At 43.0% G+C, this 288,358-nt stretch overlaps 4 protein-coding genes across 8 annotated transcripts; 2 read left to right on the top strand and 2 right to left on the bottom strand.

Annotated features, from left to right (window-relative positions):
• Positions 1–81,298: 81,298 nt before the first annotated feature.
• SLC38A6 (solute carrier family 38 member 6) lies at positions 81,299–125,062 on the bottom strand. 3 transcript variants are annotated; one of them, XM_082059277.1, is made up of 16 exons: positions 124,924–125,062; positions 124,128–124,249; positions 123,327–123,400; positions 118,939–118,991; positions 116,064–116,103; positions 104,726–104,804; positions 100,189–100,271; positions 99,660–99,718; positions 94,479–94,544; positions 94,238–94,291; positions 91,929–92,008; positions 91,173–91,273; positions 88,683–88,807; positions 87,638–87,782; positions 87,429–87,523; positions 81,300–85,937 (listed from the first exon to the last, which is right to left on the bottom strand). In XM_082059277.1, the coding sequence occupies exons 1-16, from the start codon at positions 125,050–125,052 to the stop codon at positions 85,857–85,859; spliced, it is 1,386 nt and encodes a 461-aa protein (XP_081915403.1). In that variant the 5' UTR covers positions 125,053–125,062; the 3' UTR covers positions 81,300–85,856. The 3 variants fall into 3 exon arrangements, with proteins under 3 accessions (XP_081915405.1, XP_081915403.1, XP_081915404.1); XM_082059278.1 differs by having other exon boundaries at positions 124,930–125,062; XM_082059279.1 differs by lacking the exon at positions 87,638–87,782 and having other exon boundaries at positions 81,299–85,937.
• Positions 125,063–125,177: 115 nt separating this feature from the next.
• TRMT5 (tRNA methyltransferase 5) lies at positions 125,178–132,057 on the top strand. 3 transcript variants are annotated; one of them, XM_082059274.1, is made up of 6 exons: positions 125,178–125,245; positions 126,459–126,613; positions 127,632–128,281; positions 128,644–128,768; positions 130,269–130,923; positions 131,752–132,057. In XM_082059274.1, exons 2-6 carry the CDS (start codon positions 126,546–126,548, stop codon positions 131,823–131,825), a joined length of 1,572 nt encoding a protein of 523 aa, XP_081915400.1. In that variant the 5' UTR covers positions 125,178–125,245; positions 126,459–126,545; the 3' UTR covers positions 131,826–132,057. The 3 variants fall into 3 exon arrangements, with proteins under 3 accessions (XP_081915400.1, XP_081915402.1, XP_081915401.1); XM_082059275.1 differs by lacking the exon at positions 125,178–125,245 and adding an exon at positions 125,522–125,815; XM_082059276.1 differs by lacking the exon at positions 126,459–126,613 and having other exon boundaries at positions 125,193–125,245.
• Positions 132,058–135,088: 3,031 nt separating this feature from the next.
• Positions 135,089–267,179, bottom strand: MNAT1 (MNAT1 component of CDK activating kinase). The gene is made up of 8 exons (XM_082059280.1): positions 267,026–267,179; positions 228,228–228,380; positions 226,487–226,560; positions 216,875–216,978; positions 213,153–213,293; positions 207,043–207,168; positions 175,609–175,730; positions 135,089–135,590 (listed from the first exon to the last, which is right to left on the bottom strand). The coding sequence occupies exons 1-8, from the start codon at positions 267,112–267,114 to the stop codon at positions 135,470–135,472; spliced, it is 930 nt and encodes a 309-aa protein (XP_081915406.1). The 5' UTR covers positions 267,115–267,179; the 3' UTR covers positions 135,089–135,469.
• A 331-nt stretch (positions 267,180–267,510) lies between these two features.
• LOC309442935 (homeobox protein SIX4-like) lies at positions 267,511–279,441 on the top strand. Its single transcript, XM_082059273.1, has 3 exons — positions 267,511–268,897; positions 270,470–271,158; positions 273,571–279,441. Exons 1-3 carry the CDS (start codon positions 268,035–268,037, stop codon positions 274,365–274,367), a joined length of 2,349 nt encoding a protein of 782 aa, XP_081915399.1. The 5' UTR covers positions 267,511–268,034; the 3' UTR covers positions 274,368–279,441.
• The last annotated feature ends 8,917 nt before the right edge of the window (positions 279,442–288,358 follow it).

Raw genomic sequence — 288,358 nt, 5'->3', positions numbered from 1 at the left:
CTGCATTGCTGAGGAGATTCAGAGAAGTTCGGCAGGCAGCTCCAAGAGCTGCCATGCTCTAGTCCCGAGGAAACAAAGCGACACCCCTGTCTGCTGGCCTTGAGTGAGGAATAACCTCTGTGAGAAACAGCGGGAGCCGTGTCCACCTGCCTGGTCCTCATGGGAGGGTCTGAAACTGGAATAGGTGAAACAGCAAATGACGGAAAGCTCGGTAAACAAAACCACTGTGGTGGTTGCCAGAGATCTGTTTAAGAACTGGCCCTCCAAATGTTCCCCAGAAATGTTTATCTAATATGAATATTATTCCTTGGGCAGGATGTTGTTCTTTTCCTGTGTAGTTTAACTTTGCGTTTTATTTAAGTCCTCAAAAGACTGAATTATGACCTGTGCTGAAACAATAGTAGATATTGTTTAACAGTAAGTAGGCTAAAGAGGAAAAATAAATGTATTAACGTTATGGGACTATTATGACTACATGTTGCAGACTCATTATATTAGCTAATAATACCTTTCTGAGTTGACTCCTTTCACACTGGCAAAGGATCAGCAAGCCCTCAAAGTTCTTTTTTTGGTCAAGACTTAGCCTGATCTTTCAGTTTCCTGCCATGTCTCTCATTAAATTCCTTTTTCTCACTAAAAACCAAACCAAACCAACAAAAACCAGTCCCATCTGCTGAAACTGCACATTCTTTTCTTCATCTCAAGTGCTGAACTCTGTTCCACTGAAATGCAGTTCACCAATAATCTCTATTTATCTGTACATTTCTAGTAACCACAAGAGCTATCATCTATCTTTAATACCTATAGAACAGATAGAAGTTGAAAAGCCAGCAGGAAAGGATGAATGAAGTTACAAGTATAGTGAGGTTGAGTGTACTACACCGAACATGATGATGATGAAGAATGCTTAAAGGAAGAAGAGAATAATTACCCGGACTAGGTGACTAAGGGAAAAGGAAACCCATAGGAGGTACTGGGCATTATTAACCTTTAAATTCTACATAGAGAATATTGCTCTTTATTTTTCAGGCCATTACAAAGAGCTGTTCTCTTGGTTCAGAACCAAACCCCCAAACACCTCCTGGCATATGATTACCATGCTGTGGCCTGTCTGTGCTCTGGGGTGTGCTGTGCATCAGATGTATCTCTGTGTTTCTGCTTTAATCACTACTGATAGGAAGAAAACATGCTGTGTGCACTTTTACTGAGGTCTTTCAAATCGCAGTCAATTATGAGATCTCTGTGATACCAAGGTGCCATCCCAAGTCCTCATTGAGACAAACTGTTAGATTCCTAATTACTTAAAATAACAACTCTCTTGGTGCACACCTACGAGTAAAAGTTACCTACGAGTAAAAGTTACCTGCATGTCCCCATCCCCACTCCATGGTGTTACCACAGTGATACTCTTCCCTTCTTTTGAGTTAGAGTGTAGGCTTAGCCACTAAATACCAAGAAAGCTCAAGTTCAGTCCGCTCCACACATTGCACTGAGAAATTTAGAGATATTCAGGACCTCCCCATCCATCCCATTTCTGCTGGGAAACCCCAAAGTGTGCACACAGCCAGCAAACTGTACACATATGGATTCTCTTGCTGAGCTGCAACTCAGTCTGAATAATAAGCAGGGAAAAAAACAGGAATATCTCAGTATTGCTCTAAGACTTTAGGGCCCTGCTCCAAAATCTTAAACTTACAAAACATTTAGAAACCAGAAGGTGTAGCTATGTAACACATGGGAAAGCATCATCATATACACAACACTGCATCAAACAGAGACTATGTAAGTGCAGAGCGATGAAACCCGGGTTTTCCTCTCCCTCAAACACCTCTAGATGGAGCTGCCCCTTTTGTTTTCAAACCAAGGAACAGCTCATGAAGTGCTGCCAGCCATAGGGCAAGGCAAGAGAGATATCATGCCAGGTAAGGGAAGGAAGCTTTTGCAACAGTGTACGTGGGAGCATCCTTTTGCATGCACGTTGTGCTGTTGTTAGATATTCTAAGCATTTTCATAATCCTTCAAGAAACCAGCTGTGCTGCCAATGTCCTTGTATTGCTTAAAAGTGTCAGCCCTTCCAGCAGAGTAAGGTTTGGGAGTGAAAAGTGAGTCAAACTGGACAGCAGACTGCTGAGATCTGAATGTCAACATGTCAGATCCCCAGCTGGACAGAGATCGGCCAGACTGATTTATTTCACTGGTGGGCACTGATGGACAGAAGCGTGAAAGCCGAGCTCAGTGCTGGACTAGGTCCCTTTGAAGAGGGAAAGAGTGGAAAAATCAGGATGCCAAAGGGCTCCTTTGCCTCCCAGGACAAGGGGATTTCGTTTCTGGAAGGTCTGCCCTTACAGCAGTAGCAATTCCCCCAGCAGGGCCAGCCAGTCTGAAGAGAACTGATGGTGCAAGTGTCACATTCAGCCTGTGCCATCCTGTGAGCCTGGGAACAAGCCCTGAGGGCTGCTATGGGCAGACAGGAGCAAATACTAAAGATGTCGCATTCCTCTTTGCACTGCGCTATTCCCACCAGACCTGAGAACCACAAAGCCCTTATTTTGGAAGGATTAAGGCAGCACGTCTCCCTTTAGACATCATCCCAAAACCCCACCTACCCCCTCTCACTCTTGCACAGGGTGAAGAGCACAGATGGGCAAGGTCTAGAGTCAGCATTTTGTTTATAAGGATCTGTCCTGCAACATTAAATGTGACTGTTATAAAACTTGTCCAGATAGAGTTGGTGGTTCATTTTTCATTCAAACCTTTCTTTTTTTTTTTTCTTTTCCTTTTTTTGGGGGAGGAGAGGGGAAGGAGGAAGAGGGAATAAACCATGACAGATTTCTCACATAAAATTATATGGTGTGGTTTTGACTAATATGAACATTTCTGATGTATGTGTCCATACAGCTCTGCCTGTAAAACATTTTAGGAGCCTTGTGCACCAGGCATGTTCTGATATAGGTGGATTAATCACGAACAAGCACTGCAATGAATACACACACACATGCTCCTCAAAACCCCTGTGGGTCGGTAGATATCAAAAACAGAACCTGAAATTCCCTTTTGGAAGCCTTAATGCATGCTTGGAGCTCTCTCCCTGCATTCGATCGACTGATTTACCAAATGAATAGCAGATGAATGGCTGTCATTTCCCTGCTGATTTTGACAGTGGCTGCACCCTTGTAGCAATCAGTGCCTCTTAATGGGAAAACACCATGTTTTTCAATTGGATTGCATAGCTATATTTTGGCATCCTGTTTATGGCATGGAATTATTTGTTATTGAATCCTTAGTGGTCCTTAGCATCAACTTCATTCCAATTACCAAGGCAGCCAAGTAATAGTTTTCTCCATTTACAGATATTTCTCAGACTATAACCAGAAAGAAAGCCAGGAGTGACTAGGCCAGTAAACAGTACAGTTTGCTGACTAGTGTTTGTTTTATAACCTTTGGCACATCTTGATATGTACATAATAATAGTTCTTAACCCATAAATAATATTTTACAGAGGTCACACTATAGTTATTTAAGTTCAGGGGTTTATTTCCCAGAACACTAAGTAGCTGTGAATGAATTATGTTTAGTCTGATCTGCCACAGAAGGGCCATAAACTTATAAGTTGTAGCAAACCATGGAATATTACTCCTGTATGTCAGGCAAACTGTAAATGTAAAAGAATAATGCTTGATAAGGGGAAAGTCTTTTTATTTTGTTAAAGTAATATATGTTCCTAGGGAAAAACTATAAAAATTCATGTTAGCTTAAGTGACAATTTGGGCAATCTCTCCACATGCAGCTTGTGAATTCTGCCGGCTACAGGGGACTCTCTCTGCATGTCTGTGAGGCTACAAACTCCATTCTGAGCAGGCAATCGTTTTGTTTCTTGGCTCCCTTTGGCTTACAGTGTCCCAGAATCTGCGGGAGGCAATGAGAGGAACTTTTGTGCCTTTGCACAGGGCTAATAAAAAAAGGAATCGTTGAACATTGCCCATAGCCTGTTCAACCGCAACAGCCTTGGACGAAGAGAAGGCTACTACCTCATTTATTAAGTCTGATAAACATGTAAGGGACAGGAAGGGAAAGAGAACTAAGCTGCTGATCATCAGGTAGGAGACTTGGATCACTTTGGTGGCTGCTCAGGGTCGCCTGAGAAGGGAAGGTATAGCAGAAAGCAGTGTTGGGGAATTGGAAATGAAGAGACTAAAGGGACTGTGTGTCATGGGAAAGACGCCTTGTGCAGGAAACAGGAGACAGGGGCTTGGTTTTGTAGCAGAAAAATAGCTGTTAACTGCAAAACCAGCTGAGATAAAGAAAACCAGCCAAAGAAAAAGTGGAAAAGGCTCCCCAGCCCCAAAGAGAAGACAGAGGCAGTGAGAGTGAGAAAGAGCCACACCTGCAGGACCTCTGCTGGATCCCAAAGAGCACACAAAAATGAGGAAAGCGGGGAAGTGCATCTGAGTTTGTGTGGTTTTGGTGTTGATTATAGTAACGACTTAAAGCAATAACTGAGCTTAGAGCCTGAATTTCTGTGTGCTTCCAGCATCCCTTGTCCCCAAAGCAGTGAACTGCAAGGTTAGAGCCCTAAGAAAGGGCAGTTTTAGGCAAAGAGATAGATAGAAAAACACTGGTCATGATGCTTTTTGTTACTCGATGAACATGGGTGACCTTTAAGGGGTGCTGTACTGAGGCAATGACAACTTCCCAAAACAGAAATAAAGTATGAACCAAGAGGAGCGATAATGAAGATCAGGTCATCCTGGTTCTCCAGAATTTTCCGACTCCAACTACTTTGCTCCCGCTGTCTGCAGGGGGCCTTGCTGTGAAACTGCAGCCAGCCTGGAGGCTTTTAAGAAGAGGAGATAAATAAAAACAAAGCAAAAAGTGGCCAGCTGCATTTTTCAAGTTTGCACGGCTAGTGCTGGATGCCTAAACCCAGGATTAGCTGTTGTGAGAGTGCTGTGGCTTGATGAGACAGGACTGAGTTCACCACCCAGCTGAGCCCTCTGTTATTTGCAAGTTGTGTTAATGTTCTGGCACTTCCTTCTGTACAAAATCAGTCCTGCATACCAGTGGGGGAGCTTTTTAAAGTAAAAATGTGACAGTGAATTGTTGAGTTCCCACTGAAAGCCATCAGGAGATGCCTGCCTAACTTGTTCATTTGCCTTGAAAAGCTCCAGTGAATATTATTTGAAAATTCATTACTATTAAAAAGAAAACAAAATTTCAGAGATTTTTCTTGACTTTAAGAAATATAAGAACAAATTATTTCTTCTTTATGTAACGTTTGAGAGAAGTTTGTGGAATTCATAAAAACAAGTCTTTAAAACAAAATAAAAACACTCTTATGTGTTGTGGCTGTATTGCAAGTATTGAAATTCGTAGGCATTTTCTTATCATGTTGAATTCAAATGGATTTGTAATTTCTGAGGGTGAGGGTCTAAAACAAAGGCTTTCTGTGAACTGTGTGATTTGTGAAACCTGGTTTTCTGTGCCTGTGTCTCATGCTTGGATCATCCTGTGTCTAATATAGCGTGAACTCCAGCACAGGCTTCTCCTCTTCTTGGGGTTTTCAGTGGGACTGTTTCTCATATATTTCCCATTTCTCTTAATACAGCAGAGGCTGTGCTGCAGCCTTGCTCTCAGGGAGGGTGTTCATCTGCATCTCTCCCTTTTACACAGACACCTGCTTTCCTAAAACCTGTGGGAATCCTCTGTGAATCCTTACGTTGAATCTTCTTCCTATTTGTTTGATTTGGTTGAAATTCTCTAAAAATTTCAAAACTTTTCATGTGTAAATGGAAGCCAAACATAAGGGTGTGGGAAAATGTGATAGATTAGGTAATTTTGTTTGTTTCCTTATCTCTAACCTTAAGGATAATTTTATCACTGAGCCTATTTATTGTGAAATTTCAATTGAAAATAATAGGAAATTAAAATAAATTGACTAAGCATAACATCTCCTATGCCCAGAGAGCTTTGAGAAACAGACTTGGACTCCCTGATGTTCCAAACAAATGACGTGTCACAAAGCTCCTGACCATCCGTTTCAGAGATACCAGCATGAGGTCATGTTGTATTTTTTTATTATCTATATTTTAAGTCAAGCATTTGAGGTTACAGCAAATAACGTCACTGTTATATAAAGCATAATAATTGCTCGGTCCTTTACTTGCCACACTCAGCCACCAGTCAACAGTGGGATATAAAAAGGTTCATAGATATTTCCTACGTAGTGAAACCTCACAAAATAACGTAGTAGAGAGATTATTGGTTTTCAAGGCCACTTCACACATATGTTCCGTTGCCCTCAACTGGACGGAAGATATATAGTGACATTCCTTTATTGCTAGGGCTTATACAGCACATAGGACTGTGATTTTAGTGCATGAAGGCCTTGTGCTTGATTTTTGAGTGAAATACAACTTGTTTCACAGAATCACAGACTGGTTGGGGTTGGAAGGGACCTCTGGAGATCTTCTAGTCCAACCCACCTGCAAACGCAGGTTCACCAGAGTAGATTGCACAGGAATGTGTCCAGGTGGGTTCGGAATGTCTCCAGAGAGGTAGACTCCACATTGATTTTAGTGAAGAGTACCTTTACAAAACAAGGCTTTTTAAAACCTGACATAGTTGTTTGATCAGAAGGAAACATCGTCTTATTACTCACTCAATACATTGTATTTACTCAGTGCTTTGAATAAACAGACGATGCCCTCAAGGATGCTGTTGTGCCAAGCAACGTGCAAGTAAAGTATGAAAAATGGTCTTCTTCTCCCAAGAGGTCTCATGCCCATGCCTAGCTCCGTTAAACACATGGGAAGTTCAGCATCTGGGCCCATAGGCACATTTGTGGCCATCAGTTCCCTGCTGCCTACACCTGCCTGTTATAAACACAGCAGCTCTGTGTTGTTCACAGGAGACATCGCTTTGAGCTGCAGTTTTCCATGCTGCACTTTTTGGTGAACTAAAAACCTCCTCTCATGCCACTGGAGTTTCTAAGGGAAGCTCAGTCAAGCAAGCAAATGAATAGTTGCTGATTGCCTAAATAAAACTGAAAGTGTCCTTTGAAAATCCTAGCCCTGGAATTTTAGATACACTAGAAATAAAAAATGAGATTCTCTCTGCCATTATTACTAAATACAAGATACGATAATTCATTTAAGATGCTGTATTTATCCTTTCTAGACATGAATCATTTCCTAGCACCACAAAGCATCACTCAAGCACCATTCTCTGCTCCTTGTAATTGGCAGTATAGTCAACCTAATCATCCTAATTATGTCTGGTACTTAGGACTGCAGCACCCTCCTTCCCCCAAATACGCACACACACTCAAGTTTAGCAATACTTTGAACATAACATGTTTTCTTCCAAGCTTTCAGAAGTAGCATTTCAAAATTAACATGAGATCATTTATTATTAATTTTAATAGTGCCTAAAAATTCCAAAAATTGTTTTTCAAAAAGAACAGAGAGAGATCTAAAAGCCCTGTAGATAAAAGGCCCAGAGACACAAACAAGTTACCACAGTTTAAATTACCACAGGTCAACAAAACTGTAGTTACTGAGCATGTGCATATTCTTAATCTGTTGCAGATAACACATAAAATGCATTAACTCAAACCTCTTTCATTGAGATGTAAGTGAATGTGGCTTACCTTGCTCTTGTTGTATTGCCTCAGTGAAGAACTGGCTGGGGTTGTTCAGCCTGGAGAAGAGAAGCTTCGGGGAGACCTTATTGTGGCCTTTTGGTATTTAAAAGAGACCTGTAAGAAAGATGGGGACAGACTATTAGCAGGGCCTGTTATGATAGGACAAGGGGTGATGGTTTTAAACTAAAGGAGGGGAGATTCAGGCCAGACATGAGGAAGAAACTTTTTATGATGAGGGTGGCAAAATGATGGTCCAGGTTGCCCAGAGAGGTGGTGGATGCCCATCCCTGGAGACATCCCAGGCCAGGCTGGACGAGGCTCTGAGCAACCTGAGCTGGTGAAGATGTCCCTGCTCATGGCAGGGGTGGCACTGGATGAGCTTTACAGGTTCTTTCCAACCCAAACCACTCTGTGATACTAAGAAGTACTGCTTGGCTCTGGTAACTCATCAGGGCACCTGAGCCCCATGGCACTCCCTGTGGCCCGAGGGTATATGGGGTACAGTGAAGCGCGAGGCCTGACACATGTGCTTCCTACTACCTTCTGCAAAAAGAGCAGATTAATAGATAATTAACATGCATTGACTTGTCTTGCGGTGCTTATAAAATGTGTTTTGCATTATGTTTTTGTAACAGTTGGCCAGCAAGCCTTGACCTGCAAGGGTTAGGATGAATACCTGCACAGCTGGAGCCTTCGATGGCCAGTCACAGTCCCGCTCTCATCATTTCCCGGTTTTATAAATGTAAATATTGGAGGTCTTATTTAAACCTTCAGAACCTAAACATGTCATCACTATTAATAACATATGTTATAAGACACCACATGCTGGCAAAATAACCTGCAGTAAATGACACCAAAAATATTGAAAAGCTTAGCATAAAATTGAAACTCGTTAATGGTACACTGTGCAGCTTGGCATACAACTAGAGGCAAGAATTCCACACAATGGGACTGTGTGAGTGCTAACAGCAGGCTGCCACAAGATAAAATAAACTTGTTTTATGGACATGAGGAATTGATTTTTAATGAGATTCTGCTAGGCCATAACATCATCCTGGGAGGGTGAGCTGGTTTTCTCCTTGCCTCTGGTGCAAAATTATAGTTTGCAGAATAAAGATGCATTTAAATTAGGCCTATGGATTTGCACCTTCACCATATTAAGTGAAAAGTAGGTGTTATCCCAGGTCTGAGTATAAAATGGTTGTTAAAATGCCTACAAAGAAGATCTCCTCTTCCTTGTGTTACCTGTCTGTATGTTCTGGGATCAGGAGGTCAACCCACAGGCAGAACACACACTCCTGGCGTACTTTAGGAGATAAATTATCTTGCAAGCTTATTTCCTGAGGGCAGAAGATTAGTATAAAAAGGGGTAAACGTCTCTCTTTAGAGAAACTGAGTACACACATTTGAATTTGTCTTTTCATGTCCAGGTCTCAACTGCCTGTTAAGAAAATGTTAAAATGTAAAGAGGTTATCATCGAAGTTGCAGTTTAAAGTCAAATCGCTGACACATTCAGTCACAGCAAGAAAGGACTGTCCCTTTGCTGCCTATTCATATTTGATTATATTTCTTATTCATCCCATCAATTAAAACCAATACTAAACCTCCGAACCCCCAAAAGCCAGAGTCAAACAGATGAAAAGTGCCTTGTAACCAGGCAGCACCTGGGGAAAAATAAAGTACAAAAGCAAGAACAACTATTAAACCTATTCAGCTTTAAACTCAAAACATTATCTTTACGAAGAAATCACAGTTTTGCTTCCCAAATCGATGTCACCTGGCCCTGAACGAGCTGAGCTGCACAGTGTAGTTGCTTTTCTTTCCTTTCTGCTGTTATGGTTTGCACTGTTTGTATGCAATCATTGGATTTTAATTGCCTTCTATTGCCTATTTCATTTGTCAATAAATAGAAAGTGCAGACCTATCACCAAAGGCCTTACATCTGTTTCTCATACATCTTAGCCACCCATGGTGCCTTAAGCCAAAGCTATCCATGACTGCTAACCAGGCTACCAGTTTATTAGGGTTTTGTGTTGGTTGGTTTTTTTTTTTTTCCTTGCCCTTTTAAAAAGATGAAAGTTTCTAAAAGCTTTTTTTGGGGGGCAAGTGATGGTTGAAGCTAATGAAGTAAGCATCTGTTAGGTGAGAGAAGGTCACCCTGGGGTTCGGCACCTCCCAGTGGTGGAACTGGCATTAACCCAGCGATTAGTATGTGATGACAACACCTTAAAGATAATTAGTTGACAATGAGTTGAGAGCCTGTTAACCCCTTTAACACCTTATAGTTTATGATTATAATGAAACTCTTTGGGACAAAACAAAATAGATCTAGTTTTCCTTGAGTGATTTACCATTTTTTCCGTGTTTCACTTATCATTTTTGCGACCTTCTTCCAAAGAAAGAAACAGCTGCCAGCAGCCCAGAGCACATTTCTTGATCTTCATCAACCAGGATCAAAATGTAGCACCAGCTTTCTGTCCATTTTTTTCCACTAGCTATGAGGTTAGAGACTCTTTGTCCTGGGGTAGGAGCCACTGCTGGGGCAGACACATGAGAACAGATATATGTAAATTAATGGCATTTCTCATGTCACTGAAGACTGAAATGTCAAGCTAAAATTTTTTCAGGTGCTTTTTCACACTGATGTGGACACACCCCTGCAATTTTAAATGAGGTGGTTGGATTTGGCTCACCTGAGCGTTACAACTGTGCTCAGTCTGGCTTTTCCCAGAAACAAGGGCTACTTGGCAGAACAAGAGAGAGGCTTTTATAAACTAAGTGCTAAGAAAGACAGGATCAGGCCACATCTCCATTTGAGTGAAGCAAACAGGAAACAGCATTGATCGTGGGCGTGGGGAGATGAGGAGGAAGAAACAAATGGAGAATAACTGGCAGTGTGCTGTGATTTATATATACTGGCATTTCCCATCTTCATTCACTCAACGTGTTTAATCATGACACAAGAGCTCAAATGAGTTATGACTGGCAGTAGCTCAAGAAATTTGGCAATAGCAAAGTAAAACAAACCTGTGCAAAGCATTCAATAAAACCTGACCTGAGATTAAAAACAAAATTCCATTTAACTTAAAAAGATACAATTCTTGCTTCTCTCTTCCTTTGCACTTTCCAGTTCAATGTGATAAAGGTGAGAAAATGTTATGAGAACATGTCCTCGCACCATTTTTCAACACAGACCCCAAACATGGACTGTTCTTGCTTTCATTAAGATTAACATAGGACTTCTATTGATTTCAGCAGGAACAGGCTTTATGTTTGGTATGTACCCAAATATGTGGCTATCTAAGCTATTCTGTAAACTTCGTGAAATGTGCCCATCATTAACAGTTACCAGGGTACTAGGATGCACAATAGTTCCACACAATTCTCATTTCTCCTGTGTGTTCTGTTTCAGTCCTCTAAGTGCTTTAAAACCACCAGTAAATTAAGTTCCATTGTGGCAAACCTTCCCTGGAGAGACTTTTATTCTCAGGTGACAGGCAAGGCAAGGCTTGCAAAGGATCCCCACAGCAGTTACAACCCAGACCTCCTGGCTCACAGCCTTCTGCTTTACTGCTAATTACATGCATCTAGGGTAATGCAGAAAATGTAGAGAGTTTTGTTATGCTTTTTAGATTTAAAGGCAATATATGGATTCAGCACTGTATCAAATGTCCATAAACTCAAAAACAAAGTATTTCCAGCAATTTCTAAGTTCCTGATTAACTAGTTCGTACTACTGGGTAGTAGGGGGCTTCAGGAAAACTTGCTACCATTTATCTTAATAGAATTCTAGGAATAGAAAGACTGTCCTTCTCTAAATTCAAGAGTCTTATTATCCAAAACTGACTCACCTGTCTGATGTTATGACCATCAGTTCTTCTAGCAATGAAAAGTTCTCATAGTAAATTCATCTTAACCACAGCCAATGTTATTTGCTGTTGTAGGGAGATGGTTCATAAACTCAGAATTCCTGGAACACATAATTGATTGTTTAAGTCTTGATTATTAAATGTGATTCAGGGTTAATTAAACAATCCACTCAATGATACAGCAGAAAAATATGCTTTAAATGCCATACAGAATCAGATTTTCTTTGCCTGAGGGGTATTGCTCTCCTATTGGTCTTTAGATTTACGGGTCCCTCTTCCTGCAGCCCTTAAATGCACGATTAGTCACAATGTTAAGTACAGAATTACTTGTCTGGCCATGAATTTCAAAAATACAGCTAATAATTAATGATGGAATTAAAAGGACATCTTTATGAGCTGAAACACCAGCTAGTAGTATACAAAAAGGCTCTATTGACTTCAGCAGATCTTCATAAACTGATGCCAGCTTAGGATCCGTCCTCATGTCTACCAAATCTGGGTTTTTTCAGTCAGTTGTTTCCTTTATTCATTTTAAAACTACTTTAGAACATTGCTCGGGGGGAACCCATCTAAAATATCTGTTTACAATAGGATTCTGTGTCAAGATGCACAACCCTATTGAATTCAGGGCTTACCTGCCCTTCTTGATATCGCATCAAGAATGATGAAAACTCATGCTGATTTCAGCATGCATGAATCCAGAAAACATGCAACGTGGACAGGTATAAGACTAGCTGGGAGTGGAATTATCAAAGACAACAAGAAACAGTACTTCTTTTTTGTATAATTCACAATTTCTTTCAAAGATATGTACAGCACAGTTGCCTCCACCCTGCTCTGTTGCGGGCTGCTGGCTCCTCAGGGTGGGGTCAATCCAGCTCACTTTCCAGCTGGTTTTGCATTATCCCAGAAAATGGGAACAGCTGGTTTGGGGATTTTTTTATCATAAAGCATTTCCTTAAGAGTTTTCAAGCCATATAGTAAGGTGTCTAAGCATTTTCAGCTCTCACTCAGAAAAAATTGTCAGTGCACGAGGATTTGCATATTAGGTATTCCACCTACTGTCAGCCTGGAGAAGGCTCCAGGGAGACCTTATTGTGGCCTTTCAGTCCTTAAAAGCTGCCTGTAAGAAAGATGGGGACAGACTTTTCAGCAGGGTGTCTTACAACAGGACAAGAGGTGATGGTTTTAAACTAAAGGAGGGGAGATTCAGGCCAGACATGAGGAAGAAATTTTTTACACTGAGGGTGGCAAAATAATGGTCGAGGTTGCCCAGAGAGGTGGTGGATGAACCATCCCTGGAGACATCCCAGGCCAGGCTGGACGGGGCTCTGAGCAACCTGAGCTGGTGAAGGTGTCCCTGCTCATGGCAGAGGTGGCACTGGATGAGCTTTGAAGGTCCCTTCCAACCCAAAATACTCTATGATCTAACCTCACAAATAGGCCATACCAAAGCATAGAGGCTGTATAGGTTGGGTATTTTGACAGAGCAACAGTGTATCACCCATGCCTTATAACCACGAAGGAACAGTACAAGCTGGACATTTTGACAGACGTTATTATTAGTGCTTGGTTTCACAATGTTGTTCTACAGAGGTGTGACCACAGCCAAAATGCCAAGCCATGCAGTGGCTAATCTCATCAGCAGCTTCTGTGACAACATTCTTGCTAACCAGCAAAGTTCTCCTAGACGGGAGAGGAGCAGGAACAGGATGAACGTGCACATACTGTTGTTCAGTCATGAAACCCACTTGACTGGCTGCTCAGCAATATGGTCACCGCTTGAGCAAATATCTTCAGTTGGAGAGGTTACCAGCATTAAGTCATTTGAAAAAAGATGATCTCTGATGAGCAGCACTGCAGATGGAGAAACTTTCCATTGGTACAGAACTAAATAAATATTCCTCTCTCCATGTCAGCAAAATGCCTCTGTCAGCACAGCCAAGAAAAAGAAGGAAACCAGCGTGGGAGCCAGCACACAACCTTGTTTGGGGCTGCTTGAGACAGGAATGGAGTCTGATATGTTGCCATTTTCCATACACTGGCCATCACGGAAAAATAAAGTGACAGAAATAAACTTTGTGGGACTTCAAAAAGATGAAGAAAATTTTCCAGGCCCCCTCCTGATTTTACAGTGTTAAAAGCTGTTGGTAGATCAACCAACAAATTTGCTCCCAAGCCCTTTTCCTGAAGTTGACAGAGATCCTATCTATAGAGCATGACCAGACCTAAATCCACTAAAACTCAGGGAAATGTTGAGACCATGTGAAGATCTTTTCAGTAACAGAAACCAGGAAAATACCAGGAGCATTTTCATAGTTTGCTTTGTCACCTTTATGTTCAGAGAAGTTTATCCGCACTGCAAGCCTGTGTCGTTGACTTTTGCATTCAGATAATGCGAAAGATTTAAACAAGCTTCCTTCTAGAAGAGTAGTCACATGCCTCCAAAAGTCACTTGTCCTTACGTTTATTTATTAGCAGCCTATGTTTGTCACATCCTGTACGACATAGTTAACTGTGGCCTGTTTTTCAGGCCAGCAATGTCACTGCGACTTCACCAATGTCTTATTAGTTCTGCTGCTGATCTGCCCATGAATGCCAACTTTGAGAGATTTCCCTGTTTATACAGTAGCTGGCCTTGGTGGTTCTTCCAGCATACACAGTTCACAGACACGCTCAGTCGCAAGTAACACCAATCCCACCATTTTCTCTGAACCAAGTTATCTGATTTATTTTAAGTTATAATGGTGACTTAAGATCCATAACAAAGAATCATCAAAGCTCAACAGTCCTCTTTTCATATGAAAGTGTCCATGTGTAAGGAGTCTGCTTCTGCCCACGTCAGGCTAACTTTTTATAGTTTGAATTTAAGGACAGGAAGAGATTTAGGTAGCGTGTTGCCTCATGGTGACCTTGGCCATTTGACAGACCTGGCCAAGGACCACCCGGCATGGAAGACTGGAAGTTATGATCAGAATCTCTTAACCAGACCTTTTAGGGACAGGTACCAACTTAATTTTCTAGAACAGAAGACAAGGGGATTTATCGTAGAATTAGCAGGCCCTAAGCAAAGAGCATGTGAGAGGGGTGAGGAAACTTAAAAAAGCAAATACGCAAGAAGCATTTGTTTGGGATTTTTTAAGTCTGCGTATTTCTCCCAGTAGCTGCTGTAAGTAGTACCATTATTAATTACCAAAATCAGAAAACGTCATTCATCATCTGTGTTTCAGCTATTAATTGCCTCTGGAAATACGACCTTCAAGTCCAGAGAACATAAAAGCCTGGAGGTTTGCAGAGGATATTCATACTAGCTGTAGTATCTTTGAGGCTTTATGGAGGTTTCAGGTGAACAATAAAGTCCATTTTTGCAAAAGAGAACAGAGAAAAGGAACCTTAGGAAACGTGCCAGATAGAGGAGGACTGAGGTCATGTTATGCCTGATCCATACCAGGGGAAGACTGAGGATAGACAGGCCTTGTGTGGTAAGATCCACACGTAGGACCTAGTTGTGTGTCCAGCTGGAGAAAAGTCTACCAGGGCCACGTGACATGCAGTGTTCAGGTTTTGTTAACATCTGTGTGGTCTAATTTTCTATTACTGTCAGCAAGTTATTTCTTGGAGTGCCAGGTTATTTTGTCCATAAACATTGTCCCCATCACACATTTCTAATTTTAACCCTATTTGTCTCCAGTTGATTTACATTTGGCCAGAAGCAAATTACCTATTGGAAGCATTTATTGAAAATTAATTAGGTGGCTAAAATACCTCCAGCAGATTCTGTTAACGGTGTCTGTTCCTTGTGGCTCTCCAGAATTCAGCATTTTCCAGTTAAAACACCTAGCAATTAAAAAAAAAAAATCCATAAAGTAAATGATATAATTAGTTCCAGAATGGAATTTAGTCTCTTTGAAATCAGATGCTTTCTTCTAAGTCTACAGTGCCATACAATACCAAGAGGTTTATAGTGCCAAGGGATTTTCCAAAGAGGACAGAATAAGTACTTACAATAGCTAAGTCACTGCTTGAGGTAAAATCAAGGTGTCCTTGCTAGCTTAAAATTGCCAGGCATGCAGGATAACTGTGCAAATACCAAACTGAGGAACAGAAGACAAGATGTATGAAGTGAAATTAAAAGGGAAAATACAGGATTAAATCAGAGGCAATCACAGCACCCAAGAACATGGAAAAACACGCTGCATCTCTCTAAAGAAAAGCCAGGATGTTAACATGATTTACTGGAAATAGTTCCAGAACATTAAAATGAGTTTTTATTTTCTGTGTGTGCTGCTTCAAAGAACAACTCTGTGGGCTCATAAAAATGCAGAGAACAAATAGGGGCCTCTAAGACCAATTTATATGCCATGCCCACTGTGCACTGAGACACATATAATCTGTAAAATGTCAGCTTCAAAGTTCCACAGAGATTGGTGTTAACCCTGACCCCCGACCTTGCCGACTCTAGCTGGGCCCTCATACTCTCTTAACCAGCTGTTTTAGATAAATGTGCTCCATTTTTAAAGAGATTGTCTCAGAGTTTTACATGAATAGTAGTAATATTATTAACTCTCGCTGAAAAAACCACCTTAACTGAGAGTCTTTACAGATGGGCCAATCAAAGTCTTACCCCATGCAGAGAGTGGTGGGTTAATAAATATGTCATTGGACTGAAAATATTTAAACAACACCGGGAGAAAAGAGCAAGGCATACGACAAAAGGAAAGCATATTAGTACTGTTTCCTGTCAAAATACACAGAGGAAGCACTTTACTTTGACCATTTTCCTCATAAAGAGACACGGTAGGCCAAAGCAAACAAAGCTAAGGAATCTGGTTTATCCCACTGTTGGATACCGAGGACTATCAACCTAAATGAAGTAAGGTTGAGTGAACAAAACCAGGTCCTCCTTGGCAAGGCCGTTAATTAAACATATCAGCAAAGGTAATCACACAAACTGTGGCCCCATTGATCAATACTTCCCTTTTATAAGCCCTCATGTATGTTTTTCATATTTTACTTTATGTATCTCTCCAAAAGTAGGTGAGGGATTAGCCACTCATGGTCTGTCGGAAGTCCAAAAGTATGATGTAGCCTGCTGATCTGGCAAACCATGAGCAGTCTAAATCATCCTTTTGGAAGGAAAATGTCAGAGTTCAAGGGCAGACAGTATATTTTAGACAACAAAGAAGCAGCTGGTGTCCACTCATAATAAATAAAAATAAGTTGGGGTCAGAAATACAAGTCAACTGGCTCCCCATTCACTGGACATGAGCCAAAGACAACTGGAGTCAAAGGGAAAGCTCACAATGATTTCATGAGGTTTTGACTCAGACCCACTGTGAATGCAGACCTGCTTTTCATATAGACGGGGTGAGAATAGATCCAGAAATTTCCACAGGACATGGGTCTGGCTCTTCAGCATTGCATTCAGAAACCACCCACTTTCTATTTTTTTGCTGCCGGTATGTTCACAAACATTGTGAATGGATAAAATGATAAAACATAACTCCTTCGAAGCCACAACAAACACAAAAATACTGCACGTAGGCTAAAAATATAGAAGATTTAGAAATATTTCTGTTCTTTAATAAATAAAAGAGTATTTCAATTCAAGCCACTGTTGAAGATATTGCAGCCAAAACGTTTTCATTATATTTACTTTCAGACACCACGGTAAAAACCAATCTTCTCAGTGTGCTTATAAACCCTCATTATAGTCTTCCTGGGTTAGCAAATAACCATAATGTTGAGAAATCAAATACACAACTGTCAGAACATGGAAAGTCAAAACCAAAAGCTCAACTCCTGCTCTTCCCTTCAGTACCTCGTGACTCAAAAAAGAAAACCTCCATATCATTGCCAGTTGTTGGGTTGTTACTGTAATATGAACAAGAATCTTATGCACTCACATTCACAGTACCCTGCCTGCAAAATTGACTCAGTTTTAAGCACCAAAATGAGATCAACAAGAAAGATGCGTTTGGAAAATAACTCATGATCCTCTATGGTGTAACATATTTAAACATTTACTTTCTCAGCTATCTTCAACATAAAGTTCGAAATTTTCCAAATTCTTTGACAATGCCAATAAATTTGGTTTGAAAGTTATTTTCCACATTGTTGAATTCATGTTTTCCAAACAGAGTATAACCTCCCAGTAGCATATGCAAAACACACACACCCCTATGGGCATGAGAGGTTGACAGAGACACAACAAATGAAAAGGGAGAGGAACAGAGGCTTCAATAGATACAATAAATGCAAACAAAAAATACAAATAAATACAAACAATAAATATAATAAATACAAAAATAAAATTATTTCATGTTTACTATTAAAGGTACATGACCTATAGTTTAATATTTAATGTAACATAAAAATATAAAATCATTTCCAACAGAGGATACATTAGAAATGTTTATGAAATGACACACACTGAATCCTTTACAGAGGGCTGATCTGTGGCTGCTTTGCTTTTGTCAGCCTTCTGTAATACCTACATTGGCTCCCCAGAAAATCTGTTTGGTTTTGAACTGTAATCTCCTTAAATGGCATGGGAGAGAAAATGACTTTAGATTACAGGCAAAACAAGTTTGTAACGGTAAACATTTTGTTTTCTAAATCCCCGAAACAGGTTAATAGTTTTGAGTTCTGTGGACTTCAGGAGGGTTTCCCTTCCCCTCTTGAAATATTTACCTCCTGTTCCCACTTGTGTCAACAGAAATTCTGCTGACTAAATATCCAATAAAGGACATGAACACATGAACCAAAATAAGATGCATGTTTCTCAACACTTGTTCATGGTGAAAATCCAATTATGGTTCCTCAGAATGTCTGAAGAGTATGAAAAAGTCCTTGGGACGTTGTAGATTGTCTTGATTTAAATTACAGCTCTTTCAAGGAAGAAGCAGCAGTTCATCCTTGAAGCTGGTCCCTTTTTTTAAACCAGATATTGTTTCTACTAGAACCATGAACCCATTTCTGCCTCTCGTGAGGATGCCATGAACTCTATGTGGAAGTCGAACAGCAAGCACATCGCGGAACAGCAGTAACCCTCTTTGTTTGTAAACACCGTGGATTTGTAAATCTAGCCCTACATTTCTTTCTGCACCACCTCTGTACCTTGCACACCCAAACCAGGGCTTTGTCCCCCCCACCTTGGCACTGCTTGCTTGTCAGCAGCAAAAGTTTTTTGGGGGGGGGCAAAAAGGCTTCTCTTGCTTACCCTTAATCTGGCCACTGCCTCTCTTGTGTTAACAGAGACATCACAGCCCTGTGTTTAAGTTACTGGCCTCATATTCGGCAAACTCGGGCTCACATCCTTTCTCTACCAAGGACCTCTTGTGTGGCCTTGGGTGAATCACGAAAAGCTTAGTCATAACGTGTCTTTTGGTGCCCAGCTCACACACAGATCCAGTGCTACTTGAGCCTACGCACCTAGATTACCATCCTCAACATCTCTGGTTGCTGGGCATGTGTACAACCACCCCAATGCTGAGCATGTGGACGACACCTCCAACTATTCAGCCACAAGCAAACATTCACCAAATCCCACACAGCACAAAACATCAGGAAGAGAGATGTGTGGAAAGATGTTGCTTTATATATCCAGTACAGAGAAGACAGGAATTTTCCCCACAGATGTGCTTAAGCTTCACATTTTTTCGTGCCTAGTTAAAGCTTCTCACCTTCCTAGACATTTTCCTAATTACTGCACTATAGAATATTCAGAGGTAGGTCTTTTTCTTACTTATTGAAGCAACTGCTGTTGCCTGAGTGATTGTGGTAACCACCAAGCTAAAATAATCCACCCTCTGACCCTTCACGCATCTAGGCGTTTAGAAAAACTACTCTTTGTAACATTACAGAGCTGCAGTTTTCAACACTTTTCAATTTACAAGGCTGCTAAATATTTTTCCAAAAGAGGTATGGATCCTTGTATAGAGAATTTAAACCAACTGACAATAGACTTGCTTCTGTTAGTTGCTTTTCATGGACCTCTTGGAAGTATTCTACAGACTCCCAGAGGTACACAGACCACAGTCTGAAAAATACTGTTGCAAAGGAAAATAAGCACAGGTTTAATAACATTGGCTCATTCTCCTGAGACCTTAAGCCTGCTGCCTTCATAACGCATGTTCTGCAGACCTTGGCTCTGAGGAGATGGAATATGAGACACAATCTAGATGTTCACCTGCCAAGTGAGGAAAATCCTTTCCCTTCCCAATGAGACACAAGTATTGGCACAGGAGGTCACTAAAACCAAGTGTTTGCTGTTGTGGTGATGTGGGCTCGAAAAAGACAGATGTGTGTGAAACAAGATCCTCTGTTCCATAAGATCCCGGTGCACTATAAGAAAGTCATACGGGAACGCTGACACAAGTGAAGACTGTTGAGTTCTGAATTGCAAAAGACACAGTTTGCTCCCCTTCCCCTTGCCTGCAAATGAAAAGGAAGGAAAAGAGACGTGTCCCTACCTGATGATGACAGAAAGCACATTTGAGCTAATCTGGAGGAATTTCTGAGGTATGACTTATGGTAATAATGTCACAGCTGCAGTACCTGGTTGTTAGAATCACCTTAAGATATTAATGACCAGTAGGTGCTCAGCCTAAACAGGGTGGGGGAAAAAAAAAAGCAATAACAAATCAATAAATTTGCAGACATTCCGACATCTAATTTCTCTAAGGAGTTAGGAGTGGATTTTGCATTTACGTGTCTGTTTTGTAATCATTTTACTCTCCCTTTAATCACTGGAGAGAATGAAGATGAACTAGACCACTTCCAGGTCTGGTTCATCTGAATTGCTTCAGATGTCCTCAATAAGAGAAATCACACACTCCATGTGCCTCTCTCTCCATGAACTGTAAAGAAATGCAGGATATTAGCACAGTGCAGAGCACTACACTTCCATTTGGACAAACAAAACCCACCCCTCATGTTTAACTGCTGCTGGTTCCAACTTTCTGGCCGAATAGCAAAAATGCGATGTCTTCAGCAAAGAAAACATCGATTTCTGTAATCAACTTTGCAGGCACATTTTTATTTTCCTGTTGGGAGCCTGGGATATTTAGCTTTGGTCAATATTCATTTCTGCACACATGACTCACCAGAACAGGGGCTGTAGGCCAAGTACCTCAAGGTGCTGTAGGTTGCGATGTGTAGATGGACTATGTTTCCTATGATGGACTGTGGCAGTTTTGGCAACCGGGAGAGAAAAATCCAGCTACTACTTATCTGGAGCTGGAACAAACTCCTGTAATCTGGGCTTGCATATGAAGGAGATTGGGATGAAATTGCTGAAGAGCTAGAAGCCAGATGGCTGAGGAGCTGCTTCTTCAAAAAGAAAGCCTCCTGGAAGCAAGCAGGGAACTGAAGAAGCTCAGGAGTCCTGTGACTGGTGTAACTGAAACAAAACCCTGCTTCAAATCAATTACTTAAGTACTCTGCCTTTGGCAAAAAGTTAAAAAAAATATATAGGCATTTTAATCAATTCCAGTGTATTTCTGCAGCACATAGACTACAGAAGAGTAATTAAGAACATAATTAAATTTTCAGTAACAGGCTAAAGCGGGAACACGAGGAATAACGCGGGTATTGGTGGACTTTGCATTGCTGTGCTTTTCCGATGCACTGGCTATGGTCGGTGTTTGCAAGCTGGCACTAAGCAGAACAGTGGTCAATAGTTATTACCAACCATGACACTGTCAGGTTTCCAGGTTTCGAACTCCAGAGCAGCTTGCCCAACAGTAATCACAGTTACACTGCCTATGAACGTGGAAATCTGTGTGCTCCTAGTTTGTCATTTCTTTCCAAAAAAGTATTTTGAGCATAAGTTCTTCCTTAGCTGCATTCCATAGCATAGTGCAGAGTTGGGAGAATGGAAGCAGTATGCTGATGGCTGAAACATGTATGTAATGTAAAGTGGAAACAACCAGTTCTTTGAGGGAGAGAGCTTGTCTTCCCCTTCTGGGTTTGTGCAGCTTCAACAAAGGTAGGAATAAGGACAACAAGAGACAGTTGCAAGGACAGTGAACAATAAACAATAGCAGATCTCCCTGGCCATTCAAGATGTAAGTCTTGAAACTCCTCAGAGGTCCGGAAACATGACATCCAAAGCAGAAGCAGAGTGACTTCGTTGCCAGCTGTGGCTCTCAAAAACCATCAATGGGAACAGAACTGCAGATTACCGGTCCATCGCAACTGAAGCGGGAATCAGGGCCGCATTTCTCAACGCGAAAGAGGAAGAACCACATACAAAATACGTCTGGAAACCAAGAACTTCCTGGCACTTAGAAACCAGGTCCCAAAAACTCCATTTCAATAATAACCTGTTTTCTCAGTAGCCAAAGCCCAGGCAGTGATACATTAACAGATTTTTAGGCCGTAAGGAATCATTGTGATAACCGAATTAGATGTCCTGCATAAAACAAGCACAGAACTTTTCTGCGACACTTCTGGATCCCGAACACTGACGTAATTCACCTGTATCTCAGATGTCATTTCAGTAATGCTGTTTCATGGTTTTAAAAAGTGAGAAGGGTGCACAAATCTAACGAAAAGCAAGAGAGCCATACAATAAAGCCGTTAAGTGTTCACAGAAAAATTACCTCTTCCATGGAACAGTATCCAGTACCAGCTTCAAAAGTCCAAGTGGTGAAGGTTTAAGCATCTTTAGGCAATACGTTTGGTGTGATTATCTCCTCAGGACTATTGTGTTCTTTGACTTCCCTGCTGCTATTTTTAACATGGTGATTTGAACTTTTTATTAAAATTCTTATGCCTGGCTCTACATTTGAGAGTTTGATGTAGTTGCAAAACCTCTTTGCTTTGTCTGCCCCCTTTGTTATTCTTGAAAAAAAAAAAAAAAGAAATATCTCTTTGTGTAAGTTAAGGTTGCCGAGAAAACAAATCTTCATGTTTTGACCATTGGTTTTATATTTGTTCTTTTTTTGCAAGGCATCAACCCCACCACTTTTTTATAGATAATTTTAGCTTTATTTGCTGAAGAAAGCAGGGCTGTGCTCTCACGGTGTCTGTGGCTGTAGTTCAGTGTGCATTTAAAGCATGCACTGCCAGCGTAAAGAAAATATACCTGCACCCCCTCACCCCACCCCTCCTGGCCACCCACTTCTGCCTCTGCAGGAGTGTTTGTGCAGCCTTGCAGCAAATCCAATGAGGGAATGGTGCTGGCTGAAACAAAAAAAAAAAAAAGCCAGGCAGACTTATTAATCCAAACCTAATAGCCAAACCCAATCATTCACACATTATTAAGCATGATCATTTCACCACCCAGCTGGATAAGTGCTGTGCCAAGAGCACTCAGAGAGGAGCAATGGGCAGCCCGCGGTGAGCACAGTGGGAGAGAATCGCTGCGTTTTTCAGTGGTCAGCTCAAAGGGTCACCAAACTGCTCTGTGTGTGCGTTTGTGTACACGTGTGTTCATCAGTTTTTGCCATTCATTCTTTCTCCCTGTATAGCTCTTAAATCTGTCTGGCAATCTCCACCAAGCCTTACAGCAGGGCTGAGGACTCAAATACATCAAGTTATGACTACTTACACAGGGAAATTGAAGTCGGAAACTCCTCAGAGGGGAAAAGCCACAGTGTGAGCTCACCTCTTATCAGCCATCAGAGAATCCACATGTGCAACCACTTCAGAGACACTGACATTACGAGACACCAGAGCATCCACACTGGAGAGGCACAGGAAACCTGGCTTCACAACTTGCACTGCTCAGTGAAAACTTGTTAGATTTACTAGCTTTTATTCAACTGGTTTGGGGTCTCCAAAGAATCTGCAGTGCAGACTGTACGAGAACAGCTCGCTCTGGCCCTAGCAAGTAATTAGAAGGAAAAGAACCAGAACAGCCATTAAAACAGGCGAGGCAACTTTTTGATCCAAGATTCTTTAAAAATAATTAAAAAACATACTTAAACTAAGAATCAGCATGTTGGAGGACAAATACTTCCCAATCTCCCACACCCCTTGTCCCCCATCTCAGGTTTGGTCTTAGGGAATTTGGAAAAATGTTGGGCCGAGTTTCACCAATGTGTGACCTTTCAAATTCATAGCAAAGCATGGGCTGTCTTAGGGCCAGACAACCATTTTGCAAGGAGCTTTTTACCCCAAATAAAACTAATGGCAAGAGTTTATTACCCTTCGCAACCATTCTGTACATGAGCGGGAGCAAAGGAAACCCTCTTTGAGAAGAGCCAGAGCTCAGACAAAAATTTCGCCTGCCCTTTTCTGTAAACATACTCTCTGAGTTTGACACAAGAAAATAGGGAAAGAGGAAATAACTTTCTGCAAAAACTGGGAGAACACTTACTTTTTCCTGCTACTATTGCAAGCTGCACTTTTCATTCCCTCTTGTTTTCCTTGGGCTGGTTTGACTTTGTCCTGCAGAGGTCGGTCTTGCCTGCAACACTCCGCAAAGCAGCAACTTCTTGCTCTGCCAACAGCAGGTCTGTTCCACTTCCCTAATACACTTCAGGGATTAGGAGAATCAAAATTTGTGAAGGTTTCATCTCTCCCCCCGCCAAAAAAAAAAAAAATCTTTGTTTGAGTTTCTCTGTACAACAGAGAAGTGTTGTTTTTGCAAGAGTTTATGTTCAAAAAAAACCCCACCTGATGATGATCCCCCTAAATTGTATCATCTATCCCAAGAAAAGCAAAGAGCAAAGGATGAATCATATTACCTTCAAAGCTCTGGTAACTGGAGAATAAACTAGTAGCAGTTAATGAGTTTTGATATAAATATGCCAAATCAAGGCTTTTTATTCCCTTTTTCAGCCCAACATTTGCACTGTCACTAACCAAGTTATCTGGACACAAGGTTTGAAGTAGGGCAAGCCCCTAGTGCAATCGGCTTTTCTTCCCTTGTAATGAGCACACATGCCTTGCTCCTGAGGTGGTACTAGAACACAGTCTCAGAACTACAACATGCTTTAAATCCCACTCTAACTCCACAATTCTCAATTGTGTAACTGTAGACATCTTTTCTCGACATTGCCCCCCTTGGGTGTACTGCACAAAATGGACTAGCATCCCTCAGCAAGAGAAAAGAAAGAACAGCGTCCTAGTTCCAAAGCAATGAAGCACTGAAATTTTGCTTATTTATCTTACACAAATTTGATGTATCAAGTGCTTTTAGCTCCTTGCCTCTGCACTGTGAGGGGGGTTTCTTATCTCCTCTCTGCCACTGAAACATGAGCCGAGCGGCACCTCTCTGCTGAGCTGGTCTCGGGGGCGATTTCACTAACATTTTCCAAACCAGTGCAACTTTCTCACCATCTCAGGACCAATCCCAGCTAGAAGTATTTAGCGTGGCAGCTGCTTCCTGAGACATTTGGCCTCCTGAATGCATTCCTGTGGGACTAGGGAAAGGATTTGAAGAAAGCCGGAGGTGGTTCGCTTTTCAGCATTTTGTGGTCAGCCTCCGTTCCTCATCTGCAGCCCTGCCAGTAAGGATCCTCGGATTAGAAAGAAAACTGTTGGTTTAAGTAACCTGGAAAGAAGAGGGGCTCCAAACAGAGATGGATCTTCAGATTGCATTTGTGTGAGGGCTAATTAAGTCAGGAAGTTTGTTTAAGACCCTGTTGCTGTCAGAGAGAGGACGACATCTTTGCTTTTTAATAGGAAGATTAAGAATTCATGACGGCAAAAGTTCACCTGAGGAAACAGGGGTTTGTCTGGAAGGCGACAGGATCCTTTATTTAGACTTTATCCTGCCTTGTACATTCCTATCTATTGCTTCATATTGTCATGTGCTGGTTTGGATGAGCAGCTAATAGCAGCTTGTGATCACCTTCACACCAAGCAATAGAAATTTGTGCTACTGTATATGTGGATGTAGACACCTTGACTCCTACCTGTGCCTTCTATTAACAGGCAGGATTTCCTTATAACCTCTCAATACTTTGCCAGTGAAATCACTGAATCCCTCCTGGGGATTACATATAGGATGGATCACAGAGAAGTAGATTTTTATCCATAGTTATTACGCCTCATTATTCTTGTCTGGTAAATGTATACTCTCACCTTTATTTGTCACCTTTCCTGCTCTTACACTTGTAAATACACCCCACAAGTTAAAAATATTTCTGAAGTGACTAGTTAAATATATAAAACAGATGCACTGTTGCATCCATCTTGGGATGAATTAATTCTGTCTGTATGTGAGCAAGAGAATAAATGTGTGGGTAGATCAGGGAATACATTAGACTAAGCACAGCAGCTGATTTTTAAATCTCTAGATCTTGAGCAGTGTTCCGTTCTGTTTGCTTTTCTCCTCCCTCATTTAGAGGGAGAATCAAACAAGGACATTTTAAGAGATAATTCCATGCTGAATAGCACATTTTAGTTTAAATCAAACTACCTTAAGAAAAGGCCAGAATGTATCCAACACAATTATATTCTGCTTTTCTGTCGTTTGAAGTATAAGTTTAAAACCACCAAATTGGCAGGAATTTTCTCCTAAACCAGCAAGGCAAGGAGCCAGCTCTGTAAGCCTTTCAGATCAGTTCTTGCAACCTCCACTATCAGCACACAATACAAATACCTACTGGCATTTGTAGGTGTAAATTAAGCTACTATTATACATATACTGCAGTGGAGATTCACAGGAGGAGATACAGGTTCCCTCAGTGTATTTTAAACAACTGTTCTTTGTTTGAGAGTTTGAGAACCCGGCCCTATGTCTCAAGTGTCAGGGCTACAGCCAGTTTTATGGGCAGGCTCAGATCTTCCCAATTCCATATATCATCCTGTACTGAGACAGGCAGTTGGACTTTGCTCTTTTCAGAAGGCGAGCAACACTTATGTAATTAAATCCTCACCTCTGAAAATCTGCATTATATATTCATATCCTCCACAGACAGTACTGCATGACAGAAATATTAATATAGCAACTGACAAAGCTATAATTAATGGCAAAAGGTATGGCTAATGAAGGAGGTTCTGCATAACCGTATGACCATCTAGAAATCTAGATGAGGCATTTGCATTGCTGAATCTAACAAGCAAACCTGCCATCGGCTTTTCCAGAAACTAAAAGCCATGTGCTCAGGACAACAGCCACTAGGTGCTTTCATTAACTATGGAGCATGGCTTGCTTTCACATTCTCTACTTTCTTACCTTCAGTCAGATAAGTGTTAAAATAAATTATGGTTTGTGTGGTTGGATTCCCAAGAAAACTCGATTCATTACCTGATACCTTCTTATACAGCCTTGGGCATAGTAAACCCAGATACATCAAATACAGTTAGTGCATTTATGTCAATGGAAATTGTGCACAAAACTATTTTGAGGTGATTCAGTTTTCAACCTATAAAATTCCCCATTTGTTTATTAACTGTGATCTGTTTCATGAGAAGATTGTGAAGATGTACATATGTTTTGCAAGATTTGATCCCCTTTGTTTATCCTGTTTCTTCTGCATTCTGTGTTAGCAAAGAGATGTGAAGGGACCAAATGTAGTTTATTTTCTCAGTTGCTTATTATATAGCTGTGTGTAAATACCCAGACCCATGCAATCTAAAATAATGCATTAATGCCCTTGTAAAAATTCAGCCCTTCTACTTTTCTAAGGAGCCTGCTAAAAGAAACAGCTACAGGGTCAATCCCAGGTATAACAGGTTTTTCTTTTAGGCTTCAACAATAAAATGGTTGGTGGTCTCTAATGCTACTGCCTTTAAAAAATTCCTGGGTTTTACTAGGATAACCCAGAAGTCTGGAAAGTCCCACCCTAAGAGCAGCAGCAGCTTTTGTTCAGAGAACACAAGTTTCTTCTTGTACAATGTTGGACTCGGAGGTGTCTGAACTGTGAATGGGTGGCTGAGGGCATAACAGGCAACAGGTTCCAGGCTTGAGCGGGGAGAAGGGCAGCTCTGATTGTGGTGCTGATGTTTAACACTACCTGAAACATGAAGGGACTTCATCCAGCTCCTGTTATACGGGGTCAGATCCTCAACAGGTCTAACATAATGAAGCTCCATTGATCTTCAGGGAGCTGCGCTGATTTACATTCCCAGACCTGGCTATACATCTACATACCATATGTTGTCTTTAAGCAATCAGAGAACGCACGGGTCTCCTCAGTGAACTTTTCTATGGGACTACATTCAAATGAGCATGGTTTCTGAAGTGCATGAAACGCACTTGTGCGGAGCTAAAAGACCATTTCTAAGATACACATAGTAATTTGTTCCACTGCAAATGACCAAGTCGTTCCTTTTCTTTCTAAAATGCCTGGAAAATAATGCCATGGCTCACTGTTTTTATGAAACTGCATTTCTTCTTGGTTTATTATTGCTGACTGATCTCATGAGCTAACTTTTCAGAGGAGCACGTGGGAATTTATTTACATACGTGCCAATTATATTAATAGAAGTTGCAATGACTCATCAGTGCACATTGCTAAAAATCCTCTCTCATCTCATCTTCACAGTGAGATTTTTGTTCCATGTGGATTTCCTCAGCTTACCTTGCTAGAAGACCATACATCCTCACTCTCTTGGGAAAATAAGTTCACTGTCCTTTCTGAGATGAAAGGCACTCACCCTTGACTTTGTTGCAAGGGCCACTCTAAACTATAATCTTATTTGGCATTCAAATTCCAGCTATCTTCTTGGCAGAGAACGGCTGCTTGCCCTGCTATCTCTTGGTCCCTGTTCAGTGATGCTTTAAGACCACATGCGCATACAAGCAATAACAACATATCATTCAAATTGGAAACTCTTTTGCAGTATCATAACATTTGCATAAGGTCAGGTATATCTCATAAGGCTGGAACTGGCTGGACTGTGATATGTTTTATATAAATAATATTTGTTAATTAATACTTTATCCTAATTTTGCTCTTTCACATAGCTCTCATATAGAAATATAGAATAAAATCATAGAATCATCTTTGGGGTTTTTTTCCCCAATCTTCTTGCCTTCCTCTTTCTCAAACCCACTTGATTTTTCTCCCTGTTCTTTCTCCTCATGGCTTCACCCTTACAAAATACAAATCCAGCCACAATCAAACTTGAACCTGATAACCTTACAGCATTTGTATATGTATGAAAATAAGCAAAATGCTCAGTATATGGAAACACCTGAAGGTTAAACGGGCAGCATGACCCAAAGTACTTAGGCTGGGCTTTACAAAACTGCTGTGTTGGCCCCACACAGATTCCAAAGAGAACTTTTGAAAATCCCACTGCAATATTTTAAACTCCTGATCTAAAGTTCAGAAACTATTCCTAAAGAACACTGTGTGTTCCTTGAGAAACATAACTGATGGTGGTGGCTTATAGGCCAGAGTCCAGACAGGAGGTTCTTCTTCATGAGGACTATCAATGTGTTCACAATTTAGACTGTCAGTCTGTCTGAGTGGAAGTCAGACCTGGAAAAGCTGAGGTGTTTTGCATAAAACTGTGTTGACAGTCATATTTTAGATATGAACCCATGCGGACAGCTATTTTTGTGCCCCCTTTTTAGTTAAATATCAGCAGGGTAAGAGCAGTATTTCTGAAGTGAGTTTTGGCAAGAATTCCTTGATAAGAGCTAAGAGATATTAACTGTACACTACATCAATAATCACGTTTTTGATGGCACTGCTGTAGACAGAATATTTCAGACAATTGGACTTTTTTGTAGAAAGGAACCAAATGAAAAAATGGTCCCTGCCCCAAAGACCTGTCATTCCTGTCTGACCAAAATAAAAATTGTTTCTACTTCCACAGTGATGCAAAGGGGCAGATGAGGTTGTAGCTTTTTAACACAAAACCAGAGGAAAGACCAAGTATAAGTGTTGCAACCCAGGACCATTGTGAAGCACAGCCATGGAGCCTGAAAGAGTGTAAGCAACTTGCCCCAAGAGCTGACAGGTCACATCACAGAGCTGAGCTGAAATGAACCCAAGTCTGTCAAGTCCCAAGCGAGTGCTTTCACCATCCTTCCACTTCGGCAGCTTTACCCAGGTAGCCTCAGAGGTCCAAATTCTACCCGGGGGTATGTGTTGGCCTCATTAACTTATTCTAAATAAGAGCTGTGAGCAGAACTTAGCCCACACCAAGCAAGATTTATGGACTGAAAGTGCCACATGCTTTGCTTTTTATTCGGTGAGAGAAAAAAAGCTTGAAACAAGCCGAGCAAAGTAAATTAATCAAGACTGCATATTTTTCATTCTGCAAGCAAGAAAATATATACATGTGAACATAAAAACACAGGTGCCCAAATACTGCAGTCAACTCCTAAATCTGCTGTAAAGCACCAATGGCTATGTTATATCTGCCTCCAGACAGATACGTAAATTACTTTTTCATTTTTTTTTGGGGGGAAACATAACTAAGCTTTTTCTTTTTTTCCCCCTAAGGCTCTGTAGCCCTTTTACTTGAATTAAGTGTGCATGGGTGCCATGTTCTTTGAACACAAACTACACAACAGTTTGTTCTCAACAGGAAAAGGCGAAGCTTTGGTTATGCTACATTCCTAATATTTTTTGCAGTTTATGGAAAACTCCCATAAACAGAGTACAACACAGTAAGCTTTCTCTGCTAATATGCTGTCTAGACTGCTTAAAATATGAGTTCTCCGTGCCTACCATGTATCATGGCTTAAACTTTTGACCTTGTTTCTTTTCCCTTTGACCACTTCATAGGTTTTGACCCTTTTCAAGCGTTTAATACCCAAATGGCACATCACCCACACTACTGGGGATGTAAGAAATAGAACTCTTAAAACCTCTCCTTTCTTGTGAAATTGAGAAAACTGACTGCAATCTGACATTAAAAGTTAGAAAATGTCTTCTACCTTCATATAGCCTCCAACATACGGCACCTTCCCATGCTGGGTGACAGTGATGCATTAGAGGAGCGACAGCAGGCTATTCTATAACACCATCACATACGTGCTGGAAGGGGCAGAGGGTTCATCGTGGAACCATACAAACACTGGGGCATTGCTAATGCATGCCTTTGATTTCTGTTTATGGCCCCCAAGTTGAGTGATCTGTCTTGTTGGCACCAACCTGACTATTTTTAAATGATGTAGCAGCTGGCTCAACACATAGTTCAAAGATTTATGCTCATGTCGCAAAGCTCTCTTACTGAAAGGGAAACTCTGTAGTGGCTTCTTCTAGCTTACCCCATACACAGATACAGCCTACACCCTTTATCCCAGGCCATCATAGCAAATATTTCAACTGAAAGCAAGCAGTGAGATATATAAGGTAAGGTAAATATGAAACAACAAAGGCAACCATGAAACATTTGAGGGTTTACAAACCTCGAAGTTCCTAAATGACAAGGCGTAATTCTAGAGTTCTCATGCTGCAGCCAGAATCCTGATGGGCATTAAGTGCAAGAAATTGGCCCTTCCTATGAAATGAAATACAGAAATGGAGTTAACTCCTGCCCTTGCAGAAGTACATGGGTAGGCACACACCCACATGAACTCAGATATGCTCATATTTCAGTAACAGAGCAGAACAGCCAGACTGGAGATCACTGTGCTGACCACTATAATCAGGTAACAGTTAAATAGAGGAGATCTAGCAACACCCCCACCCTGTCTGATGCAGAACCACAGAATATTTTGTCTAAGCTTTTCACGTGCTAGCATTAGCAATTACTAAAGATACTCTTTTGCATGGAGGCACTTGGTATTTGTCCTGCAATGCCTCTCCATTACAAATAGTCTGAGTGAAATCCTGTGGTTAACGGTTGTTCCAGAAGTGGCTGATCAGCTTTGCAATCACAGAGCTCTCGCAAACCAAAGGTCTACAGGGGAATATTTTTCACTACTGACTAGACAAATATACGTAATTCCTGGCACTGTTTTCCTAGCTAACACAAGTTGAACACTTTTATGAACCAGAGATCTGCAAAAGCGTTAACAATGTCCCTGTGCAAATGCGGGGAGCCACCCCAGTACAACCGGTGTGTTTAGGACTGTTGTGGTGGGACAGGCACTTACCAAACAAGCTTGTGATGTGAAACCCATTGTTGGAGACCCATGTTGGTGGGGGAGGGTTCTGCTGCTGTTGGCTGTCACAAACTGCTCTGAGTTTATTGCAGCTCTGACAAGGGATGACCTCCCTGCCCCATAAACCTGAAGAAAGAGAAACAGTGGTCCCACCTGACTTGTATACGGGTTAGCTTCGATTCAGCTATGTCTGTTAAAAGTCGGTTTTAAGATAAGGTAACAAAACACAGCCACCCTTATTTGGAGAGCAAAAACTGCCTGCTGGAGTGAAATTGTGGCAACCTGACCTCCTCCCCTACATGACCACACAGCTGAACTTGTATCACTGACTTCAGGAGAGCTGCACAGGCCATGAGGCCAATTCTTGAGTCTCAGGCAGTTTAAGCAAGACTGAAATGTGATGTTCAATCTCCCATCTCATTTCTGAATCCTCCCAGCAGATGTACCCAAGGCAACAAGCTCTCCATCCACAGGCTGGCTCTCCTCATGGTGGGCATCGCTGCGCAGGGCCTCTGGCTCCCCAGCACTGGGCGTGAACAAACTGGTGGTGGGAGGCCATGAGTTTGCCCAGCCTATTAAATCCATGCCATGGCTGCAGAGGTGCTGTTGGAAGAACTGGCAAGATCCATACACACAGAGAAGGAACAAATCTCCAGGACTCTCCTCAGGACTCTTCTCTACCCCCAAAGCCTATCCTTTCCAAAACTCCAAGCTAGACAAGCTGTAGAAGGCCATATAGCCCTTCTTCTCCCTTAGATGCTCCCTGTCATGAACCATGGCAGCAGGGTTTAATCCCTTTTTCTCTGTTTGAGAACTGAGAGGAGCTGAAAGCAGAGGGGGAGCTCCATCCATGCTGGGGTGGGGGCATCCTGAATTCAAAATTCTTTCTGCATCAAGACCTGCTGTGGATGCAGGGCTATAACCATCCAGTTTTGCTCCTTCAGCTGCTCCCTAGCTGTTTCCTGTGCTGTCTGGTTCACCATCCTAAAATAAATCACTTTCAAAAGAGATATTTCATAAAAATGTCCAAAATCAACTGATGTTCAAACACTCGGATTATGGAAAAATTTTAACAGCATAACATTTCAAGCCACAGGGAACATATACTGGGAGATTTTTCCTCCCTCACTCAGTCAACCATTATAAGGTTGGTATTTTGGACCCATTTGGACCTTGTGGTGATCTCCAGGCACCGATGCTGGTGACCGCAGCTCAGCGTCACTGGGTGGTGTGTACCTGAAGAGTGACCAGCCCCAGCTGTGTTCTCCTCCAGGCTCTTCCCCTGCTCCAAAAGCATTTCAGTTCGCTCACAAGAGGATTCTGTTAGCAGGGCTGACACTGAGAGATTCCTACATATACCAGACAAGCCCTCAGTCTGCTAGTTAGCTATAGCGTTCCTTCATTAGCACCTAATTAATCTTGCTTTTCCACAACTGTTCAAATCTCACTGTCCTAATGACTAAGCTTTAGCTTCTAATCCTTGACAATATGAGCAGATAAATCTTTAGTTTCTGTTCTTCCCTGGCCACAGCTTGTGTCAGGCTTTTCCTGTGGTAGAAAGGGAAATCCAGCTCTCCTCTTTTCCATGAACCATTTTTCAGGGACTTTTTTTTTTTCTTTTACAGTTTAGGAGGTCCCACATCTGAGAAGCCAAACAAGCCACAGCTCCTCATCATAGTACCACCAGTTCAGGTAGCGTTCCACCCCTCTGCCTGAATGGGTGTTTATTAAAAGCTCATCCTTGATAGCCTTGGGACCAGAAGCATGTCAAGCCCATCACTCTTACTTGGGGCTGGAGAACACTTCTCCCAGGCTTCATTTCTGAAACAGAGTCTTTGTTCACATAAAACCAGAACTAAAAAATCAAGCAATGGCAGTTCATTGGAAGGGATGGTGAGGTAATTGAGAGAAAATGAACTTCATCCAAACTGGAAAAAAACAAAGACTAAGTGCACAAAACAAAACAGAGAACAAGTCCATAAAACCTATGGTAAACATATACAGAGAGATATATGTACACATGGACACACACACATTTATCATCCATATGTCTGTCTCTCAGCTGCGTTCAGGCCTAAGACAAAATCCTTCTAACCTGTATCAGGCACTGTGACTGTCATCCCTGTGATATCCTGGTGCCTCACTGCCTCTAATGTTTCTTACCTAATATTAGGAAATATTAGCCAAAAGCCTTTGGGAACAATAGGAATCCTTCCATCGACCCCATTGGGTTTTAGATCAGGACCTCAATTCCTGGTGTAAGCCAAAATCTGTACACTGTCTTCTCTCTTCACTCTGATTTTTCCGTGTCTGCCACAACTCCCTGTCTTTCTTACAACATCTGGTAGAGGTTTTTTATGCATCTATATCTGAGGGCTGAATTAAATGGCTTAAAATATTTTGACATCTTCCAACCCACTCCCAAATCCTGCAGATGGGTCAAATTATCTACTAAGATCTGCTCAGCGGGTCTAACTCTAGTGTTTTCTTGTTCCTAAATGTGCAAAACCATTACGTGAAAAGGGGTTCCTCCTACCTCAGTTGAAATTTATGGTGCTGAGCTGAGGAAATAAGTTTAGCTAAACATTTTGTCAGCATGTAGCAAACCAAATGTGAATAAGAAATTGTGTTCTCCATACATCTTCTCAATGTTCTTATATGCCTTTATACTTGTACAGCTCAAGAGCTAACATTGTAGTGATACAGATTTCAGGCACGTATTGAATATGCACACACCATAATATTGATATATTTATAATGGTCTTCATATGGAAAATTCTACCAAGTTCAAATGATTCACTAAGATTTTGTTTAGGTATTCATGTCTGAACCAGAAACTCCCCAGAGGGTCATTTGCTTGTTTGATAAATCAGAAAAGAACACATTTTTATACAAGTATTTTAATACAGGAAATATGAGTCTAGTCAGTATCTTTCCAAATACATGTCTGAGTGCTTTTTGATGTGAAATGCTGCTTAATGTCTTTTAAAGTACTATTTAAACAACTTCACATGAGCAACTACCAATCAATGTGTCTCCCATTTTCTAACACTAAAAGACCAATGCTAAATAAATGCTTTTTAGAATCACATATAATGAATAAAACAGAAAGAAAGTAGAAGAGGGGGAAAAGAGCAACAAGGCATTATTTAGAATATGTATTATGCCAAAAAAAAAAAAAAATGGTCACCCCTAATTTGGCTCTCTAATGGAAAAGAAATAACATGAAATTGGGCAATTACAGACCTTTTGCTGAGGTATGACTCAGCCTGCTGCATTTTGTGAGGGCTGGCAGAATGGCACCGGGAGCACTGAGCAGTGTCCAGGGGGGCCAGCAGCAACTGATTTATGGCATAAAGAAGGGTGTAGCCAGAGAAATAACTTGGAGTTCTAACAAATGCATCTGAAAATGAGCTGTAAAGAAATGATGGATTGATAGCAAAGAGCAGGCCCCCAGGAAATGCTGGGGTTTGAAAGCTCCCATTTAACTCGGGTTTAATTCTGTTTTGAGTGGAACCAGCAGAGAGAGAGGAGGCTTTTCCCAGAAACCGTATTTTTATATTATAAAGTGTAGAGCAACTCAGACAAAGAGTCCCGAGCATCCCAACAGAGGAAATGGAAGATGAAGCTGCTTGCCAAATGTGCACTAGCTATGTCTGCAAAGCTTTCCTTTCAGAAAAATAAAACCTAAGCTTTTTGGTAGCATGTCCAGGATAGGGACCAGTAGGTCCCCCAGTAGGGACCAGTGTTGTCTTATGCTGGGGTGGGAAGTGTGGTCTGTATTACAGTAAGCCACACAAATGGGAGCGGTCACTTAATGTTTTAGATGTCGAGTTTTTGTGCACTGAAAAAGCTGATCAAAGGCTGGAGAAAATGATGGATAGACACTTAAACAGCTCAGGCTGTTTCACTCATCAAAAATAAACAAACAGAAGACTGAGAAGCGACTTAATGCCAAGTACTGAGGGCTCTCTAACCCAAAAATGAATGGCCTCACAAAAACCCAGAGGTGGGAGGAAGAGTTTTAACTCTTGGAAGGAAGTCTTGAGCAGGTAGAATAGCCAGTTGCAAGGACACATCACCAAGGGAAGCGAGAGGCTTTCTCTCTCTTTCTGTGCTCAGATCAGGACATGATGCTTTTCTAGAAAAGAGGTTTTAGTCAAACCCAGTTTAGCCTCGTGCCAAACTCAAATTGCTGGTCTCAAAAGAGAGCTGCCCTTAGTAAGTGGATTAGTCTTTGCTGAACTAGACTAGATAATCTAATGGTCCACTCCGACCCTAAATTATCTCAGTCTTTACCCATTTCAGTTAGTGTGGATACAAACAGTAATGTTAAATTAACACGCCTATTGACATTTTTATTAGCATATGATTTCTGGGTTGGAAAAGCCTCAATCTGATTTAAGAGCATATATTAAAGTTCCACTGAATCCACCAGGACCCAATCTCATGCCCTAATTTGCATTCCTGAAGTACACTGTAGAAAATAAAGATATCCATGTAAAGTGAAATACATACTGCTTGGTAACGTGGCATCTATGTTTTCCATTTTTCCAGTGTTCTTAGTGTGCACACTTGTTATTTTAAAACTTCTCTGTTCCCCAGTACAGGTAGTTCCAAAATAAGGGGAAAAATGGCATAATGATGTTGATGTTAATTTGCGGTATTGCCTTTAATTATAATTGCTCAGCATTTGCCACCATAATGTCCTGATTTTGATTGCTTGTAATTTATGAAAATGCAATTACATGCACTGATATTTCTCATATATACCAGAAGCCTCAGGTTGAATGTCTGGGACTTTTTAAAAGGTGCATTTTTTCAAAACAAAGTAGTTGTTTCTTTCCGGCAGTATTTTCTCTTGTTCCTATCTCCTCATTCCCTAATCTATTAATCTCTTGTAAATTCTCGTCCATTCTCCCCTTGAAACCACTAAACTTCTTGCACCCATAACATGCTCTGGTAGGGATTCCCACAGCTCTGTTACCACCCTGTGAAGAAACTTTTCCTGTTGGTTTTAACCTGGCTCTTACTGGCTCCATGTTGTGCCTACTAGCTCTTGTACTGGAAAAGACAGTGAAGAGTTGATCCCTGCTCAACATTTCTTATCATTTGTGGTACTGTAGACCTTTGCCATACCCCCATTTCCAATCTCTCTCTTTTTCAGATTCAATCATTTCTCCTATGGAAGTCATTCCAAACTTTTGATCACCCTTTTTGCCCTTTTTTGAACCTTTTCCAGCTTACTCTATCTTTTTTTTTTTTTCAGACGAGGGGACAGAACAACACACATTATTTGAGGTGTGGATGAACCACGGCTGTAGAGAGTAAAGACAACACTTTTGGTTTTCTTTCTGTTTCTTTCCTAATCATTCCTAACGTTTGATTTGCCTTTTTTTTTTTTCCTGGTGGCTTCTGATCCTAAGCTGATGCTTTCATTCAAGTTTCACTTCTTAGTGGCAATAATCAGCTCAGAGCCCATCATTTTATAATGCATCTAGGACTGTTTTTCCTCATGTGCATCACTTATGTTTATATACACTGAATTTCAACTGTCACTTCATTGCCCAGTCACTCAGCCCCATAAGGACCTTCTGCAATTCTTCACCCTTCACAATCCCCACTGTTAAAAAACCAACAGGAAGCCTGTGGCTCCTTTTTCTCAGGAAAGGTTAGCGGGGTCTGAGCAATGCGGAGAGACCCATCTTTGTGCAAAGCTGTCAGGATGAGCTGCTGTTACGCTTCTTTTGTTCTTCCCAGGACAAACTGGGCACTCTCAAGCAAGAGCCTGCAGGCAAACAAGAAGACTATATAGAACACCTCAAGGAACACGCTGCAATCCTTGCCTGAAAGCCTGGCTATGTGAGGATGGGGAGGAGCAGGGCAGGGTTACCCTGTACAGCTGCACATGGTGCTTGGGAGTTACACTGGCTATGGTACAGCCACACGTCTGCTAATGTCAGCTCATAAAAGAAACGAAAAAAAAAGAAATCGCCTTTGGTTTAAAGCTTGCCCCCTCTGTGCCCCCCTCCCCTTTTTCCCCCCTCTCTGCTTCAAAAGAAAGACAGGTTGGAGTCTGACTCTGAAGCACCCTCTGCTACAGTATGTGCCATTTACTTTAGTAAGGCTGATTAAGTCATGCATTTACAAGTAGACCTTCCATCAGAGCTAATTTAAAGCAGATGTTCTGGGTTCCACAGCCAGGGAGGCATCAATCTGAGAATTGCAAGGGTCTCTGTAAGAGCACTGTTTTTACTGCACTTTATAGCGCGCTGGGAGGAGGTTAATTGGTGTAAAAGTTTAATTTCAAATAAGGATCCCCTTTTAAAGTTGCATATATGCATACACTTTTTATGGAGCGTTATATTACAAAGTCAAAGTGGGGGAGAAAAATCATCCAAAAACATTTCAGGATCAAAGACACCCAACCTGTCAAATGCTAAGATATTTTTATGAGGAAATAGGACTCACATTTTCTCCAGAAGACGCAGAGAGAAGGAGTGGAAAAATATTTAACTAGATTCCATGGTATATTAGAAGAAGGAGAAAAAAAAACACCCATGCCAATATGTTGGTTTCAGAACGTTCTGGCTTGGCTTCCACTGCTGAAAATATTGGCAAGAAAATGCTCTGTGCTGGGCTTATTTATTAGAAAAGCAATAGATTTGTACATTTTAACAATAGAGGGAGGATTCAGAATCATCCATTTGCTCTGTGCTCTAACTTTCAACTACTTTTGTTTTATATTTGCGTGCCAAAATAACTACACTTATCCCTTGAAATGATCATCAGCACTGGCTTAGGCATAATTTTATTATTTGATTAATTGTACTGCCTATGGAGGAGTCATGGCCTGTTTCTTACACTGAAAACTGCACAGGCTACTCCCAGGTGGGAGACCAGTTTTCTTATGAATCTGAAGTCATTTAGATTCACATTCTATACTTATTAGAAGTTATCGCATTTTTGTCTTTTAATGAAGACAACAATGAAAGAAACTGTATTTACCTTGAACTTCAGTCTAGTTTTGCAGGCGATACAGACTATGGCAGTATTCAGCTGCAGAAAGGCTCCCCTTCCCTCCCTCTCTGCTTTCTGAGGGACAATCTAATTAAATTTGGCTGCTCTTCCTGCCTTATATTACAGGACCATCAACCTTGTTTAGCACTTTCCAAACCGTGGTCTTGACAAAGCACCTTTGAGTCTACCAGGGTAAGACATATAAAGACAGGCCTGCAGCCACTTTCTGTGAATGAGAAATGAGTGATGTACTCAAACTGTAGGAAAACTATGCCTGGAGGTTTCATACACGATTCTTACATCCCAGACTAGAACCCCAATTGTAGCAGGTTCAATTTCTGTTCCTGGGGAAGACTTCTTATCCAACAGCAGCAAAACACAACAGCAAAACCCCCAAGCCTGCCAGTAATCAAGAAGAGACTGGACAACACCCTCAGACACTGTGGGTTTGTCATATGCAGGGACAGGAGCTGGACTCAATGATCCTTGTGGGTCCCTTCCAACTCAGGACATTCTGTGATTCTATGATCTGTGACTTGTGCTTTCCCACCTGTTTAATGCACAGAGTCATTTCAGACTTTTATCACTGAGGAAGTTTTTTGTGGAGCTCAGCATAGAGGATAATGTCAGACTTCCTGGGCTGAGGGTGATTTCTGTAACCTACAGATGGAGCTCAGTCACATCTTGTGTGCCGATTACAAGACACCCACCCCCAGCCCTATCTCGTGCTCCACTCCTCCTTGGCAAGGACTGTGTTTCAAGCATCTGTAGTGTTGTGCTGCAGCAAGACCTCCGTGGTGATGTTCAGACTCATGATTGAAACTGCTACATGGGATCCACATCGCATTAACCAACGTACCCAATGAGTTCCTCCCTTCTATCCATAATTGACACTGTCGGCTGCTATGGGAAGGACACCGTCTGAGCTCCATGCGGCTCAGGAACAATGAATGTGCAGCACTTGGGGAGGGAGGAATTGACTTCGGACAATTCCCAACAGGAGCTGAGCACGGGGTAGGCTGGAGGTGCAGACATGCAGGACATTGCCCAGACAGCAGAGCAAAGCAGGTGTTGTAACTACGCCAGCTGAATGGGCACTTCAGTCATGGGCAATGTGGTGATGGGATTGGCAGGATTTCATTGCTTTTGAAAAATTCTTTTCCCAAAGTTAAGGGTAGCTGTGTAGAAGGATCCAGTCCTCAGAGCTTTCATGACAGGGCAGGGCACAGCAAGCCCATCATTAAATATATTATTTCAAAGGGCAATTTGAAAAGGTATTGACATGATCAGTGAAGTTCCTGTGCAGGGCTTGGACTTACGCTTTATAGTCTAGTTTAATGGTACATAGAGACCTGAGTGGGCTTTGTGCCCAAGGAAGAATATTATACTTCAGGGGATATGGAACTAACAATCTCATAATGTACTGGAGCCAAAAGAGGCAGAGCACACTGGGCCAAATGCATCCAGACTGGAAATCCTGTGATTTGAGAAGGCTACAACACACATGAATTTGACCCAATGTGCTTTGAATTTAGAATAGATGCCAAGTAGTAACCATTCCCATGTGAAAATAGCTAACATATCTCTTGGAGACCGGCACGTTCCAATGAACTGCATGAACTTAGAGATTTTTTTTCCTTTCCAGGTGAATAATGCAAGGAGAAATTAAAAGCAGGAAGTCATGATAAGTGCTACAAGGACACCCATGCTATAAAACCATCAATTTCCATCTTCTCTGACTCCCTTTTTCAACACCTTCTTCCTCATTAATCTCACTTTCAAAGTTCTGAAACAATTGCTGCCAAGCTTGGTATTTGGGGCCAGGCAAAGTCTTTTTTATAATAGAGCCATTTGGAATATGTATTGCAGCTTTGTTAAAACACAGGGAGACAGCCCAAAAAGAAATTACTACCCAGTTTATACAAGAGGACAATGGGCTTCAGGTTCTTTACCTTTGTTTTGTCTTTAAAATTCACCTTTGAAACTATTCTTTCCAAATTCTGTGCAGTCATTTTCAGCCCTGCAAATGCAAACTGTGATGTCTTCCAGTTAGCAAATGCTGAAATCTGGAGTCAGCTTTTTCTGAAGATCTTCTGGAGCACATTAGTGTCCTTTTGACTTTAATAGGGCCTTTTGTTTTAGCCCTTATTGACATCAGTATGACCCTGGTAAGTTGGGATCTCTTCACCTTCTAAGCCCCAAACCTATAGTTCTCCAAATATCTTTTTCCCAGATAAAATACAAATATTTACCAAGACTTTTAAGAGATTTGGTAGTTGCATCTAAACCCAGAAATGAGATCCCCAAACTCCTGTTAATAAATTTTGCACCCTGCAAGTGCCCATGATCCCTAGCACCCAAAGTTCCCTGGACACCTAAATTCATGCCTCAGATGAGGCACCACCTCCTCCTTCCAGATGGTGTTAGACATTATCAGCATCACCAAATGAACACAATCTGAACTGGGAATGGTAGGCAGAGGAAGGTGCTTCTCTAAACCCAGGTTTAGGGGCCTAATTATGAAATAAGATGAGAGATTACCGCTGCAACATCATCTCAGGTTCTTCTATTGACCAGTCTATGCAACTTCCAGCTTGATAAACCCCATTTGTGAGTGCATATGTTTCCTCATAAGTTGTCAAGGAAAAATAGTTAGTAACTAACTTTGCTTTATGGCTTTTCCCATGTACTTTAAAGTATTATAATGTCAACCTAAGCTTTACTGTCTTCCTGAAATGAAGGAGAAAACCTGACAAATGTTGATCCATCTTTCAAATATTAATACCATACTGATAAAGGCCAAAGTAAATAATTCCTCTATTAGATATTTTTTATATGGAATTATGCTGCAAATGTAACAGACAAGGGTAATCTAGTCCTGTGATTTTCCCAAAAGCATGGAAAACTAAAGACAGGTATAAGCCAAGGTATTCTCTTCATGCTGCAGTGAAGGCTACAAGTTGCCAAGTGCTGGTCAAATCTGCCCAGCTGGAAGATTTCTCCATCAGGGGTGAAAGATGATGTCCTGAGACAGCTTTCAGCCATGACATTCACTGCTCATTAGGGACAACTTGTGTTTTATCCTAATTTTCAGCTGCTCAAATGTCCACAGGGGACTGAAAACATCTGAATCACTCATGCCTAAGACAAAACTTCGACATCTGAATGTGAGAGTGGGGCTGACCATGGAGATCAAACATGATCATTTCCATCAGCTACATCTTTTTCCTTTCCTTGTGTACCTGTTACTTGTCTCTGACATCAGTGGGGAACTGCTGGCCTAGAAATGCCGGTGTGGGTAGGGACTTCACAGGGTGAGATAATTCCTAAATCACTCAACTTTTACAGTGAAACATGCTAAATAATCAGAAATGCCACCATGCTACAGATGTTTTCATCATTATTTGTCCTTCCTCCCATTTCTAAATACAGCCAGTCAGTGTGAAGTTCATAAAAACAGGAGACAAAATGCAGGACTGTGTCCTTGGATGCATCTCCATGGATTCTGGAGTCTCGATACTGGTGCCAAATGGACTCCGCGCTCAGCACCCCATTCAGTTCTGCCAACACATTTCTTGCTCCCCACTAACTTATGATGTCAGCTGGAGCAAAACTCATCTCAATATCTTACTTTTATTATGGTAACTCTGTTGTGAAGCTGAAAATAAAAGCAGCAGTACCTTGGCTTCTCAGCTGGTATAAAAAGGAGAGCTGCATCAGTTTATGCCAGCTGAGGAGGCGGTTCAAGCTGTTTGGGGAGCTTGGGTTTGTTTTTTTATCCCTGCAAGCTGTTTGCCGTAATCTCAAGGACATTAGAAAAATGTTAGCATCAGCCAGTTGGGGGCAGGAGTGAAAAAACCCTGAAAATTTAATATAGTTCCAGAGCAGGTTTTGGTTTTTTCCATTAGCTGATATTCTCAGGTTACCAGAAAGGAATTCATTGTACTTCTCCACATTCACTGCTGGTGAAACAAGAGATTGAAAGATTTTAGAATAAGTGGCCAGGCTGAAAACTAGCAGTGCTTGTGCTGGGTTTTGGGTTAGGGCCTTTACAAATCCAAGGCATCTATTTCTTGGTCCCCTGCAATAAGACTAGGAAGTTCAGGAAATCCACTGTCTTCGCCTTGCTCCAATACCTACACATCACACAGAGGAGTGACAAGCTCAAAACGTCCATATCAATCTGCAGCTGCCTTTAATCACATACAGATTTATGAGACACCCTCTTATACCCCCTGTGGAGATCTAGACACCATGCTTTATTTTGACTTGACATACATTTTTCCATTTAGGATTTAGAAGTATGAGCCCTATTAGACGGCATTGCAACTAGGAAGCAGAAGGGGTAAAGCTCCATCTGAAATAGAGGAAACAATGATGTAATTTTGAACCACTACGGACTGAAGGGATTAAAAGATTTGGAGTAGGATTTGGAAAGCCGCTGGTGTTGCATACAGTAGGGCTATATTGCCTGCCTCACCAGCTGCACAGAAAAGGCCTTTTTCCTATTTACCGATTTGGAGGTTGTTGTTATAGCTGTGCAGCACCACTGCACTTAATACTCCATCATCATTTCCATCGTAAACCCTTTTTTCTCCCTTGAGGGACGACAATGTCACAGTCAATATTTGCAGCAGGGTAAAGCTTGCCACCAGGGTCTGGTCTCAGGCCTAAGAGCAGCAGGGGCATGAGGCACGATCAGGCTTGGAAGCTTTCCACCTTGTAGTAAAGTTACACTTACCTCATTTTCTAAAATGAACATTTCTAGCCATTATCAACAACCATGGCCCAAAGGCTGATGCTCCTTTTCCATGGGTTTGGACAGCTTGCTGTCCAGTCTGTACAAGGATTTACAACCTGACCATTTTGGTGGTAGGACACGAGGCCTGGGTGATCCTGGCCAGCCACATCTCACAGGAGGGGATGTGTAAAACCTCAGCACTGCTGGTGGCTCTGGGCCTCTGGATTCAGTTTTGTGCTTTCTGATGCACCAAACAGGAGCTGTATGAAGAAAGAAGTGGCTGTTTTTTTTCTCAGCCAGTCTGCTCTTACAACAGAGGTCCAAGAGAACAAGGATGAAGTCCCTGTGTGCTATAGAAATTACACTATTATCCTGTGCTGCTGGCCCTTGCTGTGTTATCTTCCAACGGTTCAATAGTATTTGGAATCTCACTAGTTGTCTCCATTAAGAGAATAAATTCACTTTAATTTTTTTTTTTTTTACTCCATAAGAAAAACCTCTTTGTGAATTTAAATCCTCTTTATTAACCAAATCAAGTTTCTCTCAACAGAGCGGGAATCAAATAACATGTTGGGCAACACCTGGTCCTATTGCAAACTCAGGTTCTCTCTCCCTTTCTGTGTTATTTTCTCAAGGTCAGGCTCTACACACACCTCCAGCTCAGCTCTCTTGCTACCTGTTTATTCTGTTTGCTCCCTTGCCCACTCTGCTGCTCCTCTCATGTACAGACACATAATCACAACCAGAGCTGTACAGTGTTCTGCTTCTATTGTCAGAAATGTTTATGGTTTTCATGCAAATTTGAATTTTCCAGTTGCAGATATGCCCATAACAATGTACATATCGATGTACATGACATGGATATCAAGCTGAGAATGAGTTTACAAGACAATAAATTATTTCTTAGTCTCCAAGAGCAGAAGTGATGTTTTGATAAGTATTCTTGCCAGGCTTTAAAGGATGAACAAACCTCATGGATGCTCTAAATACATGGAAAGTAAATATACATGCGAGAAAGTGGGCATATTGCCTAGTAAAAATCTAACTGGGATACTGCACTGCAAATATATTTTCAAAGCCTGTTCTGCAATTGCTCTGATATATGAAAACACAGCATGAATTTGTGGTCTGAGCCTATTAGTTTTAATCACAAAGCAAGCAAATAAAATCAGCTATTTAGACAGGCTGAAATGACTTTATGGACCTGATAAATTTGCAAGAGCAATCACAGTTGCAAGTGAGAAATTTAAAAATCAAAGTGCGCCACTGTAATTCAAGAGACTTCCAAAGACCTTTTTTATCTGCCTCCAAAGTCAGAAAAAAATGAGTGTAATATGCTCTTATAACAACTTTCACGAGTTCCTTGTCTGAACAGAAATAACACAGGGACTGTCTCGCTAAGGTGACTGTAAATCAAAAACAAACCAACAGTTTTAGTGGAACCTCTGGGATTTATATCAGCTGAAGACGGTGCCATACCATTGTAGCATACAAGCTGGCCATAAAGGCAGTTAAATGAATCTTAAAAGAGATCCAATTTACTTTCAGAACTGGTCAGTGATTTACAGGATTCATATTCCTGTATTATTTTTATTATTATTTTATCACATGGTTCATCCAGGGTCAATTGAGACTCCAGAGCTCTCCAAACCTGAGCTGTGAGTGTTGCAGTGGCTCACACAAGACCTAACACTGAGGAAGGAAAGTAATTCCTGTCTGTCCTATACCTGGCCATACATTTATGCTGGGGAGTGGGGTGTATAGCACCATGCTGCATGCAGACATGTCTGGGGATCACTTCTGCAGAACACAGCAGCCTTCGTGGGTGCCAACAGGAAGGCTGAGATTGTTTTCTGCTCCTGAAAATGGTTCTGTATGGGCACTCTTAGAAGGTATATCCTGCATTATTCCTGAGATACTACTCTGTGATAACAGAAAATAATCCTATGTAAGCTAGAAAACAGCTTGTGGATTTTGCCCCACATTTTTGCTTGAGTTCATAGGCATCTGGTGATCATCTTAATAATAAAAAATAATAATAACAAAAAAGAAGGACTGGGTGACACAAGTGCACAGATGGATATAGTATTCTCATTTGGAAAGGCCAGAAAACCACAATTCCCCAGAAGAAAAATATTGGACCAAATCCAAAAGTCCTCTTTGCTCAAAAATACTCCACAAAGGCAAAGAGAGTATCTATTGAGGGCTCACTAGCCACATCCCTTAGCAAAGCTGAAATAATACAGCAAACTCGTTTTATAGGCTGCCCCACTGCAGGCAGTTAGGGAATAGATGTTTACAACTAAAACCAACATCACTTGTCAGTGGTTGAGAACCAGAGAATGTAGTTTTGATTCATTTTTTTCTTCTCTTTCTCTGTCTGGGCCATTTTCAGAGCAATTACAGATAGCCATCCAGAAGAAGATTTCAATGCTCAGACTGAGTTCTGCAGCCTTTTGGCAGATCTGTTGTGCTCAGCACAGGTACCAGAAAGAATGGTGGAAAAGTATCTCAAGATATCCATTAATAAGTGATGTTTTGACAATTATAAGTGGCAGTTGACTGGTAGGCTGAAAACAACAACCTGCTTTATCCAAACTAAGTTTTCAACCCACAGTTGTCACCTGGATAGACACACTGCACCATCGGTTAGTCTTTATGCCTGCAAAGAGTTGGGTCCCTCCTTCCCTACACCCTGACAGACAGGTGGACTATTCCCACCAGCCTGGGGGGAATCTCCCCTTCCATTCCATATGCATGAAATTAAATCTGTACATTCTGGTCAGGATTGCCATTGCTGGCTTTCACAGGGTTGTTTAAAAGGACTTTTTTTCCCTCATTGTTTATCCAAGGACCTGCCCAAAAATGTTTCCATCCAAACCACCATCACACAAGACTCCAGCAGAGGAGCAAGGAACAATAGCACACAAGGTTCCAAGTTCAATAGCAATTTCAAGGATTTCAGCTGTCACAGTTAATTAGTGGTAGTTTCTCTCAGGCCTCCTTTTCTTAACCCCTGAAGGACAATGTTTGGAAAACTGCTGGTTGAGAGAGCAAGAGAGGTCAAAAGACCAGTTTTGTAGCAGTCAGGAATTATTAAGGGAGCAAAACTAAAAAATGGAATGTGTTGCAAAGTGCAAATTTCAGACAAAAATGAGATTCAACATCTATTTCCACTTTTGATGAAGAAAGAGGCTTGAGCCTGGAGGGTGGGGTCCAGAGTCTGGATTTTGGGCAGGGTTATTTTAGAAAGCTGAACACAGTCCAATTGTTTGTTGTTCTACAGCAAGCACTTCCCAACTTCAGGGTATTTTAAAAGAATTCTGGATCCTGATCTGAAATCTGTGGCTTGGGCTTGTTTCTAAACATTTCTTTTTCTTGAAAAAAAGAAAAAAAAAAAAAAAAAAAAAAAAAGAAAAACCATCATATGGTAAGCCACCCTAGGAAACCATTGAAGCTCTGCTTGCTTACAGGAAACCACCTTGGCACATATTCCTTTCCAAAAGGTGTGGTCTGGTTGCTAGATAAAAGGCTAAAAGTCATAAAAATTGGGAAATCCAATGTTCCCAAACACTGATACACAAACCACTTCTCAATGATACACTGGAGCGGTTCCTGACTCCTCTGCATGAAGACTCTTGACATCCCTAAGCAAGCACCTCCATGCAGATCACGTTGGAAGATGCCATCTGGGTGCAGCCTCTTCCCTCACAGCTCAGGGAAGAAGTTCTTCCCCAACAGCTACCAGCCTGCACCATGAGGACTGTTAGCCTGTTGTGGTCACCACCTCCAAAATAATAAGGGCCAGGGCACAATACACTTGCCCCAGTCCATATCAGGTCCCATGACAAGGGGCAATCCCCATCATGTGGGCTGACAAAGGACAAGCATCACTCAAGCCAGCCCAGGACCCACAAGAGGGCCACATCCCTTTGGTTGGATCCGGTGGTCATGAGGATGCCCCTTATTTCAGATTTTCTCACATTGTGCACATGTCAGGGTTGAAAATTGTTCCCTGATGCAGCCAAGGGGATTGCGAGAGCTCCCTGGGCAAAAGCCTCAGAGACAGGTCAATGGAGGAAGACACAGCATGTGGATATCAACCTGCACTAGGAAAAGGCGCATATTTTATGTGGGGTTAGCAGCCTTGCCAGGCATCACTTGCTATAGTGCACCCTCTGAGCCAGTTTGTAACTCTTGCAGCAGCGAGATGAATTGAACCTGTGGGATGGAGGGAGCATCTGAGCCAGCAGGACACAGAAAGACTTAGTGTCTCCACCTCTCCCACCACTGAACGCAAGCCTCTTGCATCATTTAGTCTCCAGACAAGCTGCTACCCATGCACATGAGAATAGAATCATTTTAGTTGGAAAAGACCCTCAAGATCATTGAGTGCAAATATTAACCTGACTCTAGCACTAAAACAGGTCCCTGAGAACCTCATCGACATGTCTTAAACACCTCCAGGGATGGTGACTCCACCACTGCCCTGGGCAGCCTGTTCCAATGCCTGACGACCCTTTCCATGAAGGAATTATTCCTAATATCCAATCTAAACCTCCCCTGGCACAACTTGAGGCACTTCCTCTCATCCTATTGCTTGTTAGTTGGGAGAAGAGGCCAACACCCTCCATGCTACAACCTCCTTTCAGATAGATTTAGAGAGCGATAAGGTCTCTCCTCATGTTCCTGTTCTCCAGACTAAACAACCACAGCTCTCTCAGCTGCTTCTCATAAGACTTGTTCTCCAGACCCTTCACCAGCTTCGTTGCCCTACTCTGAACTCAGTCCAGCACCTCAGTGTCTTTCCTATAGCGAGTGACCTAAAACTAAACACAGTGTTCAATGTACGGCCTCACCAGCACTGAGTACAGGTGGACGATCAGTGCCCTAGTCCTGCTGACCACACAGCCAGGATGCTGTTTGCCTTCTTGGCCACCTGGGCACACTGCTGGCTCACATTCAGCCGGCTGTTGACCAACCTCTGCAGCTACTGGCAGGACCTGTCCTGCGGGAGCCTCCTCCATGGCTGAGTCCTTTCTCCTCATGCTCACGCACAGCCCATGGGCAGAAGCAGCAGCTCAGCTCCGCACAGGGATCAGTGCAGCTTTCTTGCACAGTAGAACTGGAGGCCAGAGTCCCACTTTGTCACCAATCACCTAACAAAGTGGGATCAGGCAAGTCCCTTTGTTAATTAGCGAAACAGGGCACCCTACCGTGGTCTTGCTCTGTTGCTCGTGCAATGCACAACAGATCAGGAACCCATCAACCCACAGACAGCACTGTCTCTCCAAGCAGTCTCAGCTGGCTCTTAGCCCCGCTTGCTTCAATCCCAAACACACACGAGGGCAAGGGCTGTCCCTTACACCATCTTTCTGCAGCACTTCCCTGCACCTCAGTGGGATCTCAGGGCCAGCAGTGCCCAGTCTGTGCTGACCCCATACAACATAGCGCTTTGCTCCTTCTGCCTCCTTTTTAACGGTTTCACAGCCTCTGAATATAAATGGTATCACAAACATGAACAGAACAACATTATGGGTTGTCCTGTGGGACACTACAAAGGTAACTCAGTAGGAAACAAGGGTCTAATTCAGAATATTTGCACTTTGGTGTTACCTGAGATACATAATTTGCAGTTGCTGGTGGTATTCCCAAGCCTTCTGTCCATCTTGCAAACAGCAATAGCTGAATCATGAGTAAATCCTCCAGTACATCTCCAGACAAAGAAAGAAGCACTTAGATTCAAGAAAAATGCTTGTCATGGTCTCTCTGACAGAGCTCAGGATTTGATATGAATGAGGAGGGAAGCTGACATCAGGTGGAGATCTTCAGGCTAATTACCTTGAATAATTTGCCTGCAGGTGCTGCGCAGGTGGTCTGAGCCCTTAGGCGTTGGCCTAGGAAAAGCAATGGGAATCCTGCATGCACCACTGCTCCCATCTGAGCTGCAAGCCTGGGATGCTAAAAAAAACCCCTATATTCCACATTTGAATCCACAGTTAACAGTTTAGGGTTGTTTCCCTAAAAGTTTTGCAAAAGGAGGGAAAAGTTTGATCCCATTCAAAAGTTTAACAGTTCACTTTGGTAGTTTGCTACATGTCAGCTTTAAAATCACCCCGAAGTGGAGAACTTTCTTGCAGATTAGAAGAGCATTCAGCAACTAAACCCAGTAGGCATTAAACAACAACAACAACAAAAAGGAAAGAAACAAACAAAACCCAACACAAACACATGCATTCTCTCCTGAGGCTGTCAAGGCAGATACTGCGAGTCACACGCTCTTGAACAGCTGCCCTCTGATGTTTTAAGATATTCCGGGGTTTTAGTTAGTGACAAACACTCCACCTCTTCATGAATTTTGCTGAAATTTGTCTTTTCAGACTGCTGACTTGAGGGCTACTGTGACTGCATTAATATTTACAGCTATTTAACAGCTCTTTGTTTTAAGCCAAATTCTCGAGACATATGAACCTCCTGAGTCACAGTGATTTCTAAGGTGAAACAGTAATTTATAGCAGTGAGAGCTAGACCCTTGGATTAGCAGAAAAATATATTTTCTGGAAATAAATGAAAAAGCTACACCAGTATTCTGTACTTTGACATGTTATGAAATTAGGCTACTAGTTGATACTACATGGTCTACTGGTTTCTAAAATCAGATACAAGTATGCGATCGGGTTAGAGTTTTATCATGCATTTTTAAATGTTGTATGTACAGTGCTTGGATTTTATCCGAAGAAGCAATTCTAAGTCTTTCCACATCCAGGGAATACGTTGTTCCAGGCTCAGTATAGGCTGATCCCAAATTTACCAAGAAACTAAAGGCTTTGCTTACGTGCTCCAGACCAAACTTCTGGGTAGGGGTAGAAAAATCCTTCCTGGGCTGTTCTCATTCAGATTGCAGATGATCCCCTTAAACCCAGCATGGGTGGAGGATGTGAATGTCCTTCCATGAATTTTAGGGCAAAGAAATTCAACGTAATCAGAGTCTGCTTCAAAATTAAGTTTTTTTCACAAAAGTTGTCTTCTGGTATCAAAAGCTGAAATCCAACAAGAAGGTACAGAAAAGGATCACAAGAAATGACTGTTCAAAGAAGGGAAGAGCTGGAATATTGAAACTAAAGGAATTCCAAGCTGTTTGGCATGCCTGATATTCATGATCGTCCCTTTCAGCATGGAACCTGCCTTACACAAAAGAAACCATTAAGTTAGCACCCTCCTTGTGAGATAAAGGGCACCCTGAGCACTCAGACCCAAGAGATGATGGTTTTTTAAGTTATTTGGCGAGGAACTAAAAGCGAATGGGTTTTGCTTTTGGTGCAGTTACAGGACAATTCTGCAGCATATAACTTTTTAAATAATAAATACATGGAGACCTTTAACTGCTAGTGTACGTACATGTGGGTGTCTTGTCACATCCTTCCATCCAGATGGTTCTGGAGGGTTTCCACTGGAATACATGTGCTGAGTCGTAGCCGGTTTGCCCCTTCACTGCTGTTCTGTTTATTTTTAGGAAATGCAAACCAATCCCCATTTGCCAGGACACGGTGGGATCAAACAGCAGGAGGCCACTTCTTTGCTCACCCTTTAGGCCCCGTGCTCGCTGCCGCACTGCCCCAAAGCTTTTGTTCTTTGTTCTTTTTTCAGGATGTGCCTTATGTTTGCTTTATCCCTTGCTGTTCTTGCCCACTCTGCTCTATCAAATAGCATCAGCCCCTTTATTATATAGGAAATAGAAACGTCCTGGGAATGTCCTGATATCCTTCCAGCCTCACAACTCAGTTTTTAACCATTCGCCCTGTGTTCTTGCTTCATGTTTTTTTCAGCTGCTACTAAATAACGGGGCTGTTTCACAGCAGTTCTGCCACCACCACTAACCTGACACCAAACACACTCTTTGGGACTCTGTTTTCCATGGGAACAGCACTTCTGCTCACCTTCTCCTGCCTCTCACTGGGGCCACACCAAGCGGAGAAAAGGACTGCGGACAGATTACAAATGGCACAAGCATAACCAGGCAGCCACTATTTTTTGGCATGATGTTTTCATACCATGAGCTCGGTCTGAGCTCTCTCCTATACAAACATCATAAGGGAATTTTAATCTTCCTGCTTGTTTTTGTTCCATCTGTCTTTTCAGAGAGTCCCTGAGGAATATTTATTCCTTCTTTGGAATATGCTGTCTCTTTCATAAACTCTTTCTCACTTCTATAAAAACATATCTAGCGCAGAACTCCCTCCAGTTTCCAATTTAATTTTATTCCTGGGCAGTTTATACCCATTTTTTTTCCATCCTGTGGTTGTGCCTTAACTTAAGTAGCTCTTTTCCATCCCTGGTGTTCTCCCCCACGATGTGTGAAAAGTAAGTTATTTCTTTTTAAGGGCACCTCACATTTCTTTTTGTTTCAGATGGGCTGCCTTGAGCTTATCACAGGCCACTTGTAAACACTTTATGAGTTGCCCTTCAAAGACTTGATACCATCAGGATATCAGCTGAGCTGCAACACACTGCACAAGCCACGTACCACACCGCAGCCTCTTTATTAGTGGATGGTGCATTTTTCAAGCTGAAAGCCATCTCTTGAAATGAGTGCCAGCCTTGTCCTGCACTAAGAGCAGGGCTTTTCTTTTCCTTCTGTATCCCCCAAGACTTTTGCAGATCTAATAAGGAAAGCCCGTCTGAATCTGTCTCAGCTTTCTGAGCACCCTCCCCTCGTGCAGGCAATAGCTGCCTTTTAAAATCACAGAATGTGATGTGCCAATGTTCACTCAGAAACTGGTGCTGCCATCACAGTAAGAACTGGCTGAAAGTCAGGACTGCAGGCTTAATTATGCCTAGTTAATCCATTTTCTCAGTAGTGTACAAAGCCTCTTCTCCTTTTGTTACCAGTAAGTGGTAGAGTGAGTGCTCAATGAGCCAGTGCCTGGACCAGCTTTAACACATATACCTCTATGAGATAAAGAAAATAAAGTGCAATTCCTTTTCAGAAAGTGTCTTAGACTTGTTTTTCCTCATTTGGAAGGACTGCCCTGTGCTGGCGCTAGTCCAGGGACAATTCTGAGAGCTTACTTTCACACCACCTTTGCCTTCAGGCCTTGGCCCTTCCATGCACACATCTATGATAGCTTTGCAGTCATCCTTCATTTTGTAATATTCTGCTGTTTATCAGGATTGCTCAGTAGGTGAGCAGGAATCCATACTTGCTCCACAAAAGCCCAAATTCCCTGAACTTCTGTGCAGGTCTCAACCATGCTGCACTTTTCCTCTCTTGGAAACCTGTCACAGGAGGACGTTGCTATGATTATGTCTGTCTCTGGAGGTGAAAGGAGTCGTGCACAGCAAATGAAGTGCATGCACCCACCTTCCCAACCCTGAACCACATGTTAAAAAGGGAATTTCCACTCAATTGTTGAGAACACCTTTCCCCACCCTGGCCTAATAAAATTCAGAGTGATCAGTAATTTCCTTGCTATTAGTCTTTGGGCTCAAACTGAGATCCAGTTTCTAATCCCTGTTTAAGACCATTTTGGACAGATTCTCCCATAAGTGACGTCAGACAAAGACTTGGCTTTGCGTCCCTTGATCTCCACCTGTTTTCACATGCCCATGTCTGCTGCCTGGGTGTGCTCTCACATTCGGCTGCTGGGGCAGCTCCCTTCCTGCCCTCCGACTGACTGCAGTTTGTGTCACCTCCTTCTCTAGCCCTTGTTGGGGACCAGATTGTACTGGGCACTTCCGAAATTCTGTTCTGGATTATTTCATATGGTTAAAGGCTTTTTCTGCATCTAGGGTTGGTCTGGTTGTTTTGTTAGGATTTTTGTTTGTTTGTTTGTTTTCTTTAAATTAAAGACTGTAACAGAAATATTTTTCCTCCTTTTTATACCAGTGCAATTTTTCTCCTTTTACAGGGCCTGAACAGTGTTTCAAGTCACAAGCCACCAAGTTTCCCCCATCAGCAGCACTATGTTCAGAGTCATCTGTTTGCATATTCCTCTGTAAAAGCTGCGGCCGCTTCTAATGAATAGCTGCGAAGACCAAGTCATGTTCTGTAAACCATTTCCACAACTTCTTTGAGTGGCTTTTTTCTTTCACTGATACCGAGCGTCAAAGCCCACTTGTGAATTTATAAATAGTTCCATTGCCAATTCATCCTGGAAGACCCCACTGTGCCAAGAACACACATTTCCTCTGCTTCCCTGCCCTTTCAAGCAGAGCATCTCCCTTCCCTCCACTTCAAGCTTTTGACTCTTCCCAGACCAGCTTAGATCAGTGGTTGGTGCTAATCTATACGCCAAGGACTTGTACAAAGTCTAGATAATTCAGCTTTTTTTCTTGTTTCCCTCCCCGATTTGGCAGTAAATCTTGCAGCAGCAGCAAAGCTGAGCTACTCAAGTTTGTGCTTACAAACCCATCTGTGTTCATCCTTCCCAGTCAGCCTTTCAGACCGCAGTGTTGACCTAAGCTGGAAAACCTCTGAGGAGTTTTCTCTTCCCTGTGCAATTTTGCATTATTTGAGAAAAGAAAACCTCCTTTATTCACACTTCTCGGAGTTACTGGTGGGTACAGAAAAGTGCTACAAATGTCTTGTCTTAGCCAGATTCTCTAGCTGGCCCCGGTCCCACATCAAGGAGGCTGACTTTCACTGTCCTCTCTGACCCTTCTGTCACCTTAGTCAGGCGATTTATCAGCTCCCAAAAAGCAACTGCAGAATCAGGAATTAATTTGCTGCATCATCATCTTCTGAATCATGAAGCACTACATAGCTGGAGGAATATAAGAAGATACATCAAGTCTTTTTTTAGACTATATTTTTAGGCTTTTCCAGGTTAAATCAATCTATTTTTAGACAAAATAACTGACCTCTTCACTCACCTTCTGCTGGTTAGTCCTGACAGCAGGAGGATTGTTTGAAAGAGATGCTTGTAGCCAATGTTGAGGAGTGTACAGGGCAGCCTCTCATCCTCTGTTCCAGCTGCCAGTGCTCTTTGTGTCAATGGGGGAAAGGGCATAATGCAGAAATTAAATCTGGCCATAGCAAAGAGAAGACAACCGGCAACAACCACATTTCCTTCCACGTAAAGTTAAAGCAAAAAATGTAGCAGATAGATAGATGAGTTTAAATGTATGCTGCCACTCACTTGTCAAGGTGGTCCACGGTGCTTGGTAATAAATGGTAGTTTCCATAATGCATCAAGATCTGAGAAGAGATTGAATTTTGGTTCGAAGTTTGAGTTTGTTTTTTGAAAATAATAAAAAAATAAAATAAAATAAAATAAAATAAAATAAAATAAAATAAAATAAAATAAAATAAAATAAAATAAAATAAAATAAAATAAAATAAAATAAAATAAAATAAAATAAAATAAAATAAAATAAAATAAAATAACAAAATAACCCCCAAACACTCTAAAGAAGTCAGTGATGCAGCTTTTGATGAAAGCTTTTCTAATATGTTATAAAATGTCTGAGCAGATGAAGTGACAGCATATTAAATGGTACTTCAAAATAGAAAAAGCTATAGAGAGAAGCAGGGTCTAGACATAAAAGCCAGGCAAAGCCACATGAGCAGCTATGCACATATGTTTAAAGGGGACCCTAAATCATCGGAGCCATCCCTGCAGGGCAGAGGTGGGTTGGTTTGTGTCTTGTCATCTCTTCAGATGAAGGGATGGACCTGCGGGTGGGGGTGGGAGAGTTATGTGTTACCCAAACACAGCTTTAGCCCAATGTAACTTATTCAACTCAGAAAGGAGGCAAAAGTAGATTAAATTTAATATCCAAGAGTCCCTCTGGACTTCAGTCTCTCTGTTCATATATAGTCAAAGATTATCTGGGCCAGAGCCAGTTTTTCCAGTGGAGCACCTTGCTTGAAAATCTTTTGGGTCTTTTACTCCTTAGACACACCACCCAAACACTGCTTATCTGAGTGTGTCCACTTTGTTCTTTTCTTTTTGAGAATCTGGCAGGGACTATATGACCCTGTAAAAACATCACGGGGTGTTGGGGCTCTCCCATTCCTGTCACGGATAGCCTACTACATACCACCACCAAAACAAAAATCAGTGTAAAAGGAGACAAGCGCCTGATAATTAAGACCCTCTAAAGAGTTTTCCTGGCTCTATTTTACAAAATCTGAGTCACCCTGGCTAAAGCTGGGAGGAATCAGTGATATTTTCTGCCCTTGAAATACTTGGGAAAACTTTCAGCCTTATTTGGAAAAGTAATATCTGCCACGATAACCAAGGCCTTGGTTTTCTTGGAGAAGAACTCCTAAAACCACCTTTGCCCTCTGTGTGGCAGCCGGTGGGGCTGCTGGCACCTCACACATCTCCTAATTGTTTCCAGAGCACCCCACAACATCCAGGTGACCTCCCCAGGGAAAAAGCTCTTTTTCCCTTATTAGTGCAAGACCATGTAAGACACGGTGCTACATCAGTGATAGATGTGTGGATGAACAGTCCTTCTCCTGTGCCTCCCCACAGGGACCAGGGCCACAGTGCTGGGTGCAGGCTGTGGGAGGGACACAGCGAGCACAGATGTTCCCCTTACCAGCCATAGGGTGCCACCACCCTATAGCCAGTCTTCTCTGATGACTCATTTCCAGATCGCAGGGCAGGATGAGAGCTTGACTGGCAGGTCACATAGAATCATAGAATCATTTTGGTTGGAAGAGACGCTCAAGATCATTGAGTGTAAATATTAACCGAACTCTGGTACTAAACCATGTCCCTAAGAACCTCATCTCCATGTCTTTTAAACCCCTCCAGGGCTGGTGACTCTACCACTTCCCTGGGCAGCCTGTTCCAACGCCCGACAACGCTTTCCATTAAGAAATTTTCCCTAATATCCAATCTAAACATGCAGGGATAAAGGACACTTTGGATCTTCTAGCAGGCACAGGGCTGGAGGGGAGGAGAGTGCCTTCTCCTGGGACACCTTTGGGTTTTTGTTGGTGGCAAGACCTCATCCTCCCTAGCAGCAGAGCCACCATGCTGCTCTTTGTGGGGACACCAAACACCAGTGGCCCCCAGCAGCATGAGGTGCCAACAGGATTACGGTGCTGGCGTCGTGGGGCAGAATAAACGCGATGGAGATGTGCTGTGGACAGCAGCAAAGCCACTGGGGCAGCTGGGGCCATGAGGTGGGAGCTGGTTGGGCTCACTGGAGCTGGTGAGGTGTGCGTGATGGTTCTGCGTCCAGAAGATCGGCAGCATATCGCTTAGAGTTACACAGACACCAGGAACACAAGACCTGGCAGCTCGGCAAAAATGAGCAGAGGTTTGGAAATCAAAGATATTTTTCATTCCTGAGCATTTTCATCACACCCACTGGGTGTCTTTGATTGTGCTCTGCAAGCACAATAAGGCAACCAGAAGTGTGTAAAAAACACCCTCCTCAATTTGACACAATATTTTACCATTTTCTAGAGGATGGCTACACCACCCCCCTTAAAATGTGAGTTTCCTTCATTAGACATTTTTTTTTCCTCCTTTAAAAGCCAATGGAATGTGGACAATGAACAATTTCACATTTAGAAGCCAACTTCTCACCAGCGTTTATCCTTTTGATTTGGAAACTGGCTCATTTAAGCTGGAAAATTCTGTGAAATGTTGCAATAAAAGAGGCTCTATTTTTGCATTAGCTAAAATATGCACACGCAGAAACCCAAGCGATACAAAAGCAAGCAAAGTGCCCAGCCCATAAGCTCCGAGTTGCTTAAAAATTCGTATTTCAAGTACAAATGTCACATAGATCATTGCCATGTCTAATAATAATGCAAGCTGCCACCCAACAACAGTGAAACATTTCCACTAGGCAGTATATTTTTCCCTGCAAAACATAACTTAGCGAATGTGGCTTCAGCTGCCTAAATGTCATCTAAGTCTGTTGAAATCTGCTGTAAACTTTTGAGATACTAGGCATATGTCATAAACTCACAACAGTTTCTGGATTTGCTTTAGGACTAAAATGTTCCTGGGCTAAAACAATTCATGAAGGAAGAAATCCTATCCTCTGTTTGGTTTTTTTTCCTGTTTCCCTAGAAGTAGCTTGTCACTGATATTTTTCCCCTTTCTCGCCTACTTCTGTGCATGGCATTTGACTTTATAAATCAGACCCATCCCAGTGCCAGCGATCAGAAATAGGAGTATCTTGCTTTACTGTATTGCAAACTAGAACAATAATTACACATACTGTTTGAGGGGAAAATAATGATAATAAAAAGAATCTAAGATGATAGGCTTCTGGCCAAAGCAGCTCAGATTTTCCATCTCATCTGCAAGTGAGACATAAAAAGCACAGGTTAGGACTGAAGAGCAGCCTCCGACAACAGAAGCCCTGTTTCTGACAACCCTCTTGCCAAGTTTGTGCGTGTGACTCAAGTTATGGACTTTTAGACCAAATACAGTCAAACTAGGTATGAGGAAGATACGTTCAGACACTGAATCACAGTTTGAGGGAAGGGTAGGGGGTTTTTACATTCATATGAAGCCCAAGTATACTTGCCGGCAGGTATTTATAGAACATGACTGTATGAACTCTGATCTACAGTCAAGAAGTGGGATAAGTTACATTATTTCAGTGCTGCCAGTTCGACATAATTTCCTTTCAACACCATGACCAAACTCCCTTGGTTTTTACACGTGTAAAACGGGGGCGATACTTATCCCTTTTACAGGGGGTAATGTTATAAACATTATTTAAATTATTTGTGAAAATGCTTTGGAGAAGCACTGACCGCTTACTGTAAAATAACTTTATCTATAGTGGCTGGTATTAGGAGGAGCTGAAATCTACACTGGGAAAGTGAGGGAGAAAAGCAGCATCATTTCCTGCTGGTATGACGTGCTCTGCAAGTGCGACTAAGAATAAAAAGCAAAGGACCATGCAAGAAATGGTATTTTCAGCCTGCTTCCCCCCTGCCCCTTTCACCACGTGCTCGTGCAACGCCATGGCCCTCAGTAAAGGCATTCCTCATTCACCCACTGTGAGAAGATAACCCAATTCTTTCACCTAAAATCAATTTTCCTAAGATTCCAGAGCAGCTATGGTGCTATGATGCACCAGTGACTCCCCCCTATCTCACATGCCTGTGCTGTGCGCAGTTGTCCCCTCTGGTTTCAGAATAAATCAGAGGAGCCACCACAACACAGCTGAGAAAGCAATGGAAAATCCAGCCAGCCAGGAAGCTTTTTCTTCTTCATTTCTGTGAAGTTCTCCACTTTTGGCAAGGTTTGTAAACCCAGTAGTGGGAACTGAAAAGGAAAAACCATCACGTACAACTTTTCTGTGGCTTGCAAAAGTGAAATAAATCAAGAGATAATCCAGCAAGGCATCTGTGATACAAGATCTGGTTTATGAATGTTTAAAGTATTTAATCTCTGCTCCTCTGGCTTCCAATTCTGGTTGCTGGGGCTTTATTATTTTAACTATTTCATACGGTATAATCACTTATATGTCAAGAATTTTCTGGCTGTGTTCTATATTCCCGTTTGCATGATGGATAAATCTCCATAACGCTGTCCATCTGTCCCTCTTTTCTGCCTTCTGATTTATCATCTGAAATTTTTCCACATGGCACCAGTGAAGTCCCTGTTGTCACCAGTGGGGCCAGCTGCGCCACCTCGTCATTTCCACCCCTTTGCTGCCTGGTCAGAGCTGGGCCAGGTGTCTCCATATGAGCCAGGGTCACTCTGCTCTTCCCCCCATCCAAGGCGAAGACACAAGCTGAGCTTACCATTGTCACCACAGTCCTGTCCATCCATCCATCCATGACATAGTACATCCCCTTTTCCATCTCTTCACCTGCAGTGATGGCAAGTAACATAGCTTAGGTTGGAATGGGAGACCTGGGGAACCACCACAACCCCAGCATGAAGCTGAGACTTTACCATCAGCCCCCCATCCTGGCAGCCTGCACAGAGGAGACAAGCAGAGGGTGAAAGAGGGGTCGGCAAACAGCCCAGTATGTGTTTGCAAATTGGTGGAAGATCTGAAAATAGACCCTGCTGCCTTACATTATTCAGTCTCACATGGACAACACTGTGTCCCCAAATTCTAGTTATCCCAGGGGCCATGCAGGGACCCCTGCCAACCAGTAGGTCTCTGCTGTGCCCCTTGTTAGATCTTAGCCACGGCTGCTTAATTCTCATTAAATAGCCAAGTTTCTTTTAATCTTCTTCCAAAATGAGGAGCTTAAGCCTTACAACAACATCTCCTAGGAGCTTTTAGCTCCCCTTTAGGGAGATATTTCTTTCTATTGAAGGGAAAATTTCCCAATAACTCTCTTCTGCTGCCAGGCACTGAGACCAGAGGCAGCGCCGAGCTGCTCCCTCATCATTTCCTAAGGGACTCACATCCTGGGCTGTGCCCTCTACCTTCAGTTTCCCATTCTCATTCCAGCCTGTCTGCTTGAATTCATTCCAAGGTTTAAGAAAGGAAAAAAAGGCCTCTTGGGACGGTCTGTCCCGCGTTGCACCCACCACCGTAAAACCTCGGCTGCTGTACTACTGGTTCTTATCAGCCATCACACCTTAAAGTACAGAAGGTGTGTCTAATATTAGCCAGGAAACATCGCGGCAAAGACCTGGACTTTTTCAGCTAATCGGTATTAATAACTTCCTATGTTTGAAGACAGCCCGTAGGAAATGCAGCCTGACTCATCTACCCTGTAATTAGATGAACTCCCCGAAAAAGTGCAGGTGGCTGCACCGCAAAGGCACATTAGCCAAGGTGCACAATATGCTTCTGACCAAAGGGCAGATAATAGCAGTAATAATTTCCTTCCACTGATTTAATATAGAAAAGCTGTATTTCTGACAGATTTGGCATCTGGCTGAGGCTGGAAACTCAAACATTTTCTTTCTCTCTCCTACCTCACTCAAGGGAAATCTGTAATACACACAAAGCCTTGATTTATTTTTTACACTCTCACAAATTACTGGAAAACAATTGTGCAGTGAAACTTCATGAAAAACAGAAGATATTCAGACCTATTTTCTGTATAGGTTATACCTAGACTGTGATTCTTATCAAAGATACTTGTTTCCTGTGTTCTTTTTTTCGTGCCAAGTTCAGCCATATATCACTTTTATGTATCTGAAGGCCATGGTGTAATGCAATATGAAGCTATGAATGGGATAAAGTTACATATTCTCCATTGATTTTCCATTGTGTCCATTATCTTTAATGCTGGAATGCGAGTTAGTGCGAGGCCCGGAAGCCTCCGCACCTCCGCGCTGGCTGCTGCCTCATGAAAACCGTCCCCTGGGGCAGATAAAATCAGCTGCAGGTTGCAGACAGGAGACAGGAGTTCCCCAAAGTGCCCGGCTTCATGGGGAAAGTGCACGGCTTGCCCGTCTGTCGGAAAAAGTGAGGGAGAAGGTGGACTCAAGGAGGGGGGCACGAAGGGCTGGGAGGAAACCAGAGAAGGGCTGGAAGTGGAGGGAGGGGAAAGACAAGAGAGAGGAAGGGCGCAGGACGGGTCTGCCTCAGGCCTTCTTAGGAGTGCAGAAGTGCTTTTTGCATGCACAACAAAGGAGGAAAAGGAAGAGATTTGTGGTCCATGATGCTGCTGTGTTGCTGCTATTCCCTGCTGCAAAGTTACCCAGGCACAACCAGCATCGCTGCCCAGAAGAGCAGCGGGGCGGCAGCCAGGGGATGGAGGATGGGGACAGACTTTTAGCAGGGCCTGTTGCAACAGGACAAGGGGTGATGGTTTTAAACTAAAGGAGGGGAGATTCAGGCTGGACATGAAGAAGAAATTTTTTACGCTGAGGGTGGTGAGAGCCTGGCCCAGGTTGCCCAGAGAGGTGGTGGATGAACCATCCCTGGACACATCCCAGGCCAGGCTGGATGGGGCTCTGAGCAACCTGAGCTGGTGAAAATGGCACATGGCAGGAGTGGCACTGGATAAGCTGTGAAGGTCCCTTCCCACCCAAACTATTCTATGATTCTACGAAAAGCCATCACTCCTGAGTCCTGGGTCTTGTGGAAAGCCAGCTGAGGGCTCCCTGCCGCTGCTGCTTGGCCTCATGGGTCAGGATGAGCAGGGAGGGGTGTGCAGGAATCTGCCACCACAACAGCTCAAGCCAAAGGCTGAGCATCAGCGCTCGGGAGAGAGGAAGATGAGCAGGATGGGAGGATGCAGCTGCACGAGGAAAGCAGGATGCTCAGGAGGCTTGCAGCCCAGATGGGCCCAATTGCACTGGGACTAAATGTTAACACTAGCTGTCTAACAAGCTTCTCAAATCGCATTTTTTAAGGCCATGTGTTAACAGAAAACAACTGTTCTAATTTAGCAAGTTCCAGCACCACTTTCACCCGTGTTACGTCTGGGCTGCAGGAGTAAGAAACACCATTGCCACTTAATTTTTCATTCCTCTTGCAAGGGTTAGAGCAGTTAGTCATGCGAGTCGTCGCCTTGGTCGATCCCATGCAAGCAACCTCAGCAGGATTTCTCTGTGTGTGACGAAATGCTCCTCCCGGCAGGCCGGAGCTTCTCATCAGGAAGGCAAAGGACTCCTCGATTTAGCAGCAGGGCTGTCTGTAATCTTAACTCTGCAGTCACCACTGCTGCCTCTCTAATGAATTTTTAAGATCAAAATCATTTTGCAGGACAAGTGACCTGTTCATCTTCATCTGACCTTTACTGCTCTGGCTACTGTTGTTGACATCTGTGACTAATTTGTGATCTATGAAATTGAACTGTGACCAATACGAAAAATCTTTATTAAAACCCTGCCAGGCTGATCAGCAGGCGTTTCTCAGGAGAGCTGCTCCAGAAGAGCCAATTCTCAGTAACTCCACAGGACGACATTTCTGGAATGAGCATCTCATCCCAGCTTACCTTGATGCACATCATCTCAATGAACAAGCCACCTTGCTTCACCTACAACCTGGGGACCGAGGTTAGGGAGCTTCATGCAAATTTTCCTTTTCTTACTGGGCCTAATATATAAGAGACTTAAGCCAACACAGAGCAAAACCTTTCCAGCTAGCATGAGAAAAATGTGGTACCTTGTTTTGCTATTTTGGCAGGGGGACAGCATAGGCCAGACTCCTTCCCACCTGCCCCCCTTGTGTACATGCATGTGCTGCACAGCAGGACCCCTTTTCTCATTTAAACAGCCAATTAAAGCCTACTTTGGCACTTAGCACATGACATCAACTTGCAGTACTTAAGCTGCCTAGCACAGTGTGAATTTAATTTGATAAAGGGGCAACTAATAAAGATCTTAGAAGGCTGGTTAAAGTTCATTAAGCCTTTCCTTTCAAGGTACACTTCCCTCCAGTGTAAAAGCTTGCGTCCTTTTTTTTTTCTTTTAAAGCTGTGTTATATCCTGCCACCAGAAAAAGGTGCCTGTGTCACATCCCAACAGGGTATATTTAAAGTCTCACTGTCAAAGTCATGTCAGGCCTTGGTTCCTTGCCCAGAAATGTGCAGAAAGAAAAATAAAAGCCCCTTTTCCCCCGAGTCAGGGACGAGGAGTGCAAGGCGGGTTGGTGCAGGCAGGGTCCTGAGAGGGGAACTGGACTTCTGTCACATTGAGCCGCATTCATCCTCCATCTCTGGAACCATCCGTAATTCCAGATGGCTTTCATAAACAGATGAGGAGGCTCCTCTGAGTTCACTGGTTTAATGAAGCCCGTATGGCTGACTCATGTAATAAGTATTTAATCATGCTGATGAAAATCATTTTAAAAACTTCCACCACACACAGTGCTGTTCGCTGTGCAGCCACGGAGCTGATAACACAACATCACAGCCAAGGAACCTCTGTTCTCCAGAGCATCTCCACGTGCCTGCCTTGACTTTCATCATAAACGTGAACACGCATTTGTGCTTTGCCACCCTTTAACAAGGACCTCTTCATCTTTAAAAATACTCATCAAATCACCTACAGAAGGGCCACAAAAGGAATTTTTTTAAGCTCTGCACTCCCTGTACAGCTGTTTCAGAGGTCACTCAAGGGTTAACACTTCAGTGTTTATAACTTCTCATTAGTTTCAGTTTGTCCTCTCAAATGCCCATGCCTTAAAAAGTTTGCAGAGCTTAAGTGGTCTCCATTTGTAAGAAGAGCAATCATGCCACCATACCTTGCAAATACTGAGTTATCTTAGGTGGAAATCCTTCCTCTCGTCAGCAGAAACCATCATCAATGCCATGAAGGATTTGGGTCTTCCTCATTTCCAGAGCATGGACCTAAATGAACGCATGTAAGTCCATCATGTGGCAACTGGTAGCCCACACAATTTCAGTGCATTTTAAGCTAGCTTCAAAAAGTCAATCCTCCTTCTCTCATAGAGAGTAAACTCAAAGCTGGTGGTCTCTTGAGAGCCAGACACACGTAAAGGGTTGGGGTGACCCTCCCTGTGGCAAAGCTGGATGCCTTAGACCTGTTCTTGTGTGCTGCTGTCATCTAAATAGTTCCCTGTGTGGGCTGGAAGACTCAATGTCAAGATTTAAACTCAGTCCTTGGGGCATAAGTTCCATAAATCACTATCTTGGAGGGTCAAAAAGGGCTGGATTAATGTTGTCCTGTTTGTCCTTACCTTTACAACTGCTCATCACCATTCAGCATGTCCAGTCACTTCTTCTGAGAGCTCTGGCCACTTGAAGAGCTTTGATTTGTAAGATCACCTTTTCCAAATTCTAGAAATGTTGAAAGCTGAAGGCATGTTTGCAGTATGTTATCAGTTACAAAATTGCTTACCTCTTGATGGAGAAAAGGCTTATTTTCTGACATGAGATCAGACAAAATCTCCACTTTGTTTCATTACAAATAGTTTAGTTTTGTGGGCAATTTATTGTTCAAATCACTGAAACGTAGCACAGTGCCCATGGCTTTGGAAATTGGGGTTATTCTAATTTCCCACACTTGATCTTTCAATAAATATTTTTTTCACTACTAAACATGCAAATATGTTGAAAAGATACCACTATAGGCTGAACAGAAAGATGACTGTGATGCCATCTCATCCACTTATAAACAATATGCCCAGGAATTATCCCAAGCTTTCTGATTGACTCAAATGCCCTTTGTGCATAGAAGGTGCTGCTATAAATAGTTGTTCTTTGGTGTTTTACTCTTCAAGACTGGGAAGTCTTCAGGTTAATTTTGAATCATATTGCTGTAGCACCTAGATATATGCAGCTCCAAATAGCTGGAGCATCACTATCTTTAGAGGCATGATAACGAAATCCAGACTTATACAAGTGCTTCATCCTCCCGTTAATGAGCTTATGAATTTTGGAGCTGCAGGATCAAACTCTGCAAGTGCAGGAATTCTGCACCCCTTCTTGTATCTCACTTCAGAGCACCTAATTAAGATCTCATTGTGACTTTTCAGAAGAGATCCTTAAATAGAAAAACACTGGAATAGCAGAGAGGTCTCAATTTCTTTTGTTATGACTTCAAACTCTGGAGCTAAAGGACACCAAAAAGAGAGCTCAGTGTCTATAAATCTTGCAGTGTGAACTGATTCATGACTCAGACGAAGTGCCCAAGCCCCTAAGAGTCAGGAGAACAACACTTTAAAATACAGTTCACTACTATCGCTGGAAACTTTAACCCACTGGCTTCACACTCAGAAGGTTTAAGCTGCAAATGGCAGGAGAAGATTTATGTGTTCCTCTGAACAAAATACGTCAGGGGTAGGAAAACTTGACCCGACAGTTTTGAGACGTGCCTGCCGTAAATAACCAATTGATGGGCTGACTCGCAAAGCCATTAGGAGGCATGAGGTGCCTGCTGAGACTCAGACACCGCATAAAACGCTGGAGGTGCCAGTAAATGGACACGGCCATGGGCTGTGCAGTCCTCTTCCAGTGGATTGCTCAGGAGGGTTCGTGAAAAATAGAGTGGCTTTAATCTCCGTCGTTTGACCCCATAGTTCTGGAAGGGGACTGTGCGTGGGACCCAGTCCATGGTGGGCAAAGGGGGAAGAAAAGAGACATAAAATGACCACCTTGTGCTTGAGCAGTAAATCATCTGGTGGAGTAAAAGTATTTCAAATGGAGCTGGAGATCATGCCTTGACAGTTGCAGACAACGAGTCTTTTCTGCTGTAAATCACCACAGCTGCCAAGTGGCACTGGTAGGTCTGACTAATGGGGTTTTACATCCCCTGAAAAGTGGCAGCAGCAGTTATAGGAGGAGGGAATTTGATGACTCTGATCACAGGCAGTCAGGTGAGAAGACCAGAGGTGGTGTTTCACTCTCTGAGAATGGGTCATTTTTACCTTTTCCTTCTATCCCTTTTCCTTCCCCCAAAAAGCCCATGAAATATCCATCTTCACTCTCACTGCTGCAGCTACCGTTCCTCAACTTGGGTTGATCTTTTTGTGCTGTCCCACCCTGATGGCAAGGGACAAGGTAAGAGCAGTGGACGTCCCCTGGAGCTCTGCCTACCAAGTCCTTCATTCTGGAGAAGAGAAGGCAGAGGAAGCAGAGCAGACATGATGCTGGTCTACTCCATACACTCATTTATACCAATCTGAGACATATGCACTGTGCAATTGAGTAGGAATCTGGGTGTAAATGGCTACATAAACAGCAACGTAATGATGAACCAGAGCCAGCTCCTCAGGGAGGCTGTGGCTTATGGCATTGGCCTTGAACAAGCAAAGACAGGGCCTTGTTCCAGTACCAAACATGAGATGAGAAGTGGCAGCTGGGAGATAAAAGGCAGGTAGGAAGAGTGTGGGTTTGTGAAATTACTTTGAATCTGATCCTGCTCAGAGCCCGAAGTTCTTTCCAAGCTCAAGAAAATAGTGGGCCAGCTCACAAGGACCAGCTCCTTGGGTGGGCATCTCATCCTGTAGCCAGACTGCCTCTTGTATGGGCTTTTAGAGGAGTGAGAAAGCCCTCAGTCCCAGCTCTGCCACCACTCAAACTCATTTGCTCTTTCATAACCAGAGGATTCCTCCACTGTGTAGGACTTGGTTCCCTCAGACAGTTATTCATTTTATGGATTAGATTCAACTGCCTTTTTTTCCCACAGGGAGCAAAACCCCACAAGGGAAGAATTGGTTCCAAATAATGGAATTTACACAGTATGCAAACATGCACTGGCTGAGTATTTACATGCTGCTGCCCACGTGGTTTCCTAGTAGCTCCTAAAACATCAGAAACGGTGAGCACCAGCAGAGGATTCATCTGGTTACAGGAATCTGGCCCTATTCCTGCAAACTACAAGACTGTGCAAGTGTGACTGTGTCTAAAGTCTCACTAGCTAATCTCAGGTTTTATTACAGCACCCTGCTATCCCAGCAACGTCTTGCAAAGAGGCAGAAATATCTCAGTCTCCCCACCCAGCTCGACTCCCCCCATTTTAATGCCACCAAGATACAAACATGTTTGCCATGCTGTCAGAAGAAGCATCTGCTTGAACAAACCTTCCACCTGAGCGATCTGCTGGACAAGTATTGCTGGAGTGAAGACCTCATTGAATGCTCAAAGCACAGTCCCCTGAACTTGTGGCATTACTTTTAGCCAGCACATCCAGAACACTGAGGGTTGGCATCGCTGGCGGCTGGTATTCATGGCTCCTCTTCACAGCAGTTTGGCTGGTGGTCTCTAAAGAAAAGAAATCAGCTAAATCACAGAATCACAGAATGTCAGGGATTGGAAGGGACCTCAAAAGACCATCCAGTCCAATCCCCCCGCCGGAGCAGGAACACCCAGATGAGGTTACACAGGAAGGTGTCCAGGCGGGTTTGAATGTCTGCAGAGAAGGAGACTCCACAACCTCCCTGGGCAGCCTGGGCCAGGCTCTGGCACCCTCACTGAGAAGAAGTTTCTTCTCATATTTAAGTGGAACCTCTTGTGTTCCAGTTTGTACCCATTACCCCTTGTCCTATCATTGGTTGTCACCAAGAAGAGCCTGGCTCCATCCTCGTGACACTCACCCTTTATATATCTGTAAACATTAATGAGGTCACCCCTCAGTCTCCTCTTCTCCAAGCTCAAGAGCCCCAGCTCCCTCAGCCTTTCCTCACACGGGAGATGCTCCACTCCCTTCAGCATCTTTGTTGCCCTGCGCTGGACTCTCTCCAGCAGTTCCCTGTCCTTCTGGAACTGAGGGGCCCAGAACTGGACACAATATTCCAGATGTGGTCTCACCAGGGCAGAGTAGAGGGGCAGGAGAACCTCTCTCAACCTACTAACCACCCCCGCTTCTAATACACCCCAGGTACCATTGGCCTTCTTGGCCACAAAGGCCCAGTGCTGGCTCATGGTCATCCTGCTGTTGCCCAGGACCCCCAGGACCCTTTCCCCTACACTGCTCTCTAATAGGTCATTTCCCAACTTATACTGGAACCTGCGGTTGTTCCTACCCAGATGCAAGACTCTACACTTTCCCTTGTTATATTTCATTAAATATTAAATATTATTTAATATTAAATATTAATAAATATTTAATATTTCATTAACTATTTCCTGTCGCTGCATTATGGAAAGATGGGAAGTTCCCAGGTCGGAAGGGTGTCTCTGCTATGAGGTAGAAAAGGGAAGAGCAAGACGAGAGGGAGTTTGTGTCTGGAAACACAGAGGAAACTAATGCCAAATACTTTGAATTTATTATATTTTTAAATATTTTTTTTAACTGAAATTAGCTTAAGGCAAGGAGTTGGAGGCAAGAAGTGTTTGGGATCTTGCTTCTGTTTTGCAGACAGTAGTTCTTTTGAATTCATGGGCTTTTCATATAAATTAGGGAGATAAGAATGTTCATATTTAATAAGAACAAGAGCTGAGCATCTCGTGTCTGACAATGCTCAGTAATAAATGCTTTGGAAACAAGTATCAGAAATGGAAGAGAGAAGGGGAAGAGCAGTTGTCCCAGACCCAGCCAGCCTCTAGCCTGAAGCAGTTTAGGGTCTTCTGAAGACAATATGTTGTACCCATATGACTTGTGCAGTGAACAGGTGCTGTTTGTGCTGTTTTCCATGAGTTTGTTTAATCCTACCCTCTGAAAGCTTTGCCCACCACAACATCATTAGTGAGATGTTCTGAAGTGCCGTGAAGCCTGTTAGAAAAGTGATTCCTTCTGCTTGCTTTGACTCTGCTGTTGGGTAATTTCTTTAGGCACCATCTAGTCCTGATTTTATGGATAAAGTGAATAATGGCTCCATGTTCACTTTGTAACTACCAAGGGCTCAATCCATGTCCCATCCTTGCTAGCTTCTTTCCAATAAGTGTCTTACTCTCCTTGAACAGCTCATTTTTTGGAAACCTAACATTGCATTTTGTACAAATATTTTGCTACAGGAGAGAAAGTACTTGATTTTGGAAGTGCCATTTTAATGTACGCGGCGCAAACGTTTATAAATACATACCTGCGCACAGATACAGTACTTGTCAAAACACATTCAAAGGATACCTATGTTCTTTGGGGCATTACACACTCGGAGTGAAAATAACCAGCTATATTTAACCCAGATCCAAGCTCAGACTAAATTATTTTAAAGGTCAAATAAAGAACAGAAAATCTCACTAGCTAAGAGATAAAAAGCTCCCATTCATCTGCAGTTCCAAGAGCTTTAACAGAACTAAAGCACAGAATGAGAAAATGTCATTAAGCACAATTTCATATAAAAATCATTGACAACTCCAAGTTTCCATACCTGCCAAGACCTGAATTCAGATGACTGCATTTGGCCTACAGCAGTTGATGGAAACTCCATCACTCACCGCACTGATGTAGTTGTTTGGAAACCAACGGCTCTTGGCAGAGAAAACACATTTCGGCTTCTGTTGAATGACTGCACATATGATGAGCAGAGATGAGATAGACCAATAGCCGGTGCTCAAATTCAGATTATGTTTTGGCTGGTGCTTAAAGTTCAGGTCTGAGGCCAAGCAAAGGCTAAAATTTAGCCTGCAATGTAATCCTGAAATCACATGGACTCTTCTCCTCAGGTATTGGACTCAGTGGCAGAGACCTGGGGGTATTTTCTCCCTCATGGTTGTGAGTCTCTCAGTTTGGCAGGCGCCGTTGTGTTTGCTGCATTCCTCTCCTTTGGCCCAATGTGAAGTCAGTTCTGGATAACTCTCATTTGACCACAACTGGAAAAGAAAGAAAGAAAAAAAAAAAAAAAAATCAAAACCCACAGATCAAATTTGTAAGACGGGTTGGAACCACAAAGTCCAGTTTTCTACCCCAACAGCCTGCATGATCTCAGCTCAGAGATCCTGGTGCCATCCCCGCAACAGCCACAAACAACCAAAGGAGAGTGATGAATGCAGCCAGCCAACTCTTTGAAGAAATAGCAGGATTTATTCTCTCTGGCTGCTTGGAAAAGCTATTTCCAGAACTTAACTCAACACCTTCCTTCAACCTCAGAACCCCTCCTTGGGTAAACATAATCACCTTCCAGGTTTGGGCCCTACACTGAAAGAGATCAGTCCATGTAGGAATGATATTTAGCACAGGTCACAGCTTAAAATGCCATCAAAAAATATCTGAAAGGGTGTTCATGTTTCAGCTTTGCCATCAGCCCTAAGGTGAGGACACCTCGGTGCGTCTGCTCCAGGCGTGGATTTGTGATGTGCACCAGAACGTTCGTGCAATGAGCAGAAACGACGGCCCAGCTCCGTTTCTTGCATAGTCTGTGATTTCTTAAGGTGTCCAACACACTGGGAACCCATTCGAAAAGCAGTGATGGAAAACTTGGAAAGCAAATGGAAGTGAAGAAAAGCCGTTGGTGTAATTTTACAGCGTGTGAAAGACTTAAAGCAAGAAACACAACCAGATGCCACAAGGAAACTACTTTCAATTAGTTCTGCTTTGTGTTATACCTACTGACAAAAAATAAAAACAAATTCATTCTGTCAACAGCTCTATCTATAGCATAATCCTTAAATGAACTCATCCGTCAACCTGGCCTCCTCTGGCAAAACACATTACAATCCCTGTTTCTCAGCTGTGTGAATCAATCATCTGTTTCCCAAACCCATTGGTCAACATCTTGGGAACCCAATATATTTTTATTGCGCTAAACAAACCAGTTGCAGTGCACCAACTTCACCACACCACCTATGCACCAAGCAGCCATCTATTAGCAAACTCTGTGATTTCGGGAGAGCTATTCCCTGGTCAGGGTTACGTGGTAAATGCTCCTGACATGGAATAAAAGAAAACCTCCACCTTCCTGCCCCAGCAGCGTATGTGAGATGTGCTGCTGCTCACTTCTGGCCAAAGCAAGAGCACCGAAGAACAAAACAGACTTTTTTTCTAGGTGGACAGTTGAGAAAGTGATGTTTGAACTACAAGATATATCTATCTATCTATCTATCTATGCATTTTTAAGACAAAGCTAATGGTTCACATTGAAGTTGCAGCAGCAGAACCTCATCTAACAGCACAGACATCACTGGCACGGTTCAGCAGCATTTGCAATGTTTCTCAGTACTTTATATAGGATGCAGGAGGATCTTGAAGAGGGGGGGTCCCATCCCAGGGCTCCGAAGGCTGCTGCAGCCCAAGAGCACACCCACCTTCAAGCAAAGGGATCCTGCGAGAAGATGACACGCTCTCATTTCCATGTTGACAATGGCAATATACAGGTACAGCCATGCTCTACCCTGGATGTGCAAAGGGATGCAGGTGCGGGGGGTTTCCAAGGTTTTTGGTGCCCAACCCGCTGTGTCGGGCTAAGAGGCAGAATTGGCCAGGCTGTGATGGTACGTGCTGTGCCCTGCGTGAGGCACGTCAGGATGGAGTGCTCAGAGAACAACTGTAGTCAAAGTCACCGAGGGCTGAAACAGGCTTCAAAGTCCCCCTTGGAATCCTGTTTTCCACCAAGACTCACTCGTGCTTCTGGCTTCATATGCTGACTATGGAAAATCTACTAAAAGTGCCAGGCAAACTATGGCAGTGGTTTTACCTGAGGCCAGCTCATGCAAGCTTATTAGTTTGTTGTATTTCAGCTGTTAAAATGACAACCTTCATGAATTTTACTGGCAAGCCCTCAAAATAATTTACGACACAGATAGCAGTGCAGACATTTAAGGGATTTCAAGCAAAGCAAACATATCAAGGACCCCTTGATCTTACTGTCCTAGCAATGGTACCAGCTACTTTTGGCATTACAGGAGCAACAATATCCAACCAATAGTGTTCTGCTTTAAAAGAAATTTCTATCAGCTCCCATGCATTTCAGTTACCTGAGAAATTTTCCTTCTGGGTTTGAAATTTTTTTGATGTAGGTCATTACAAAAATCCAAACCTTTCATAAAGATCTGGGTGATGTTTCCTTGAACCCTGGGGTGCAAGCAGAATGGCAGAGGACTCTCCGCACTGACAAAAAGATCTTACAGAGGTCTGTTATTGATCAGCTTGGATCAACACAAAAAACACTCAGAGAAGTGCCTCTGAAAACATGACCAAGTTCTGAGGCTTAAAGAAAACAAGTTAACTTTTTAACCACATTTTTAACAATATCAGTTTTTATTGAATGATAGGGCTACTGGCAAGTTGGAGAAAAGCAAGATATGTCCACTGTGTGGCAACCTCCCTCTTCCAGGATGAGGACTGATCATGGCCAAACCCAAGGGAACTGTGTGTCCACTTCAGCAAGTACCAAGTCTTTGCTGCAGGAGAACAACAGAGTGGCCTGTTGGTGCTCATAGATATCAACAAAAGTGTGGGAGGCAGCAGAGGCAACAGGACTCATAGTTTGATGCAGATTTTGACAGTTCAGATGTATCTGCCCAGGGCTTCCAGACCTGGCTGGTCTCAGTGCTGGGCCTGACAGGAAGATGGGAGGAAAATGAGCCGAAACCACAGTCAGACTTCCCCCAGGAACAAAGCCACTGCTCCTGAACATGCGTATAGTGGGGGAATCTCAGGGCAGACAGGTGCCTGGCCCATGTCCACACACAGGGATGGATGGGGAATCTTGTCGGATAAATGTCTCCAGCACTGATACCCTTAGGAGGAATGAAAAGTTGCCAGCAGAGCTGGCTGAAAAACAAAGCAAACAAGGCATGTATCACTGGAGAGTCAAATAATCCCTGTGTGGCGAACGAAGTCAAGTTCGAGGAATGAAACCTCCCTGCTCGCAGACAGTGGCTGCTCAGGACTTGTGCTGTGGAACCAGCCTCTGGAAAGTCATCTGGTATTCATCTGCCTTAAACCCAAAAATAAACCTCCCCGAGTCCCCTGGCATCACCATGGAGAAGCAGCCTCAGTGTCTGTCTTCTGTGTGGTTCCTCTGAACCACACACGACACTAGTGCGAAGGGATGCACTTAACTTTGCCCGGGAGCTCCCTTGTTTATTGAAGGACCTGCTGTAATTCCCTGCCCTGCACCAAGGACTGAGGTCATCTGCCGTTCTTACCCTCACTGGTTCATTGCTCAAAAGCTCGTCTGTGAACTATGATGTAAGACCCTCTAAGGGTATTGCCAAATCCATGTATTCAAACCCCTGAGTCAGCCCCCCACCTTACACATAATGCGATATTGAACACCAAGAGGTTTTTAATGACGCATTGAGCCCACCTTTGCTGTGCTTTCTGTGTCCCAGGTCTGCTCCACAGTCAGAAGAAGTAAAAGGATTTCTCTTTTTGAAGATGAAGTTATGTCTATTGGCACAACCTCGGAGCTTGAAGCCTCTGTAGGAGTTTTCGGTATTGCTAATTCATACCAAAGTGGTGAAAGTTGGCAACGTGGCACAGTTCTGCTGCTTACCCCAGGACTCTCGAGTCAGATTTTGGTGCAGACATGGGATCACTTATAAAAAATTTCCACATTAGTGCCATTAATGAAGAATCAAGCAGACACTTCGATTTTGACAGAGATAACCATAATCTATTCTGTTTAAGGAAAAATGAAAAATACCCTCAAGGTTTGTAGCAATTTTCAAAAGGAAAAATTAATTCTTTAGACACGGTAAACACAAGAAGTAACATCAAATCCAGTCCCTGTTGGTCACTTCCCAAAATCCCCAGGGGAAGATGGCAGATGCCCAGGGGCAGAGCTGCTTTGGGCTTTTCCCACCATGATAATCATAGAATCATTTTGGTTGGAAGAGACCCTCAAGATGATTGAGTCCAACCATAATCTAACTCTGGCACTAAAACATGTCCCTAAGAACCTCATCTATGCATTTTTTTAAACCACTTCAGTGGTGACTCCACCACTTCTCTGAGCAGCCTGTTCCAATGCCCGACAAGCCTTTGTGGGAAGAAGTTTTTTCCTGCTACCCAATCTGAATCTTCCCTGGTGCAACTTGAGGCTGTTTCCTCTCTTCATATCATTTGTTCCTTGGGAGAAGAGACCAACACCCTCCATGCTACAACCTCCTTTCAGGTAGTTGTAGACAGTGATAAGGTCTCCCCTCAGCTCCTGTTCTCCAGGCTGAACAGCCCCAGACTCCTCAGCCGCTCTTCCCTACCTCAAAATAACCTTTGTTTTGCTGAGGTTTCTTGGTATCACCAAAGCAGCACAATTCCAGGCAAACCATGCAATCCTCAAAGACAGCTTAGATAAACAACTGCTCATCATGTAACATCAAAGGAGAGGCTGGGGCCGCAGCCGGGCAGGATGCGCAGGACCGTGTTGTAGCCCCCTGGCCTCACCATCAGGAAATTTGTTCTTCTGGTCCCTGTGTTCCACTGTCCTTGGGGAGCCGCCCTGAACACTTGTGCCCTTCACATCCCCAGGATGGCAATCACCCCCCCAGGCCCGGCACCGAGACAAGCTATAAATATAAATATTCCTCCAACCCTTCCCTCATCACTCAAGCCCCTGGCACCCCGGCGGTGGCCTCGGCAGCCCATGGAGCAGCCCCACAGCCGTGGGGGCACCACCTGCTTCCCCGTCCCAGCGGGATGCCCGAGGATGCTCCAAGCCCCGGGGGGAACACGGGGCATCCCGCAGGCTCTCCCACAGACACCAGCAGATTAGCAGCTCTATTTTTCAAGCCGATCAACACCCACCCCCTCCAACTTCCATTCAACTTTCAAAAAGTTAAGACAACTTGGCAGGACAGGCAAGGTCTATATATAAACCGCGGTGGCCATTTCATCAAACAGACCCCGATGAGCAAATGGCCTCTGTACCTGGAATGCGGGTTTATGCAAGTGACAGGTCAGCAAAGCAGCTGCCCTGTGTCCTCGCAGCACAATGGGGATAGCAGAGATGCCATCAGCACTATTTTTTTCCTACCCTGCTGTGCACTAAAAGATTTATTCTAGGAACATTATGGAGCAGGGGAGTAAAAATAGATATGCAGGTTCAGCAACTGGCTCTCTCCACTCCTTGTGTTTCAACCTTTTTTTTTTCTTTGCAGAGAGTGGAAGCAAAAAGAGTTGCGCTACTCTATTAAACTCTGCATGTTTGCTCAGCAGTTCCTGATAAGGACACTCACTGCTTTTTAAAATGCTTCCAGCAACCTGGGCATTTCTGCAGTTGCAATTAAACCAGAAGAGGTGGGTCTGTAAAAAGAACAGCCCAAGTGGGAAGTGTCAGAACATTTGCTGCAATGGCCTCAGCTGAAGAAAAGTTTTGCTTATTGCTATTGGCAGCAAGTAAGTAACCGCATGGTAAAGCAAGTTAGAAATAAGGTTTACTTTGCTCCAAGACCTCTTGTCTGGGGGTGAGCAGCCTGCAGAGCCATCTGGGCACCAGCCCCAGCCCCTCGTGCTGTCACCACCCCAGCCCTGAGCCCCACGTGTGTCCCAAGGACAATGCCAGGTAGGTGGCAGCTCCTGCAGCCACTTGCTAAGTTTGGGCTCAAGGAAGCCCAGCTGAGAGCTGGAGCTGCTGGGATGCAACAACAGACCCTGCGGCTGCTGTGCCCATGCAACACGCCTATCAGAGAGCGCTGGGATGGGCAACTCTGCCTGGTCCACAGAGAAGTGACAGTGGTAACAGAATCACAGCCTGGCTGGGGTTGAAGGGACCTCTGGAGATCATCTAGTCCAACCCACCTGTTAAAGCAGGTTCACCTGGAGTAGATCACACAGGAATGTGTCCAGGTGGGTTTCAATGTCTCCAGAGAAGGAGACTCCACAACCTCTCTGGGCAGCCTGTTCCAGGGCTCTGGCACCCTCAAAATAAAGAAGTTTCTGCTCATGTTTAGAAGGAACCTCCTGTGCTTCAGTCTGTGCCCCTCATCCTGTTGCTGGGCATCACATTGGTTTAAATAATCCCAGCATTAATGCTGGTGAACTTGTTTTGGTGAAGCAGCCTGGGAAGTGCCACGCTCGTGCTGGGAGCATCTCCCACCTACTGAGCTGCCCCTTGTGGTTTTTTTAGACCCCTGGGGACAGGCAAGCGTGTTTATGGGTGACAGAGCAGTGGGGATGATGCCCCATCCCAGCCCCCCACACATGAGGGCCGGTGCCACGTGCTTTCGATCACACACTCTGCTCCGTGTTGGCAAAACACCCCAGTTGCAAGAAGCAGCCTGGCAAATCCTCCCTATTCCCTTGTTCCCTCCCCACTCCACTCTTGATCACCTTCCTCTTGCCTCGGAGATGGCAGGGACAGGGAATCCCTTTGCCTTGGTCATCTTTAGCCTTGGAGCAACCTCCAGCTGTCCCACGGCCACTCCAGGACCAGCCTGGGGGTGCCAGAGCCCAGTCTGGGCAGAGGGAACCCCTCTATTAGGGGCTGGATCCTGAAAATTCAAGCTTCGTTGAAAGTCTCTGGCATTTAGGCTCCTAAACACTTCCCCAACAGCAGGATGACACCAGAGAAGGGGACTGACCCTTGGGTCGCCCGTGTCACCCGCTCATGCCCTTCCTCACCACTCAAAGCCCCCAGGCTCGCATTGGATGACAAAGAGCTTTTAAATTCACCAGATTACCGATAAAACCTCACCTGTTTTCACAGGAAACATCCATCTTTTCAGATCTTCCCAGCCAAGCGGGTTCCTTCTGTAGCGCAGAAAGGGACTTCAGTCCCCAGCTTCCCAAGAGCTCATTTAACAGCAAGCTGTAGGGACCAGAGGGACCACAAGGAATTTTAATAGAAGGCAAATTAAGCACTTTGTAACTCACTTCCAACCTGATTTATATGGCCAAGGCTGCTCTGCTACCCTTTCACAGAGAAAAGATCCCTAAAGCAAACACCTTCAAAGGATTGATCCAACTCCCCTTGAAGTCAGGAGAGGCAAACCCCATGAGTTAAAGCTGGGGCTAAAATGTGCACAAAAACCCCAAACCCCTCCAGCTCTCCATGTGATAGATCAGTTCAGCCACCCCCGAATCCCAGATGCTAGAGTCTCATGGATAACGCTGAGCTATCAAAACACTCACGTATGTGGAGTTTCTTCACGCCTAGTGAAACTCTGTGCTTAGTATTTCATTTTTAAAAGACTCAATTTCTCAGCATTAAGGTTTATTTCAAAGCAAGGAATTTCACTCGGGGTCTCCCGGGACCCCTAAAGCCCTCGTGTTTGTGTTCCACCCCCGCAGAGGGAGCGAGGGGTGGCGGGAAAGCGCTCAAGCCAAATATTTCCCCCTTCACAGTGTGCTGGGAAATGTGCGGTGACACCTCCGCTCAAAGCGAAGGGCCTTGTTTAGACAAGACGTGGCAAACACGAGGCCCCTGCCCTGGCGGAACGGCTTCAGTGGCTGGAAGGAGGTCGAATATCAACTTTCAGAACACTGAAATTTGTGGGGGAAGGAAAAGAAAAAAATAATCTGTCCATGGTTTCCATGTATCTCCAGCCTGAGGCTTTGCATCCCCTGGGGAAACGTCATTCCTTGGCTTCCGACCCACCAAATTGAACTGTCAGATTCGGGAATGGCAAGACAGACGTCTTTGACTAACATTTGGCAGCCGGGCCAAGACAATGTCTCTCCACCATCATTCGAGTAATCTCCCCTTGGAAAAGGACCAGACGAATGTTCTCGTTGCTCAGATGGTTCCAGAAAAAACGACTTGAAAACAGCAGCAGAAACCGTGCCAGCAAATACCAAAAGGAAAACCATACCATTCCAGCAAGAATTTTGGAGCTGGCTCCAGGAGCGACGCTCTGATGAGCATTAATAACAACCATATCAGTGCAGCTCCCTGTCCCGCTGCGGCTGCCCAGGAGCATTGTGGATGTCACAGGGAGCACCTCGATGTGCAGTGCTGTCCCCAAGATGTGGGGGGGTGGCAGAGAGGGCAAGGGAGCTGCTGAAGGGTCTGGAGCACAAGTCTGATGAGGAGCAGCTGAGGGACCCAGGGGGTTCAGCCTGGAGAAAAGGAAGCTGAGGGGAGACCTTATCACTGCCTACAACTACCTGAAAGGAGGTTGTAGCATGGAGGGGGTTGGTCTCTTCTCCCAAGTAACAAGTGACAGGTCAAGAGGAAATTACCTCAAGTTGCACCAGGGAAAGTTCAGATTGGACATTAGAAAAAATTTCTTCATGGAAAGGGTTGTTGGGCATTGGAACAGGCTGCCCAGGGCAGTGGTGGAGTCACCATCCCTGGAGGGGTTTAAAAGACACGTAGACCGGGTTTTTAGAGACATGGTTTAGTGCCAGAGTTAGGTTATGGTTGGACTCAATGATCTTGAGGGTCTCCCAGCCAAAATGATTCTGTGATTCTTTCTCCCTAATCCCATCTGGTGATCATGTCATGCCAGAGGCCTGGTTGCCCTTGATGGTATCATTGCTTGTAACAGCTGAGGCTGCTCTTACTCATCCCCACCTCAAACCCCTTCTGACCCCTGGGCAGGGTGAGCTGCAGGAACTGCCACTAACCCCAAAGTGCCCCAGGAACGACTCGGTTTGGACTTCACTGCTCCCAGTGCCCACCACATCCAAAGCAGCCCCTTCCATAGCGACAGGGCTTGTGGATAAACATCCACTGATAGAACGAAAGCACTTTTAGCTCTTTGCTCCAGCTTTTCTTACAACCAGAGCTCGGCAAGTCGCAGTCTGTGAGCAGAACCTCGCTGTGTTGCGTCGCTCCTGAGACAAGCACGTGTCCAAAAGGAATAAAAGGATCAATGTTTTGAAGGTGCAGCAATGTTTGGGGCACACATACCTTTGTTAAGAGAAATACGCACAGTGATCCTGTACTCAAATGAGTAGACAATATCAAAAGAGTAGTGAAAGCTATAAACCTCCTCTGGAGCCTGGGCAGAGGAATGGACTATGGAAGCACTGAGTCAGACACTTCCTAGTGACCTCAACTCTCTGTATCAGCAAAGTCACCTCCAGACAAAGCTTTCATCTGCATCCCTTACCTAACACATGTGGTTTCACCTATAGCCCTCTGCACCATTGAACTCCAAGCCCTGAAGAACTTGGTCAGCACTTGGTCAGTGAGCAACAGTGGGACAATGAGGGTGGTGAAACACTGTCCCAGGTTGCCCAGAGAGGTGGTGGATGAACCATCCCTGGAGACATCCCAGGCCAGGCTGGATGGGGCTCTGAGCAACCTGATCTGGGTGAAGATGTCCCTGTTCATGGCAGGGGTGGCACTGGATGAGCTGTGAAGTTCCCTTCCAAACTGAACTATTTTATTATTCTGGTCCCCTATCTAGAGCTTGGAGTGACAGAGCCTCCAGATGGGCTCCTATAACGTTGCAGTGACTGGCCATTAAAATGAACTCAAAGGAGAAAAATCAGTGTTATTTCTCAAACTCACCCCAATGCCACACACACGGGTTAACAGGCACCCCCTTGGCACAGCTTCTGCCGGGGCTGTCTCTGCATCCGCATTTGGTACTCACCAACATGAACTTGATTCTGTCTCAGAGCTCAGGTTCTTCAAAGCTTAGGCCTGAAGGACTAAATATCAATTTATATATCTGGAGAAAGAGAAAGGAATTCAGCCATTTCTCCATGTAACAGGGATGGAAGTTGTTCATCAAAATCCCAAAGCAAAAATCTAAACACACATCCCACAAGCTACACCCAGTGCCAGACCTGTAAGAAGCTGTAAAATACACAGGCTACTTAAACCTTTCCTACAGGAGAGTGACAGCCACGAGGCGCACGAACCCAGCTGGGGAAATGCTGCACCAAAGCCTCACTTCTGACCCAACGTACAAAATGAAGCAGCAGAGCACAACTGGAGAAGACAAGAACAGGGTCTGAGATTTTCATGGCCCTTGACTTCAGCCCTATGGGTTCTGTGCCGTCATATCCGCATCTCAAATCTTTTCTCCATCCCTGCATGCAAATCCCATTATCCGGCAGAGCTGCCTGGGAGGATGAAGAGACCGGGCTCTTTGGTCAATGGAGCGGTGAGACGGGGCTCCCGAAAGTCAACAGCCTGTAACAACCACCCCGAGCTGCCAGGGCTCAGTAACTCTCCTCTGGCCAGATCCATCATTTGCTACACGATGTTGGAACAACAATTATCCACCCTCGGTCCCCAGAAAAGCAGTTCTGCAACCTGTGCTGATCAGCCACCCCACTCCTCGTATAAATCTGGTGCCTTCGATGACATCATGCTAGAAAACCGAAATATAAGTCAGATGGTGAAGGCATTAATGGCAGCACTGTAAAGGCTCAACAATGCAAACCTTCCCAAAAAGAACTGTCTTGACCTTCGCCGGGCTGACAATAAAAGTGTGACGTCATGTGCAAACGAGCTTTTAATTTAAACCAGGCGCAGCGAGCTGCCTGGCGTCGCGTGGCTGCTGCTGAACCACGAACATGCGAGCGGCGACGCTGGAGGCAAGAGAAATGCCAAGCACGGCCAGGAGCCACGCGGCAACAAAAACAGGTACAGGCAGCTGGTGCAGCGCAAGACTCCAGTCTGCGTTGCACTTGGAAAAGCCAGGGTTTGTGCTGTTTGGTACCAGTTCTAGTTAGGGCAAACTTTGCTAAGTAAACATGAACTTGCTGATATTAATTTCCACGTGTGTGAGCGTTCACACAGCTCTGGAATTGGGCCAGCAGCACAATAATGAGGTGGGGTTTTTTCCATTCTTTTCTTCTATTCAGGACTCCCTTAGTCCTTGCAAAGGGCTTCAAGCTGTGCAAGGTTGTCAGTCACACTGAGATTTACAACCAAAAAAAGATGTTCCTGCTCCAGAGTCTTCCACAGAATCCCAGAATGTCAGGGATTGGAAGGGACCTCAAAAGCTCATCCAGTGCAATCCCCCTGCTGGAGCAGGAACACCCAGATGAGGTTACACAGGAAGGTGTCCAGGCAGGTTGGAATGTCTGCAGAGAAGGAGACTCCACAACCTCCCTGGGCAGCCTGGGCCAGGCTCTGTTATCCTCACCATGAAGAAGTTTCTTCTCATATTTAAGTGGAACCTCTTGTGTTCCAATTTGTACCCATTGCCCCTTGTCCTATCACTGGTTGTCACCAAGAAGAGCCTGGCTCCCTCCTCCTGACACTCACCCTTTACATATTTATAAACATTAATGAGGTCACCCCTCAGTCTCCTCTTCTCCAAGCTCAAGAGCCCCAGCTCCCTCAGCCTGTCCTTACACAGGAGATGCTCCACTCCATCAACTTCATGGTTCTCTTCCAGGGCAGCCATCCTCCCCCTCGCCACCACCCCATGATGAGATGTTCTCCTCCAGCTGACCCTCACCCTGCTGCACAAGGAGACCCTTCCCAAAGGGGTTTCCACCAGGAGGTTTTCACCCTACTTTGCACAGCGAAGCACCCACAGCTACAGCCCCTGAGGTCAATTCTGCTGCCTCTTGTTTTAGAGAGGAGCGGGCGGTGCAGAAGAGGCAAGTTTTCCATCGATGACACCAAGACCTCTGAGGACATCAGCTGCAATTCTCACTGGACAAGTTATTTTCTTCATCCTTTACATATTGGAGAGCATAGTTCAAAGAGAAAAATCAAGCACTGAGAGTAGACAAGTCCAGGAGGAGCAATTAATAGCAGCTTTCCCAGACTAAATCTCACATCCACTTCAAGCATCACCACACAGTCCAGTTTGAGGACCACATATAACCACGTAGATGAAGGAGAAGACGCGTAAGGGGACACACCTGCTACCACCACCAAACCGTGAATGACGTTTAAGAACACCACCCTGTAGCAACGCTACAGCCCGAGCCAGCGGCAACACTGCACGTCAGGAACAAACTGCAGAGACAGCGCCTGGGTATTGCACAAAGCAGGGATGTTACACACTGCAAAGATGACAATTAAATTATGGAAGTACGGTTCTTTATTTTCTGTTTCTTTCTTACAAGACAAGATGTGCACAGCAAAAAGCTCTGCCCATGTCTAGTAGTGGCAGGCACTGAGTGAAAATCACACCTACCCCGGCTGCATCCCCTGCATTGTCACTCGGACTGTTTGGCACATTCCTGCTCGGTGCCACCTAACTGATATTAATCCAACACTGAAATGAAGGGGAAGGTGAAAGGAGGGACAAAGAGTGGACAGGACAGTTTCGCAGCATCTCAATTCACAGGGACACAAAAAGATTTTTAAACAATCTTATTGCCATGAAAATCAATATATTAAGACACAAACTGCTTAGAAACATGGGAATAAAACACAAGCATTTGCCACAATACAAAGGCGGGTTATGAGCGGTTTTGTTTTGTGGCACTCGTTCCTGCCGTGCTGTTTGCAGGAGACACTCTCCACGGTCCATCTGAAATTCGAGCAGCCTTCAAATGGATGAGGAATGGAAACAGGAGAATGAGAGAAAACAAACCAAAGGCTACCAAATCATTTTTATCTCTTACATTGTTCTCATTCAGTTGGGGAAAGGCAGCCTGTCCAAGGGAGCTCAGAAATGCTGCAGGCCCCTTCATCCATTCCTGTCATGTCTTCGGAAAATACGGCTGGAAAACACTAACTACAGGTAGTAAAGCAGAACCACTGCAATTTATAAATCTGGTCACTCAGGAAAAAAAATATGTACACACAAATAAAGAAAAATACACTTATCAACACATGAGTGTGCAGGGAGTTCCAGACCTGAGGCCTCTTTTGGTCAAAAGAATTCAAGCTGGTGTGCGATTGTAGTGAAACCTTCACAGACACAAGAAACAAAACTACCTGTGGGAGATGCGAAGGATAAAAGCAGCATCCTTACTCTGCTTTGCATTGTGGAAAACACTCACACCCTTTACTAAATCTGTCAGTGGAAGCTCTTTCTTTCTCCTTCTCTCTGCATTTTAAGTTATATATCATAGAAACTTAGAGGTAGCAGCATTTCCAACTCTTTTTCAGATGAAAGATGAGCTGTTGTCCTCTCCGCACTGCAGCCAAAATGTAACAGCAGAGCCCCAGCAGAGCTGTGAATTGCTCCCATTCATCCCCACCGAGTATTAACTTCATACCCTGGGATTCATCATTCCAAAGTGTCCACCTATTAGGAGAGTTAGTTAACAGCCAGGCTAGTCAGATAATTATCAGGGATTACAGCCAATAATGCAGTGATTTCCATAGCATTACAGGAATTACAGCTGTAAAATTAACACCGTATTTCTGGTGTTTTCTCAGTCACGTTTAAGATGATGCACATAAACACAACTGCCCATGTACAAACAGAGCATGACAATGCATGGCAAGACTCAGATTTTTCAGGGGGAGGAAGAAAGACCAAAAGCTTCGCAAAACTTGCCCAACTTTCTGCACCTTCACAGATAATCTAAGTCTTCAGTGTTGCTGGTTAGAGTTTAAAATAAAGTGACTGCAGTGATTACAAGTATTACTCTAGAGTATGCTACAAGAGTGTATGATAAATGAGAAACAATTTCCATAAAATTTCCAACTTCCTAAATTCTAGTCTGAAAAAAAACCCCTACAGCTTGTTCACATGAATGTCAAGTCTCCCCTTTTCCTAAAAACTTTTAGTTCTGTCAGACAGAAACTCATTCCCTGAGGTACAGCTGTCAGTGCTTTCTCAAGGTACACTTTCATAAGGTAAATATTTAGCTTTTTACACTACTGCCAGAGATATCTTGAGTGGCTGAATCCCTTTAGTGGAATATAGCCTGTGAAACACACCTATTAGAGGGCAGCCACAGGTGGGAAGGCACCCAAATCTGGTTATCCAGAGTTAAAAAACCTGGGAGAACTGGCCCAGGTTGGCCAGAGAGGTGATGGATGAACCATCCCTGGAGACATCCCAGGCCAGGCTGGACGGGGCTCTGAGCAACCTGAGCTGGTGAAGATGTCCCTGCTCGTGGCAGGGGTGGCACTGGATGACCTTCTAAGGTCCCTTCCAACCCAAACTATTCTATGATTCTATAGCTGCAAGGATAAAGACAAGATGGGGAACCTGCACCATGAAAACTCACCCAATGCTGAGAAATTCCAATCAATCCCCTGATCAGAGGAGATCGGAGACCCCTCAAGTCAGAGACATCTCCCGTGTGCACACACACACTTCAACCTGCTGAGGCAAAACTGCTGGGCAAGGGTGAGGTTTTATGAGAAAAATGTACTAACGGCTGCTGCTCAAAAAGGCGGTTGAGCTCCCCACACCCCTCACTTTCCTTGTTCCCCAACTGAGCTCCCTCTGTTCATTATTTTTTTGTAGATAATGTGTCACATCTCCCAGTCACGGTGGTTTTCTCCAGGTTAGACACACTGGCCAGTGCCACAGAAGTAGTTGTGAACTTCTGGCCAAGAGCGGACATGTTGTTTCTGGTACTGATAAACTATTAGGAGGCTCACTTTGTGTTGTGAAACCTCAGCTAGGAACTTTATCGTAAAAATAACTGCAGTATTTCCAGCCATCCTTTCCTTTGGGATCCTACCAAAACTTCTGAGTGAGTTCCCAGGCCTCACCACATGCCTATTTCTATATTAAACTCATGTAAGTAGAAGAATATTCCCCAGGCAAAACACATTCCTGAAGCGGTACCAAGCGGCAGCACCTGGGTGCCCTCAGGCCAGCTTTCAAAAACGAAAAGTATCTTATGGATCCTGAGAGAGCCAAGTGATCCGTTGGCAGAAGAAATCCCAGTTTGTCAGCTCAGGAGCAGAGAAGGTGATTCCAACTCTGCCATTTGTTGTTCCCCCCTATTCGACAGGTGAGGATCAAGCACATTCCATCAGGGTTATGTTAAGGTGGGCACATCAATCAGCATTTTCCAGATCCAATGTGGCATAATTCAAAAGGTTATTAGTACAGACCCACTGCTAAGAAGGTAGAAATTCCAGGCTCTGGGGTATCTCCACTATCTCAACTGATAAACCATAAGTCAACATACTAACAGAACTGTCTCAGCAGGACTTTCCAGCAAGAGTCAACCAATTTGCTCACCTTAGGGAGTGAAAAATTTAAATAGATGTCACTTACCATCTGCTTTCATATTACAGAGATGTATTGTTTCACTATGATTCATTTATGTCTTATTCTATGTCTCGGATGTAAAAGTACTAAGCTGAATTAAAAGAAATATTGTATCTGGAAATAACACAGAACTTTCAATGTTGCCATTTGAGGCTAAGGTCTAATTTCTTAACTTTACAGAAGCCATTTCTGGGGAGGATTAACTGCATCGGGGAACAAAGTCTCTGAAGAGATCAGGCTGCTTTAAAGACATCAGATCCCATCTGATACAAACGAATTTTAAAAACCTTACCATGGTACCAGCCACCGCTTTCATCCTACTAATATGAGGAACTTTCATGGTGGGCACTCGATACCATATTTAACAGAGCCCCATGGGTGTTGAAAATTGCATTCACATTCATTTAGGCAAAAAATCAAAATTATAATGAGTACATGGAAGTTTATAGAGATCAGATGTAAAATCAGGGTTCCATAAACATGAAATTTCCTTTTGCTTTCAACAGAGGCAGAAGTTCACCATTTAAGCCTAAACCTTCTCTGACACACAACATATAGAAACACACAAATATAGAAACACTATTTCAAATATGAAACACTTGTAAAAATAGGAATAAGAGAGGAAAAGAAAAAAGTCTTTCACTGAGAGGAATACTGAAGTACATTAAATAATACTCAAAAGTAGACATTAATTGAAAAATGTCTATTATTAATTGCAAAATGGAAATAATGCCTAATGTTCCTAAAAGCCATTATGCTAGATGGGTAAAGCCTTCTAATTTAAAAATTACTTCAGTATGATTCAAGTACGGTGAGGTATAAAAAACTGTATTTAAAAAAAACAATTAATTATTATCATGACATGCCCATTAAACTGGGCCAAGGCAGTTGGTTTCTGGATCCATGTTAGGATAAATTAGGGTAAACATCTGGAATCAGGAAGTTCTTTGAATGAACTAGCTGAAATTTTGGAAGTTATTCAAGCAACTGAAGTCTTTCACAGTTTAGGATAATGTGTGCATTACCCTAAATACAGGTATCATGACGTGCTCATTGTAATTCATAGAATATCTACCCATCTCCTTGTCTTTAAAAGTTATTTTCAAGGTTCTGCTTTTGACCACCACGTGCACGAAACCATTTTTGCATTGCAGAAATTCTCAAGAGACCTTTTTACCTGCCATGATCACATCATTAAAAACTAATATTTTAGAATGGCAAAGGCTAATTGTCCAATAACTCAAGAGAGCGGCTCAAGACTGAAGAGGGAACATCACAAATCAGCGAAAAAGGGCGTTATGTCTTCCATAGACAGCTTTGGGCGGTGTTTTCTTCAGGATGTCCAGCATTCATTTCAGTAGTTTTGACATGTCTGGTTCTCGCTGTCCTTCCGAAGCGCAGTTCAGCCAACAGGCTGTTATTGATCAACCCAATTGAAAATGATCAGAACTAGACTGAGAAGGCCAACGCAAATGCCAAAAATAACCAATGCGCATGCCTGTGAAGAAAGCAAAAATTAATGTTTTACTGAAGGAAGCATTTTACATTTCTAATGCTTATAACTAATGATGAAAAAAGCAGTAAGAACAGGTTTTTAAAGTATCTTTTAAAAGAATCCTTAATGTTTCAAATTACTCAGTCTTCAAGCATATGGAATCTGCTCAAGGGGAAACTAAGCTAAGCCTGTTCTGGGATAGTTTCATTAGAAACACTCGGAGCAGTCTGGTTTGCTTGTTCACACTATCCACCTGAACAAAAATTCATTTGCCCTTTTACAACACTGAACGAATTAAGAAACTGAATTTATATTTTACTCAAATTATAGTTAAAGTTACAATGGATCCTTCACATTTTCAAATAGCCAGATGTCCTGGTTTCGGCTGAGATAATTTTCTTCCTAGTAGCTGGCGTGGTGCTGCGTTTGGGATTTAATATGAGAAGAATGTTGACCATACTCTGATGTTTTGGTTGTTGCTAAGCAGGGTTTATTGAAAAAAAAAAAAAATAATCAAGGACTTTTCAGCAAGGAGGCTGGAGATGCACAAGAAGCTGGGAGGGGACACAGCCAGGAGAGCTGAGCCAGCCTTTTATTATTATTGTTGTTATTTTCCCTATTAAACTGTCTTTATCTTAACCCATGAGGTTTACCCTTTTTCTCTTTCCCCCGTCCCACCGGGTGAGCCGAGGGCTGTGTGTGGTGTTCAGCTGCCTCCTGGGTGCAACCGCAGCCGCCCTTTGACACCCGGGGATAATAAAACTACAGTTCAAGAGACAGTAGCCCGCTGATTTATAGCGAGGCTCCAAATCTGTTGGAACTAATCAAGACTTTTAACCGTCAGAGAGCATCATTATTAGATTTTTCTCTCAGATGCCCTGTTTTGTCAACACAAGAGCAGCCCTGTGAATTGTAAGAACGGCAGAAGGACTCTGGACAAATAGTTTGTTGGCGTTTTAGCCACCGCCAGGGGGTCGCTCTGCTGAGCAGTGGTTAAAATGAAGATAAATGGTTATGATGCACAAATTCCAGCCAGAACTTAACCTACTACACCGAAAGAAAAACCACAGAGGAAAAACAAAAAGGGAGGAAAAAGAATGTTTTTGAGAAGGCTTGCGTAGAAAACAAGCACAAACACTGTTTCATTTAAATGCAGTTTGGCTTCGTCCCAGCTGCCCAGGCAACATCAGAGTGATGCGTAAAAACTCAGGAGAAATTGGATTAAAAGTCAACATCTGAAAACCATAGGGAAAAGCATGTATGCAGATCAACAGGCCGGCATATGGACATACTGCTAGTGAAAAATGGCTTGTGAAGGAGGAGATTCAGAAAGACCAGAGTGATCGTGAAGGATGAAAGAAAACGCTCACAGATTTTTGTGAACTGCAATGAAAACAAGAACTTTGCCCTTGGATTAGGTGCTTTACAGTGTATTAAGATGCATCTAAAATGAGTCTGTTTAAATAGAATGAGCACAAATGAAAAAAGGCATACCCCAAGCTTCTGTGGTGATAAAAAGTCTTCTCTGCTAAGTTTAAGATAAAATAGTCCAGGATATATGAAAAGCAAACACGTTGATGTAGTCGAACCTTTAAAAAACATGGAAAGTAAGATTTTACTTACAGGGACATTGGAGTATATTAGCTTATAATAATACTGATTTTTTTTTGACTTTTCTTTTTTAAAAGCACACAATAACTTACCAACTACTCCAAAAACATTCTTAATGTCGGGCACATACATTGCAAACAAAACAACGATTGTGTTCAGTGTTAGAGTGACAAGGATATGGCAAATCCACGACACAGGGAGATAACAGAAAAACACCATGAGTACAGCTTTCCTTGCCTACAGGATATGAAGAGAAACATTGCATAGGTGAATGTATAGATATACATGTATTTTCATCTCATCTCAGTTTCATAAACCTAAGAATTACATCATTCCAAATGTGAAAAGAACATTTTAAAAATCAAAATGAAAAAAAATTTAGTAACAGTTAAATGAAGTTTTGTATTTCTGCAGTACAGAGTTTAATTTAGTATTAAAGCATTATTTACCATATGGCCATTATTTACCATATGGCCATTAGTCTTATTAGTCTTAATTCCTTATTAGTTCTTTTTTGTATGGACAAAAGAAGGTTTAGGGAATAACGCTTTGTGTCATTGAGCATGTTTGGTAGCAAATGTCAGTACACTGCCAACTGATATGTCATCTATACACTACTACTTTATCCATAGTTTTGCATGTACAATTAGTTTTGGTGTTAACTGAATGAATTTTCAGTTCTACCATGATATCGACAAACTAAAGTAGGGACTTTTTTTGGTGAAATAAGTCAGTATGTGGTTTGAATTTACAATTAAATTGAGTTTTCGAGTATAAGTATACTTGTGTGTTGGTATGTACATGTAGAAAGGAAAAACCAAGTCAGCAAAACTCAATTTAAGAGGGAAAAAAACCCCAACCAAACTAAATAAACTTTAGAAGTTCTGAATTCTCTAAATTAAAAACAATGCTGTGGGCTAGTTTTAATCTGAAATCTGTCTCAAGAGCACAAATTAGTTTAGTGGTTAGTTGTTATTTTGGAGCTCTCATGGAACATATGCAAATATGTGGTCTTTGATCAATCACTTGACAAGTGAATAAGATACACAAGAGTAGACGGGGCTCGAACGTCACCGTCTGCAACTCATTAGCGTCAGCACGGCCTGTGCCGGCCTGAAAACACGCCGGGGAACGTACCGGGAAATGGATCAGCGGGACCGTCAGCAGCACCGCAAACAGGACGGCAACTTTAACGGTGACCATGACGGTATCGTGGGGCAGGTACCGGCTGTAACCCCGCAGCAATTCAGAGTCCACTTTGTCTGGAAAACAGAAAGATTGCTTCGTTAATTGTTTGAGGACTAAGATAATAAGTGATGCCTATTAAGCTTACATTTATATTGATTAATTTGCTTGTGACTAATGCAGAGGGGGTACAGATTTGCATTGCTTTGGCATTACTAATACTCCAGCTCCAACAGATATGCAACCTCAAGAAAACTGAAAAAAATGAAAAAAACTTGAAGAAAAAAAACTCCCACTGAAGCCAAAGCTCCATAAAGAGAAGATACAAATATGGAGGAGAAAGAATGAAAAAGGATGACCTGACATGAAGCCAAGTATACACTACTGTAAACCTGTTCTAGGTGTCTGAAACAGTCAACACCAGGTTCAGTTGGTTCAACTAGAAGCCGGAAACAAATTAACTTTGCTAAATTGGCTGAATCGCATTTCCTTTTTTTTATTTTCCCAAAACATCAAAGGATATGAAAGGCAAAATGTAGTATTTTGAAAGAAAAGCTGCAATTCTAATTTAAAGGAAGAAACATTCACAACTATGCGAGCATATGTGATTTTACTGGCTCTAGTTAGCAACGCATTGCTGGATGACTTGGAGACAGATAACTAGCATCAGTTGCCTTTCCAAAGGATATTTCTTATGTAAAAACGAAAATCTTCAGCAGTAAGAATCTCCTCTGCTCTCTGCCACATCCACACTTAGCTTTGCAAAACCAGCTCTACTGTGGAATTACTGTAGTATCCTAATCCATGAATACACCATCAGATGATGAAGGGAGTGGAGCATCTCCCTGATGAGGAAAGGCTGAGGGAGCTGGGGCTCTGGAGCTTGGAGGAGACTGAGCAGTGACCTCATTAATGTTTACAGATACATAAAGGGTGAGTGTCAGGAGGATGGAGCCAGGCTCTTCTCGGTGACAACCAATGGTAGGACAAGGGGTAATGGGTTCAAACTGGAACACAAAAAGTTCCACTTCAATTTCAGAAGAAACTTCTTCACGGAGAGGGTAACAAACACTGGGACAGGCTGCCCAGGGAGGTTGTGGAGTCTCTTACTCTGGAGACATTCAAAACCTGCCTGGACACCTTCCTGTGTAACCTCATCTGGGTGTTCCTGCTCCGGTAGGGGGATTGGACTGGATGAGCTTTTGAGGTCCCTTCCAATCCCTGACATTCTGGGATTCTGTGGTAAGAGTTACTTCTGTACTATCCAAGAGAGAAGTGGGGCAAAAAGAGATGAATCTTTAACTTTTGTCCTTTTACGGCAAAAAGTTTCACTAAGTTCACAGCAAAAATCAGAATCCTGACAGTGGTTGGCTACCCCAGCCCTTTTATTTTTGCATGCCCTGACTCTGTGCTTCTTCGGACTTCAGAGTGGACCAAAACTTCCAAAGGCCAGTTGCCGTATGAAGTTTCAAATTCACAGAAAACAGAATAAACCATCTGAGCCACAGAAAGATGAAGCACGTCTCATTTCAAAGAGGGAACTCTTCTTGTTTTCAATTTAAAATAAAATGTTTTACATCTTCTCGGGCTGCTGCTTTAAGAACAGGGAACAGATTCTCCCTATTTAAAGAAATAAGTTAATTAAACAAGACAACCAAAAAAGAAGTCTTTACATTACACATAAACAAAGGTATCATGAAGAAGTCATCTTGTGCAATCCTTTAAAATAAAGCTCTCCTAAATTGGGTGATTTCCTAAATTGGGGAAATTTCTAGTGAAATACCTAGTGTTAGTTCCAATTAATTTGTAAAAATACAAAAACAAACCAAAGAACCCATACATGCTTTGTACCCAAGCTCTATCAGACAGGGAAAATAGGCTACAAACCTAATATTAGGCCTAACTTGCTGTGGGTCAAATTCCCCTCATAAAGGGCAATGGGCTCAGTACTGAGAAACTAAAATGTGCTGGGCTGTCGCAGGGTTAATAAGTGATAAATGCTGCTAGAAGATACAGCCTTACAACAGACCTTATAAACCTGTTCGACAAGCAGAATATTATCAGAGCTCAAAACTGCTCACAGACCATGACAAATCCAGTCCCAGCTTCTAAGTGAAAATATTGTACAGTCCAACAGATAGTAGCGATCAGTCTAACTACACAGTATTAGAAATCATCAACGGACCATCAGCTACAATTTAGGGATTGAGATCTTGTCCATACAGCATTTCAGTGCACAAACCCTGCAAAGTTCAGCTGCGTTACGGGTTGGGAAATGAATGAGACTGTAGCACTTTGCAGTGTCAGGTATAATCTTCACGAGAACCAGATTTTTGAGGATTCAGGTGTCTAAACGCACAAACAAGCCTGAAGTACTCCAGACAGAATGCATTCATCATATATGATTAGCCTTCATTCTAAAGAATATTTGAATATACTTACCATAAAATGTCAGGTATCCAAACAGAGCAGACATAAAGTATATTAGGCAACTCAGACCAATTCCTGTGACAGTTACATACTGCATTCTACGTTTGGATGGACTAAAATGCAAAAAAACCCAAGAAAATTAGTGATGTTTAATCTGCATGGTGGACTATTTACCACAATACATTAAAATAAAAAATAGCAGCTTGCTTTTCATGAGAAAGCATCCTCTTAATTTATGGCCACAAAAGTCTGTGCTGTCAGTAACATTTAGGGGTTTTTTAAACTATTTCTAATCTGGTAATTAAAGGGCACTTTTCATGCAGATAACTAACATTGTAGGGAATTTAAACATACCAGATTATTTTTTAAATCAAAATTTTGATTTATGCAGCAAGATATATATCCAGAGCCAGGAACAGAATGTGGGTTAAAACCCCACTGAATCAGATGTGGCCAAATGCAGATTCAGTTACAGCAATAAAAATTAACTAGTAAGTACCTTAGCAAATGACCCTTTTTCTCCAGATTGGCCAGGACAATATACTGACACTGATGATGGAACCATATTTGCTACTTTTCTCTCCTGTAAGAGAGGAAAAGCCAGTACAGACTAAAACTGTACATTTCCCAAAAACATGAAAGCTACTTAGTTTGCATCGTTTGATGGCACTGACTTAAAAATAAAAATGATTCAAGATTAATTTAGGGAAAAATATTACAGAAATACTATAGCTATATTTTAATAATTAATGTGTTTTCATACATTACCTTCGGAGCTCACAATAGATGGGTAAGACTGAGGTATGGCAGAGAAAAGAGAAGGCCATAGTTGGTATTGCATAAACACTCTAAAAGAGAAGAAAAACATCTTGTAGGTTGTTTTGTTATTACAGAGGGTTGGAAAAATAGCTGGATGAGTTCAGGTCAAGCGCTGGAAGTCAGTGGAAATCTTTCCACTTTAATGCTTTGAGATCAATCTCCACAACACAAAATGGATTCTCTGAATCATTCCGCCAAAAAAGGACCTTTTCAACTGGTATCTCTTGAAGCAGTGGTCTTAGTTTAGTATTTACTCATCAGGAGAGGTAATGCTGTCTGTAAGCCAAGAACTGAATGATTCTTTTTTAGCTGTGGGCCAACTACTTTGATAAAAACAGTAGCATTTGTGCAAGGGTCAATGTATCATTCATGAAATCTTCTAATAAGTTTTCAAAATTATGATATCCATAGCTACCTGTCAAATTACTGATTCCGTCATTCTGAGTTCACTATCAATCCTTCACAAAAATTTGGATACAGTAAATATAACATGCTTTGGCATCTGAAGTTTTAAGATAGTTATTTAATTAAAGTTGCAACAACACAATTAGTGGCCCATTATTCCAAAAACTTGCAATAGAAGAGATGAGTCATCTGGCACAGCTTGCTTCCATTGCCAAGTGGAATAAGCTGAACTCCAACAAACGCTTCTGTCCTGATGTAATCACAGAATCACAGAATGTCAGGGGTTGGAAGGGACCTCAAAAGACCATCCAGTCCAATCCCCCTGCTGGAGCAGGAACACCCAGATGAGGTTACACAGGAAGGTGTCCAGGCGGGTTGGAATGTCTGCAGAGAAGGAGACTCCACAACCTCCCTGGGCAGCCTGGGCCAGGCTCTGGCACCATCACTGAGAAGAAGTTTCTTCTGAAATTTAAGTGGAACCTTTTGTGTTCCAGTTTGTACCCATTACCCCTTGTCCTACCACTGGCTGTCACTGAGAGGAGCCTGGTTCCATCCTCCTGACACTCATCCTTTATATATTTGTAAACATTAATGAGGTCACCCCTCAGGCTCCTTTTCTCCAAGCTCCAGAGCCCCAGCTCCCTCAGCCTTTCCTCACACGGGAGATGCTTCACTCCCTTCAGCATCTTGGTTGCTCTGCGCTGGACTCTCTCCAGCAGTTCCCTGTCCTGCTGGAACTGAGGGGCCCAGAACTGGACACAATATTCCAGGTGTGATCTCACCAGGGCGGAGTAGAGGGTAAGGAGAACCTCTCTTGATCTACTGACCACCCCCTTCTAATACACCCCAGGATGCCATTGGCCTTCCTGGCCACAAGGGCCCAGTGCTGGCTCATGGTCATCCTGCTGTCCACCAGGACCCCCAGGTCCCTTTCCCCTACACTGCTCTCTAATAGGTCATTCCACAACTTATATATAATCAGGCCCATATTGGTAAAAATATGCCACTTTCTATTGATAGAAATAAAAAAAGAAGTAGAGACAAGTCCCAAGATTCTTCAAAGCACAAAAGGCCAGAATCTCAGGGTAGATGTTTCTGCTCAAAGCAAAATCTCTTATTTGATCTACAGCTAACAGTTGTCTCACATTTGCCTTGCCCAAGTTTTTTTTCTCTTTTTAACTCTTTTTCTTGTGAGAGTGGGGGTGAATTTTGTGTTTTCCGACAAATGCAACCACATCTTTCCTAAATTTCACTACACTACAGGCCCACCCCATATTTATTCTTCCCTTTTTCCCTTCCTCTTCACCCCACAGAGACCAGAGTACATGGCACCTCCTCTCCTGCAATCCTTGATGAGTGGTGCCATGATTTAAACGCCACATTAATTAACAAATAGCAGAGCCGGCATCCAACGAAATGCATGAGATTGCATTAGGCCTGAAGAATTAGCTTTAGGTAAGAAAAAACTAAGCTTAGATCCAGGCAGTTTCAGGCAACCTGTTCTGCCTCACAAGGAGCTAAAAGTGCACGTATAGCCAAGCAGCGCTGACTTCCAGCTTCTCCAGTTGGTTTGATCCAACTGCATCACGATGCTGACCACCGCTGCATCTGTTATTCTTTATTCTTGGGTCAGGTTTGCAAAATGTTTTCATAAATGCTAACTTGGACAGCCAGCCTTCATATAAAAAAAGAAAGAGTGTGACTGGATAACACTTGGCAGCAGGTATAGGAAATATTTCAGCAGCCTGTAACTAGTTTTACAGAAGAATAGCTTACCCTGGATAAAGTTTAAACCCCAATTCTTTAGCAACCACCGCCCTTCTTTAAGTTTGCGTACTGTTAATAGAGATTACCTCTTTTGAAAGATGAAAGAGCTTTGCTTTACAATCCCCAGTAGAATTTGAAACCTGTAAGACATGCAAAAAATGGCATATTGAAAGAATAAGCCCAAACCACAGACATGAAACTTTAGTTTCTGTGATGATTAAACAGGAATTTAAATCATAAGTAATTCTGAAAGTGTTAAATGTAAAAAAAAAAAGCATTACAGTTACTAATAAAATCATAAGAACTTCAGAACAACATGCACTTTACCTGTAAAGTCTCTATGGCACTACTTAGAGGTAGAGGACACGGGATCGACCACTTTTTTATCATAACCTGCAAAGACAACATATTTAAGATATTAATAACGTCCTAAAAATCGGTTTAAATTTCGATATACGTAGCTAAAATATCAGACTGTTGGTATAAAAAGCAGGGAGCTGCACCCATAGTACATTAACAGGCTTGACCGTAGGTACTTGGGCCACAAGACGGAGACTTGACAGCAGAACTTGTCAGTGCTGTTCCATCCAGCTGCTGAGTGCGCACAGCTGGCAGCCTTATGGCGTGCCTGTCTGGAGGTGGGGCACCCAAAATGAGCTCTGACATTAACTGAAATACAACCAGCACTCCACAATCACTCTCTCCGTGCTGCACACCAAGTGCCCCCCGTACAGAATAGCTGCTGCGTTAGCTATCCCAGGCTCGCCCCCTTAAGTAGACAAGCCCTTAACAGAGATAGAGCAGAGCCTAGGGCTAATCTTAAAAGGCAGAAACATATGGTTTGGACTAGAAAGCAAAGGAAAAACAATAAATGCAATTATTGTCCCAGAATGTCATTGGGGCTTTAGCTGCACCCTGCTGGTTTAGGGACTGCCAAGTAACAGGGCTGAAAATCAAAGGGAAATTAAAATAAGAAACGTTACCTCCTTTTTCAGGAGCCTAGTTTAAAATTATAGTTGCATTGCTCTCCTCACTCTAATTAATTTCCTATTGTAGTTGCCCGGCTTTAGAGGTTGTAATTCTTTTGAAGCCTAGAGCAAACAATTAAAAACTTAATTAAAGACTCAGATTCACGAGACAAATAACATGGAAGAGAGCGCTTCTCCTGGCTCAGGGAGCTACTTTTTGCGTGCAGCCAAGTGGTGTTTCCCCAGGATCAGCATCAGATGCTCCCTCTTGTCACCGGTGCCCGAAGAAGCAAACGAACGCTACCTCTGGACAAAATGCGGGGAAAGGAAAGCGTAGGTACACAGCACGGCGGAGTCCACTGCAGTAATAACACATCTTAAATAGTATGACTAAAAAAAACTCGTTACAACTCAAAGTACGGAACGAGGCAGTAGCTTACTCGACAGCAGACTGCAAACTTTGTGAAAAAGGATTGTCAGCCATGTTTCTGACACCACACTGGCACCGCTTTATAGCCAATGTGTTCTTACCTGCTCACTGATTAGCTAAACTGCCTCCCTGTGTGCAACACGAGCTGCAGCCTCATCTGAGGGTGTGAGAAGGGACAAGGAGATCCTGATAGTACACAGAATCACAGAGTAGTTTGGGTTGGAAGGACCTTCACAGCTCATCCAGTGCCACCCCTGCCATGAGCAGGGACATCTTCACCAGCTCAGGTTGCTCAGAGCCCCGTCCAGCCTGGCCTGGGATGTCTCCAAGAATGGGGCATCCACCACCTCTCTGGGCAACCTTGACCATTATTTTGCCACCCTCATAATAAAAAATTTCTCCCTCATGTCCAGCCTGAATCTCTCCTCCTTCAGTTTGAAACCTTTGTCCTATCGCAACAGGCCCTGCTAAAATGTCTGTCCCTCTCTTTCTTATCGGCCCCTTTTAACCACGGAAAGGCCGCAATAATGTCCCCCTGGAGCCTTCTCTTCTCCAGGCTGAACACCCCAACTCTCTCAGCCTGTACATCAAGAAACTCAAAAGAAAAGCAAGCAAGGGAGAGGAAGGAAAGGACCAAACACTAAAGTGTGACTTGGGCCTGTATCCATACACACGTGTGGATCTGTCACACAGGTCACTCCTGCTCCATCTCTTTCTTGTGCACGGAGCAGCGAGAATTGAGGAGCTGAGACACAGACCCTGCTGGAGCACCACAACCACAGATACACGGCTCTGCTGTCGCCCCAGGAAGCCCAAGCTCGTTGGGTAGTTGAGGACACTTATGAGGCTGAGCAAGAAAGCAAAAATATTTTTTCAAGGAGATCTCTGTGTATTTAAAAGCAGCTTTGAAGGCTCTGAAGGAGGAGACTTTGTGGGAGCTCTGGCTGAGGTTGGAAGAGGCTTCCTGAGCCATGAAAAGGGGCATGAAGCTACAGGGCAAGATTTGAAGTGTGTCTGGCAGTGGTGGGGACAGGGTTTCCTGCAAGCTAAAGAGCAAAGATATAGATAAACATTGCAGAGGGAGGTCAAGACCAGACCTTTGAAGGTCCCTTCCAACCCAAACTATTCCATGACAAGCCAAACATAAACAGCCAAAGCACATTTTTCTACCGTGAAATTAATACAGATTAAGAACAGATTGAAATGGAAATAAAAGGGGATAAAAAGCACCAGGTGCATTTAAAACCTGTAATTATATTGGCCCACCTGCTTAATTATTCAAACCTGTTTGGGTTTCCCATTGTAGGCTACTCTGTATTTCTAATGAGGTCCCAACAGAAAGGGATTTTTAAGTTGGCAGCACAGCACAGCCCAGTTAGGTGAGTGGTCATTCAAGCAGCACAGACAATCTTCCTCTGGAACTTTAAACCTATTTCATTTAAACGTTGTATTTTGGGAATAACAAAAATTTGGTTTTAAGCGAAAAAACACCCTAAAACCTAAAGAGATATTCCAGTGGAAATAGGTATTTTAAACCCTAACAAGAAAACATTGCTATAAGATAGAGGCTAAAAATGTTCTAATATTCTCAGTGAAGTTGTTTTTCCATATCTTGCAGAGGGAAAAAGGAATCCCTTTATTCCAGCAGTACTGACAGTGCTCAGTAAAGAGGGGCTCTCTCTGCATAACATCTTCATTACATATGGCAGGTTCCCAACCTGCATCGCATTTTGTTCTGGGAACATAAACAAGAGATTTAGAAAAACACCATCAGGAACCATTAACACCTTTGTTGAACAAGCTACCAATAGGGCTGTCTTGACAAAAAAAAAAAAAAATCTGTCTTTACTCTTCACCCATATTCAATATAGCAAGAGGGGAGGCAATAAAAAAAATAGCTTAACGATCACATTTAACTTCTTTTCACTTAGGATTCAGCTTCAAAAACTATTCAACAACCAGAAGCAAGAATGCTCAGGACCCCACAGAATCTGCCTTTGAATGGTTCCATACACTTCTCATTTTTTCTCCCAGCTCATCTCAGTGTTTTCACTTGTTTCCAAGCAAGACCCACAACCAGCAAACACTTCAAAGGCAAAGATGCTGAAGCACAGTGAGGAGATATTAATACTTGACCTGTCGAAGCCCCACGGCAAAGCACAGAGAACAAGGAGTCGTCTCTAGACCTTCTGCACTCACTAGACCACACTGACCAAGACATATGCTGCCTATTGTGCTCGTCTTTTCTGCAGGCTGTATTAAGACCGTGCCTTGCTGGCTAAAAGCTGAGCAGATGGTATGCACTTGAAAACGCACAGAATTATTGTATATGCAAAACATAATTGTATTACTTCCATATGAGTAACCCAGTTTTCTTCTGGAACAAATTAAAACATATCTGCCATGCAGAAATTAACATTGTGCAAACTAAAAAACAGCATTTCAGCAGCACATATCACCCACTTCAAAGCATCAGATATGAAAACTAAACCACAGTTAATGCCTTTGAGTTTCAGTGCCTAAAGAAGTCTGAGAGAATTTTCTGTGAAAAGTATTAGTTTTCTTTAAATATCCATAAGAGCTTTTAAAAATTTTCATCTCAGTTGAATTTACTATGGCTGCTTCTTTGTCATTTAGCAAAGAGTAAGTACACAAATTTAGCCATTTATTAAGGAATTCAGTAGTCCGAGTGCTCCTTCGTTTACTTTCTATCTACATTTTTGACAGAAAATCACAACTAAGCCGTAGCTTAAATCATCCCATGTCTGCACACAAGTTTTGCTCACACACTTGCCTTTTCTGATCCCAAACTTGTTTCCAAATGCATCCACCCCTTACAGCAGCTTTCTTCAGCGGCGCGATACACATTTCCACGGAAATCCAGGAGCTGAACTGGTTTTAAAACTCTTGCAACTAGCCCAAGGTTTATTTCAGCATTATAGTCAGTGTGTTTTCTTCTTTTTTTTTAAGATAAATTTTAGGAGAGAGGTCAAAAGCTAAGCTAATTTATAAATATTACAAATGAATTTCCATTAGCTCTGGAGAGGCTGCGGCTGCTCCTCAATGCTCAGCTTCGGAAGAATCCTTCCCAAGGTCCTACAAACACTGCAATTCTCCGGGGACACCCCGGGGAGATGTTTTGACAGCTTTGAAGTTTGGTTTTATCACATGGTTTAGCTCCTAATGGATTGCATTGGTCTCCTGGATGGCATGTTTGTTCAACTTGCCTTCAACTCTGTTTATCCCTTTGTAAACCAGGTATTAAACGCAAGTGGGCGCAAGCCAGAATGACAGGGGAAAAGGGGAATGTTTTTCCAGGCTCCCAAAGAAGATTGTTGTTTCTATACCCAGATGATGGAGTGCGAGTTGCTTGGCTGTACTGCGTATCACACATGTGCATTACCACACTTTTTTTCCCCTGTAAAAAAAACGGAGCGCAACTCAAAAGCACGTTTTTCCCTCTTAGATCTGCCTAGCAGGTCTCACTTTTGATATTTGGAAACATCTACCTCACAGGGGCCTTGAGAGGGTGAACATCAGGGTCAAAAACTCTCATATGGCTCAGAGAAAAGAATTTTTCCTTTCAGCGGGAAAGAAGAATAAGGTCATTGACTTATTAACAGATCTTGTAAACTGCCTTAATGAAGTTCTAGTTTTCTTTGCCTTTTTTTGAACTCTGTCACTCTGTTCTACATAAAAATGTAATTTATTTGGAGTATATTAAATTTTCTTCTGCTCTAGCTGCAGTAAGTAATAGTTAGAAGCTAAGAAAACAGAATTCCATTCCATTACTAGTCGGGAAACAATAGTATATGTGCCAGCTTCCTTCACTGCACCATCAGCAAAACAAAACTATTGTTACATTTACCAGGCCAAAATATAATTGTTTTAAGTCTTTTCACATGCTTGAGAGTTCATATATATTTCCATGCCTCAGCAAAACAAATGTCATCCGTCCAAGCAAGCACATACCCAACTTAAGGAAAACTCTATATTTCACATTAAAAGTTAAGGGGGAAGGGGAAGACAATTCTTTTCAAAACAGGTTTATGAAAACATTCAAACAATAAGAAAAAAAATAGATAAGCTGTGCAGAGATTTTTAACTTACCACAAGAGCAAAGTACACCATAAAGAAAAATGATAAACTACTTGTGTAGCCAAGAAAGCCTGTAAAATAACAGTAAAAATAAAAGAGAATTTATAAGGAAAGCGATCCTAATGTACAGCTAAAGCTTTACATTTCAGGCATGTTTTCTATTACAGCGCTTGGTATCTGGGGCTTAGGACTCAGAATAACAACATTCCAACTGCCTGTCACAGATCATTTATGTAGTTTTGTAGGGCAGAATTAGAACTGGCTTACCACTAATGGCATGCTGTAAGTAAATGCAGCTCTTTAATGTTCTGCTGTAAAGATTTTATTTTAGTATTGCAGACAAAATACTACTGCAACCCAAGTAATAGGTTAACTAGGCAGGGCTGGAAGGCAGAACACGCTACAACAACTTCAGTAATCCCCACCATCGGCAGCCCCCTGCCAGTTAAAATAAATAAATAACCCATTAAGGTTTTAAAGTCTTCAACTGTAATTGCAACTGAAGTAGAATAATATTCGCTTCTCTCCTTTAATTACTCACCAATTTTAGGAAGAAGCGCGAGAGGAAAAACAATGCAGACTGAAGTCAGCAGCAGCAGCAGCCTCCCATCGAGGTACCAAGACCTGTTGGAAAATCTGTTTGTGACTGAGACAAAGCTCCAAGAGTCCTAAAAATGTTCTACTTTAAAACTGATCTTGGACAAAATAACCACTAGGTCAAGAAAAATCAAATTATTTCCAGTCATACATGCTGCTGACATGAATTTGCATTCCTAGTTCTTATATTGCGATATAAAATCGAGTTCCTGGGTAACGAGGACAGGGAGCAGCATCCCATAATGAACCAGCACTGCAGGCAACGTTCCATAGGAAAGTGTCCGTGCTGACCAGGGCTCTGACGTGCTTCAAGTTATTTCTCAGCAGCACAAAATGCAAATCCCTGCCTTGATTCAAAGCGATGATCAGAGGACAAGGGTATTTCGTACTCTACAGATTTCCAATAGAAGTACTTGTATAATACGCTACATGTATCTTGAATTGGATTAGACAGGGTTGAATATTTACTCAACTGGAAGAAACAACAACATTAATTCCCACCTACGGCTGAGCTTCCCTTCCAGTTTATTACTGCTCCATGACCTTAGTTCCTCACCATTTCCAAGAGGTGTGACACAGAAAGCTGAGCTACCCAACATATTTGTTTGGAAATCCAATATGTTTTCTGAACGTACCAACTTTCTCTGCTGCTCAAGTTTCATTCCATCTATCATCACAGTGTTCAAACAGCAGAAGAAAAGAAGCAGCGAATCAACCCTCAGTGAATTTGAAATGATATTTGCTGTCCAGAGGCGACAGAAGAAAGAACAGCAATAGAGGACTTTCTTATCTTTAACTTTGCACAAAGTGACCACTCATTCCTTGCAGACATCCACACAAAAATTAAAGAACAAAAGGGATGGAAATGATGATAATGAAATCTGCTGTGTTGATACATAAAACTATTCAGATTTTTAAAAAGCATCTTAGAGACACATGAAGACTTAACGCATTTGACATCTACTCAAAGTATCAAAATCTCAGCTCCCTACAGAGGGAAAACGCAGATGTAGAAGTTGTTAAGAAACAGAAACATCTCAAGGGTGGCTCCCCCCAACTTGGTAAGAGCCATATCCTGTACTGATAAACATCTTGCACATCAGCCTCCGACTTTACTACCTATAAACACCTTGGCCTTTGACCTTCAAGTTTATTTAGTCCAGGATATGGTTAGCACCTAATAAACAGGCAGCACCTCAAGTTATCATAAGGAAAGCAGCACAACACCTGTGTTAAAGAAAAATTACCATATATTAACTACTGTCACTCATCATGGACAACCACTTGTGTCACTCGTTTGGAAAAATATGTAATATAAATGAACAGAGAAATGTCAAGGTTGAGGGCATCTTCATATTAAAAAAAAAAAAAAAAAAAAAAAAAAAAAATCAAAGTGACCCTTAAGTAACAATGTCTATATGAAAAATTACTCCAAATACATCATTCTTCAAAAAACTTTATTACCAGCCTAGGTCTGCCAGAACTACAGTGGAAAAGCAGCTTAGCCAAGATCAGCTCCCTGCTGTAGCATCCTACATGTTATTAACATCTAGCATTCACTTATTTTTAATTTTTTAAATTAAAAACTTTCTTTCTAGTGTGGTGGATGTTCAGATTAGGAGGAACAGTATCACAGCAGTAGCAAAAGTATCACGAATTTGGACTATGTGTAAAGTTCACCAAAATGCCTCAGATATGCACTTGAACCTCTGGTTTAAGTCTCCTGATTCCACGCGTGCAGCAAACCCGCAGTTGCCATTACAGGCCCAGCAGGCCAGAGGACAAAATATTTGGGTTACTTCATGGTAAATGGAAAAACATTTGTGGGGAGGGGGCAAAAGAGAGAGGAAAACAGCAATGAGCTTATAGGAAGGAGACAAAAAAAATTGTATACTGCTTAATTTTGGAATATCAATTCTTTTATTTAAAAATATCTCAAAAAAATTAATAGCAGACCATTTGCTGGTTATCAAAAACTCTGTCCATTTTTTCGCCGAATGCTGTTGTAGAAATACACTTATTTTCCAAAGGCAGAATAAATGTTTTGATATTGCCTTTAAAATCAGCTTGATCTGCAAATTTAATCCTGGATGATAAAAGCGTTCCAAGTATGAAATATGGAATATAAATCCTCGACCCTACTGAAAATGCTTTGGCATGCAGATATTTCTCCTCCCTCCCCTGTATTTTAATTCAAAGCAGACATTTATAAATCGCTTTAATTTCATTCCTGAATGCAACGGGACAAGAGATTCATATGTTCTAAATTAGGATCTTACTCTCAGTCCATATCAATTATATAACACACAAGCAAGACAACTTAATTGCGTCGATCAGAACCCCCTGACAGGGTCATTAAATGCTAACAGAGGGCTCACAAATTACAACTTTTTAACACAATCCTCATTCGAGACTATGTTCATGTCATCAAAACTACGTGGAATTCTTGTTACGCAGACAGACTGAGACATCTCAGCTCCCAATGAACAAGCGCTCGTGTTGTATGTTAATAAAGACACCAAGATGTATTACACGCCGGCTCTGAGCCTTTCAAACACGTGCACACCTGCCAATCTTTCGCTATATAAAATATAATTCAACCCGTAAAACATTCTTTAAATGGCTTTCCCAAAAGGATGCTTTAGGATGGCATGTGCATATCAAATATTTTTCACAGATAGTTTAGCTGGCACTTTTGATACATTCTAACTACACTTAAAGACAAATTCTGCACCCAAAGGAAAGTGTATCAGATGCTACAATGACTCAACAAAACCAGAACAGTTGCGCAATCACAGCTGGAAACAAGTGGTCTGGTTAAAGCGCTTCAATCTATCTAGTCAATATTTATGCCTTTTGCATAAATAAGTTGCTACTTAGGCTTGATATTTGAATCCCTACTTTAACTGAACAATTTCCTTCAGTTTAAAAACTCCTGTTATTAAAAACGCTCTTAACATCTGCGAAGAAATACATGGAAACAAAAAGATTATGATCTACCACGGCGATTAATATGGCAAAAATATACGGAATACAGATGTGGGCATCTAGAGAAGGTGAACTGCGTACATGCACCTGGAATACCGCTCGACAACAGCATTTAAAACATTTGCTTGGGAAAAGAATAAACAAGTCAAATTGTGTCAAATAAAAATTTCTCGAGGGAAGAACTGCCAGTAACAGAGGCAAATCCAGGACGAGACGGACCGACAAACAGCTTGAGCTGTGGTTAGTATTCCTACGGACAACTTCATTCCCATCTCAAACTGTACCTTTGTTGGGAAAAGTCACTTTGCATAAACAGAGCGGATATAGAATTAAAAACAAGCCACATTATATGCTAAATTTAGGGACAGAGAGACTGGAACGCACATGCAGCAGATACAGTAGCGGGTTCAACGCTGCTGTGGATGAGGAGCGGAGTTGAAAGTCTGATGTTGAAGGAGAAGGTGAGAGCACCCAGAAGAACAGCTGGCGATGGCCACAGCTGGAAGAGATACGTTAGCAGACTAAAAACATGTTATTGCAAGGGCCAGGAGGGCAGAAAAGACAGAAAGCGAGATTGCCCCCACACTTCATTTCTCAAAATGCGCATTATAAAACAGAAAAGTCATAAATGACAAAATACAAAATGAAGTCAAGTGCCTCTTAAAAAGCTAAGTTCAAACTTTAAATTCACACACAACATCCAAGAGTAACAAAAACATCACACAGCCTCGAGACAATTTCACCACGTTTCAGTCCACAGAAGTTTTGAGCTTAAAACATTGGAAAATAGCAGTTTGGAAAAACAGTTGTGACAATCTAGGACCCACTGTTATGAGCGACAAGAACACGGGAACAATCAGAACATGATGTTTGAGTGCTGAAGCTGCAATGTTTGTGTTAGCACAGGCACAGATTTCGCGCGAGACTTCTGACAGAAATCTGAGGGACACACTCCTTACATACAGCTTTATAGCTCAGCTGCGAAAAATAACTTCTTTACTGGGAGCCAAGTTAAGCAATTATAATATAAAGTCTGGAAAGCTGGCGTGCTTCCCGAGACAAGCCCAATTACTGGAGCAAGACAACAAAATATTTGAATTTAAATGTCTGCCGGTTTTTGTACTGTGGTTTTGAAATATGTGAAGTGATATCATGACAGAAGTATAAATGTTTCTCCTCCTCTCCCTCCTGTCCCCTCCTGCTTCCCCTTTTAAAATTTTACAGAAGGGGGATTTCTGTAGATGGAGTTTTGCCACTGACTTTAAGGTTGTCTGATGGGAAATAGCCACGAAGAAAGAATCGGGCTCTGTGTGTGTGTGCTGTGGAAGGCTTGCACATGCCAAATACATTTCATATCCCAAGAACTCTTGTAAATAACTCCTTTTTTTTAGCATGTGAGATCAGAGGGAAGTGTCAGGACCATCTCTTTCAGCAGTCCTGAACCACCTTCTTCTTCAAGACAAATACAGAATGTTTGAAGCACTTTTCCTTACCCGCTCTCGTCTCCATTTAAGAACCCCGCCACAGCTCCGGGAAGCTCAGATTTAACAATTAAAAGATAAGATGACATAGCTGCAAACAGAAACAGAACAGATTTAGTAGAGCAATATCAATATCTCGGGTTGTAACAACTAGCACGGTTATGATTGGAACATCTCAGCTGTATTTTAGACACCGTGGCACCAGAATCAGAATTTATTTTCTCATATAGGTCTATTAAAAATAGCTGCAAATCCCTGAGTATCGTACTGATGTTAGCTAATGCCTCCAAAGAGGCTGTTATGATGTGAGTCTTGAAATGAGGAAAACATAATACAAAGGTAAAACAATATAAAATACAGGTCTGACCTTTTACCTGGGAATACGGACCTACAGGCTTGAGAGAGCACACAGGCTGCAGCGCTTCTCCTTCCTCTTTACTCTTTATGATTGTTAATGACGAGAGTAAATAATAAGATTTGTTTCTATGAACAGTTTGGTTATTTTTTAAAGGCTCAGTTTTCATCGCTGTTCAATCGCTGTTGTAGTGAACAAAAGTATGACAGAAATACAAAAACAAGAATGGGACTTGAAAGGTTCTTGATCTCCTGTGTGGTTTGGCCCTCGGGCTAAGAGGAGCAGGGAGAGGTCTCTGTTCCTCAGGCCAAACCCACCACCAAGAACACCCCAACAGCATCAACTGCAAAGCGATACAGGAACCGCAAATCAAAAGAGAAATGGTGAATTATTCCTGTAGACGTGTCAACTTGAAATTAAGCATTTATAATTCTATTCAGAAGCAAGCAACGATGCAGACACAAAAATCCAAATGCTCCTTTGCTGTATCATTTTTCTCCTTTCCTATATAAAAGGATGAAAGTCATAAAGAGGGTTTTTTAAAATCGCAACTTACACCAACCTGACATCTTCATATACTGTTTGTGTCTCTTTTTTCTGTTACATGAGCAGCAAGTATTTATATGAATCAAAACCCAGGAGAGAATTAGTCAGGAAAACCAAGCTTTACAAACAGCTTCAAAAAATATCAAAGCCCACATGAAACTCATTTCCATCCTTCAGCAGCAAGTAATTTTAGTAACGTGCCAATAAAAGTTAAGTTATATTTAAAGCTTGACAAAATATCATCTGTTGTATTAAAATTTTACTGTTCTGCATTAATCAATTCTTTAGAATTTTACCCCGGTGTGTATATCAACGCTTTAAAATTAAAACATAAATTTTAACAAGGTAAACCAGCAAACTTCCATAAGCTGATTTTTTAATAGGTTTGTTTGGGTTCTTTTAAAAGAAATGTTTTGAACCTTAAAAAAACCGTGTGGACTCTGCTGTACTACAGCACTTAATGCAAAATTCTGAAGAAAGGGAATGTGGTCCCTATAAAGAAAGCGAATTCTTTTAATACCAAGTGACATCTACCTACCGCAAGGTTAAATTAAAACCATTTGGCAGGTCACTAAATAAGGAAATATTCACTTCTTCATAATTAGAAGCTCCGTTTTTTTCCAATATTCAAGTATATTTCCCTGTTGACATGTATCCGTTGATTGCGTCTGATGAAGTATTTATCTCCTGTCCTGATTTTACTCTTCTATTTGCATACAACAGAATGTAGATTCAACTACAGAGATCTTTATAAGTTACGAGAATTTGTAAGTAAATTAACACAATTTCTCACGTTAGGCTGCGGGGAGATGAGTATTTCACCCTAAGCATAAACAGATTTAAAAATTAAATGTGGGGGCAAGAAGGAAAATTCCTCTAAATTATAATTCAACTTTATTTACCCATTATCTTTCTTGTATTATACAATATTTATACAGAAGCAAGTTAGAATTTTCATATATTTGTGTCCTTCGGAAAGATGTTCAAATGAGTCCTTTTGCAGCCTCAGCTGCAGAAAGCTTCAAATTCATTTCCAGCTCAGATTTCCCCTTAATCTGCAATCTGCCACTCTTCCCTCGCATTCCTATTAGCCTCTGGCTAATCATTTGATCACTTATCCTTTGTTGTGCGCTTACTCTTTGTTTTTAAAAGAGGAGTCCTATTTCACTGAATTCCACTCCTAAGTAAGGAACCAATCACCCACCAAGGAACTTGCACATGCTCAACATTTGTGAGCATCTTTCTTCCTTTCTCCAGGCATATGGGAAACAATCTCACATCGTAGGATACTATTTTTTGCCCCAGTTTATATTTTCTTGTTTGTCGTAGAAGAAAATAAATCAATCTTATTTATATCCTGATGCTTAATAAGACATGAATCTCGTACATAAACCTGAGAAGGACACCGATGCTAAATGCAGTTTAAGTCAAAATCCTGCTTTTCCTTCAAACACAGTTGTAATTCCCTTCACGAGCAACAGCTCCTTGCAGCTTCACCACTGTATAACTCTCCAAAACACACCACAGAGAGCAAAGAGCATTGTTTTTTTAAGCTGAAACCAAAACAGCAAGCTTGAAAAAGGGCATAGCAACAGGAAAAATTGTCTCAAATAGGAGTAAAGTGCATATACTACGACAGACAAAAAGTCACGGGTCCTTTGCTCCAATTATGAAATTCTTCTTAACTTCCCCATCGTCCACCACAACCGAAACCATGTCAAGTTATCTTGTAAAAATTAAATGTCGACTATCCTGGGCAGTCTTAATGTGTAACGGAAGGCAGAGATTACACAGTCACGAGGCTGAACTGTGGCACCGGGAACGCAACCAAAAGCGAACCTTGTACTGGGATTTATTCCACCTTTGAAGCATCAATTTGTGCTGTCGTTTTGAAAATGATTTCAGTGTTTTATTGACTAAGTTTTAAGGTGCCTTTTATCACACCCCAAAATGACAATAAATATACGTTCATCTTTAGAAGGCAAGCGTTCAAAAAAATTAGTAAATGTGAGAAGCAACGTTCCATTCTGAGTTCACCCCAGTACAAGAGAGCAAAACTTAACTGCTCTCACCACCCAGCCTCATCCCCCAAATTAAAAATGAATGTGATGTTTTCTTCGTGTCCCCTTCTCTCTGCAACACGAGACATCTATGTTTAGCACTGAATGAGACAGGTTTCCTGGAGAACGAATGGTGTGCAATGACGTAACCTGAGGCTTTAGCAATACGCAGATGCAACGAGTGCTGAACTACCACTGCACAAGCAACCTATGTTATCTTTAAACTATGTTATCTTTAAATAATTAAATCATTTTCAGTACGCACCGAGAGCTACTTGATGGAAAACTAAGCAGGTTTGAACTTCTCAACAGGCCTGGACACGGAAATGTCATATAACAGCATCCAGCAGAAATTAAAATTATATTACTATTATTCTGTCTTGAATGCAGCAGGAAATTACATTCTTAAAATACATATCACTTTGCCATGTTCTGAAAACTTCATATTAGCTCTTTGACAGAAAAAAAAAAAATACGTTTGTAAAATGTAAAATAGGGCACTTGCTTTACACTTTAATTATTGTAACTTGTGTCACCATGAGATATGACTCTATAAATATAGACACCATTATTCAGAATGCCCTTATTGTGCTACAATACTGTTTAACACTGAGCATACGTGCCCCTACCTGAAAAAACATGAGTTGCTGGAGAAATGGGAAGCCAAGCTTTGAAACTAGTCCTCAAAATACCTCTTCTGAGGTAGCCCAATCTTAAAATCAAATAGGTGAGTGGCTTTTTGGTTATCAGAAAAAGTGCAGCTTTTCATTATAATTAATATCCTACCCAGAAAAGATCAATTGCTCAAGTCCACCACAATAATGCAAGAGAATACATACATTAAACTTATGCGTAAACATAATTTATTCCTTCCTTAGAAAACAGCTGGCGATAAATCCCTTCAAATCATTTGATTGAAGGGACCGAATCTAACTCTTCTGGTTAGTTTTTCCTAATCGACCACTGTAGCTGATCACATTAGAGCGCTATAAAGATGTCTTAAATTATTAAGCACTGTGCAAAAATGGAAGCAAGCTGCCCTCCAAACTTCACGTGGGAAAAGACAGTGGCTGGGGAAAAACAGACTGTGTCACTGGCTTAAAAAATCAGAGGTGCTGATTTGGGAGCCAGGACAACCAGAGCAATTGTGATTCTCATCTGGGGGAACACCAGGTAAGACAGAGATTCCTCACAAACACCTCTAGATAATTAAGATAAATGAAAATACTGCTAACTCCCATCCTCTACAGATTTCAGTCAGCAAGCTCCTTATTTTTCCCAAAATACCGAGAAGATTAAAGGCTGAAAGAAATAGCAGAATAAACATAACCGGTTGCTGCAAACTCCAGCCCAACAAGCTGGAACTTTCACAGCAACTGAGTACAACTGACCCCTTTGGGCTCCCTTTGCTGGTATGGAAGTTGTTTAGAATTGAATCTGTCCTAATCCAAACAACGTGACAAAGCTAAAAAGGAAAGCAGGGAAGGATTTCAAGAAAGAAAGTGAAACTAAAGAGGCTTTTAGACAAGCTCTCATTTTTCCTGACAGAGATGAGAATGGAATAGCAAGATCTGAAGTACTTCAGTATCACACTGAGCTCCAAGTAATTTGAATTGTGGAAACTTCAGGAATGATTCATGGATAGCACTGAAAACCATCAACTATTTTAGCCCTCAGATCACACTGCCTTAAGAGCACGCTCTTTTGTTTTCATTTTACAATTAATCCCCCACATATTCAATTTTAAGAAGTCTCCCAGTTACCTGATGCAGAGTTTTTAATATTTCCTCTTAGTAGAGGATTAAAAACAAAGTGTTGGCATCATTCGTTTGTTTTTAAATACAGATGTAGAATGGAGCGTGTGAAAGGAGATAAAATGTTCATATGGAGAAGCTCTGAGAACAGAAATAGCTTGTCTGCTTCTTAGCTCATCTTTGCTTATGGACACTCATCCTGATGAATTTCTGTTCCCCTCCTTCCCTTTCCTTCTAACTTCAGCTTTTACCTGAATTACTCTAGAAGTAACCTACAGCAAGCTTAAAAAAAAGTCCTCATTCCACACAGAACACATGGGCAGCAGTTAAATTAACTTCATTAGTTTAATTGTATTTGAACAGTTCTGCTAATAAAACTTAAATGTTTTGTATATGGCTCATCATGTATTCCATTTTGAAGTATAGCTGCAGGTCGCAATTGTTGAGTTTTTTATTTAAAGCAGCGTAAATATTCTTGACAGTATAAAACCTTCCGATGATCATTCGCTGCAATACAAAAAACACAGGAGCACGGGTCATCAATTGTTAAATTAGTACAGGAGCTGACAAACCTGCCCTTAATTAAGGCAGCTCTGCACTGGAAATGCTCACTTTGAATCAGGAAGGATAATTAGGTGCTCAGGCCAAAAGCAAACAGCACTGTGAAAACAAACATGAAAGTTTGTTTGAAAACAGATTTTCCATACTTAAAGGAAGCTCAGTAATTGCTTAAGGTATTAACAGTGCAGGTCTCAGTACGTAACATGCTGTATTTTATTCTTCTATAATTTGCACCATTCATTTATTTTCAAAGTTTGTTGTAGAGTATTGTACTCCGATTACAAAAAGAAGGATATTCCCACCCCCCCATCATTCTTCAAAAAATATTTGTTCCATTTAAATCTGAGACAAATTTTAGAAATACCTTTAAATCTGAATTTCAGAATGGATGAACTTGGGGGCGAGGGGGGAATTTGCAAAACGAAAATGACCAATTGACTTGCTGAGACAAGGCAGTTTTGTTTTCAGGTTCTTCTAATCCACTCACAGCACTTAAAAATACTGACACACAGAGAACACACATACAACCCCCTGCCCAAGAAAATGCAAAAGTTAAGTATTTCAATGTTTACCTCACGCAAAATAAATTAAAACGAAGGGGAAGAACTAAAGCAGAAGGCTGGAGGCTCTGCGGGCAGGCGGCCCCGGGCAGACCAGCAGAGGGGGGTGCGGGAGCGCGGCTGCTCTGCGCCGCTCGAAAATACGAACCATCCAAAGGTAAATACATCTTTAGCATGTCTGACATTCATGGCAGGGTCTCTGTGTATCGTCCATCACGTTGGCTGTATTAACAGGCCATAAAATTTGAGCTAAAGAACTGAATCTCCCATCAGAACTAATCCTGTAACTTCTATTTACTGCCTATGGCATTCGGGCAGACCCGAGGATAATTCAAGGCTCCGGGGATACAGAACAATCTTTTTTCCTCATTATTTATTTTTACAAAGATAAAAAACATGTACCTTTGAGGACATGTTAACCGCAGAATATTGAGACAAAATATGCAAGCGCCAGTTGCAGAAATTACACTTAATTAAACTGTATTTATACTAGAAACCAAACAATTATTTGTAAAATTAAGACAGCAATCTGGAAATCTTAGTTCCAAAGAGCGACTGCAAGGATCATTTGGTTACAAGCCAAGACAGGCCAGTTACTCACAGGGATCCTCAGCACGAGAAGGCCCTTGTGTATCTCAGCCTATTGGAAGAAATTGAAAAAAATAAAAGTCTGTTGCAAAAAACTCCTCGCACAGACCACCTACGCTACACGGCTGTAGTGCAGGTTCTACTGTTGCACTTAATCCCACTGCTAATAAATTTTAAATAATTAAACTCATGTTCTCGGCAGTTTCGATTTACGTTTCTGTGTATCGCAGCTCCCAGGGCCCCTGGGACCAGCCATACCCCCCTGCAGCACCGACCTGCAGCTGGTACCAGCGCCGGCCCACAGAAACCCGCTGTAGGACTCTCCGCACGCCTCCCACTAGACCTCAACGCTGAGCGTTTGTTAGTGTTGGCAACAGCCCGAGAGCTGCTCTTGTGCAACACTTCATTGTGTTTGTCTCCGTTTTTCCACCAGCCTCGCTCAAATAATTCCTTCTCTAACGTCGCTACATGTGCTTTGAGGTTCCTACCGGTTTTCTCTCGGACACACGTTGCAGTCACATCCGCAGGGAGGACAGTTCCAGGAGGAGAAACTCCCGTTTTCCTTCCCTGCTGCAGAAAACATCTCGGAAGCGGGCGGAACAGCCCCGGCAGGAGAGGGGGAAGGGTTGTGTCACGCCGAGCCACGGCTTGGGCCCTCTGCGCCTCATCCATCACTTCCTAGAAGCACAACGTGGTGGAAACAATAGCGGGGACTCCGGCCAACTCCGGTCGCTCCTGGGAAGGATCACAAAGAGCCAGCGGAGCCACGGAACTTTGCATTTTCCACAGTGGCCTCCCTCAGTCCTCATACACCTCCAGGCATCCGACCTCCCCCAGGACCCTCTCCGATCTTGGCGGGCACATGGCGAGATCCGAAATCCTTCAAGATCCTCTTCTGCGTGGCAGCGAGGAACGGACATTTGGAAGATCGCTCCACTTCAAAGACGTGGGGTGAAAGGGAAGGGTCGGGAGGAATGGATGAACAAAATAACAGCCTGGCAGGACGCAATTCCACAGCTTCCCTTCTGGTGTCCGCCCTGCAGCCCGCACTAACGGGCTCTTCCAAGAACAAGGCGGTTCCCATTAACTAATCACTAGTTATTTAGATCAAACAGTTGCTGGATCAGGCCAAAATGCTGACAAATAGAACAACGTAAAAAATGAATAGCTCCGGCCATCCCATTCAACCTTTTGGTTTCGCTGTTTTAACAAATACCTAGATAGCAAGAACAAAGACATACTGATATAAAGAAAGCCAAGCAAGTCTTCCCAAAGTTAACCACTCTAAGCTCAGAATTTGTACACGTTCCATAAAGTCTGTAAGTCACAGTATTTTTCAACGTGACCTCAATTAACATTTGGTATTGCAAAGTTAACGCATCATCCTGATGCATCCTCAGTTAACCCTCGGTATTTAAGTGGATTTTGGTACTTGTGTTATTTGGATTAACCAAGTGTTCCAGCAGATGATTAAAAAGCTGACGGAAAGTTGATCAATACTGTCAAGAGAGAAAATTCCAAGCAATGTACTCAAAATCAATTTTTTAAGCCTCTTTCACAAATAACAGAGGTGCTTCAAGATTTAGCCCAAATTTGCTTTCCTATAACTGTAGAAAAATCTTTTATATTTTCCTTGGATATCCGCTAGTAGAAAAATCAACTCCCCTACCTACACAAATCCGTAAGTGCATGGAACTAGGATGTCAAATTCAAATTTACACTTTAAGCTCTCTTTTTAAAAAAGCGTGGATGACAAATTGGAAAGCATAACTATATTGAAATGATTACTAAAAACCTCTCTCCACCACAAATGAATGTAAATCACTTCTGCGCTTAAATTATTTTTAGAAGCGATCAGACCATACTTTTAAAGAGCCCAGACTAGATGCTGGTTGTGACAATAACACTAGTAGAGCTGCTTATTTTAATCACAAACCATCATTCATTATCTCATGCTCTCCCATCATTTCTGAAACAGATACCGTATGATGCAATGAGCCCAGGTCTGATGATGGAAGGGGTAACAGAAAACAATTCTATTTCTAGCCTTTATTCTGAAATTAAAGATGTGGATAGAGGCTGGATGTCTGCCCAACAGGCACGGGGCTGCTGCTTCCTTCAAAGGGACGGAAAAACAAAGTAAGGGAACACCTACCCGAGCGCAGGAAGGGGAAAGGGTAAGTTTTACACTTAATTCCAGCATGGCCCCTAACTATGCTCCACAGTTTCACCACTCTCATTTAAAATCTGTAGATGGACCAGGAAGGGAAGAAAATTTCCATTCTTCCTATGCATTTCTTCAAGAGTTAAGGCTCAGAGAGAGCTGAAGAGAACTCTCCAACCCTCCTTTTTATTTTATTTTTATTTAAGAGCCGGTTAGCCTGCAGTATTGTCATCTTCAAAGACAGCTCCTGACACAGAGCTGCGGTGCTGACTTGGACTACAGCATCGTAGGACTCTGCCAAAGGCAGTTGTTCGGGAGAGAAATAACGCAGCTGGGAGCTTTGCTCCCAAACAGAAACAAATACTGAGGCTGTGACAGCTCCACACATCTCCTGGATGGGCGAAGGTGCCAAGGAGGCCCAACTTGCAACTCCTGTTTCCACAGATCACCTTTGTCCTGATTTTGTTAAAAAAACAAGTTTCTCTGTTAGTGAATTTGCCTGTCAGCTAAAGCCTTCATATGAGCTGCGTTTTCCTGGAGAACCAGGAAACATAGCAATGGAATGCAAAGTTATTGATAATCATGGATGGACATCTCACGAGAGGGACAATGAGAAACAAGTGACCAAGAAACTGACCAACTGTGTATAACATTCCATTCACGTGAATACTTCATATAAAAGTGGGAGATCACGAGGATCTCGTCCCTTTTCCTTTTGCCTTCTTTTCCCTTTTGCTTATGGCCGACATTAGGAGAGGACCTTGCTAGTCATCCCTGGGAACTGAGGCCAGTGAGAGACTGAATCCAGCTCCAGTTGGCTGCAGAGTCCAATCCAGGACTTTGGGTGCAAGCTCTGCAGTTGCTGAGACTTTCAAGATTGGTTTTGTATATTTTGTATTATTTTCTCTATCCTTACTAGTAGCATTAGTAAAACATTTTTAATTTTTCCAACTCTTCTCTCTCTGTCCTTCTTTCCCTCCCGATTGCCTGTTCTTAGTGGGAAGGGGAAGAGGAGGTTAACAATACATCTGCCAGGGTTTTATTGTCACCCCGCAATCTAAACCCTCGACAACCTTTCTCCATAGTTTGGGGCAGATTTGGGCACTATTAACACTACCTGATCCAGAAAAGGAACATGAGCTTGCTCTTTCCAGTGCACTGTGATCTTTGCGAGCAAACACACCGGCTGCACAAACTACTACCATTCTTTTACATGAAAGATAATGCCCTTGGAACCAAAAGAACCAAAACAGGGTTTTGAAAGCATCCATCGAAATGAATAAAAATATTTAAAAGAAGAATTTCACCTCGCAAAAACCTACTTCTTAACAAGTTAAACGCAAAAACACTGGTTGTTAAAGCAGGCCCAACTTGTTGGTAGAGAAGTCCACTGTAGAAGACAGAGTGAGAATACTCAGCATGCACTAGTCTGGAGTTTTAGAGTTACTGAGCTGAATTTTATTAAAAATTACACAGAGAAGGTCATTAACTGCTATGAGGAAGAAATGAGAGTCATGTTTCCTTTGACCACAGAGTCTTGTACATGATCACAGAGTCTCCAGAACCTGCGCTGTGTATCCCTCCTCTAGCACCGCGTATTTCGAGGTCCAAACAGGAAACTATAATAATTGTTCACTGCTATAGAACATCCTCTAAAACCTGTATGAATAAATAATCTTTCATCTTGCAATTAATATGATCACTCCTGCCTGAAATTAATGCTTCAGGTTTTATAGCTGTTTCAGTTAAGTAGTTTTTACTATTGGAGCTTCTAGTATAACAAAAATATTCCAATTTTATCATAAAAGCTGTTACTTGATCTAGTTCTAGGTGACAAAAAACAGCTATCACCGAATTGTCTGGACTCGACAGGTAAACCTAAAGGAAAGAAGAAAAGCACTGTAATACTGTTTCCTTCTGTGAATGTATGGGAATGTATGTATATTCCTGGGAGTAGGGGGTCAGCGAGGAGGGAAATCTCATCCAGTTACATCACTGAAAAGAAAGCATCCAAAACATTTATAGCCGAAAAAATTAAAATTGTTCTGTTAAACACTGTCTGCTTTCAGACAATTCATTTCCAAGGGCATTACTACTTAGTCACTGTCAAGTATGTGAATATACCTGTTAGAGTTTAATTATTTTAATATGAAGAGAGCTAGTGTTATTTTATTATGTCATGCACCAAGGAAGGTAAAATATGAAGAAGGTAGGTGGACAGGCAAGCGTATAACAACACAGATTACCAGCCCACATGATGAAATCCAGCAAACTAAACTAAACAAGGTATTGAACTAACAAAAAAAAAAAAAAAAGGCTACCACTAATCAAGAACATACATTGCCAAGTAAACATTCAGTTGTTACACAAGTCACTCAAATGCATAAGCAAGTTCCAACAGCAAAAACCAAAACACGTGATACGATAAAAATGTAGCTACCAGATGCAAATGTACAGAACGGCGGCGATTATGCTTCTTCAGCCCCTCCCAATTAGCAACGCCAGCTATAATTGACCTGCCCCATGTTCTATGATGCTGCATTAGAGATAAAACCCAACCCCCGAAGTGCCCCCATCTGCCCCAGAACTACAGCACTTCCCCTTAGTAAGATCACATACAGCTTTTCTTCAAGTTTTCTGCCCTTTTAATCAGTCTCTTAAGAACACTTTCATCTAATCATTGCCTTTGGTGTTTGTGGAGCTTTGTAGACTGCAGAGGTTATACCCCGCTCAGTTAATATTGAGCATATGAAGTTTCTTACCTCCAATATTCTGGATAATTATTGTAGTTGCAACAAGGACCTATAAAAAAAATTTATTTCTTTAGAAAGGGTAAGGATAACTGAAATCATATGCCTATAGCAGTCGTAAAACACATATGTATTATCTTAAACAGACCAGATGTAGAAGCGATAACGAGTACTGAAAGGATGGACATCTTCTCTTTAGTGAAGAGTGTAACACATGGCAAGCAACGCAATCTAAAATGAATACAAAAGCAGAAAATTTCCCTGAAAATACCACGTCTTCATCCCGAGATGACACAACGAGAGAAGTTGGGGTGAAGCCTGTTCTGCAGCAGATGAGGCTTTTAAATCACTGGAAACACGTAAGCGCATTCTAATTGACATTAGGTGAGTACAAATGAAATGATCATTCACTTCTGAACAGAGAGACTGCAGAGATTTGTACAAGCTACTTCCTCACTCCAAAAACCTGAATGTTTTTAACTGGCATATCATTATTCTTTTAAACTGCTAAACTAGATTGACATTTATTTTTCTTCAGCATTTATGATTACTCATACTGGACTGATATGGAAGTAGAAATGATCACAGGCCATTAAAATACTTGTCCAAATACAAAGAATTAACTTCTAACTGAAAAGAAACTAAGAATGCCTGAAGTTTTCCAAGTGTTTTCTTCGCAGTTCAGTTCTAAAATAGTGTGATCATCTAGAATACTACAGGGTTGTTTTCACCCACTGCTCTTCCTGATGTAGCAGGACCTTCCTATATGAGCAATACCATCAAGTTGACTTGAAGAAAATTAAGCCACGGTTATGAGAAGAAAAACAAATTTGTATTTTTGAATAAAATCTGAAAGCAGAGTTGCCATTTTTTCAGTTGATCAGATAGAAAATAATATTGGATTTTAAACAAATTCAAAGTCAGTCAAAGGAAAAAAAAAAACAAAAGTATGGTATGTTGTAATTTGCCAGAGATGGAAAGAAACACTTCACGCCTTTGGAAAGGGGGATTCAGCAATCTTCCAATAGCAAGAAATCTCCATCCTCACAAATCTGAGAGATATTTTTGACAGGAAATCATAAATAAGGTTGAATAACTGCTCTGCTTCAAGAGCATTTACCATCAGTTTGCTGTCAACCTAAGTGGCCAGTTCAAGCAAGGTTTGCCTGTATTGTTAGCAAACGACTTGGCTGAAGGAAAATTACTACTTTAAAGAGAAAAGGAAAGAAAAAACCCCACACCTGTGCCTGACTAAGGTGATGAGAGTTCAGGGATGGGATTAGAATTCAGAATGGTTGGGCTAAACTCGAAAAGTCTACAGAACAATAAGATCGGTTAAAAGCAATGCACTAGGCCCCAAATATATGACTTGGAGTTATTAGATTGCAAATAGAGAAAACAGTCTCAGGGTGACACAACTGGCAGCATGAAACACCCCCAGAAACAACAAATCTTGTTTGGGGATTTAATACCAGCCGCGTTCTATCTAAAATACAGGTAGTAATTACATTTCTTGTCACTGTCTGACTCTCAGTCAGCCAACCAGGTTCTGTTGGGCAGGGAAGTTTTAAGAGAGGCATAAATATCAAGGATACTTCAAGAAAAAAAATTAATCAAAACAACAGCTTCACAACCTAAAAATATTACAGATTATTTAAACTGAAAATTAGGAAAAAAAAACAACTGATGCTGATTACATAGTGAAGCTGTGAAATATCCTTTATTTAAACTTTTAAATAACAGATTAGACAAACATCCACCAAGAATCGTTTATGTATGTTTAGCTGCTTCAGAATCAGTCATATTTTAATATATCCTTAAGCTCTACATTTCTATGACTTCTGCACATAATGGCTCCTGGTTAAAGTGTACAGAACAGCTCCTATAAAAAATGATTTTACTTCATTCCTTGCTAATATCAAGATTTATTATCTCTTGAGGTTGATCAATTCTTATCTGTGATCGATAAATATGGATCCTCACAGACAACACTCGTATCTGCTTGTTAATGCTAATGGAAGTCTTAAAAACACCTAATAGCTCAGATCCAATTCTCTGTTATATTAAAACAGAAGAAATTAGACTCTGGTCTGTTAAGAACTGAGTTTTTGTTAAAATACATTGTTTTGGTAAACTACTAAAATCACAGTTTATGTGGCAAAATTCCCTTTTAGTATCATTTAACTGAAACACAGAGCATAGAAGTCATAACATTAAATGTGCAGTATCCACTAGTAGTATCCCCTGTGCAGTCAGTACTACGGGACAACATTATCTACCAGGATAAATGGATTCAGTGCACGCTACTAAAAAAAACATGGCTTACATGCTGATTACTCTCATACCAAAAATGGTTAGTTTGCTGGTTTGTTTCGTTTGTTTTTAATCATGAGATAAAATACAAAGTAAGACACACTCACCTGAAGAGTTTATTAAACAAAAGAAGAAAATTAACAGGCATTAAATGTGCTCTTTTTTGTTCCTGTTGTGGAAACTACATGAAAAGAAAACACTTATCTGAGATCTCTATTAAACCCCAGAACATCAACAGTAAATCACTTACCTGGCTCTTAACAGCTTACGGCAGAGGTACCATGGGGCTGTAACAAACCTGTGCCAGCGAGCAAATATTTGTACATACAACTAAAAATGAACAAACTGACATGAAAGCGGCACAAAATCTTGCATTTAAGGAATGTGTATTTTACAGTTAACTAAAGTCTGGGCTTCTGTAGACCAGACACAATAACTGAAATGCAGGGAAAAGTACACTAGGATGTCAGTAATTACATCTTTTATTTATATCTCTTTACTATGCAAAGAACAGTTTTATCATCACAAGCATGAGACCAAGAAGAAAAATACACAGCTAAAAATAAATACTCACCTTTCCAGTTGATCCAAAAGCAAATAGGCCAAGGTCTTCGTAAGAAGTGACAGCTGTTAGTAAAGAAAACAAAGCTAAAATATTTCTAACTTCAAAAATCACTTGAAAGCTCCAGCTTGGCCTTTTCCCCCTTTTTAAATGAACATAATGCAGGGCAGAATTAAGAGAGCACTTTATAGTATTTTTTATGTATAAAATAGGTTTTATATACACCTATAGTCCTGCTACAAAACACAGCTATATGCTTAACCATTCACAGAACCTCAATTTAACAGTAAAAATACTAATATTAAATATATATATATAAAACCACAACAAACAAACAAAACCAAACACCAAAATAAAAAACACAACACACACACACACACACAAAACCCCAACCAAACTTTAATGGCAAATTGCCTCCTCCCAAAGATTTTTGTAAGTGATACTGCAGGTCAAGAATTCTCAAATTAAATATGGGAACAGCTTATATCTAATTTTATTTGTTAAAAGGGCACACTTTTCAAAATGAAAGCAGAGGATCCATTTTTATCTTTCTACAAATATAAACATCAATCACCATCTTTTAAAAACTTGGTGCTGTTTATTTTTAAGAGACCTGAAGGTAAACGCCTTCCCTGGTTGAAATCTATTATTAAAAAAGCAAAACAAAACACACCAAAACAAAACCAAATCACAAAAAAAAATCCTGCCCTTGCCTGCACCTGCCTTACATAATTCCATTAAAACAGCCTGTGGTTTCCTGGACGCTTTTGTTGAGTTTTCGCTGAAATTCATTCCTAATATTGCTGGGAACTCAAACCAATCCCTTCTCAAAAGGAAGGAAATCATAATAAAGCCTTTTTTTTCATTGTTGCTCTGTATTTTGTTATTAAAAACTCAAGCGATACTAAGTAGATGAAAGTTTGAGAACTACTACTCGCTTTCCCAGTATATAATAAAAAAGTCGGCAGCTACAAATGCCTCAAATGTAAAACTAATCTCAACCCCACGTAATTTTGTTGCCATACCGTTCCTTTCCCTTCCTCGGCCCTACGTGGGACACAACGGCTTCCACACCTGTCGTGTCTCAATTTAGGGTCCGGCCCTGCAATTTGAGCTTCACACCTGAGCAAAGTCCCACCGAAGTGACTGACACATGAGACGGGGGACACAGGCGGTTCAGGGGATCAGATGGTGGCACCGGGGCCTCAGGCCACCAACTGCTTGAATTTCTCTGGAGTTCTGCACACGAGCAGATTTGGGCTCCAAAAGGGAAGGGAAATAAAAACAAAACCAAAAACCCAACCAAACACAAAAAAAATAACCCCAAAACCACAACAACACCACACCCCAAAACTTCATTATTTTTCTCATATGATTTTTTTCCCAAGGGTGATGTTTCACATTCGGCTCTACTATCAACACCAATGCACCGTAACAATAAATGAAATAACAAAATTCAGTGAGCCAGAGGCAGCTCTCAGCATAAACCTGGGCTAATCCCCTGTGAACACTGATTCAAGTAATAATATATACAAGGTATCATTAAACAAGAAGTATGTCTGATTAGATTTTATCCTGTATTTTTCTTAATTTATTCTTACGAAGTTGTTGATCACATGAAAAAAAAATAGCGTTTTAGAAGGCCATCTCCAATGGCATCAAGAAAGCAGTAAAATGTTAAACATATTTAGGAGTGAGTTGTTTTTGCCACACGGGAACGAACACACAGCACATACGTATGAGGAGTTACCAACAAAAAGAGAACAACATTTTCCACCCCATTCCAAAGCAGCAATATAAAACCCTGGGATATTTTCTACAGTAACTCTGTTTCTGTAATCAATTTAGTCCTGTGAACACTGGGAAGCCCTAATACTTCACATTACTTTTGTAATTTCAAGCATATATGGAACAAAATATTAAGCACAACTGCTCTAAAGATAAACAAGTTCTGCCTGATTGGCTTGATTTCTGTTATTTTATTAACATGAAACAGAAATCACCCATTAGAATGCAAAGTGAAATTGGCAAATACAGTACAATACTCAAGAGTAACTCATAAAATGAAACGAAAAAAAGCCACAAAACTTCAAAGTACATCCCACTTCCATTCCCAATTCCTCCGCTTTACAGAGTAAGCTCAGCCTTTGTGAGCCCAAACCCCAAAACAACGTAGGTCCTACCGAATTAACACCAGGAGAAAACATTGACTGAACTAATCCAAATCTAACCCTTGATGCTTGGCAACTTTATTTTTTTGCTAAGCCTGTCAGTCCACACAAATAATTTGATTTTGTCAAAGTATAGACCAATGTAATTTAACAATTAAAGACACTGCTTTGTTTTTAAAATGCAACTAAAATGCCTGTGCTTAATAAATCCTGGTTTCTGTTTAAAATGGAGTTAGTATCAACGCTTCCTTTCCAGAAGGTATTTTATAGGTCAACTCTTCCCAAGAATTACTTTGATAATTTGAATACCTGAAAGAATAGTTTACAAATACATTCAAAGGGGTTTTTTCTTCACTCTCTAAATTTTTTCTAGCTCATTCTTTAACACAAAACTACTCAAATTTCTTTCAAATTCCTCGCCATGGATTAAGGTTTATACTATAACATTGTTCACAAATGCATGTAGGCTTTACACAGAAAAATGTTCAATTATCTAGTTTGGAAGCAAACACATATGTGGATTTTACTCTGTCAAGGTGCAACAGGTCACATTTTTCACTTTTTAAAGACAACGTTCCAAGGAAAAACTCGGAATGAATCAGAGATAAAACTGCTCAAACTTACTAACAAAATAGAAACAAACAAACCACACACCAAACAAAGCCCACAAGAAATCAACAACAAAACCCCAACCAACAAACCTCCCCTAAAACACAGAAAGGCCATAAATCCAGCAAACTTATCTAGACATAGTTCTGGTGCTACTATTATCTGTCAGCTTTAGGTTATAACTGATTATTAACTGTAAAGTGCTAGTTTCAAACAACAGAAATACTGCACCCTGTCATTTCTGCAGTATTCCTCGCTTTCCGTTGTGTGTATTTAAAAAATGCTTTCTAGAGGTGGAATGTTGCCTTTGGACAACAACTGAGGAATTAAACCATTCCTGTATCTTAGGTCTCTCAGTTCATAACATGGAAATTTTCTTACTTGAAAAAGCTTACATCCTTATTTTTTCCCTCTCAATATTAGTTCTTTAAAGGATCTCTTTAATTATTATTGCTAGACAACAACAACGTAATACCACTTAATGCCTATACAACACAGAACTTTTCACCCTCAAATAAGAGGTAAAGAAAGATCCTAAAAAAACAACTCAATTCCCCCCACTCTTTTTCTCTTTTTTGCTTCTCTCTCTTTCTAGCTACTTATTTCAGAGTCTGATTCCTTTCTAGCAAACAGAGCTCCAACGGAACAAAAAAAATGAACAAAGAATCACCAAGCAGCCAGCAATACCAACCATAAAAGCAACCCTACCTCTGAAGGATATTTTTTTTAAGAATGTATGAAGAAGATCACTCAACAGGTGAAGACAGGAGCAGCGGATCTAAGAAGAATCAGGAAGCAATCATCTGAGAGACCAAAGCCAGCTACGGAAAACAAAGCCAGTGAGAAGAAGCACGGAAGTTTTCTCCCACCACCTTTGAAAAGAGGGAAACAGATGAGAGGGAAACAATAACCAGGTGACCGAAAGAAATGGAGACTTCCTGCTACAACGTGATCTTTGTGTGCAAGAGCTCAAAGAGCTAGTGAATTGCTTCAGTAACAATTAAAAGCGGGAAGAATTGAAACGTTAGCAGATTATATTGCAGATATTGGAATCTGCTGTTTGAATATTCATAAAGCAGTGTGATTTCTAAGGAGCGCGGTGTGAGTTTTTGCACAGTATCAAAAATGCTGTAAAAACCTGCATCTATAAAGTGCCATGAGAATTCCATTATCCAATATGATTACAAAACCTGAAAGGTATCAGCTTCAAACCAGAAACAAAATAGATACCATGAGTAGAAGAACAAAAGTCTGCTATTTTACTGCCTTCGCTGAAAGCAACAGTTCACACTCAAGTAGTGTGGTCCAGCCAGCACCAAAATAATTTTGCTGCAGAAATATAGGATCTATCTTTTTGGAAAGATGAAAGAGGCATTTGGAAACAAAACAGAACTGAAAATCAAGAAACCAGTCAATCTGGCATTGACTTTTCATAAGAAGTTTCAAATTTGTATTTTTAAGCGGCAAATAGCAATCATTAAAAACATTAACTATTTCAACACCAGGGAATTAGACACAACTAGCTGTTAACATGCTGTTAATTATAATAATTATACTGCATCACGTCTTTGTGATATAGTATTTCAGAGACCACTGTTAAGATAAATCCTTTGCACTTACCAGTCTGAGTGCACATACTGAGCAGAAGAAACACAGAGTAAGAAGCAAGGCTGGCAACAATCAGCAGCAAGATACTAAAAAAAAAAACAAAGCAAAATAATCAGTACAATGCACTTTCTATCTTTAAGAATGCTGCTTTTGCAAGAAGTAAGCTAGCACAAGACAGGATTTCCTCATTTTATGGCTCATGTCTGCTGACTATGGTTCATATGGTCTCTGACCTTCCCAATACTTGCAAAGCTGCCTATATCGTCCACCAAAGCACATCACATACCTGACAGGGTATTGAATATATTAATTACAATAAGCATCAGTGTCTTTACACAAACAAATATGTATCTTCTAATGAAGTGAATCTAATGCTTAGGAAATGATAAAAGTGACAATTCTGGCAACCTCGGCCCCATTATCCGTAGGTTATTATGTACAACAAGCAGAAGTGCAAACAAAAGCACAAACTGATACACAGTTTTCAGATACGCAGCCATCCTACTCCAGAAGGCCCATTTCTGGGACTAAAGAAGACAGCAGCTTTAAATCATAAATATCCATCTATTAGGAGTAATGGCCAAGAAATTGCCACCATGTGGCAATTTAATGCAACGTCTGGGCAGTACTTACGTTAGGCCAGATTTGAATGACTAAACCAAAGAAGGAAGATATTATTCAACAATGCTGAAAAATACACGCTATTTATTTCTTCCTTGGTTTTTGCACAGGAGTCTTAGTAATCGAGTTTTGTTCCATTTAAGACTACAAGCTGAGTTTAAAAATAAGCGTACGTAAAACCCAAAATCTTACCTAAATCCCATGATCCCTGTGTTGGCCATAGCATAAGATAAGCCAAGTATCCCACTTCCCATGATCGCATTCATTAAATTAAACACTGAGAAACCAAAGGAGGAGCCACGACTTGGAGAATCCTGTGAAAAAGGCAAAACAAAGTTTGATTAGTGAGAGAGGGGTTTTGGTCTTTTATAGGAAGAAATTTAAGGGGGGGAAGGAAATAGGAGGGATGGGGAAAGAGTCAATTTTTCCTTCCCTAATCTAATCCACAAAATCTCTTTTGTACGAGCACGCAGTATAAATAGCACGATGCCATCCCAGGAGGATCTCAAGACCACTACTTCGAGTACGGTGATGCCAGAGTGCAAAAGTCGTGCAGCAAGAGCAATATTTAAAGTGATGTTTAAAGGCACGTTTATCCCTGCGGGGGGCAGCGCAACCGGCAGCGCGTCCCAGCCCGGGGCACTCACAGCATCACCCGCACCCACAAGAAGCTCCAGGACCAGCCGTTCAGCTCACAGGCCCCGGTCCCGCCCGCTCCCCTCGCCAGGTGTCAGCCCCGGGGCCCCCGTCCCGCCCCGCCGAGCTCCACTCGACACGAGGTCCCGCTCCCCGGCGCGGTCCGCGCTCCTCCCGCCGCCCCGCAACACCGAGCGCGCCCTGACAGCCGCAGCGCCCAGGGGAAGGGCGGAACGCAAACCCGGCCAGTCCCGCCGCCCCCGGCGGAGCGGGCCCGGGCAACCCCCTCAGGGCGCTCCCCTCCCGTCCCGTCCCGTCCCGTCCCCTCCCCACCGCCGAGTCGCCCCCTCACACGCACGGAGCCCGCAGGCGATGGCGGCGGCAGCAGCAGCGGGGCGGACTCCCCGTCCTCGTCCGCCTCCTCGTCCCGCTGCCAGCGGGCAGACAGGTACCAGCCCCGCTGCCCCGGGCCCCGCTCCATGGCCGCGCCAGCCCCGCCGCTGGGCTCTGAGGCAGCGCCGCCGGGGGCGGGCCGGGGGGGGGGGGCGTGGCCGACTAGGGGGCGTGACCGTCGCTCTAGCCCCGCCCTCCCCTCGGCGCGGCCATACGCCGTGGCGTCACGGCGGCGGAGATGACGTAGAAAGGTCCCGGCGCGCGGCGGGGCTCGGCATGAGGTGAGGGCGGGGGGTTTGGGGAGCGGTTGCTGTGGCAACGGTGCGGCCGAGGCCTTGGGGGACCCTGCGGGCCCGGCCCCGCCGCCCCCCGGCCTGCACAGCCCGGCCTGCACAGCCCGGACAGCGGCCCGGGCCGCGCTCAGGCCTGAGGCGGCGGCTGCTCTTGGGGAGGGGATCCCGGAGAGGCCCCCGCCCTGCGGCACCGCCCCGGCGAAGGCCGCTTCTCCGACCCGTCCGGGGAAGCCGGTGTTGGTGGAGCTCGGACCGGGTGGAGCGGGTCCCGTCAGCAGCGCCCCCGGCCCCGCGTTACCGCAGATCGCGCTGAGGGGAGAATGCGGCAAACGGGGATGTTGTGAGCGGGGCCGGGCAGCTCTGCCGGGGCACTGGGGGAAGGGTCGGCCCGCCCGCCACGGCGCGTGTGCGGGGAGGGGCCACGGCCACAGGCCTGACAGGATTCAGGAGTCACAGTCACAGAGTGGTTGGGGTTGGAAGGGACCTCTGGAGATCATCCAGTCCAACCCGTCTCCTAAACCAGGTTCACCAGAGCAGATTGCACAGGATCGTGTCCAGGTGGCTCTGAATGTCTCCAGAGAAGGAGACTCCACAACCTCTCTGGGCAGCCTGGTCCAGGGCTCTGGCACCCTCAGTTTAAAGACATTTGTCCTCAGATGGAACCTCCTGTGCTTCAATCTGTGCCCGCTGCCCCACTGGGCACCACTGAAAGGAGTCTGGTCCATCCTCTTAACACCCACCCTTGAGATATTTATAAACACTGATGAGATCCCCTCTCAGCTTCTCTTCTTCAAGCTGAACAGACTCCGATCTCTCAGTCTCTCCTCATAAAGATGCTACAGACCCCTCAGCATCTTCACAGCCCGCCACTGGACTCCCTCCAGTAACTCCTTGTCCTTGTTAAACTGGGGAGCCCAGAACTGGACACAGATACTCCAGATGCGGCCTCACCAGGGCAGAGCAGAGGGGGAGGAAGAACCTCCCTCGACCTGCTGGTCATACTCTTCTTAATGCACCCCAGGGACCATTTGCCTTCTTGGCCACAAGAAGCAACTGGACAACACCCTCGGACACTTGTGAATTTTGGGGTTGTCCTGTGCAGGGACAGGAGTTGGACTTGATGATCCTTGTGGGTCCCTTCCAACTCAGGACATTCTGTGATTCTATGACTGGCCCCAACGTGGGGGCTTCTGTGTTGCAGGTTTGCTCATTCTGAACCAGGCCGGCAGTTTCCAGCTGGGGTGAAGCTGAGTGCCTGAGAAAAACCCTGGGATGCTCTGGCCCCTGGATGAAATCCTTCTCCTTTATAAAAGTGAAGAACACAATGTTTATTTCTGAGTCAATGAGGAAAGGAAGGTGTGCTTTGCCAAAATCTTGGCTGAGGGAAATGCGCTGGCTGGGGGATGTAGGGAGCCCCAGTGAGGAGCTGGGATTTGGGGGAGGGAGGAGGGCAGCATGGTCAGCATTGCTGAGGGTCAGGCACAGCTCCTTTTCTTGTCACCCCGAAGGAGGGCGGCAGCCCTGTGTGTCGGGGTGTACATGTCCAGGGCAGGCAAGAGAGCCAGTTTCCTTTCGTTTGCGTCTCGTTTGCGTCTGTCCTGTCAACCCCTGGTCTCAAACCAAACTTCCTGAGAAGTCAGGAGAAACGTCAGCCTCACACACCACCTGAATTGATGGTTCCTGTTGAGGGGCAGCTGATACAGAATCAGAAAAGTTGGGCCCCTTTGGACTGGCTCTAGTGGAGGAAACCGTTTAAAGAAGCGTAAAGCTACTTTTCAAGTCCCCATCCTATGAGAGAACTGTGGAGAAGGGTTCAGTCGCTTGGACAGACATTACTAATGCTTCCCTGTACCTTGAGGGGAATTCTGCATTTAATTCATGGTCTTTCTGGCACGCAGCCCATGGAGAAAAGACACTCTGGAGCATATAGCCCTTACCACGGGGGTATAGGAGGCAGAAATTGCTGATGAGTGATTATGACCACTATTGCTAATAGCTGTTGTCTAGCAACTACTGCTTGGTAATGAATTTTATCAGAGGCAGAAGCGATCCAACAGCAGGATCAAGACTTTTTTCCATTCGGCTAACTGGGATTAATATCACAGTTATTTGAACAAAGAGAGGTCACTGTATTTGGGCAGGGCGGGATTCTCTCACTGCTTAAAGTTAGTTAATGTTTAGGTCTAAAAATACATTTGCAAACGGACAGAAATTTGTAGTATATAATTTATAATAAAGAGTTTTACTAAACTATTGTGGATTGTTTGGTACAGATGGAAATTCTAGTTTAAGAGAACAGCAAATCCATGTGATTTGCAGCCTTTTTAATGGAATGATTACATAATGTCTATAAAATGAATAATTTCTCTTCTAGGACTTTATGGAGATTTGGATACTCTGCCAGACTACTGAAAACTAATCATTTTAGGGCAGCTGCATCACATACATCATTTCCAGCAGTTTGGATGCTATTGGCACAATATTCTGGCAGAATACCTGGGCTCTTTGTAGCAGCTGAAAAAAATAGGTTTTTTACAATGCCTGAAGCTGTGGAGGATAAAGCTGATCTAGAACTGTATTCACCCAATCCTGAGGTGCGGGGGATGACACTGCTCAACAGAGAAGCTTTTAAAAGGACAGTTCTTGTTCCAGCTCTTAAAGTCAAGAAAGAAATTGTAAATGCTTTGGTAAAATCTCTAAAACATACGGTACTACAGCGCCCTGGTCTAAAGCGAGTGGTTGAGGATCCAGAAGATGAGGACAGTAGGTTTATTATTTTGGATCCTCATAAAATACCAGAATTCTCATTGGGAGAATCGGAGCAAGAAGTATTAAAACAGCTTGATGTTTGTCCTGAGGTGTCCAAGTATAACTTGGAGCTGACCTATGAGAACTTCAAGGCGGAGGAGATCCTACGAGCCGTCCTTCCTGAAGGTCAGGAAGTCACCTCGGGATTTAGCCGTGTTGGTCACATCGCTCATTTGAATCTTAGAGACCATCAGCTACCGTACAGACATTTGATCGGTAGGTAAAACAACTCTTCTCAAAAAAGTAATGCGTATATTTTGAATGTTGTTAAAACATATTTTAACAATTATTCTACTGATAAGTTATTACCTGTACAAAGAAAAATTTTGAGTGCTTTTCATTGCTTTATATTTTGACTTTCAATAGCCTTTGACTTTCAACAGCCTGATGCTGTAGCTGTGCATGGAAGGCACAGTCCTCTGCTCTTATTGTGGTCTCACTTCACTGAGCTTTGGGAGGTTGTTCTAATACATGCTTACTTTTGTTAATTTAACTGTAAACAGCAGCATTTATATCTCTTGTAGAGCAGTAAAAGGTTTTATTCCCTTAACCGGAATATCTTTTGCCCTCTCTTTCAGGAGAGGTTATAATTGACAAGAATCCGGGAATCACCTGTGTAGTGAATAAAACCAATATTATTGACAGCACGTACAGAAATTTTCAAATGGAAGTGCTCGCTGGAGACAGCAACCTGGTAACTAAGGTACAGGGTTTTTTTCCCCCTGTTCTTTTGAATTTGTATGTTAAAACCCAAAGGCATCTACTGGAAAAATGTGATGGAGAGATGCTATTAAGACCATTTCTTTGCACGGTGCCCTTTCCCGACACTCCTTTTAGAGTGCAAGAGTTGGCAGTTACATCTACGTTCATTTGTCCTGGCCTGCCAAGAGCAAACCCACAACCACAGAGCTCATGAAGTATTTTTTCAAGTTCACAGCCAAGATTTCAGTGAAGGTTTCTTACAGAGATACTAATTACAAACTTGTAGCAAGGGGTATTTCTCAAACGATATATATATCAAAATATATATTTCTTAGTTTCATCAATCCTTGTACAGTGGTGGGCACAGAACGTATGACTGTGTTTCTAAATCTCAGTGGCTTTGCAGCTTAGGCAAGTTTTTGCCTATGCCTTTTTCCTTTTCTGTCAGCAGCAAGACAAACCTCATCTCTCCTCTTTTGACATTTTTCAGGTGAAAAGCACTATGTAACTGCCAAGTGTTCTTCACATCGGGTTTCTTCTCTTTAGCTGGAAAATTGGCCACTGTTTTGACAAAAAATAAATCCTAACTGTTGCCAGTTTTATACTTTTAGAAGAGACAACATTAGATTACTAAATAAAAAAGTTGAACGGCTTGGTAGAACATCCTGTGCATGCACAGAGAAGGCATGTGAATCGTCAGGCAGAGGCGATAATCAAATATTATGCAGATTGTTACTAGGTCATTAAGCACACAGCTGGCTCACCGCTGAGCTGCACACCCAGGAGCACAGATACACGTCAGTGTGTTTCTTGCTGGAGAGTAAATGATGCAGTGACTTGGATCCGAAGTCACTTCACTTCAGAGTCGCACAATTCAAGTGTGGCGGTGCAAAGTGAGCGTTATCTTGCATCCCATTCTCATCTGACTAAATGCTGTTTCTTTTTAGGTCTGTTCTTAAGATAGTGGTCATCTCAAAGTTTGGGTTTGGATCAGTTTCCAGACTCTGTCACCTTCAGAGATAAAATACAGTATTTTTTCCAACTGCAGAGTTGGCTTCCCGTGGCTTTGAATTTGGCTGACTGCTGCCATTCTTGTGCTGTATCATTCTCAGACGCTTATTTACTACGTGGACTCTGCTAAGGAGGCTTTGAGGCATCTTCCCAAGGTCTGCTTTCAATAAAGGAGTTGTCAGCCAGCCACAAAGCTCTTGAAAAGCCTCAGATTTATTTTTTTATGGTCATTTTAAGTTGCTGCTTTATTTCCACCTGGTGATAGAGACGTGCATAAGCCAGCCATCTGGGTTGACAGTTGGAACATTCCTAATTTCTGATGAGCAGATCTGTTTATACAAGATTCATGTGAACGACAAATGGGACAAATGTCAATGTACACATTACCTTTTGATAAAGCACCTTGTTTTTTAGCTGTCTTAATGACTGAAAATGCTTAAACGTGTGGAATTTGAATGCAGAGGCTTAACCAAATGTTCTGGACTTTCAGGTCAAAGAAAATAACATTGCATATGAATTGGACTTTTCTAAAGTCTACTGGAACCCACGTCTTTCCACAGAACACGGCCGTATCGTTGAGCTTTTAAAGCCCGGTGATGTCCTTTTCGATGTCTTTGCTGGGATTGGACCTTTTGCTATTCCAGCAGCAAAGAAAAAATGCCAGGTGTTTGCAAACGATCTCAATCCTGAGTCCTACAAGTGGTTGCTGCACAACTGCAAACTGAACAAGGTAGAGAAGAAGATAAAAGCATTCAACATGGATGGCAGGGAGTTCCTGCTGGGGCCAGTAAGAGAGGAGCTCAGTAAAGAACTCCCGCTTCTGAAAGAAGAACAGAAAACTTCTTTTCATATAGTCATGAATTTGCCAGCTTTGGCTATTGAATTTCTAGATGTTTTCAGGCATTTCTTCGCCGGAGAGCCGTGCAGCACCGCTCGCCTTCCCATGGTGCACTGCTACGGTTTCTCCAAACACGACGACCCGGCCAAAGATATTCAAGAACGTGCTGAGGCTTCGCTGGGAACCTCCTTAGCTGGCCGCTGTTCTACCTACCTGGTCAGAAATGTCGCGCCCAACAAGGAGATGCTGTGCATCAGCTTCCAACTTCCAGCGGACGTGCTGTACAAGAGGCCCTGCCCTGATGGAGGTAGGAACAAACCTCTAACGTGACAGCGACGCCGTGTTGGGGCGTGAGCGCCCACACGTGTGCCGCAGCTGTGTCCTGCTGCTCTGATCCCAGCACGAGCCTCCACAGCAAAAATGGTGGGACTGGAGAGGATCATCCCACAGGCCATAAACCAGACCTGGACGCCTTAGATCCTGTACAGGGGGAGGACAGGGTGTCCAACACCAAGCACATGTTTCTGCCAGCTAAATACTAATGAACCGGAGCTTCATTTTGACCCAGGGTACAATGACGTTCTTCGAAGTGACCTTCTTGCGCTTGCACAGACTCAGTTTAGGTCTGGAGTCACTACATCAGCACAACCCGGTTCTGTACAATTTAATCGAGAAATAGATATCCTTAGAGATCTTTGATGTTGAATTTGATTTTTTTTTTTAATATATATAATGGGTCATTTTTTTCTTGAAGTTCTTGTGGAGGGCAGTTGGTTTCAAGTGATCTTGGGCTTTGCACTGCATGACAAAGGTGGGGGCTTTCAGTTTGCAGTTACATGAACTGGGGCAAAGGACGTTTTGATAAAGCTTTTAATGCCATGAAACTTATTTTTGCGCTGTTGTTGGGTAGCACTGAGATGTAGGTCAAAATGTAGCTCAACACAAGTTTTTTCTAAGTCTTTTTTGGCATTTAGTAAAGACCCCCCATTATTGCTGTAACAGTTCTCATTCGTGACTGTTAATCCTGATTTTAACTCTCATCTCTTCCCGTTAAATCCCTTAAGTGTTCAAGGCTTGTGGTTCAGTTCAGTCTGTTTATTGTACAGTAAATAACTTACTTTTTCTAACGTTCCAGCAAACCCAGCCTCTAAACGTCTGTGTACCAGCAAAGATGCTTCTGAAGAAGAGCTGGAGCTGAAGAAGAGTTGAAGATGAGAGTAATGGTAACTACTTTAGTGGTTTATGTAAGATACACTTAGTTTACCTCTGGTTTACCCCTTGAATTACTTGAAACATATCTATGTTACCCATCTCAGGTGCCGAGATGCGTAATGCATGTTGCAGCTTTCCTTAGTGAGCATTTACCTTTTTTTTAATTGTGGGATCAATAAAGAAGTTGCTGTTACTACAAAAAAATAAAACTTTGCTTTTTTGTAATCGATGTGTTTTTGTACTTTTCTGCTCTCTATTGTTTCAGGCCTCGTGATAATTCAGTGGCACACACCAGGATAGTTTTCTGCTGTGTTATTTCGATAATGTGCAGTCCGTGGTGAAAACAGATTCTTGTATTTTTTCAGGTCTAGCAAGATGACTTGTATAACCCCTGCACTGGGTTCTCTTTGACAAATGGGTTTGGTGTTTTAAGAATAAATGGTGTAAGCAAGCGCTTGTGTAAGCAAGATAACCTTTCAAAAACTTAGCCCAAGATACAAAAAGGCCCAAATAGTAAATGCTTTTTAACACTGAGATTTAGTTAGGGATTAGTTGACTCTTAACTTAGTGTTTACCCACCATTAAGGCAGGAAGGGCTCTCGTGCCGTTTGCACAGTCGCAGATTAAGTCCACGCTTGCGTTAAAGCTCTAGACTGAACACCAGTACCTGGCTGAACAGGTCTCGTGTCTCATGGCCACGTCTGTGGCTTCTGGGCCTGCGCCGCCTCCCAGCTCCCCCACCTCTCCGACTGCTCCTCTGCCGCAGTCCCGGGGCGCTGTCTGTATCCTGCAGGGATTCAAAAACCCTCTGCCTTTGATTTCCTGTTCTTACCCATCCAAACTATTGTTGGGCAATGTCAACCACAAGTAGTTTATTTGGACAGAGAACTCAGATTCCCTTCTCAGTTCAGATATTTTCCTTCTGTCCAAGCTCAGTGCTCACTCCTAGCAACTCCGTTACCCCGTGTCTGTCCCCCTGCCTGGTTCTGCTGCTGTGGCTCCATCACCAGGGCCTGCAAACTGCTCTCTTGGTTCTCCCCCAGACAACCGCTAAGGCCCATGGATTTGTTTTCCTCGTGGCTCTATGTGACAGCTTTTCCCTCAGGCAGTGCTTTTGAAACCTGTGAGAACGCTGCTGGAGCAATAAGGCCATTGATGCTGCTGGAAGGACATGGTCACAGTAACAATGCAGTCACCGTACGATCTGTGCTAATGCATCTGTCTGTACTGCCGGAGACCGCAGGTCCCTTCGACTGCGCGCGTTGCCTCCCAGTACAAATTTAGGGCTTCTTGGCACTACTGCGCTCCCAGAAACCTGGCTGTGATCACCGGTTTTGTGTCAGGCAAGTCAACTACATAACTCTGATTTTTAGCGTGTGACTTAAGTATCCCAGGGCAGGGAAGGATTTTAGTTCTGAGAAGTTTTGTTCACTTAAGGATTAAATGCCGTTGTTATTTCAGCAGCATAACTTCAGTTTAGATGCCAGCCAATGGATTAGATGCAGCTTTACTCGTAACCAGGGGTTCTCTAGATTTCTGCACGGTTGCCACTTTTGCGTATAACCCTTCCACGTGAAATAGCAAATGATAGCCAAGGTGCACACAAGTTGACATGACACAACATGACACAAATTAATACGCATATGCAGCTCTGCATTCATTAGGGCAATGACCTTAGGCTTTATAAACTGAGAATATCATCGTAAGAGGGACACTGAGATACTGGAAAGAGTTCAGAGGAGGCAACAAAGCTGGTGAGGGGTCTGGAGCACAAGTCTGATGCAGAGCAGCTGAGGGAACTGGGGGGTTCAGCCTGGAGAACAGGAGGCTGAGGGGAGACCTTATCACTGTCTACAGCTACCTGAAAGGAGGTTGGAGCATGGAGGGTGTTGGTCTCTTCTCCCAAGTTGCAAGAGATGAAATGGCCTGAAGTTGCACCAGGGGAGGTTTAGATTGGATATTAGGACAAAATTCTTCACAGAAAGGGTTGTCGGGCATTGGAACAGGCTGCCCAGGGCAGTGGTGGAGTCACCATCCCTGGAGGTGTTTAAAAGACGTTTAGATGAGGTTCTTAGGGACGTGGTTCAGTGCCAGAGTTGGGTTACAGTTGGACTTGATGATCTTGAGGCTCTCTTCAGAAAAATAAAAGATCATCAGTGAGGTTTATCTTTACCCGTCTGGGTGGACCCAGAATCGCACAGATGCCTCCCGGTTGCTGCTGCTCCCTCCCAGGGTCCTGAGCTCAATCCCCAGAGTTCTGCTGCTGTCTCGTTTATCCTGGGATAAATAAATGGAGAAATGTCAGCTCTCGGGCCATAGGGCTGAGGGGAAAGGCGGAAGGGCTGCAGGCAGAAAGCAGCGCTCGTCCCAGGACTAGATGACAACACAAGCGCAAGCATTTGAGTCTCTCACAGGCACCGCACGGGATGTCAGTCGAGGGCCAGGCCACCTGCCCTGGGCAGGGGGTGTGTAACCTCACCTGTCGGCAACTATTCTGGGTGCAAACAACGGCATTTCAGAGAAACAGCAAAGGAAATTTTGGCGCTTCCCTCCACTTTCCCTAATAAAGGGAGCACCGAGCCTGAAATAGACCTTATTCTTCTATTTATTACAACATAGAAAAAATACATTCATTTAGTCCACTCCTCAGAGCAGTTTTCAACAACTATTAATGGGCGATCTGTAAAACATGGTCCGGGCTTCACTCCCGAGCAGGTCCCCGTCTCCTGCAGTTTGTACACACGGGTGGCAAAGACCATCCTGCCACAGGGAGCCCATCTCTGCTGCCATTAGTCTACATCCCGCAACAAGGAGAGGGGAAGGAATTGGTAAAAGCAGATGATTGAGTGGCAAGTGCCACCCCAAAAGCCAAAGGGGTGTTCCTGCCAAAAGGAGCTCCTGAACACAACAGAAAAGTTGCAAACAGAGGTAAACGTGAAAAAAATGAAAGCAATTTTGGCTACTTTAACAACCTATCAAGGCTTCTTAGATCCCTTCTACAGGAACCCAGTGGAAAGACTTTCAGCTAAAAATTTGCTTTCCAGACAAAGGTAAGAACCAAGTGACATCAGGATGGATCCCGCATAAGAGTCGTGTCAGCACAGTTCCAGGGCTTCTCATCTCCAGCTGGCAGGAGGGAAAACCCACTCGTCTCAACTGGGGAAACGAGTTTTATGGGAAGAAAATGTAGGCTTGAATATTGACACTAAATGTTATAATCAAAATGGTATTTAAATGCTTGTGCAAATAAAACCCTGCAATAAGAGTAAAACCACAAACTTTAATAAAAAAGCCTGGCTTTATTTAAAAAAAATTTACAAGTGTATTTCTTTAAACCTCAAACATACACAGCTGAGTTATTCACATCTTCCATTAGATGTGGCTTATTGCTTCAGCCTCCCTCAGCAAAGTGCCACATGACTAACGAGTTTCCCCCTCCACAAAAATGTACCTACCATTTTACAAAGCTCTCGTGCAGACGTCGTCTTTTTTTTTTCCCCTTTAGCACTTAAACACAGCTGGTTTCACACAGGAAAGTGACTGCAGTTTAGCCTTTGTGCACATGGCAGCAATTTTACCCAACCGTTGCTGGCTTGATTTGCCTCTCGCTCGGCGCGGTGTCCCTTGATCCCAGGCTGCCGCTAACTGGGGTGCCAGAAAAGGCCACTGAACGCGTCCTGCAGGGCTCGGTGACAGGCAAGAGAAGAAGTGTAGCCCCCAGCAAGATCCTGCGGAGAGGCGGCTCGCACGTGGTTGAGATACCTAAGCCAAAGACAAGCATTACTTCAGGAGAGATATAAGCACATCAATCGCATGCGTAGTTCACAGTACAGTGAGGTCGAGGCTGTTTTTTGGGAGAAAGCAAGGAGATGGAGCTGCCTACTGCAAACAACTATGAACACACAGTATGAAACTTGCATTAGTAAAAATAAAGATGATGCTGATGCACCTTCAGACAAGATGCCCAACCAGTGGGCCAAAAAAACTTGGCTCTTCACAGCAGGTTGCACAGAATTAAGCACAGTCACTGGGTTGTATTTTCTGCGCTCACTCTGGAGGGCAGGTTGTGTTTCCCCCCTTTGGTAGCTTCGTCCAGTACCAATGACAAGAGGATGGACCAGACTCCCTTCAGTGGTGCCCAGTGACAGGGTGAGGGGCAACAGGCACAGACTGAAGCACAGGAGGTTCCATCTGAACATGACGAGAAACTTCTTTGCTGTGAGGTGCCAGAGCCTGGCCCAGGCTGCCCAGAGCGGGTGTGGAGTCTCCTTCTCTGGAGACATTCAAACCCACCTGGACACCTTCCTGTGTGATCTGCTCTGGTGATCCTGCGTCAGCAGGTGGGTTGGACTGGATGATCCCCAGAGGCCCCTTCAACCCCAACCACCCTGTGATTCTGTGACAACACAAGCTTTCCTGCCCTCCCACTGGACTCAGAGGGTTTCAGTTCTGCCCGGTTGGCACCAGGTGCTCCCCAGAGCCGACTGTGCCGGTTGCAGGGCTGAACTTTCTGCCCACAGGCTTATCTGTATCTGGAGCAAGTCCACTGGCACCAGGGAATTAGATCTAGAGGAGGCTGTCATCGACTTTTCGGCTAAAGAAGCCTCTAAACTTCATTAATTAAGCATCATCACCCACTTGCAGAGCGATCTGATTCTACACCAAACCAGCTGGACCGATGAGCTGACATATGAACACGCCACTGTGAGCTCTTTGGTCCCTTCGCTCCATCCAAGGGCTCCAACCCAGCCCTGGGTGCCGAGAGATCCCACTTGAGGTGCTTTCTTGGGGGCTTGAATGGTTTCATTCAATGCTCTAGAGCTCTTGCACCTCACGTAAGACAGGTAAAATACCCGATTCTCAGTTAGTTCTGCACCAAAACCCCACCAAACACAAAGACAGACCGCAGCCTAGTGCACACAGCACAACGACCGTCTCAAATTCAGAACAGCAGATAAAATACCGTAAATGAGAAGCGCTTTTCACAGCGGCCATGCGAGGCACTGAGCTGCTTTGATTCATCACTTGGTACATGTTGCTCCTGGGAAGGTTGAGTCATTCCACCTCTGGCTTGGCAATTCAAGCATAAACTTGCAAAACGCATACAGCCTTTTATGATGTTATCCCGAGAAACCTAAAACAGCTGCACTTTTGGCAGGAAAATACAGGACCACCAGTAAAATATCCAAAACAGTTGCATCTTTTAATTTATGACTGTACACTGTTTCCATAAAGAGTATATAAAACCGGTCAGATTTTATAGGTAAGACATAATAAACAGTCATACCCATTGATGCCATAAATGTGTAGAAAAAGAGGTTACTCAGAAATGATTAATTACAGTTTTAAAACTGTCTTTCTTGCACCTAATAACCGCAATGCACAGACACGAGTGATTGCTGATGAGATGCTGAAGCTGAGACTGAGTTTAAGCCAGGCTCAGCTCAGGTGATTTATACCGACCTGTGTTGGAGTCCACTCGCTGCTGGACACTGTTCCCATCAGCACGGGCACAGACATTAAACCAAAACCCCATTTAATAGCATTTAGCGCAAAGGGGACCTGCAAACACAGCAGCAAAGCTGGTGCTGTCTCTTAATTTGCAAGGAGCCTGCAGAGAACTTCGGTTTTGTGGGAGAATGTGTTTCAGAGATCTTTTTAAAAATTTTTGTAAACATTCTTATTATTTGTCCCTTAGTATTTTAGGAGGAAAATCTCATCCTTCCCAATGGCCTTTTACAACTGCATCGGGCAACAGGAGCTCCTTCCCCGGGCCAGGAATGCCGAAGGGATACAGACAAGGACACAGAATTGCCTTCAAAACGCTGCTGTGGAACCAGCTCCACCCTCCAACCCGGGGGGGCTTATAAAAATCAATTCCAATCTCAGATTTTACTCCTATCACGTTTTCATTGCGCAAACATCATTTTCCACTCATGCACAGAACAGCCTGGAGAAAACAGGATTATTTTACGTTTCTATCTTAACAAAGGTTGGTTATGTGTTTTTTATTACTCTTTTTATCTTCCATTACTTATACCAGTGAAGGAGGGGGGCAAAGTCTATTGTTTCTCTTTTTTTAGGTCATTTGAAATCGGGGCATCAGTTCTGTAAGAGGGCCTGATTTACAGCTATGACAGCAATTCTAGTTAATGGGAATGTGATCTCTGAAAGCCGTACAAAACCATCGCCAAAAAGGCTCAGGTCAACTTTTACTACGGCAAGCTGCATTAATTCTCCTTACTCCCGGCGAAACGAGCACGACGGGCTGTCAAGCGAGGTCTTTATTTTCTTGTTAAGTATCTGCATTTACTGCTCTTGACCCATTTAATTACTGTGGTACGCCCGGCAATTGCAAAGAACCTGCCACGCTGAAGCCGCACAATGAGAAGTGAATGTTCCACCGGCTTTTCCCCGGCGATCCCCATCTGCGCCACCCAAATCCAGCCGAGCCCTTCGCAGGAGCATCTCTCTGAACAGGATTCCTGGGGTTTCTGGCACATCTTTTCACGTCCACCTTTACACCGGCAGCAGGAAGAAGCGCTTGCCAAGTTTTATTTCCAACGAGTCGAGCTCCGTTAGGAGCTGGAGGTAATTGCTCTCACTAGTTAGCAAATTCCAGTGCGCTAGGTCTGTTTTTCATAGGTTTATTTTAAGTACCTGTAAATCTTATAAGCAGAAACCAGGAAAAAGAGGTTTGCTTTTTCTGGTGCTCGGTTTTTTAATGGAACTTGCTTTTACTGAGGGCAGCCCAAACTCTGAAGTTAAAAAAAGCCTGCACTATATTTTTGAGCAGGGCTGAAGGGCTGTGTGTTCTCTGCCCCACGGTTTCCCCGTCGTGCCCAAACAAGCCCCTTCCCTCCTCTGCAGCCACTGGGTGTTGATCTTCCCCATCCACATCAGGTAAGACACATCGTATTTTGTTCTCCGCGAGCCTTCGGGGGCTCATTCCTGACCTTTAGTTTCTCATCACCACGCGGGAAAAAAAAGCCTCCTGTTTTCAAGGGAAAAAGGTGTAATTCACACTTAGCGCAGAGGCTCCCAATCAAGCTGAGGGTGGGTTTGCTTTGTGTCTTCACTTTTCCGAAGGCCAGGTCCCCATCACTTCATCAGGAAGGACTGGGACCGCTGGTGAATCACAGAATCACAGAATGTCAGGGATTGGAAGGGACCTCAAAATATCCAGTCCAATCCCCCCATGGAGCAGGAACACCCAGATGAGGTTACACAGGAAGGTGTCCAGGCGGGTTGGAATGTCTGCAGAGTAGGAGACTTCACAACCCACCCTGGGCAGCCTGTTCCAGGCTCTGCCACCCTCACTGAGAAGAAGTTTCTTCTCATATTTAAGTGGAACCTTTTGTGTTCCAGTTTGTCCCTATTGCCCGTTGTCCTACCATTGGTTATCACCGAGAAGAGCCTGGCTCCACCCTCCTGACACTCACCCTTTATATATCTGTAAACATTAATGAGGTGAAGTTCAGGTCTTGTGCCTTTCCAGCCCAGCACCACTTGGCATCACCGGTTCCAAGATCTAGGGGACCCAACACCAGCTCATCAGATGGAAACACCCAAGACCACTGGGACACGGTCCCCTCCCTGCTCGACGTGGCGGTCGAAATTCAGCAAAGGCTTCAGAAACAATCAGAAATGATGGAGAAAACAGCACGCTCAGACCACGCTAAAAACAATTAAAATACAATCAAAAAATCCCAAAACATCCAACCAACAAGCCAAATAAACCCCCCAGGACTTCCCTCCACCCACCCAACTGGAAGTATCAGCGCTCGGGGTTATTTCACGCAACCTTCCCCCGTCTACCTGAGACAAACACGCTCCCACTGGTATTTCTGCAGATGCATCAGCGGAGGTACATGTGGAGTGCTGTGTATTTGGCACACAGACTTTACTGGTTTTGATCTATTAGGTATTTTATGGAGGTGAAGAAAAGAAAAATCACTCACAAGTCGTTGACAAAAAAAAAAACCCATAATGTAATTCTATTCCACAGAATAGATTTACTGCTCATCTGATTATCTGCAGTATCCAAGACAGAAAGTAATGGAGCAGACATTAGATCTGGGAAATTCTCCAGATTAATCATTTAAATAATAAATAGTGGTTGCATGAAAGCAAGCAAAATAGTACAGTCTGGAAAACTGTGTAAGGCAGTAGCAGATGCTGCATTCCTGAGCCCTTCTGGAGACAGTATTTTCATTAGATTTACCAAGTCTCCAAGATGAGCTATCGATGCATTATTCAAAGTATTCTTGCAGAGATGGAGTTTTATCAGATGAGAACAGCACATAAGAAATTGGATTTTCTCTGGCCTGTTTTTTGGTGAGGAATGTGTGGTCTGGGTTCCTCTATAGCCGCTGAGCAGGTAAAAACCAAGCTCCTCCAAGCAACGCTGGTTTTGTTTGAACCGGTTCTACCACGCAGTCAGTCCATGCAGCCAAAGCAGAATTTGCTTATAAAACAAGATGAGTTCATTGCTGTTCTTCGTTAAACAGCCCTGGGAAATTCATTTGGGAACAGGCTTTCGCTGGGTGTTATTCAAATACAGTGCAGCTCTCCCTCCCTCAGAGACTGTCCTGTCTAAGGTAGGACAAAATCACGACGCACAAAGCCGCTACTCAAAGTAGTAGCTCAGAACAGCGATTCATCCTCTGCAAACCAGCTACAAGCCCTATTCCCAGCCCTCACAAGTCAAAAAGCAGCGGCTCATCTATTTTAACAGACACCCTTTGGGCACTCTCATCATATTCAGATCTTAAAAAACAAAAAGGCTATTACCGGTGTCCGGAATTCCCGCCGCACAGCAGCCAGCACGGCCCGTTCCAACATCTAACGCAACTGCTACTCAACTCGGCAAAGGCTCCTCACAAACCCAACTTGTCCCCTCCTGCCGGCCTTGTCCCATGGCCAAGGTCACAATTCCAGCCCCCACGGCAGCGAGACACCCACAGCAGCTCTGCTCCTCCAGGGAAACGACGACTAAAGGGAGAAATACATTTAACAGTTGAACGTGGAAAATCGATCCTTGGAAAGGAGTAGGTCCGTGGCTGCCTCAAGGAACCAAGACATTATCTAGTTGATAAACACATAGGAACTGCTTTAATTACTTTAATTTCAATGTGAACATGAAGTCAATAAAATGGACAGCAAGTTATCATGGTTTGGGGTCTGCTGGAAGCACCATCAAACGGGCAGCAAATGCAAGAGCAGAGGGGGGGTGGTGGTTGTTTTGGTGGTGGTTGTTGGTGGGGTTTGGTTGGTTGGTTGGTTGTTTTTCTGCATACAATTGCAGCAATCGATGTGAATGTCAAGAAACTGCTAAGCATGCCAAGGTCTCAACCCAACAGATCCAAAGGCAGACAGAAACAAAATACATTTTTAACCGGATTATGCCACCTGTTAATCTTGTAGCAGCACAAGACCACATACAGCCCATAGTGCAGGGGTACAAGGAAAAGTCCGTCGACATCCACCACAATGCAGCTCTGGCTACAGAAGAACCTTTGATGACATTTCCATTGCCTGGAAACAAACATATCTGTACTTAAATGATGTTTGAGTATTTCTTCCCCCCTTTACTTCAGAGGGAAACTTCAACCAACTTTCCAATAAGAGTTAAAGTCTTTGCAATAAATTCCTCAACATCAGATGCCTCCTGACTCTAATGGGGCTCTATTGCAGTAATGATTTAAGAAAAAAATGCTTAATTTTGAGTTTGAGTTCACGGCTCCTAGAACTTTTATTTCTCAGTTTTAGGTCTTTTAAGGGAAGAACTCCGTTCTACCAGAAATAACTTTTCCCTGCAGAAAAGCCAAGAAACCTCCAACCTACCCAAATCAATAAAAGAAATCTGGGACCTCTAGTGATCCTTTTTAGCCTCTTCCATCTACTTTTTCTAACCAGCAATTTGTTTCAAACGCAGTCAGAGTGTCTCTGGGCAGGAACACATGTCAGCTGCGCGTGGTGAAAACCAAGTTCTTTAACATTAAAATAAAGCAGGTCTGCCACAGCTAAGATGGAACAGCACAGAAGTCTGCTACCAGACACTGAAGGAGGAAAAACATAAGGAAGATTAGCCGTGAAACAGCTGTCTCTGATAAAGCCGGTCCTGGCTCCAAAGGTAGAAATCGGGCATGAATTATTCCTCTTTGTCTCCCGGCAGCACCTTGGGGCTCTGCACCCAACAGCTGCTGCAATAAAAGAATCGCCGGAGCGTTTAACAGAAAGATTAAGGCACTTTTATTTGATGTTTCACATAAACTGCTTCCTCTTTTAATGGTGAAACACATACATAAAGTGTAAGATATATCTAATTGCCTGTACCAGGGGTTTTATTACAAATTACCTATGACATTAGTGAGCACAGTAGTGAACCTGGCAGTAGAACAATCTCTAAATGCAAAGGCACCAAGAAGCCATCCTTGGTGGGGAAAGACAATAATCAAAATTCCCCATGCTACTTTTCCTGAAAACTTCCTCTTTTTGTGATAAAATCCGGACTTCAGAGAACAAACATTTCCATGGAAAAGTCAATATATTGGGGCATGGAACAGAGGGAGATTTCCTTGTGACAGCTACGCCAAAATACATCGTCAGTGCTCCTAAGTGAATGTGTCATTAAAACAAAAACACACCAAAAAAACCCCACAAACAAAGAAAACACCGAGAAACACACACAAAACCTCTTCTACTGGTAAAAAATAATTTAAAGAAATAAAAGTTTTAGAGAGCACTTGGTTCTCCAGCATTTTCTGCTGCAGTACCACTTCATAAGCGTATTTGGAATTTGTATATACAGTACCTTCTTTCCCTTTTAGAAGTTCTAGTGCTCGATACAGAGCGAAAAGTTCCCAAGCCTGTGCTGACCACGCAGGGCTTAAAGATCCTGACTTAAGAACACTCATGGTCTTACCATCTATTATCGCGTATCCTGATGTTCGTTCCCCATTTCCCACTCCTGAAGACCCATCAATAACATACTTTTCTCCTTTAGTTAATTCCTCTCCTTCTAAATCTGGTCTAATTTTAGTTTGTAGTTCTATCACTTGTACATGATCATGTTTTGAATGGGAATTGTGCCGGGTTCCTGGCTCCCGTTGTTTTCAGCTCTAAGTGAGGGGGGCTCAGGTACTATCTGTTGGCCATTTTTCCGCTTTCTGTTGTAATATCCCTCTTACATCATGCGGGGTATAAACTGTTAATCTCCCCCCAAATATTACCTTCTTAGCTTCCTCCACTAACAAAGCTGCTGCCACCAAAGCTTGTAGCGTGCAGGCCATCCCCGGCTTACAGGATCTAATAATTTTGAATAATACCCTATGGGTTTCTTGCTTCCTGCCCAGTCTTGGGTCAGTACTCCCTATGCAGTTTGGTTAGTTGTTTCTACAAAAAGCTGAAGTGGTCTCCCTACATCAGGTGAACTTAAAACAGGGGCAGTCATCAGAGAGCTCTTTAATACTCCCAAACATTCTTCATTTTCATCACACTAACTGGATGTGAAACAAGAATCAGTTCCCCACATTTATTTAATGCACAGACAACCATTTGCCTTTGGAGTAAGCAAGAAGCCAACGCTATTGCCTAAAGGTGGGATGAAAAAGCCTGGAGGAAAGAAGACCAAAGAAGAAGGAAAAAAGCCTTCTGCCCCACAGAAACCGACTAATATGATTTTAAATGAAGTGGATGTTTTAAAGTGTAAAGGCAGGAAACTAATGATGGCAAATATGTTCTAAAATAAAGGAAGCTTTGCATTACTCCGACATCATTTGCATTGTCTCCATTTTCAATCCTGCTGTGCACACAAGTTTCTGCAGGTACTGCCATAATAACAACTTATTTTCAGACAACTCCAGCCCCAGTACATGGTCCTACCCAAGAAGGCACCAGCCTCACAGAATTATTTCATGCGGAGAAAGGCTATAGACTATATGACTATCCGCTTAAAGCACTGTAGATGTGAAAACCACAGACTTAAAGCACTCGGAAACAGGACACAAGCCCTTGAAATGGCACAAGGTGACCTGTTCCCATCATCAAAGGAACTGCAAATCCAATTAACGCCTGTGGACAACATTGAAAGTGTTAACAAATTAAATGAACCTCTTATTTCCATTGAGGAGTTATGCAAGCTAGAGATTTACATTTGACAAGAATTCATGTGTGTCAGTCCGGTGCATGTTTGATAAGCACGTTTTTGCACCTCACGTGAGCCCAGGGTTCACCATGAGTGTCTGCAGATTTCCTTTAATAATAATCAAATGATATATTTAATCAGATTCTCTTAACATTTGACCAGACAGCATCGCTTCCAATGAGGTATAACACTTTAAACCTTAGAAAACGTAAATACAAGAGAGCAGCCATTCCTGTCTGTGCTGTAAATTCAGGGATTCGAGCTAATGCAAGAGATCTTGAATGCACCTTCAAAAGTTAAAGTCATGACAGAGAACATATTGTTTTGTTGGAGGTTTTTTAGTCTAAAAAAAACAAAATTAAAAATGAAAATAAGCAAACTGAAGGTGCCAGAGTACACCATAATCCCCAATTGTCAGACTTCAGAGATAGGAGGCATATTTTCAGCTGGTGTAAGTCAACATAGTCTATAGATTTCTGTGCTGTGTCAGGGCAGATTTGAGGCAATGATAATCTGAAAGTTCTCCCCATTTTAGCGAGTGACTGCCTGTTTTAAAATAAAAATGGGAAATGGAAAGCAGAACCTGCAAACACATTAATCCTTTGCAAGCAAAAGAAAACTAAAGGCTACACCATCTATATTCGTTCACGTTTCAACTGAATAAAGGGTATTTTATAGAAGCTCTACGCTGACTTGTCTTCAGTTATTGGGGGGGCTTCCTCACATCCCACTTTCTCCCTAGTAATGTATTTAGTGGTTTTAATGGCTCTATACTTGTCAGTCAGGAACTACCACCCATGATGCTGTGTGTGGTTTGCTGCTTGTTGCTCACCGCACATCTCAGTACCGCATGTTCCCGCTGCCGTTTCCAAAATATGTGCCACCGCTATACATGCGGATGAATTTTATTTTTCCCTTCAAACTGAATGGATTTCTGCTTAAATTCTTTCCCCAATCACAGAGTCACAGAATGTCAGGGATTGGAAGGGACCTCAAAAGTTCATCCAGTGCAATCCCCCCATGGAGCAGGAACACCCAGATGAGGTTACACAGGAAGGTGTCCAGGCGGGTTTGAATGTCTGCAGAGAAGGAGACTCCACAACCTCCCTGGGCAGCCTGGGCCAGGCTCTGGCACCCTCACCGTGAAGAAGTTTCTTCTCATATTTAAGTGGAACCTCTTGTGTTCCAGTTTGTACCCATTGCCCCTTGTCCTATCATTGGTTGTCACCAAGAAGAGCCTGGCTCCATCCTCCTGACACTCACCCTTTACATATTTATAAACATTAATGAGGTCACCCCTGAGTTTCCTCTTCTCCAAGCTCAGGAGCCCCAGTTTCCTCAGCCTTTCCTCACACAGGAGATGCTCCACTCCATCATCTTCATGGTTCTCTTCCAGGGCAGCCATCCTCCCCCTCGCCACCACCCCATGATGAGATGTTCTCCTCCAGCTGACCCTCACCCTGCTGCACAAGGAGACCCTTCCCAAAGGGGTTTCCACCAGGAGGTTTTCACCCTACTTTGCACAGCGAAGCACCCACAGCTACAGCCCCTGACGTCAATTCTGCGGCCTCTTGTTTTAGAGAGGAGCGGGCGGTGCAGAAGAGGCAAGTTTGCCATCGATGACACCAAGACCTCTGAGGACATCACCCCTCAAGTCTCCTCTTCTCCAAGCTCAAGAGCCCCAGCTCCCTCAGCCCTTCCTCATATGGGAGATGCTCCACTCCCTTCACCAACAGCTGCTTGAATTCGTTATCCCCGCATACACAGCTGGTAACAAAAGGTTAATGTTTATTTCTGGAAACTTCGCTCACGGGAAGCCTTCGCTCAGCACCAGCGACTTCCGACACTCGTGCCCCCGCCGGCAGAGGCCTTGGGAGACGCGGGGGCACCTGGTCCCCCATTTGTCACCTTCCGAGGTCACCCGCCAGCTGTCTGTCCTCAGCCCCGCCACCGCGCCGGGGGCATTCTCCCTCGCTCGGGTTTCCAGGTCTGAACTTCCAGATCCAGTAAATCAATCGGCCGTCGCAGAAGCCGCTCGAGCAACTGCAAGGGAAGCGTTTTGGCACCCTTGAGCGGCCCCGCTGCGCAGCAAGGACACCGCAGCCCCGGCTGGAATCCGGCAAAGCGCTCGCGCTGCATGAGCGGGACAGATGACACTTGGGAGGACGGCAGAGCTGCAGCTACATTTAGTCTGTGACTAAATCAGGCTCCACTCGTACTTGACCCTGAGAAGAATGTCATTGAATGCAAGGGCCTCTTCTCGGCTATAATCACGTTTTTCTTTTCTTTTCAGTGGCTAAAAAGACTGTTAAGCCATCATTTCTGTGACTGCAAAGCAGCCCCCTCTTTAACATGTCACTGATGTGTTTTGGCATGGATCTTTCTTCAAATTTTTCATCTTTCCCCCTGTCCTCCACCTCCACTCTTCCTCCTACATGCTACATTTAGGACAAAGGTCACCAGAAGAACATGGGTATGTTTAAATAATTATTATTACTCTGAGGAAGTTAACCATTGTTTTCTATCTTACTACCCAAGTCAGGATTGTTTTCACAGTCTTTTTTTTAAGGGTAGGGTTAGTTCAGTCTTAAAGAAATGTTAAAGAAATTCCACGGCTGGGGAACCTTTCTGTGGGTTTGACTCCCGGGAATACAGCAGCTCTTCTGCAGGCAGAGAGAGGCAACACAACCTTTATCCTGAAAGACAGTTATTTTGGACACACAAATTATTCTTCTGGGACAAAAGCTCCCTGCTGTTCTTACTCTCTGCCTTTTTCTCTGACTTGCACACACCCCACTGGGTACCACAAATCCCCCGGTGTGTGGCAAACAATCCATATTGATGGATTGGGACTCTGGGCGAGCTACGTGAGATTCCTCCTGGACCAGCTCCTATGGACTTCATAGAGCTGTGAAGCAACCAGAGCCCTTTCTGAGCAGAGCGCTCAGGCAGAAACACCTATAGAAAGAGGAGGGAGACACGCAGAGACTCTTTTTCCCCCTTTTTCAGTATCATTTTGCTTGATGTGTAGTTCTGTGTCAACAGACCACAAGGATGGTCACGGCCACACCACAACTGCAGAGTACAGGAGTGTCTGCCACAGGTATAACAACCTCCTCCACCCCTACACCCTCCCCAGGTTTGCCTCCTCCATCTACCTGCCCTGGTGCTTGCCTCAAAAATGCCACCACAGGGCACTGGCCTCAGTGGGAACGATGAGGCCGGACCTGAGCGGCAAGAAACATCATCTCCCCCAGCATAAAGATCAGGAGAATAACGCCAGAAATGCATTTACCACGGCCACAGGCTTTGCCCCCAAAGCACTTCTGATGGAAAAAAAACATCATCTGAATAAAGAAAAACCTGTATACAACCTCAGCTTTGAAAATATTGTCTCTCCAGGTCAGCCAGTCTATTCTGTTTTCACTGTGACGCAGCATCCCGTGCTCTGACAGAGCAGCAAGGAATTCATGTCGTATGGTAATTCCAGTTTAATGACTCAAACACAACAGCACAAGATGCACAAGTATTTCTAGAGGGTTTTTAACCTCTGATACTGATCAGATAAGTAAGCCGCCAAACCTAATAATTATCTCAAATGAATAACTTGCTCTGTGGTTGTACTTAATCATTTGAGATAATAAGAACCCAAAGCTATTTTCTTTAGGCAGTATTTGAAAAGCATAGCTGTCGAAAGCAAAAAGACTGCAGTTTGAATGACACTATGTAAGGAAGATGAGACTGTTCAGGTCAAAAGAAAGTGGAAAAAAACAGCCTGCCTGGTATCACAGCTGACTAATGCTCTAATGCATTAGACCCTCGGCTTCTTCAGGTGCTGGGTGCTGCTGCCCAGGTCAGCATTTCAGTCTGGTGTTGAGGATCAGGTTTACAGCGCTCAGCCACACCGGCATCTGCTCCTCAGGAAGGCCTGGAAGAGGTGGGATGGAGAATAGAGGTGGCAGGAGCAAGGAGTGAGGGTTTCGCCCAAAACCCCAGCTGGGCTAAGAATTAGAAGCACCTGCCCAAGTCCTGGGCAGCCTTTTGGGTTGAGCTCTGCAAGCCCAACCTGCAAAGGGACCACTTGGTATCCCAGAGCAAAGACAGAGGTGGATGGAGAGGGGAACAAGTTGCTCTGTTCTCTTGTAAATAATTTTACAGGGGAATGGAGGAAAAATTAACACTCCTTCAATCCTAAACACTTTCCTCCTATCTGTCAGCATATGGTGGGAAGTATTATTATTTGGCTTAAATATGAAGTATCATCAAGCCTATTTTTCTGCTTTAACAGTTTGACATTTCTATTGTGAAATCTGGGTGTAATTCTCTGGATTTTATTGTCCTTCTCTATTGTGCCCTAGTGGAATCTCTAGAGGGGAAGAAGCAGTGATGACGGGAGATTTTCATTTTACTCTTCTAAAAAGACAATGAATTCAGTGTCTAAATAGAATAATTATTTTATTATAATTTCTGTTAAATTATTTTTTATTTGCTGCTGCTTTCAGTCGAATATAATTTCCTGAAGCAGCCAGAGCACAGATATCGAAGCAGAAATGAGCTGAGTTGGGCAGAATCCCTTTGTCTCACCTGGGGGAGAACGGTGCTAACAGAGTTGTCCCAGAGGAGTGACACCCAAAATGACTCGGGTTCTCCATGGATTATTTGTATAACAACTTGACCCACCTTGCAAACTGCATCCTCGATGAACGCACCCAAAGAAGCTGTGCCTATTGATGGAATCGATTCTGAAACCCTCTGCTTTTTTAAATGTTCACAAAGAGTGGCCAGCAATTAGGGGGGAGTTAGTAATAAATAATGACATTTAACAAATTATCTGGTGATTCCCTGCTGAGGAGAGAACTCATATTAACACTAGGTGGCAGAAGGCTCTGTCACATCGAAGACACCTGCAAACAGATACACTCATAGATGTCCACCGCCAATTTTTTAAAAAGCTAAAGGGAAAAGAGCTGAAAGCAAAATAGCTATAAAACGCAGTTTTCCACCCATTCTTCCAGTTCTAATTCTGCTCTGATATCTTTATTGCACATCAGTTCACTGTTCAAAAGATCGCTGGCTGTCCCTAAATCTGAATACACCTGCTAACCTTGAACCTTAAATCATCTCTTATTCAACTCAAGTGACATGCTGTATGTGACAGGTGATTCTATTAAGCTTTAAGTAAAAGAGAGAATTCACAGTTTAAAGAAATGAGTGGCCATTAAAGCAAGTACACATTAAAAACATACACTGTTAGTTACCTTGAAAGATACTTAAAACCGAGCTTGGAGTGCTATAGCCAGCACAGTTCTGCAGAGGAAAGAAAACCAACATCCTAGAAATAAATCATTCAAAACTGCTCCAGACTCCCAGTGGAAGAGATCTCCTAAAAATGGCACCTCACCGAGATGCATTTTCAGGTGATACTTTCATAATTACATACAAAATTCCATGGTGTCAACCGGTTTCTTCCAGTTTTACGTATTTAACCCTTTAAAAAGCGTTTATGCTTGATTTTATTTTATTCTGGTCAATCTCTTTTAAACTGCGCTTTAAGTTTCTCTCCCATCTAATCTAAATCCAATATATGTAAGGGAACAAACATTTTTATTTCTGGTTAAAAAAGGCAGGTGAAGAAATACCAGCAAACACAACTAAAAGGTGGTGAAGCATTTGCTGCATGGGCTGCAACCTGCACAGAAAATAAAGCAAAGAGCAATGTCAGGTGTAAGGAGAAAGCCATAAGCAATGAGAGGAAAAGTAGAAAACAACCTATATCTAGATGTTGAAAAACAAAAAAGGGACGGTGAGAGAAGGACGCACTATTTCCTTAGATAAATAAGTTAGAGTTGACAGCAAAGATTTCTTCCAGATCATTGTGGCTTCAGTAACGTGCCAACCAGTAATGTCCCAGATTGACATTGCTTGTGGGTTGGGTCCTACAAGTGTCGCTGGTGCCAACGAAGAGCTCAGTGCCCTGCGCTGGGTTATTTTGCACCTCTAGACACGGCGGCTCTTTGTGTTTAAATATAGTATATTTTATCATTCGCAGTTGTCAGCAGTGGAAATTGTCGTCTAAGCAGTAAAAGATGCTGTTGAAGAAACAGGAGGGATTGGCTAGAAAGTAAAAATTACTTTGGCCGTGACAACTCACCTCGCTGCCCATTTGGAGGGTAAGGGATCAAGCCACCCATTGCAAATCGCTGCCCGAGAGTCAGAAAAAATCAATAGTAGGTAGGAAAGCCCACTTGCCAAGGGTACAGCCGCTGCCAGCAGATTATTAATGTATGTCTGCATTCTTTAACGTTTCCTAAGAAGCAACTATGTTAACTGAAAAGGTGCGACGTGTCACCAGCCCTTCTCTTCTCTCCTCTTCATTTTCTCTCTATATTAAAACCTTGGCTACCAAAGAAAACAATCACGTTTCACCTCATCTTTTCCCAGCTTTTCTGAAGTTCAGTTCCTGCTCTATAGCAATATATACAGCCTAAGTACTATCCCTGACAAGCTGTTTGACAGCCCTAAGTTGCACATCTATTTTACTCCCTGAGCTTTGGAGTTGCTCGGGCTCAGATGGGAAATGGAGGCCAATTAAAATAAACACAGACAATATCAATGAATTCTTCAGGAACACATAAGACAAGCAAAATGAAACACTACTGGCTTTTGCCCACAATTAGAGTTGAGCCCATCTTGCAGGCTGAATGCTCTGGCGCGGGTCCAGAAAGACACTTAAGCACAGGTCTTATTTTAAGCATGCGAGTAGTCTCATTGATTTTTCACTCATGCCAGTAAGAATATTCAATGCGCTTAAAGTTAAGCGCATTGTTAAGTGCCTTCCTGGACCAAGGCCAGGCTATTTAGCCCTTGCGAGAGTTAGTCTGCAGATTATTTACCGTTATTTTAACTTCTCACGACTTTCTTTGAGATAAAGTTTTATGGTGTATGGAAATATTTCATTCATCGAGTATCGTTCGAGCAATGACTGGTTTACAGCAACCTTCAGGCAACCAGTGTTTTTCCCCTTCCCACATCTTCTGAAGCAGTAACTGGAAGGATTATCAAGACACATAAGCAAATATACCAATAAAGAAAATCAGTTTTGAAAGGGAAGCCAGCAGTCTGACTGATCTGGAAAGCAAAACTAGCGCCACACTGAAAAGCTGAGAGACATCTATTTTCAGTGAAAACTAATATATTTGCCGATATCCCATTCCAATACCAAGTCAAGCACAGCAACTTTGAAAAACAAGCTAATTGTTGACTGAAATGAATTATCACAATAAGCACGTATTCAAGGCCATTTTTCCTTCTTCCTTTTACATCAACTTGAACACAAAATTCAAGACCTGTTAGTGCTTCCTGAGGATGATCTCACCACATCAGAGCACTTTATAGAGATCAAAGGCACAACAAGCACGATTGCTTTTCGCTACAAAAAGCAGCAAATGTCATTCACTTTGCTACAGAAAATTGGATAATTTTCTGGTTGGCATTTTGCAAGTTCAGTATTTTACCCTGAATAAGAACTAGAAAAGGAGTTTAACACAAGGAAAGCCGTGCTGGGTCAGACCAAAGCTGTCTCCACCACAGGAGCAGACAAGGGAGCGCAAGGGACCAGCAGGACAATATCACAATTTGCTCCTATTTCATGCAAAAGATGTAAGTTTTTACTTCAGTATGTGATTCTCCCTGGAAAATTTAAACTCAGTAGTGAAAGGCTGTCATTGACAGGGCAATGTATGAACAGAAAGCCAATTTAAAACTAGATCACCTCTTTGAAACCTCAGGTTGACTCACAGCTGTTCCTCATCACACCTCACACCAATGCAGCTTCACTCATTCCATGTTACCAAGCCCACACTTCAGAAACAGGTGGACTGCCCTCATGGACAACCTCTGAGACCTCTCCAAAAAGTAATTGAGAAGAATAAGGTATCCTGAAAACAAATGGACACCTTCTAGTGGGTTCTGGTTTAGACGTTCTCAATTTGAAAGGAATAATCTCTCTTTTTTAAAATTTATCTAGAGTTATTTTACATATCTTGATGCTGAGATTATTATATGAATCTTTCTCATCTTGTCATGCAGAGTCAGAGCAGAAGGACATAAAGGCCACAGAGCAGAGAAGCGCTGAGGCTGGAAGGCACATCTGGAGACCACCCAGTCCAGCCCCCTGCTCAAAGCAGGGTCAGGCAAGCACGTTTTGAACACCCCCAAGGAGGAAGATTTCATAAACTCTCTGGACAACCTATTCCAGTGTTTCACCCGCCTCACAGGAAACACATTTTAATGGAATTTTCTGTATTTCATTTTGCCTCTTGTCTTCTCACTGGACACCACGGAGGAAAGTCTGGCTCTGTCCCCTTCGCTCTCTGCCCTCCATCAGGTACTTAAACACACTGACAAGATTCTTCTGAGCCTTTCCTTCTCCAGATGAAGCAGTTCCAGGTCCCTCAATCTCACCTCACACAACAAATTGCACAAGTCCTTATTCACTCCAGTGTGTCCATGTTTCTTGCACTAGGGAGCTCAGGACTGGACCCAGTGCTCCAGATGTGTTTCTCACCAGTGTTGAGCAGAAGGGAATCAGAGAATCATAGAATAGTTTGGGTTGGAAGGTACCTTCACAGCTCATCCAGTGCCGCCCCTGCCATGAGCAGGGACATCTTCACCAGCTCAGGTTGCTCAGAGCCCCGTCCAGCCTGGCCTGGGATGTCTCCAGGGATGGTTCATCCACCACCTCTCTGGCCAACCTGGGCCAGGCTCTCACCACCCTCAGGGGCAAAAATTTCTTCCTCATGTCCAGCCTGAATCTCCCCTCCTTGAGTTTAAAACCATAACCCCTTGTCCTATCGCAACAGGATCATCTCCCTTAACCCACTGCTAACATTCTGCCTGATGGAGCCCTTGAGGCTGTTGGCCTTTTTCCCCACAAGGACACGTCGGTGGCTCCTGGTCAGCTCGGTGTGCTCCAAGGCCTCCTGTGCAAAGCTGCTTTCCAGCTGCTCGGTCCCCAGCCTGTACTGGTGCACAAGGTTATTCCTCCCCAGGTGCAGGACTTGGCATTTCTCTTTGCTGAACTTCACTAAATTGCTGTCAGACCATTTCTCCAGCCTGTCAAGGTCCCTCTGAAGGGCATCACAGCCATCTGGTGCATGAGCTGCCCCTCTGAACTTTATATCACCGGCAAACTTGCTGAGGGTGCGTTCGTTCCCATCAGGGTGAGCAGCACTGGTCCCAGCATTGACCCCTGGGTACACCACTTGGTCCTGTTTTGCTTTGAAATCCGCAACACATCACAGGTATATTAACATCTCTAGGCTATATAGGTTTAACTAGTTCCCATGTTTAAATTAAGATGGTTAAATGAGCGCAATATCCTAACACATGCAAGAACCAAATCTGCTTCTGAACACTACTCGCTGTCTTAACTCATTATTAAAAGTTAATTTCCTTTAAGAATAGTTCAAAAATAATTTACAGCTTTGGAGGGAAAGAAACTTCTTTTTGAACTGCTTTAGTATGTAAGTGGACTTCAAGAAATTATTTCTGTGGACAAAACTGCACAAGAGCAACAAGAAAGCTGTATTCCAGAGCTGGGATTATAGCCAGCTTATGATGGAAAAACATTGAATGCTTATGGCATAATTATAATTATATATATATATATATAATTATATATATAATATAATTATATATATTATATTATATTATATATATATATATAATATATATATAATATATATATATAATATATATATATTATATATATATATATTATATTATATATAATATAATTATATATATAATTATATATATATATATATATATACAGCATTTGCTGCCAGAATTACAACAATTTTTCTTAACGTTATGCCCTAAATAGAATGTTGTTTGGCTAAACTGAAAGTACACTCCAAGAAATGTGAAAAAAGAAACTTAACAAGATTTCAAATCTAAATTATGAATACCAAGGGCTTGTTTTAATAAAAGCACATTTAGTGGCTGAATAAAGTTTCTCAAAACATTATTTTAAAGATAATGCATGCCTGATGTCCAAAAGAGTGTCACATGAGATTTCATCATCGGCTCCTGTAAACTAACCTCAAATTTAGCCAAATGCAACTGTGATCAATATTGTGTCAATCAGAAAACATCTGGGTTTTAAGGCACCAAAACCAGATGCAAGGATGAGGAAAAAGTTGGAATCCACAAACTGAGTCGAGTTCTTCGCCACTGAAAAGTCTGGAACAGTTATACTGACAGGTAGGAGCCAAAAGAAGGAAAAGGTTTGCTAGTATTGCCACATTTAGCAAGAAGAGAGTCAAGTGCAGGAGAAATAAAAGCAAGCTAGTTTGTTACTGTGGTGTGTTATTTTTGCTTTTGAAGATCAAATCCTCTATACTTCAGGCAGTTTGGAGCATGGACTGTTCCTCCACACCCCTCTAAATCACTGTACAGGGTCTAGTGTGATGGAATTGCATTATTATATGTTCACAGGCACTTCTGTAAAGCAAACAGCAGCAATAAATAACAAAAAACCCAAGCACATAAAATATAAACACACTCAGATTTAGCAACACTCTTGAAAAAGCTGTAAGAGTTAAACAGTAAGACCCAAAAAGGCCGGCTATACATAGTAGCCTTGTTGTATTATACAAAAGGACATGGGGAACAGATTCTACCTTCAGTGTGGAGAGAAGAGAGGGGGAAAAGAAAAGAAAACAAACAAACACACGCTGATCACCTTGCATGCCTTAATTAATCTGCTCTGGCGAACCTGCTTTAGCAGGTGGCTTGGACTGGATGATCTCCAGAGGTCTCTTCAACCCCAACCAGTCTGTAATTAATGGCAACCTTCTGTCGTGGTTGAGACGGACAAACGACATAGACCAAGTTCTTCCAGGATGAAAGTAGTAGATGCCATTTATTGCCACAAGTGCATTTTTATACAGTTTTACCAATTCATGTGTCTCTTCACTATTGGTTACAAGTTACAGCAGTAACAGAGAGAGTGGTCAGGCATTGGAATGGCTGCCCAGGGAGGTGCTGGACTCGCCGTCCCTGGAGGTTTTTAAACTGAGATTGGACATGGCACTTAGTGCCATGATCTAATAAACGGACTAGAGTTGGACCAAGGGTTGGACTCGATGATCTCTGAGGTCTTTTCCAACCCCGTCGATTCTGTGATTCTGTGATTCTGTAACATATAATAGGCTAATTTTGCTATCATCAATGTTACTCTTCTACTTCCTTCTCTCTCACGGGTACATCCTTAACATCTTCGGATACTCCTTTACTCCCATCTTTTTCACGGGTAGGCCTTCATATCTTCAAGGCTAATTTCTGTTCCCATGCCCTCCGTCAGGGAATCCACAGACCCATTGTAGTCCCCCACAACCTTCCTCAGCCCTGTTGGTATAAAGGGCTCATCCAGCAAACAGAAACCTAATATTTGCCAGCCAGGAAGGTCTTCTAGCTTGTAAAAGCCTTAGTTTTTGCAAAAGCTTTACCTTTGTTCTGCTGCAACGTGCGACCACCTGTAGTACCTCCCGGACAGGGGGGATACAGTCTGGTTACCCAGTTTCACTACAGATGAACTTCAATATTAATATATCACAGAGACAGAGACCCTTTTAATCACAGAACAGATGTTCTGTTGGGCATGCGGAATGTTCGTATGAATGTGTCCAGGCATGAATATGCACGTGCTGCTCACCCATCACGACCTCAGAAGATATAGAATAAAAACTTGCCTACATCAATCCCTTTTTATTATTTATCATTTCTTGGCAACAATACTTATCCTGTGTTGCAGTGGAAAAACCCACAAGCTAAAACCAGAAATCGATGGAGCAAAAGGTGTCGGAGCGCAAAAAATGGGAGTTTTATTCCTCAAAACAATAAGCTCTACCCTGACAGCCTTGCTGGCTCCTTCTCCACTGACAGGAAATTTCTGTAGAAGAATCATGTGGTGCTGGAACACAAAACTGCAAAGCTTCAAACACGAGACAGGCTGCAGTCCTGACCTCCCCTTCGCCTTCCAAATCCTAGAAACTTAATATGTGACAGAAACCTGTTGACTTCGACAGGGTCTAAATTATACCAATATGAAGTCAAAGAAGCAGAAGACCTAAAATTGGCACTAAAATCCACTGCTTCGTAGTCTCCTGAAAGTCTGTATCTTCACAAAAACAGGCAGAAAATCCTAGAGGAGCACAGAAGGGCAAAGGATTTATGAGGTCTGGGAATCCCAAAACAAAGATGCAGCTGAGCTAGTTGAGTTTATTATTGTATCTCTGAAAGCTTAAATAAAGTTTGTTTGCCTTTTTAATGTAAAAATAAAGCACAGAAAGCACCTAGTAGAAAAGCCCTGTGTCCATCCTGTCCTTTGGGCATGTTTCCCTCCCCACCCCTGAAAAGCTGTCTGGCATTTGACACAATTTGGAGGAAGAATCTTCTCCCCTGGCGAAATCAATTAACTTCCATGTATTTGTATCATCTGTCTGAGCCCAATCTGCTCTCTTCTGCGTGTCTGACACAAGCTACACCTACTTGACAGATCAAACAGGTTTTAAAGAAATTACTGTTGTTTAAAGGGAAGTTCCATGGCTACATCGAGTCAATAAGCTGCAAGACAAGAGGTGAGTGATTATTATATTAGTACGTGAAACACTCTCCTAGAATATTGAAATACAGGAATTTCAGAAACAGTGCGGCCCACTGCTTTAACATACAGCCACATAAACAGGTATATGCATGTTTGTGCACAAACACTATGTTATAACCAAGCTTTTTTCTGTTTTTTTTTAAGCTTACATAGAATATCAGTGCTTTATGCCGCACCATACAATTGGATGCCACTAGATTACATGTCATGCCACCCTTTGGCAGCATTAAACCGAGTGCCAGATCTCATCACGTTTTATGGTCACTGTAACTTAAGTCCAAAATCATTTCCCATTAGCCCAAATTTAATCTTTGTGTTTGTTGTACATCAATGTATAGACCTCCAAATTACGGGCAGCAGAGAAAGACAACGTATCCAATGTGCTTAATGCAGTTCTTCATGTTAAAATGTAAATGAACAGGTAGCAGCGTGGTTGGTAATGCAGGTGTCAAAAAACTCCATCAAAATGTGTTTTATCTTAATTGACTCTTAAAAACAACGGGACCAGTACGGCAGCTCTCCCAGATGGTGGCTGGGAACTGGGAGCACTCACTGGATGCGTAAGTGGGAAACAACATCAGGGTCTCTGTGGACATCTATAATTCTCCATTTTTAAGTCCCTGAGCAGCACAGAAGAGCATATCACAGAATTAAAAATAAAATTTTAAAAGTAACTTTTATTTGGGCATGAACATGGACCTACCCTGAAGTAAAAAGCTCTATTCTACTCACCAAAGGCACTCTTGACATTCTGGTGAGAAAGAAGGTTTGGACATATAAAGTTACTCACAGAATAAAGCTAAATTTCTAGCAAGTTGCTAATAATTTCAGGTGAGTTTGTCCAGCGCAGCACATCACATCTGACAAGCTGCTCATGTGATTTAAGGGAAGAGAGCAAAGGGCCGTATTGATTTCTCCCATCAGCAGGACGAGCACTCTGCTAAGTTGACTTTAAAAAGCTACACAGGAGTATTGCATTATCTGCCACACCAGTGCTAAGGAGGTTTCCTTCGATAATGTTTCAGCACATAAATCTACTATGGACTAACGGGATGCCCTTTGTGCCTCAGAACTTCTTGTAGTACAAAGGTTCTGTCAGCTGGAGAACATGCAAGCCCAAGCTGCCCTAGGAGCACTCAGACGTAGCGCTCACACACACTTTACAACAGGTGTAGCTTTACACAATTTCCCCATCTCTCTTTACAGAGGTTAAAGCTGCATCAATGCAAACTCCTCACGTTTTGTATAAAAAGTGTATTCAATTTTTTTAAGGGGAAAAGAAAAAAATTGGTAGTATTTCCACAGGAATTCTCTGGCTTTTCTTCCTCAGTTAGTTATCTTTTTGCATCAGTTATTATCCTTTAATCGCACTAGAGTGCAAAAGCTCCCGCTATTTGCTCTGTCCATTTACTGCACCGCTGCTGAATATATTCCATACTGAGCTACGGATTTGATCCTTAAAACTGGTCTCAAATTTATTCACCCCAAGAACTAACACATCCCTCAGTGACTCAACAAAAACTTAAAGATCAAGCTCATCTTTAGGTTTACAACAAAAATAGGTAGTAATTGGTTTTTTTTCGTAAAGGACCACATTCAAATTAGTTTCACAGGTACTACATCAAAAATATTGAAGCACTATTTACACTGATAGATCTCAAGAAGTCAGTGTAAATGGGGATTCATCACCCGATGAGGTATTTTCCCTGCAGGGATCTCATTTTATCCCAGGGATACTCAACAACTTTCATCTCTGATTTAAAAGCAAATATAAAAGTCACTCCTTGTAAAACGCACAGCCGTCAAAAAATCCGAGGGGGCTGGGAAATAGATAAATTACTCAGGCTAATCTGTAGCACTTATTAATACAGACTTCTTCCAACCAGAGACAGCTTAATAGCAAAGGTCACGCAGCTCGGAGCAAAGAACACAGGTCACACAAGACACAGCACTACATACATTAACAAATACTGGAAATAACATCGAGATAATGGTGGCAAACTTACAAAACGTGCGCTCTGGCTACGTCTGTAATGATATCAAGCAGGGGAGCGGGGAGGTTAAAAAAGAAAAAGATTTACATATGAAGCCAAACTCCAAAGGTATTTTGGTGCTTAACTGCCTTTGAGGATTTTAGTCTACCTGACTTACAGGCTGTGGAGGACTCCGACACAATCAGATCTGCTCCAACTCTCCGCGTGGTCTCGTCCTTTGCAACTCTGCTCCTTTTATATTAACACCGTGTTTCCAACACCTTTCCTCCCCTAGTCTGATTATCCTAAACTAATATGTGTTTTTCATCCATTCAGAGCCTACAGTTCATCAAAACCAGCACCACAGAGTCTTCATTCAACTAGTTGCTCTAGAAAATGTTACTTTTGTCTATTCAACATTCAACCTGTTTTGGGGGATTTTTTTCCCTGCAGGAAGTTCTCTGAGCTTTAGCGTCTCTCTGTTGGGGCGAAACACTTATCTTCAGCTGGAGGTGATAAAACAATCAACACACCGACACGCCTGTAGAAACACCTAATAATACAACAGCAATAACAACAAGGAGTTATTGCACTGTAAATGTGAAATGATATATAATGATATATGCATATGCACACACACACTATATAATAATATCATTCCAGCACAGAGTACACCCTCGAAACGGTTATTCTTGATGGCCTAAGTCCCACCTTTTGTATTGGAAGAAAGATTCTTCAGCACTTTGCAAGGAAGCAGAGAGTTTTGGGGAGCTCCCATTCCCCCACCATGTGGCAGCTCCTCTTCTGGGAGCATCCAAACCTTTTACTAGGGGAAAAGCAAAGTTTTTGGAAACAGCTCATTTAAGAGACAATATAATCAATGAGTTTATGTGTGGGCTGTAGGAAAGAAGGTGAAGGGAATCAAGGAGCACATATGCTTGTTTAAATGTCACTTTCCTATTACTTCAAGAAACTTTGCTAAATTTAGCATGTCTTCTGAACCATTTTTGTTTAGTTTGATTATTATTTTTTTACATCACGAGTATTTCAAAGCCTCTCCTTTATTTGTATTTCTTACTTTGCATACCGGTTTTGTTTTCTTCAGGAAACTGGCAGCTGAAATGCTGTTCTAAAAACAAGTCGCCAACATTCAGCAGTGTTGCCATTTCAAACACCAGACTCAGCTGAAAATGCCGTATGGCAAGATGATGCTGTTTCAGCTGTCCAAGCCCACAGAAAGGACAAAAAAAGATGCTGAATAAAACCAAAATATAAGTCATGAGTCAACAAAAACTCTGGGATTTGTCACAAATAACCGTCCTTCAAAGCAGCCTGAAACACCAGTAGTCACCTCGACCCAGCCACTCCAGCTTACGTGGTCCTCTCTACTGTAAGTAGCAAATATCTCCCAGAACCTAATGCTGATATTTCAAGAACAAGTATTAGTATTCTGCAGATAATAAACCAAAGCACCAATGGAAAAATAAATATATAAATAGACAGGCTTATAAGGAGTTTTGATGTGTAACTACCACAGATTTCAAAAATTTTAACTTACTGGACTTCCCAAGCTCACCCAAAGTAATAGGGAAACCAGGTTCCTCTCTGGAGGTCCAGACTAGAGCCCGGTCACCCCCAGCAGGGCTGCTGGGCAGATGCTGACACTGAGCTCCAGAACTCTACACACTCCCACGCAAAGAAGAGGCGCACACATGCATGAGGAAGGCGTGAAATGGACCCACATACAAGTACTGAAATCTCGTATATTTGCTAGCCCCGTTCACAAAGGGTTTTTCCGAGAGGATCAAAAAAGCATTAAAAGAAAAAGACATTGATTTTCTTTCCTTTTCTGATCTTAAATTCTCAGGGCAGACAGCCTGTAAAGCCTGCTGCTGTAGTACCTATGGACAGTTGATCTTACCAGATAGTGCCAGTTTTTAGAATCATAGAATAGTTTGGGTTGGAAGGGACCATCAAAGCTCATCCAGTGCCCCCCCTGCCATGAGCAGGGACATCTTCACCAGCTCAGGTTGCTCAGAGCCCCGTCCAGCCTGGCCTGGGATGTCTCAGGGATGGTTCAGCCACCACCTCTCTGGCCAACCTGGGACAGTGTTTCACTACCCTCAGTGTAAAAAACTTCTCATGTCCAGCCTGAATCTTCCCTCTTCTAGTTTAAAACCACCATAACACACCGTTCTAAAAAGTCTGTCCCCCTCTTTCTTATCGGCCCCTTTTAAGTACTGAAAGGCCACATTACGGTCTCCCTGGAGCCTTCTCTTCTCCAGCTGAACACCCCAACTCTCTCAGCCTGTCCTCCCAGCAGAGCTGTTCCAGCCTCGGATCATTTCTGTGGCTCCTCTGGCCCCTCTCCAGCAGGTCCCTGTCTGTCCTGTGCTGAGGACCCCAGAGCTGGATATAGTATTTCTGGTTTGAAATACAGGAAAGTCAACTAGCAGCCAACAGCTCCCAGTAACACCAAATACCTACTAACTCAGACAGGCAATTGCACCAACGAGCAGCCTGTGGCACTAACACGCGGCTTCACCACCACGCTGTCACACAAGTGCTTGTGGTATTGGGCACCACCACTTTCCTATGTTCTTCTGCTGGTCTGTGCTTTTCCAAGCACATTTAAGGGCTGGATAAATCGAGTGAATACAGTAGAGCTAAAAGTCTACAGATCACTTCTGGGTGAGCAAGAACAAGAGAAGCAGTTTCACAAAAATAGTAACTCCAGTGACTGCTCTTAGATGAAAGCCAGAAGATCAAGAATAAGCATCCTATGGGCTGGACTCTTCAGGAAGGGTACTGCTCATTCACAGCAGCCTCCTGAAAACAAACTCCCCTATTGTAGTCACACCTTTCCACAAATACTTGCCTTTCTTCTGGTCAGAAAAAGAGCAGGATGCACCTACATCATGGAACAAGTGGGAAAAAAAGCAGCAAGACTTTCTTTCTATATTTCAAATTGTTTGCAGACTCGGTATCTGTGGGACTTTTCATTCCAAAATTAACGGTACACTGAATGGAGTCTGGAACAGCAGAGCCTTTCTGCTTCCAAGTTTTGGGATGGCCTCAGAGTGCAGATCTCCTCTTCTCTCCCATTTCTGGAATACTTTTTGACACTTAACAGAATCAATGACCACAGAGCAAGAAGTCTGCCCAATCCATCAGGGCCTAAATGTGAAAAGAGGAGGAAGAGCGAGGGAACCTTCTAATGACAGGAAGGGGAGAAGAGGTGTAGATTTTTTTTTGGCTTTATTCATAAGCATTTCCTCATGAACTCTGGAAGAGAGTCAGGAAATAAAGATAGCAGCCAGAACTCACCTTCTGCATATTTTTAAGGGAGAACTACACAAATGCGGCACTAGCAAACAAAGGAAAAACACAAGAACCTTGTCTCTGCATGGCAGATACTACTGCGGTACACAGAGTTGGCATAAAACCATGGTGTAAAGTTTTCTTGGGAAACTTTCAATAAATATTAAACCCACAAATTGCTGACACCTGCATTTTTTCCAAAGTTGATGGAAAAATTAAAGCATGGGTCGATGCTCCTGAGAACAGAGGAGTCGGTAAGATTCCCAGGTTTAGGGGAAAGAACAAAGATATGAGAGAAACTACCTGTTATCTTCAATCTCTGCTGGTGTCAACAGACTCCATCTCCATTGGAGCCATGACCACAGAACCTTTTCTATCCTTCCAGAAAGGCTCACCCAGCTTTTTTGTGATAAGAGAGCAGAGATGCCTGGACACATGCCAGCAATAGCCAAGACATGGGATCTCGTCTTTCAACAGGGTTTGCCCTCTTCTCACTGCAGGTGTATGCATTGGTACTATCCAGCCTACAAGGACAAAGAAGGAGGTAAGAAAAGAGACTACTTGGTTTGACAGAAGGTCGTCCTGGTGCTCCGCAGGTACACAGAGGAACAGCGAGTGAGCAACCACCACCTGACATTACTGGGGCACGAAGAGCACAGAGAGCATGTTCACCTTAAGCAGCATATTAGGAGAAACACCACCTCTCCATCAGGCCAGCAGCTGATTGGATCCATAAGCCAAAAAAATCTCCCCCTGCAACTAATCTGGATTGGTGGGGTATTAAAATGAGTGACTAAAAGAGACCTTTTCTTTTTTTTGGGGGGTAGAAATACTTAAAATATAGAAAAACACAATAACTTCCAGTATAAAAGTAACCAAGCATGTAGCAAGTGTATTACGTCAACTTCAATAATAAATCCAACCTGCTAATATTTTCAACACCATACTTTGTTCTTGCACACTTTCGAATTACTTTAACACTATTTTTAAACAAATCCTTCCACTGAAGAAAACATCAATATATCAAAGACTATTTTTAAACTAATGATTTTCCTCTTTTGCAAAGCAACTATGTTAAGTACTGAAAAGTTTTCCATGGCACCCTCCACTTCCAAATGACAAATATCAGCGAAAGCTACATTTAAAACAAGCAAATTGAAAACCCCAAATCAGTGTTTGACTCGAGGAAAAACATTTTTCAAGCAGAAGAACTGAAAAACTTATTCTTACTGAAAGGAAAAAAAAAAGTATGTGCGCACACCTGCTGTTCTATCAATCTAAGCAGGAAACCATTTCACTGCTGCATCATAAGTAGAAGAAAAGTGCTTATTAAAACATTAATCACAGTCCATTATATTCTGACTCCACGCCAGAAGTTCCCATTACATCACTGAAAATATCTATTAACCAAAACCTGATTCTGACAAGTTACAGAAGTGGAGTGTTTGGGATTTAGTAATGTAAAAGTCAGTTTTAGAAGAACAGTTACACAATTGATTTTGCAGTGGCAAGCAAGTATAATTAATTGTTTTTGTGACATTTATTACTGCGATGGGGTTGATTTAACTGGTGTTTCTACTGTAAAATTATTCAAAAATTATTTCAAACTTCATCTACTTTTATTAAACACATTTATTGTGAAGGTATTTAATACCGAGGGCTGGCTAAACAATTTTAAAATGTGCTGGATATACTAGTACATGTAAAACTGTATTGTCTTGTGTAAATATGGGCCTTGTTTAGAACTACGTCTCGCAGGAAATTAGGGCAAATGAAAACCATCTCCCCTTCTCCTCTCCCACTGGAAAGGATTTATGTTGTTACATCTAATACCAGTTAGGTAAAGAAACAAAAATATGGTGCCGTTACCTTCAAGACTGAGCAACAGTTCACCTGTGAAGTCCGATTTTGTTCAAAACTCATTTTATTACTAGAAATGTGGCCTAACTCGAAGGCCTCAGTTTGGAAGAGAGAGAAGCGAACAACTCAACTCTTTCTGGACGCCCGGCTTGTTTACCTAGAACAGTTTTCAACCAACTATTACCAAGGCTTTAAAACCAAAGCCATGAAAATCAGCTCCTAAATGTGTATATATAATCTCCAGCCAACCAAATTAATTGCAGGTACTTTCCTCAACCCCGTCTAAGCAGCCCCATTCAAAAAATTAAAAGAAGTCGAAGCCATAGAGCATGATACAAAACATGCCATAACCCAAGAGACAGGAAAAAGAAAGGATGTGTTCTCAAAAAGGTTGAATTAACGATTGCCTCTGTAGGTGTATGTTTGGTGGCACCAATCTCCACAAACCCCGTCCTTTCAGGGACCAGTTCCCGCTCCCTGGGCTGAGCGGGGGCTGCCATGCACTGTGCTGGTCTAACTGGGCTGGGTCACTGGTCTTGCTGTGGGTGAACTGGTCCAGGCAAAGCACCGTGCGGGCAGCACCGCAATGCAGCTTTGGCATCACCAGCCAGCTTAGTGTGGGTGTCAAGCAACCGGGTGACATCTTGATCCTTTGATACAGGAGGTGAGTTGCAATGAAAGCAGTGGATGCTTATAAATGAGTAGTATTTAGAGAATTAATTGATTATATCCCCACCCTGCAAATACTGGCATTTAAGAGACTCTGAATTAAAAGCACCTCATGTTGTTAGTGATCATGATGAATAAAAGGGGTCTGGAACACTCAAAGCTAACAACAGCTGCGCTTTTTTGGGTTTTATTTGTATGCAAAAGCTTTAGGTTCTTCTTTTACCCCCTTGACCCAACATACACAAGTATATAACTACAAAACACACCCCAGCTAGTAACCTGTCACCTGTCCTTGGACATCTTCCAGTAGCCAACATCCAAAGAGCTTCCAGTTTTCCTCTCCTTTCTTTTTAAGTAGTGCCATGAGCACGAGAACCAGTGGAGCCTGGCTTCCCGTGGCTTGGTCTTATGGGGGCTTGCAAACTCACACTGAAGCCTTCCTTGGGCAGTCAGGACGTCTGTGAGGTGTCTCACTCTCACACAGCTTCTCTGGTGGCTAATAAGGTGTGAGCTTATCACAGAATCATAGAATGGCTTGGGTTGGAAGGGACCATCAAAGCTCATGCAGTGCCACCCCTGCCATGAGCAGGGACATCTTCACCAGCTCAGGTTGCTCAGAGCCCCGTCCAGCCTGGCCTGGGATGTCTCCAGGGATGGTTCATCCACCACCTCTCTGGCCAACCTGGGCCAGTGTTTCACCACCCTCAGTGTCAAAAATTTCTTCCTCATGTCCAGCCTGACTCTCCCCTCCTTGAGTTTAAAACCATCACCCCTTGTCCTATTGCAACACACCCTGCTAAGAAGTCTGTCCCCATCTTTCTTATCAGCCCCTTTTAAGCACTGAAGGTCTCCCCAGAGCTTCTCTTCTCCAGCTGAACATCCCAACTCCCTCAGCCTGTCCTCCCAGCAAAGCTGTTCCAGCCTCTGATAGTGCAGACTTCTTGTCAACCAAGTCACCCTAAGGGTCCCCCTCCCCATCCAACCACACTTATTCATGCAGCAGCGAGGGTCTTAGTTACCCCTAAAATCTCTGCTGCTTCACAAAGCGTGTCTGCAATCAATGAACAAATCACCAGCTGCTAGAATGCAGGGAGACAAAAACTCCAATTCTTTTGTGCGTGTAAGGCTTGCATTGTTGTTTTTTTTTTTAAAAGGAAATGAGAAAAAAATAAAGAAATGAACACATGGGATCAGATACTACTAATATTACCTCTAAGGAAAGTTCTCCAGTTCCACTTTTCCAAAAAGTTCCTCCAGCATGATCTAATCTGGGGGACATCAGGGTCATTATCAAAATAAGAAAACAGAGACTACCAGCCCAACCCTTAAAAATCTTGCCATCCATCACATCAGGTGTGAGATCAGTTACACACATCAGATCAAATTTATGAATGGAAATACTGACTTGGGCAGATGGCAGCTCCTCTGTGAAGGGATCCCTCGCTCCTACCCCTTCAGCACTCCCCAGAGAAGCTTTAAACGTTGCTGATTCGTGATCAGAGTGAGAAATACTATTTGACAAGAATGAAGCTGCAACAAAGCTATCTGAAGGGGGCTAAAGGATCCTGAGCAACAGCTTGAGGAGCTGCATAAAGCCGCAAGCAAGAATCCCCCATGCTGCTCTCTGCCATTCTGAGAAACTTTGAAGACACTTTTCCAGCCATTTGATACTCGAGGAAACAATTTTCATTTGGAAGACTGCTTTACGGCTATGTCTATCAATGTCATAGTCAAGAAGATGCATATTTTCTGGCTTTATTTTCCTCTTCAGGGGTCTATTTTGCTGTCTGTCCCACTGTCCTGGTTTTGTTAAAAAACAAGTTTCTCTGTTAGTGAATTTGCCTGTCAGCTAAAGCTTCATATGAGCTGCATTTTCCTGGAGAACCAGATACATGTTTTGGTAAACACAGCAATGGAATGCAAAGTTATTGATAAGCATGGATGGACATCTCACAAGAGGGGCAACGAGAAACTGGTGACCAAGAAACTGACCAACTGTGTATAACATCCCATTCACGTGACTACTTCATATAAAAGTGGGAGATCACGAGGATCTCATCCCTTTTTTCCCTTCTGCTTATGGCCGACATTAGGAGAGGACCTCGCTAGTCATCCCTGCAAACTGAGGCCTAGGGACAGACTGAATCCAGCTCCGGTTGGCTGCAGAGTCCAGTCCAGGACTTTGGGTGCCAGCTCTGCAGTTGCTGAGACTTTCAAGATTGGTTTTGTATATTTTGTATTATTTTCTCTATTCTTATTAATAGCATTAGTAAAACATTTTTAATTTTTCCAACTCTCTGTCCTCCTTTCCCTCCCGATCGCCTGTCCTGAGTGGGAAGGGGGAGAGGGATAGGACAAAGGGGGAAGCGGGGGGGGAGAGGAGGTCAACAATACATCTGCCAGGGTTTGATTGTCACCCCACAATCTAAACCCTCAACACCCGCTCAGTCGAAATATTTTCATTATATGTAACTTCCCTTTCTTGAAACAAGTGTCAGAGGGTCTAGGAAGACTCCCTTCCCCTTTTCAGACTTTCCTCTTGTATTTTTACTAAAATGGATTTTTACAACTGCCGTAGAGGGCAAATTTAAAACAGGATGCTCCTCACCATTGTACTTCAACTGTATCGGAGGTAATTTAAATGATACGTCTATCCAGACAGACCCTTCAGAAAACTGTGACAGCATTTGCCTGGACTGCCTCGGAGTGACTTCTTGCCATGACATCTCTCTGCCGTTCCTCACAGCCAAGTATAATACCAAGCACGAGTGACACTCGATGCTGATGAAGAGGACAAGCTCTTCCTCTCAGCAGTGGTCCTCAACCGCAGGTTCCAGGATAAGTTGGGGAATGACCTATTAGAGAGCAGTGTAGTGGAAAGGGACCTGGGGGTCCTGGGCAACAGCAGGATGACCATGAGCCAGCACTGGGCCCTTGTGGCCAGGAAGGCCAATGGTACCTGGAGTGGATTAGAAGGGGGTGGTCAGTAGGTCAGAGAGGTTCTCCTGCCCCTCTACTCTGCCCTGGTGAGACCACATCTGGAATGTTGTGTCCAGTTGTGGGCCCTTCAGATCCAGAAGGACAGGGAACTGCTGGAGCAGGGAAACAAAGATGATTAAGCGAGTGGAGCATCTCCCATATGAGGAAAGGACGAGGGAGCTGTGGCTCTTGAGCTTGGAGAAGAGGAGACTGAGGGGTGACCTCATTCATGGTTATAAATATGTAAAGGATGAGTGTCAGGAGGATGGAGCCAGGCTCTTCTTGGTCACAACCAATGATAGGACAAGGGGTAATGGGTTCAAACTGGAAGATAGGAGGTTTCACTTAAATATGAAAAGAAACTTCTTCTCAGTGAGGGTGCCAGTGCCTGGCCCAGGCTGCCCAGGGAGGTTGTGGAGTCTCCTTCTCTGCAGACATTCCAACCTGCCTGGACACCTTCCTGTGTAACCTCATCTGGGTGTTCCTGCTCCATGGGGGGATTGCACTGGATGAGCTTTTGAGGTCCCTTCCAATCCCTGACATTCTGTGATTCAAGGAGCTCCCACATTCCCCATGACCACCCTCAGACATTGCTCCTCATTGCTAAAGTGCTCCTACCTCCGTAGCCCAACACATCAGGCTTAAATAAATCATTTGGGTGCTCTGTCCTGGGAACCACTACAAAAGCTGAGGTCACCGAGGCCCTTCTGTTGCTGAAGCAAGAGATAAGCAGGAAAGATCTCTCCTGCATGTGCAAAATATATCTTTTTTCTTGTGGAGACCCCACAATTCCCAATGAAATTAGACATCTGGCTGAGGAGTTGGAGAAAGGCATAAAAACGGCAAAATCAGGGAGAGCAGGAGAAGCAAGGAAGGAAAAAAGAAAAAGGAAACGTAAAAACTACTGACCTCAAACTTACCATTTAATTTCAGAGAAGCAACAGATCTAAAAATTAACTTCTACAAAAATATATTTTTCCAAACTAATGCAGGACCCACAAAGTCAGAGGAGAACCATACATCAATAGCGGTATCAGTGCAGGGGATGAAGGGAAGGATGAAAGCAAAGAAGAGCTTTCAACAACAGCTAAGAGCTATCACACATCACAGACCATCCGATATTTTTAAGTGGCTGGTAGTAACAAGGCTTTGATTTGGTGAGACACGAAAGAGTGCAGAAAATAGAACATTTGCCCCCACAATTGCAGGATGTATCCTGCCACGCTATACCCACCAACACACAGCGCCTGCCCAGCAGCATTGCCCTACACCTGCAGGGACAGTTCAGGCTTCACCTCCAACCAATTCTCAACAATAAAGCCAATATTACCATCCCAATTTAAAATATTTACTGGTTAATCCTGCAGTACACTTTGCCAGACAATTCTCCGTTCCTTATGTTAATATCCTGATGTTTTTCTCTTCATATTACATGTATTTTAATAAATGCATGATTTAGTATTCTGCAAGGCCACACTACAAAAAGACTATTCTGGAATAAATGGTATAATTACATTTCCTACAGCGACCTTGTAATCTCTCGAGTATTTATTCTAGACTAAACAGCCTTACTCAGCTGCCCTGTGTCTGATTGTCGATGAAAGAAGCTTGTTTGACAACTGCTTCGAGCAGAAACATATTTTTTCCATGATCACATGAAAAAAAAAGTAAAAAAACATTACCAGACCGGTATTCTGAGTACAGAGACTCGTGTTAGATCGATGAGTTAATTTTGAAGCCACACGCCAACAAAAACAATTACTACGGACATTCTGCTGTCATGGCCAGCTTTTGAGGTTAATTTAGTGGTGCCTATACAACTACAGCCAACTTTACATGGTGTACGCAGGCTTCCTTCTTTGTTTCTTTATATATTTTCCATATTCTCTGCTTTTATAACCCTCCCGAGACCTTTTACAGTTACAGAACCCACACTGTACCCACAGGTGGGCGGGCAGGAAGCAAAACTCTCCGTTTCATAAGCGAGTCCCCTTTTTAATATATTCGATTGCTAATGACCTTGACAGAAGAGCTCCATGCAAAACACCATATACCACAGGGTGTCGTTTGAAATGTTCATAGACGTTTTTGCCAGAAAGCTGATTTCTTAAACAGTAAGATTTCAGACTTACTAGGGGCTGTGCTCCTCAGTTTTCATTCAGCTGGAAAAAACGGTGCTAATCTACCTCCTCTATATTAAATTTGCGTCCTTCCAAAATCCTATGACGAAGCCTGTAGAATTTCTGGAAGATGCTAAAGCAACGCAAGGGAGTTTCTATATCAAATGAAATGAAGACAGTTTACACATGGTTCTACTACCTTGCTACATCCCACCTTGAAAAATACAGCACGCTTGGCCATATTCATTATCCCAACAAAATGTCCCCACCTAGTACTTCTAGTGTCACACACAGGTTTTTATTCAATTATTCACGATAAAATGAGCTACAAATATTTCCTTTAAAAGGCTGTGTGCAAACGGAGCTGTGTCATTAAAGCAACGATCACTTCTCACCCACCAGTTCCCGTTCATTAGATCCCTGATTCACAACGCGCTGCGGCCGACAGAAATGCTGCTGAGGATCGGGCCCTGCAACGGGAGACGCTGGGAAATTCGGACCATATGCCTTGGTAGGCAAGAGAATTCCTGCAAGGAGTGCAGCTCTCCGCATGCTCTCCAAACAAGCCAAGCTCTCCTTGCTCTTACTCAATCTTTTGACTCTGATGACTGAGCTTATTGAGCAACCAAACTCTATTCAGAGGAGCAGAATGAAGCCAGTGTTCAAAATCAATGGGCCAAAGCAGATCACATAAGCCCTTCATTTGTGGCTTTTCTCCGTTCCCGAGATTGGAAAAATATCTGCGTGCCGCAGTGACAAAGAGAGCAGATGTGACAAATCACCTGCTGCAACTTTTAAAGCCCAGAGCTCCTGTCACCCACTCCAAATCAATTCGCAGTTATTTCACTGTCTTGAACTCAATGTAGACACTGACACGGTTTTAGTAAAAACTAATCCAGTCAAAGACCAGATCAACTATGGTTTAAGAAGAGTCTGGAGAGCATCCTCGCTATTGCCTCCCTTAATGAAAAAAAAAATCACTATGATTGACAGCAAAGAAGTTACACAAGTCATTTCTACATGAAGCGCCAGAACTCTACATGTGTTTCAAATTACACCACAACACTGTACAACAAAGAAATATGCAGAAATTTTCCACTTTGAATGAAGGTTAAAAATTAAATGCTAACAAAGCTCTAGTAGATATGAAATCCAACCTCCTCGGCTTAATTCAATGTTTAAAACTACTGCGCTGTCCTACACCAGGAACAAAAGAAAACTGATCAATCCAGTTGTTCTTTATAAAAAACATAGTGGACTAAATCACATTTGTTGTATGTACAGACTTCCACAGCACTTTGGTTTTGCTTCAGTATTTACGCTCAACTCTTAAAAGTTAAATCTAAGCAAAATGCCATTTTAAATTCACAAAATATATTACCTATCCTCATTAGATTAGTGTTCACCAATAAGTTTTATTTTTGCATCATATTTAAACAAAACACTAATTAACTGGAGTGCTCCTAACAACGTGGTTATACATGGAAACAAGTTGATGGATCAAAGGAAAGTCACATTTTTGCCTAAAGAGAAGCAAAGATTTTTAGAGCAAACTGGATTTTTATGTACATGTATATATACTCAGGATGTATCTCTCCTAAGTTAAGCAGGCAAACACAACGTTACTTTAAGCAGTCCAGGCTTGACTTGATTACAAGGTCTACACAAAAGTGCTCTGTTAAAGCAGAGGATTTTTAAGTGGAGTGCAAACAGAAATTTTTAATCTTACTTGTAAATCACCTCTGTTTCGTGAGAATGGTGAGAATAGGACTGGCACTCTGCTAAGAGTACGATCCACTTCGGATTACAAGAGACTGTTTCTAAACTTTGAGACGTGAAGTTCACACATCTTTACCCAAAATGTTAATCACAGAAGCAGACTTTCAATTCATAATCAGTTTTTAAGTAGCTTGTGTATGGCTCTTCCACAGCTGTAAATACTTGCTGTGCAAACACGGTGTGGCCGCCCCTGTAGCTGTACATACTTACACTTAACACCAAAAATGTCTTTACATTCTTCAGGACCTCGGGAGTTTTTCTTTTTTGTTTTTTAATCACACACAGAATCACAGAATCGCCTGGGTTGGAAAAGACCTGAGAGATCATCAAGTCCAACCCTTGGTCCAACCCCAGTCCATTGATTAGATCATGGCACTAAGTGCCATGTCCAATCTCAGCTTAAAAACCTCCAGGGCTGGTGAGTCCAGCACCTCGCTGGGCAGCCATTCCAATGCCTGACCACTCTCTCTGCAAAGAATTTCTTCAAAACTACATAGCAAACATACATTTTAAAAACAACAATCTAATTTCCATCCCCATCCTGTTTTGGTCTTTCAGTACTTGGCATGCCACCTTATTATATTTTCCCTTTCTTTTGTTTTGCAGTAAGAAAGATCCAGACCTCTAACCACACGATTTCAGTGTGCTCAGCTAAAACACAAGGGAAAAAAGAGACAAAAAACCCCCAAAAGACAGGCCTTTTTTGATCCTCTTAGAAAACCACAAAGTAATATCAGTGAAAGCCCAAGCAGCCGGGCGCTCTTGGTCTGTCTCTCCACCACCCAGCTCTCCTCCCCAAAAGCCACGGTAGATCCCAGCCTTGCAATGACTTGGGCAGTTCAATGGATTTGGATTGATTTGAACCAAAAGCTGACACTCCACTTTAGCCAAACTACACCAACCCAACTGTTTTTGGTGATGACAGAAGTACCAGTATGGCCTTTGATAAGACAACTCCAAGCGCAAGTCCCATCAGCAGGTTGCCTTCGACTCCACCCAGAAACCAACCATTTCCCAACGCCCATCACTGAACACATCAGAATTTAGAGTAGTGACAAAGTCACATAGACCCAGGACTATCAATCCTGAGTTCGTCTCCAGGATGGGTATGTTACAGCCATCCAAGACCCCACTCTTCTCCCAGGACACCACCGGAGGTTTGGGAGATGCTCTCATCCATGTCTTCTCCACTTCTTCCTTCCAAGTGATGTTTCCATGTAACAGCTGAGACAGGGAGGAGGTGGCCTTATCGGCTCAACACCCAGAGTCATCTTCACCACCCAGAACAAACCAGCACCAACCTGGTTCATTCATGCGACCATTGGCCACAGCAACTTCTCTGCAGGAACCTCATAGACATGTGGCCAAGGGAACCTCCATCAGAGGCTCCTCTGAGAAAGCCCCGCTCCCCCTGCTAGAAGGTTAAGTGCTGTCTACAAGTTAGTGTAAGAGATATTGCTACCAGAAAGCCGTGAAATTCAGGATTATTGCCTGATTCCATTACTTCAGAAAATCTTCATTAAAAAGAAAAAAGGGTGGGAGGTGGGAACTTGAAGGACACAAACCTCTGCACATTACACCAATCATTTGTGTCAAAAAAATCCATTTCTTCGCTATTCTCAGACTTTTAATACAACAGCAACAAAAAAAATGCATCATATGGATGTTAATCCCTTTCTGCAGCACAAACAAAGAAAATCTACAGCCCCACAAGAATCCAAAAACAACTTTATAAAAGCAGTTTGAACGTAAGTTTGCTTTTTTGCAAAACATGCAAAATCCATAGAGAGAGCAGTGGGAGAACGCAGATTCAAGTTTATTGGACTGCATGTAAAGTTTTCTGTAAAGTTTAATGAGAAAATAATACAAGTCACATTAAAACGTGCCTTTTTTTGTAATTATAAATGATCCCTAACAAATGTTCTAAATAATCCCTTAAGGATTCGCCCTTTTTCTTGCTCTTTGCTAGAAACCTTCTTGACGGTTGTTTCCTTCATTACCGCAGTTTACTAAGAAAGAAAAGTAACACTGATACTGAAGCCTATAGTGAGTCTTGCAGAGGTTAAGATGTGAATATTCAAAAAGCCAATTGTACTGAGTGTTTTGAAGGTAATAAACTGTATCTTAAAAGAAAAAGTCCATAAATTATGCTCCCAGAAATAAACTCAAAGTCTCCAGGCTGGCAGTGTCTTTGCAATAATTCTGCCTCCAGAAACCCAGATGAGAACAGGCTGCACATTCGAGGGAACTATTGAGCAGCAACAAATAGCCAGACTGCAAAACTATTAACAAGAACATGAAAAGAGGAAGAAACAAAACAAAATAAATAAAAATTCAGATTTAACCTGTCCTTGTGTGAGTCCAAATGAAGAGAAAACTAGAAGTCTTGGATAGCGTTGTGCCCAGTTCTTTGGCCTCACCCAGGCAGCTGTTTGCAGCTGCCTGAAAACCCCCAAAGCGAGGAGGGAGGCCCACGAGCGCAGCATTCATCATCAACAGGAAATGCGCATGAGTTCGTATAAACACAGAAACACAAATATATAAACCAACAGCCTTGCCTTGCGTGGTTTAAGGTATTTCAGGCACCCCATGGAATAGGGTTAGAGTTGTACCAGCTGGGAACCCACAGTATTGATGTATTTCTTTTGGAATTGCAAACAGCCCCAGGAGGACTCTTCTGGTGAGCACCACCGACCCACCCACCACGGCCACCCAGCACCCCCAGCTCTGAACTCTTTCATCACCTCCAGAGCCGAGCCCAACGACCCTGGGAGCGCATTATACTCAACGGAGTAAAGTGACACATGTTGTCCAAACCCTGCTCCAAAACACGCTCGCGCACAGAAGTCACAATGCAACTGCAGTACTTAAAGCATTTTGTTTTGCAAGGTGTTGTGTGGCCTTCAAAATGGTGTCACATGTGATTCCATGGGATAGACACGGATAGCACAGGGTTCCTGCCGGATCTGGACACCAGAACTCACCTTATGGGCGAAGGAACAGGGAATCCTCCCTGCACAATTCGCCTTTTTTCCCCCCCCCAAACATTATCATTTGTGATGAGGCTCAGGGCTGGGAGGGTCCCAAAGCTCCCCTCAAACTGGAGGTCCCTCCCAGCTGTGCTCCATCCAAAAAGGTGGTGAAGGCTGAGTCCGGCTCAGCACAAGTTTAAACTGCTAATTAATATTTGGTCTCAGAAGCCTGATACCAGATAATAAAAGTTACAGGTATCAGGAGGACACAGAAACAATAAAAATGGAAACAACCTCAATTCCAGACAGCCTTAAATTTTCTGAAGCACCATTAGGTTGCTTATTTACTGAAAAAAAAGCCTATCTACCTCCATCATTTTCTGGATGAGATACAATTTCTCCTGCATCAATGAACTAGATGGGATTCCTGTTTGGATTTCAGTGGTCTCCAAAACTGCATATTAAAAGTGTCTCAGCTTTGTTCAGTACTTTGTGGCTTCAGTTTTCCCATATTGCACAGTCAAACACAAACTGTTATTTTTTGAAACTCTTTCTTGCCTTGCCAGCCTGTACGTTCACTCCGCCATGCAATTTTCCAGCCTCTGCAAGTGGTGGTAACCTTGAAATTCAGGCTGTGATGAGTTGGGTGACACTCACTATCCCAGTAGCTACACATTTTCAGTTGGTGTTTCAGCTACAAACACCAATCTCTAGAGAGCAGACACGTCACTTTTGCACTTCCCAGCCTCCAGTGCCCAGGCACAACAGGCTCCCCAAATCCCTCCCAAACGCGGCTGCACCCCACGATGCCGCCAAGCTGCTGGACCGGCCCTGCGTTACATTTTTTGACAAAGTTAAGCTCTGTGCTTCATTTCTCACAAACGTAGTTTGACTGCAGACAGCAGTCGACAAGTAAATCTACCCTTTTCCATGGCAAACAGCCCAACTTTAATATTTTTACTGGCTTACAGCTGGGTAAATTAAGCCCCGGATTTTTATTTATTTATTTTTTAATACCGTGCAACTGAAAATGAACAGCTACTTCACTACGACTGCCAAGGACAACCTTAAAAATACTAATGCAATCCAGTCCAGCCCTCAATAGATCTATAAAGGCCAGAGGACCAAAAATTTCAGCTTATTCACCCAAACAAAATGCTAGTTGGGCAGGAAGTCTAATATTTCATTAAGATTCTTAAGAAAAGACCCCTACGTGCTGGCACTGAAGATGGTAACAGTCCCAGCTATCACGCCATGAAATGGGCATTAAAACTTGCTGTGTTACTTACCCCAGCCTTCCCAGCATTTCAAGCTCTGGAACTTGCGGTCCGTACGTCTCCACTTGCAGAGGCTGATACTCATACAAAGCTTCCTCCAGCTTTTGAATGGGAGCTAGTGAAATATGCTGACCCTGGGAAGAAAAAAGGGGGGAAAAAATTATACATACCAAATCAAGGGTTTGTCTTTTTTAAAACACAGCGCAAGAACAAGCTTATACCATTAACCTGGTCCAGAACAAAGACCATCTCACTTAGAACATATTGTCTACTATATAATTAATTTCTTCATAATTTTAATTTTTTACTGGGACCTACAGTTTGGAAGTAATGTTACATTAGCTATAACTGTTTGGACCGTGTAGGAGGAACAGGGTAAGTTTATTGAAGGCAGATTTACCATTAGAGAGCGCAGCTGCTCCCAGTGTCACTAGTAAAATTATTATTAGGTAAAAATTTCGTTTATCAGACGTTAATATCAAACAAATGTCTCTGAGCAACCCTATTGGATTCTGTAATCAATGATTTCCTGAAAGCCCTAATTAGAAAGGGAAGCCGCTTTCATTTCTCTCTGCAGGCTTCGTAAGGCTCCCGTATATAATGGCTCTCAAGACAGACTTTTACAACGCAATACAATTAATTCATTCAGCAAATTCCCATTTGTTTCATAACCAAAAATATAAAAAACACACAAACATAAAATCTTTCATTCCAGATGGTACTTTTGCAAGCCCTTCAGACCACTGAGAAACAGCTCGATGTTTTTTCCCCTGCCCCCCCCTAAGTCCCTATCACTCCGAGCTCTCACAAAACAGGAGACTTGTGGCTGGAAAGGAGGGGTCAGGAGGATATGAGATAGAGCCAAATTTAACAGATGTTGCTGCGTGACATTCTACACTGATTTGTTGATCTTTCACACAGTTTCAATTTTCTACTGTATTCTACGGTGCTCACAAAAATTAGCAGCAGCAGCAAAAAGACAGAGCACTGTGAGCTCCCCCAAAACAGCCCGGCTTTCCCCTGCAAGAAACTGAGCTTCACATCTGCAAAATGCAGGAATTTGGGAAAGAAGTAGTATTGTTTTTGTAGACATTTTGTCTGCAACAGGAGATGGGAAGCTTTCCACAGCGTATAACCCCAGCTCCCACCAGTGATCACTCACTGAGCTGAGCTTCCCCCACTCGAACGCGTCTGCTCCCGCAAGGACAAACTAAAGGCTCCCAACCTGGGACACTGGATTAAAATTAACTAAAGACAAAAAAAAAGTCAATAGAAGAGGAAAGCTCTTAATTAAATTTGTGGTTGAGGACAGTGACCTTTGTGAATTTGGAGCACGGATATTTTTGTTTAGAGAGTTGCAGAAAATAGCCAAGAAAATTGAAGGCATAAGCCCTTGAGAGGTACCACCTCTATGGTACCTCTAGGCCAATCTCTATGGAAATATCAGCAGCTCAAGTTTTCCACTGAAATCGTTCTCTGGGTGTGCGATGAGAACAGATAGTTCTGGCCTTTTTCGGCACTGCCCGGGAGCCCGACGGGGCCGCTGCCGACCCTGTTATGGTGACGGGCGCCTGAAGGCGAAACATGGTGAAGAAAAGTTCTCAAGCCAGCCATGAGTCACTCCAACTTCCCTGGTTAGCACACTTATTTCTGGGCCGCAAACCATTGCTGCAACATTCAAAGCAGGCAACCACACATTTAAAAAAAAAGTATGAAAAAAAAGGTTAAAAATTCAGCTCTAATGCTACTTCATTGTATTTTAAGATAAAAATGCAAGGTCTTTTTACATTGCTAGATGTTGTCAATTTACAAACTATTCTAATTCATTAAAATATTATACTTTATAACTACATTTATGTAGGCATGTTACACCCATTGTAAGAGATTAATATTTAAATAAGACTTTTAGATTTAAGGTTTTAACAATATTTGTGTCTGTAACCACAGTGAAGGGAAAGACACACCATTCTCCACGTGTACACCCTCATCTGGTGAGTGAAAAGTCTCAGCCTTTCCAAATCCAGAGCGACGCTGTTGCAGCCATAGAAAAGAAAACTCGGTTTCAGGCAAAGATCAAAACTATGATAAATATTTTGGGAAATTACTTGTGTGTGGAAAAAGGCAGCAGCTCAGATTGCAGGAGCCACATCTCCAGAGGGCATCACCAGAACAGCTGCTCGCTGTTAGCGGGGTTGCCACTGCTGCATTCCTGACACTTTTTTAATGAGGGCAACTTGTGCCGACGTTGGCCAAGAGACACGAGAAGGCTCCTGACAAATGGACCGAGCTCACCACAAGCCTCTTTCCCCACCACCATTTTTGCTGCTACAGATGCTCATCTCTGTCTGGGGCCTCCCAGGAGGACGGGATGGAAGCGTTTCTTTTCTCCTCTTTGTGGGGTTCACAAGGTGCCAGAGGTCAGAAGGGATCACGATGGTCATTTACTCTCAGCTAATCAACTGGTAACTGCGGGGGAGCTCTGCCTAATGGTGGGGAGGCTGACTGGTCAGCACGGCACCTGTACGGTGGGCACTGGCGTGTGTGTCACAGGCCATACCAGGACCTTTCTGTGAGGTGCGGCATTGCAAAAACAACACTCTGTGGTGGCCCGGAGAGCAGAACATCAGAAGAGGAGCGGCATATAGAAATTGTCCATCCTTGAGCTGGTCTGACTTCATGTCCAGCACAGGCCAGGGTATTTCGTGTTCCTGGACAAAGCCCAAGGAATGGCAGCTCAGCCAAAGCACCGTCTTTTGAAAGGCGTCCAACCTCAACTTAGACATTTCAGACCATAAAGGTCCCGGCACATCCCCAGGTAAGTTGTTCCAATAGCTAATTATCTTCACCATTAAATATTGGCAGCTCATTTTGGGTTCATCAAGATCGGTTTCAAAGCACTGGCTCTCTCCTATGTGTCTCTCACCCACACACTGGGCCAAGCGCAAGCATTAGGACGTATTTTTGTGTGGCAAAACAACTGCACTGGTCTGTCTCCAGCCATCGGATCTGCACCTCAAGGAGATTGTGCAGCTGTATGACACAGCTCATTTGTTTTCGTTTCCCAAAAATCACAACTTTAGCTGACAGGCTTTGGCAACATGAATCACATTCCACTGAGCAACAGGGGAAAAAAAGCCACGACTGGCCGTTGTTCCTGCCCTATAGCTGCTGTCTGGCCTTCCTATAAAACTGGGTTTTGGTCTGCCTTGATTGGGGAAAGGGTTAGATGGAAGCATAAGAGTTACAACACATACTGCTACCTGAAAGTGGCTGAGATGTGGTCAAGCCATGCAACCACACCAGCTGGGTGGATGTTCTGGCTATGAACAGGCTGTATCTGCCCTGGCAACAAGTCTGATGGGAGCAGCTGAGGAACCCAGGGGGTTCAGCCTGGAGAACAGGAGTTGAGGGGAGACCTTATCACTGCCTACAACTACCTGAAAGGAGGTTGTAGCATGGAGGGGGTTGGTCTCTTCTCCCAAGTAACAAGTGACAGGATGAGAGGAAATGACCTCAAGTTGCACCAGGCGGGGTTCAGATTGGGTATTAGGAAAAAATTCTTCATGGAAAGGGTTGTCAGGCATTGGAACAGGCTGCCCAGGGCAGTGGTGGAGTCACCATCCCTGGAGGTGTTTAAAAGACATGTAGATGAGGTTCTTAGGGACATAGTTTAGTGCCAGAGTTGGGTTACAGTTGGACGTGATGATCTTGAGGGTCTCTTCCAACAGAAATGATTCTATGATTCTGTGCCCCCCTGTGACAGGTTCCTGAGCTCATGGGCTTCCAACTTGCTCAGTCCTGAGTAGATGACAGTGTGGTCACCACACTGGGTACAGCACAGATCTCTGCAAAAAAGTTGGGGTAAAAATCTATGAAAACTTAGCAGTGAAAAGTATTGTCTTTCCTAGTTCAACTAATGTTGGAATAAGGTGCATTTACAAAAAAATATTGTTGAAGATAATATTGGGCAAATTGAACCTTGTATCTGAGTGAAAAACCATCTGACCAGTAGCATCAGAGTTCTGTCTTTGTCCTGAGGGCTCCCCAGCCGCTTCATAAAACACTGGTATAAAAGGGAAGCTGCTGTCTAACTTCAGAGACATCACAAGAGACAATAGCTGTTACTTAGTACTTACGCAGCACTTTTACAGATCCAAAAAACATTTCATATCTATGAGGTAAGATTTTTAAATTTCCTGTATTCCACCTGGACAGCCAGCCTTACCTCCTTCCAGCATTAGGAGGCATTTATCAGCACGCGGAAACAAAAATGAAAGCAGCGGGTCCAAGATCCTGCTTTTGCATTGCTTTCTCCTGACAAACCCAATGTCTGACATTGTGGTCATGGGTAAGTATTTCTAATTCCCCTTGGATGCTGTGATGTTTGTGTAAAAGAAGCTGACAGTATCCAAACGGAGATAGAAAAGGCTTCCAAGAACACAGACAACAGATTTTCCTGCCTCCTCTCCCACCCCATCCTCATGGCATACGAGTTTTCCCTCTGGGATTATTTCAGGCACCCTCACTGTCTATTACATTTTGGAATGCATGGAACCACAAAACACCCTGCTAATTAGAAGAAAGGCATTTGCTTATCCTTATGACTTTGTTTATGTAAAAGACAGCACAGCAATGGATTTGTGAGCAAATGACTTTCCATTCATGTAGCGTATGGTTTTACACAAGAGAAACACGGGATTAAAGTGGGAGAGGGGTTTAAATGATGTCTCTGTGTTGCAAATAAAACTGACTGGCTGATTTACTTTTCACTATCCTGGCTATACAGTTTAAGACATCTCTCAGTTTAAGTAATAAGAAACCAAAGCAGTAGTCCATTTTTATTTCAGACTGTGATACAACACGGCACTAACAAAAAAAAAAAACAACAAACATTGATTCTACACAGGGAAGAGCTGCCCTTGCAGTGACAAGGAGCTTATTTTAAACAAAAATCAAAGTACTTTTAGGAAAAATCGTAGCTATCAGAGCACCAAAATTATAGTTCATCAATGCACCTTTCACAGGGGGGTTTGGGGACGGACTCTTGGCAAACGTCAGGTATTTCAGTATTTGCTTGCCAGCAGAAAAGAGGCTATTTTAGCACATGGAGTCCAGAAATATCAACTCAAGGTGCAGCGTTCACACTTCTCCCCATCCTGTCTCCTCTCCCCTTCCCTGTCTCCAGAACAACATTGTCTTCCCCCACCTCCTTCCCTCGGCAGCAAAAAGAAACAACAACCGACAGGCTCCTCCGAAATCTCTCAAGTGCCAAGGAGGAGGAGAAAGGAGAATGACACCAAAAATGCACTAGTAGGGGAAAGAGGAGGAACAGCCACGCCACAAAAACATCCCCAGGCAAGAGACAGAAGCCAGAGACTGGGGTCATTAAAACTTGTTCAGACAAAGCAGGATTCTGTGCGAGAAGTGGCCGGACTAGATGATGCGCAGCAAATCTTTTTGCTTTTATCATTTCTCTCTGCTTAGGAACTTGCTCAGGTCTGCTATCACCACGATACCAGAACACAGCGCACGCCGGAGAACAGTAATATTTATGTGCTAAGTCTCATTAAATCATTTGGCAGCAATGTTATTTTGATATCGCTCTTTTCGCCATCAGGTCGCTCTACCCAGAGCAGCCAGCCTGGGCTAAGTGGAAAAGAACGCGGGGGATGCCAAGACATGACACCGCTTAACACACCCCGAGCATCGCTCCGATTGTACACATAGGATGGAAAGGTTAACAAAGACCCTTTGTGATCCACCATCATCCCAGCGTGTCGTTATCCAAACGCTTTCAAGTGAATGTTAAAACTATAAATTCCTTGAATTTTTCAGTATAAGCAGTCTTAGGGAACAATTTTACTGTTAAGCTCACAACAGAATTCAGGTTTTGGAAAGATTTCATGCTAGCAGAATTTCTCACAGAACCTTTTATTTTTCCAGCTCCACCATCCCTGTTCACTATTGACAAATCCATGCAGTTAGCAATGCTAACTAATATGGCTTTCTGATTCTGATTAACCACTTACTTTGACCACAGTAATACTCAGGAAAAGGAGAAAGAAACTGGTAGATTTGAAGGGCTCAGTTAATATTATTTTAACCTTTACCCTCCCTGTCTTCCACAGCTTTTTTAAACAAACATGAAGAATGTCAAATTAAAACGCGTAATTTCGTTCCTTAGCCTAAAATTCCTGAGCCAGTGAGGCTTTCCCAAAGACCTAAGTATCTGAAACCAAACGCTCTTTCTTCTGCTCTTAAAAACCAACAATAAATCTAATTTCTTTATTCAGTTATGAAGAGTGCTATGGGGATAGCTCAGTAGCAAAACAGAAAGAGAACAAATGATCCGACACAAACCAACAAAATCAACCTCGGTTTTCCTGTTGATATCCAAAACAGAATCTGACCACATGTGGCAGGACAAGAGATATAAGATTGACAGTCGTGTCCCCCCCCCTTCTCTCTGGGGTAGATGATTTCAGATGCCTAGTAACAACCTGACTAAATTTAGGTTTGTTTTTTGCCTCCACAATAACTTAATTTGATTTTTGAATGCCAAAACAGTTTTTAAAATGTGCTTTCTTTAGGAACAGCAGAAATACAGCAAGAGATCAACGGCACCAAAAAGCTATTAACAGTCATGTATATGTGATCTGTTGCACACAAACAGGTCCCTGGCAAATTAACCACAGAGCAACACGGGCTAATTCAGACCATCAGTTCTACTTGCCTCCAAAATGTTCTTTTACAACTTTCTGACATAAGCAGTTACCTGACCAGACTTATCTTTAAGCTCCTGCCAAAAAGCCCCATTTCTCTAATCTCTCAGAAGAAATCCTGTGTCCACTTAACAGGCCAAAAATACAGTTTTTTCTGGGTCAGCGCCAGTACCAGGTTTAGTGGCTCCTCTTGTCACAGAAAAGCCCGGTGCCTTTTCTTCACCCCTGTTTGGTACCGTCGTCCCCAGCGCTGGCCGCTGGACCCCGCTCAGGATTCAGAGCATGGTCGGGATGTTTGCTGCTACCAGTCACTCGCTCCTTTTCAGCGGAGACTCCAGAGATCTGGCAGGACCTGCCCAGCTTTCCTCAAAATCTCCAGCACTGCTCAAAGGACAGCCCGGGACATGAGGCAGCACTGCTTTGGGAAACAAAGAATTAAAATGCAACAGCATTTTCATGTAACTAATAAGCCCACAGGTCACCCTCCTGGTTTACAGTGCTTGTTTCTCAATCTTGCTCCCAACTGGGTCTCTGCTCCAAAGCAGAGGAGGCTGAGGGCAGACCTGCTCGCTCTCTACAACTACCTGACAGGAGGTTGTAGCATGGAGGGGGTTGGTCTCTTGTCCCAAGGAACAAGCAATAGGATGAGAGGAAACGGCCTCAAGTTGCACCAGGGGAAGTTCAGACTGGATATTAGGAAAAATTTGTTCCCAGAAAGGGTTGTCAGGCATTGGAACAGGCTGCCCTGGGCAGTGGTGGAGTCACCATCCCTGGAGGTGCCTAAAAGACGTTTAGATGAGGTGCTTAGGGATGTGGTTTAGTGCCAGAGCCAGGTTATGTTTGGACTCAATGATCCTGAGGGTCTCTTCCAACTGAAATGGCTCTACGATTCTATGGTTTTGTGCACTCCCCGTGCTTCACGCAGCAGTTCAGCTGCTGCTGCACCTCTTGCTCGGTTCCCAGCAGCTCTGCCCTGCGGTGCGATATCGATTTGGCCACGTTGAGCCGGATTGAAGAGCCATGGCCTGAACCGGCTGCTCTGTGATATCCGGACACCCTAAGAGTGCTGTTGTATTTGCAAACCTCACTGTCAGCTCACAGGTTTTCTCCACTGTGGCTTTCACAGGGCTCATCATGGCCCTTCTCAAAGTGCAACTGCAGGTTCTTCCCATGTTTCAGAGACAAATTTTCACTATTGCTGACTCAAAGTCAATGTTCTGTTCAGTTTGTTATGCCAGGTCTCACTGTGTTATGTTAGTAATACAGCATTAAGCAGAATTAAGCGAACTTTCATTGCATTTCTACCGTCAGACTCCTGGAGCCTTGATCATTTTGATTTGGCTATCAACAAAGCACAAGCTTGGCACTAGCGAGTCTAATTACAGGATTAAAGGCTTTAATATAATATTGTTTTAAATACCCACATTAAGGGCCTCATTTTTCAAGGGACATGAAACAGAAATCAATTTGACAAATGCCACTTTGTGTACGATGACGCATAACACTGAGCAAGGGACAGACGCCCCAGCAATAGCTGCGCATCGCTCACCCATCAGCAACACTTGAGTCTTGGTACAGCTGAATTATTGAGGCTCCCGCTTTGCTGCGGTGAAGCTGAGTGTTACGTTGAGAAGGTCTCTCTATTACGCAAGAAAATTACTCAGGATTTCCTGGAGAGCAGGGGAACCTGCAAAAATCAGCTGCTTTATTAGTAGAACAGAAGCTCAGAAGGATCCACATGTCACTGTAACTCCACTGTCTGCTCTTTGCTGGGATCCTCCAAAGCAGCTCCCCCCATCCAAATAGCCACAGATATATTAATATAATATAACTTTTGAGGAATGTAGAGGCTGATGGATGATTTAAAAAACAAAGACTGCTTGAAATAACAAAACCGAACAGCAAGCTGACCTCAGCCTGTACAAGATGAGAAACTCCGTGTATGTGTGTGTGTGTAAAAGTCAGAGCCATATTGCCTGTTTTACTGAGCGTACAGCCTAGACCCAGATAAACGTTGATAAAGATGTAGAACACCCCATTCGGCATGGCTTATGTCTGCCTGATAAAGAGAAGAATTAAACTGAGATTCCTTGAATAGCTGGATTTTAAGGAGGCACCGCTAAAGGTTGATCACTGTCTGGCAAAAGCAAGCAAGGAAGTTTTTATAGCAATGGGGACAACAAAAAAGGAATAAAATATGAAGGAAACGACAATAAAGGCAGATGAAAAGAAGAATGTGAATAAAATAGAAAAAACAGGAAGAAGAAACATCAGAGTGAGTTATTAGAAACAGGCAAAAAGATAAAAAGGAGGAATTTAGAAAAACTGACGAAAAATGAAGGAAGCGTCATCGGGCATTAGCAATACGGGATAAACCTTCACGGTGTTTGCGGAGCGCACTTGTATTTGTGGACGAACTTTAAGTGACAACTGAAAACTGTTAGCAACATATTTAGAAATTCCTCCTTTTAACATAAAGTGGGAAGTGGTTTATTTCTCGGCTTTTTCCTCCCTTGGCATGCAGAGCACACCAGTGGACATGAACTGGTTATTCTGGGGACAGCGAGAGACGCTGCAAACGTAACACGCAGTTCCCAGCACCGCTTTGAAAACGCACTTTAATTTTGTTAAACTAAACAAAAACCTCCCTGAGGCAGAAGCAACTGTATTTTTAATTGGAACAAAATATATGCTTTTGTTGTCCCAGAGAGAATTAGTTTCTTTCCGTGCACATTTCCATCTATGTTTTAAGCAGCTCTATCGAAACGATGCTTAAATCTGAACCACAGACACAACAGCTTGCAAAGTAGCGTACGCTTCTAATGGCACCTGAATTTTAGCAACACTTTGGACAGATTCACAGAGCTTCCCAGGATCAGAGACACTATTTGGAAGCCCTGTTGATTCTGAGAGCCTTGTAGAAAATGTCACTTTGTGTACCCAAAAACTACCATGACCTAGTACGTTACTCTGGTTTTAGCGGCTATGGCTTTGTAGCTCCTTGAAGCACAATAACCAGAAACATCGATGGCTTCCTTAGAGCAAGGAAAAAGGAATGGTTCTTGCCATGAAAAGGAATCTACAATCTCAGGGAAATAGAAGCTGGCAATACAATCACATGGTAATGTCACTTAGACACGGAAAAATCCTCTTTATTTATAAAATAAAGAGATGCCTCATCTGTTTTACCTTGTTCGCTGGCTCCTTTTGCTAAAACACTTGTATTCAAATTTAAAAAAAAAAGGCAATTGTCACCACAGATTCTGAAGGAGGCGACTGCTGTGAAAAGCAACTGCAGCACAAACATCAGATTTCGAGCAAGTCTGCCCGAGTATTTCCTGCTATAGGCTCATAACGAGACAGATTTGCCTTAAAAACAACACTTCCATTGTGGAAAGGGGAGATTCCTGTGTGCTCTGACACAAGTACTGGATGAACCCGCATCAGTAGAAATGTAATAATACCCAACAGAGGGCAAGAAGCGGCTCAGGCGCAGCGTGCGCAGGATCAGGGTTGACACGGACACGGCTCCTCGCTGCTCACGGGAAACACCACAAACCAGCTGCAACCCAAGGAAAAGGAAACCCCAAGAACAAAGATTAAGAGCATTTGTTTATCAAAGGGCTAAACATATAGCGAGGCCATTTCTTTGACTTTCATATATTATTTCCATACAGTAAAATATGTACTAAACCCTCCACAGATGATGCAAATGTCTTATTGTGGCTCAGGGCAGCTGCTGTTCTGAGAAACAAACCCAAATGAGCTGACCGTTTGAATTCCACTAAAACTCTTAATATTGGGTCAAATAAAGCTTACTACACAGCTTAACAAGCCCTGCCTAACATCTTTGTGCACTTAAAAACTATAATTTAATTAACTTTACCTGTAAGCTTAGGGGGAACGTGAAGGAGAAAAAAAAAAAAAAAATTAAATGAAAACTAATTTTCTCCTCAACTCTGAAAATAATTCAGGGTCCAAATCGCTATACAAGAAGTAATAAAAATAGTTTGGTTTCTGGTAGCAATAACAAAAACAAGGGCAAAATTAATTCTTACACTTTTATGGCAAACAATCTAAAGCAGATGTTTGAGAATAAAAGCGAGATGTCAAAGTAGTTAATAAATGCTTTTCAAAACCAAACACAACAAGACAACTTGCAGCTTTATGTGCTTTTATAAAATGCTAAATCATCTGACTCAGCTTCCACCCTCAGCCCTTCTCTATTCTATGGAGCTTCGCAATTACTGAAAAGGTTGAATTCAAGTCTAAACCACCACAGATTGGGTCTTCTGAATGAAAGCAAATGTGAGGTTTGCTCCTTAGAGATCAGCTGCTGAACCAGGACCCTTGTGAACAGAAACACATTTCCATGGTTTGAACATCCAGGATCTCTGGAATAAAGTCCCTGTTGTTAAGAGACTGAGTATTTTAAAGATATCTAAAAAAAGTCCAGGCTGTATTTACATTTCCGCTAGAATACGGCAGTTTTGAGACAGAGATCAAACTTCACATTGTAAGGTCAAAGCCAACACAAGCATTCCTCAGAATCAGACTTCAAATAGATATTTGAAGTGATCCACTTTCTTGTTTGCGAGTTCAAAGAATTGCTGATCATAAAGCAAACTTGAAGATATTAAATCTTCCGGGTACAAATTTCACAGAAGACAATGTGTGCATGCGGGAGAATGGAGTCCTTCCACATTTAATATGGCAAAAGTCTGTATAAGGTAACCATAAGCACACCCTTTTCAAATAAATCCAGCTTTTATTGTGAACGCGAAAGACACTGAGTTAACTTAAAACACCGTTCGCTTAGATCTGCCTTCCAAAAGGCCTTAAGCAGGCTTATATTGACTTAAATAAAGTAAATTAAGCAAGTTTTTGCACTCAAGCTTCCCACGCAAATAGGATTTTTCAAGCCTTTTGAGTCTAATCAGTGGGACAATCTTACAGGTATAGGAGACACTGACTCAGCGCACAGACTCACCAGCCGAAGCTGCTTTTTGGATGACCACAGAGAATTGCCTCCTACGGCTCTTCCACCCACCTGGACACCATCCACCCGGCAGCACTGGGCTCCTGAGCGTCCGCGAAACACAAACCCAGCGCTACAGGTCCCCAGGTAACCGGCACCTATCGCTGAACTCAATGGGAAGAAATGGGAAATTCTAGAGTGCATATGAATAATAACAGGGTTTGCTGTTTCCTTTCCTAGTTGCTGACAGTTTGGAGGGGTGTTCTCTTCCCCCTCCAACCATTCCTGGGCTACAATCACATTCATTTCAAGCTGTTAAAGAAGCTTTGACAGCACGTTTGGCTTAATAACCCAGGGTGGATTTTTTGGGTTTTGTTTTGAAATGGCCAACATTTGACAAGGGAAAAAAAAAAATGTGAAGTTGTATAACTCTCATAAAAGTTACATTTTCAGGTAAAGAAGCCAAGGCCATGTCTAAAAGCTTTAACAATTAACCAAACACTTTAAATCTCCACCAGCCTACAAAGCTTTGTCCCAGCTCCGGACATAAACTTTTATCAACCAGTAATATATAGCAAGAAAGCCATGTTTTTTCCCTTGGGTTCACATCAATCTTGGGTCACAGCTAAAACACGACACTGCATCGTCTTTTCTCCCCCTCATTTCCTTCTCGCAGCCATCACTGTGTCGGCTCAAATACTCAATTTTAGGACTGGGTATCGATAGCCGGTGTGTCTGAGAGACCTACAAGGAGAATAAATGCTGCCAGAGCCTAAAAGGAGCTTCGGGAATCTCCGCTCCAGGGCAGCAGTGAAAGACGGGAGTTGCAGTGACTATTTGCTGCTATCGAGTCAAGGAAATTCAAACTTTGATTAATCTTTCATATCTTAGATTCAGACCAATATTAAAGGCCACAAAGAGCACTTTGTAATTCAGACAAGCAGTCGAGTCACAGCCAACCAGCAGGATAACATGTCACTGAACATACCTACATCTGCTTGTGTCAAGGGCTATAGTTTGCTTTTAATGATTCATAATGCTTTGCAACGTATTTAGATGTATATATTGTACATACACACATCAGGTTTAGTTTTAAAAATAAGCAAGCCTCAGTAATAAAAGAGCTGATCACAGTGGTAAGATCAGGTTTTTTTAGAGCTGCTTTTTGTGTGCATGGGTGTTTCTATTGTACACACACAGACACACACAATCAAAGGATGTGAGTTAGTGTTTAGTATCAACGAACATTTTGAGAGACTCTGTAACACCCCAATCCTTTGCAGATTGACACAGGGGATTCACTTAAAGGCCCCTCAAGGTAACAAATCTATTTGCTATCAGGGAATTTTATCATTTTATCGCTCACTTGGGGCTTAGACCCAGGTTCAGCAACACTGATTCAGCTTAGAAAACCACCCAGCTTTAAACACACAAAAAAACTCACAAAGTCAAAGGAGCAGTCGCACATCGATTACTTTGTCCGAACTGTGGTCTACAAGTCCAGCCCAACAAAGCCAAGCAAGCCTAAACCTGATGGCGTAAACTGAGCCTATCCGCTTGGCTGCAATTACCTATGGCAATAAACACCACGGCCTCGGAAGCGGAGACTTGCAGAAACAGGTCTGCAGAGGAACAACCAGCACCCTGTGACTCCGGCCTTGGCTCCTTGTCCTTCCGCACACCGTTCCGACCGCTACAACCAGGTATCACACACCTGCGTCTGCCACTGCCTGGTCCACAGATGGCCACAATACATCGATGGGTCTTAGGGACTGAAATGCAATGAGGACGAAGTAACAGAGCGAGTTAAGCCAAGGGGTGTACATTCTAAAGCACACGCTTACGGGTTTTCTGGGTCAAAGCCAAGATGATCCATATCTTATAAAACCAAGCAGCTCTGCCAGTTTAGGATCAAAATTGCTAATACAATACCATCAACTAGTCCACAAGGGCAGACTTCTGCTCAATACTCAGGATATCAATATAAAAATGAATTCTACCACACCAGTCAAGTTGTATTTCTGAAGAAAACACGTATTGGCGTGAGTTTTACTGATTTGGATGCTTGCCCATGCCCCTCTAACTGAAGGTGGGCATCAAGAGACGAATGCAATATGATAAGAGAGATTTTAAGCAGTATATAGGGCTTCCAAGTACTCTCTCAAGAGTAGTTATTTATTACATAAATCATCTTAATTTTATTATCTGGGCCCCAATCCCATGAACTACACAAATTAGGAAACCAGTCCCACAAGGGACTGCGTGTAATGGAGTCCATTCCTCATACCAAATAGACCAAGCATCCTTAGAAAACGAATTTACAGAGAAATTTTCCAAAATTTCTCTAATCATGTCTTTAAAACCCATAAAGGGAGTGAGAAATTATAAATCATGCAAACTCACATATCCAGTAATCCATACAATTTTTAAAAGCAGACTAGAATTTTAAGAAGTGCCTTACTGCAACAGCCATTGAATTAATCGTATTTGCTTCATATCTCAGCATCTGACAGTACCCTTGACATTTGTGTTCCTATAGAGCAACTGCAAAATGCACTGCAGACAAACCCCCACGCTCTGTAAAGTGACGTTCAGGGGTGTCACTATTGATGAGGTGCACCTAATCGCACCAAAACAATAAAACTACCTTTCTTTCCAAATGCACATCAGATTCCTTTAATCTGTGCGTTTACTAAACCGAATAAACAGAAAGCTGGTGGTTTGATGCAATCAGCGCAAGTGCCATTTAAAGCACAGCACATCACAGCACTCTTAAGTCTTTTTGGAAATACCTCTGCTGCTCAGCAGCACCAGCTTTCCACCAGTTGCTGCTCCACATGCTATTGCCAATCAGCTGCATTTGCTGTAGCACATTCCAAAGTTTACTAATTAATCTCTGCACTAAACCCCACTGATGGCTGGCTGCCATTTGAAATGAGCATCATCTTTTATTTAAAGACACAGCAACCCTATGGTCAAAACTCAGACCTTATTTGTAAAAAGAGGTGTTCCAAACTTCATGTCACTAAATCCACTTCAGTACCAATGAGGGGTTCTTTTTTCAAACCGGACAGAGAGGCAATCATTAACGGTCTGAGAGTGTATATATTAGACATATTAAGTCATTTTGATGTTAGGTGTCAGGAATCAAGCAAATTCTTGCATTTTGACCTAGGAGCTACATTCAGCAGAGCGTACGAGATGCAAACTTCTGGAAAAGCACCCATTCATTTCTTGCAGAACAGCAGGCACACTTTGAAGTCGTGTGTTTTAACGACTCCAAGCTTATTGCTACACTTCATCTGAGGTTTTAAATACCCATTTCGCCCAGCCCAACCTCTCGCACCATTGTTCCAGGCTGCTCCCATTCAGCGCCGCGCTCTGGCTCCCTGACCTTCACAATGACCTCCACAAAAGCAGTTGTGCGTTTTACTGCGGTGTAAATCCTCGCAGACAAGTCGAACCTGTTCTTTTTGGCATCCAGCCCTTTCGGATGAATACTCTGCGGAGATTTATTATGAAAGGGGAATGAAGGGGCATTATTGCACAACATTCATCCCTTGCATACGACTTAGTTCCATCTCTTATGACTTCTGAAGGCTTTTAAATAAACAGATCTTAATTGCACAAATGGTTCCTGCTCCTCACAGATTTTCTGTAATTAAAATTCACTGTTGTTTATGAAAAGGTAGACAGGCCCAGAAAAAAAAAAGCATGTGTGCGAAGGTGTTTTATATTATTATTAATAAGTAATATTCATACTTCCTGTTACTATACACAAGGGATTAGTGTTTCCTAGCACGCCATTCACTTACAACACTGAAGTATTATTCCATATTGTGGCAACACGCACTGCCCTAAAAGGGTCCATTAATTATTTTTGTAATGCCATGAAATTGCTGCAGGATATTAGACTGTCTCCACAAGAAATACACCCCTATGGTCAAATGATGAATGACCAAGTTTGCAAGTTTTTAATTAGATTTCAGAACAGTAAGAAACTATTTACAAAGTTATTTTCTGTGGCCTTAGCGTCATACTTTGAGTGCCCTCATGCAAATAATTAAAAAAAGAGATTAATCAAATCAAAAAAATATAAAAGCACAAAAGAATTGTGAAAGGGACAAATTTTATCAATTGAAGGAATCTACCACAGTGGTCAGAGCAGTAACTCTATCATTCACATAATCCACATTCCTTCAGGTTTTCCAGCAAAGGGAAGGCGGAGGAGGCAAAACAAAAACCACCGAAGTTGCATTGATGCTCCCATCCAAAAATCATGTTCAAACTGGCTTTATCGGATAGTCGCTTCATGTTAACTGGAAATGAAGCGTTTTGATTGACGCACATATTCCTTGATCTAAATCTCTGAATTCCCCTAAAAAGCTGCTGCCCCCACCATCAGCTGTCACAGCCCACTGACGGTGTACACACACACACACGGCTGCAAAAATACAGAGCTGCTGTGTGTGTCTCTCCCTGTCGCCCGCAGGCGACGCCAGGTATGGGTTATCCCTCCCCTTCCTAAAAGCCTCAGCTGGCCCTTCCTCAGCTTTCCTGCTCCTCTTCCTCTGCCAGCAAAATGCACAATAGCAAACATTTCCCCATCCAAAAATATAAGAAAACACACTCTCCTCTCGCCTTTCCGAGGTCCACACTGCACTTTCACATCTCCAGGTTTCCTAAGAGCATTTGCAGCAGTGGTTTTTACTGTCTGAATTCCCTTCCCAGCGCAGGTACCGTACCCTCTGCTGCCCCAGCGCTGCCCACTCCTTCATGTCTAAGCCCGATGCCAGCGAGATGGAGCAGAAATGGGCTGAAGATGCACCAGCATGGTCACGTAGCACTGTATTTAACAAGGACAGAGAATCCCGAGTTCTAAAGAAGGGTTTCTTCCTGCTGAAGAAACTTCACGTTTTGCAAAGCTACGTTTGCCATATACTTTGCCTCTTCATAAATGGAAATAAACTGAATAAAAACAAAGTGCAGCCACTTTGTTCTTCATGACAAACCAAACAGCCAGATACCACTGATATTTCATTCAGGCCCTTAAAAAAAAAAATTCAAAACGTTTTCAATGACGTGATAGACTTATTAATGCTGAAGTTGTAGCCGGCACACCAGCTACGGCTGAAGTTACTTCCATGGAGTTTAAAAGCAACCAACAGTTAAATGGATACAACACTCCTCAAGAATATTTCTGTTACTTTAAAAGTGATATATGTTTCATTTTGTATCTCAAATTCATTTAACTAACCAGACAAAGGAGAGGTTAAAAATTAGCATAAAGCAGATGCTGTACACGCCACTCTTGGTGAAACTAAACTAATGCAACATTCAGCTTTAGCACAACCTGCAACTTAAAGGTCCCCCGACCACTCCAAACAGGTTTTAGAATTGCCTGTTTTGAGATAAATTTTTGGCCTAATCCTGTCTAGGCTTCAGAATTAAAATGGGAATTCAATCTCAAGGCATCATCCCATGAAGAGGCAGATAAAGGTAAGAGAAAACTGAACAGGTGAAGACAAAGGCAGCACAAAGTCTCCACTGCAACCCCCTCTACATTCTCCTATCTGCTGGCAAGCCAGGTCTGCTTCCCCTCCCAACAACACAACAGAAAAATCATGTTTTACAGGGAACAACCAACAGGGGAATCCTTGCATGGCCAAGTCAGCGCCAACAGACATTCAGCACCAGGATGTAGATGTTGAAGGTCTGTGCCGAGATCTCCCCTGTCAAGCAGATAACGCTGAAGCCCTCCCGCCCCTACCCGTGTTATGGTGTGTAGAAAATCCAACAATAACCTGTGGAGTTTTATCCCTTTCCTGAACTTGCAGTCACGATCTGCCCCAAATCCCACTCCAAATGGAAGCGGACAAAACGGTGTCACTGCCGTCGCGCTCAGACAGAACCTGCCAACGTTTGGAGAGGCAGAAAAATTCTTCAGGTATTTACTAACCGAACAGTCAAACTTTGCTTTTCTGAACTTAGCGGGCCTATCGCAGGGAAGCATTACAAGCTGGCTATCTTTATATGTATCCTTGGATGTATATGGGGTTTGTTGGTTGGTTGTTTTAATGCTAGCCATGTACACATGCCCACAGGCACACAACACTTGCAGCCCCAAGCCCCGGTGCCAAAGGCTGCCTGAGGATCAGGCTCCTCCATCCACCCCGTTTGGATCTGTCAGCAGCTCTGGGTTACCGGACGCTGCCTCTGACAGCCCCGCGGAGGATCACGTTTCTGTGATTCTCTTTGGAGAAAAGAAGGGTGCTGTGTTTATTTCTGCCTCTCTTTCAAGAGATGAAACAGGGCAATGGACTTCAGATCTTAAAATCTCTGCTGCTTTCCTCCTGTGCACAGCCCTCACTATTAAATTGTTCCTACTTACCTTTGCACTGTCCTCCAATTCCTTTAAACGTACCGTCTGTCTCCTGCAGGATCTACCTCACTGTCCCAGAATGACACAAGAATCATTACTCTTACACAAAGCCATCATTTCATTTTCTGCTAATCACTGCAAATGTTGCAAGCTCCAGTTCCCTGGCCCCCATCCAGCTAACTTAGATAGATGGTTCCACATGTGCTCTGCGTCCCTCCGTTTCCTGCTCGTATCACTACACACATTTGTTTAAGCAAATCCAAGCAGGTTTCTTTGCAGTCACAATATTCTTACATATATTTTTTAAAAAGAGCCTGCATAAAATACAACCCATGACCATGCTACTGGCTGCTTTGCAAGAGGCAGAGGATTCTACTGCTCTGCCACACATTATGAACTGTAATGTGTCACAAACTATACCTGAGCCTCACATTCCCCAAAACACAAGAGTGTTACCTGTGTAGCAGTTATGTGCAGGCAAAGCAGAACAATAAACTAAAACAGTGAATTTCCCAGTCTGATACACTCCATTATCCAGGTTTTTAATAAGAAAAATAAAAATACACACATCACATTTAAGAGGAATAAAGATAAGCCAAATTTTCAGAGACCAAGGCACTTCTTCATGAGGATAATTGCTCTTTCATTAGTAGCCAATGCTGTCAATATTCCTTTCCAGCGACACCTTGACTGACACAGAGTCCAGACCGCGTATAGATGAGGAAATTCACCTTTTGATGTCCAATGCTGATTGCCTAAAACAATATTCCCTTCTCCCACCCTCTGCACCTGAACAAACATTCTTGAGGAAAACTACTTTTGAAGTCTCCTTAATACAGAACATTGTCTCTTTGATCCAAAATATCTTTTGCTGCAAGTACCCCAGCACAATACAAGTCCATCTTGGATGAGTACTGACTGCTGAAAACTAGGGCCCCCAACAGCCCTTTTGAAATACATCTTTAATTTACAAATGTGTTATTTTAAAGCTCCAAAGTTGACTGCCCTGAGAGCCCGCGGCAAACATTCATTTATCTGCTGTGCTCACTTAGGCAGGGGTTGAAGTACAGAAGGGTTTGCACACACACAGCATGGACTCAATCAACACGTTGAAGATCTTCTCCTTGTAGGGAATTATGTTTTAGTAAGGTGGGTGTCTCTTGTAACAGAGATTAATGCCAAACGGAAGATGCTGTGGGATACACAAGTCCTGCATGTACAGCCCGGCCTACAGCCAGAGCCCTTGTTAAGAAGAGTGAGGGGGTGTCACATCTGAAACCACCTAAGTGCACGCACACCATCCCTGCTGCCGGCAGAGACCAGACTTCTTACACAGGAACTGATTGAAATGAATGAGTAGCAGAACCCCCAGTTCCCCAAACCCTTCTGTCCCAGAGCTCTATTGTAATTCCCCATCACAGTATCACAGTATCACAGTATGTTTGGGATTGGAAGGGACCTCAAAAGATCATCTAGTCCAATCCCCCTGCTGGAGCAGGAACACCTAGGTGAGGTCGCACAGGAACATGTCCAGGCGGGTTTTGAATGTCTCCAGAGAAGGAGACTCTACCACTTCCCTGGGCAGCCTGTTCCAGTGCTCTGTCACCCTCACTGAGAAGAAGTTTCTTCTCAAATTTAAGTGGAACCTCTTGTGTTCCAGCTTGATCCCATTACCCCTTGTCCTATCATTGTTTGCCACCGAGAAGAGCCTGGCTCCATCCCCATGGCACTCACCCTTTATATATTTATAAACATTAATAAGGTCCCCCCTTAGTCTCCTCTTCTCCAAACTAAAGAGACCCAGCTCCCTCAGCCTTTCTTCATAAGGGAGGTGCTCCACTCCCTTAATCATCTTGGTTGCCCTACGCTGGACCCTCTCCAGCAGTTCCCTGTCCTTCTGGAACTGAGGGGCCCAGAACTGGACACAATATTCCAGATGTGGTCTCACCAGGGCGGAGTAGAGGGGAAGGAGGACCTCTCTCGATCTACTAACCACCCCCCTTCTAATACACCCCAGGATGCCATTGGCCTTCCTGGCCACAAGGGCACAGTGCTGGCTCATGGTCATCCTGTTGTCCACCAGGACCCCCAGGTCCCTTTCCCCTACACTGCTCTCTAATATGTAATCTCCCAACCTATACTGGAACCTGGGGTTGTTCCTGCCCAGGTGCAGGACTCTACACTTGCCCTTGTTAAATTTCATTAGGTTATTCCCCGCCCAACTCTCCAGCCTGTCCAGGTCCCGCTGGATGGCAGCACAGCCCTCCAGCGTGTCAGCCACTCCTCCCAGCTTGGTGTCATCAGCAAACTTGCTGATAGTACAGTCAATTCCCTCGTCCAAATCATTAATGAATATATTGAATAATATTGGCCCCAGCACTGACCCCTGGGGCACTCCACTAGATACTGGCCTCCAACTAGACTCTGCACCATTGACTACCACTCTCTGGCTTCTCTCCCTAAGCCAGTTTGCAACCCACCTCACTACTCTATTGTCTAGACCACACCTCCTCAACTTAGCTGTGAGGATGCTGTGGGAGACTGTGTCAAAGGCTTTACTGAAGTCAAGGTAGACCACATCCACCGCTCTGCCATCATCCATCCACCTTGTTACATTCTCATAAAAGGCTATGAGGTTGGTCAAGCATGACCTACCCTTGGTAAAGCCATGCTGACTGCCCCTAATAACCCTCTTATCCTTGATATGCCTTGAGATGGCACCAAGGACAAGCTGTTCCATTACTTTCCCAGGGACAGAGGTGAGGCTGACCGGTCTATAATTACCCGGGTCCTCCTTCTTGCCCTTTTTGAAGACTGGAGTGACATTTGCTTTCCTCCAATCCTCGGGCACCTCTCCCGTTTCCCAAGACTTGGCAAAGATGATGGAGAGCGGTCCAGCAATGACTTCAGCCAGCTCCCTCAGCACCCGCGGATGCATCCCATCTGGACCCATGGATTTATGAATGTCCAGACTATTTAATTGCTCCCTAACCCAGTCCTCATCAACTAAAGCAAACTCCTCCATTGACCTGGCTTCATCCGGGGTCTCAGGGGTACGGGGCTCCCCAGGACAGCCTCCGGCAGAGTAGACAGAGACAAAGAAGGCATTCAGTAATTCTGCCTTCTCTGTATCTTCTGCCACCAGGGCACCCACCCCATTCATCAGTGGGCCTACATTGCCTCTGGTATTAGTTTTATCTGCTATGTATTTGAAAAAGTTCTTTTTGCTGTCCTTGACCCCTCTCGCATGAAGGAGTCCCTCAGCCCTTCTTCCTAGAAACTTGCTTGTCCCACTCGCTCCCACCCTTCTGCCAAACCCTGCCCTGAATCTCCCCATTCAGAGCGATGGCCCCATGTCCCCACCACGCTCTCTCCAAAGCACCGCACATCCAAGTCCCCAACTCCTCCTCCATCCATCTCACCTGCTGCCTCCCCACCCCCACGAGCTCCACCAGGACACCAGCACTTAGAGGATCGTAGAATCGCTTCAGTTGGAAGAGACCCTCAGTATCATCGAGTGCAACCATAACCTAACTCTGGCACTAAACCATGTCCTTAAGAACCTCATCTTTGTGTCTTTTAAAGCCCTCCAGGGATGGTGACTCCACCACTGCTCTGGGCAGCCTGTTCCAATGCCTGACAACCCTTTCTGGGAAGAAGTTTTTCCTAATATCTAATCTAAACCTCCCTGGCACAACTTGAGGCCATTTCCCCTTGTCCTATCACTTGCTACTTGATACCCACCTCCCTGCCACGTCTCTTCCAGTGCCGACCTCCTACTACAGCCATTCCTCTTCTCCTCTTGGCTCCCTTGTGTGACTTTAAGCCTGTCAAGAATTTCAGAAAAGCCAGATGCAGGCTGTGCTTACCCCAAAGCTGTCCGAAGAAGGACCTGACAGCAGGCAAGGAAGAAAACACAGGCACATGGGAGATCTTTTAACCATGCTGCAAGGTCAATATGCTCTACAACACTGGCAAATAGACCCTAGTTCATTGAGAAATAGAATTACCAGGAATAAAACCAGACTGTGAGATAAGTCTGCACACACGTGCCTAACAGACAAGTCTCACAAAGCCAGACAAACAGACACAACCCAAGTGACCGCTGACTCAGAGGAATCTGTGAAGCCATCAGCCCGGCTCGGCCATTCCAGGTCACCAGCCATCCGCCAGGTAAACAACAGAGAAGACAAAGGAATGACACAAATATACTTTGACCAGCAGCAACAGAAGAAAGGATTAGAGGAAAGTGTTCTCACAAATGCAGACAAGTGCTAATAAAACAGGATCGTGGCAGAAAGATCACACATTCTTATGTGCACACACAAAAATTTACTACCTTAGGTTGCCTAAATAGCTTCAAATCATTGCTTTTCTACCATGCTTTAAATGTTCTCACTCCTGTCTTTAAAAGACTTTCCCCCCCTAAAGTGTCCTCAGCTGACAAATGTCATTTCACATCGAGTCTGCAGAGTGGAGACAGTCTAGCAACTATCTGCAGAAGAAATCAATGCTTTTAGAGCTAAGTAACAAGGCATTAGAATTATTTAAGATCTAAATTCTCAAATATTTCATTCTGTGAAGGCCTCTTTATGGAGTTATCTTCAAGTGCATGAAAAGTTCCTACAGAGAGGCAGAGAACAACCTGCTTTGGGCACCTACCTAGACAGCAGGTGAACCAGCATCAGGTCAGGGGAACGCAGAGTTACTAAATTCCTCCTAAAATGCAGAAGCAAGGGCAGTAAATTCCACCCTTACAGAGGAACTTTGTCCACTCCCATTTTTTTATATCATCTGTATCAGGACATAATGAGACCGTTTATACTCACACTTTTAGACAAGTTATTTACTTCTGTTTCGCCCCAGCACTGCTTTCTGGTATGTTTACTTTTAAACAGTGCATCAAGCAGCACTATTTAACTACTTTTTGCATTAAAAATGTGTTTCGCTAACCTTGCACTGCTCGCTTTAACACAAACTCCAATATTTAATATTTATGATGTTTGCAACTCTTGGCCAAAGTATAGCATCAAAAGAGCATATATGCACTAAATCGTATCTTGTAAAAAAGAACAGCAGCACTGAAAAAAGTTATATTGGAACAATCTCTAAATGTGTTTACATTATATGAATGATTTGCTGTTCCTTCACAAGGCATGTAGGAAGTCAGCACTTCTCAAATGTGTAAAGTATTTCCATGTGCTTAAAGCATGATCTTTCCAAAACAAACAATGATTGAGAAATTTTTTATTATTCTTTATTTCCCTGCCAGCTGTTTTTTTGGACTCTCCTCTCAGCCACCTTCTTTCTTTCAGTCAGATCTCTCCTTATTGCTCACAGTAACACCTACTCAAGCAAGAGTGTATTCAGAGCTGTAAGTCTCAGAAATAGGAAGATCTCGGGGCTGATTTAAATGGCATTTTCCTTAGATCGCTTTACAATGTGTCTTTGTGCTATCGTAGCTGGTGGCAGGTCTGGCTCTTGCTTAGGATGGAATTTGGGCATCCTGCATTAGGACCTCAAGCCCAGTTCCTGCTGCTCTGTCCCCGTGTCTGCTCCCATTTGGGCAGGGGAGGGGATGACTGTGGCTGAACCTCCCCCTACCAGCCTCAGCAGCATCTTTTTGTGGACCAAAACAACAAGACACACAGATGTACTTCTGAAATTTGATGGTAAAAAGTCAGGCAGGCGAGCTCTTAGGCAACTCTGTATATCAAACAGATTAAAACACCCAAAAAAACCTCAAAGAACAACAAAAACCTGCACCCAAAACAACACCAGAATTAAAAAAATAATTTAAAATGTTTTTGGTTTTTTTTTAAATTAAAAGAAAATAAAATCCCCAAAATCCCAAACCCTAAGAACAGCCCAAAACAGGACAGCTACAGGGTAGATCTGCTCCCCTGCTGGCTACTGCCACTTCACTAACACGTATTTTTCTTGCTGTTCACTCCTATACAATTAACAGCGTTGGCACTATTTCATTTACTAAATTCCAGTCATTACAGCTGTGCAAACTTATGGACCTAATTTGTATTTATACTATTATGTGTATATAAACATATGCTGCTTTAGCCATGTAAAGGAGCCTCAAAGCAAATGAACAAATATTTATTCTAACAGAGCAGTATATGAGAGCCCAAGCATGAAATGGAATCAGGTCAAGCAGTTCTCATTATGTCTGTCCACCAAACAGTTTAATTTCAACGATGGCATCCTCCCTAAGGCATTCCAAACAGAAACCCTGCTAAGAGATACAAGGAGACTTCAAACTGCATTTTCCAAATCCAGTCTCCTTTCCCAAAAGGAGATTGTGGAAATGAGGGGAGGAAGAATGACAAATACTATAGTTTACTTTATTTTTTCCCCCAAAACAGTTCTTACCTTCATTAGGGAAAAAAAAAAAATAATTAAGTCAACATAATGTGCTTAATGTTTACGCACCTTGATATAATAGTAATTACATAGTAAGGCAAGAACCCAATTAAATGGTTTAGACTTCAGTCTGTGGGCTGGAGTGCACAGGAAGCGTTCCGATGATAGATCACTTAAATAAAGTTTATCTGGCATACACTTCAAAACCAGAGTTCAAAAACTTTAATCACAGTTCTGCATGCATGTGCTTGACTCTTAACAAAACATCTTTATTTAAATAGAGGGCTAGAGATTTAGTATGACAAATATATTTACTAATCGGTCTCCACCATGCTACTTGGAGGTTGCAGGTATATTGTATACATAATCCTATGAGATTTAATGTGGATCACAGGACTCCCAAAATCCAGCACATCAGCCCTAACCTGAATTCTATTGTTCAGTATTTTTGGTGTCCCTTAGCTCAAGGATTTGAATTCTGTATCCCTGTATTGTCAGAGATGGTGGAGATCCAGAAGCCGCATTTCTTTTCCATTTTTGCTTTCCAGTAACAGGTACCCTTCTCAGCGGATCAATGCAACGTTCATTGTTAAAAACAAGGTATTGTCATTAACGACAAAAATTCAAACCTAATGCAAAATGCTATATATATTCTCACTAGGAATCACATCAGGGTGCTTAGTAACTGCAGAATCCCACTCCAGGGATTCTCCAAACATGCACCCCCTGTGAATCTCCACTCTGGGGAAGCTGTTTCCATGGTCTGGCCAGCAGCGCTGGTTGTCTGAGCACCTTAATGCAGAGATCTGATGGAAAACGCTGTCACTCTGCCCTCACCGGCACGTCTGGGTTTCCTCAGCGATGGGTTTCTGCTGCTCCACGGGCCCGATGCCCAGCCCAGCGTGTGTGAGCACGGAGCTGGGACACGGCCAGGACGGGCACCGAGGCTGCACCCGCAACAGCCAGATCCTGCTGGAGCTCTGGGTAACGCTCAGGGCCACTGGAAATTTTACCTTCACATGCATGCTCTGCAAAACAAATATGTCTATTCTGAAAGGATTTATACGCCTAAACACGCTACTTCCTCTTGAAGTGACGTGATTTTGTCGTGGTTCCCAACTACGAAGCAGTGTGGAAAGGGAGATATTCCACCCAGCTGCAAAAAAAGGAATGTGCGTAGCGCAAGCCAAATGAAGATTAAAAACAAAACACCAATTAAACTCGGACTGGCATACATCTCAAAGAAATCAATTCCATCTGAGGCGTTTCAGCCTGAAGATAGACCAACTGAGCTAACAGTGAAGGAAGGAAACAGGCTTGATGTTTTTTTTTCCTTAACTTTAGGCAAACACTAAAAGTGCTTAAAAAAAATAAATAAAAATCACAAACACCACACCAAAACCAAATATCAACCAAACCAAAGCAGTACGATTTGGCAAAGCAAGACTGGAAGGCAAAAACGGGTCCTGGTCCCACAGAACGGATGGTAAAGCACTCGGGAGCTGCGGAATAGTCGTCGTCTAAACCGTAGTGCGACATGTATTTTGTTTACCTCAGAGTACCTGGTGAATGTCTAAGCAACTTTGAAGGAGCACAACTGATTAAAAAGGTATTTTGACTGACTTTCTGTGTTTGAAACAGGATTTTGGATAATTGCTCCACAAGCTATAAAAGAAACAGACTGGAAAACAGGAGCAGCCGCTGAGCAGTTGTTTGCACAGGAAGCAATATTGTGGGAAAAGGCAATAATGAAGAACAGTTAATTTGACCTGGGCTGACGAGGTCAATGTTTTACATTATGTAGAGGTATTTCTTCCAAAATAAAAATGTTATTTCCCATTAGAATAATACTTCAAGTGTAATGCTGCGCAAAATCTATTCCCTAACGCTCGTTAAGCTCAGCCGAGGGGTAACGCGCGTTCCCGAGGCGTCCGAGACATCCCGTGTCTGACGGGTCCGTTCCTCCGAAATACGGATTCCATTGCTCCCTCCCGCAAGCTCCGGCCGCTTCAGGCTGCACGTGGCTCTCCCCAGCATCCAGCTACTGAAACTGCAACAGCTGGAGTCAAACCCTGGTAATATTCAGACACAGGGAGTTAAACGTAACATTGTGAGTGCGATTTGGACGGGGAAGCAGCAACAGATATTTCACTCTTAACTCGCTGCCGGTCAGGGCGCTGCCGACAGGAGACGGAGCCCGGCTCGGAGGAAGAGACACGACATGAGGAATCCAGGAATTTAGTAGAGCTGGATTCTATTCCTCCTTCCGCCGCTGCTCTGCTGTTTAATCCTGGGCGAGTACGTCCCCTCCGCGCACCTGGTTCCCCTCCCTCCCTGACACATTTATTTAAACTGCACATTCAGAGGGGCAGCAACCACCTTGCTGATGATGAAGCAGCACTCCGCACTAATGTTTCTATTAATAAATATTCCCTAAGTAATAAAACAAAAACCATCATAGAAATTGAATGGTCAATGATGCCTTATATTAGTTTTGAGGTATTTGGGTATAAAACATAAAAAAGCAAACTCTCCCAAGTGGTTGCAGGCCAGAGGACACCTATGTTCTTCTATGTTGTTTTCCTGTGTATTTGGGCAATTCAATTAGAGGTGAGTTTTTAACTACATGAAATTACTTCATTAACGCCATCACTAGAGGCTAATTCTCCTGGGAGGCTGGTGGAAGGGAGCAAAAACCATTATAAAACTGGAAGGAATGGGAAAGGGACAGGGTGTGCAGCCTGAAACATGCTGAAGAGAGCACACGGCTCAGCCAGTCTAAGGCGTTCGCAGATTTTAACAAACATGTCAATAACTGGGCCACAGCCTCAAAGGTTTGCATGTTCCCAGTTTAATGAATTAAAGAGGAGCTAAATACATCCAGACTTCTACGCGTTTTCAACCGCAATGGTAACGTAAAGCGCAGACCTACAAGCACCAAAAGGCTCCTACGCTCCTGTAAACACCAGAGATATAAAAAGTAAATTACCGTAATGCAGTTAATTCCTGCTGCATTTGCAAACTGCTATTCATGTGCAATGCATACGAGCACCTTTTACACGTCCAAATTAGCTTCACCTCAAAGCCACCTCCTGACTAGAAATGGTCACTATATTCACTAAGAAAAACGGTTCTATTGCCAGACCTCAGATTTGTTTTGCACACCCTATTAAGGCCTAGAGATTCTAGAAACACCATTCGCTTCTGACAACCTCTGCTCTTTTTGACAGCTACTAAAATCTAAAGTACAAGCTCTGCCAGGAAGCAGTATTGTTAGCACTACTGAAACAACTAAGACTGGTACAGTTTCATAGCTTTACACTGATTTGAGATTAGATTTACTAAAGCTTTAAATCCTCAGATACGTGGAAAAGCGTATTTTTAATATGAGCGTGAGAAGCAGAAAACTCTGAAGCACTTTCTTCCCCCCCCTCTTACAGAGGTAAATCAAACGGACGGATTAAGGAAGGGGCTTTGTGCAAAGATATAATTTCCTGAAAGAAAATTTAAAAGTTAATGAGCAGACTGCAAGGAAAACAAATAAATAAATAAAATAAACCAGCTTCCACTTGAAAGGAGCAAAAAAACCCCAATTTGACAAGGGGAAAAGTGAAGGAGACCCCATGAGCTAATTGTCCGCCTTGTGCTATAGGGGATGCTCTTGCTTAGCGTACAAGTGACAGACGCTCGGTCCCCTGCAGGCACTGAGCTCCACGGCACTAATTGGGCACCTTAAATGAACCAACTTCCTTCAGCATCGCCCAGGAGACTAGAACGGGCATGTCTCTGAATTCAGAACCCCGCAAACATGTCCGATTAGCAGTCAGGCTGAAGAACATCTCTGACCAAGACCATCCCAGGAAACACATTCACCATCAGGCTGAAAAAAAAAAAAAGCCCAAACAGTGGGTTGCCACAGTTGGCATATTTTTATTGCCTTTGTGTAAACACAAGCTCCGGATTAGCCGGCATCTAAACCAGCTCTATCTGGATTCCCTTCTTTTGAAACAGAATTAAGGAAAACACCCAGCAGGAAAGGTCAGCGGCCAAACAATTCGGAAAAAATAAAAGCACAGAGGAAGAACGTACATAGTGATTCATTAAACATATGCTGCCAAAACGCCTTAGCCATGAGCCCAAACCAGACTTTTCACAGAAACAATCTTTAATATGCAGAACTCCTGAGCCAAACGGAGCAATAACTAGAACTGTACTTTTTAAAGAAATTCTCAGTACCACCCTAGAGCTGCCACCACTGAGATAAATGACGTGAACCCCACGGCTCAGACAGGAACTGAGCTAAAGGAACAGAAGCTCTACCTATGCAAAAGAAATGGACTGAGCATCTCAGGTTCTCAGAAAAGAAACTCAACCTGGAACATGTTAAGCATCTCCTAAGGTGAGTGCCCAGGTGGGAATTCACCTTACGCTGTCACGCATCATCAACCACAGCAAACCACACACAACTGGCAGTGTTGCTTATTACAAATCTAACTTCATTCTGAGCCAAACTATTTGCATTTGTCTACAGTGACTTTGCAAGACGCATCCCAGTCCTAAAGTGAAACCACCAAGAACTAGAGATTCCATTGCATTCCAGAGTCAATTTTAACAGCGAGGCAAATTAACCAGAGGAACATTGTGAACCTCAGGTCCTATTTGTTCCTTCAGTTCCTATTCAGATCCTGTTTGTTCAACTAAGGTTACCAGTTCTTGCTACATTTACTGTCGCGCTGTTTGGATTTGGCACGTTCTGTGTTGAGGAGGCACTTGCTGTAAATTGAGTCCCATCTTAACCTCCTCTCAAACCAGAGGCAGAATGCAGCACAACGCTCTTTCTGCCTTTGAATGGACCTTTATGGCTTCTCTTCACCTTCCTTTCGATTTTTGCATTCCCAACGCAGTCAGCAGAACTCTCCGGTCCATGAGCCTTCCCAACTCGGCATTCCGAAGGAAAACTCCTTTCCTATTTATTATTGTATATTCACACACACACCCAAGGCCCTCCCCAACTCAGTATGGTGCCTAAGGGTCAAATGGGTTTAGCTAAACTTCCAGATCCTCTTCACAGAGTCTGTTATTTGCTCTGCTATTTATAATTTTGCATTTTAGCCATATGAACACACATTTCATTCAAATGAGACCAGCAATGGCAAAGCAGCCCCATAAACTGCCAACTTGCGTGTCATCCATACAAATCCAACATCTGCTTCCAACCGCTGAACCGAGTCCCAACACCCACAGAAAATATTCCCAGGCTGTGGTAACCAACAATTGCTTTGGAAATTACAAGTTCACCAGTTAATTCATTTATTGTGCAGAATTCTCAATATTGTTGTTATTGTATAATGTAATTTCTATAGAGTTCTAAAAAATCAGTGTCATGTAATAACTAATTCGAGCACCTTATTAAGAAAATACGGAAACATTCATCTTTCTGAATAAAAACTGTAAATTCATCAGTGCAAAGTCTGTTTTGCTTGATGCAATCTATTTCTCATAAATTGCACGTCACCAACTTCAAATACTCCTGTCCTTAATCTTCTTGTTAAATGTACTTATTCCTAATTTATTTTTTTTAATTATTCTTTTATAATCTAAGACTAAGGTCAGTCAGGGGGAGGTTTTTTGTTTGCTTATCTAGAACTGAACACATTAAAAATTAGTCATCTGCTCACACTTCCTGAAGACAAGGTAATGATCAGTTATCTGGAATATCCCCTATTATTTCAAACGTTGTGATTTAAATGTCGTGATGCCAGAAATCTCCTCAGCCAAGTCTTTCACCATTCCTGGATGAAGTTATCTTAGGGCTGCAGGTGTGAAATGTGCACTACCACATACTGCATTTAATATCCATTTACAAACGTGTTAGAAAGTCCTTCCATTGTGCTCATCGTTCCTCCTTTTCCCAGAAGAAAGGCAAACATCCTTCAGAAAGTCTGACAATATATTTTAACGACAAGAAAAAGTACAGGCATTCAGTTTGAATATTTTTTTAAAACAAACAACATTTTCTGTCCATTAGATTTTCTACACAAACCAAAAACCTCTGGCAAAGCATATTGATCAGCCTCAAATTCTAATTTTAAAAGAGAAGATATAGTTTATACTACAGGAAAACAAGAAAACAACACTGTACAACTTTGCAAAAGCTGGCGCTGCTTTTGGAAAAATAAGCTGCAAATGCTTCTACACTGTGTACTTCTCAGAGGATGATGAACACAGAACAGATATCCCTGACAAAATAAAATGATGGATTGATGGGAGACTAGTTTAATGTAAAGGTTTTTGCTTTGCTGATTTCTTGTCTTGTTGAGGAGGTTAGAAAGTGTTGGTTATTTTCAAGACATCGTTTACCATTATCAATTCTAAAATGCAAAGTCTAAAAAAGTGCAGAGATTTAAACCAAAAAAACATCAGTAACTCAGGCTCCCACCCTTAAAATCCCCCACAAAACCTGACATTTCCACGCAGAGGCACTTGTACCATGTTGTGATAAAGAACAGGAACGCTGACACATCTTCAGCTTTCACCGTGGCAGTAACACATTTGCAAAAATACTTGTTGCTTCTTAGAGTCCAATAATAAGGAAAATAGAATTAACCACTTGGCAGCGTTTTCTAAATTGTCCGTCTCGTACTCACAAATTATTCCAGTGCTTAAAGCAAATCTGAAGTGCAGCCTATTCTTGATCTTCAAAAATTTCAGCTTCCAGAACAAATGAGACCAAAACAACCTGAAGGACACCACAACTTGGCAAAGAAAGAGGTACAGTTTGTTTTTTCATAGCGATGCCATGAAAATTGTTCGCATATTTCACCTAGCAGAATGATGAAATTCTTAGATTATTTCCTAGTGACTTATTTAATTGGAAAAGTTTGTTTCATTTAATATGCAACTCGGGTTTAAATAACCTGTAAATTTCACGTGTGGGAAATCCTCGTCTTTTGAAAGGCATTAAAAAAAAAGAAACAAGCAAGTCTTACCATTTTGATGCCAGTGGAAAACGTGACTGGTTTGACAGGTTTGGGTTTTTCCAGTTGCATTTCTAGCTGAGTAGGTCTGTCCTTATGCTGCGCTAAAAGCAGCGAAGCAGGAAGATTGGAGCTCTCCTGTAAACATGCAAGGAACAAATCTGAGTTCTAAACCAAAACCAGTATTAATTAACACTGCATATTCTTCCCAACTGCAAGCTGTGTCTGAAAGGCCATCACTAGAACAGCGTAATCCTCTCTATGAGAAACGGTTTACAGAGAACGATCATTTTTAGTAATAAGAAAAAGCTGCAGCGAGCCCATAAATCAGAGCAACCTGCAAACAACTGTTTTTATAGAATCCACATTAAAGACAATATAACAGGCTCCTTATTCCAACCAGCCAATGCGGCTATATTTATTAAAATCAGAAAAATTAGAACTTAATCAGAGGAGGAATAATACTGAGTAGTGTAGCTTGGATCTGATGTTTATCTAAGACACATTCTTTCTACCAGTGAACTCAGACCAGTTTGAAATTGTTTCCCATTAGATTTCACCTGAGGCCGTTTGGAAATGATCCTTGCTCTGCTTTGCACAATGGCACTATTGTAAGTGCAACCAACAGCATATTTATTTTCTCCTTCACCAACTTATTTTTAGGGAAGCCAGCCAATTAAAAAAAAAAAATTATATATATATATATATATAAAGTAGTAAAATGAACAGTTAAGCGAATGAACTACTTCAACTCTCAGAACAGAATTATTATTAACATACATATATGTAACTGCATTCTTGAGAGAGTTAGAAAATTATTGGCCAAGTAATTTTTAATAACTAATGCAACTATCCACATGCACACCAAAATCCTTGAGAACTCCTTTCCTAGCTAGAATGACTGTAAAGCTGAGAGCAGGGAAGAAGTTCAGATGGATTCTTCCCGGCCTGCTCCAGGGCAGTATTTTATTCCTGGGGCACTCAAATGTCACATACACTTCTGTTTCACAGAACCAAGCAAATACTGAACTCTGAACAGTATTTGTTACTTACAAAATCAAACATTCATAAACTGAACTGTGATTTCTTTTTTCCTTAGTTCAGGGTAAGATGTTGGAAGTTTTTAACGTGGCGAGATGCCTCGCGGTTCATGGTATCCTCCAGAAATTATCACGAAAAACAGTGATGCTGTACACTGACTTTTAACATCACTCTCCATTCCTCTTTGCTCTTCATTTTTGTTACAGTCCCTTCATCTTAGGACTAGACTGCAAGTGCTAAAAGCCAAAAAATCTCACATGGAGAGATCCGGCCCAGAGTTACAAATGCAACTAAGGCGCAGGATCCTACTCCACTTTCTGTGATTAAATGGGAGGGGGGAGTGAAGACATTAAAAACTTAATTTGTAATAAGAAGAGATGTCTAATTTCTGTACAACTAGGAGAAAACTTGGACCACAAATGCACTAGTTTACAGTCTCCAATCTTCAAAGTGTTGCACATGTTCATAGCTACCACGCAGCAGCATGTGCTGCCAGCTCGCAGCAGAGTTTAAGGATGTTGGATTCTTGTAATCATCAGATTTAATACGCTGGGGGAGAAGGGAAGAGCGGGAAGCGTTCTCTGGGTCATTCTGTCCTCTCATATGCCTTAAATGTTCTCTGCATTTCTAATACAATAACTAAAGGATGCCAATTTTTGTACCAACCTCTCAAGAGTCCACACAATGACCAGTAACCAGATTACACAACTGTGGGAAACCCACGCCGTGCCAGTTAAGCCACCACGTCAGGGATTGTTTGTCCTTTCCAATGTGCACATAACCCTTCTGTTAACTATTAACACACAGGAAAGGTCCAATCCTGTAAGCATTTATCCACACTAGCAATTTTCTGTGTGGGAAAACAAATTGACTGGTTAGTATGAACAAAGCTAATTGTGCACAAAAAATTCTGAAAGATGTGTCTCAAAAACCCTGAGTTTCTGGTAAAAGTGGGGACACTTGATGTCTTTAAGGTACCTTACCCTTTGCTTGACTCCAAGCTATAGAATCATAGAAACATTTTGGTTGGAAGAGACCCCCAAGACTGAGTCCAACCATAACCTAATTTTAGCACTAAACCATGTCCCTAAGAACCTCATCTATGCCACAGCCCAGGGAAAACCTGCCGCTTGGCCATGTGCTGCAACGCAATATTAATATTGCCCACGCCGGTGAAGAACAGGCTCATAACAAGAAGGGTGCAAGTCTCACAACACAGAAGACATCTAAGAGCAGATCCTTTAATATAACCCTCTGTATACAGGTGAGAGAGTTCAAATGGTAAGCAAAGGAAGTGCTTTAATATTTTAGCCCCGATTATCTAAGTCTAGAAGGTAAAACAGAAAAAGCAAAACAACAAAACAAAACACACACACAGCTCTTCCAATAATATGTAAAATACATTTGAGACAATAAATCTAAATGACACCAAGGTGTTGTGTCTTTCAAGTGAGAGGTTCTATTGTTAAAGAGGTCACTTACAACAAAGGTAATGTAAAATCTGCCTAATTTAGCACTGGGAGGCAAAACAGGGAGCAGGCAGAGCACCAGGTCACTGTCCCAGCCGCCTGTAGAGCCCGAGCTGCCCAGGCCTGGCTCAGCCCTGCAGCCCTAAGCCCGGCCTTACCTCCTGCTCTGGCCCAGGACACGCTCCTGGAGCCTCAGCCTTTCTCTCCAGGTTAACCAGGAACCAAACACTTCTGTCCCTTCTTCCCTGCCTCTGGAGTATCTAAATTATAAGCTCTTCGGAGATGGGACAGTATTCTCATACACCTCTGTAAACAACTGAGACCTTCGCTCAATATGATAATACCATAAATAATACATGTCAGAAACCATGTATCTCCTCACTCCTTAGTATTTAGGTTGGACATGAGGAAAAGGTTCTTCGCCCAGAGGGTGCTGGACACTGGAACAGGCTCCCCAGGGAGGTGTCACGGCCCCAAGCCTGACGGTGTTCAAGAAGAGACTGGACAACACCCTCAGACACACGGTGTGAACTGTGGGGTTGTCCTGTGCAGGGACAGGAGTTGGACTCGATGATCCTGTGGGTCCCTTCCAGCTCAGGACATTTCATGATTCAAATATGATTCTATGATTCACCAAAGGTAAAACTGTCTTCTTGGAAGAGGAAAGACCTGACATCTCTACCTGCACACACAAAAAATTTCGTTGTTTGGTGGTTTTGTTTTGTTTTAATGGGACAGTAAGGGAGGGTCCCACATGGGCTGTAGGTTCCTAATCAAAAAAGGGACAACTCAGAATCAACAGGTCAATGTCGTTTCCCCACCTTCCTCTGCTCTCAAAATCCTGCTGAGTCAGTAGTTTTGCCACTGGTATCCCTGCAGCTGTAACTTAATCCGTGTTGTTTTAGCACAGTACCCGCAACCATAGATATAATATTCTTTTTCTTAATGGAGTTCTTAACAGTGCTACTGCTTATACTTCCTTTCGCCGCATTACTCAATTAAGTTTTAGTTACTATGAGCTTCGTTTTCAGGTTTGCAGCAGCGCATTGAAGAGATTTCAGAGACTATAGGAAATGTTTATTTGTTTAACAACTGTTGGTTTTCCAGAGACTTGGTAAGGCATTGTACAAACACTTCAGTGCTGGCTTTATAAACCTTTAGGATTACAAAACAAGCTTTGGCTCAAATGTAAGCTGACAGTGCCCCTTCATAAACAGATAACTTAAAATTGCCCGGTTTCCTTCCTAAGTCTTTAAAAAAATCACCTTTCTGTTGTTTTTAGAATATTCAGAGATATTTTAACAGCAAAACACATGCAATCACAGTTAAAACTACCTCTTTTGGTCATGTTTAAGGATTATTTATAACCATTATTTCCTCAAGCCATTTGGTGAAGTAGGTTTCCAGTAAAACCGACTGCTGTGTTAAAAATAATAAAAATAAAAATAAAAATAAAAATAAAAATAAAAATAAAAATAAAAATAAAAATAAAAATAAAAATAAAAATAAAAATAAAAATAAAAATAAAAATAAAAATAAAAATAAAAATAAAAATAAAAATAAGACACAACCAAAGAAACACCACAACCAAAAAACAAACCAAACACCCTACCACTGGTCTCTAGTAAATTAAGATTGTGTCTTAGAACAGGATTGAAATAAGTCAGAAACCAGTTCAAAAAACTCTATTCTGAGCCATTAAATTCACGTTCATAGTGGAGTTTTTATTCATTAACGAGTCAAACTATTCCTACTTGTGTGGACCATAAGCACTTTTACCTTGGAAGTGAGAAGGAACTGCTGGATGCAAAGTTACAGACTGGAGGGCTGTTCAAAGAACGTTTCTGTTCGTCCCTGCCTTTGTCTACAAGAAATGAAACACCAGCCCCTTTCAGCTAAACCCAGGACAAGCTGCAAGGACTCCTGGCTTTGGAAAAGGCAGCTCTTCGGAGAGCCCCTGGAACTCCAAAATTGCACATGGATGCTCTCTGGATGTCAGTGCCTCCTGCCTTGGTTTGAAGAAGAACTCTGCTTTTCCAGAAAAAGCAGAAAAGCATCTGTATCCTGAATGATAACAAAGCAGAAATTAATGCTATATTAACGTGAGATAAACTGAAATGAAATAAAATCTGATTTAAATCTGCCAGGCAGCTTCAAACCACATTAACACAGCCGCACACATGTATGGATGCATAGATACGTTTCCTTTTTTCCAGTTTCGTTCAAGGTTACACACAGACTGTTCTCATGAGTGTCAGATCATGTGAATGTCTGTACACACACGGATATTAAAAAAATTGAGACGTCGATCTTGTTTAAATAATACATTTACTGAGCTTCTCTATGCCCACACACTATCACTGCATTTCAGATGCAGAGTCGGTAGTAAAATCAGCCAAAGACAAGATGAACATGCTTTCTAGACATAGCCTGAGTTTTTCTTCAGGTGTCCATACACCCCTCAAATAAATTCAAGCTCCGTTCACTTCAAAAGGAGCAACTCGCATACAAAAACTTTGCAGTAAGAGAACATGACACACTCAAGGCAAGAAATCTTTCTTTTAGTAGGTTTTGCATACAAAGGGACCACTTATAATTCAGGTGCTCTGATTTGAAAAGGGTTGACTAATGCTCAAACAACTCCAGTTCTCCACAATCTCCTCGCTGCAGAGGTGGCCGAGCTCATGAAGCAGCTCCTGATGACCAATTTGCTTCAACACACCGGATTATCGACTGCTCCTCAGGACTGTTAGTGAGCATCCACATAATGGCCAAAACAACTCAGCTGCTCCTCTCTACCCCCCTCACAAATTGCACAATCAGACACACACCAAAGCAGATGTGACAGTCACAAGCTGAAGAAAAAAGAAGCAGGTGGTTACGTGGCCTCAGATGTGACAGAACCTCACCCACCAGACATTGGGTTCAAGGTGGAGCAGTCACCATATCAGTTACGCTAATGCATCCTTGATCACAGTCAAAGCCTGTGGGTCTCGTATTGTCAGTGAATTAAACAGAAACCCAGACTTCTATACTAGTTCTTCTTCAGATATGCAGTCAAATGTCAACGAGTAAGTAAACTGGTAGAGTGGCGGAACTCGCTAAAGAAATTTTTGATATACACCTCCACAAGTCAATCAGCAATAATAAAAGAGCTTTCAATGGAAGCTTACTAGGAGAAGAAATGAGCAAAAAAACCATCAAAACAGGTAGAACCAGGAAATCAGCCTTCTTCAAATACCAAAAAACCCCACTTCTGCATTTTTCTTTGTTAGAATCTTATGCAGGATTAATTTTGTGTTAAAACAGCCAAGAATACTTTCCTAGAGTTAATTTCTAACCAGCACTGGACATTCTGGACAATGATTCCAATTAAGTCAATGAATCCCAGAAGCACTCTTCCCCCAGCCCTTCGCTTGCCAAAACCACAGTTGTTTATAATATCCAAATGAACGATAGGGGAGAGAACAGTAACATAAAACATTCAAGACAGGGAAAGAGAAAGGGGCAGATGTGTTAATTCCACACGGTTAACCATGGCAGAGATGAATGTCACTGCATTGCTGTTTGTTCTGCTGCTGAGCATTCAAAGCCCCTGGTTTTGTTACTCACCAGATCATCCAAGAGCGCCTGTTTATTCTTCCTTTTTATCATCTGTTGTAGCTGTTCTTCTTTCTGTATCAGCAGGCGCCTTTGCTCGTTTTCCTGTCGCTCTACCTCTAAAGCTTCCTCCAGCTCTTCCTGCTCCCGTGTCTGAAATGGAAATTAGAAATTAACTCAGACAGAGCTCGCCCACAGCTCTACTCACCTACCACAGGACCCAGGACAGACCAAGCAACGGGAGCGCAGCTAAATTTGAGCTTTTAAGGTAGAATTCTAAGTAAGGCGCCTCTCTTTGCTCCCACACATCCTACTTCTCAGGCGATGTTAAGTAGGTGACCAAAAATATAATCCCGCGATACTGTTCCTGATTGCTGCATCTTCTGTGACAAGTACGTTGTGTGTTTAGCAGTGGTGTAGAAGAAAAATAAGAAATTACAAATCTATGAATATTAATAGAGAAGTTTATAAGCCAAAACATACTTAAGCATGAGCTGTAAAAGACATCAAATTCCCAGAAAATAAGGAATTTTTTGGATTGAAGTCATGTGCTACAAGAGAAAAAAAGAAATAACTAGCACATAGTGACTAGGTTTTGTTTCACAATTTACTGTTTGAAAAGTCTTTTTTTAACCTGTGAATTACTATATCACCTGTATTTGAAAATCACAGCAGAAGAAAAAGAGAGGTTAGTTTTGTGTAAGGTATAAGACAATAACATACAAAAACATTTCCCAAATCCTCCCCACCAGAAATACTAAAGTAAAGGGAGATCCAGTAACACCTTATAAAACTTAAAGGGATGATTGATCCATGGAAGTAGTTTCAGCAAAACATTATTGCAGTGAGGGGTTGTGTCAAGCTTCAAGATAACCTAAACACAGTCCCAACATCTAAAGAAATAAGGTGATCACAGTGAAGCCCAGAGTAAAGTCAAGATGACAACTGGGAAGAAGTAAATAGAAAGTGTAATAATGTTTCGCCACATTCAATAAAGGACAAACAAGAAAATTTAAACGCACTCACGTCACGGCATTCAGACAAAACTATTTCGGGACTGACCAAAGCAGCAAGTGAAATTAAACATCTATTAACAAAGTAGGAAGTGACAAGCTACATTATGACTAGAGAATAGCAGACATTTAAGAAAAATGGCACTTTGGGGAAAGCTGTGACCCACTTGGAGCACAAGCCTTGATAAATTTCTTTATATATATACATACATATATATATATATGTATGTATATATATAATTTTTATATATATAATGACAAGAATCCTTTCTCCAATAGCTCTGTAACTTTTTATCCAAACCTGTGTACTTAAACCCTTTCTCTGCATAGTCCTGCATGAAATCCACAGATCTACCAGATGCGTTAGTACATGAGTAGCAAGGTGATGAGGAACTAGCTACAAAGATGAAGAGTATGGCTTGTACTGACAAAGAACAAGTAGATATTCAAATCCTGAGGTGATTGCTTCAGTAACTTAATATTTTCGTCTGTAAGAAAGAATGAATGCTCATAAGGACAGAAGTAGCAGCAGCAAGATGAAAATAACTTATAAGGGCATGAATTTGGAGACATTAATCCATTAATTAGAAACTAAAGAGGAGAAAACACAGTCATAGAACAGAATCATAGAATCATTTTGGTTGGAAAAGACCCTCAAGATCATAGAGTCCAACCGTTAACCCAACACTGGAAAGTCCACCTCTGAACCACATCCCTGAGAACCTCATCTACACGTCTGTTCAACACCTCCAGGGACGGTGACTCCACCACTGCCCTGGGCAGCCTGTTCCAATGCCCGACAACCCTTTTTGGGAAGAAATTTGTCCTCATATCCAATCTGAGCTTCTGTGGAGCAACTTGAGGCCATTTCCTCTCGTCCTAACACTTGTTACTTGGTACAAGAGACCTACTTGACCACTACCGCTTTTGAAACTCCCACATGACAGCGCTACGAAAGAACAGCCTTAGGATCATGTATGTCAACATATTTCCAGCAGAGATGGGAAAACAGTATTTTATAAAATGCTGTTAAGAGCTTGGCTACAATGCTGCATTCAGTTCTGGCCCCTTCTGCTTGCCAAACACAAATTCAAACTGGAACAAGCAAAGGGTAACAAAAGCACGAGGGGAGACGGAGAATATCTATATTCTTCAGAAGCAAACTGTTACAGTGGATAGAAAAATTTATGTCAGACCAGGAATGGACAATGACCAGCCATAAGAATTTTAGGTGAGAAATTAAGACAGCTTTTACCATTTAAAGAGTAAAGACATTCCAAAAGCTACCAAAAAACGAGCTATAGAAAGTACCCTTTTGGCTTTTGGGAGAAGGGTAAATTTATGGGCAAGATCATGTAGTTTTTGTAACAGCAACTGCGTCAAGTCTATTATTATGTTCCAACTGTTGAAAAAGAAATGTTGAACGTTTCAAATGTTGAAAAAGAAATAAAAAAGGAAATGTCTCCAGGTCTCTCCAGTAAGTCTGGATTCACGCAGACTCGCCCAGCTCCCACCCGAGAGCCTCTAGCACAGCGAGACCATCGAGAACAGAAAAGAGAAGGCCTGGGGGGCTCGGGGGTGTGGAGCAGTAGTTGTGCTGCTCCATACGATCAGGCAGCCCTTGCACAGCCCATCTGCGAGTCACGTCCACGATGCTCGTGGTGACCCCAGAGGTTGCGCCTACATTGTAAAATGGGACACGTAGCCAAGGGTCTGGCAGGTCTCTTCAAGCTCTGAAGGATATTGCGGAGTGTCGGAGACAGGATAAGAGATCAGAGATGGACCCCTAGGGAAATTTCCTTGCCTTTAAAAGGAAGAGGTTCAAACAAACATTTTTCAGATTCCAGTCTCCTCCTGTGAAATCCTAGAGCTAAAGAAATCACAGGGAGTGTTGCCCCAGACTTCAGGGGAGTGAGGATTTCACCCCTACTGATTTGAAAGCAAGTCCTTAGTGCAACTGGAATACAAACACAAACCCTTGTTATGTCACACACAGGGCAGACATTTTCCTTCGAGAACCGATAACAATGTGTATTTTTATACTGAAAAAATATTTAGCAGATTAAACTTTTCTGACAGAAAGAAATGCTTGCAAGTTTATTTTTAAAGAACAAAATGATATCTGAGCTGTATTTTAATGAATGAATCTTCAAAGAACCATGTGTTTTGCATACAAATCATGTATACAATACTCCTGATGTTATTGTTATCAGCTCTTGAACAAAAGTTTTAATGTTTGTTTCAACATCTTTCATTTCCAACTTTGCATAAACCAGACCTGTGCTTTCCCTCAATTTTACAACTCTCTCCTGGGACCTTCATAATGTCTGCGTCTGGATTCCTTTTTTCCTCTGGATGAGAAAGGAATTATTGTCCTGGTACAGGAATGAACCTCATCTCTCCTGGATATTGTCCAACGACACTGCCAGCACGCATGCGGTGCTGATGTATTACATGCAGACTTTACTGCCTGTTCTTCTTTTCAGGCCCTTCCCAAAATAAAGTGTAACTACATTTCAACTATCAATTTAATCTCTTTACACAGCGCTAAATATCAGTATTGCAGAACATTAGCATACTACAGTTTCCGAATACAAAGTGAAATCTGCATAGTGCCTTCAATTTTGACTTGTTTTTAAGACATTACAGAAAGGATTCCACATCAAAATCCCAAAATTCTTTAACTAATGAATAAAGATTGCAGAGGAGAGGAGAACTAACCAGTTTTATCTTATTTTTCTGAATGACTTCTTTGTTATCCTTCTGGTAGAGCTCCATTTTCCTTTTGGTGTTCTCCAAATCCACATTGTTGGTCAAGTTAAATACTGCATAAATATTAGAAAGACAGAAAGCAAAAGCATTAGGTCAGCATGCATGACTGACAAAAAAATACTGCTCTGATGTTCTCTAGCCCTTCTAGAACCAGATCTAAATGTTGCAATAACAGAATTTATTTAAATCCGCCTCGTAAAGAAAGACACAACCTGCTAAATCACTGCAAACTTGAAGAGAAGCCAGCAGAGTTCCTTCAGGTTTATACATCTGTAGGAGATGACAAGTTGAGTCTTGCATCCTATTTTGTGATACCAGTAATGATACACATGAATAATCATATTCTTCATAAAACATTGACCTTTTCAAGTAGCAGTTACAGCTCAGAACAGTGATTCCTGTAAAATTAGACTAAACACATACATGTTAAGACAAGTTTAGAAATTAAGTAATTCAATTTCCTAAGAGTATCTAACGCACAAAGACTATAGACACTGCTCAAATTCTCAGGTAAACAAAAAATTTTCACATCATTTGGTAACTTAAAAGGTGCTAATGTACAATCACTTTTATTATGAACAATCTGCAGATGCATCCAGATTAATAGGTTAAGTGACATTCTTTTGATGTCTGCCCATAGTGACAGATTATATCTTGCCTAATTATGAACAAGCAGGGTAGGCCAGCAAGCTCCATAGTTTAGCGCAACATTCCCAATTATCTACACATGGCATGGAAGACACTTCAAGAAATCAAACAGTTTCTTTAATCAACAGCTTGAAGGTGTTTTGGATGATTAGTAATTTGATACAACACATGAACCTTTCACCTCTAGGTCACTGGTTCAACTGTGGGTCAAGTGAATTCCAACTGAAAGCCATTATCACTGGGACATCACTTGGTGATCCCCATCCAAAGTGGACACTGGGCTCATGCCTATGGCCTTAGAGCTATTGAAGGCTGCCAATGTATGGCACTTGAAGCCTCAATGAGTTTTGTCATGTGGCTACAGTAAATCTACCAGAGCAATAGAGAAGTTTGCACTGCCATTGATAAATCCTTCCCAAGAAATCAATGGCACAGCAGTTGTGATAAGTCAAACCCTAAGAAAGGGAAGGAGGTTCTAGTGGAAACATCGGCACAAAACTTGGAAGGTTTTGGTTCAGTTCCCTCTTTCAGGGTTCTCAGGTGATGGGGCCAAATGAACCCTCGGCACGTGCACCACTGCCAGGTCATTTGTACAAGGCTGCTAGAGAGAAATGGAAGGGACCGTGAAGTCTGTGGTGTTACTCATCAGAACAGCACACACCTCAGCTGGGTAAAGAGTATATCCCTTCTGTCATCCCATCCGCAGCAACATGGCAGAAATGAGCTTTTAGGAGTGGTCTAGGTAAGATAAACCGTGAGTAGCCCAGAGTGGTAGATCAGTTGAGAGCAAAGAAAACAGCAAGAAACCAAAATAGGAAGCATATAAGGGTGGAAAGAGAAAACAGGGTGCAAAATGCTGGAGTTGTGGGATGCAGCCCAGTTGTACAGACCCAGCCATAGGCAGCCCTGTTCGTGTCCCTTCCCACAGCCACAGGTCTCACTCTTTCCCCTGCTCTGACCCCAGGACTCTCTGGATACTTTGCAGTGTCAACAGAAACCCCCCAGTAACCTGAACTGGCTCAACAAAGGGGTTGGGCAAGTGCCAGAGATGCTACAAGGGAAGTACTTGAAGTGTAGAAATGGGAAGGGGAATGCTGTCTTTCCAGGAGCACTGAATCACTACATCATCTTACCCCTAGCAAAAGTATTCAGTCTTTCCTTGAACTGCAATAAAAAGGGCCAGGCGAGATACAGCTGAAGAAATTCCTAACCTTAAGCAAAAAAAAAAAAAAAAAAAAAAAAACAAACAACAAAAAGAGCTGTATTTATTGTTTCCCCTATTTTCCAAATAAAGGCCAATATCAAAAGGACTGGCAGAATCACAGAATCACAGATTGTCAGGGATTGGAAGGGACCTCAAAAGATGATCCTGTCCAATTCCCCCGCTGGAGCAGGAACACCCAGATAAGGTTACACAGGAAGGTGTCCAGGCAGGTGTGAATGTCTCCAGAGAAGGAGACTCCACAACCCACCCTGGGCAGCCTGTTCCAGTGTCTGTTACCCTTACTGAGAAGAAGTTTCTTTTCAAATTTAAGTGGAACCTCTTGTGTTCCAGTTTGAACCCATCACCTCTTGTCCTATCATTGGTTGTCACCGAGAAGAGCCTGGCTCCAACCTCCTGACACTCACCCTTTAAATATTTGTAAACATTAATAAGGTCACCCCTCAGTCTCCTCCACGCTAAAGAGCCCCAGCTCCCTCAGCCTTTCCTCACACGGGAGATGCTCCACTGCATCATCTTCGTTGCCCTGTGCTGGACTCTCTCCAGTAGTTCCCTGTCCTTCTGGAACTGAGGGGCCCAGAACTGGACACAATATTCCAGATGGCTCCTAAATCTGTTGAACTCTTCTACCCCCACACCACCACCCTCACTTCAGAAGTGATCCAAGATCCAGGCTGGTTTTGTGTTTTAAGCATTTGACTGGGAATCAACACCTGAGTTCAACTTCCACCTTTGCTGCTGTTCTGGGCAGATCTCTGGGCCTCTATACTGGAGGTTTCCCACCTGTAAGAACCAGGAGTAGGGAAATAAAGCTTCCTTCCTCCTATACATCACCTGCTGTATCTCCATACTTTAGCTATATGCAGCACTTATCTCCATAGTCTTCCTCTCATCTCAGGTGGCACCTCTGGGTGCTGCTGTAACCCGAACAGGCCATTCAAAGCTCAACCCCTTGATTTTTGGAAGCAAATTAACCATCTCAAATGTTGGGGTTTTTTTTTCCCCTCCGAAAGGCATTAACCACATTTTCCAATTTCATATTTTGACAAACATACACTTTCTTGTTGTAACAACATTTCCTTAGTAAAACACATTATTTTAATCTAAATTTTGAGTATTTTAATGGAGATTTGACCTCCAGCTGACAAGCAGCTTAATATTTGAGTATTATGGCCAAGAATTGTCATGTGAAAATGCTGGCATAGACTCAGACCAGGGCTCTGCAGGGACAGCAGCTGCATGGGAATGTCAGCACTTCCTACAACTTAAATCCACACACCAGCTCTCTAAACTCTTCAGTGACGACACAAGAAAGAAATAGCATATGAGACATGCTGTGCTAGCGGGATGCCCAGATGCCACCTTCAGGTGCAACAAGAGGAGCAAGATGAGATGCCAAACGCCTTTAGGCTCCTGAACATCTTGGGTATTTCTCTAAAAATAATCCAGCAAGAAGCTGATGATGTAGGTTTTGCAACTATTGCTGCTTGAAACTTTCAAGGTTTTTTTCTCCTCCTTTCTCAGTTATCTTTAATAGATTCAAGTAGTCATAACCTTGGTTTGTAAAACAAAAACCATAATATTTAAAACTCACCCTGGGGAAAGCAGGCAAATTTTAGACATGCAGATGCCTGCCTTTATTTAGGACTGCTTACAAAAGGAAGCTTATTTTGCTACTTGATAGGAAGTAACATTTCCATATAAGAGAGGTGTTTTTGCATCAATATTTTAAATATCTTCAATATTCACCTGCACAGCCACCTTAGCACCCACTGCTCTGCTTGCAAGGGGAATGTCGGTTTATTGCCCCTTCTGTTTTCCTGCTGTGGCTGGAACCAAACGACAGGTAAAACCCTCTCAGTGGTCAGATCTGCTTGTACCACACTGATTCTGCTCCATCAATCCTGCTCTACTCCATCACTCGAGGACATGGTAGGACACCAGCAATCAGAAAGGTTCGCACTTCCAGCAACCTCAAAGACCAGAGCAGATTTCTCCCACTGAATAGTAATTCACAGTCATTGAAGAGCAACATTATCTTATTCCTCAGCATCTGCTCCTCAACACTAAAGTTGTCCACATTTCAAGATGCACAATATTGAAGAGCTATGTTTTGTTGCAACAGCATTGACAGTTGTCCTCCAGTAATTAAAAATAATATCTCCCCTCCTACAGGAAACACTCCAGCAGCAAAGCGACCTGTGCTCTTCGACATTGCACAGTTATCAGTGGCCAACCAGCCAGATTAAACATCTTCCAATGTATTTTCTAATGTATTTTTCATGAGTTTCAAATGTCCTTTCATCAATATTCAGAGAAGTAAATTCTTGCCATTGTATCCTGCAATTACAGCTGACAAATCCATTTTGCAAGGGGCACTAGCTCACCTAAAAAATTAGATTATTCCTTTCTCTACTCCCTTATCCATGCCACAAGTTCAGTAGCACTTAAAAACCAACAAGTATTAAATCAAAGAACACAGTCATAACGACACTCAACATCTTACCTTGTACATAGATAGCACTGTACAGAATTTATTTGGTTTGCTTTGATTTTTTTCAGAAATTTATTTTAAATACCACTCTTTCAAGTATTCAGTTTATAAAAAATACAACAAAAGAAACTATAAAATTAGAAGAATGAGAGTTTTTTAAAAAAAACCTAACTCATATGCTACATCTACCCTGAAAAAATATTGGTATAGATCTGAATCTGAGTGGCAAAGCAGATGGCCAGCTTGAAAAGGTTTCAAAGAGAAGCCAGACTTATTTTTGTTCATGTTGAAATATAGCATAAGCCGATAGAAGAGGCCTGAAGCCCTTCAGGGAAAAGAAACAGAAGCTGTTTTGTATGCAACAATTATTTATCTACTTATCCATCTCACATTGGTTGGTTTATAAAATGACTTGCCTTGAGACATCTGTTGAAGTATAACAGGAAGACTATTGTGCTTTTCTGAAGCGTTTCATTCTATTTAGGTAAAACTCCCAACTTCTGAAATTCAGCCTCTACAGGGAGACTTTCGCTGCTTTCAAAACAACAACATTCATTATGCAATTCTACAACAAATGGAAAAATATTTTCCTAGTTATAACAAAAAATGAAAATAAGACAAAAATGTTAATTATATGGCACAATTTGCCCAGAGACACAGCTGTATGAATGAACGGCATTCCACTGCAGGACTAAGTCCATCAAAATCTCCCTGGTTTAGTCTGAGACACTGGACATTTTCTGAGACTTTTCCTCCTACTGCCTTAAGAGACCGTGTAAAAATATTTGCTATCCAACATTCCCTCTCTGGCAAGACAGCAGATAATTACTCTGCCGACAGTGTTTGATCCGCATTGCTGGTATGAGCCAGCTGAAAGTTTAAAAATTAGTAGCATTAGTTTGTTATAAGCAATATTCCTCCCACCCTACTACAAACAACTCCTTAATTATCATCTTCATAAAGTGCCAGCTAGAGACCAGGAATGGCAGAAGAGCTTTGGGCAGAGCACTATGGAGGGCGATACAACCCCATCCTCAGTATGGTCAGTGAGTCCAAAGCTACTGTGGCACTTTCTGTTGGTGCTTTCGATGCCTCATCCCTGCACTTTTAAGAGAAAAGATGGAATAGATTTTAACAGGTCACTTCAACCAACATTCCTGGGATTGTAACACAATAATTACCAGAAACAAAAGAAAACCCACAGCTAAATCAGGAAAATCTAGTTAGGTATTGTAATAGTAATTTGGTATAATAATAATTATTTCTGTTTATCCTAAATTGTCTTTTATCAGGTCAATAATCTTCCTGAAAAATACCTTAGCATAGTAATAAGTGATTGAAATAACTCAGCTCCATCAGTCTAAGAAAGATCATTATGGCTGGAACAGCGCGGTACCAAAATCTTTGCTCGGAGGAGATGACTGAAATGGAGCTTTGATAAAGCTGCCCAATTTCCAGTTGGGTTATTTCCATTGTTAGGACCAGAAATACCACCCTTGTGCACACACACAGAGGTAGAAAACCCACAAAACAATAAACAACACAATCCACAAGTGATCACAGATACCAAAACGCTTCCTACCCAAAGATGGCTTGTGAAATAAACATTATGGGCAAGACAAGTCAGCAGGCAGCTGGTGTTGCATAAAGCCTTAGAGGAGTAACGAGATACAGAAATCCAAAGGGCACAAATACAGCAGCCTCCTTCCAAGTTGAATGTACTGAATGTTTGTAAAAAGCAGTAATTACTATTAATGACTGTGTTGTGGTATTGCCTGGAGGCCTCACCCAGGTGTCAGGAGAACGGTGCCAGGCAGTGTATGCACACCGGCGAGGAGGAGAGTCCTGCTCTGCAAAACACGCACCGGCGGCTGCAAAACTGACTGGGGAAGAAGAAAACCTTGGGGAAAGAAGAAATCCTTGTAGAAAGAGAGAGCAAAGTTTCCCTCATGTCCAGAGAGAGTAGCTTATAGCAACACTCTAAGGTTCCACCTTGCCCCACTCATCGTGTGGGCATAGACTTGACTTATTCCGATAGATGTTGTCCACACCTTTCCCAAAGGCAAGTTTTAACCCTTTCCCTTTATTTTTCTTCCTGGCGTTAATAACAAACTGCGTTTACAATGTTCTCAAGTTGTCCAAGTGATTTTTCTTCTGGAGAAAACTTGCTTTAAAATGTGGTTTCTATTTAAAGCCTTGTATAACACATTTTAGCCCAAAGCATTTTTTAGTGGCTACATTCTAAACCACTTCAAAAATGTGCTTTTTATAATATAAATCTTAAGAGGTGACTACCCTAATGTTTGTTTGACCTTCCCCTCTCACACTTCCACTGTACCACCCAACTCTTTTCTTTAAATAGAAAAAGCCTGTAGGTAGAACAATCCTGATACGGAGGGGGGAAATGTGTTTCAAGTGAGGTCATATATCACAGCAATGGAGAAAGACAGTGCAACTGCTGCACATGCTGGAGCTGACCTACCTGAAACATTTGGGAAAACTATTAGAACTGTGCCAGGGTCACATGAAGTAAACTTAGAGAGGATGTCACGTTTTGTCTCTGCTTCAACTCTTCCAAAGGAAACCTGAAAATCTGGGGCAGGGGGAAAAGGGGAAATCTGCTTCTCTGGCCCTGAGCTTCCTCACCTGGCAGCTGGAACAAACACCACAGCTACTGCCAACCTGCTGTACATCAGCTCCACAAGGCAAAGCTTTGCTCTGCATAGTTACACCCTTATTTTCCCTTCTGGCAGCCTAGTTTCTCAGGTGTCAACACAAGCAGGGAATTCACATCCACAAAAGAAGTAAAATGTGAAGTAACCATAGGGAGTAAAAGACACCTTTAACAAGTGGTTCAGCCACGTCACACACAGCAAAACCGCTGTGTACGACTCAACATCGCCACGTACCAGACAGCAGGCAGGAGCAGAAGTCTGCCCAGGAGAGCAGGTGGGGAAGGGCTCAGGGAGATCAAAGTGTGTGCAATGAGCTTCGTCACCAGGGGAAGGAGAACAGGGCTTGAATTCTCACCCAAGGTGGTGGTCTGGAATCAAACCAGCCCTCTGCCTTCTGGATCTGCCTAAAGGCCCCACCTCAAATACTGTGTTCAGTTTTGGGCCCCTCATTACAGGAAAAGACCTTGAGGTGCTGGAAAGAGTTCAGAGAAGGGTAACGAAGCTGGTGAAGGGTCTGGAGCACAAGTGTGACGGGGAGCGGCTGAGGGAGCTGGGGTTATTTAGCCTGGAGAACAGGAGGCTGAGGGGAGACCTTATCGCTGTCTACAACTACCTGAAAGGAGGTTGTAGCATGGAGGGGGTTGGTCTCTTCTCCCAAGTAGCAAGTGACAGGATGAGAGGAAATGGGCTCAAGTTGCACCAGGGGAGGTTTAGATTGGATATTAGGAAAAAATTCTTCACGGAAAGGGCTGTCAGGCATTGGAACAGGCTGCCCAGGGCAGTGGTGGAGTCACCATCCCTGGAGCTGTTTAAAAGACACAGAGACATGTTCTTAGGGACATGGTTTAGTGCTACATTTAGGTTATGGTTGGACTTGATGATCTTGATGATCTTAAGAGTCTCTTCCAATCAAAATGATTCTATGATTCTGTGATTCTATAAATGACCCCTTCGACACCAAATATTAAGAGCCTTCTGACTGCCCTCCGTTCCTCTCACCACCCTGGCTGCTACATCAAGAAAGTAGCAGGTACTCAGACTTCTTGTTCCTTTTAGTACTTCAGGTGTCCCTTTTGTGCAACTGACTCCCACTCCTAACAACTCTATCTATTGAGCTTCTACCTTGTACATTTGCAGAGCCAGCACGATTACAAATTTCATTCTCTTCACAAGGTTACAAAGACCAGCCACGATTTCTGCTGCTTCTAAACCAAATTACCAGTGCAGGCTCTGGAGCCATTGGAAATTTAACAACCTAATCCTGGGAGCCAGAGCATCATAACATTCTATACGAATTGATGAGGTTTAGGCTATTTCAGGCAAAACTTCAACTCCCTTGCTGCAGAGGCTGAAAACCCCTGCAAGAGCAGTAAGTGGGGAATCTGTATCTAATGCTACGTAAATAAAAAGCAGGTTTCATTTCCATGATTCTTGCAGGATCCTCTGGCTAAGATGCAACCACACTTTCTACTCATTCCCTCCTTCCCCCGCACCATCCAAAAAAATATACAAGCAGAACTACACCCACATCGTCTCCTCCAGATACTTGGACCCGTACGAGTGTGCCTGGTATTTCCCAGCCACACGATTCAGCTCTCCAGCCTCAGCCTTCTGATGCCAACAAAAACATGATATATTACTCACAGCGGTAAGCGTATTGGATACATTTCTACAAAACACCACAGTGAAAAGAGGAGCAAGGGCTCCTTTGAGAAACCAAAAGGGAGCGGCATCTCCATATTTTCCTTCAAATCGCATTCACTGCCCCTCCTGCGTGTTCTAAGCCACCTCTTCCTCCTCCAGGACAAAAAAGCAAAGCCTCAGAAGCTCATAAAACCCAAGAAACAAAGCGTTTGGGAGTCGCTCCTTTGAACATACCCTTGTTTTTCTAAGCAAAATCCATCACTCCGCCATAATCACAAGTCACCCCAGCAAAGAAGAAAATAAACTCTGTTGATAACATAGTCCCTTCCTCAAAGGGCAAAGTTCTGCTTCAACTAATCGAAAGGGAAAGAAACCAACGTCTGTTCCTAAACCACCTCCTTCGGCACAGCAACATAAAACACTACCACAGTGGTATGTAAGGTCATTAGCTTCAAAGCAGCTTCAACTACTGTACTTGCAGAAGCAAAAATTCTGAAAGACACCATATGGCTTCTGTCATGGTAGATAAAGCTAATGGAGGCAAATAATGAAAATTTCAATTTCTCTTCTCTTTGTTTAATCTTTCCCAGTGCAGCACCGACAGTCCCCTGCAAGCCTTTCTTTTCCAGCTATAAAGCACTACCTTCTCTTTGAATCATGTGTTTTTCTCCAGCAGATAAAATGTTTTACTTAATGATGTCCTACAGTTCAGCAAATATGATTAAAAACGTAGAGAAAAAAGTAACTAGATAAAGATCTGATACTATGATAAATCCTATTACAGAAATTCAACTTCGACATTCTCATAGGCAGCTGAATCGGAAGATAAAAGCCTATGGTCTCACAAGCACATCAAAAATGCAAACATTAAGACTTACCAATTTCTTCTATTTCTTCCAGGAAATCATTATATTCAGTTAAACTGGGAAAGTCGTCCTCTCTTTTGTTGTATCTTTGAGAGAAGATAAACGGGTATTTATATAGCACACAAAGATGCAATTTCAATTCAACCAGGCTCTTGCTGCAAGCGTATTAAGGACTGACCTGGTTTTATCAACAATGTGCTTTGTGGCTCCCACAACCGACCAACGCACAGAGTCTTTACAAGCAGACACAAGAGCTTTTTTCCAAGGAAAGGAGCCAGCCTGGCATAAACGGGTGTGATCTTTGACTACTGTTTGCTGACTCCTTCCCCAGGGTTACAGGTAAACAGGAGCACAGAGGCAAGTACATTCTAATTGCAAACCAGCCCTTCAGCACGACAAACCTGTTAACAAGGGCAGAGACAAGAGGGGTGCTCACAAGAGAAAAGCTTTTCTACAAGTAGAAGAAAAGGGAGTTTGGCTTTGTGCCAACAACAGAAACCATGTATCAGCGGCAAACAAATTTCTATGCAATTATCTTATTCCACATCAACGAGCCATTCCAGAACTCATTTATCCAACTCTTGATAACTGGAAAAAGTAAAAAGATGAAGGGACAACTGGCTAGACCATGGACAGCCTTAAAGTCAGGACATGCAGGCTTTCTTACCAAGAAAATACAACGCTAAGATTCTGCCTGCTCTGCTGACCAAGATACATTCGTGAGCACAAAAATCTAATCCAAAGAACTTGGGTCAAGTTCCAGTTTGGGGACATTTTCTCTGCCTACTAAAAACTGATCTGGCAAATGCAAGTGGACCCAGCATTTTGTTTTCTGTTCCAACTACACTTCATTCCACGTTTAGTCAACTAAGTTGACTCCATTCCAGTTTGACTTTTGTTAACTTCAGCAGACTTTATAATAAACATCAAAATTATTACTACTTTCCACATCAGCATCTTGGTATTCAACAACACAATTTCTCCGCATCTCAGCAATATCATATGATTAATTTAGTGTTGTACTGAGTCTTAAATAAAGGCTGCCAAGCTTACAATTGACCTGCACCTTCATTTTTGCACACATAGGTCTCTCCAGGTTTGTTACATTCCACCAGACCATCTTCTACCAACACTGGCATTCTTATAAAACCTTGTTTCTCAGCCACGAGGAGTGAGATGCAATTTTAGACCTCATTTATCTCAATTCAAGAGCTCTCAAATCTGCATGACAGACTAATAACACAAGACTTATAAGGAACCATTTCCACTAACAATTGCTCTGTGAAGTAGAAAACAATGTGAACATAGCTGCTCTTTTGTCCATTTGCATTTTGAAGGGAACTGGCCTTCAACTCTCAGAACTGGTCTCCAGGGAACAAAACAATCAAGGTCCTGTTTCTTGCCCCACTCCCATGTTTACCCCCTCAAAGAGAAAGCGGCTGTAGTCCTCAATATCTAATCATCTCCATTTAAGGGGCAAGGCTTTGCCAAAGGAGGCCACATAGAAACATCCAACAGTTTCCAAAGCTAAGCAGAAATCCCTCAAGGCCAAGCTGAGCATTCAGTCCTCAGTTGTTGCATAAAATCAGATTCTCTGAAATCTCTCCATGTTAAATGGAGTCAAGTTTTACGGGTTGTCACTTAAAAAAAAACAAAACAAACTCCTCTGTACTACTAGAGGAATAAGTAGATTTTTAAAAACAGCAATCCATTAAATACATCCACCTCCTGTTCTTTAACCGGCAATACTCACATTTTCAGCACTTTCTTCCGAATTTCCACTTCCTTGTCGACAGCAGGGTCCTCAAAGAGCTGCACTCTGAAGTTGCTCTTGCGCAGGGGGGTGTCGCACTCGTGGCAGTTCCCAGCCCCCCGCACGAACAGCAGATCCACGCAGCTCTCGCATCTACGGGAGAAACGAAGGGAGGAAAAAGGGGCAGAAAGATGTTAAACAGCAACTGAAACACAGGATTGTCCCCCCTTTTTATTGTTTACGCACGCACTATAAATACACAGCTTATCTCCCCTTGATTTCACTGTTTCTTCAACACGCTACAGCGGTGGGGAGACAAGGGCTCTCCACCCCGGCTGAGAGGAAACCATCTCAGCAGCACAAATACATTTATCCTCCCTACCCAAACAACTCGGCCTCTTTGCTGAGACAAAGTTAATCCAAACACAATGATGGGGTTTGTGTCAAGGGGAAGATTGTTTATTGACACCTTTAAACTCATTTCACGTGGACCATACTGCAATATCCTTATGTGTGAGCGCTGCCTTGCTGCACAAAGAGCCCTGTTTATTTTCACGATGCCATCCACAGCACAAGGTGCTATTCAGCGCAAGCAGTGATACCAAATCTTGCCCAGAGCCTTCCAAGCATCTACCAATACCAAACCTAAGCTAAACTCCAGCCCCACAAAGCTAAAAGAATAAAAATACCATTTTAACCAGTGACTAGCGTTACGCAGCTCTCCAGTGCCTTCTGTTAATACTTTTTAAATTGCACATAAAATATATTGTACACAGAGGCCGCACAGCAATAAACCAAAAATACCTTCCTGGTTTTACTTCTTTTGTCTTAATGAAGATTTCAGATTTTAACAAGACACTTGCTGACCAGTCAAGTTGGCAGCTGATAAAGGAAGAGCTCACAACAAGAAAGCCCATTTTAAAAAAAGGTCTTGGATACTAATCATGTGCAAACTTCTAGCAGAGGACAACACCTGCTGCAGTCATTTCCTACTGCTGGGAGGCAAGAGGGTGTCTATTTATAGCTTTGGGATCCTGAGGCCAAAACAGTTGGTGGAGGGCTAAGCTGTATTGTACCTTCACAAACCCAGCACTGAAGTTAAACAAGTTAAGAGAAACAACACCGACATGGTGACGAAGGATCTTCAACAAAACCTTCACCCTGCTGACCTATCCCCAACTGAACTGGTTCCAGTGCTCGCAGAGGCAGAGCTATAGCTGGAGCCAACCAGTTAAACCCAGCTGCTGTTTTCTAGATTAGAAGGTGAAAAACAAATGCAATTGTATCTTACAATTAAAAAAAAAAAAAAGTTTGTTTTTTTTAAAAAAAAAAAAATAAGTAAAACTACAGTTTCAAAATGCATCTTGCACAGCAGCTGCCAATGTTCAAGAGGAAACCTTGAATTTATTTGGACGTTTTCCTGCTCCAGAACTCCAGTAGTTAAAAAACCAAGCACATGTAAGGACAATTTATCTGAGAAGGGAAAGATCAAACTTTTTAGCACACTAGGCCTTAAATTCCAAAGTTATTGGGATATCAACTCAAGAAGTGTGCTTCTTTATGAAAAGAATTTAGCTCATCAGCATGGGAGAAGCAACACTAACTGCAAGAGAGAAGGAAAAGCAGGGAAAGGGTTTTCTCCTTCCTCTCCAACCTGTCTGTGCAGCAACAGCCGGGGACAGAAGGACAGATTCACTGTCTCCTTCATTTTAGCAGCTCGTGCTATTTATAAGTCTCTCTCAACACGCAACTAAAGAGCAGAAAACAAACAACAAAACAGCAGAAAAAAACAACCAATAACCCTCCTTCCTATTTTAAAGTTACAGAAAAGGGAGTGTGAAGCTGCAGAACTCGGCAGGTGGCTCCAAGTGCAGGTGTTTGTATCATTTTGTTTTATCATGGAATTGCCTAAGGACCAACAAAACAGGGTCCCCATGTGCAAAATATTACGCACAGGCAGCAGCACCTGAAACTACCTCATGTCTCCGCCCCCCCCATATCCCTTCCCTAAATCAAAGACATTTCAAGTTCACACAGGATTTGACTATATTAAAAAAATCCCTCCTTGGAAAAGCACTTGGTACAAGTGTTTTCAGTGCCTTCCCAAACCGGCACCAGTGTTTCTGATGCTGGAAAATAGCTTTCTATACCAAAAAAATGAGTCAACGCCTCACTATGGGGATCCTACATCAGTTGATCACAGTCTTACTCCCGCATGCACATCCACCCTTGTATTTATTCAGAGATGATTCCTTCTGAATTCAGAAGGGGTTATATGGGGCAAGTGAAGGGTAGACCTGGGCTCTGCCCAAATCCTGCCTCCCCTCCAGCTCCGGACAGACGGAACACACAGAGTTAGATCCCGAGCTTACTTCCTAGCAGGTCTGTCATTCTTGCCGCCCCAAAAACGCAGCTGCTTTCCCAGCGATGGCAAACATGTTCGGTCACACATTTCCACCTTATTCTTGAGGAAGAAAAACAACCATCCCCCAAATCCCTCCCAAATGAGTTCTTTTGGTTTTGCTGCAGACCAAAGTCAGAGTGTATGTAAACACCAGGAAGGCAGGATTCAGTTCAGATGGATTTAATAATTTATTTCATGGCTTGAAATTGCACTTTCAAAACATGAGTTGAAAAAAATTTACCTCATACTGTACACACAGCATGATTTTTTCTCTTTAATAAATGCAACTATTCATATGATTTCACCAAAGGTACCCAACCCATGCAGCCATCAGACATCCCGGGCAGCACAGGGGGACACCCCAACACACGGCTGGCACTGCAGAGCTCCCCCATGGACACAGACCACACCAGTTCAGGTGTTCCTTCCATTTCTTGGCAAGTCCAACACTTCTGCACTTGTCTTAGCATAAGGACAGGCAGACTACAGAAGCAGGATATCACTCAGTGCATTTTTAATTGGCCAACACATCATACATAGCTCTCCCCAAAGAAGCAAAGCACCGAAACACCTGCTTAACTCCCCTGAAAATCATGGCCAAAACAGGTGGCCACAGATTTTCTTCAAGTAGGACCCTTAAATCAGCCATTTTTAATATGCATATATATATTATATATGCATACATGCTACCTACATAAACTAACAATGACAGATGTTCATGCTTAAGTCAGGTCTATACTTCTGTTCAAAATTGAATGTATCTGAAGACAACAGCTTCACGTGAGGTCCAAACACACTCAGGATGTGATACTGCCGATTCTCCTCTTCACAGTGAGGTTGTACAGCCTCTGTGACCCGTATTACATTTCACACAGTCACTAAAATCTTTCATTACCTTTTGGATTTAAGTTTGTCTCCTGGAAATAGGTAATGCAGATGAAGATATCAATAGAAAACACCCAGGGAGCTACATATGCACAGACAACAGGGGAAGACTATTAGTAATGCCACCAATGAAAGCAATCACAACACCTCCAGGAATAACAACGTCTCCTGGTCTTCTACACAAGGATAATAAACCGCAGTATGCTCATTTTCATTGCCATGGGCACTGGTTTGATCTGTCTTGTTCTTCTCTTCCATTCCCATGAAATATTAAACAAGTGGCTCAGTCTCTAAGCAGTCTAGAAAAATGCTACATTTTTGAGGAAAGCAAATAATAAAGCATCTAGACAGCTTGGCACTATCAATACACAAATAGCACTGTGTGACCTTATGTCAGTGTTCAAGGACTTCAGGATCAGGTTCACACTAAAAATGCTTTTGGTATGATGCAGAAAACAAGCAGAGGTTCCTCTCCAGAAGACTGTTAGATACTTATCTACTAAATTACACTTACTGGAACTGTTTGTTTTGGACAAAGTGCCTTCAAAGGGTACAAGATTTGTGCCCAGTCCTGCATTCCCCACACATGCACTTCATGGAGAGATGACAGCAGATAAGGAATCAACGCCCATGGACAGGGAACGGATGGAAATGGCTCATGACGTTACCATAGTCTGATGGTGCTGCTAACTTTTCTAGCTTGGCTGGCAAGAGAGCAAACGAAACAGAATAAAGATCTATTTTCACAAGCGGGAGTACAAGATATTATTTCTTTTAATATTTTAGATTCTGCCGAGCACAGCAAAAATTTGCAGGACTTGAGATATATGGCCATTAATCAGTTCAGAAAATAAAAACATCTTTGTAGCTTTTACTGGTGATTAGGAATACTACAGAGTGAGTTACTACCCTTCTTTAGAATGGCTATTTTTAGTAGATATACTTATTAAACAGTATCAAATTTTTAGAATCTCTCAGCTCCTCTTCTTCAGCTTTTATAACCAAGGTGTTTCTCCTATATAAATTACATGCCTAACAAATTATCCTCCCTACTATGGAAAAAAACAGTTTAGATTATAAATACAGCCCTCAACATATAGCCAAGACCTGAATCGCAAACAAATGGAGGGGGAAGAATGAGCAAAAAAAAGATGTGTTTTCACTTGTTCCTCAATTCTGATGTCAGAGAGATATTTACTTACAGAAATGGAATGACTCGTGATTTATGGAGAGGGAACATTAAAAACCCATGAAAACACACACATGAGAAAGCTCACAGAAAGATAGCTAGATTTTTAAATAAAAGTTGCTTCTAGAAGCATTCACAGGGTTTTTTGCTTAGCTTGGGTTAGACAATTTTGTGTTCTTGTACAGAGATTCTTGAACTGAGACAAAAACAAGCTAATTTGGAATGAGCTGCTGTCAAACCTGTTTATTTCACAACCTTCTGTACACACAGCGAGTCCTCATAACCCACATTGGTTTCTGCTACACAGCCCAGGGTCCGTCTCCCCTTTGCAGTTGACCATTGTAGGTTTATCTTCCAGGCTGCTGGACTAATAGGCACAGTTTGGAAGGAAAGTTCTCCCTCGAACCTGCAGCAGCGACGATTTATGTGATCCAAAAAGCTAAGGGAACTGAGCAAAAGCAATTTTTTCCCATACTACAGGTTAGGGATCAAAAACTGAGGGAAGAGAACAAAGCATGAATGCAATGACACCAAGAGCCTCAGAATAAAGGAGCTTACGAGATCAGTAGCTCCCAGATGAGTAGGGAGGTTGAGACAAAAATAAGTCTTTTCCTTGTTGCACTTCAGCTTCAGGAATTCAGAAATCCTCATTCAAGTACACGCAGAAGCAGCTGCCTGTGTGTTCTGGGCCATCTCTTCCCTGTCCGCCAAATACGGGAGGGAGCTGGAAGGAAATGATCCCAAATGCTCTTTCCCTCTCCCCTCCATTCAGACTCTGTGAAGTCCCAGCAATGGGGATTTGCTATTCTCACTGTGTAAGGAGACAACTTCAGAATGCTCTCAAAACCTTATTTGGACGAAACACCCACAATACGTTTGACTTCAAGCAGTAAATAAACAGGTCTCACAGCAGCCCACAAACCATGGAGAGATTACCGCTCATTATGGCAATAAGATGTATCTCGGGTTTCAGACAGAAATCACAACTACCAATCAACAGATGATATTTTTTGGTTTTTAAACACTGTTGATAAGTTATCTTCAGTTGTCTGCAGCTCCCCTCTGTTCAGCCCACAGCAACATGTGCTGCAAAACGAAATCTCCGAGATTACTTCACTAACATTTTCTTCCTCCAAAGTATTGAGACTCCGGAGAGCTGATCTTAACCCCTCCTGTAAACAACAAAACCAAAAAACAAGACTCCAATACTCTGCCTATATCTGTATTATGTCAATTCTCAGCATCATCTGCCAAGCTGCTGAGCATACAATCCTCCTTTGAAATGACTTATGTCTTTTGGGAAAAGGATGAGCACACACACTTTGGTTCATTTTTGTCCTGTTAGATGAGTTCTGCTCCATGGTGCAGAAAGGAGAAGGTTAAATGAGCCCAGACATCTCAAAAATGTAGGAGACGCTCAGCCACAATTAACCCTTTTTTTCCAAATACCCATAAACATACCCCGATACACAGAGCAGTTCATCTCAACTGCACTCATCAGAAAAAAAGCAGAGCAGGTAGTGGTTGAACTACAGCCTTGAATGACTGGCATTTTAAGGAAAAAAAGACATACTGAGTCGATTAATAAGAAACAGAAACATTTCCACCACCCATTGTGTTTCAACATCTCCATTACAAAACCATTTCAAGTGGCTTGGACCTGACAAGAGTTTGCAGCAAGCTGAAACTTAACTCAAATTTATCCAGTATAGAGGAGCCTTTTATTTTTTCCTAGAACAACAACCACCAAAAAAGAGCCTTTTATAGTATTAACTCTGGACAGTATAGATAAATATATTTCTACAGGTATTTAAATAAAAGTGGTTCTTTATGAGATACTGCTGCCTAGTCAATTAAGCACATAATCCCAAAAAACATGTCTTACAGTACAATTATGTCAATTTGGTCAAACAACATGCCAACACTTGACAAGCCAATTCTTGACACTTCAAGAGCAGCTGTGTGGCATTGAGAAATAAAGTGCTTTCACAACGACTAAGCATACCAAAATTGACCCAGAATTTACCCAGTGTACCAGAACAACTACTTCAAATCCATTACAGTCTACTGGGCAAACACATGCACTAAAATAATAATTCAGCTATGTCAATAACCTTTTTATTATGCTTTATTCTCTTTGAATAAGAAGCCTTGCAAGTTTTCAGGGTTCTCAACAAACACCAAATTGGGTAACTATGGGGATTAGTAGCTGCCCACAGCACACCTGAACTTAAGATACAATTACAAAAACTTTCCATGTCTGGATAAAGTGCAGAAAGTGCACGTTTTTTTAGACATGATCCAGCTCAACACTGCCTGTTGTCTCACAAGACAAACATACTTACTGTTAACAGATTTCAGATCTCACACCAAACTCGGTACAAGACCCATTGCTCCCTTCTCCTTCTGTATCCATTTCAAAACACAGAATCATTTTGGTTGGAAGAGACCCTCAAGATCGAGTCAAACCATAACTTAACCTAAATCTAGCACTAAACCATGTCCCTAAGAGCCTCATCTCTGCGTCTTTCAAACCCCTCCAGGGATGGTGACTCCACCACTGCCCTGGGCAGCCTATTCCAAAGCCTGACAACTCTTTCCATAAAGAACTTTTTCCTAATATCCAGTCTGAACCTCCCCTGGTGCAACTTGAGGCCATTTCCTCTCATCCTGTCACTTGCTACTTGGGGGAACAGACCAACACCCTCCATTCTACAACCTCTTTGCAGGTAGTTGTAGAGAGTGAGAAGGTCTTGTTACCCCATGAGAAAGTCCTTTGCCGTGATATGAATTATACAGAATGGGAGGTATGATATGAAACTGGGAGGAGTGGTTGATACAGCAGAAGGCTGTGCTGCCATTCAGTGAGACCTGGACAGGCTGGAGGACTCGGCAGAGAAGAACATAAAGAAATTCAACAAAGGCAAGTGAAGGGTCCTGCACCTGGAGGAACAACCCCAGGTACCAGTACAGGTTAGGGGCAGACCTGCTGGAAAGCAGCTCTGCAGGGAAGGACTTGGGAGTCCTGGTGGACAACAGGTTGACCATGAGTCGACATTGTGCGCTTGTGGCCAAGAAGGCAAATGGTACCTGGGGTGCATTAAGAAGAGTGTGACCAGCAGGCCGAGGGAGGTTGTTCCTCTTCTTCTGCTCTGCCCTGGTGAGGCTGCATCTGGAGAACTGCATCCAGTTCTGGGCTCCCCAGTTTAAGAAGGACAAGAAATTACTGGAGGGAGTCCAGCAGTGGGCTACAAAGATCATTAGGGGTCTGAAGCACCTTCCTTCTGAGGAGAGACAGAGAGCTGGGGCTGTTCAGCCTGGAGAAGAGAAGCTGAGAGGGGATCTCAATGTTTATCAATATCTCAAGGGTGGGTGTCAAGAGGATGGACCAGACTCCTTTCAGCTGTGCCCACTGACAGGATGAGGGGCAACAGGCACAGACTGAAACACAGGAGGTTCCATCTGAATATGAGGAGAAACTTCTACAGCGGGGGCTGAACTGCCCCCAGAGCTGACAGATCTTACTAACTCAAATATTTTAAGCATTCACTTCCTCAGTCTTACAAAACACCTGCACAGACCAGAAATCACACTGGAGAAAAGAAAACACACACAAAAAAAACAAACAACAACAACAATGCAGACAAAAGAAAATAAACGCTTTGTGGACCCAAAATAGCCAGGACAAATTTTTTACTTGACCCAAACCAAAGCTTGTACCTTCTGTTCTGTATTTTCAATGCGTTTTACAGTGCAACAATAGCATGTGGAAGCAAGACAAGGAAATACAGCTACATGGCAAAATAGAAAAAAAATATTGAAAAGGTATTGTGGCATGATGGGATATTCTGACCACGTTACTGAGGGCTTGTCACAAGACACTCCTATATTTCATGTCTAGTCTCTGAAAGTAAGATGATAAAGTTGATAAGACACCCATGTGTAAAAGAACCAGGCATCTGATCAAGGTTTTCCTTAAAACCGACAGTGTTTTGGGGTCTCAATGGGAAACACACAAGCGTTTAAAACTCTCTCAAATCAAAACCTTTACTGATGCCTTGGAAACGTACCTGTCAAATGACCTGCATGCGTTGGCTCGTCTCTCCCAGCTTTTGGGAGGAACCAAGCCAAACTTCTGCCAAGAGCACAGGTTTGTATTTCACTTGAAGCATGAAATGTACACAGTCCAGTTTCTTATGCTATTCAAATAGAGAAAGACAGCGTGGGTGTATGTGCACACACTTAAAAACAGCTAAAAGAAAAAAGTCTGCTGGAGCAATAATTACATTGTCCATGTTCTGGATAGCTTAGAAAACACTATCAGTGCTCAAACAGCAATGTGTGGTGAAGCACCGTTTTCTCTACCGTTAAGCTTCCTTGGTTCGAAAAGACTGAAAGAACAAAATGCTACATAGGAGTTCCTGCATAAATCGTGTTTTATGATACAAGAAAGTCAACTGTTTCTTTGTAACTTGTCATAAACGAGTGATTAGACTCAAAGGTTAAGACACCAAGTCCCATTCTCACGAACAGCAAAAGTCTGAACAACCTGGTGTTTAAATATGCAGCCCAGGAAACCCAAAATTCTATTTCTATATGTTAAGCCAGCACCAATGCCAAAGAAGCTGCTGTAATTTGCCTCAGCACCACCATACACTGTCCTCTCCCGCAGGCCAGAAACAACCATTTGTGTGGCCACATGGCTGTTTCCCGAGTTATTTTCCAGGCAGATGAACTCTCCCATTTGGTTCACCACACAGGTCACAAACACTTGTACCGGCACACAGCAATGGGCAAAGCGAAGGAAGGAATGAGCAACCAGGGTGAGAAAGTTGAAGTTGTCAAATATAAAAATCCCAGGCAAAGCAGGCAAATCAAGCACTATCGTGAAAGTCTTGAAAGCCAGACATGTTGAAGACTCATTCACTGGGGAAGCTGAAGCATGAAGAGAACAAGGGCTGTGTTTAGTACTTGTGAAAACACCACCACATACCTACACAGCTTTGCAGACCTGCTCTCCCAGTGGAAACAGGAGAACCCTCAAGTGAATTCCAGATCCCAACAAGTTCAGCAGCCAAACTTGTTGCAGCCTTCAGACAGCTTAGGACATCCCTCAAGGGTCAGTACGGGCACCAGTACTATTCGATATATTCATCGATGACTTGGATGAGGGAATAGAGTGCACTGTCAGCAAGTTTGCTGATGACACCAAGCTGGGAGGAGTGGCTGACATGCCAGAAGGCTGTGCTGCCATCCAGAGACCTGGGCAGGCTGGAGAGTTGGGCGGGGAAAAATTTAATGAAACATAACAAGGGCAAGTGTAGAGTCTTTTATCTGGGTAAGAACAACCCCAGGTTCCAGTATAAGTTGGGGAATGACCTATTAGAGAGCAGTGTAGGGGAAAGGGACCTGGGGGACAGCAGGATGACCATGAGCCAGCACTGGGCCCTTGTGGCCAGGAAGGCCAATGGTACCTGGGGTGTGTTATAAGAGGGGTAGTTAGTAGGTCAGAGAGGTTCTCCTGCCCCTCTGCTCTGCCCTGGTGAGACCACACCCGGAATATTGTGTCCAGTTCTGGGCCCCTCAGTTCCAGCAGGACAGGGAACTGCTGGAGAGAGTCCAGCGCAGGGCAACAAAGATGCTGAAGGGAGTGGAGCATCTCCCATGTGAGGAAAGGCTGAGGGAGCTGGGGCTCTGGAGCTTGGAGGAGACTGAGGGGTGACCTCATTAATGGTTATAAATATGTAAAGGGTGAGTGTCATGAGGATGGAGCCAGGCTCTTCTGGGTGACAACCAATGATAGGACAAGGGGCAATGGGTACAAACTGGAACACAGGAGGTTTCATTTAAACTTGAGAAGAAACTTCTTCTCAGTGAGGGTGCCAGAGCCTGGTCCAGGCTGCCCAGGGGGCTTGTGGAGTCTCCTTCGCTGCAGACATTCCAACCCGCCTGGACACCTTCCTGTGTAACCTCATCTGGGTGTTCCTGCTCCGGCGGGGGGGTTGGACTGGCTGAGCTTTCAAAATCCTTTCCAGTCCCTGACATTCTGTGATTCTGTGATCCCCCAAACACTCCCATTCAGGCAGCTCTGGCTGTGTGCTGCCACTGAGGGAGCTCTGACAAAGGGAGGTGACACCCCAACTGCCCAAGAGCCTGTGACGTGAGCACCAGCACAGCTGGGCTGGAAACAGGGAAGAGGATGCACCATGGCAGGCAACCTCTGAACACCTTAGGTTGATGTAGGATCACACCCTCAGAACCTCTGACAACAAAAGACCCTCCCCAGCATCCAGCACATTTTTTACAAACCGCATAATAACATCTAAGGCAAGAGAACTGAACTCTAGGAGAAATACTTACCCTGGAAGAGGGTTCCTCACCAGTGGAAGTAACCACAGTAAATCGAACCTGGGGAGATGCTCAGCATGGCATCAGGGACCCCACAACGGTTCTTTCAGTCTGAACAGGACCCCAGAACTAAGTTAGCAGGAACAGCCACTGGGTAGGACAGCGTAAAAAGCTGTTCCACTCTTCCTAAGCTCTGAATTCAACAGCACCCAATGCTGTTTATTAAAATTTGTCCCTCGCTTCCCTCTTACTAAACTTTTATGGCACACTCAGCTATTTTAGTTTGATCCAAAAGTATAAGGAGAGAGAACACAACCCAAAGAGCGCCCATCATTATTTCAGGGTACCCTCAAAGCTGCTTGATCAACACACCTCTAGAAAGGTGAGTTGACGCACAGTTACAGCACAAGAATGGGTGTGATAACACACAGACGATAAGAGGTATTTTTTCAGAATTGCTAAAAATAAAGGAGCCAAAAAGCATGTCTTATTTCGGAATGTCATGTTGTTTCAGAATATTTTAACAAAACATGCAAGATTACAGACGAGTTCTTTCACAACAGAAACAGAAGGCAACACAACTGGAAAGAAAAACATTAATGCATTTGAAACAAGTCACAAAGTCACTGGGAGCTCATCATTTAAAGAGCACCAAGGAGAGGAAGAGACACCCCTACACCTATTAAATGACCTGCAGGATTTGAGAATTTACCCAAAATGACTTGTGCAGTTGTGATCACTCACACTCAAGACAGATGAACTCACCCTATAAATGCAGAAAAAGGCAACTGGGATGATCTCAACACTGGGACAATTGGGAGAAATGGGAGAAAAAGCTACTTAAAACAAATAGGTCCAACTAGTAGTGTAAAAATTTTTACTGGAAATTGCAGTTCTCATCAGCCACAATAGCGAGAGTCTGGAATGACACCCAATAGAAGTAAAAGGGCAAAAATTAGTTTAAAAACAAAGTTTTATAAGCTCACAAGGAGGATTTGATGACCTGATTGTCTTCAACAGGTAACTGGATTTGATAACCAAGAAGGTGCTTCTGGTCCTATCTCTGGTCCTATCAACATGCTCTAAATTCTGAAACTTCAAGACAACAACTTGAGAAAAAAAGAAGAGAAAAGCTAATTTTAGTGAAGATACTGAAATATTATGTGCATCTTTGAATACTGAATATATATTTTTTTAAGGATGACATGCATGGCACAGATGTTCTAGCATCTGCTCCTTTTGCTTAGAACACAAATAACTCCTAACCATCTGTCTAAAGCAGTCTTTCATAAATTACATATATTTATATTACCAATAACCAATTAATTTATGGTTTATTCCAGATAAAATAGTATGTGCATGTCCCAGAGATGCAAACTTGATTCACTTGGATCAATTTTATCACCTTATGGAAACAGACCATTCTGCTTGTCTTTAACAGCTGATACAGCAGCAAGAAAACTAGAGAGTAAATATTCTCAGCGTGTCTTATTTCAGATAGCACATATAATATAATATGGATATATATTCTACCACCAGAATGTAAAAAATCTTCTTGTACAAAGTCCATAGTAGTTGATGTAGATTTCTGTACTCCTTCAGAGAATCACAGAATGCCAGGGATTGGAAGGGACCTCAAAAGCTCATCCAGTGCAATCCCCCTGCCAGAGCAGGAACACCCAGATGAGGTTACACATACTACCTTATGCCTTAGCTCACAGGTAAAACAAGTTTAGATGAACTTCTGTGCAGCAAAGGTGGTGGTCAGGACTCAACAAATCCTCATGCCCATCTCATCAGTCCGATGCAGCTTTAGGGAAAAAGCTTCTTCCCGAGACTGCTGCCTTTGCAGGGAGCCAGACCAAAACCACCAGTAGCCTTTGAATACTAAGGACTCCATAGCATTTTTGCTGTTGAGTACACTCTAGTTTCCAAGACTAGTGTGGGAAATTTTATATCACATCCCAATTTCCTACTGGGATTTCAGCTGATTAGGGCATTCTTTATTTGCTGCTCTAAAGCACCTTTTCGAGTGACTTGCTAAATCTCTGCTGTCTTTACTATTAGAACTTGCATAGCTGGACGTCAGGGAAGGAAGAATGATCTCTACACAGCCCTCAAATACCTTACAGAGCAGAATCGAAAGTATTCTTAAGTTGCAGTAAATCTCATCAGAAGAAAGAAAAACAAACAAAAGGGAAGGGGGGAGCAAAAGAAGGGGGGAGCAAAAGGGAAAATCCACTTACAAAGAGTGAAAACTTTACGTATTTCTGTTTCTACGTTTTTTAAAACGTAGAAAAATATATACCTTTGGCATCCAATACGTTTGATAATTAAACCAGGGGCGCAAGGGGCCGCAGGTCATCACCTGCCACAGGTTACTGTCCAGAGGAACCTGCTGAACATCTGCCCTGAACATTTGACAAGTTTAGTTTGTTTTGTAAGCTAAAAACGTTAAAAGAGAAGTAAAGAATGAACCCAAACCCAAGTGAGGCATCTCTTGTTGCAGGGGATCACTGGTTGAGGAGCGTGCATGCTGTCCTCGTACCTAAAATAAGCTCATTTGTGCCGTATCACTTCCCAGAGCTGGCACTTTTGATCCGCTGATGATCTTTAGCATCACAGGCACCTTCTCACGCTGAAACGGCAGCACTAAGAAAGGCAAGTTCCTAGAGTTACAGGTTTAGTTTTAGTTTCTGTAAGCCAGCAGATTTTATTGCATTTTCTTGAAAAAGCTTCTTTATTTCACCAGGATAAGTGCAAGGGAGATATTCTTTAGAAAAATCCCAACAGTAGCAAGTCAAACATTTTCTCCACCTCCCAAGTCTCATTTGGGAATCTCTCACTTCCTACCCATTTTTAAGGGTCATTCCTCACTCCATTTTCACATAATCCCTAAACAACCATTATCACATCTTTTCCCAGCATGAGATAAAATATAGACTGTGCTTAATAAACAGTGGAGACCTTAAAATTACATTCTTGGTGGGACACAGCTTGATAAATATCTCAGACGTCTTGAAATACCCTACAATATACAACACGTCGCTAGTGAAACAACCTCAGAAACAAATACGTTTTGACTTATTAAAAAAGAAAGGAAAAACACACCAAAACCTCCTCCCCCTATCCCATGTTGGTCATTGAACAGGTCAAATTGCAATTTCCTTGTTAAGGGTGGCAGAGATCCTGACCTACTTAAAACTTTTGCTTTGTAAATTTAATAATTTAAAAAATGCTTAAAAATAAACAGCAATTGCTGTTTCAGTACATTAAAGCAGTTGGTGGACATCACGTAAACTTTTTGAAGGCAAAACTTAAGGTCACATTCAACACAACTTCTCTTAGGTGTTAAAAATAAGGAGGACACATGTCAGCCCTTCATTAGCTATGCTGGCATCTTGACCATTCCCTACACATTGTAAGGAACAAAACCCCAGCTTTATTTCAGTGAAGTTGGAGGTGCCTTCACAGGTTGTTACCAAAGAGGAAACACAAAGTGTTCTCCCAAAGTTGCGGCACACTTCGAACAATTTGATCACAATGGAAATTCGCGATGCATATTCGTTCTCTTTGTATTTGTTAGGAGGAGAAATGGTAAGAATTGGTTCTACAATGTGGGAGCAAGAAGCGAGACAACATGCATTAATGGAGGAGCAAAAAGACAAAAGCAAAATAAATATTTTAGCAAAACATGTTATGTTGTTTGTACTTATATCAGTGCTCATTACACCACTAACCATAGAAAACAGAACACCCAGGGTAGTTACTCTGCAGTAAACACAGAACAGGGACAAGAGGCGGCAGAGGACACGGGCAGGGGGACCCACAGCAGCCTCCCCGCGTTGGGAAGCTGATCACGATCAAACCGTTGTCAAATAATTCAGAGTCAGATAAACCTCCACAAATCTGTTCTTCATTATGTGAGGTTCCTCCCACGCATAAACACCAAACTCCGAGCACAGATCTGTCAGGCATTTGTGTGTGGCTCATTATTTGTGTGAGGAAATAGCTTGGAAAACGGATTTTTGAAGGCCTGTTTTAGCATAAACCCCACCTGCCACCCTCGGCAAAACCGGTCCAACTTACTCGTTTTGCAAATATTTTTGCTCATTTCTATCTCTGCATTATGTTAACTGACAAAAAAGTTCTCAGAATTTCCATTCACTACTCCAGACAACCAAAAACCCACCTCTACCCATGGCCACGGCCTCACACTGTGTGGCACCAAAACCCACTAGTCCCACTGATTAAGAACCATTGAAAACCAGTAAGGAAATGGAGATCTGGCCCAAGATTCAGATGATCAGTTCCAGACAATACTCGAGCTTATCTGTTTTCTCCAAACATCAGCTGAGAAGCATTTGACAATGCTGCAGGTTCTCTCATAAACACCACACTGCTCCATAATTATACAGGATCTGTGTGCATATTCAAAAGCAGCATTTATTTAGGCTCACAACAGCTATATTAAAGCCACGTGTAAAGAACATTGTTCCTGGTCTGGGAAACAGTGAAAAGTGTTTTCCTTATGCATATAAATCACACACAATAAATGCTTGATATTATCTTGTGCCACAAAAGCAGCCAAATTAAAACAAATCAGAAGAATACACCCTTGAGTGCATATTTATAGGAAGCCTGAAAGCCTTTGAACACAGAATTTTATCCTTGGTGTATGCTCCTAGCCTCATTCTAATAAGCTTATGGATGACAATGACAGGATTTCTTCTTCAGCCCCCCAAAATCAAAATATCCATTTGTTAAGTGAATTTTTGATTGTGCAGACCCTCCAAGAAAGTGAATTCCAAGATGACCAACAGATTGAGGGACACGTTAAAGAAACCCAAAAAAGCCAAGGATCAGTTCTTCAGAAAACAGAGACGCCTCCAATTGCTGACATTTCACAGGTGCCCATTTAACACTGAGCACCTTTAGCTTTCTTGGCCAAAGCAAACTGCATATGTGCAAAAGATTAAATTTTCTCTGCTGAAAAATGAATCTCTACGGAGATCCCAGACTGTCAATTATCTACTCTCACCATTTGATGGAACTACATATTGGTATGAGTTATTGGGCTCAATCCTGCAAGCTTAATGCACAATCTGTCCTTGATGTCCAACAGGGACGACCTGGGCAAACAAAACTCCTTCCAGCAGGGCTTGGGGACCAGTTTTCAGAAGTGTTGTGTGAAACTGCAATTTTTCAGATTTGAAAGCAGCCTACTTCATTTAAATCCACATTCCTGCGATTTATAACACAATTTTACTAAGTTCTCTTAAAGCCCTCACCTCCTCATGAACTTAAGGCACTTCTTCAACTTCACAACTTTTACCTCAAGGGCAATCCAAGCTGCTTCCACACCCTGAAACCATATGCAACATTCTGGATGGAGGTCTAAGTTGTTCTACTGTTTACCAGCCATTTCTCCAAGAAACATGACAATGCTACAGAAAAGTGATCACCTTACCTACTTCCACAAAGGACATAAGCTAAGTTTACTAGCCAAAAAAAAAAAAAAAAGGAGATACAAAGACAAGGAAGAGATGGACTGGTTGTAGATACTGAAGATTGCACCCTGCTTGTTGCAGCTATCACGCACTCAACAATTAAACCTGAAAAGAATCCTGTAACCAGCACAGGCTGCGGTTCATGACTGATGGTGCCATTGTGCAACAGAAATATCTGAAAAGCAACTACAAACAGCTTTTTGCATTTACAGCCTATCAGCCTACCTAGGGCAGAAAACACGACAGTGGGTGTTTTCTCTGCAAAACCCTGTAAAACAAGTTTGGTGACACCCACTGCAGCATGACCTGAACCCAACGTAGAAAGTTAACCCAACACAGAAACAACACACCTTTGTACTGGTGAAGCACAATTATTACCTGCTGCCCAACCATTCCCATCTGGTTAACTGGGGCAGGGGGATGTCAGCCCCAAAACTGGAACCATCACCCTACCCTATGGCATTTGCCAACGAGGGTTGATGGGGTCATCAGAAATTAATGTCTCAATTAATTCAGTGATCCTAGGGATGTATGTAACGCTCTCCATTCTCATCCCACCTTTTAGGAGGCCTTTACATGTCACCTTATGCTTTGTGCTGTATCACCATCACGACATGCTGAGTCTTCAAAATCACTTTCTATTAAAAAATACAATACGTGACTCAGATGGTTTGAAGACGTATTTGCTTACTCAAAAAAATAATCCACCCCAAAATATCACCTCTAGTAGCAATTTATATTACAGCTTCCAGAACGGCCAAGTACCTGGCTGCAAAACTTTCAAACAATGGAACTGAGGCACCTGTGAAACTGGGTTTTCTTTAGGAACTGCAGAAATCAGCATTATTAAACACTCTGAAGGAACTTCCTTGCTGATTGACCCTTATGTAAATTTAATGCAACCTAATACCAAGATGATCAGTTTTTACCTTTTACATGAAAGTGCTCCCATGGAAGAAAAACTGTCTCCCCCACACAGGAGTATCTCCTGCTGGTCATTCCCTCCTATCTGGTTGCTGAAGACCTTGACAACACTGATTTCACCACTCTCAGGACAGCCGCCCTCAACCACTCAGATACAATCACACCCAACTGCTCCCCAGACTGTATAGGTGGAATTAAATCTCAGTCAAATTCTCATAGGCTTTAAATGATAAAGTGTTAAAACTGCCGGAATGTGTATCACAGAGACAGCTTAAACATAATGCGGTTTAATTGCATAAAGATGTGCCTGCGCTAATAAGATAATGGTATGTTTTGGTTCTGCTGGCTAGGCAGTAATTCGCACCCCAGGCACAAAGTCAAACAGCTCAAAGTGCCACCAGCACCTGCATCGTTCCCCCACCTACACAGCAAGCAGCTGACAGTCAAAGACAAACCCAGGAGTTCTGCTCAGCAACTTTTAGCAAAACCAGATTCAAGTGAAGCTAAATGGTCCATTAAACCACCATGCCAAAAGAAGTTCTTTGTTTTTGACAATATACAATTAAGTAAGTTTTTCCATCCCCAAGATACCCATTTAAGAGGCATGTTAAAACTCAATACTTCGTCATAGGCAAGTTAAAAATGTGTGTATAAGCTGTAAACTGTTGCTTGGCCATTCTCAGACATAACATGTCAAAATGTGAATATGTTCAGGTCTTTTTTACTATGAAAAAAATCTGGCCTAATCCTTCAGGCAGCTACTACTGGAGAGGCAAGCTGGCTTCACGGCCCCTGGGAACAGAGGTCTCAAGGAAAGAGGGGAAACAAACCTTCAATATTTAGTGGGCTTCAAGGAGGTCTTGGATTCAGCTCCATATATTTATTTGAACAGTCCCACAGGTATCAGCAGTAAACAAGAACTCTGTTCATGACTGTATGCAAGATCAGGCCCCTGAACACAATGGCCTACTGAGAGCAAACAAACGAAAAACTGCTACACAGAAAGGAGAAAAGAAAAATCAAGAGATCCAGATGCTTGAGAAAACACTTAATATATGTATTAGACAATTCCCATGTAACTGGAGTTTTTGCTTTCCCTAGCAACATAGTGTGGATCTAGGACTGCCCAACGTTCCTCTCTGCAAGCAAGCTTAGCAGGGAGGCCATAATTACACCAAATATTGTGGAAAACTCATCAGGAACTACTTTTCAATTGTTCTTTGCTACAAATACTCTCAAGTCTTTGCTCCAAAACAAAGGCTATAAAGGAGCAATAGGTTATCAACGGGAAACGTGAACAGTCTGTCAGGAGAGGGTCCAGCGTAGGGCAACGAAGATGATTAAGGGAGTGGAGCACCTCCCTTATGAAGAAAGGCTGAGGGAGCTGGGTCTCTTTAGTTTGGAGAAGAGGAGACTAAGGGGGGACCTTATTAATGTTTATAAATATATAAAGGGTGAGTGCCATGGGGATGGAGCCAGGCTCTTCTCGGTGGCAAACAATGATAGGACAAGGGGTAATGGGATCAAGCTGGAACACAAGAGGTTCCACTTCAATTTGAGAAAAAACTTCTTCTCAGTGATGGTGACAGAGCACTGGAACAGGCTGCCCAGGGGGGTTGTGAAGTCTCCTTCTCTGGAGACATTCAAAACCCGCCTGGACATGTTCCTGTGCGACCTCACCTAGGTGTTCCTGCTCCAGCAGGGGGATTGGACTAGATGATCTTTTGAGGTCCCTTCCAATCCGAAACATACTGTGATACTGTGGTAAAAGCGAGAGCCTAAACTTGACATAAAGCTCAGCACAAGGGACTGTAACCCTGCTCTGTTCCACTTGACAACACCAACAAGGATCTTTCCACCACTAAAATAAAAGTTATCTTTTTCTTGTTCTGCAGGAATGACTTGCCAACCATCAAATTCACATATAGTAGAAAAATGAGGACAAGAACTGCATTGCCTGAAGGACAGGTCCAAGAGATGGAGCCTTTCATTCCCTGTTCTGGAGTCAGAACTATATATATTTGGGCAAAGTCCCAAAGATAAAAAGACACTCACTCTTGGTTGGCCTTCCTGAAGATCACCCTGCTGTAAAGGTCACATAGCAGAAATGCTTCCTCTGTATTTCATAGGTTGCTGATGCCACCTGGGGAAAATGCGTCAAGCCAGTCACTCCCAGAGCATTAAGGGAAACCGGTTCCAAGACAAAAGCCTTCCTCAGCTTTGAGGAGTGTTTACAAACGCGATGAATGCCAGAGTGTGTCCTAGCATGCCAGCCTGAAAATAAGTCCAGCACCTGGCCCTCAGCACAAAAGGCTGACTCACCTGTATGGCATCTATTATCCTTTGAACAGACCCCAAGTTTAGCACTCCGGGGACACAAAGTACTTTCCGGATACTAACGGGAACATGACTTCTCCTTGTCCTTCTCTTCCACCTGCACACACTGCAGATCAAAGCCATGGGATGGCTTCCCAAGCCAGGGGACAAAGATGACTTGCATGCATGCTACTGCTTTCCAATCCTGCAGAAACACCTCTGACAGCAGCCCACCTACTCACCTCCAAGGGGGAAAACAAAACCAGCATAGAGGTTAAGAGCCACAAATAAAATCACCAATTGCTTAAGCCTACACTCCACAAAGCTCTAAAATCAATGTTACTCCCCATCCCATCCTGAAGCTCCAGTGAAAGACAAGGGAAGAAACTAAGCAAGCAAAAGCAGCTTGGTCATGACAGTTGTGATGCAAATATCAAATTTGCTTCATGGTCATTCCCACTACCATCTAAACAGATTTTGCTTTGTATTATCTTCCCTTCCATTTTTTTTTAGAAAAGAAATATGCAAAACGAAAACCATCGCTCATACAAAGTACCATATTGCGTAGTGATCATCCTTCTGAGCACCAGCTTGTCACTCACTGGTGACAGTGCTAGAAAGCCACTGTAAATCAAATCCCACTGCCCAAGATTTGAAAGGACTATCAAAAGATCTAAACGGTAAGAGATCTGAAAACTCTCCCCACCTCAAGAAGAAAGTTTTATCCTTCCCAGCATTGCTCTTTTAAAATTGCAACACTTCCAGTAATCCACAAGTGATCCTTTTATTCTCAGGAACATAAACTTTACACAACATGAAGAGACAGTTCCTTGCGATTTGTTTAAGCTAAATCCAAATCCAAGCTATACGGTGTTTGAGCAAAAGAAAAACAGAGTCTCTGCATGCTCAGGCTGTCAGCTAAAACAAACACATTAACTCCCACAGTATGTATTGGGGAAATTGTGGGGGATCATCTGAGATCAAAGGTTTTTTCTGCATGGCTGCCACACACCTACGTGGCCACTTTGTGCTGTAGGAATGTTACCAAGGCAGCCGCTCTCCAGGCACAGCGCTGAAACAATCAACTAAGCAGCACAGAACACCTAATACGGAGATGTATTTGTTTATTTTTGCTGGCATCACACATGGCTACTACAAGGACAAGGTAGAGTCGAGTCCTACAGTAGCTTATCCTACTTTTCTACCACGGCTGCCATAGTTTCCCACCCCACATTCAAGTCCTAGTGCCTGTACAACAGCACACGTGCCCAGGAGCCATACGAGGAGCCAATTCAGCTGATAACCAGTCTGAAAGCCTAAACGAGATCCCCTCCATTAACTGGTTCACCACTCAGCGCCAAAAGAAGGTGCAGGAACACAAGGATGGGACAGGCATGTGACACAGGGAATCTCTGGGCTTCAATTAGCTGCAGTAACCATGGAGACTTATTTTTTAATTTACTTTGTTTTTGCCACGCAACTGCTTGCCTTTTCTTCCTGTTGCCTTTATACATAAAAGATACAACCACTGATGTTTGATGTCATCCTGTACAAAGCATAAAGACATTTTACACCAACAAGGTCAGTGACAAAGCCCGTATTTGCTGGGAGCAGAGTGCGGGGAGAGTCATAATGTTTTGAGTGCAAGCAATAACAATACCACTGAAAGGGCACGGTCACAGGTGCTTGGCAAAGTACAACCCTTGTGGTTTTGTCTGTGCATTTTTAAGCTGAATCACAACCTGCATGTGAAGGGGCACGGCTGCCAAAGTCTCTCAGAAAACACAGAGGAGCCACGGAAAAGATACCCAGAGCGGGCAGCTGCACAACAGGTTTTCTCTGGTGACAAAACAGGTCTTGCTGCTGCATATCCCCATCCCCTCCCTGGCGCAGTACCGGCATCGCAGCTGCTGCCCCTCAGATGGGCCACCTATAATAACTGCGTGTAACACTGTGTAATAAAGCACAAGAGGAATTAATCAATGGGGTGGAGAAGGACTAGAGAAATGATTGTGCCACTGTACTCAGTGCTGGTGAGGCTGCATCTTGAATCTTGTGTTCAGTTTTGGGCCCCTCATCATAAGAAAGATACTGAAATACTGGAGAGAGTGCAGAGGAGGTGATAAAGCTGGTGAGGAGTCTGGAGCACAAGTGTGATGGGGAGCGGCTGAGGGAGCTGGGGCTGTTCAGCCTGGAGAACAGGAGGCTGAGGGAAGACTTTATCACTGTCTACAGCTACCTGAAAGGAGGTTGGAGAGTGGAGGGGGTTGGGCTGTTCTCCCAAGTCACAACTGATAGGACAAGAGGAAATGGCCTCAAGTTGCACCAGGGAGGTTCAGATTGGATATTAGGAAAAAATTTTCCTGTAAAGGGTTGTCAGGCATTGGAACAGGCTGCCCAGGGCAGTGGTGGAGTCACCATCCCTGGAGGGGTTTAAAAGGTGTTTAGACGAGGTTCTTAGGGACATGGTTTAGTGCTAAAGTTAGGTTATGGTTGGACTCCATGATCCTGAGGGTCTCTTCCAACTGAAATGATTCTATGAAAAAGGTCAAAAAAACACGATGCTCCTAATAACCCCACTTGTTTTGAAACTCTGCTCTTTCTTTTTACACCCAGTTTCCTTTCCCTCAGGACCAGAACTTCTATTTTAATCTGTGTGGCAGCACTGAGATGATCCAGTGGATTACCTGCCCAAAACACTCGGTTGCGCAAATCACCAGTCATCTATTTGCTTAATGTTGTGACACAAAATAGAACCTCTACAAAAAAAAAAAAAATCCCAAAGCGTGCTGCAGAGCAAAGCTGAAATGTAATTACCTTAAGTGACGCAAACACCCTTTTTTCTGAAATACCCGACACCTATTCATAGAATCAGCACAGTTGAAGTTTAACCCTTTTCATTAAGGGGCTCTCAAGGTTTGCTGTGGAAGCCGGTTCTGTGTTTGAAGATAAAGACAGGTGGGAAAAGAGTTCTAATAGTCCCCCTATAGCACACTTCAAAATTGTAAAACATGTAAAAATGTAAATTCATTATTATTTTTCTCATAAGATAGAATTAGCAATGCTCTTATATCACAGGATAAATACCTAGGCATAGAAGATTTTATATCCGGAGACACCAAGCGCTATCGAACAGAAGAAATCAATGACTCTCTTCTTCATTACATATGCTTGCTAACGTCCAGAAAACAACTGATCAAAATATTCTCTGTGTATGGTACAAAACAGGTTCTGCAAGATGAAAAAGAGCATTTTACATCAATAATAGTACACTACGATATACACCAGGAAACCAAGCTAAGACTGAACAAAGAATCATTTTTTTGACATTTTCTAACCTCTTGGTGCTAAACAACGCCTGGAATGTAGCTTTCACGTGCAATTCATACATATCTCAAGAAGGTCCAGGTAGAAATACTCAAATTATCTTTAAAGAATCTGGAAAAAAAATTCTGCATAAATTCGGAAAAGAAAATAAACAGAGTTTTATTAAATTAATCCTTCTGAACTTGCACAAAATACCTCATCATGAAATGAAGTCGGACTGGTATATTTATTACGATTCCTAGTCAAAAGCTGACCTCAAAAAAGGTCAGTGCTGGAGACTGGCAAGGTATCTGATGTCACTCAGGAGAACACGAGGGACAGCCACTAAAGACCTTTGAACTGATAATATTTAAATAAGTAAATAATTAGAAAAACCCGACCTCACCCTCGTATAACCACCTTCAGCTTCTACTGCAAATAGTCCAAGCCAAATATGAAAAGTGACTGCATTAGGACAAACTCCAAATCTACTGCTATCAACTTATCTTAAACTGTCTATGTTGAGTAAACTATTTGACAGAAAAATGACTATCAGGAAAACCGATGTATGCGTTTTAGAAATTAAAATAAATAGTAATAAGCACTTGTCACATGAGGAGCTTCACTGTTTCTGTGTGCTACTTGCATGAGTGATGCTACGCTGGCCTTCAAGCATCTGATGAACTGAGCTCATCTTTCCAAAAAAGTCTTGTTAACATGACTCTTTCACCCGTTCCGCTGTTATACTGCTCTGCATCCCAAATGGCTAGGAAACAAGAATTTTAATTAGAAATTTGTATTTTTTAATTAGTCATCACAAATTCAGTAAAGAGAGTCAGTACACAGTGTAAGTATCTATCACCGACACATCTGACACAGCCCAGCGTGCAATGCCTGGAACAGACTAGTACAGCAAATTAATTCACTTTCCTACTTCAGCAAATGTCAGATTCACTCGCCCACGCCAGACCTTTTCCAGTAAAGAAAGAGTTCCTGAAAGCCTTAAAAATCAGGTAGGGAAGAATTCAGAAGGTAAAAGAGCAGCGTGTACTTGGTGGCACTTGGAGGGCTGGACACTATGAGGACACCGGCTCCAAAGCTGCCACCTTCCAAGAGATACCAGTCCCACAACTTCTCTTGGTCTGCATTGAGAGGAAACCATGAACATCAAGTGTTAAGCCCCACTAAAGAGTGAATAAAATTCAGGGGTGCTACACCTGAAACAGCAACAATATCCATATAATTTTTGCCCATGAGGGTGGTGGGAGCCTGGCCCAGGTTGCCCAGAGAGGTGGTGGATGCCCCATCCCTGGAGACATCCCAGGCCAGGCTGGACGGGGCTCTGAGCAACCTGAGCTGGTGAAGATGTCCCTGCTCATGGCAGGGGTGGCACTGGGTGAGCTTGGAAAGTCCCTCCCAACCCAAACTATTCTATGACAATATGCTCAGCGTATAGTGTTCCACTTGTGAGGCTGCTAAAATATGCATAAAAAGTTGGATTAAAAAAAAAAAAAAAGTGGGAAAACATCCTGATTAAACCCACTAGTGTAATGCTCCAAGTAAATTAACACCAAAAAAAAAAAAAATAAAGATTAAAAGTAACTGGGATGCCAACATATGCCATGAAAGTGTAGTTTTCTCTTGGTACTACATGAAGATCTTTTTTAAAACTGCTTACGAAATGAAATAGAAAATTGCATACTGCCAAGAAAGGGGGTGAATACCATTCTCTACATTGCCTTTTGTATTATTACAAAGGCAATACTATGTGTAGCAGAGAAATGATTCTGGTTATTGAATTTTATGTTTCTATGTTCAATGGCATCACGTTATATATGGCCTTTTTCTGCAATTAACCTCCAAAACACAAATTAAATATTAATGGGTAAATGCCAATTATGATTATGAGAAACAATAAAAGGACCATAAATTAAATAACGCAGATAGAACAATATTTTGACATGATGAAAACAATGTTTCAGTGTTAATGTTTTCTAATTCAAAATGTAATTATGTAGTCATAGGTGTTATTGCATAAAATTTGGTAAACAATACCATCTTTTCAGCATTGCGATTCACTCCCACTAAGAAAGAGCAAAACAAGCCTTGTTGCTTCTTCCAGCCAAGCCCAGCAGTGCAACTTGATTCAATGCTTCAGAGAGTTTGAGACTGCCCAGAGTGCAGTAAGATTTTTTCACAGTTATCCCTAGACTATTTCCATCTTCTGTCATTAATTATACACAATTCTATATTTTGTTCGGTATTGCCAGCTCTCCCACACATCCAAAATACTTTCCCACTATTGTACTTTTTAACTGAGGAATTAACCTCAGGCTTGCTAAAAAGAAAACCAAAAAACACCAAACCATGAAAGAGAAACACTCAAATATGACACTCAGACAACCACCTAATTGCTTTAAGGTCGTTGCAGTTTTCTGAGGCTGATTTTTATGAAGGAAAAAAAAAAAATCTGAGGCAAAACTTCTTCAGCAAACTACCCAATGCAGTCAAAAGCTGATTTAAATAGATGTTCAGATGTCCAACTCTACCTGTGCTTTGCCACCCGGGTCATCAATGACTACTTTACGAACTGTAAATGACATGGGACACGCTGCTCACAACAAATCAGATTTATGGTTATATTCAGTTGTTCCTGTTACCTGAAATTAGAAGCTCATTAAATATAAATACATCTCAGAGAATGCAGAGGCACTGCATTATGTTGATGAAAGCTTCATTAAATTTTCAATGATATAGCTGCTTCTATATTTGTGAAGGAAAGATGCAATAGAAATAAGTTGGGGCAGTTCTCCTTCAGGCAACTTTGCATCTTTTTATTATCTCTAAAAAACATATGGATTTTAAAATAAAATGTTGGACTAATTAGGTGTAAGATAAAGTTATTAGGATCCATTATATTCAATGAATCATTGCTTTCAGATCACATTTGTCTTGCATGTTTGCCAATTACACAATTGATGCGCAAGAAGAGAACTAGAAAGCAAGAAATGAGGTTTGAACAATCAAGCTCATAGGAAATACAGACTCTATAAGGGTTCTTAACTCATTTAATGACAGTCATCTTTTTAAAATACTCACTTAAAAAGGCATAGCAAGAGTATTGGAAAGAAGTCCTACCTAGCAAACAATACAACATAACTTTCTGCGCAGGTAGAAATTTAAACTGTCTATCAAAGTCATGAAGTAATGACCTGTGACAGAGAACATCAACTAGACACAAGCCCACTACTCGAGCAGATTTCGAGTATTGTCCTCGGCAAGTCTGACAATTGAAATTTCCGCGTGTAAAACACCCATAACCAAGCTACAAGAAAGAACGCAGAATCCAAAATACGAAAGTGAAGATTCAAGTGGTCTGATCCCTCTTGTGGTCACGCACTATGATATAAATTTATTATATTTGCACGTGACGTCACCCTGGTTTCCTTTGGAAAAAAAAGGCTTATGCGATCAGGCTGTTCCTCCGCTCGTCCCCTCGACACCCATTGCCTTAGGGCAGCTAAAGCAGGGGGGCAGAGGCCTCGATGTCAAGTTTTTCTTTAACAAGTCTGCACAATATATGGCCCAGGCATTACGTGTTTTCCTTACAGTAAATGTGCACTGCCTGCCAGAAACCAAGACATAGGGTTGTTAGGACTCACCTCCAACCCTCTGGATAGGCAACACTCAACTAACATGAATGCAGATGATACCAATTTATCTTCAGACCTTGTTTATTCCGCCCTGTGCAAATCCCGCTTCAACAAGCTTACTTTTTTTTTCCCTCTCCCATTTTCTTTAGCATGTATAGTCAGCATTAAGTAACTGCCCTTCTCAAAACCATCATGAGGTAGTATTATCCCCACATTACCAGATAAGGAAATTAAGCCACTACAATTAATGCCTGAAGCATGCCCAAATTTCAAATTCCTGATTTGGGAGTGATTAGCATTAGTGCTATATAGGATTTCCCCTGCCGAAATCTGAGCTCCCAGGAGCAGCGGCACACAGCCTGTGCTTCTGCAGGGAAATCCGGAGGGTGCAGCTGGGAACCTCTGGGAACTTGGACAACTTGAGCCCCCAGGAACTTGGGCAACACCCATAGCCCTTCCACCACACACGTGTGTGCGCATACACACAGATGCTCACCATCCATTGGTTTGGCAACCAACAAAAGAACCCGAGAATGGCAGGAAGATGTGCCAGGGGAGGTTTAGGTTGGACATGAGGAAAAGGTTCTTCACCCAGAGGGTGCTGGACACTGGAACAGGCTCCCCAGGGAGGTGTCACGGCCCAAGCCTGACAGTGTTCAAGAAGAGACTGGACAGCAAACACCCTCAGACACACGGTGTGAACTGTGGGGTTGTCCTGTGCAGGGACAGGAGCTGGACTCTATGATCCTTGTGGGTCCCTTCCAGCTCAGGACAGTCTATGATCTTTAGATCTCCCCATAGCCCCCAGCTCCCCATGCATTCATCCTTCCAGAACCTCACAGCTTCCTCTATGGCTCTTTGGCTCCAGTTTCTCCTCAAGTCTTCCCAGACACTCCTAAAGCCTTCACTAGCCCAGTCATCACTCCTCCTCTCAAGTCTTCATGTAGTCACACTCATTTCTCCCACCAAGTCCCCCTCAGGACCTTTGCTGTTCCAGTTACAGCCACACAATCAGACTGGGAGTCCACCTCCCCTTTTCACTCCTCTACACCATCTCAGAGTTTCCCCAGAGCCAGAAGATGCTTTCCAGTCACACATTTCTTAAAAAAAGAAGGCTCCTTTCCAAAAATCTGTCAGTTGGCAGCAAAAGTTCTCACATAAACCCCATGTAATTTGAGTTCCCTGACCTCACCCCAAGAAACAAAACTCCAATGTTCCACTCATCCATCGAGATATGCCACGTGGATACAGCTAACTCTGACCACCTCTGCTGTTCCAGCCTGTATTACCTCTCCCCAAAACTACATAGACCAAACAGAAACCAAAGATTTATTTAGCAAAATGTTAGGCCAAGTTTTGTTGCAGGACTAGAAACAAAAGGCTTCAAAGAAATACAGTAATTCTAGACTAAGCTCAACTGACAAGTATTTCTCCAGCTCCTAAATCCTTCCAACCCTGCCCAACTGACAACATCCACAGCAACATCACATTGTCTTGGCATTGCCCTCAGTCCCATTAACCTCCCTCTACAGAACATAATCATATCCCAAAACTGAAGATAACTGTCATTTTTTTTTTCCTAGAACAAGGGGCTCTCGGGGATTTAAAGGCAGCCTCCAGTTCACAGCACATCAGTCACAGGCTTATCTCACTACACAGCCACCCCCGACAGTCCTTCCTGATGCCTTCCAGGGTACATAAGGACTATTTTTTCAGTCTTTTTAAGCCTGCAGACAGCTACTCCCAGAAGAATCTGAACCCTTCTGTTTATACAAGGCTATTCGTACACTCACTCTAAAGATTATCTAGTCATTAATTACACCTACAGATTGTTCAGCTCCTGATCCCCACAAAGATACCTTTTAAAAAAAAAAACAAAACACAATATACTGCAAGTAAGGATGACAAAGACATTAAAGGTTTGTCTGTCTGTACCCATCTGGGACCAGAGCTCTTCATCGTGACTCTGGCTCTGCCAGCAGCTCTTGTGCTACATCGAACCCCAGTGCAAAACCTCCCTGCCCAGTTAGACCCAACACTTCCCACTCTGGCTCAGCAGCCTGAAGGTGTCAACATGAGCCAAAACGCTCCCTCACCTTTTGCTGTCTAGGAACATCAGTCTTCCTTTGTCACCCTGGCAGAAAGACTGGCCACATTGCTTGGCATCAATAAAAACCGGGGAGAACATTGATAGGACTTGGGAACTTCTACCTCAACATTTCTGCTTAAAAAGAAAAACCCCTGTGCCTCACTTTGTGCCATCCCACTATTTTCTCTTAGCAGAATCATTTATCTTGCTCCATAATGTTAAAGAAGTTGTCATGCTCACATTAAGCCCAGCATTCTGCAAGTGCTTAAACATATATTTAACCTCACTGCCAATCACTGATGCAGAGCTGTGGGAACAGCAAAACTCATTATCTACATGTTTCCCAATTTGGAGCCAAAATATTTATCAGACCAGATGACTTGCTCATTGTTCATTTGTGGCAAAGGCAACTTGTTCTCGCTTCTCTGAGCTTGCATGTATTCCACATGAAAATAACAACAAGAATTTCCAAATACATCCTCTTTTCCCATAGATGTTATATCCAAAGGAAGAACAACTTTTAATATAATTTTCAGAGAGACAAAAATGTTCTTAGCTACAACAAAGTCTAATTTTGTCATATACGGCAGTAGTTATTGCTAAGTTTTTTCTCCTCAGGTCTGGCCTTGTCAAATAAAATTCTTGCAAAACATCACAGAAAAAAAAGTAGGTGTCATCACAAAATTCAGTTGACTAATCCTTATGACTTTTATTACAGCCAGAGTGGCCTTTCTGTGAAGAAATATCCACTGTTTCCTGCATATCATTAAAGCAAAGAGGCAAACAGCAACATAGAGTCATTTTGGTTGGAAGAGATTCTCAAGACCATCAACTCTGACCATTAACCCAACACTGGCACTAAAACAGGTCCCTAAGAACCTCATCTACATGTCTTTTAAACACAATGAAACTTGTGTCCACAAATCAAGGTCAGCACCCTGCCTGTCCCATATGCTGCTACTATCAGGCAAGTTTTTTTATTACTATTTCTTAATTTCCTACCCAAATATGAACACTGGAGCACTCAATTCAATTTCCAAAATGCTGACCTAGCTTTTCTTCAAACTTAACCTTCAGTTGCCCTGGAGACAAAAAAAAAAAAAAAACAAACACAAAAAACCACCAAACACCACCACACCACAATGCCCCAAACAAAGAGCACACACACTAATGCAAGTTCTGAGTACTCCAAGAAGGCACTTTCAGATCTGCTCTGAATTTACAGTTACTGAGACAGGCTTTGTAAAATGACCCAGGAATACATTTGCCTAATTTCATAAATATTAAAGCTGTGCATATCGCTTATTAACATTTGGCAGCTAACTCAACTACACAGAAGCAAGTCACAAACTCCTAGACTTATTGGCTTGAATTATTATGCGGTAGATACAATTAAAAGAAAGGGGAAAAAAAGGCCTAATTTAAAATTGTTTAAAATGTTATTGTGTTTGCCTTCTTTTTGAGAAGCACTTATTTTAACCATTGAGATTTACCACACTTGTGCTGGACCATGATGCTGGACATTTACCACATTCTAACTTACCATGGTCAGCATTTACCCAACAAAAAGGACTGAGCATGTCTGAAGGGTCCTCACGCTGGGCACCCAAACCCATCAGCTATTTTTAGCATCCCAGGCTGCAGATTTAGCCAGACTGAATTATCAGAATCAAGGAAAAAGAAATTACTTTTCAATTTATTGATTGGAGATTCAGGTTATAAGCAACAGCATTCCTTTTGCCAAGATCGCATCTTGAAGCAGAAGCACAACTTACATTTCCAAAACGTACTTAGAAGGAGGGAAGAGCTCTGCAAGCAGACAAGAAGTATTACTAAGCAGACGTGCCAGCTGATAGTTCAACAGAGAAAAGATGTTCTAAATATGTCATTTTTAAAACAAAAGAACAATATAACCAAAGCATTAACACCACTTCTTCAGAAGTATTAGGACTATGATTCAGAGCCAAATTTAAAAACAAATAGTAATTGTCAGAACTGGATGGCAGGAGGAAATAACCTCTCGGGTATTTCAGCAATGATTTAATCACCTCCCATGACTAACTCAGAGAGATTTTGGAAGAGTAATGGGATGGAACGGAGTCCAAGGAGCATCTAATCCCAATTAATAAAAACAGGAGTAACTCTGAAAAGACAAAGGAGAATGATGACCCAGATTTTTATTCCCCAAGAAGTCAGGAAAACGCTTTCTGAGGGAATACATTCCACTTAAAAAAAAAGAGAGTAATTTTTCTTCCTCTGAGGATACAGACAGGCTATTTCAAACAAGCATCAGCTAACCTAACTTCCCATGATACGTCTGGCAAACGTGAGTAAAAACCTCCCTGATGTGCCTCCCAACTCACCCGGAAAGAAACTAAGAAAATTCTCTCAGAGATGTAAATCGTTGGGAATGAAATACATTACCTAGTTTTCATTACTTATCTCCCCAAAGCAAAGTAGGTGTTTTTAGGACCACACATATTTCCTGTTCTGGTTTAGATTTTTAGCTATATGTAGCCCAAATATGCTTTAGTCCACCACGACTACTTAGGCTTTTCATGCAAGTAAGGATCCACCACCCACAAATCCAATTTGAGATGTGATATAGCAGGAGTAGCAAGAAGACAAGCCTAAAAGACAAACTATAGCACTTGTTCTCGAAGATAAACCAACTTCTTAAGCAAGCAGCTTCACAAAATGGTGCGAGCTAAATTAACAATGCCACAGGAGGGTCCTACCTTCAACCCTACTCACGGACACACATTCCTGTAGAACGCTTCACGCCACCTCTGACACCAGCCTAACCATTCACAAGCCACTTCAACTCACTAATCCTGCACAACCACCACATTAACCTACTAAAAAAGCTTCCCTTTGTCAGCCAGGACAGCAAACTGGATCAGCTCCCACAGGGGTCCAGTAAGTACCAGAATCCAGCAGCTCTTTACCTTGTGCCTGCTGCTTGTTCACAAGTCCTGCATCCGCATTTCTACAGTTCGACCAGCACCACAGCATTTGCGCTCATGAGCCTGAGCTCACGCACCTCAGCTTTTGCATTAACAGAAATCTGGTGGCCTAAAAACCACACACATCACAGCCGACCTTTATGTTACAAATGATAGCTCTGAATACAGTATTGTTGTCCTTGTATATCTTACTTTTGAGATATTTTCCTCAGGAAAAAGCTCACCAAATAAAATTCAATTATGTATTTAAGCATTAATGCTCAAGTTAAAAGTTACATTTCTGACAGATCCTCACTGCCTACCTCTAGCTAGACTTCTTCACTCGAGCTCAGTTGGCTGAAATACAGTTTTATGTTATTTTCCACAATCTCCGGGGCTTCCCCCCCATCTCAGAAGAAAGGTATTTTCGTGAACCACACTACAGAGAAGAATGCAGCAGGAAGCCAAGCCATCCTTTCACTTGGAAAGAGTTTAAACAAGAAAATTCCAAACTTTTTTCCAATTACTCCAGCCCCACACACTGGCATGAGACCCCACTCCCCCATATTCCCCAGGGATGTTCCTACTTCCAACTCCTGGGGAATCTGACAGCCACAAAACTCCAAACACTCCTAACATTAAAATAAATAAGCAAATAATAAAACCTCTGTTTCTTCATTTTAGCAGCCGTTAGCACCGCAATTAGATCTCTCGGAGGATGCACTTACCCCCTAATGAATCCCTGGAACAGCCATAACAGGGTGCAGGGTAGATTAGAGAATCCCCACAACACAACTCGGTGAATTGATGTCTCCCCTGAGCAACACAAAGCTGGGCCTAGAGATAGTAAGCGTTGTTACGTTGTCTTCATTTTGAAGCCTTATTAACAAATTAAATGAAAAATAAACACATCTCCCTCTGGGAAAAGGATAAAAAAATTCAATAAGGATTCTAGACACCTTTCCATAAGTGTCTTGCGGACAGGGAAAAAGATACCAGAAAAGCTTATAATAGAGCAACTACCACTTAAAACTGTAGCAGTACGCAATCTCAAACACACCACAGCAGCTGAAATCAAGCCTATCAGTTTTCTGTGCTCTGATACCTGTCCCCTGTCTCCCAGAGATGTCCAGCATGGGAAATAGACTTCAGAGGGACAGCACAAGCCGGTGTGACACTGGGGAGGAAAGGGAGTTTCTTTGCTTTTGTTGGTCTGCAGACATCCATGTTTCCCCTGTCTACAAGTCAGGATGGGTTCCAGGTAGCTGGACTGACCCTGAAAAAAGAGCATTACATACCAGTTTCCCTCCTCCTCCCTACAGCAGGCAGTGGGACAACAAAGCTGAACCAGCAGCCCAAATTAACTACGACTTTAGTGTCTGATTGTTTGAGACCATATGGTCCAAGTTTACAGCCAACAGTAAATTTCTTTACCCAGCTCTGTTTGCAGTAACAACCTTAACATTCTTTTAATGCAGTTTTTGGTGGATGCATTTCCTCTGTTCTCTATGCAAGTAAATCAGTGGGATATGCTTAATTTGCCCCCTAAAATGCAACACAGGCCATGAATCCAAGCAGGCAGAGTAAAAGATAATTCATGGTCTCAAATGGAGCCAGGTGGATTACAGCTCCATTGGCAAGCACACACCCAGCATCTGTACACTCAGAAAATACATCACCCTGAACAATCTGAACACCGTCCGAACAATCAAAAATGGTCATGCATGCACAAAGGCTTTTGAATGTAATTCTTGAGAGTGAACTTTTAGAAGGCAGCAAAGCCATACGTACACCTTAGAAACTAATGCGTTGCAAACTTGAATGAAGCATTTCTCCATAATTAGACACACCTTCCCCTGCATAAAAGCATCTTTAAAGCCAAGTATCTCATGCTTTGAACCTTTGTTATACTGAAGAAATTAAACTTTAAAAAGACTTTCATTGTTCTTGAGCTGAGCATTTCCATACTAAGTCCCCTCCTAGAACAACTTTTAACTGCTAATTTATCATCCTCCTTCCCAGTGACAGGGAAGATTTATAGTGGAAAAGCCTTATTTAACATTAATGCCAAAAAACACACGGTATTACACTTTTGGCGATGTCGGTAAAGAAGCAAAAACCAGGGAAATACCGCCCTCCCCCCCGCAAAAAAAACCCTAACGAAAAAAAAAAACACACCAAACACCATTCCCATAATTGTAAGGTTTGGCATGGCTCCGTTGGAATAAACTGCAATGGAAACCCAACTTGAAGGATGTTTACAGCTGAGACTCAACGTCCAATTTCATCCCCTCACACTCATCTGCCTACCCCTTATCTCAACTGCACCGTGCTTATCAGCACACTGACCCCAGCTCTGCCACAAATGGACACAAACACATCCCAGAGCCCCGCGGGCCACAGGGGAACCGAACACAGTAAATGCACAGCATCAGGAGAAAACCACCGCAACACAGAAAGGAGAAATGCATATGCTGGTGCTAAGGTCCAGAATTAATTTGTTGGCAGGATCTAGGTCACGGTAAAATAGAGATGCGAGCCTAACACAGGTGCTCTAACACAAAGTATCTATCCCAGATGGGAGCGATTTAAATTAACGAAGTGGGGAAGAGAAGAATGAACAGGCAAACCTCCAAAGCACAGCACTTCATAGCAAGAGGAACCTTCACTGCAGGCATTTGTCAAAAAAAGAAGGAACAAACAGGACACACATTACCCAGCAAGTTTTTAAATACTTCGAGATTAACTTTGTTTACATAGGACGTAAAAGAAAAACCCACACAATATAAAAGGAAGGTTCTTCTAGTTTCATTCTAACCAAAGCGGAGGAACTGGCTAAGAACGAGAAAGTGGAACAACTTGGCTGACAGAAGGTACCAGAAGGCAACTCTCACAATTCTTCAGAAGGGCAAAACAGAGAGCCACAAAATAAAGAAAATGTGCTAATGGTAAAACCACAAGTTATCTGAAACCCAGGAGGAAGATCTGATGCTTACTGACAAATCATCTCAGCTAAGTATAGGCTCTTAAATGATTTGAAGTTCAAGAGATTTTGCACGAGTGCAAATCAAATCACTGAAAGTCACTCAAAGCAAAGAGCACTGTTAACAAAATAGGAAAGGTCAAAGCATTAGGAAAGAAATTACTGGGAGGCAACACTGAAGGTAGCATGAAAATATTCCTTCAGAATATCTGCAGCAACAAAAAGAGCAGTTAAAGTCGAAGTGCATTAAGCCCCCATTCAATGGGAAGGAAAATCTCTCAACAGATGATGCCAAAGCACTCGGGCCATTTTCTGTATCGATCTTCATTCTCTAGGATGGATTAACTGGCTAATGTAATTCATATCGCAACAAAAGAGGCAAGAACATGAGCCAGAACCAGGAAATACGTTAGAGAAATTGCTCTAAACTTCCCAAGCAAATAAAGTCAAGACTCTGAATTTCTCATGCATATTTACCAGCAAACTTCAAACATGAAGTATATTGCCTTTATCGTGCTTTTGCAGATAACTTAATAAGCTTCCATAAACCTATGGACTATATTCAGGGGTTACAGCGTTAAGAGTACTTCAAGGTTTTCAAACCTTTTAGACAGGACAATGTTTACCCTTTGAAAGCAAACAAAGGCAGTTATTGAAGATCATCTCTGCATTAAGTTTCAGCAGCCTGAAGAAACGCAAGAGCACCTGCCTCTAAAGAGCAGGAAAACAAATACACATGGAAATACAGACCAGTCAGGGTTCCTCTCAGTCCCTGTGAAGACGCTGGAATAAATAATTGGACAAACAACCTACCTCCTGCATATTTCGAGTAACGAATCAGATAAGATCCAACACACAATGTGTTAAGAACAAACCATATCACATATAATTTCCTTCAATGACACAGTAGAATTGTAGCTAGCAAAACAGCAGTTAGAGGCAATATAGTTTTGTTTTAACTGGACTTTTGACACTCATAAATTGACAGTCATGTCACCTAAACAAGTACGGTACATACTGAAGTACTGAGAGATTATTAGAAACCCATACCCAGAGATAAGTTATTATTTCAGTCCAAGAGAAAACAGGTAGCAAGCACATTCATATGGTTCTAATCTTTTATCATTCCCCGCTGTTACAAAAAGTAACTTGGGGGGAAGGGGAAGGTTTATTAGCAAGGAACTCACTGCAGACCACTCCATATTTCGCTCTGCCTCAGTTGAATTTCTCATGGTCAGAAGCAACAACTTCAAAGATCTCCCCAAAAAACTAATGTCCACAAATCACACATTAGAAAACACCAGGACAGAAAGGTCACTTTCCTAAGTTAACAGAGGATATAAAGCTGGGACAGTCACACACACTTTGATGGAGGGAATCGGAATCCAAAGTCACCTAAAGCAAGGGCAAAAATCAGCTGTTTGACAGAGCAAATAGGTAAGAACAATCAGGTACATAACACAACACAGAAGGCAGAGTTAAACACTGTTCTACCTAAAGATACACAGTGTGGTAATGTGCTAAAGAATATGGGGTTTATGCTGAACGTAAATAACACATATCACTGCAAAAAATAAAAAGTACATAAAGACTTATCATTCTACGGAGATGTATGAAACACAGATATCATGAGAAGTACATGAAATAATTTTGACTCTGCCTGTTGTACTAAGGACTCAGATGGAACAGTGTCCAGTTCTAGTGTCCCAGAAGAACACAAATCAAGTTGAAAAAGCCTCAAGAAAAGCAATGAGAATAGCCCATAAATGTCTATTAAAACCAAACAAAAAACCCAAAACACTCAAGAGAGAAGACTGAAGGAATGGAATTTCTTAATTGTAGAAAACACACCAAAGAGAAAGCCCACAAAACATGTGACACATTCCTGCAGAAGAAGTGTAATAAACAGTTTGCAGGGCATATAAAACACATGACAGAACTCTTAAATGCTTAAATTATAGCAAAGAAATTTAGAGTACAAATCAGGAGACTTATTTTCAATAGTAAGAACATCACAAATTACCAGAATTGATTGCCAAGGAGGGGTAAATCTCCATCACAAAATTAAGTCAGCTCATTTGCTTTGAGAACATCAGACATTCCTTCCTTGTGGCTGAAATACAGTGAATTTATGAAAGAACAAGTGTCAATTACCTCCCCTTCCCCTTCTCCCCGCCCCGTACTCCATTCACTGGTGCCTCATGTGCACTTCCAGCTTCTACATAAGTTATTACAATAACTTATTAGCCATTATTAAGAAACAACTTCCAGCTTGAAGGCTTTGTAACAGCATATGGAATCACTAACAAAAACATAACCTTCAAGGGGTTTTGGAAGGATATTACAGAGGAAAAGTGAGCCGCTTGAACCACATCAAGATGGAGAGTCCTTAATTACAACAAAACCAAAGAAATCCAGAGATCCTACCTACACAGTGACTCCAGCTTTACCCTTGCATACACATGCTTTAAAGCAGCGGTGCCCAGCTGCAGAGACACCCTTTGCAGGGAAGGTAATGGACAGACTAACAGACCTTGCTGGGTGCAGGTGAGGTCAGTCTGGTTGAGTCTGCACAGCCCTCTCCTGGCAAGCACCCCACAGAGACACCCAGCTGGCTCAACCCACAGCTGCACAGATTCAGAGAAGTGAACTGGTCTTGGATAAAACCCTCGCCCAATGCAGAAGCACGAACAACAAGAGCTGGGGGAAGCAGAGGTAGTCCTGGAGCAGCTGGGGAGAAATAAGGAAAACAAGACATCAACCCCAAGTAAGGTGTCAGCAGCTGGATCCTGTAAAGCACAAAACATGACTAATTTTCCCAAGGGAAGCTCAGCCTCAAAAGAAAACCCACCGACAACCAAAGCAAGAGAGCAAACTGAAACATGCTGTTCTCTGCTTGAAGCGGCTCTGGAGGAGCTTGAAAGCAGATCATCAGCAAGACTTGTCCTTTGATCTTCACTAGTACAGAAGTTAGAAGCATCACTTTAAAGTTGCACAGCCTTGCCTAAAAGTGGCTGTTACCTTTCAGACTCCAGCTAATGCTGCCCTTCTACACAGCCAGTGTCACTGTCACCAAAGGGACACTCCTGCTCTGTTCTCTCCCAGACCACCACTACCAGGAGATCATCTGCTGCTCCCCCACACGCCTTCCCTTGTGGCAACAGTACTGCTTGCATGGCCATAGCGAACAGGATCAGGGAATCACATGAAATTGAATGCTTTTTGCCTGAGAAAATAACATGAATCTTTTGTTGCAATCCACTTTGCTCATCCTCTTCACTTGCAACACTGTAAGTACAATTTTCAGGCTGTGTGCTTTGAATACAATTCACAGGCGGTTCAAAAATATAAACACTTCAACATACACATAGCAGGAAAGATGAAAAGACATTAAAAACAAACAAACAACCCAAATAAAATAAAAAATACAAAAAGAGCTGCTACTATGTTATGAGGCTCTATCATGTGTATCTATAAAGAATTTGAAGTAGAGCCTTTAAAACTTCCATGCTAAGGAAGATCTCCAGATCTGAAAGTGAATGAGTAGACTATGTATGACTTAAATCAGCTAAAGCCAGCGGCAGGAATTGGTCCAAGTGTTCATCTTTGGGGGAAAAAAGGAGAAAAAAAAAGTCATGACTGTTGTTGCACAAAAATATTGACTGAGTAAACAGCACAATCAACAAAGGCTCAGAGAAGGGCTTTCCAACACTTAAACCAGCATCAAAGCTTCAGACAAAGCACTCCCCATCCAGGAGAACTAACACACCAAAAAATAAACCACCAACTTTTTTATTATTATTATTAATTATCCAAGCGCAGTAATAAATACAAATGAGAAATGTTTAAGATGATGATAAATGTATTTTCCTCTACATTCCCTATTTCACACCGCAAAGCCTCACAGCCCTTCGGGACAGGGGCCGGTACCGAACACAGCAAGCCCCGTGTCCTTCCCGAGGAATTAATCGCGGAGAAGCCGCCGAAAGCCACGATGCAGCCCCGGCCCGAAACGGAATCGCGGGCAACCGGGACTGGAGGCGGCCCGGAGCCGCCTCGCAACCGCCCGCACAGGCCTGGCAGAGCCCCGCCGGGCCGGGCCGGACCGTCCGGGTCTTCCCCACCCCCGGACCGGCCAGGGGAGCGATCAGGCCCCGCTGCCCGGTCCCCCCGCAGAGCAGCAGCCCCGGGCCGCGGCAGCTCTCCCCACGGCAGCTCTCCGCTCACCGCGTCCGGCCCCACTCACAGCGTGTGCCCGCAGACGTTGACCATCAGCTTCAAGGAGGGGTTGCGGTACTTGGTGGTCTTGCACCGCGGGCAGCCCTGATCATCCATGGCCGCCGCCTCCCCCTCTCTCCCTTCTTCCCCCCCTCACTCCGCCACTTCCGCCTTCCGCCGCGCGGTGCTGCCGCCAAAGGGCCCCGCCGGCACCGCCCGCCGCCCCGCGCGTTCCGCCTGCCGCGGGGGCCCGGCCCGCTCCGCACCCCTCCCGGCACCACCACCAGGCAGAGCCAGCCGGCGGCGGCGGGAAGGGCTGGGGCGGCCGGGCCGAGCAGGTAGGAGCCACCCCAGGCAGCACCTGCTTGGCGCTGGAGCTCAGCTGGGAGCGGGAGCAGGCTCTCCCAGCCCGAGCGCTCCGGTTGTAACGCGGGGAAGGGGTCACTCAACAGCAGGTCGCTACGAGGCAGTCGCTCCCTCGCGGGGTTCCGCGCTCGGGACAACCGCCGTACCTCACTCCGGCTAACTACCGTAGCACCGCCTCACGCCTCGAGTTTTACTTCTTCCCCTGGCCGGGGAAAGGCGCTTGGCGGCGGCGCAGGTGAGGGGGAGTCGCCGCCTCCCACCGCCCGCGGGGGCGTCCCGCTCCAGGTGGAGGTGGGGGGGACAGAGGAGAGGAGTGGGGCCGCTTGATTGACGGTTGCCCTGGAGACGCGGCAGACCCCGCCCCTCCGGCGCGGCGCAGCCAATGGGCGGGCGCGGCCGGGCCAGCAGGCTGCGGTGCCATATAGTATTGCAGCGGGGCTGGGAGTCACGTTGGGGGGAGCCGCGGAGAGGAGCCCGTTTACACTAGTTTGCTATAGCAGCTATCTTTAATGGTTATTGCGTGGCCGGGAGGAAACCTGATCGGCTAGAGCCGGCCGAGAGCAGGAGGAGGAGTGGACTTTTGCAGAGAGATAGGAAGGGGGGAGAGGAGGAGAAAGGGACGGGGGGAAGGAAAAAAAAAAAAAAAGAAAAAAAGGAAAACAAACCGAAACATGTCTTCGGCCTCCCCGACGGACGAGATCACGAGCGCAGTGGAGATCAAGCAGGAAAATGTGATGGAAGTCCTCTCTGAAGCCAGCAAGGTGCCCCCCGAAGGGGCCGCAGCGGGAGCCCTGAACCCCGCGCCGCCGCCCCCTCCCGCCGCTGCCCCGTTCCCCATGGAACACGCAGGCTCCGCCGCCGCCGCCGGGGAGGAGGGAGCCGCGGACCAGGTACTGCTCCATACGGAACTCTTAGCCAGGAATCACCACGCTGCCTCCTCTCCCTCCTCCTCTTCTTCCTCCTCTTCCTCCTCCTCGCAGACCCCCCTTGCTTTCTCCCCGGACCACGTCGCCTGCGTGTGCGAGGCGCTGCAGCAAGGTGGGAACCTGGACCGCCTGGCCAGGTTCCTGTGGTCTTTGCCCCCGAGCGATCTGCTACGTGGCAACGAGAGCCTGATGAAAGCCCGGGCGCTGGTGGCTTTCCACCAGGGCATCTACGCCGAGCTCTACAGCATCCTGGAAAGCCACAACTTCGACTCCTCCAACCACCCGCTTCTGCAGGAGCTCTGGTACAAGGCTCGCTACACCGAGGCGGAGCGAGCCCGGGGCAGACCCCTGGGGGCGGTGGACAAGTACAGGCTGCGGAGGAAATACCCTCTGCCCAGGACAATCTGGGACGGCGAGGAGACGGTTTACTGCTTCAAGGAGAAGTCCCGCAACGCGCTGAAGGAGCTCTACAAGCAGAACCGGTACCCCTCGCCGGCCGCCAAGCGCAACCTGGCCAAGATCACCGGGTTGTCCCTCACCCAGGTCAGCAACTGGTTCAAGAACCGCAGGCAGCGGGACCGCAACCCTTCCGAGACCCAGTCCAAAAGGTGAGAGCAAACTTTCCTCCCCGCCCCCTCTCCCGCCCGCCTGCCTTCCCTCTCCCGGCTCTTTCTTCCCTTGCAAACATGGCGCTTACCTTCGGTGCGCTTCGTCCTCCCCTCCTTCCCCCTCCCCGCTCCCTCGTTCCCAACACACACCCACCCGGCCCGGGCATGCGAGGCAGCGCCGCCAAACTTCCCGGCCCCCGCCGCCCCCTTCCAGCTCCCCGCGCTCCCCTCGCCCGGCCCGCGGCCGCCACCCCTCCTGCGGGCCGGGGGAGCCGCCGAGCGCCCCGCCGACAGCGGCGGCGCGGCGGGCTCCGGGGAAGCGGCGGGATGGGGGAGCGTGTGTGTTTGTTCACCCCAAACTCCTTGTTTTTATTTAATTGTCGCGCCTGACAGAGTTAATCATTGACGGAGGACGCGCGGGGGTGTGGGGTCCCGCCGCTCGCTCTGTTTTGAAACCTGACTCGGGAGCGGGCCGGGCTCGGGTTTCAGCGGGGGAGCGGGGCCGGGGCTCAGCGGCGACACCGCCGGCTCGGCCCGCCGCAGGCCTCCGCCGCCAGCCCCGCGGCCGCTCGCTCCCCGTGGCGCGGGAGAAGCCTCCCCCCGCCCGGCCCCGCTCCGCCCGCGCCCGGCCCGGGGCTCTGCCTCGCCTCCCCGCCCCCCGCCGTGGCTCCTTCCCCGCGGGCGGAGGGGCCGTGGCGGGGGCTCGGCGCCGCAAGGCGGGCAGGTGGAGGTGACCTCCCCGCTCCCGCCCCCCTCCTTCCTCCCGGGGCAGGGACGGGAAGGGAGGGGAGAGGGGAAGGCGGGGGGGAGGAAGGGAGAAGGGAGGAAAGGAGGGAAAGCAAGCGGCGGAGGGCCCCAAGGCATTTCTCAACCAAGGGCGCGATTGTGCCGCCGCGGCTCCCTCTCCGCGGGACACATCAAAGGGCGAGCGGCCGAGGGGGGAGGGAGGGAGCGGCCGAAAAATGCAGTCGAGGGCGGACCAGTCAGCAGAAAACTCGTCGCAGCTCCGGGCGGAGGGGGCTCGGCGGGGCGGGGGCGGCCCCACGGGGCGCGGCACAAAGGCCGCTCCCCTCCGGCTCTCCCCCGGGAACGGGCTGAGGTGCCGCCGCCGGCACCTGGGGGCAGTGGGGGCCCGGCCCCCGGCGAGGCCTCCCGTTTTCCCCTTTCCCCGGGCCGGGGGTGGCGAGGGGCCCGGGGAGGCCGCTCCCCCCCATCCCGCAGCTGCTGCCCGGCCATTTGCCAAATGGCTGCGGCCCCTCTCACGTGTGGGGGGCCCGGGGCAGCCCCTTCGGTCACCCGGGTCGGATGGCCAGGGAGGGGGGATTTATGTACAGGTCCATAAACCAGTCTGTAAAGTTTCTCCTCAGCCTGCAGCTGGTTTGATGGGTCCTTTTCTAAAACCTCCCCCTTGACTTGAAATTCGTTTAAAGTACCTTGTAAAGGCAAAACACGGCAAAAATAACATTCGGAAAAAACTCTCACAAACTACATCAAAGCAAGGAGTCCCCCTTTGTGCAGAGCTTGCCATCACACCGTGGTAATGCAGTGTCATCTCTCCACCTTTCCCCATAGCGAGTCAGACGGCAACCCTAGCACAGAAGATGAATCCAGTAAGGGGCAGGAGGATTTATCTCCCCATCCGCTCTCCACCTCATCCGACAGCGTTACCAGCCTCAGCCTTCCCAGCCACATGGAGCCCGTCTACATGCAGCAGCTCGGAAACACTAAAATAGCCTTGAGTTCATCTGGCGTCTTGTTGAATGGAAACCTCGTGCCTGCCAGTACCTCTCCAGTCTTTCTCAATGGTAGCTCTTTTATTCAGGGACCCAATGGTGTCATTCTTAATGGACTCAGCGTGGGGGCTTCGCAGACGGTTACCCTAAATTCGCCCAAAACCACGTCGAGCGTTGTGAGCAACGGGGTGTCCATAACTGACATACTGTCGTCTTCGTCAGAAGATGTTAAGGACTTCAAACTCCTTCAGGCTTCAGTCCCCAGCGCCGCGGCAGCCGCCTTCAGCCCCAGCAACATCCCAGTCTCGTTCCCGGGATTGATACCAAGCTCAGAGGTGAAAAGGGAAAGCGTACAAACTGCTGCTTCCCAAGATGGAGGCTCCGTAGTTACTTTTACTGCTCCTGTCCAAATAAACCAGTATGGCATTGTCCAGATCCCCAATTCAGGAACAAATGGCCAGCTGCTGAACGGAAGCATCGGTTTCTCTTCTCTGCAACTGCCTCCTGTTTCTGTGGCAGCTTCACAAGGTAAAAGTTTTGTCTCTTACAGTAAAAGGTACAAGAAAATGTTGGGATTGGGCACACTTAGCATTTTAGAAGCTATGGTACTTTTCCTCCTAGGTACCAGGATTGTGCAGTGCATCAAATAATGCCTTTTGCCTTCCTTCATAATGGTTATGCTTGTAGGTAGGCTCTTAACAGGAGGCTGAGCTCCTCTACTAAGAGCAGAGGAGGAGATCTGGTGTTTTACACCCCTTTCATCTCATCCTGTTCTTAGAAATCTGTGATACCAGTCTGCACAAATAATCTGTACACATTTCAGTAATGCAAAATATTCACCATTTGCTATTGAATCCTTTTAACAAGAAGGTTCATAAAAATGAAAGTTGAGGCAGCTGGAAATTGTTACCATTGTTGTTCTTGTGGTGGTTGTTTAGGGTTTTTTTTGCTGTTTTAACCAAAGCATTTCATTAAAATAAGTTTTAAATTACTATAGACACAACAAGACTAGCAGTTATACATTTTTTGTCTTATAATTAAGAAATATTACACTTCAGGGAAACAATAGAAATATGCAATAGCTCGTAGATATAAAACGTGAGGATATTTGGATAAAACTGCCCTCAGTCCAAGAGAGATGTGTCATCGCAGGTTCACGTGCCAAGCATGCAGGCTCCTCCCCAAGTTTGCTTTAGAGTTTGTCTCAACATACCATAGACTGAAACTTGCAGCCGGCCAGGAAGAAGCCCAGGGAATGTGAGCCTGGTTCTGGATCTTTGTTTTGAAGCAGGTCAGTTATAAAGCACAACTGAACAGCTTTTTTACTCATTGGCTGCTGGATCTTTGGTTGTGAAAATGATTAAACTTGAATGAATCTCCCTGGTTTCAGGAGCTGTGAGTACTGTAATGAAAATCAAACTGTGCTCATGTCAGGTTATTTGAATTAAATGTGTATAGGGAGCGAATTATTCCTTCTGTTAAAGTAATACACGGAGTAGCATTGAAGCCATACAAACACATTTTAAATGGGTGCACAGTTACAAAGGTCTTAAAATGTGGCACTTGCAATCCCTGCAAGTTACTGCTACATAGTTTAACCAAAATGAAAAAGAGAAGAGGTTTAGTCTGAATACCACCTGTAATTACAAAAGCTATTTAATTCACATGCTCCAAGGCATAAACTGACAGTCAGCAAAGGTGAGAAAGGAAGTTCTGTCCCTTAAGCAGTGTGGGACTATTGTATTTGAAAGCCCTACGATTCTTAACAAGCCCTTCTCTGAACATTTTCATCATTATTAAAAATATCAGTTCACGCCGGAGAGTGACCCACCACATATGTCTAGTCTGGTGCAGAGAAAATTTAGGATCCGTATTTGCTGCTGTGATTTCTTTTTATTTTTGTTTTTCTCAACACGAGCTGGCTGGCTGGCTGTTCCAAGTGAAGTGTGCTGCAGGCTATTTTAAGTAAGCTACAGTAAACGATATCTTGTTGCCAGGTAGCTTCCAGTTGCCTTGCTTTATTCTTCTACTTCACGCATATGAGTAACTTCTTCCAAAAATCGTCATTATTTAAAGGAAGTGAATAGGGAGCTAAAATATTCCCCAGGTGAGATAAGCATCTTCAGTGCTGTTTTAAAAAATTCTGAGGTGTTTTAAGTAAGACCCAGTCCTGAGAGCCAGTATATCTTGTTTTAGGCGTTATTATAATGACAACTTAACAAGTCATGTCCAGTAAAACCAACTTCAGGTCATCTCTGGCCACCTCTTCCTGCTTTGGCTAGCGACGACATCACGTGGCCAGTGCCATGGCTTTCAGCGAGGGTGGGCATCCTTGGTTGACCTTACACAGTGTCATAGATGTGGTAGGATTAGGCTTTTAGAAATATGAGATAAAGTCAGGTGGAAGGCGATGCATCTGAGTGCTTTGACAGACTGTGCAGTTAACCTGGTAGAAGTTACCGGTTTTTGATGTTTTCTCTGCAGGTTGACTCAGGTAGGCTCTGCCCAGCAGTCGCAGATTTTGTGGGCTGTGTCTCCAGTTCCCACACACAAGCTGTAGTCTGTCACTGAACTATCTTTAATAGCTTTTCATGCTTCTATTCTTAGAGAGAAATCGAGTGGTGGCAACTAGTGAAGGCCAAAGCACGTTCGTTTTAATCACGTGGCTGGGGACTGTTTGCCTCTTAATGGGAGCCTAGAAGATACCTAATATACCAGAACTTTTCTTTTTTCTTTCTAGAAGGAGTTTCTATAAATGGCTTTTATTTCTTCATACCAAATTTTCTCTCACCTGTTATAAACAATGCTGTTCTGTGGTGCATGAAAAGTTAGCATACACATGTGTACTGTGAACATTTAAAGAAACTCTTAACAAAATGCCTGCGCAACTCTCTGCCAACTAAAATCCGTGTTTTCCTTTTTTTGGTTCTCTTTCTCTAGGTAATATTTCGGTAAGTCCCAGCCCATCTGATGGAGGAACTTTTACAACTGAATCTTCAACAGTGCAGCAAGGAAAGGTTTTCTTCAGCCCCCTCGCTCCGAGCGCAGTCGTTTATACGGTTCCAAATTCAGGCCAGGCGGTAGGCTCTGTCAAACAAGAAGGACTGGAAAGAAGCCTTGTGTTTTCTCAGTTGATGCCAGTCAGTCAGAACACACAACTAAATGTAAACATGTCTTCTGAAAATATATCCAGCGGAGGACTCCAGTCCTTGGCCTCCTCATTAGTGAATGTAACGCCCTCACATAATTTTTCCCTCACGCCACCGACTCTTTTAAATGCTGCAGAACTGAACTCTGGTATCTCGGAGAGCCAGTCCATGTCATCACCCGTGACCAGTACCTCTACCGTGATATCTATCAGCAACACTAACTATGCAACCCTTCAGAACTGTTCCCTCATTACCAGTCAAGATCTGTTGTCCATTTCTACAGCACAGCCCTTGCTTGGAGAAATAGTTTCTGCAAGCGGAGACCGTGTCAACCACCCCTCAGCACAAGTACATCAAGATTTTGTTAGAGAGCACAGGTTAGTTCTGCAAGCCGTACCTGACGTCAAAGAGAATTTCTTACCTACTTCTGAGAGTAAATCAACTGGCAATTTAATGATGCTGGATTCGAAATCCAAGTATGTTATGAGTAACATGGTCGACACGGTTTGTGAAGAACTGGAAACAGAGAAAAAAGAACTTGCCAAACTGCAGACAGTTCAGATGGATGAAGATATGCAAGACTTGTAAATTTTTTTCTTGCTTTCTGTTTCAATAGATAAGTCTCCTGTTGAGGCCCTAACAAGCACCAAGTGGGGGGTGTTTTGTTGTTTTGTTGGGTTTTTTTGTTTGGTGTTTTTTCATTTAAAGGAAAACAGAAGAACATTTAAATGGTCTGAATCGATGTACAGAGGAATCTCAGACAACAGAATCAGGTTGCCACACTTGGTTTGCGTGCAGTATTCTCTTTTAAACAGATTAAAGGAGAAAGGAAATGCCAAGGCAAGTACCAGGTGAATGGGTACAAGTTTGGCTAAGATACTACCCTGATAATTTAACTAGACTCTCCATAGTACACCGTACTCTCAACAGTAAGTATACACTCCTAACTTTAGGTAGAAAACAAAAATCTTACTCGAAAAGTTAGCAACAATGCAGTCATTTTTGCTGTTTACGTCTAGTCCATGGGCATTGAGAAATTTTTAAGGAACTCTAGACGATACCTCACCGGCTACTTTTATGTTGTTTGAGGTTAAGAAATGAAACAAAATCATAAATAATATTGTTACTGGTGTGTTAGCTTTTTTCCAGCAGACTCACATTTAAACCAAAAATCTCACATCAAACATTTACAGGTTTCTAAGTGCTACAGCTCGCGTTTTGTCAGTGCACCAGAAAAAGCGTCATTTAAAACTCTAATTATGCAACTCAGAAGCTTTCTCTCCAGTATGAATGTAAATATTGTTTCAGTTCTTATAAAGGAGACTTTTTTTTTTTTTAAATTAGTACAATGGATTTTATTTATGGTTTATGTTCCCTTTCACTTTAGACATAATGCATTGAAAAGGAAAACGTTTTCTGGCTGTTTAATTTATTTTTATTGTTTGAGCAGGAAGTAAACGTAGTTGTTTCTGACAAGATTTTACTTTTTTGTAGCTTTTCAAGCAATAGACTGTAAAAGTTAAAATGTTAATCACACTGAAACTAGAAAATGAACTCCCAGTCTCACAAACCCAGGAGGTCCCTGTCTCTACCCCCTTTGTCTTTGTGTTCAGGGGTTTTCTGTTTGTTTTGTTAGTAATTTGCTAATTAGTTGAACCTTTTTGTGTATTTTTTACAGAATTCCACGTGCCTTTCTTCCTAGTGGCCTTATCTTTGTTACTAAAGCACAGTGGCAGGAGGAATACAAAAAAAAACAACACTGATTTGCAAATATCCGTCCTCAGGGCCAAATCCTGATGCCTTACTTCTGCAAGTAGCCTCGCTGACTTCAGTGCCCCTACTTGCATGAGTAAGAAGAGTTTTAAGTCTTTGGGTCATCGTGGGTGATGCTTATGGTGCGGAGAGATGAAGGTGGGTCCTTGTGCAGGGCAGGAGGAGAGCGGAGAGGGACCACGGGCAGAGCTGCTGTTGTGCTGAGGGAAAGGTCTCAGCTCCAGCCTCGGGGAGATGAGCAGGGAGGGTTGGATGGGCAGGGAAGGGAGCCCCACGTTTACATGGACCCATTGGCCAAATAGCCTGTGCAGGAGGGCTTCAGCTGCTGGTCAAGCAGGCAAACCCCCATCCAGGAGTGCACTTGAATGTGTATTTATATATCCTTCCAGAATAAGCAGCGTGGGGGCTGATGGTGGGAACCGCAGCTGCTGGAAGGGCTGGTGGGAGCAGCCGTGGTTTCTGGCTGGGGATGGGGCTCCTCTCTCTTTGCCCCTTTGCGCTGCACCAGGGACAGCAGAAGGAGGTAGAACAGATCTTACCTTTCCTCCAGAGGAGTTTTTGTAGCATGGGAAAGCACATCCTTAAGCTTTAAAATAATAATGCAGATGTATCAAAATGACATGCTGTTAGTCTCTGTGGTTTTGCTTTATTATCTTTTTTATTCTAATGTGAATATATACAGTAACTGAAGCACGTGTTCATCCTTGTCAGGGGCCTAGTCCGAAGCCTTTGGAAGGCAATGGGAAATGTTTTCTTAAGCTTCTGTGGGCTCCAGATCAGGCTTAGGACAAAACAAAATCACTTGTAAAAGACAAAAAATGGAAAGGAAAGAGAATAGAGGTAGCACATCCCAGTCTGTTCCTGTCTCCATTGTTAACTGGTTCTGTGGAAAGCCTTTGAGGAGTGAAGGTTTTTTTCTGTGCGCCTTGAGCGTGGCATAGGTATCCTCCCTGTTGTTTTGCACTATATTGAATACAGCGTGTTTTGCAAGGTGTTCTGTGGAATCTCGAAGCTGAGCTTGTCAGTGAGCGCTGGAGTCCAGAGTCGCTGGGGCTGCAGGGAAAATTGCAGGAGGAGCGAGTGTGCAGCCAAGTCCCTGGTGCTCTGCAAACAGCAGCAGCCCCTGAGCCTTTGGTTGTCCTCACCTGCTCCCCAGCAAAAAAGGGTGTTTAAGGCGAGCGCTTTAAAGTGGAGATTATCACAAGCAGAACATGGAGCTATATGTTCCCCTGGCGCAACTTCCCTTGACATTCAGGAGATCTCCGCGTGAGCAGGGAACCGGATAGTCCCGACTTCTCCCTGCTCTGCTTGTTTATCTGTTTGCTGGGCTCCAGCAGCAGCAATCTGCTTCCCACCTCTTCTTCACCCGTAAAACCAAGGTGATGATGATGGTAACAGTAGCTGTATTTGCTTTGCATGAATTTGTTCAACTATTTGGAAAATTAGAAGGATCATGTATCATTGTCATATTAATGGAGAATGTGTGTGTGGCTCTGAAGGGGTTGTTTGGGGCTCAACGTTTGCTCTGTGAAGCTCAGACTATATTTGGAGGCAAACTAGAGCGTGTTTCAGAGCAACCTCAGTTGTTGTTGCAATCAGGTCTCATAACAAAAAAGACTGTGGTGTTAGCCAGTACCTGTTACTTTTTGTTGTTGTTAATTTTTCCTACATTCATTGTGTTACTGAGGCTCTGAATTCCGTGGCTTTGCAGCACCGTTGATGTGAAAACCATGTGTGGTGTTGCAGTGGCGGGTATCTTGGAGTGTCTGGTACTTCTAATAGGAGACTTCCCGCTCTTCAGTGGGAGCGGAGGATGTACATAAAAGCAGTGGTTTGGGACAAAGTAAGATTAATCTATTCTAGTCTTCCAGATATCAAGTAACTTATTTTATTATTATGTTCTACTCTTTCTTTCTCCCGTTGAAAATAAGTGTCATTCCCTCCAGATAATGTAGTTATAACCTCATGTTTTCTGCAGGTACATATGCACAATATAAAGACTCATTGCATGGTACAGTGTTTTTAAAATAGGTATTTAAATAGTAGTTTTACTCCTACTGTAAAATAAGCGTCAGTTTTTATTCTGTGGCTCTCAAGCAAGCAGGCTGACTGCTCTAAATAGACAGTACACAAAGCCCCAAAAAGCGTCTGGGGCCGGATCTTCAGCTGCTGTAAATAAGGCATTGCTCCACTGATTCCCAAACTGAGGGTTTTATGCGGTGTTTAGGGGATATGGATTCTCATCTCCCATACACGTGATGGTAGTGAGTGTCTAAGCCCCCCCAGACAGTCCCTATTATCACATTCTGTTGGTTAAATGGAAGGTATGTCTATCTGGCATACATGTTCCTTCTCCTCCCTCTCTGTTACGAATGAGAATAAAGGATCGTTTCAGCTTCACATATGTTTGTAACTTGTAAGTCCACTGGAAATCTTACAGGAAACATTGCCAAATTCTACTACTTTTCTGGTCCCAGACTCAGCTTTGAAAAATACGCTTAAAGTTTAAGCAAATTCCTACAAAGCATGGTGTTAAAAAACCCCTTTGTTCTTTACTACTTTTAGTTAAAGCTGTCTCTGTTTTGCCCAGGGTTTTGCAGAGAACCAGAAATATACTCAATCGAATGCTCTGTCTGGACTGTTTGCAGCATTATTCCTGTGGTCTTACCTAAAAGGACATTTCAGCCACATAAATCATGGACATCTATCGGCCAGGTCCTTGGCTGGGCTAAACTAGCACAGTTCCACTGTTTTTTTTAATTTTATTTTTTTATTTTATTTTTTTAATTATTATTATATATTTTTATTTTCCTATCCTTTCACACCAGCCGAGAATATGGTCCATTCATTTCACTGGAGTTGGATCAGGGACAGATTTGGCCCAGTATATGGTGGCGCTATGAACCCGTGCACGAGGCTGGCGCTCAGTTATAACCGAGTAGTCCCAGCCTATCAAGCATATACCTCTTTCCATTTACTGCTTTACCTGCCTGCAGATTCAGGAAGACGCATTCAAAAAGCTACTTCACCCAAAAGTAAGGCTGAAACCATCTTTATTGTTATTACTATCAATCTGAGATTAATGGCAATGGACACAGTGTAATCGCCTCAATAACCGTTCTCAGTTAAATTAAGCAGGGCAGAATTTGGCCCCACGTGCACAGGAGCTTTTCCCTTGTGTAGATTGCCAGTGCCTGTGCGCTTTTCTCAGCAAGGGCAAATTAACAACCAAGAGGGTGCATCCCTTCAGTATCCTATGAAATCTGCATGCAGGACTCCCAGGGGCATGAATTGCCTAGTGCTTGTGCTCAAGAAGCATCTCAAATCATAAAAAGAATAGTAATTTTATCACTCTGGCAACAAAAGTAATGACCTTTTAAAAGCAAGGAGACCTGAAGTCTTCCTGTATCTCCTAGCAGTTATTATCTTGAAGGATACTTTATACCTTACTCATATGTTTCACATAATTTAAAACTAGCTTCTCACATTTCTGAACTCAAGGACGGGGTGAATCTTCTGACTTTCAGGATTCGCATTCAGAGGATGTTTGTTCTTTTGCTGCATGTACTGTTTGTCCAGAACTAACCAGTTATTTCTGCGCTATGGGTTTATTGTGCCTTACAACGAATATGAAACTTAAGCAGAATGTACGTATTAGAGGAGGGAATAATCAGAAGTCTTTACTGCACTGTTAGATGATGCTTCCCCAGAGCGTATCATCAAATGTATCTGTGCTTAATTACCCAACCAAAGAGATCTAAAGTATGTATGTTTGTTGTACTGTAATAGGGGTTTGTGCCTGGACAATTAAGTGTTTTATTTGTATTCTGAGATGATGTGAACTTATTTTTCTAAACACTATACTGAATAAACTTTATATTTATACACATCTTGTGTAAATATTTCTATATGCATACAATGCATGCGGGCTTTGAATTTTATGTTAGAAAAGCAATCTAAAGTAGAAAACTAACTTTTAATGACTCATGCTGAAGGTGACAGCAACTGCAAAGGTCTGTGCTCACCAAGGAATTAATCTAATGCCTACTTAAGCTAGAATGACACTTTCTGTTGACCTGAGTGGGTTTTGTGAGACCCTAACTTGGCTTCCAAAATACTAAATTAAAAACCATAAATCTTCTATTTCATATCGAACGTAGCTATTAAATCTGTGTCTAAAATTTGTGCCATAATTAGATACTATTGAAATATATTTCCATTTGCTTGTTAGGACTAGGCAATATTTACTCATGGCTCCCATGGCATTGGGATGCTTCCTATGTCAGGGTTTCTTTGAGGGTAGGTAAATTCCTATTTGCTAAACTTGTGTTTGTTTAAATTTTCCTTAGAATGTTGCACTTGGTGTCAGAGCTGAATTTGGCAGACTTTCCAGAGCACCCTGAAACTTATGTTCCTTTGATGCTAAAGGATTTAAACATGTTACCGTGTTATTTTAGATCTGTGCTCCAAGTTGCAGGATTGCCTGGTTACAGTGATTATGCCAAAAGGAATAGCACTCAAGGAGAGTAACCTCTACGGGGTGAAATAGTTTCTCTCACTGAAACTGTATATAGATTGTAGATATTTAACAGCCTGCACATGCTGGCGGGAAAACACCTGTTCTCCACTTACCTTGTATTTAGACCATAGGAAGTAAGATGAGGACTAACGATAATTTTTTTTAAAGTTGGATCCAGTTGTGTATACATATTATATTTTTAGTCACCGAGGTATTACCTTTCCTTACCATTATTCACTCTCCCTTCATCTTTCCCGTTTTCCTCACAGCAGCATCCTGGTGGTGAATTGCTGGAGCTGTGTTGCATTGCTGTGAGCATCTCTCCCCTCTGTGCCTGGGGACAAGCCGCCTCACGCTCCACAGCTGCCAAAGCAAACCCAGTTACCCCGGAGCAGCCCTTAGGTACAGAAACAATTGCCTTGTTGCCCAACTCCTTCCCAGAAGGAGCATGCGTGACTCAGTCCTCCTGTTCATAGCCCTTCCCTTCGCCGTGCTTTGGTTTGCATGAGCAGTAGGACTGTGATAATATTTTCCTGCCCTGCAGATACCAAATTCCTGATTGATCCCTGGACGGCTGCTCTGCTCTGGCTTTGCTTGAAGCAGGGACTGAGGGTCTAAACCCATCCTTCAACCTGGCTGTGAGCAGCTTCTCTTCTCATTTCTGCCCCAAGATGCATTTGGGGGAGAACGATCACAGCGGGGTTGGCTCCAGTGGGGCAAGATCCCCTCCGGACTGGGGGTTTCTGGCTGCGGAGCCCCCGCACGCTCACCCAAAGTGCAGGGGCTCAAGGGCAATTGGGAAGCGGAAAGTCTCCATGTATGCAAATGTCAAAATTCTCCCCGAGCAGCCACCCATGCGGTATGCAGGATGAATCATGTCCTAACGGAGCGCATTCCTGCTACTTTGGAGGGCTTTGCAGAAGTGTTCCAGGTCACCCTGGGAGAGAAAACCACACACAGCCACGGTTACTTCTTTGGCAGCTTGTGTGCAGATGGAGAAAAGGGGGACAGCACCTTGGGAAAGGTGGGCAGACAGGTCCCCGAGCCTGTTCCTGTCACACAGGGCCTGGGGACACTGGACGGAGGACGAGGGGCTGCCAATGCAGTAGCTGGGACAAAGCTGATATTAGGGAGGCTCAGCAAGACAGGCAGTTGCTCTTCATCTATCAGGGAGACGAGCTGGGAAAGGAGGTAATGTTGGAAGACAGCACTTTCTATCCCCTGTGTCTAGCTGGATTTTCCTCGGTGCCAGGTCAGAACTTTCCTGTCCCAAAAGGCAGAGTTTGGGTCAGTAAAACAAGATCTCAATATAAAATGCTCACAGCTTGGAAAGCGGCTGCATCCCCTGGTGTGGTGATCTCTGGCTGCAGAAATCTTTGGGCTGAAGTCTTAGGACAGTATATCTCACTTATGGATACAGATCACATTTTTAATATAAAAATACGTTTTAGAGGGAAAATGATTCCCAGAAATAGGAATTCATCTGCCAAACAATGTGCGCGTAACTGACTTTACACTTGGAGGTGCCAGAAAGTTCAGGAATGAGCCCAACAATAAAAACCAACACACGTGTGAAAAATCTACTACATTAAAGCCAGATTCAATAAAAATAGCACCTAGTTTATATGCTGCAGAAGCTGGCACAAGCCTGCGAAAGCCGAAGGAAAAAGATAAAATGTTGAGAAGTTTCACGCAGTCCAGAGGAACTGAGCAGCGCTGGAACAGAGCTGATGGTTACTCAATAACTCATGTACAATATTCTCTTGTGTACGTACTTAATTCTTCATCCTGCTACTTCTCGGGCAGAAAGACCCGATTTGGAATACTTTGGGATAATCAATAAGCTTTGTTGTTGCAGCCAAAGTGCTTTGCAATAGATCTTCTGTTACTCAAAAGGACTCCAGGATGCTACACTGCACCATCTTCTGCTCTGCAAACTGACAGCCAATTATATCGGTGTTAGCGGTGTCCCTTTTACCACTTGCAGCTGTAAAATGCAGCCCTTCCCTGAGGAGCTTACAGTATAGAGCGATAAAAGTGAGTCAAGCTGGGAGGGGAGAAGAGGGGAGCGAGAAGGTGCTTTGCAGGGGGATGCTGCAGCAGTGGCAGAGGCAGGTGACAAAGCCAGGTCTCTGCCTCCCCCTGTTGCTTTGCCCACTGGCTCACACCTCCACGCCAGGAGCCCAGTTTGGCTCTGATGGAATGTCCCCTAACAGCAGCAGGAGGACTCGCTGCTTAGGCCGAAGCTGAGTTTGCTTCATTCATTTGTTTACTATGTTTACAGCCGCCTTCTGATGCCAACCGATAGCAACGTAAACCTCCAGCAAAGCCCTGTTGATAACTAGACTGGCCCTGGGCTGGGATCACTGAGCCTGCAAATACTCAGGCTCCAGAGAAGCTGGTCCTGTAGGAATCACCCCATCAGGGTGATGCACACATGGGCCCTGCAAGACTCCAAAGCCACCCACTTCCAGACCAAGGCAATTTGAGAAAGGTTTGGCTCATCTCCCACCAAGTCCAAGGAGCTGAGGGAGAGAGATGTTCATGGGAGGTGAGGATGGGTTAGTCCAGAGCCTGAGCTGTGCGTGCTCTTGCATGTCCTAAGCCGGTGGTTTCTTCAAATAATAAATCAAGAACAAATGACAGCTAGGAGCCTACCCATTCCTAGGAAGATGCTGGGGATTTTGCTGTTTACTGCTGCCTAAGCAAATGAGGCCAGGCAGGGGAATCAGAAGGCAGTTCTGGAAGGCAACGGTTTCTACACCAACCCAAGCACGTTTGCAACCAATATACAAATATATAGGTCATCTGTGTTAAAGAACATTATTTGTTGTGTTGTATGCCTGCAGGTGGAAGTGAGCACTGCCCAGATTAAGCCTCTCTCTCAAAAAAAAAAAAATCTTTATTTTGAGGTTCACTATGAAGGTGCAGAAGAGGCAGCTCCTGCTCCCTCTTGCAGGCAACATATAATAGAGCTGTGTCCCAAAACTCAGCAAGTGAACGGGGCTGAGGCTCAAGCCCCCAAGACAGGTGCAGATTCCTGCCCCGCTGCTGAACAGCGCAGAAGCGCCTTGTCCCCTTGCCCAGAGCTCGTGGCAGAACGGCAGCAGGGGTAACCACCTTATTAGTGCTGTGCTTGGAGAAGTGTGCTGGAGTGATGTCCATACGAGGGCTGCAAACTAGGGGTGAGATATCACCTGCATGGGGAGGGATTTACACACAAAACACGCCCTATGTAAGGAAGGACATGAGCTTTCTGAAGGTTGCTATAGGTCTTCTCTGCTTGCTTATAAATGTAATAACATTCTCCACAGTGCTTCAAAATATTGTTTGGGGTGTTTCTGCTTCTTGGGTTTCCTGCAGGGCTTGGTTTCCCCAGATTCGACAAGAAGGGAGCTAACACCAGGCCGGAGAAGTGAAGCACGTTTTCACATGTCTGCCCATGAGGGCTGGGTGAAGGACCACAGCAGGTACAGCCTCCAGGTCAGCTGAGCCCCCATGGTGTCTTCTCCACATCTCCTTTTGCTCGGGGCCCCTCTGGACCCCCCAGATATATTCCCAGGGTGGGTGTTTAGGGGCTGCTCTCACATGCCATCTTCCCCATAGCCCCACAGACCTCCGTGACATGAGGAAGGGCTCCCAAAAACAACAGTACCTGGAAGCAGGCTGCTGATAACAGCCTATTTCCAGGTATCGCCTTATCAAGAAGAGCCCAGCCTGCCTGGAAGCGCTCCCAGGAGCCTGGGGCATGCTGCACATACCAGGCACAGTTGCTTTGCACCAGCCAGCAATGTAGGACGCCTGGTCCCAGAACGGAGATTGGGCTGTGCCAGCCAGCCCTCCCTGGGGGCAATGCCAACAATTCACCAGCCCAGTAGGGGGGTGCCAGGCAGACATTTGGCACCTCATGCTACATAAGGACATTTGGGCTGATGAGCTCACTAAACCACTTCTGGATTCAGGTTCTAGGAACAGCTTCTTATAGCTACTGACGACCAGTGACAGGACCCAAGGGAATGGCAGGAAGATGTGCCAGGGGAGGTTTAGGTTGGACATGAGGAAAAGGTTCTTCACGCAGAGGGTGCTGGACACTGGAACAGGGTCCCCGGGGAGGTGTCACGGCCCCAACCTGACAGTGTTCAAGAAGAGACTGGACAACGTCCTCAGACACACGGTGTGAACTGTGCGGTTGTCATGTGCACGGACAGGAGTTGGACTCCATGGTCCTTTTCAACTCAGGACATTCTATGATCCTGATACTGTTGAGAGTTTTTTGTGCAAACCGAAGGCAGAGCTAACCTGAATATCAAGCCAGAAGAGCTTCACCCCATTCCTTTTGAAAATCAGTCCCAGCAAATGAGACCACCCAGCCAGTTGCTCTTGGTTTATGTTTGTCACCCAGTAATGGCAGCAAGTATTGCTAACATATACACAGAGCTCAGAAGTTCTCCCGTTCCTTCCAAATTTCCCCCCAGATATCTGAATCTTTACAGTTTGGGTTACAAAAGCAAGACTTGTTCAGGTGAATGATGCTTACATGATGAGTAATCTGTTGATGGACTAGAGGATTAACCTTCCAGATTAAAGTGCAGTGCAAAGCAAACTTCTGTTCACTTGTTAACTATTAATTCTTCAGCTCTTTTTACAAGCCATAATAAATGAAATATCCACGTGAAATAAGCAGCTGCTGTTAACACAGACTTACAAGACTGGAAGGCAATAGGAGATCCATACCTAAGCCCAAAACTAGACAACACTCCTGCAGGTTTTACCAGAGCCAAGTCCGGTGGAAGAACTGCCTCCAGCCTGGCAAGTTCTATTTCCACTATAGACGCCACAGCCCGTATTTCTGGACAAGGGTCCCCGCCCTGTGAAACTCATGCAGAATCACCAGCTTGTCCTCCAGTTTTCCTCACCATGGTGTATTTCCTTTTTTTAATAAGCACACCCTCCTCCAACATCCAGGATGCACCTGAAAATACTGACAAGCACTGTGCTGGGTAGAAACCCTCATGCAAGAGATAGTGGTATTTTGACCTGGAACCACAAGATAATCACTGTTTCAGAACAATTTCCCACCCATCCTACAGGGGCTTTGCCCAGATCGCATTTCCTCAGTTCGTCAGGGCATGGAACAGCATCAAAAGGCTGACGGATGCCAAGTTGTGTCACATCTAATGGCTCTTCCCTTTCCAAATGGCATATCATGTCATCAAAGGCAACTAGGCTGGCATGACATAATTTGAGAATCCCACTTTATAGCTGGTAGAAACTGAATCCCAGCGAGTCTGTCAGTAGTGATATATTCTAGGTAATAGAGGATTGAAATCTTCTGGCCCCAGGTCCCAGCTTTAAACTTAAGCAATGTTCTGATTTGCCAACTTTCACAATTTATGAGCTTTGCAATATTTAGTAGCTGGTGAGATAGGGGAAGTAGGCAGGGGGGGTTATGGCCACAGCTTCCTGCTTAGCTTCATTCTTAAGTTTCTGGGGTTTTATTTAAATAGATAAAGTTGGAGGTGCTGAAGGTCTCCAAACCAGAATACATAAAAATATGGGTATATCACATTTATCTATCTAACCGTACACAAGCATTTTATCACAAAGCTGGTGTCATGATTTTAGGGGCAACCCTGTACTTTCCAAGCTTTTGGGACTGATAATACTGTGTGCAACAAGGCACTTCAAATGAAAAAAAAAAAAAACAGGGTTTTGTTTTTAAGGAATTCAAGCAAATTATTTTTACAAAATTTTTACAAATTATTTTTACAACCCTGTGTAACTTGGGCAGAATTTTGAGAGCAGCTCCCATTGAGACTGGCAGCACAAGCAGTTCCACACCAGGTTACTTGTAGCCCCAACTCAACACCACAACTAAATACACATCTGCATACAAACCTGCGTTTCAGTGTAGCTGTAATTATCATAAGCAAATGGCTCCCAGTTGTAACAAATGGTCATCAGCTGAGTTATCACCGATAGTGAAGACAAGACGAATCTGAACCTCAAGGGCTGTGGGAAAGGAGGCAGGGAGAGAAACATTCATCACGTGTTTTGTATTAGCTACCACCTTCAAACTCAGTCCAGGAAAACTCTGAAGCATTTGTTCTCCCAGACAAATCAAATCAACTTCAGCATTTTTATTTGCTGCAACATAACAGATGCTGCAAGAAGAAAAATCACTGGGCTGCTCAGGTCACTCTGAGTTTTAAAATGTTGGCCTTAAAACAGTGATTTGAAAGAGTAATGATGTTTTTCCTCTGGCCCTGACTATAATGAGGGTTGAAATGTTTCCAATGCTTGTATTGTTGCAAAGTAAGATGGAGCTCAAAGAGAAATATGAGATTTCATTATTTTTCAAGTCTGACTCAGGGGCAACTTGAACTGTAACTACCTCCCAAGGTTAGCTGATGTTAGCCACTGGGAACCAAAAGTCCAGTTCCTAAACATCTGGATTCCCATCTCCCCATCAGTAAAATGGCAGTAACAGCACTTCCCTCCATCATGGGGAGAGTTACAGCTGGGCTGAGATTCACCCAGGTGGGATGGCACATCCGAAATACTGAGGCTAGGCACTAATGATGGAATGGATAATGTATAGAATCATAGAATAGTTTGGGTTGGAAGAGACCTTCAAAGCTCATCCAGTACCACCCCTGCCATGAGCAGGGACATCTTCACCAGATCAGGTTGCCCAGAGCCCCATCCAGCCTCCACCACCATCCACCACCTCTCTGGGCAACCTGAGCCAGTGTTTCACCACCCTCTCGTAAAAAATCTATTCCTTGTGCTTAGCCTGAATCTCCCTTCTTTTAGTTTAAAACCATCACCTCTTGTCCTATCACAACAGGCCCTGCTCAAAGTCTGTCCCCATCCTTCTTATTGGCCCCTTTTAAGTACGGAAACACCACGATAAGGTCTCCCCGGAGCCTTGTCTTTAGGATATTATTAAACTTACCCTTACACAGATGAGTTCTCAAAATCAGCCTGGGTGCTCAGTCCCTCCATAAGCTGTTCTAATGCCCCCCACCTCTGGTTCACCAACATGGGGGGAGCATTCATAGGGCACAGCAATAGCGCCCTGCCCCTTTGAAGAGGTCTTTTCCTTCCCACTTCAAGAACATTTGCCCAGTTCTGTTCCTCTCCAGGCCACATACAGAGAAGGGAAAGTTATTTATGAGCCTCTCTTCTTCACATCTCTCTTCCCTGCTCATTTTAGCTGAGTCAGGAGGACCACTCTGCACCAGTGGTGATGGAGCCAAGCCTGGTAGTGCATTTTAAGAGCCATTTCTTAAGCAGATCTGTGGTGCTGCTCCTTTTGTTGTCTGTCTCCCAAACCCACCAGCACTGCTCTGCACCCTACAACATGTTCTCTCCTCCTGGGTTCACAGCGGATGTCACCAACCCACCCAATGGAGCTGACACAACTTTTCCAGGTAGGTACTTCTACCAGCAAATAGATCACACTCGCAAATCACTGCCTGGAAAGTCTGCATGGTATGTGGCTTAATTTTCTTTTCCATAATATGAAATCCAATCTGAAATGCACAGATTATTTTACTAATCTGTGTAAATCCTATTAATAGCACTTACATTGCTGTGCTCCCATTCACCTTCTAACGAATCTGTTTAGATTGGCTTGGTTTTCCCTCATCTCCTGCAAGATCTTCACACCTGGTTGCAGTCACGTCTTTGCAAAATATCTGGCCAGGAATGGAAACTTGTGCTTTACAGTCATCTCTCACATTTTAATTCATGTCCCGTGGTCCAACGTGTTCTGGATCAAAGCATTAGCACTGTAAATCACCACGGTGCCATCGAAGCTAAAGGGATTATACAAAGGGTCACAGAGCATCAGTGGGGAAGGGCAGAGCCTGTACTCCTTTCCCCCAGCATAGCTGGCCTCTGCACCTGCTCCCTCTGCAACGTACCCCGTGCAGCTCCCATCGCAACTCCACCTGCCTTAAAACCAAGCCTAAACCCAGACAAAGGACCTGCTTGCAGGAAGAAGGTGATGGACAGTGTCTGGAGCCACTGGATATGTTCACACCAGCCCCACACTCATCGTCCAGTCACCTCTGGGTCGCAGGTGGCACACCTGACACCAGGGCTTGTGACTATCGGGAAGAGCAGACTCATTGGCAGCTGTGTGGGCTACCGTCCCCCCACCCTGAGCTTGGTGTGGCCTCTCAAAGAGAAGGCAACCTCAGTTCCACTATAGAATAAACCATTCTCTACCCAAAATGCCAATATTTATTTTTCCTATAGTGGACTCCAGCACCTTCTT

Source organism: Streptopelia decaocto (genome assembly GCF_964273445.1).
Source record: "Streptopelia decaocto genome assembly, chromosome: 7".
NCBI lineage: Eukaryota > Metazoa > Chordata > Aves > Columbiformes > Columbidae > Streptopelia > Streptopelia decaocto.
This window is presented reverse-complemented; position numbering and strand designations above follow the sequence as displayed.

Bases quoted from the DNA above. Each gene is read 5' to 3' on its own strand.
- SLC38A6 (XM_082059277.1), bottom strand. From the start codon at position 125,052: ATGGAGCGGGGCCCGGGGCAGCGGGGCTGGTACCTGTCTGCCCGCTGG. The intron at 124,250-124,923 runs GTGAGGGGGCGA...CCTTTTTCACAG, and splicing joins CGCCTGCGGGCTCCGTGCGT to GATTCTCCAAGTCGTGGCTC. The intron at 94,545-99,659 runs GTAAGTTAAAAA...TTGTCTTTGCAG, and splicing joins TGGTGTACTTTGCTCTTGTG to GTTATGATAAAAAAGTGGTC.
- TRMT5 (XM_082059274.1), top strand. From the start codon at position 126,546: ATGAAATCCTTCTCCTTTATAAAAGTGAAGAACACAATGTTTATTTCT. The intron at 126,614-127,631 runs GTGTGCTTTGCC...TTTCTCTTCTAG, and splicing joins GAGTCAATGAGGAAAGGAAG to GACTTTATGGAGATTTGGAT. The intron at 128,282-128,643 runs GTAGGTAAAACA...CCTCTCTTTCAG, and splicing joins ACCGTACAGACATTTGATCG to GAGAGGTTATAATTGACAAG.
- MNAT1 (XM_082059280.1), bottom strand. From the start codon at position 267,114: ATGGATGATCAGGGCTGCCCGCGGTGCAAGACCACCAAGTACCGCAAC. The intron at 213,294-216,874 runs GTTAGTTCTCCT...TTTCCATTTCAG, and splicing joins AGAAAAATAAGATAAAACTG to ACACGGGAGCAGGAAGAGCT. The intron at 207,169-213,152 runs GTGAGTAACAAA...GCATGTTTACAG, and splicing joins AGGCGCTCTTGGATGATCTG to GAGAGCTCCAATCTTCCTGC.
- LOC309442935 (XM_082059273.1), top strand. From the start codon at position 268,035: ATGTCTTCGGCCTCCCCGACGGACGAGATCACGAGCGCAGTGGAGATC. The intron at 268,898-270,469 runs GTGAGAGCAAAC...CTTTCCCCATAG, and splicing joins TCCGAGACCCAGTCCAAAAG to CGAGTCAGACGGCAACCCTA. The intron at 271,159-273,570 runs GTAAAAGTTTTG...CTCTTTCTCTAG, and splicing joins TTCTGTGGCAGCTTCACAAG to GTAATATTTCGGTAAGTCCC.